General features: G+C 40.5%; 4 protein-coding genes, 2 long non-coding RNA genes and 2 pseudogenes across 9 annotated transcripts in view, besides 19 other annotated features; 7 read left to right on the top strand and 1 right to left on the bottom strand.

Moving 5' to 3' along the window:
* Positions 793–942: a silencer, noted in NCBI's record as "silent region_3998". NCBI's record gives its function as "represses an Ori minimal core promoter by ATAC-STARR-seq in GM12878 lymphoblastoid cells {active_cell/tissue: GM12878}" and the evidence as "EXISTENCE:reporter gene assay evidence [ECO:0000049][PMID:35858748]".
* Positions 963–1,232: a silencer, noted in NCBI's record as "silent region_3999". NCBI's record gives its function as "represses an Ori minimal core promoter by ATAC-STARR-seq in GM12878 lymphoblastoid cells {active_cell/tissue: GM12878}" and the evidence as "EXISTENCE:reporter gene assay evidence [ECO:0000049][PMID:35858748]".
* Positions 979–67,653, top strand: TBCEL (tubulin folding cofactor E like). 3 transcript variants are annotated; one of them, NM_001363644.2, is made up of 9 exons: positions 979–1,168; positions 13,382–13,489; positions 22,551–22,700; positions 24,405–24,544; positions 30,428–30,609; positions 31,929–32,185; positions 35,222–35,348; positions 36,846–36,962; positions 63,655–67,653. In NM_001363644.2, exons 3-9 carry the CDS (start codon positions 22,568–22,570, stop codon positions 63,971–63,973), a joined length of 1,275 nt encoding a protein of 424 aa, NP_001350573.1. In that variant the 5' UTR covers positions 979–1,168; positions 13,382–13,489; positions 22,551–22,567; the 3' UTR covers positions 63,974–67,653. The 3 variants fall into 3 exon arrangements, with proteins under 3 accessions (NP_001350573.1, NP_689928.3, NP_001123519.1); NM_152715.5 differs by lacking the exon at positions 13,382–13,489; NM_001130047.3 differs by lacking the exon at positions 13,382–13,489 and having other exon boundaries at positions 979–1,031.
* On the top strand, positions 979–168,367 carry TBCEL-TECTA (TBCEL-TECTA readthrough). Its single transcript, NM_001378761.1, has 30 exons — positions 979–1,168; positions 22,551–22,700; positions 24,405–24,544; positions 30,428–30,609; positions 31,929–32,185; positions 35,222–35,348; positions 36,846–36,962; positions 79,542–79,606; positions 82,708–82,841; positions 86,088–86,375; positions 89,949–90,086; positions 90,430–90,595; positions 95,183–95,595; positions 102,179–102,749; positions 104,629–105,221; positions 106,515–107,088; positions 114,298–114,899; positions 122,432–122,993; positions 129,758–129,957; positions 134,718–135,101; positions 137,012–137,298; positions 138,967–139,247; positions 142,150–142,260; positions 143,455–143,657; positions 144,931–145,094; positions 145,554–145,802; positions 164,709–164,871; positions 165,957–166,044; positions 166,641–166,757; positions 167,583–168,367. Exons 2-30 carry the CDS (start codon positions 22,568–22,570, stop codon positions 167,681–167,683), a joined length of 7,410 nt encoding a protein of 2,469 aa, NP_001365690.1. The 5' UTR covers positions 979–1,168; positions 22,551–22,567; the 3' UTR covers positions 167,684–168,367.
* Positions 44,394–44,538: an enhancer, noted in NCBI's record as "145 bp enhancer 256 fragment used in the MPRA reporter construct; PK_construct_1669". NCBI's record gives its function as "activates an SV40 promoter by MPRA in HepG2 cells {active_cell/tissue: HepG2}" and the evidence as "EXISTENCE:reporter gene assay evidence [ECO:0000049][PMID:23512712]".
* Positions 44,459–44,472: a transcriptional cis regulatory region, noted in NCBI's record as "HNF4 motif; enhancer activity is reduced when this motif is scrambled". NCBI's record gives its function as "necessary for full MPRA enhancer 256 activity {active_cell/tissue: HepG2}" and the evidence as "EXISTENCE:site-directed mutagenesis evidence [ECO:0005528][PMID:23512712]".
* On the top strand, positions 78,120–168,367 carry TECTA (tectorin alpha). The gene is made up of 24 exons (NM_005422.4): positions 78,120–78,319; positions 79,542–79,606; positions 82,708–82,841; positions 86,088–86,375; positions 89,949–90,086; positions 90,430–90,595; positions 95,183–95,595; positions 102,179–102,749; positions 104,629–105,221; positions 106,515–107,088; positions 114,298–114,899; positions 122,432–122,993; positions 129,758–129,957; positions 134,718–135,101; positions 137,012–137,298; positions 138,952–139,247; positions 142,150–142,260; positions 143,455–143,657; positions 144,931–145,094; positions 145,554–145,802; positions 164,709–164,871; positions 165,957–166,044; positions 166,641–166,757; positions 167,583–168,367. Exons 2-24 carry the CDS (start codon positions 79,543–79,545, stop codon positions 167,681–167,683), a joined length of 6,468 nt encoding a protein of 2,155 aa, NP_005413.2. The 5' UTR covers positions 78,120–78,319; position 79,542; the 3' UTR covers positions 167,684–168,367.
* Positions 106,322–107,521: an enhancer, noted in NCBI's record as "P300/CBP strongly-dependent group 1 enhancer chr11:121000154-121001353 (GRCh37/hg19 assembly coordinates)". NCBI's record gives its function as "activates an origin of replication core promoter dependent on BRD2, BRD4, P300/CBP, MED14 and CDK7 cofactors, with strong dependence on P300/CBP, by STARR-seq in HCT116 cells {active_cell/tissue: HCT116}" and the evidence as "EXISTENCE:reporter gene assay evidence [ECO:0000049][PMID:35650434]".
* Positions 106,903–107,403: an enhancer, noted in NCBI's record as "H3K4me1 hESC enhancer chr11:121000735-121001235 (GRCh37/hg19 assembly coordinates)". NCBI's record gives its function as "activates a minimal SCP1, AML or CMV promoter by ChIP-STARR-seq in primed H9 embryonic stem cells {active_cell/tissue: H9 hESC(primed)}" and the evidence as "EXISTENCE:reporter gene assay evidence [ECO:0000049][PMID:30033119]".
* Positions 189,751–190,250: an enhancer, noted in NCBI's record as "NANOG-H3K4me1 hESC enhancer chr11:121083583-121084082 (GRCh37/hg19 assembly coordinates)". NCBI's record gives its function as "activates a minimal SCP1, AML or CMV promoter by ChIP-STARR-seq in primed H9 embryonic stem cells {active_cell/tissue: H9 hESC(primed)}" and the evidence as "EXISTENCE:reporter gene assay evidence [ECO:0000049][PMID:30033119]".
* Positions 213,025–213,564: an enhancer, noted in NCBI's record as "OCT4-NANOG-H3K27ac-H3K4me1 hESC enhancer chr11:121106857-121107396 (GRCh37/hg19 assembly coordinates)". NCBI's record gives its function as "activates a minimal SCP1, AML or CMV promoter by ChIP-STARR-seq in naive and primed H9 embryonic stem cells {active_cell/tissue: H9 hESC(naive and primed)}" and the evidence as "EXISTENCE:reporter gene assay evidence [ECO:0000049][PMID:30033119]".
* Positions 213,025–213,642: a biological region, named in NCBI's record as "OCT4-NANOG-H3K27ac-H3K4me1 hESC enhancer GRCh37_chr11:121106857-121107396".
* Positions 213,453–213,642: an enhancer, noted in NCBI's record as "active region_5641". NCBI's record gives its function as "activates an Ori minimal core promoter by ATAC-STARR-seq in GM12878 lymphoblastoid cells {active_cell/tissue: GM12878}" and the evidence as "EXISTENCE:reporter gene assay evidence [ECO:0000049][PMID:35858748]".
* Positions 213,565–214,104: an enhancer, noted in NCBI's record as "OCT4-NANOG-H3K27ac-H3K4me1 hESC enhancer chr11:121107397-121107936 (GRCh37/hg19 assembly coordinates)". NCBI's record gives its function as "activates a minimal SCP1, AML or CMV promoter by ChIP-STARR-seq in primed H9 embryonic stem cells {active_cell/tissue: H9 hESC(primed)}" and the evidence as "EXISTENCE:reporter gene assay evidence [ECO:0000049][PMID:30033119]".
* LOC105369533 (uncharacterized) lies at positions 213,680–222,036 on the top strand. The gene is made up of 3 exons (XR_948108.3): positions 213,680–214,346; positions 221,636–221,840; positions 221,999–222,036. It is a non-coding gene; the product is annotated as an uncharacterized LOC105369533 (long non-coding RNA).
* Positions 214,105–214,644: an enhancer, noted in NCBI's record as "H3K27ac-H3K4me1 hESC enhancer chr11:121107937-121108476 (GRCh37/hg19 assembly coordinates)". NCBI's record gives its function as "activates a minimal SCP1, AML or CMV promoter by ChIP-STARR-seq in naive H9 embryonic stem cells {active_cell/tissue: H9 hESC(naive)}" and the evidence as "EXISTENCE:reporter gene assay evidence [ECO:0000049][PMID:30033119]".
* TRPC6P5 (TRPC6 pseudogene 5) lies at positions 215,181–215,565 on the top strand (annotated as a pseudogene).
* Positions 216,850–217,398: an enhancer, noted in NCBI's record as "NANOG hESC enhancer chr11:121110682-121111230 (GRCh37/hg19 assembly coordinates)". NCBI's record gives its function as "activates a minimal SCP1, AML or CMV promoter by ChIP-STARR-seq in naive H9 embryonic stem cells {active_cell/tissue: H9 hESC(naive)}" and the evidence as "EXISTENCE:reporter gene assay evidence [ECO:0000049][PMID:30033119]".
* A 36-nt stretch (positions 222,037–222,072) lies between the features above and the next one.
* On the top strand, positions 222,073–223,919 carry LOC105369534 (uncharacterized). Its single transcript, XR_948109.4, has 2 exons — positions 222,073–222,116; positions 223,563–223,919. It is a non-coding gene; the product is annotated as an uncharacterized LOC105369534 (long non-coding RNA).
* Positions 223,238–223,824: an enhancer, noted in NCBI's record as "H3K27ac-H3K4me1 hESC enhancer chr11:121117070-121117656 (GRCh37/hg19 assembly coordinates)". NCBI's record gives its function as "activates a minimal SCP1, AML or CMV promoter by ChIP-STARR-seq in naive H9 embryonic stem cells {active_cell/tissue: H9 hESC(naive)}" and the evidence as "EXISTENCE:reporter gene assay evidence [ECO:0000049][PMID:30033119]".
* Positions 225,809–226,368: an enhancer, noted in NCBI's record as "NANOG hESC enhancer chr11:121119641-121120200 (GRCh37/hg19 assembly coordinates)". NCBI's record gives its function as "activates a minimal SCP1, AML or CMV promoter by ChIP-STARR-seq in naive H9 embryonic stem cells {active_cell/tissue: H9 hESC(naive)}" and the evidence as "EXISTENCE:reporter gene assay evidence [ECO:0000049][PMID:30033119]".
* Positions 227,141–227,850, bottom strand: RPS4XP12 (ribosomal protein S4X pseudogene 12; annotated as a pseudogene).
* Positions 269,390–269,439: an enhancer, noted in NCBI's record as "active region_5642". NCBI's record gives its function as "activates an Ori minimal core promoter by ATAC-STARR-seq in GM12878 lymphoblastoid cells {active_cell/tissue: GM12878}" and the evidence as "EXISTENCE:reporter gene assay evidence [ECO:0000049][PMID:35858748]".
* Positions 269,610–269,659: a silencer, noted in NCBI's record as "silent region_4000". NCBI's record gives its function as "represses an Ori minimal core promoter by ATAC-STARR-seq in GM12878 lymphoblastoid cells {active_cell/tissue: GM12878}" and the evidence as "EXISTENCE:reporter gene assay evidence [ECO:0000049][PMID:35858748]".
* Positions 269,648–288,358, top strand: part of SC5D (sterol-C5-desaturase) — a 20,640-nt gene continuing 1,929 nt past the window's right edge. Inside the window, exons 1-5 of one of the 2 annotated variants that reach the window (NM_006918.5) lie at positions 269,648–269,693; positions 280,243–280,462; positions 281,238–281,370; positions 283,263–283,363; positions 283,934–288,358. The exon at positions 283,934–288,358 is cut by the window's right edge and continues 1,929 nt beyond it. In NM_006918.5, coding sequence (NP_008849.2) covers positions 280,253–280,462; positions 281,238–281,370; positions 283,263–283,363; positions 283,934–284,389 — 900 coding nt within the window. In that variant the 5' untranslated portion in view covers positions 269,648–269,693; positions 280,243–280,252 and the 3' untranslated portion in view covers positions 284,390–288,358. Of the gene's footprint in view, positions 269,694–269,728; positions 269,956–280,242; positions 280,463–281,237; positions 281,371–283,262; positions 283,364–283,933 lie in introns of those variants that run through there. The other variant, NM_001024956.3, reaches the window with a different exon arrangement.
* Positions 272,153–272,694: an enhancer, noted in NCBI's record as "H3K4me1 hESC enhancer chr11:121165985-121166526 (GRCh37/hg19 assembly coordinates)". NCBI's record gives its function as "activates a minimal SCP1, AML or CMV promoter by ChIP-STARR-seq in primed H9 embryonic stem cells {active_cell/tissue: H9 hESC(primed)}" and the evidence as "EXISTENCE:reporter gene assay evidence [ECO:0000049][PMID:30033119]".
* Positions 272,695–273,237: an enhancer, noted in NCBI's record as "H3K27ac-H3K4me1 hESC enhancer chr11:121166527-121167069 (GRCh37/hg19 assembly coordinates)". NCBI's record gives its function as "activates a minimal SCP1, AML or CMV promoter by ChIP-STARR-seq in primed H9 embryonic stem cells {active_cell/tissue: H9 hESC(primed)}" and the evidence as "EXISTENCE:reporter gene assay evidence [ECO:0000049][PMID:30033119]".

The raw sequence follows: 288,358 nt of genomic DNA on the forward strand, positions 1-288,358 counted from the left end.
AATGCAGACATGCACATGCACATTACATCCCCCACGTCTTTTCTGGCACACACCACACAGAAGCACATACACTTTATGCACAAAGACATCTTCATCTCCTAGCACTTCAGGGGACATTCCCATACAAGGCTGAATTCACTTGGGGTTGAGCCAGCACCACGCCTATTCCATGTATGTTTCTGCAAAAGAAATGGACGAAGGAGTACATAAGCAATCACAGCTCAACAGTCAGATATAGTAATACTATGCATGGAGTTGGAGCAATAGCGTGGCATAAAGTGAAGTGCATGGACCCTGGTGCCAGCCTGACCTGGATTCAAATCTCACCCTGGTCACATTTACTAACTGGGTGGTCTTGGGCAGATCACTTAAGCACTCTGAACTTGTTTTCAATTCTATAAATACCATCTCTTTGGAGGGCTGTAAAAATTAAAAATAGCACATGCGCAGTGCCTGTACCTAGAAAGTGCTCAATAAATGAAAGCTGCTGTTACTACATTGGTGTTGGAAGCTCGGGATGCCACTTGTGAAGGGGGCACAGAAGAAAGGTCAGACTGCCACCATACCCTGAGGGCTCATCTAGTATAGTTCCCTCATTTTATGGTTGAGGACACTGAAGCCAGAGATAGGAAGAGACTTGGTCAAGGTCACACAGCAAATCAGTAACAGAGCCAGGCCAAGATTCCAAGTGTTTCTGGAAAGGTTCAGCCCAATGCTCTTTTCTGCAGCCCCTATTGTCCTCTGATATGACAATGTGTACTCCTGTTCTGCCCCTGGGGATTGTCCACTCAATGGGTGGGCACGAGAAAGAGCAGATGAGGTGTTTGTGGTAAAGCCTAAGCCAGTGCAGCCATCCCCGTCGCCATGGCAACCCCAGCGCGGTTGGGGAGGACCCGCTCCTCCGGCGCCCCCTCCCATTCACGCAGCGGACGTGACACGTGCGGCGGGGTCACGTGTTGTTGTTGGGCCGGGAAAGCTGCTTCCGGGTCAATGCAGGACACTGGGCTCCGGCGGCCAGAGTGGGGGACTAGGTGAAGCGGCGCCGGGCCGGGGCTGGCCGGGACCAGGCCCGAGGCTGAGCGGCGGCGACAGCGGTGGCCGGGAGGGGGGAGGAGAGGCGCAGCCAGAGGAGCCGCCGCAGTAGCTCCCCCGCCTCCCGGGCTGAGGGGTGAGTGGAGCCGGGCCCGCTGGCTCTGCCGGGCTCTCGAGGCCCGAGGCGTTCCCCTCTGGAGCCGAGGCGCGGAGGGTCGCTCCTGCAGGGTGCTGGGATAGGACACTCGGGGAAGGGTGAAAGCCACATGGGGCCTGTCTCGAGCAGCTGTGGGGATGGGAGACCTGCCCTGGGGCTAGAGGGAGGATGGGGCCTGCCTGGCCTGGGCTATGGCGGAGCTGGGAGGGTCTTGGGCTGGGCTGGGCTGGGCTGGGCTGGGGGACTGGTCCCGGGTTGGAGGAGGGCGTGTTGGGGAGCCTGCCCGGGTTCCTGGGAGAATCTAGGCGTCTCACCTTGCCCCAGCGTGGGGGATGGGTAGATGCCTCCCAGCTGTTAGAAGAGGGAGACGTGTCTGGGACTGCTGGGGAAATAGGAAACTTGTCTCTGAACTACTGAATCCCAGAAAAGAGGACATGTCCCCAGGGAGGTTTGCTGGGGGAAGGACGGGCATGTCTAGGCCCTTGGGACATTAGGCCTGCTCTTACCAGGGGCTGATAAAAGGATGTGGATGTGGTAATTGAATAAGGGCTTTTGGGAGAAAAGATTTGCCCCAAGGTTGGGAGACTGAGAACGAGGGTGTTGGACTGACAGGCGGGTGCCTTGTCGTGGGATCTTGGGGGAAGTAAGGATCTGTGTGGAGCTTCTCTGTTGAGTTCTAGGTCCGCTAGTAGGAAGACATTCTGGGAATTGGTGAAGAGAGGAGATTTAATAGTCTTTTCTTGGGACACAGTGATTCCAGAAGTTGTAGTTGAGGAAAGTTGGTTGGAAGTGTTGAACTGTATACAGTCAGTGGAGAAAGGAGGAGCTCTACTGTGAAGGTTGCTAGGCTACAAAGAGCTTGTAGGCAACGCCTAGGGCTGTTGAGAGAAGTTGGTAATGCTTTCAAGTCCAAATACAGGCTGAGCTGGGGCTTGTCCCTTGTTCATGTCATGCTGCTGTGGAGCTCTTACGTTTCCAGTAGTCTATCTTGAGCAAAGAGTATGAATAGGTGCTGAGGACTAAGGAAAACATTCACTCTTTGGGTCCTGAGATGCATTAGACCCAGATCTCTAGGGTGGTAGCTTTCAAACTTAAAAAAAAAAAAATTATGCCCCACAGTAATAAGTATGTCTTACATTCAGATCTAGTACATACGTAGGTATGAAGGGAAACTTTCACAAAGCAGTATTTACCCTTATTATATGTGATATGTTCTGCTAATTTCTATTATATTCCACCCTCTTGCATTAAAAAAAATGCTGGCTGACATTTACTAAATTGATGATTTGTGGGTCACAACTTGCAGTTTGAAAAACACTGTTTCTGAAGCACATTTATTTGGTGTCAATCAGTGTCCTCATTCTGTAAGCTTCTAAAGAGCAGGGATGATTCTAAGGAGATGGATTTTTTTTTTTTTTATTTTATTTTGGCCGGGGGAGAGGGAGGAGGGCAGCTAGGTGCAATTGATTGCTTCGGTTTAGATGTTTATACCACGTAGCATATTTGACCTGTGTTTTCTGAAGGACCATAATCTTGATCTTTAATATCTTGATGTTGCCTGATCATTTGATTGATGAAATTTTTTGTATGCGTGTGTGTTTTAGTTTCCTTTATCCTTTGCTGTGTCTGAGAAATATGAGAGGCCTAGTTCCACTTAGTTGCTTTATCACAACATAGTTAAAGAAATTTTATTTTACTGTTCCAATGTTGTGAAGATACACTGATTTTCTTTTCTGCTATTTAAAAACATCCCAAATTCTTCTTACTGCAGTAATTATTATGATATACTTTTTGCTACATGATGAAAAATATATGAAAAATACACGATAAAATATATACCAAAGCCATAGACATATTTAAAAGCCTTACAGTCTACGGCTTTGGTATATAAACTTAATCATAAACCTAAGTATAACTTTCAATCAGTTAACATCTTAATTCCCCTTACAAAAATTTTAGGTGGGGTCCTTAGAAAAATAGTATTAATTCATAATAAACATTAATGACTGTTGGTGAACAAAGTGAGAGTCCTTCATGTAATGTTAAATGTTGTAATGTTAAAGTCCTTTGAAAAGTTGTTACATAGCCTATTGCTGCAGGACATTGAGTGTCAAAGGATGTTGTCTAATTTCAGTAGGTACACAGGGTATGTATTTAAGACCAGTTTAATAGCGTTTCTTTTTTTGAGGATGAGTTCGTATTATTTGTAACATAGAATTCAAAGACACGGTCATCAGGACAGAAGTACCCAAGTTAAAACTTCATCAGTGGGGCCACATTCTTGATCAAATGCTTTACGAAAACATTCTATCATCTTTGAACTTTGTGTGTTATAAATCTTTCTTGCCTTTAATTATTTATTAGGTACTGATAGAGGCGTTATGCTGGCATATATCAGCCATCCTTTAAAAATGACCTCTTAATCAGGGAAATATTTGTTTTAAAATATTTAGCTTTAATGAATGTTTAAAGAAGATTTTGTTTTGTAGGTGCCTGGAACATTAAGGAAGATTCTTATTTATTTCATTTTTCTGGGAATCATATGTACTTGTCAATAAACAGTTACGGAGAAGTGACCCTGAGTGATTGTGTGTGCTTTTTAATAGTTTTTGTTTCTTCTCTGATCCTTAGACTCTTAAGCCTGTCCACCTGTAGCAGGCTCTTTTCTCCTTCTAATTTTTGCCTCCAAACTACTATGGTTTTGAAAATCAGATATTTATATTTGTTATATAATACTTTTTTTTCCTTTTCTTAGTGTGTGAACTGTGTGACATGTATGTTGGCTACTTAGAGACCAGTTTACTTAGTCCTGGGCTGTGTTTTAAATAAGTGAACTCTTTATATATTTTGGGCCTGGTTAGCTGTATAAGAAGTAATGTGAAACTGATAGTGATACAATTTGGGCTTAAAGGGTGAAGGAATCCTTATTTGCGATTGTTGCCTTTCTCCTACACGTGATTAGTTATTGAGATTTACTATTCCTCCCTTTTTCATGCTACCCATTCTGACTTACTTCTTTGGAATTAGAATGGTAATAACTGGACTGTTCCCATTGTCTTTTGCTTGCATAGCTTCATGAGAGAACTCTTCCAAAGGATATTGCTATGATTATTTCATTTCCCTCCTCAAAAACCATTAGCTGCTTTCCAGTACAGGCACTGAATAAAGCCCATGGTGTTTAGCTTGATATTTAGGGCCTTCTACAGACTTCCTCTACTTTTTTTCTGGCATCATCATTACACTCCTAAATGCAGTTCCTCTACCTGCCAAGGCCTCTGCTCATGTACCTTCCTTTGTGTGTAAAATTATCCCTGAAAGTCTGCATATAAAATGTTCCCTTTCTTCATGAAATCCTACTCACTCTCATTTCATTTCAGATGACCCCTCTTCTTTGAAGTCTTTGTTGCTTATGTTGTCTGTACTGCCTTTGCTATATTGCTTTGTATTATTTGTGCACCTTATTTTTATCCCTTTTAGATTATAAATGCGTGGTGAACAGGAGGCTCAAATATCCATGAAAAACTAGGACATCTAGCACAGGGTCTACCAGGGCGTAGTTCATAGACCAAGTAGATCAGAATTGACTGAACGTATGGTTAAAAATGCAGATCCGGCAAGGCATTGTGGCTCACACCTGTAATCCCAGCACTTTGGGAGGCCGAGGTAGGAGGATCGCTTGAATCCAGGAGTCAAAGCCAACCTGGGCAACGTAGGGAGACCCATCTCTATGAAAAATTAAAAAATTAGCCAGGCATAGTGGTATATGCCTGTAGTCCCAGCTACTTGAGAGGCTGAGGCCAGAGGATCACGAGCCTCAGAGGTTGAGGCTTCAGTGAGCTATGATTACACCATTGCACTCCAGCCTGGGCAAGAAGAGTGAGGCACTGTTTAAAAAAATAAATAAATAAATAAAATAAAATAAAATAAAGCAGATCCCTGAATTCTGACCTAGACTTACTGAATCAGAATCTCTGGTGGAATCTAGGAATCTGCATTTTATCAAGCTGTCTGGATGATTCTTCCATACAGTAAAAGTTAAAAGTCACTGACCTAGCCTGATGCTTTAAATTACAGTAGGTACTCAAATAACTTTTCAGCAAGTGATGTTAATGAACTGAGCAATATCATAATTCAGCAAACTGGTTTAATTTTAGGGCCTTGAAGTCAGCCTAGATTTGAGTCCTGGCTCTGTCACTAGCTCTGGGCCCGTAACCTCTCTGCTTCAGTTTTCTGATCTGCAAAATGGGATAATAGTACCCCTTATAAAAGTGTTGTGATAACTAAGTGAGATAATACATATAAAACAACACAGTACACAACACATAATAAACTTACAATAGATTTTATCTGCTGTCATGATGATGCCTAGCACAACAGTGGTCACCGCAGTAATAATAAAACATCATGAAGAGAGGTTCCAGATCAGTCATTGTTAACAAACAAATTGCTCATATGGTTTTAAGAACTAAGGCTTAAAATATTTTCTATTTTACATTAACAGATTGTGGCCCTATGTGGTGTTTAAAGTCATAAAGGTGTTTCCGCCTTCTTTAGAAGAATTGGTATCAAATTAGCATGTTAGGATTTTTCCCCTTCATCTCCCCACTGATGGAAGAATAAAGTGCAAACTTTTGAATGGTGGACCTTAGCCCCTTACCATCTGGCCCTACCAATTCTTTATTTTCTAGCCGTCTTCCCACATATACTCTATACTCTACACCAACTACACTACATTTCTCACTTTATTTTGCATTTCTCACTCATTTGTGTTTGTGCAGATGCTTTCCCCTTCTTTTCATCTAGTACATTTCTGCTGCTGTCTTGTAAAACTCAGTTTTACATGTGACTGACCTCCTTAGTGAAGACAGTCACTCCCTCAGTGTTCTCAAAGTCCTTTGTCCATGCTTCTTATATATTACCTTTGTGTACATTTGTCTTTTTGGAGGGAAAAACGATTTAATCCTGGCATGTATTCCCACCTCTGCCAAAAGGGGAGGATGTTTGTTTATTTGACTCATATCAGCTCCTCCATTTGTCTGGACGTCTCAGCTTTCACAATAATAACTAGTTTATTGACCACTTACTTCATGCCAGGTACTTAACTAGATGCTTCAAAAACTTTATTTCATGTAGTCTTCACAATAACTGTGAAATGGCTATTAATAGCTTCATTTTACAAGTGAGGAAGCAGGCATAGAGATAGGTAAGTAACTTGTTCAAATTACACAGTAGTCATAAGTGAACTCAGAACTAACTGAAGACCATGCTTTTAATCACAGTGCTCTTCTAAAAATGAAATTTAAACAGGTAGCCCATTTCCCAAATTCAGGATCTTAAAACTGTGTGAAACTTTGATTAATCACTAATCATTCTTAGGAATGTGATCCATAACAAGTACTATTGTGAAAAGTTATTTAAAACTGTTCTTGGAATAATGCGTTTCCGGTGATTTTCAAAATTTTTCTTCTCATTCTGCCATTGGTGAGCTTCATTTTCATTTCACTGTCAGAAGGTGTTGCTTCATGTCTATTGATAATGAAATTCACTTTTCCATTTATCCAATGAATATTTTTTAATCATATGCCAGGCACTGCTCTGCACAAAACTGAACTGGACTGACAAATCCCTGCTTGTGTGGGACCTATCTTCTGCTGGAGAACAAACACTGAACTAACGGATTATGATAAGTGCTATAAAGAATGACAGAGGGTGAAGTGACTATGAGTGATGGTGGCAGTAGTGCTATTTTTGATGGGGTGGTCAGAAGCAGCCTCTTTGAGAGGGTGACATTTGTGTTTAAATTTGAGACTTAAACACTGAGATGAAGCAGCTCTGCCAAGAGACAGGAAAAGGGCAATCCTGCAAATGCAAAGGCTGTAGGGGGAAATCAGCTTGGCAAGTCTGAGAAATAGAAAACCACGGAGGCTGAGTAGTGGGCCAGGAAAGGAGTGGGAGGAAATGAGGTTAGAGATGTAAGCAGTGATCAGATTAAATGAATCCTTGGCGACCATGATGAAGAGATTGGATTTTATTCTGCATGTGAAGGGGAGCCATTGGAGAGTGTAAAGGACATGATTTGACTTAAATTTTGAAAAGATCACTTGGCTGCTTTGTGGAGAATGATTTGTATAAGAGTCAAGAGGGACCAGGGCGGAGGCTAATGCAGAGGTCCTGGTGAGAAGTTGATGATGGCTTGAACAAGAATAAAGTAATAGAGATGGACAAAATTGGGCAAAATTGGGATATTTTGGATGTGGTATTGATAGGTCTTGCTGATTAGTTACACAGGGGTATGAGAAGAAGAGAAAAGTCAAATATAACTTCCAAGATGGGAATGAGTGGAAGAGGAGCAGATTTGGAGAGGGAATTCAGAGTTCTGTTTTTGCCTTCCTGATCATACTATCCACTAAGGATACCACTATTCTGAATTTTGTGTTTTTTTCTCTGCCTTTTCTTTACAGTTTTTGCCATATATGTACGCAACCTTAAATGATAAGATGGCTAATTTCCATGTTTTAAAATTTTGTATAAATGGAATTATACTGTATATATTCTTGTGATTTTTTTTTTTTTTTACCCATTCAGCATTGTTTTATTTTTCTGCCCTGTGTGAACAAATCAACACTGTTTTTCAAAAGCCATTCATGTTGATGAGGAAGTAGGCATAATGAACTACCAATTGTTAATTTCCATTGCTGTGTAACATTTTATTTTATGAATATATTGTAATTTACCCAATTGCCTGTTCTTAGATATAAGGGCTTCTCCACACTGCATTCCCCCCCACCGCAATCCTCCCAGGATTTTTGCAGTTTTAAGCAATGCTGTTGTTACGGACATTCTTTTACTTATTTCCTGGTGCACACTACAAGTTCCTGTAGAGTTTATACTGAGAAGTGGAATTGCTAGATCATAGAGTATGTGCGTCTTCAACTTTACTAGACAGTAATAAATTATTTTCCAAGGTGTTTGTACCAGTTGATACTCCCACTGGCTACATTGCCAGTTTCTGTTCTTCTGCATTTTCTCCAACACTTGGTATTGTCAGAGTTTTTAAGTTTTGCTGATTTGCATAAAATGGTATCTCATTGAGATTTTAATTTTTGTCTCTGAAAATTATTGAACGTGAGCATCTTTTACATATGTTAAACATTTTAATTTTATCTTTTAGTAAGTACTTGTTTATGTCTTTTGTCCATTTTCCTATTAGGTTGTCTTCCTCCTTCTTACTGTTTTTAAGAGTTCTCTGTATTAGTTACACGTGTTGCAAGTATCTTTTTTCCAGTTTTTGGCTTGTCTTTTCATGTTTTTAATGTCTTTTGATGATTGAAAGTATTTCTTTTTTCTTTCTTTTTTTTTTTTTTTTTTTTTGAGACGGGGTCTTGCTCTGTTGCCAGGCTCGAGTGCAGTGGTATGATCTCTGCTCACTGCAACCTTCACCTCCTGGGCCCAAGTGATCCTCCCACCTCAACCTCCCAAGTATCTGGGACTACAGGCACATGCCACCATGCCCGACTGATTTTTTTGTGGAGATGGGGTCTTGCTATGTTGCCCAGGCTGGTCCTGAACTCCTGGGCTCAAGCGATCCTTCTGCCTTGGCCTCCCAAAGTCCTGGAATTACAGATGTAAGCCACCATGACTGGCCAAGTTTTCATTTGGCTGCTTAACTTTATTTTTATGGATTTTAAAAATGTTTTCTTTATGAAATATTTCCCTAAATCAAGATCATAAAGTTCTTTTCCTATTAGAAGAAATAACTTATTTTTTTCTCAAGGAGATAAAGTTTGCTTTCATATTTTATGTGGAGGTGAATTTTTTGGTAAGGATTCAATTTCATCTTTTCCCAGATTGTTATTCACTGTCCTAGCACCAATTATTGAATAGCTTAATGTTTTTCTAGTGATCTCTGTGCTGCTTCCCTGCCATATTTACATGGGCATGTTTCTGGGCTCTGTTCTCTGTTTCATTGGTCTATTTTTCTTCCCCAGGGTTGTTTAACAGAATACAGTTGATTCTTGTTATTTACAGTACTTTTATGTGAAGTTGCCATGAACAGTGAATTAATGAATATGGAAATTGTTACTCCTAGGGGAAATATAGGATTAGGTTCCTGCGAGCCTCTGATCATAACATTTTTGTCAAGTGATAAATAGATAATTTTGTTTTATATTAGTTTCTGTTTAAAGACATTTAATATGTATCATTGATTCGTTAACATTGAATTAACTGCAAACAGCCCTAAATTCATACCTGAATAAAGTGATCTAATTGTGCATTTTCTCCATAAGGCATATTGCAGCTTCCTCGTGCTTCATGCTTTAGAAACACTAGATGGCATTTCAACACTACCCTTGGGGACCACTTAAATAGTGAAGTCACCAACAAAAAGCACAAAAATATGAAAAGCATGGCACTAGATAGATCATGGAAAGGACACTTGTTTATATTTTGAGAGCTGAAACAAGAAGGCGTAGTGCCACCTTGTTCTACCTCAGCAGGGAACATACCCGTTGAACAACTCAAATTTTTTGTCACTTTGTGCTTATCTGCAAATGACCACAAAAATGCTGCAAGTATTGATTTTGTTGTAACAAGTACCTTTTGGCAAGTAGGGAAATTTGTAGATAGGGAATTTGTGAAGAATGAGACTCAACCTATGAAATACTGGGAGAGAGGTAGTTTTTTAGGAAACTTAGCATTAGCACTTTCCCCTCTCTGTCATATTTACACATATCTTTATAGCATTTTATTTTAAGAGAATAATGCTATGAATCTTTGTAATACTAAGTCTTCTGATAGATGCCATTATGTCAATAAAAAGACTTTTGGGAATACCTTTATTATATTTATAATCATGTTATTCATAGGTAAATTGAAGGAAATAATTTTAGGAAAGAATTGCAACTCTTAAAATGTTGAAAACAAGTCTAAACTATTAAAACTTTTATTATATGAGAATTGTGAGGATCATATTTTCTCATAGGCATTAATAACAAGGCATAAGTTTTGTAAAGGCAAATGCCCTTTGGAGGTTGAAATTTAAATATTGGCTCTATTAGTCCCTCATTAGTGATGATTTTCCTCATGAACATTGATAAAGGATTCCAAGAAAAAGATAAATGAAGATTGTATACATCGTAAATTAGATCTCCCACTAAATGTATTTATTGAGACTTGCCTGTTTTATCCCTCCTGATTTAAGATCCTCAAGTGAATTATTTGCATTAATTTGATAAGTGCTGAGAGTAGGAATCAGAAATGGTAGACCTCACCTATATTCATCTTTTTTATATAGCATACACTATATTCCTGTATTTTTCAAAAATGTTTATTTTGTAGTAAAATGTACGTAACATAAAATTTATCATTTTAACCGTTTTGTAGTTTAGTGGCATTAAGTACATTCACATTATTATGCAACCATCACCATCAATCAGCTTCAGAATTTCTTCTTTTTCCAAACTGAAGCTTTGTACCTATTAATTAATAACTCTCCACTCCCCGTGCCCTCTGGCTCCTGACAATCACCATTCTACAGTGTCAATGAACTTACCACTCTAGTTACCCCATGTAAGTGGAATCATACACGATTTGTTCTAGCTTATTTCATTTAGCATCATGTCTTCAAGGTTTATATATGTTGTAGCATGTGTCAAATTTTTTTTTAAGGCTGATAGTATTTTATGTATCTGTCACATTCTGTTTATCCATTTATCTACCTTTTGACTATTGTAAATAATACTACTGTGAACATTGGTGTACAAATAAGTTTTGACTCCTGCTTTTGATTCTTGGGTAGATACCCAGAAGGGGAATTGCTGGGTCATATAGTAATTCTGTGCTTAAGTTTTTGAGGAACAATCATATTTTCCACACCAGTTGTACCATTTGCATTCCTACCAGCAGTGCACATATATTAATATTGAGTTACTGAGCAGCACCTATTGTTCTGAAGTATGTTATAAATTATTAACTCTTGCATATGTGTTGTAAGGTACAGTAGGAGTACAAAAATCATATATTCAGTATGAAATCTTTTGTGGTTGTGTTTTTTGCTGAATAACTTGTAGTGGCAAATATTTCTGACTGTGACATGATGGCACCTCTTTTGGAATCTCCGTGGAGTAGATACAATTATGTATTCTAGCCGTAGCTATGAAGAATTTTTGTTTCTAAAGTACTTTGATTTCAGAGTTTATTAGTCAATCTATTTTTCATATTACAGAAAATATATTTGGTATGCACAATCAGAAGTGATTAGAAAACCTACTGATTAGCACATTTATGGGGTGTCAATTATATGCAAGTTTCCAGTATATGCTAGATACAAACAAGCATTAGGATATGGTTATTACTCTCAAGAGCTATACAGTTTGAAGTCACAAGACAAACAAATGAAAGTTACATTGCAACACATGAAAAATAAGGGTATATTATTTAAAATGAAAAGATGACATGCCAGTATGTGATTAATCGCCCACTGAGTATTTCAGGCTGGATTAACATGAACTTAGCTCAAAGGAAACATCGCTATAGGGAGAGGTATCTGAAAACGCTTCATCTCTAAAGTATATATTGAGTAGTGTGTTGAAGGATGCATAAAATTCAGATAGGTGGAGAGGTAAGGGCAAGCTCTTCCAATTAAGGAGGAATAGCATAAGTGTCAGACATTTTTACTGTGCCAAATCATTAATTGGCATTAATTTAGCATAGTCCTTGGACCTAAAAATTAGCTTATTTAACAAAAATTGCAAGTTAGTCCTCCAGCTCTACATTCCGTTCACGCTGCCATGTTCACTAAGTGATGATGGTAGTAGTAATAGGGGAAGCAGGAGAAGTAATAGTAAACTAATATTTATTAAGTGCTTTCTATGTGCCAGGCACTGTGCTAACCACCCTTTACCAATATTATCTCCATTCATTCTTCAGTAACCCTATGAGCTAGGAGTTACAGGCTACTACCCCTTCCTGTGAGTGAAGAGGGGTAGACTTAGAGAACTTAAGTAACTTGCCCACAGTTACACAGAGTAGTGGAATCAGTCAGGATTTACATACCCAGGGCGTTTAGTTTTAGAACCAGTACTTACTACCATTGGGCAGTATTGCCATAGCACTAAATGTAGGAGGAGCTAGTGAAAAAAAAAACAAAAACAAACGTGGATTTTTTTTTTTTTAATGACCTGCAGACTTTTGCAACCTTTATGCGTGATTGATGTTTCAACATTCTGGCAATCCCTGGTTATTAGCCAGGGTGGTTTGTAAACTGCTCTGGAAGGCTGTAGAGTGATGAACTAGTGGTCTGTTCCTAATGAGGCTTTTCCTTAACATGATGGCTTCTGTAGCTGCTCAAGAGCACAGATAATGGGGGTAATCTGTTCTGTAAACAGCTAAGTAATGACCTTAAACTTGTGTGTTCACAGCGGAAAGAAAACATGCATATATGATTTTCTTCTGATGAAACCTAATGTATTCAAGAAAAAGAATCTTGCTTTTTGGAAGGATGGAAAAATTGGGAATAATTTTTTCCCCTTTGATAATTAGACCACTCAGTACTGTTGCTTAGTTTTTTGGTTCAGTTACTTTGATGTGGTTACAAGAGGAATTTTGGCTGTAATGGATTTCATACATTTTTGTAAGTTATGTTTCCATGTCTCGTGTGTGATGTTGTGTACTGTTGACATGAAATACTCCTTTTTTGGTAAAGATGGATTGGCTTAACAGATTAGAGCTACAGAAAGTATGACTTAGCACGCTGGTAAGGCCACAAAAACCCAAGCAAGTTCCCCCAGTTTCGTATCCTGTAAATAGAGATAAGTTAGTTTTTCTGTTTCAGAGAGTGGTTATGGAAAACTACTAGGCTTTAAAATGATTGTTAATCTCAGTGTGGGGACATTTGGTTTGGGGACATCAGTTCAGGAGTAAATGTATCTGATCCTGCTTTGAATAAATGCAACTTGAAAGCCTTGGAATTTTACCAGATCGAATCTGGGCCAAATAGAAAGGTAGGAGTAGATGTAAATTTGTTTGTAAAGGAGTTGGGGATGTGTGTGGTGGGGCAGAGTGAGGGTGGAGGGATGGGCAGGGTGGAAGTCTCCTTGGAAGCCCTTGGAGTAAAAGTCAGTGAATGTTAAACCTTTTTGGTTGTTTTTGTTGCTGAAAGTATATGCAAAGTGTTTTTGTCTTATATTTCAGAATGTCTAATTTAATAGGGATATAGACAGTTGGTTTAAACCAACATTTTTGGACGAGGAGAGGCTATGGAAATGAAGAAAGAAGTGTTTAGAAATATCACACAAACAGGTACTTCAGTCTAAATAGTAGTATTGTCTTAATTTTTTTCCCCTCATATTTCTCATCAAAATTATGACATTCTGGGGCTAGTGTATTTGGATCAGAAATTTCAAGGGCTGTGTTTATGTATGGTGGACTACAAGCATGAGAGTCAGTCATAGTTGCTAATGTGCAGTTATTGATGAAAAAAGTGTGTGTCTTTGTTCAACATCTAAAGTGCCTTATATGCAACGTAGTTCTTTAGTAGAAAATATAGACAGCTCTGAGGCTGTACTTCTCACTGATAACATAGTCACAGTTTTAGATATATTTGCCACTAATACAATGAAATAAAGAATTTTTGATAGGTATTTTAATGTTTGTAGTGCTTTTAAGGAGAAGCATAGTACTGTGATAGAAGAAGAGGGTGGTAATGGCTGATTGATAGCATAATTAAAGGAATGATCAGGAGTCCAAATTCACATTTCATCTGGCAGTGTTGGATTTTTAAAAAACCTCCTACCAAGAAAGGTTGATGTGCCACATTACTACACTTGGGTATAGTGTAGTATACAGTTGAGCAGTAGACTTTGAGACATAGGGTGGTTCTTAGTAGGGTGTGAAATCGTGGTGGCATGGTGTGTTATGATAAGGGATTTATCAGCTACACTTATTTTGCTTTTAGAATGCTAAGAGTTAAGTTAGTGAATTGGCTAACTATAATTCTACAAAATAGTGCTAAAAGTTTATTAGAATTAGTTTATTTTCCTTTTCATCCAAAGAGAGCATCCACTTAGCTATATTACATAATGCTCAAGGGTAATAACTGAGATAGACTCACAGGTATAGATACTTCAGGATAAATGAAATTGGAAGTGCCATACAGAATGAGACCATCCAGCCTAATTACGCTGACTTGGTCAATGTCCCAGAAGTGTTTATATGGGAGAGATAGCTGTCATTCATGACTTTAGCTCCAAAAACTTACTAATGGAATACTTTATAAACCTTAAAAATGATTAGGTAGATATGCACTTCTTGACATGGAAAATTTTTCATGGACTATTTAGCAAAAAGGCAGGTTATAAAACTATATATCTAATCTTTGTGTAAAAAATATATATCTACATAGCATGGAAAAAATGATCTAGAAGGATACACACCATGAGGTGCATCCTCAGGCTTCATGTGCTTGTGAAATCTAAACCAAAGTCTCCTGGTGTGGATGTGGCTCTGTGCTTCAGATATGAAAAGCTTTTGATAATACTTATTTACATTATTAGCTTAGCTAATAAAAAGGGAAACTACATGGTGGGGTTACTGGTTTTGTTGTTGTTGTTTATTTATTTTCAATTGGAAATTGTAAAAAATGCAGAATGAATTTTTTTTTTTTTTTAGACGGAGTCTTGCTCTGTCACCCAGGCTGGAGTGCAGTGGCACGATCTCGACTCACTGCACCCTCTGCCTCCCGGGTTCAAGCGATTCTCTTGCCTCAGCCTCCCAAGTAGCTGGGACTACAGGCACGTGCCACCATACCCGGCTAATTTTTGTAGTTTTAGTAGAGACAGAAACCATTTCGCCATGTTGACCAGGCTGGTCTCGAACTCCTGATCCCAGGTGATCCACCTGCCTCAGCCTCCCAAAGTTCTTGGATTACAGGCGTGAACCACTGCTCCTGGCCGAACATTATATTTTTTAAAAGCAAATATTTAGAATAAAGCTCGTTAGTAGACCTTTATTCGTTGATTTATTTCATCTTTCCTGGAGGGAAAAATATGTAACATATACATATGCTTTTCCAGAATAAATCAGTCTTTTTGGGGATACTCTTAGGCTGCAGATCAGAAAGACTGCTTTAGAAAACAAAACAAAAATTCCAGCTACTTAAAATGTATAAGAATCTGGCAAAGTTTGGATACAGTGGATAGTTGTTCAAAAGAAGAAAGCTTTTTGGAGATGAGGTTAGAAGAAGAGTTCACAAAGTGAAAATTTAATGGGCTTAAAAAAAAAACAAAAACAAAACTTGCAAAACTTGAGAAAGGTAGCAGTCCTGAGAGGTTCTTTGAAGATAGCTGGGAGATTTTCCTCCTATGGCTTTGTTTTCTTAGTTTTTGCTGACCTCCCCCGACCCCCTGCAAATTCAGGCAATACATTTCTCTTTTGTCTTTTTTCAGAAAAAAAGAACAACTCTTTCTTAATCCTAGTTTTTTTTCCACCAACTGTCCCACCTCGTCCACTTTCATTTAAGCCTCTCAAAGGTATGATTGCTACTCTTTTCTCGGCTTATTTACTTAACTCCCTATTCTATGGATTCTGTTCCCTTAACTGTACTGGAAGTGCTTCTCCTAAGGTAAACAAACTCTTAGTTGCCCAGTCCTTTACTGATTTTTAAATTCTCATTTTTGACCTCTCTCTATTCTGCATAAAGATCAATAACCCTCATCCTTGCACTCTAGTCACTGTAATCTCTCAGAATTTTTCTTAGTTTTATCTTTGCAGGATAAAGTCTAGACCAAGAAAGTCATGACCTTACTGACCGCTGTCACCTCCACAGTTGAATCTCCTGCTTTCCCCCTCGTCAGCACACATATTTTATGTTTTAGCAGTACAGCTGATAACACTTGTTTCTAGTCTCTTGTGTTTGTTCATGTGCTGTTGTTTCCTGTACCTGGAATGCCATTCCCCACCCTGTCAGCTAATCTTTATCTTTCAAAATGGCTCAGGATTCACCTACTTCCTTGATCACACTTCTGAAAGTTAATCACTTCTTATGTTGAATTCACTATTTCTTGTCTGGCTTATTTTAGATATGTGTTATCTCATGTATTTCCTTCTAGAGTGTGGATGCCCTGAGGGCAGAGTTTGGATTTTATTCCTTCTCACTTTCTTTAGTGCTTAGCATAGTGTTTGGCGTAGATTTAGCATCTGGTACACGCTTGTTGAACTGAACTAAATGAAACTAAGCTCTATGAAGGCACATATTTTAAAAATAAATGAATGGGGGAAATAAACCTAATTGGGAGAATTTGTTAAGGTATGAAAATGAAACGAGATGGCAGAGAAAACAATGTATTTGTTGTCTGCATTTTTACTAAACAATTGGTAAGGAAATTCTCATTCTCAGGTTGTCTTGTGAAGAAAACAATTACCCAAGTGGATAGCAAATCACTAGAATGAAATGTCATCTGACCCAAGGAACCTAAAGGTGAAATTGTGGAGCCTTTGACAAATTGTTTACCTGAAGTTTTGTTTTCAAATAGTGGTAGCAAAATATTGGCAGTAGCTTTTAGAGTGTAGTTTTTTCTGCCCTTCTCTGATGAATAGATAGGATTGATTCGTTGTACAAATGGGTCCTTGTCAAATAACTGAAGGTAATTTTAAACTACTTGAGAGTATTTTTCTTTTCTCCATTTTTGTGAAAGCTATGAAAATTTCTTGAAGATTTAGCCCCATCCTAAATTAATGCACATTTGAATTATTGTGATTTCTTTTTCAAAAGCACAAATCAGTTCCCAACTATCTACTATTGTAGTAACTTGAAACCTGCAGAAATGGCTTCCTGCTTCAGGAAGCACCTCTCTTTCCTTTTTTAATCTCTACAGTCAGAGGTGACAGAGAGGCCTGAATCTCCTAGCCATCTTAAGGCATCACACCTCCTTAGCTTATGGCTCCAGAATCAGCAGAATTTGGGTCAAATTTGGGTAATTTGGATGAAAGATTTGGGTAACTTGTATTAACACATTTAACTTGGCTAGCAAAGGAAATGGAACTGTGCAAGCTGAGGGTATTCTTCCAGCCCTTTGGTACACCCCATAGTGGAGCTTTAGCTTTGCCCCTGTGAAAGCCATGGTAAAGAAGGGCAGAACGCTGCTGTGGCCTTGGCAGCCTGCTCACCTTCATCTCATTCCCTCTTCTTAGTTTCACTGTGGTTTGGTTCTCAGGCTTGGATATGCTTTGTTTCTGCTTGCTTTTTCTGTGCTGATGTTGTTTTACAAAATTATCTATTTCTATTTTTATCTATTTTATTTCTCTTTTCTTCCTCACTCCCCAGTTTCTTCAAAATTAATATTTTATATTCTGCATACACAAATTCCAATTTGGAATTTTAAAAATAGAAATATTATAATAATGAAGACATTAAAAAACCCTTTGACAAACTATTAGGTCATTTCCAGATATGTTACTTAAGAACACTTTACATTTCAAAAAGATGATGTATGCACATGGTGAATTCAAGTGTTCAAAAGGGTAAACATTGGAAAGCAAATCTTTCCACTCGTATTCCTCATTTCTTCTCTCTGGAGTCAACTGTCGATACTACTTTTATTCATTTCTATTTTATCCTTCCGGAGATAGTCTATGCATATACAAGCAGATAAATCTATTTTTATAAGATTTAAAATGTATGTTTTAGCACTCTGTGGGGTACGTTTTATATCTTTTGGAATTAGCTAGTGAGGCTGGCAGTGTTCATACTTTTTGAAGTATACTACTCTACGCTGTTTCTTTGTGAAATAAGTATTGACTTGCATACTTATTATACAAAAGGATCTATCTTATATGTTTCCCAGTGTTAGTGGTCAGACATGGCGTACTTTCTGTTTTCAGTTGTGTTGAGCTTCTTACTAATTTTGACCTAACCCGTTTATTGGGAACATAAAGTACAAATTGTTTGCGTACTTAACCTCAGTAGTGGTTAAGGGTACTAAGGTGACTGGATGTTCTGTTCTGATTTTAATGTAATTGGCAAAAGTGTACTGAGCACCTTATCCTCCAACTCATATATTATTCTGACTTTTTCCAAGCACTTTACAAGAGTATATTATAGTCAGGATCTTGAGGCACAAACGAATTGAAATTTTCACAGGGCCACTTCACAACTTAGTAATGGAAGCAAGCAATATCACCAAAGATCCCTGGCTCTCTGGCTTTCAGCACCAATTCAGAACAGTTTTACAAATGCATTAGAACTCTGCTAACTATAGAGGTAGTCTGATGTAATTTGACACACGTTATTTCCAAAATGTCATAGATTACCCTCCCACCCCCCAAAAACCTTGTAAAGGCCCTAGTGAAAGATCTTTTTCCATCCTGTATTTCCTCATTTTTCAATCTGTTAGGTTTTCAGCCTTTTTTCCCACCTACTGTTCCTCCTCAAACTGCCCCAACAGATTTTGAGTAGAGTTACATTACCAATCCATTTCACAATCTTGATGTTCTAATTCAAAACCTATGTATTAATGTGTGCCCATCTGCATTCCTGGAAAGCTAATCCAATAATGTATCCTGGAAAATGACCAATGAAGGTACTTGGTGTTGCTTTTCAGTCAAAAAAAAAAAAAAAAAGAAGTCTTAAAAAAAATCGTATTTGGAAGAGTTCTTACAGTATGGGACCATGAGGAAAAGCTTTTAAGTTCCCATGTTTGCTTCCTTACTAGCATTTTAACTTGAATACGTCTTTCCTACCATCCCTTCGTTTCTCTGTATTTAAATTGTATATAAGATTATTGCCCTTGAATTGTGTAAGTTTGAGTTTAAGTGGTTCTGAAGGCTCCAGACAAAAGGTGCTGCTTAAACTCAGTGACATTATTTTGACAGTGACAGTTCACCCTCTCCACACACTTTTTATTCTTTTGAACTGCTGATTGTATGAAAGAACAATGTAACTTCCTTGGCTTTTTTGTTAAAAATTTCTAAAAATTCTGTTGGCATTCTGCTTGAGACAGGTTTTTTTGGTAATAGCTATAGTGCCTGTTGCTAGTGGCATAGCACCTGCTCTATGTTGTCTGCTGTTGGTGGTGAGGAGTTTACATTGAAAAAGAACTTTTCAACCTGAAGTTCCGAAAGCCCTAGCTGAACACAACACAGTTCAATTTTGACACACTCAGTGTTGGAATAGAGGGCAGCCACTATATAGACACTTAACACTGTGTGGTTAGAAAGAACAAAGTGTCTTGTACTAAAACAAACTCTTATCTTTTAGCTTACAAATGGGAATCTTGAGCAAAGGGCAGCCCTCTATTTTCAAGGTCACTTTACTCATTATGATATTGATGCCATTTATCATGAAAATTTTTGTTCAGTGGATGGGCATGTGCTCAGTGAGCATCTCCTGTGTTCTAGGCATTTGTAAATTGATTCCACAAAGTCCAGTAGATCATGGTCCTGGTAGTAATCTAGGAAATGAGCCAAGTTTAACAACCACTTTTATATTCATACTTTTTTCAAATTCTTATTACAAACCTGAGAGGAAGGTTTAGACCATACATAAGTGAGAAAATTAAAGTAGGGAGAGATTAGATAATTAGCCTGTGGTTTACCCAGCTAGGGAAAGAGCTTAAATTTCTTATGTCCATGTGCTTTCTATTGTACTACAACTTCCTCTTAGAATTAACATTTATATATTTTAGAACTTTACAATGGCCCTTTAATCCAACTAGTGCATTTGTATATTTTAGGGCTCTACAGCAACCCTGTAATCCATATAGTAGAGACGTTAATACCTTATTTTATAGTTGAAGACACTTGAGATAACAGTGACTTGCCTGATGGCACAAAACTATTATGTAGTCAGAACTGGGTGGGCGTAAACCTGCCCTTCATCCTGAATTCTCTGCCCTTTCTTCTCAGCACCTGAGAGGCTAGCGATTTTAATACTCGGCAACGTTTATCAAACCGTTACCATGTATAATAAACTATGCCTGATGCTATGAATTGATACTGAAAGAAATAGGATTACACAGTTCCACTACCCTTTATAATGTAATGGTAGAGATAGGATAACCACATAAGAAAAATACCTAACGTTCATTATAATTAAACAATATAAGCAAAAGTAAACCAGTAACTATAGTGAAGTAAATATGTCACCACTAATTGGAAGCAATTTGAAGCATTATCTGGCTAATATCAAACAGCCTTCTGAGAAGCTTTTCGGTGCTTGTTCCTGCTAGTTTCTTCTAGGAAAAAGTACGGGTGGTGATTTTTCAGCCTCTTCAGGGCTACTGGCTTCTCCCTTGTAATCTATAACCATGTTTGGGTCTTTCCTATTTTAAGATATAAAATCTTGACAGTTGCCTGGATTCCCTACTCTCTTATCATCCCATCTTCCTTCTCCACTCCCAGCAAAACTTCTCAAAATATTGGCTAAACACTCTACTGTCTGGCTGTTTTCTTTCTTTTTCTTCATGACTCTGTTTCCTCTGCCTGTCCCTTAAATATCAGTGACTATTGTCTTATTGTCCTTATTCATAAAATTTTATATATCGTAATGGTGTCCAAATCTTCATCTTTAGCTCATTTTTCTCATTCAACTCCAGATTGTTTCCCTGGATGTTCCACAGGCACTTCAAATTGAACACGTATAAAGTGGAATTCATCATTTTCTTCTGTAAAACTGGCTCTGTTCCTGCTTTCTTGTTAGTTAATGGTATCACCAGTCACCTGGTCACCTGAACTAGAAACCCTGGGAGTCATTTTTGACTTTACCTTCTCCCTCAGCCCCTGTAATTTCTGAATAGCTTGCTTTTTAACATGATCGTGAATCTGCCTCTGCTTTCTATTTATTCTACCAGTGAATCACTTCAAGCTCTCACGATCTCTCTGCTGTATTTTTGCAGTATCTTCCTAACTCTTCTCCCAGCCTTCAGTCTTGTTTCCTGCATATTCATCAGCTCCATGATTCTCAGGATGAGTTTTCCCTAAAACTTCGTTGTTGTATTCCCTTCCTTAAAACCTTTCAGTTTTTTCCGTTTCCTGTAGGATAACATTAAACCTCCTAATGTGGTATACAAGATCTCCTCTGAGGCTCCTAGTTAGATGCTCCTGACAATGTCTACCATTGCCAGGCTGCTTTGGCAACATCAGATATTTTGTGCTTACTCATATATACCATAATACATTTTGACTACAGTTCCTTTTCTTATGATATCCCTTCTTCTCTGAGTACTCCAGAGCCTGTATATCCTTCTCCCTACTGATTATTTTAGTAAAAAAGCCTGATACCTAATAGTTGAAATTACAGAGGTCAATTTTAGCTGCCTATATTTTGATTAATATGCATCATAGGCCAGCCCCTTAAGTAATGAGTTATCAGGTTGTTAGAAGTTAGCGTGTTGTTTAATATTACCTGTTTTAATGTATGCATGAGTCCTTCTCAGTACTCATCGTCTCAGATGCTGGAATCATTCAGTGTTTGGACCCTTAGCTGATGCTAAACAGAAAGGACTCTACCCAAACTCAGAACCAAAAGAGATGACATTTTGTATTATTTAGGATTAGGTCCAGTTATAGGTAACTAAAAAATTGAGAAGAACAATGGCTTAAGCAAAATAGGTTACTTATCTGTCATTGAAATTTCCAGAGATATGTACCAGTATGGCAGCTCAGTTACATGAAGTCCTCAGGGATGCAGAGCCCTTTCAGCAATTCGTCCCACTTTTCTTAGTGTATATTCCTTGGGTTCATTGTCTGGTGGCATCAGTTTTCTAGGCAACAGATGGAGGAAGAAACAAAGGAGGGCAAGTGGCACACTCTGGTCATCTTTTAACGATGATTCTTAGAAGCTGCCACAGAATACTTGGTTTCTAGCCCATGAGCTAGAACTTAGCCAGCACTCATTCCCAAATACAGTTATCCAGTTATCCAGTTAAAGGTTCTTTTACTATGGAAGAAGATAATGGATTTTAGGGACAGATATTAAAGGATTCATCCAAACTGTTTAGCCTGATGTTCAATCTGTACCTTCTTTTTCAGACCTTTCTTCAATTACTTATCCACATGAATCCTATGTACCAGCCAAAAGCCTTCTCATTGCCCTTGGTTGGAAGTGATCAACTCCTCTTCTAAATCTTGTAATAGTTTTCATCTGTATTGCAGATATATGCTCAACTGTTATTGCTGTCATTTGTATATGTAGCTTCCCTAAATTGTAAGCTGTCACCACAGTATATGTTTCTGGGGTCAGTAACTAAGTATCATATGTCTTGCAATGCCTAGTCTAGTACTTTATACATAATGGGTTTTCAATAAATACTTCTTATGTGAGTAAATACATAATTACATAATTTGATTATTTCTTGGTTTCTTGTAGCATTTTAAGAAAGAAAGATGGATCAACCTAGTGGAAGAAGTTTCATGCAAGTATTATGTGAAAAATATAGTCCTGAAAATTTTCCTTATCGCCGTGGCCCGGGGATGGGAGTCCATGTCCCAGCCACACCTCAGGGCTCTCCTATGAAAGGTAAGAAAGATGGGACCTAAAACACTTATTTAGTGGAGCTTACTTAGGATGTTAAATCACAGTGTTGCCTTGTTTGCAAATGATTTATTTTATTTTTAATTACAGTCAAATAGTCTTTCCCCCTTGTTATGATTTCAGTTTTCTAAAGAACGTAACAGGACTGGTTTTCCTCCAGATTGATTAAGAGATGTTTTAGTTGCATGTGTATGACAGGAATAATATTTGAGTGATAATATTTCAAATGCATATTCTTTTATGGAACATAGAGGGTACAAAACAGTACAGGACTGGCCTGTGCCCTCCAGGACCTCATAGCCTAATTGGTTTACAAGACATTCACATTTACAAAGGTAAATAAACACAAGACAATTTATGTTGAGCCAAATGAATGGTATAGTGATTTGGAAAGAAATTTAAAAGATAATTAATATGATCAAGAAATGATTCAAAGCTGTGAGATTTTAACTAGTTCTTCAAGAATGTAGAATTTGGTTAGAGATGAGATACATTCTAGGAGAGGGATTAGATGTGAGCAAAAATCTGTAACTAGAAGTGTGCAAGGTATATTTTTGCTTGTCTTTTAGCTTAATGTTGCCATTAACAGTTCTTGGAAGTAGTTTTTTGTAATTGTGGGGGATTAATATTGAGTCACTGTTTTAGTTCTTACTTTCAAAGGTTACTGAGTGTTTGCTGTTTCTAAATACAATAATTTTATCTCTATGTAACCTGGAATGGCAGAGAGAAGTGGATTTCTTACTTGGTAATTTTTTTTTTCCGGGATCCATTCCCACTGTGATAAATATGTTGCTGAAAGTAGCAAGTTGAAAACCATGTAATTTGAGGTCTCCATTAATAAAGTACTACCTTGATGAGTCCTTGTTTTATACCAAATGGGAAAAGAGTGGTTGCATTCTCATGTTTATCCTTTTTAGTAGAGATTGTAAGAGTGATTTTATTGACACATGTGTTTTTGAACCAGGCAGTAGTCAAAAAGTTGTTACCTCAGTTTGACCAAATTCAATGTTAATAGTTTAAGACTGAAACACTTTCTTCCATTACAGTTAAATTTTTAAAGAAGGCTAATTTTCATAAGGGACAAATTCTGTAGGGATATGAAATGGAGATAATTGATAGACAAGAGAGAGAGATGTAGAGTTCTGAATGGATCCACTTAAGTGAGGAAGATTTCTTGAATGATGTAAACTTAACAGAAGTGATTTAGTAGATTAATGGTTTGAGATGATTTTCAGAGGCACAAAAGATAAAGATACACATCAGATAGAGAGAAAAGAGCCATCCAGAATACTTTGGAACTAAATTTCAAAAAGAAAGAATTGAGGCCTATAAGAAAGTACTGGTAGTCCACACATGAATTTCATGGATCTCTTGTTCAGATGATAAGATGATAGCGTGGATGAGGGCTCTGTTGTTGGTAATTGAGATAAACAATCCTGCTATGAGTTAAAGCCTAGAGGACTTTTTTTGGTGGTACGGGTGCAGTACTTCTGAACTCCTCCTGGGCAATAACTGGCTGTCTCCTCTTAGGATTCAGTACCCTTTGGTCCCATTATATCCTGTATTTTCTAGATCCTTATGTAATTTCACACAGTTTGATTTTTGTTTCTTGACACTTCCTGGGGGCTGAACATATGTAGACAAGAATTTGGCTGATATAGAAAACATTTTGTGTCTCTCATCATTCAGATCGCCTCAACCTCCCAAGTGTACTAGTGTTGAACAGCTGTGGAATAACCTGTGCAGGAGATGAAAAAGAAATTGCTGCTTTCTGCGCTCATGTGTCGGAACTAGATCTTTCTGACAACAAACTCGAAGACTGGCATGAGGTGAAGTTTTTATATTGCTACATTTTAGTGAAAAGCAGCAATAACCATTGTGTCATTGTTTATGTTATTATATGTTCTGCTAAATTCTGTTCTCACTTGATGTCTGTATGACTTCTTGTTGTCTGTATATCTTATTGTCTGTATGTCTTTATATCAAGATAAATAAGGCCTATAATCCCAGTGCTAAGGAGGCTGAGGCAGGAGGATCACTTGAGCCCAGGAATTCAAGACCAGTCTGGGCAACATAGCAAGAACCCATCTTTAATTTAAAAAAAAAAAAAAAAAAAAAAGGCAAATAACTGACTCTATCTATGGTGATTTTTCGTTAGCTTTGTTATTGTTATTGTTGCTTTGTTATTGTTAATTTATTTTTCATTGTTCATTTGTTTTCATCAATCACTAAGGAAATTTAGGCATCAAGAGGTTGATTAGTCTTTGTCAGCTTAAACTGCTAACAGTGCATTAAATTTTCTACTGTTTCACTAATTTATACATCTTATGCTCATTCTCTACTTCTACTTCAATATTTATTACTGAAAATTGACATAAAATTGTTGAAACTGAGAATATATATAAATATATTTATTCTTGTTATTGAAATTTATTCAAATATTTTACAACTTTTCTTATATTATCAAATCCCTTGGGTGGTTTGACATAACTGATGTCTTGACCTCAGAGTAACTATAAACTACACACATAGTTTGTAAAAGTACACAAATACAGTTTTGTAACATTCTCTTATTATTATATGTAACATTACCTACCTGCTTATAACATTACCTGATAGGAGCTACCCTGAAGAAGAAGGTTAAAATGTTCTTCCTACTTGGTTCATTCTTCTGCCTTAATTTGGGCTCTTATTTTTTGATTTGACTTTAGGAAGACTTTCCTAATGGGTTTTCCTGGATCCAGCTTTATTCTGTTTCTGCTAAGCTGTCTTCCGTAGTGCTACCACAGACTCCTTTTAATATATGACTCATGATTATGACACTGTCCTGCATAAAGGCCTACAGTTGCCTTTCTTTGCCTAGAAACTAAAGTCTGACTCTATAAGCATGACCCTTCATCATATGGCCCTTTGCTATTTCTAGAACTTTTTCTCCCTCTTTAGCCATATACTTTTACTTGCAGCTCATGATAAACTCAAAATAAAAAGCTTCCTTGCTTTTATTCATTCTGAACCCACTGCTCTCTTTCTTTTCTTGTCTACCTGGCCACTTCCTATTTATCCTTCAAGACTTGGCCCAAGTTGCTATTCCTCTGTGAAATTTTCCCTGGCTGTCTCACAGACAGAGTCAGATTATCGCAGAGCACCTACACTATACCACTGTGAAAGGATTTATCACAGTCTTGTATAATGACTTGCTTACTTGACAGTTTTCCTAATAGACTATGAGCTTATTCCAAGTGGAGATTTTTATCTTTTTTTTATCATAAGCCCAGCATACCAAGTAGTCAAATATTTGTTGAGTGCGTTAATGATTAAATGATTATATCTTAAGGATTAATCAAGACCTCTTGTTCCAACTTTTCCTGTGATCTTAAGAAATTTACTTAATCCTTTAGAGCTTTAGTTTGCTTATCCATAAGGTAGGCTTGCCGATAAAATTAATCATTGAAACACTTAGTAGATATTGAATGCTATACAAATCCTAAGACAGATTTCTTGTTTAAGAAAAACCTATCCATAACCTAGTTTTGGTAAGCTTTTCTTAAATTTCTCTATTTTATGCCCTTGTTAAATCTGGTAACTGTGTTCGTGGTTATATTTCCTACTTTTATTAGGATTTTAACCAAAATTCTTTGCAATGCATGTCACCTATTTCTAAGTGATTTATTAACATATGCAAATTTATAGGGCTATTCTAAAAAATAATTTCTATTTGTATATATATTTATTTACTTATCTGAACAACTTGTATAGTTTACTGTTTAACAAATTACAGATTGTGCCTTCTTGGTCCTCTGCAACATTTAACTGCCATGCATGCTTTATCTGCACTTCAAATTTGTTTCTTTGGAAATACAAAATTTTACAAAGGTTTTGTGCCTGGACCATGTATATAAGCTTTTGCTAATTGGTGGGAACAGTTTAATAGTGATGTAGTTGCTACCTCAGGAGGAAGATGTGTGTAATATGGATCAGTATACAGTGTGTACACTAAGTAATTCAGCATTTTTCCCTGCTTAGACAAAAGTCTATGTTACATTTTTCTCAAGCCACATTGACATATATCCAGAGGGTCACATACTTATTTATACTGTATTTATACTCAGTTTGTGTATTCCTAAGTGCTCTATAGTCTGTTTTCAGGCAGTTTTCAAGTAAATATTTGTTGCTGCTACTTTCAGGTATCCATTTTCTAATTTATTTTTGTTTTCATCATTCCTTTATATTTCCTCTTTATCCTTAACTGTAGTTGATCCCAGTCTTCTAGAGGATATATCAGAACATAGAAAAGGGAGAAATATGACAAAAGAATGTTGATTTTTAGGATTGATTAAACTCTTGGCCAGGCTACAAATGCTTCATAGGTCGCCTGTTTTAGGACATTACATTTCAACCCCATTATAACCCATATATCTGATTACCAAAAAGATAATTTGTCCTTAGCTATTAACGGAATTTATTTCAGCCAGTATTGATAGGGCAATGTGGAACCAGTTGTATAATTTTTCCCTTAGTTTTTTGGATGACCAAGAATATTATAGGTTATGAGTAACTTCTTTTGTAACTTAATTTGCTGGCTGCTATATATCCAGAGACTAAGATAAATATGGATGAGAGAAGTAATACTTCTGGGGAGGCAAAGATTTGTCTTCACCCTTCTAAAATTGGGCACCTATGTTTAAAAATAATGCATTTTTTTTTAGCTTTTGACTTGAATTTTTGGCTGAGTAGATCTTTGTCTGACCTTTCCCAAGCTACCTTCTTTTTACTCCATTCCTTATCAAAACCATTTTATAAAAGAAATTAAACCTAGTGGTTGAGAGGAGGGAGGAAGTAGCCACTCAGGTAAGGTAGAGAATAGCTTAGGTACAGATGACAGATTGTTGTCTTAAAACCCTTTTCCCATTTTTCTTAAATCTTCAGTTTCTTCCTTTTTGGAAGCCAAAGTAAAGGGTCCCCTATTACATCATAGAATTGTAGAAACCTAAAATGTGATCTGAGTTCATCTCCATGTTTCTGCACATGAGCATACTCATTCCAGTTAGAGGAGTCTTTTTTATTTTTAGAATTTAAAAAAGAGAAGTCAATATACTGCCCTAGAAACTCATGGAATGTTTGTCGGCTTTTGGTACTGGCAAGTTTTTCTGTCATAAGTAAATTTATCTGTGTAATGAATATTATGTCTTCCTGAGTCTTATCAATTTGAGGTTACTCAAAAAAACCTTTTTTATTTTATCCCTTTAAAGAAAATATTCATTTATTTCTAACATTTGTTATTTTTCCTGCTTGAATGATTAAATTCTAGTTCAGTTTTACCTTTTAGGATATTCTAGGGTTAACAAGTCATTATTCTGAATATTAATTTTCACTGTACAGTAATGCTGATGCAGACCATGGTGATTACATCATATATCTGCTAGCCTTGGGAAATCTCCCAGAAATTGTTTCAAAACCCTTAAATTATCTATTTTTTAAAGCGTTTTCCTCTTTATTATAAAAATAAAATATGAGTGGTAGTAGTTAGCAAAGGGTTTATGTTTTGTTTTTATTTAACTGGGGTTGTCCTATAAGTTATTCTTCGTGCTTTAGTTGGAGCATAATTCCTGTCCCCCTCCAACCTCCACAAAGAGGTTAAGTATAGCTGGTAAGCATCTTCTGTATGAAAGTTCTTCGTATCGGTATTCAATCATAGAATGCAGTACAGATTGGTTCCTGCATGAACTATTTAGCTGTGTTTTGGTCACAGACTGAGCTCCAAATACTAGCCATATATTGCACAAATGTTTGGTACCATTTGATCGCAAAAGGGATCAAGCAAGAGAATATGTGCACACTGGTATAAATTCCTTACACTTTAAACAGAAGCCTAGTATATTTTCTCTAAAAGGCAGCTCATTTCTTCATTTGTAAAATGAGGATAAAAATGGTACCCACTTTATAGGGTTAGTGTGTGGAATAAGTGAAATAGTGAATGCAGGGAACCTTTTCTTCTCACCTACTCTTCTGAAACTTCTTGGAATTAATCTACTTCTCACTGATTTTAGAGCTCCTGAACTCAATGTTTACACAGTAGATCTGATGTAAAGTACAGATTACTTTTTCTTTCTACCCATGGTTCTCCCTCCTGGATACTCTTTTGGCATTACTTCTGGAGCTCTGAAAAGAAAGATATTCAGGTTGCAACCCTGAAGCTTGTCCCACCTATGAAGCTTCTGATTCAGTAATTATGGTGGAACCTTGGAATCAGCATATTTTAAATTCTGTCAGTGATTCCGATGGGTAGCTAAGGTTGAGATAATGGTTCATATTATGCTTATGTTCATAATAGTTACATTTATTAAATGATTTTTTGCCATTAAGTTATTCAATAAATAAGTGTCCACTATGCAGTAGTGAAGTAGGTAAGTACTATATCTGCTTTTATAGAGCTTACATGCTAGTTGGGGGTACGTAGGGAAACAAGTTTCAAAAAAATGTGTCACTTGCTATGCTAAGCACTTTAATGTGTATCTCATTTAATCCTACCAACAGATGGGAACTATTTTCCCTATTTTACAAATGAGGAAACTGAGATTTGGAAAGATTAAGTCACTTGTCTGAAATCACACAGCTAGGAAGTGTTGGAACCTCGTTTGAACCCAGGCTTTTTGACTCTAAAACTAATCCTAACTACTCTTTTCTCCTTTTCTTATAGCTTTTACTTACCACATTGCCTGGTTGTTTGATGCTTAATACATTTGCTGGACATCTAGCATTTATTTCATACTTGTTTAAGCTGATCCTTCTCGCAGATTGTGCCAACTAGTCTTCAGTTTTCTTTATTCATTTTTTCTGCTTATATTTATGATGTATAAATATGGTATATTGGAAAGAAAAATGGCTCTGAGTTTTAAATCCCAGACGTGACCTTTGTAACTGTAAGGCCTTAGTCAAATTATTAGTCAGATTCCTCATTTATTAAAATGAAAGTAGTATTATCTTGCAAGTTGTTTTGAGAATTTAATGAATAAACTATATCAAAGAGACTAGTACCATGCAGACCAAATAGCTAAGGTCAGTAATGCTCATTTTCTTTTTTTCCTTTTTGTCTACCAAGTTGCTAGCTAAATCGTTGATAATCTTGTTTTCCCTTTCGTTATATAGTTACGGATTTTTTTTTTGTTTTTGAGTAAACATATTTTAAAGTTTGGTACATCTTTGAACCAAATTGAAACTGTTTTCTAAGTGATTGTGATAATGTAGTCAAATTTAACACATGAATTGTTACCAGGTGAATTTTAACCTTTAATTAGCCTTAATATTTTGCCAAGAATGAGAGGAAGGAGATATTCGAAGAGGATTATATGAACTAATCTCAGCTCTTTAAGAAATGTCATCAAAACTGTCTTTTCTCCACTTATCAAAGAGAACGTCACATAGAGCAGAATCAGAAACCTTTCTAAAGGCGACATAGGAAATCTTCCTTTTTACCATTAAGTTCTGTTATGTACCAGTCAGTTATGCCACTATTTCATTGAAAGATTAAATTATTTGCCAAGGTTTGTTGAAATCACTTATGTCCCTCTGTGAGTACCGTCACTAAATAATAGGACTCCTTGATGTAAATGGCCCTTTGCCTGGAGACCAGCTCCTCTAGGCTTTCTTGAGCATGATTGCTATTTAACAGCTCTGATTACTGCCTGATAATGCTTTTCTTTTTTTCTCCTTAGGTCAGTAAAATTGTGTCAAATGTTCCTCAGTTGGAGTTTCTAAACCTGAGTTCCAACCCTCTGAATTTGTCGGTTTTAGAAAGAACATGTGCTGGGTCCTTCTCTGGGGTTCGCAAACTTGTCCTCAACAACAGCAAAGCTTCTTGGGAGACGGTCCACATGATACTACAGGAGTTACCAGAGTAAGCCCAGAGAGCATGAGGGCGAGGGAGTTATGTTGCCATCTGTGTTAGTACATAGGAGTACTGCTGATCTCCCACGCAAGAAATACTAGAACTGCAGATTGAGTGGAGAAAGAGGTTAGAAAAACGAAGTTATTGGAATGAGAATGTGAGGGTAATCTAGTAGCATTTCCAGTGGAATACATGTTCAGTGTTGAGTAGCACCAAGACATGGGATATGTCATCTCTGAGCTAGAAAATACCCCTGAGAAGCACTTATCACTCTAAATCAACTCAGCCTTACTCTGTTTTAATCTTCTGATATGAGAATTGAGCCTCAGCCCTTTTCTTTGGGAGGAAAAGTCATAGTATCACTAAAATGTGTTAACATTCAGATGATTAAGTGCCTAGCTGATCTGATGGGAAAATTGACCTAGTATTGTTTTCAAAAATTTAAGAAAGAAATTTTATTTTTGTCAATTAAAACATGCTTTATTATGTTTCGTTTGTCCCTATCTTTGTATTTACATGTAAGTGTGCAAAGGAAATTTAAAGAGGCTGTAGTTTCTTTGACTGTCTAAATATGGAAATTCTCAAAGCCCTTTAGAATCTTGTCCATCTTAATTTCACACTCTTCATCTTATTCCGTCTTAATTTCACACTCTAACTCTAATGAGATTGGTTTCCTCACTGCACCCAACACCCAGCATGGCAGAGAATGAGCTTTTAAGTGCTAGTTTCACTACTAACCATATGACCTTTGATAAGCTACTTAACTTCTTTGAGCTCAGTTTCCTTGTCTGTAAAATGGGCATAATTGCATTTACCTGCAGAAGTAGGACTAAAATCTATAATACACCTGGCATAGGGTCTGACACAGGGTAGGGATTCAATAAATGATCGTTATTATTTCTACTTCTAAACATTTGTTCATGTTGTTTCTGGAATTTTCTTCTATCTCCTTTCAACTTATGGAAGTCCTCCCCTCCTTCAAGGCCATGTATTCTTCTGATTATTCTAAGTATAATTTTAATTTCATTCTTATGTGAATGGCTATTATACTTACAGTCAGTACTGCTTAATTTAGTACTTAATTATTTAAGCACAAAAGTAATTTCGCACTACCTTATATCATTCTTCGCTATTTCAGTGTGTACTTCAGGTTTTGTCTTCCCAGCTATATTTTGAACTTCAGGAAGACATCTTGGTATTTTCTCCACAATTCCTAGCAGAGTCTCACATATAGTAGGCACTTACTTATTTATTGAATGAATGAAAATAGGTGTAAAGTAGAAATTAAACTGCTTTAAACAATGAAATATTTCCTTTTTTCTCTGCAGTTTGGAGGAGCTCTTCCTGTGCCTTAATGACTATGAAACAGTGTCTTGTCCTTCTATTTGCTGTCATTCTCTTAAGCTACTACATATAACAGACAATAACCTCCAAGACTGGACTGAAATACGAAAGTTAGGAGTTATGTTTCCTTCACTGGATACCCTCGTCCTGGCCAACAATCATTTGAATGCTATTGAGGAGCCTGATGATTCATTGGCCAGGTTGTTTCCTAATCTTCGATCCATCAGCCTCCACAAGTCAGGTGAGGTTCAGGCTTGTTCTTATTCTACATGCAAATTAACCTGAGCATATGCATGAAATACAATGAAAGTATATTTCTTTCAGTCACAGTTTTACCTTTTTTAGAGTGAATTTTCTATATGACATGCAGATGCCTATGATTGGCTAAATTTAAGAGATTCATTTTCATAAATGATCTGATAAATATTAAGTGGCATAGCATTACATTGACAATTTATATTTTATACATTAAAGGGGTCATGCTATGAAAAAAGTGAAATGAAATTGATGCACTGGATATTAAAAGACACAGTAAAAATAGTACAAAGAATTACAAAATAGACCATTTTATCTGGACTTAGTTTAAGAAATCCCAACCTGCTGTCTTTTCAAATGCTGACTTTTTTAGTATCTGTATGTAATTGATTGTCAGTTTATTGCCATTTGATCCTGTGTATCACAGGAATGAATTTATTTAGCTTATTTCTTTTTTTATTGATAAACTTTATTTTTTAGAACAGTTTAAGGTTTACATTAAAATTCAACAGAGAGTACAGAGAGTTTTCATATACCCCTTGTTCCCACATATATACAACTTCCCCCACTGTCAGTGTCCCATAGCAAAATGGTACATTTGTACATAGCAAATGGTACAAATGGTACATTTGTACCATTTCAGTCAATGAACCTATGTTGATTTATTGTTATCACTCAAGTCCATAATTTACCTTAGGGTTCACTATTGGTGGTGTAAATTCTACGGATTTTCACAAATGTGTAGTGACATGTATCCACCATTGTAGTAACATTCAGAATAGTTTCCCTGCCCTAAAAATCCTCTGTGCGCCACCTATTTACCCCCTCCAATCCCGGCAACCACTCATCTTTTTACTATCTGCATAGTTTTGCCTTTTCCAGAATGTCATCTAGTTGGAATCATACAGTATGTAGCCTTCTCAGATTAGCTTCTTTCACTTAGGAATATGCCTTTAAGTCCTCCATGCCTTTTCATGGCTTGATAGCTCATTTCTTTTTAGTGCTGAATACTATTCCATTTTCTGGATGTACTACAGTTTATTTTATCTACTCACCTACTTACTGAAGGACATCTTGGTTGCTTCCAAGTTTGGGCAGTTATGAATAAAGCTGCTGTAAACATCTGTATGCAAGTTTTTGTGTGGACATGAGTTTTCAGTTCATTTAGGTAAATACTAAGGAGCATGACTGCTGGATCGTATGGTAAGATTATGATTAGTTTTATAAGAAACTGCCAAACTGTCTTCCAAAGTGGCTGTATCATTTTGCATTCCCACCAGCAGTTCAAGAGTTCCTCTTGCTCTACATCCTTACCAGAGTTTGATGTTCTCAGTGTTTTGGATTTTGACTATTCTAATAGGTATATTGGGGTATCTTGTTTTAATCTGCAATTCTCTAATGATGTATGATATTGAACATCTTCTCATATGCTTGTTTGCTATCAGTATGTCTTCTTTGGTGAGGTGTCTGTTCAGGTCTGTGGCCCATTTTGTAGCCAGATTGTTTTTTATTCCTTATTATTAAGTTTTAAGGGTTCTTTGTATATTTTGAATAACAGTTCTTTATGAGATATGTCTTCTGCAAATACGTTCTCCCAGTCTGTGACTTTTTTTCTCATTCTCTTGATGTTGTCTTTTAGCTTATTTCTGAAAATACCTACATAATTAGAAATAACTCTAACCTACAACTGAAGAAACATAAACTTAGTTTAATTTACCATAGAGGTTTTAAAAGTGGGAAATAAGTTTTAAAATCCAGTGTTTTGCATAAGGAAGCTGTTTATTTCACCTTGTCACCCCTTGAGCTAACTTTTCTTCCTCCTTGATGGAAATGCCATTCTAAGGGATGAGGATAGTTGTGACTTGGGGTAGTTACACACCAGAGACCTCATAAATTGCTCCTCTGTCTTTACCCTTGCTGAAGGTTGATAAAAATAGGATGGGACTATGTTGTTCTATGAAATAGACTTGATGATGCATTGTAAAATTGACCAGCTTCATTATTATAGAAAAATTTTTCCTGTGTGGAAGACCTACCTGACTTAGAAGTCAAGTATTGACTTGGAGAATACATTTTCTCATAGCTATAAGAAGAGTTTCATTTTAGGACTAAAAATCTTAATTTGTTACATATTCTCCTTACTCAAAGGTTCAGGTTTTTTGTTTTTGTTTGTTTTAAATTTTAGATCCATCTCTCCTGTCACCAAATTGATAATACAGTCAACCCTCCATATTCATGGACTTCATCCATGCATTCAACCAACTGCAGATTGAAAATACATGGGGAAGAAGGGTAGTTGTGTCTGCACTGAACATGCACAGACTTTTTTCTTGTCATTATTCCCTAAACAATACAGTATCACAATTATTTACATTGTATTAGCTATTAAAAGTAACCTAGAGATAAAGTATGCAGGAGGGTTTGTGTAAGTTATATGCAAATGCTATACTGTTTTATATAAGGGACTTGAGCATCTGCGGATTTTGGTATCTGTAGGAGGTCCTGGAAACCAGTCCCCCATGGATACGAGGGACAGCTGTATTTAGTTTCTGGTTCTGTTGACCTTGCCTCATTTTAGAATTTTTCAGGTAAAAATTTGAGTATGTTAGTATCAACTCTGATCGATAGTTTTATTCCATGAGTCTATATTTGAGTGAAATGAGTTGGTCACATAGCTTTCTTTAAATTACGTAATCATGGCATACATCCTGCTTATTGATGAAACTACTACCAGTGACCCCTCTTTATAAGTCACTTTGGTAGAAAATGAGTAGATGAGAGGATGTTAGACAATAACACTCTCTTAACCCGTGGATCACAGAGGTAGGAGAGGCTATGGGGAAGTTTTTGTGGTTTTAACTGTGTTCTGCTCTTGCCTTGGATGAAGAAAACTTTCAGACCGTTTAGTTTATGATCATTTTAACATTTCAGAAGTTACTAATTGAGCTAATATTTTTGCTATGTTTCTCTTCTTATTTATGTGCATCTCTGGATTTACTTAAACAATATGTTCTCAAATTAGGTTTGCAGTCCTGGGAAGACATTGATAAACTAAATTCATTTCCCAAACTGGAAGAAGTGAGATTGTTAGGAATTCCTCTTCTGCAGCCATATACCACCGAGGAGCGAAGGAAATTGGTAATAGCCAGGTCTGTTGTCCTGATCGTTTTGCTTTATTTTTGTGAGGCCTTATTGTTTCATTAAAGGAATAATGCACTGTTTAGTGGGAGTGCACTATGAAATTATTCATCCTTTGAGCAGACTGTGCTTGAGGGAGCTGCCCCTGTAGCTCCAAATCCTGGATGAAAAGGAATGCGAGCACTATGATGAGGAAAACATGAGATGTAATTGGGCTGCTGACACCACTGAAAAATATTTCTACAAATCTGTTTTTATGCTTTTCAATACTTAGAATATTTGAAGTCCTGTTTTGGGTCACAAAGTAAAAGTACGTACAGTAGGGAATCATTTCTATTCTTATTTTCTCTGTTAACATGTTGATCATTTAGATTGTAAATTCCTGAAACTTGGGCTGTTTCATTAGTGGAAAACTTAAGAGGGCAGCATCTGCATTTTCTTCTTGAATGTAGATTGACTTAAATATGACCACAATTATTATCTTCTGTCTGACTCCCCTTGCCTTTTGTGTCTCAGCCTCTGCCTCCACATACTCGGGAATTTCCCATGAGTATTTATTTTTGTATGAACCTTTAGCAGAAATAAGATTTAGGCTAAAATGCAAGGGCCATAGAGCTTTGCTTTTTTTCTCTTTGTATACTATACATAGCAGTTTTGAAAGGGGAACTGTAGGCTTTAAGGTTCTCTAAAGAAGAGTGGTTCTTTAAACAGGTTGTTGATCTTTGTGACAATCTAATGCTTAGCAGATCCTTATGCTTTGCAGTTGTTAACGTACACATTAATATCTTTCTGAAGAAATAAATGTGAGCATACTTTTCTTTGAAGAATACGTCTTGCAGTAGGTCTTGTGCTTTATTTTCTTTACACAATTCTTTTGCAAATATAATAAGTTAATTCTTGAATTATATAACCCAGTTTTACTGACTACTCTCTAGACTGGGCTGTTTAATATGGTAGCCATTAGCTATGTGTGGCTATGAGTACTTGAAATATGTCTTGTCTGAATTGAAATGTGCTATAAGGGTAAAATAAATACTGGATTTCAAATATTTTATATGACTAAAAATGTAAATTAGCTCATTTAAAAATATTGATTACATGTCAAAATGATTATATATTCTGGATACATTGGGTTAAGTGAAATATATTATTAAAATTAATTTCATGTGTTTAATTTTTATTTTTTAAAAATGCGGCCATTAAAGAATTTAAAATTACATATGTGGCTTCATTATATTAATGTAAGTTGGACAGTGCTGCCTAGAATCTTGTTGTGCAAGGGGAGGTATGATTATGAAAGTTCAGTGTCACATGAAAGTGAAACTCAATTTTTTTTGTCCTTTCGGTTTAGACCACTTTAGTTCATGTCAGTAGTTGTATACAAATGGAACTACATCAAATGTGTCCTTTCAAGAAAATAAGACTGGGCCACAAGCCAATTAGTTTCTTTCTAAAGCTAAATATATTAGTATCTTAAAAAATGTCTTTATTTTGGTTTTAACTTATAGATTGCCATCAGTTTCCAAACTTAATGGCAGCGTTGTTACTGATGGTGAACGAGAAGATTCTGAGAGATTTTTTATTCGTTACTATGTGGATGTTCCACAGGAAGAAGTGCCATTCAGGTAAAAAATTCCCCATTGGCCAAACACTTTAGAGGGTGGTGATGCCAGTTAAGAACTCTAGTGTTAGAGCAAAATCTAATCATTTGTTATTGGACCCTTCTTAGAGAACTTTGTTAATACGTTAAAAAAAAGGAAGAAACACAAGAGCAAACCTATTTTATCTCATTTTCCACAGTATATTTCTTTCAGCTTTGCACATGTATTAACACATGTATTAAGAATGATTGGGTAAGTATTTGACAATTCCAGTAGTTCCTGCTGCATACTCCATATCACTGATTCTTTTTTGATCTTTTTCTTTGGGGTACATTTTTACCTACCCCCCCAAATTAGTCTGTTCATTCATGTTGGATCTACTTTTAGGATATACTAAGTTCTCCGGTTAGGAAGATTTGGCAAATGTGCAGTAAGTTCACAAAATATGAATATGAGAAAAGGACTGGAAAATAGACTCTTGAGGAAATATTAAAGGAATTAGTATGGTGAATATAAAGAGAAATGCTGAGGGCTAAATTAGTAAATATCTTTAAGTATATGAAGAGTTAATAAATATTGTCTAGTGAGGAACTAACTTTAATTCTGTAAATGTAAAAGGAAATGTAGCAGGTATGATATAGGCAAACATTCAAGAAAAAAAAATACCCCCCAAAACAGGTTTCTGGGTATTGATAACTAGAATCGGTTATTGGAAAAGTTATGTGCTTTTCTTCCTTAATGACTTTAAGGATAATATGAATACCCATTTGACTGGAGGAGTTTTAGACAAACAGCCTGAATGTGAGTCACATTAGTTGTTCTTTTGGTTACAGAATGTCTGTGGCTTTAATTTATTCTGTGGTTCTAATTCATTCTTATTGAATGTGTCTATTTTCCCCCCAAAGTTCTCTATTGTTTGTAGATTTTAAGGGGGTTAACATTCTATAAGTCTCAATCAGTGTCATATAACAAGACTTTGTGGTATCATCAGTAGTGTTTTAAAGCCTAAGCATTTAAGAATATCAGACAAATTAAGTGAGATTTTTAAGATAACTTTTAAAAACAATCTGAGAACAACTAGGTAGGGGAAAATAGATACTACTTTATCATTTAACACAACCTAGGTATATTAGGTTAAACCAGATGAAATTTTTTTTAGGTAAAAAATGCTATAGTATCTATGGTTTCATTTGGTTTAATCTAACATATTAATGGATTTGTTAGATTAATAAATATTATAGCTTTGAGCATAAGTCTGCCATCAGAGTTTATTTAACTTCCAGTCTACTACAAAAGGTTTTTTGTATGTAGACAGACACACACATACACATATATATATATACATGTACATACATACATACATACGTCCATACAGTCATCCATTGCTTAATGACAGGGACATGTTCTGAGAAATTTATCATTAGGTGATTTTATGTTGCAAACATCATAGAGTATACTTACACAAACCTAGGTGGTATAGCCTACTACACACCTAGGCTATATGGTACAGCCTATTACTCCTAGGCTATAAACCTGTACAGCATGTGACTATAATGAATGTTGTAACACAATGGTAAGTATTTGTGTATCTAAATACATCTAAACATAGAACAGGTACAGTGACGACATGGTATAAAAGATAAAAACTGCTATACCTGTCTAGGGTACTTACCACGAAAATCTTGCGGGACTGGAGTTTGCTGTGGAAGAGTCAGTGAGTGAGTGGTGAGTGAATGTGGAGGCCTAGGACATTACTGTACACTACTATAGACTTTATCAACACTGTACACTTAGGCTGTACTACATTTATACAATTTTTTTCTTTCTTTAATAGTAAATCAACCTTAGCTTAGTTTAACTTTTTTACTTTATAAGCTTTCTAATTTTTTAAAACGTTTTGACTCTTTTGTAATAACATTTAGTTTAAAATGCAAACATTGTACAGCTGTACCAAAGCATTTTGTTCATATCTTTATTCTATAAGCATTATTTTTAAAATTTTATTTTTCTACTTTTTAAATTTTTTTTTTAATTGAAAATGAAGCCACAAACACACAAAACACTATCCTGATCCTGATGGTCAGGATCAATATCACTATCTTCCACCTTCACATCTTTTCTCACTAGAAGGTCATCAGGGCAGTGACATATATGGAGTCTTTATCTCCTATGATAGTAGTGCCTTCCTCTGGAATACCTCCTGAAAGACCTGCCTGAGGCTGTTTTACAGTTAATTTCTTTTTTTTATAAGTAGGAGTACACCTGAAATAATGATAAATAGTATAATAAATCCGTAAGCCAGTAACATGGTCATTGATTATCCAGTATTATGTACTGTACATAATTTTATGTGCTGTACATTTATACAGCAGTGTAGTAAGTTTGTTTATACCAGCGTCACTCAAGTGCTTGAGTTATATGTTGCGTTATGATGCTAAGATGTCACAGCTGCATTGTAATCTTATGGGACCACTGTTGTATCTGTGGTCCATTGTTGACCAAAATGTCTTCATGTGGCACCTAACTGTACAGTGAATTGTTTTCTGTCCCTGATGGTATAATTATCCTAAGTGCATTTATACTTCTGTACTAGTTGGTGTTCTTGAATGCGAGTCATAGAAACCAGCTTTGATTAACTTTATTCAGGAAAGGAATTTATTGAAAGACTACTGGGAAATGAAAATAATTGTTAGGTAGGATGGAAAACCAACTTTAGACAGGAACCAAGGGAGTCAAGGATAGATACAGTTTGAACTCTTGTTGTGCTTCATATATTGCTGCTGGCACTGTCATCTCTAGACACCACATGCTGGACTTTACCACTGGACACTTGCAGCTGCATCATTGGACTTTTTATTCCCTCATGAGTGCTGAAAATAATCTCTCACTGTCCTTTTTTTTCTCCATTTAAAAAATATTTACTAAGTACTTACCATGTGACTAGCAGTGTTGTTGGTGCAGTTAATAGAAGTGAACAAAGTTCCTACCTTCATGGAGCTCATATTCTAATGGGATTTCTCACTCGCCTTTACTTCATTCCCCAAGAATCAAAAATCTGCATGGGACCAACTGGCTATGTTTAGGACATGTATTCATACCCCATCTCAAGATATAGGGAGGTGGATTATCTGCTCCATTTTAGCTTCTGCAGGTGGGGTAAAATCTTGTTTCCTCTGATCTTGGGACTTTCACTCAAATAGGAACAATTCAGAAAAAAAAAATAGTAAGTGTTACTGTCTTCTACTAGGACTCTTCAATATCTACGCATACATTTTCCCCATAGTTATATTTTTAAAAATTATTCTTATCTGCCCTAATGCATTCCTTGCACAAATGAAAATACATTTCTCTCTCCTTAAATGACATAACCTAAATCTTATGAATTGCTGCATCTAGTTCCCAGTCTTGGATGTTTGGGTGGTATTCATTTCTCCTTTATTTCCATATCTTTAAATCTATTGATCCAGTTGTAAACTTAACTACCCTGGTATATAGTGTTTACAGAATAATGGGAAAAATAGAGAAGAAAGAAAAGGAAAGTTAAAGTTCACAAGCAATTACATGAAACAGGAAAGAACAACATATAAATATGGACTGATGCTCTCATTTTTCTACACTGGGGCTATAATTGGTATTTACGACTTCCCTCTTCCATTATTTGCCTTTTTTTCTTCGCTTGCACCTAACTTTGCCTGCACATAACTTTGTTGGACAGTGTTCTGTACCTGTTTGTTGGGGGAGAGGGGTGGATCTCAATCTTTTCTGGTAGAATCTACACTTTTGGAAGTTTTACTTGTATTTGGTTTTAGTAGTCTTAGATTAATCTACTTTTTACCACTAGTCCTGGTAATACCAGGAGATACCACCAGGGTTCCATCCACACTCGTATATTACCCCTCTTGTATTTCTCCTTGACAGTCAAGATTACTTATCTTAGCTGACAAGCTCATTTTTAAGTGGGGCTTGTGGGTAGGGGATGATTTTTCCTAGTAATTTGTAGAACTTAAATTCAGTACTTGGAAGTCTCAGCTTCCAGTTGGAATAATTGTTGTAGCACTAGTGCAGACATGCCTTTGGGTTCTAAAGCCGCTAAACCTAGGAATATGAAATAAGAGTTTTGCAAGTTAGTCACTAGATGTAATCATGAGCTGTATTGTGTTTTTCACATTTACCCTTGAGTTTGCAGACCTGTCTACTCTTACAAAGGATAACTGGTATCACTTTTGTTCTTCAAGACCCGTACTTAATGAAGAGTTAAATGGGAATATGATAAGTAGTCATCATCCAGTTTTTAGTGGTGGCAATGTCTTTCTGTTTCCTTTTAGGGAAGTGGTGTTGCTTTTGCTTTAGTGTTTTTGTTGAAACAGATTCACAGACCACCTATTTATTCTAATCCTAAAGATTCCAGGACCAATTAGCTATTGGAAAAGATTCATGCATTCAGACTATTTTACTTACTGTTCTGGCCTTGCTATTTATATAATTATGCCTACTTTCCTATGCACTAGTGGTTCAATGCCACTGCTTGGTCTCTTCCATCCTTCATTAAATTGAAATGGCAACCTGATTTCAGTGTCTCCTATCTGCATCCCTGACCTGTAAAGTGTTTTCAGATATATGGGTGCTCTACTTCCTAATATATTTTCAAGGTCTTGGAGTAGGAAATGTCTTCTGGGTCCTTTTAGGATTTGTAACGGAGAACAGGTAGAAGGACATGAGTGACACAATAATAATTATAATCTCCATTATCATACTTATTTTCTTTTTAATTTTTTTTTCTTTTGAGGAGGAGTCTCACTCTGTCGCCCAGGCTGGAGTGCAGTGGTGCAATCTCGGCTCATTGCAAGCTCTGCCTCCCGGGTTCACACCATTCTCCTGCTCAGCCTCCCGAGTAGCTGGGACTACAGGCGCCCGCCACCACGCCCAGCTAATTTTTTTGTATTTTTAGTGGAGACGGGGTTTCACCATGTTAGCCAGGATGGTCTTGATCTCCTGACCTCGTGATCCGCCTGCCTCGGCCTCCCAAAGTGCTGGGATTATAGGTGTGAGCCATTGCACCCGGCCCATACTTATTTTCTGTACGTTTTTCCATATAAATAACTAAAGCCTTGCAATTATTTTGGTGTTTTGTAATTAACCCTACTGAGCATGCTGTTATCTGAGCTAGTAGAGCAAAGTGAACGGGAATAAGTTTATTCTTGGAAGAAAATTCTCTCAGGCAGGGGGATTTTACTGCCTCTGCAAGCAAGAAAAGATCAGTTTCATTTGCCAGGGGAAGAGGGGCTACCCAGTTAGCAAGGGGGGCCTAAGTGAGAATTAGAGATTGAGGATACTCTTAACTCATCTCCTCAGAATCCTCCTGTATACCTCCATTCCAATTCTCCTTCTTTCTGTTTTCTAATCAATTCTGCAACATATATGTAATAGTCTCAATATGTATGCAAATTTAAGGGACTTATAATTCAGCAACCTAGAGCATCAAACCCTGTGCATTTGTGTTTCTGGTTACATCAGCTCTATTTTTGTAAGAGAAAAAAGATCATTTTATTAACAGTACCTGCATTTCAGTCTGTGCCTAAAGCCTAGTTTATGGGGATTTGACCTTAACATTTTCTGTATTTAAGCTATCTTGTATCCTTAGAATAGCAGATGCTCTACCTCATAGTTTTGAATTCTTCATGCCCTGCATATTGTTCTTTTCTCAACAGCACTCTCTAAATCACCAGCACAGCACAGCACTCTCTAAAACAGTCCATGTGACCACAGGTGATAATTGTTTCATTACTCCATGTCGAGGGCTTACAGAATCCCTTCAACACTAATATGATATTTACTGGCCTCTTCTAGGCCAGAAACCAATCCTAAATTACCCTTACTTACCTGAGGAACTATTGCCTCTAATCCACTCCTTGGTACCAGTTTCTTAGTGCAAACAACAGAAATCAATTCTGGCCAACCAAGGTAGAAGAGGAATTTAGTAAAAGAATAATGAATACTGTGTGGCTTACATAATAGAAAAGATTAGAAAATTAAGTTTGAGCAGGATTGATGGGAAGCAGGGTACAGCCAAGGTTTCTGTATCTCGCTATACAAACAATATGCTTCTGACACTGGTCATTTTACAGTCATTAGTAAGTTGCTGGACTTCATTGCCCTCAGACACTTAAAGCCGTGCTTTGACTTCTTTGCTGTTCTGTATCTTGTGAATAATCTCTGTTAGACCTTGTGTCCTTGCATTACTCCTTAAGAGTTAAAATCCCAGTTATAGTTAGACAGGCTTATATCAGCTTCCCATGTTCTAGCTTCCAAGGAATGGAGAAAGAGAATATCTACTCCTCTTCAGTTTGTATAGTAGGAAGTGGTTCCTGCATCTTACCTATCTTTGGTTTTCTACCAATCAGAAGGGCATTCAGATGCTGGACAGCCAAAGTTGGCATATATCTACTATAGTACCTGTTCCTTAGTAGTTGTTGATACAAGTCCCCTGTGGAATTACCCATTTACTCAGCAAATGTCTTTTGAGCCCTTGCAGTATGCCAGGAACTGTTAGGCTTTTAAAAAGGAACTATAATAGTATTCATGCTGATGGCCAGAGTGAGTGGCGAATAACAACAGAGGAGTTGCATTAAAATGTATTTGTTATGAAATAACGATATATAAACAGAGTATTAGTATTATACTTATCTCTTTCTCTTCCAAATTATATCCATAATCTCTCCCTAAAATGTCAATGAATAGCACATAGTACTGTGTATAGTTAGTAAAAGGTGGAATTTGACCCTCTACATCATTCAGTGTCTCATATAAAATTGAGCTTTAGTTTCCAGGTAGGATGGAGGTATCCATTTATTTAAAGAAAAACATTCTTTTTCATTTAATGAAATTTTTTTAAAAATCAGTGTTCAGCTCAATTTTCCTGTAAATTCTAACTTCCACTACAGCCTTCCTAGCTCGGTTCCCCGAGCTTTTCTTCCTCCTTTTATTTTCCTCTCGTGTCAGTTAAACATGAAATAGCTCTAATTAACTTTAACATAAAGTAAGAAAAGTTACCCAAAATGTCTTTGAGGTTATGAATAAAGAGCCGACATGATGAGCCGAATGTCCTTTATGGTAGCAAAGTTATTTTGTGTGTCAGTTGGATTATTTACACACATCTGTTTCTATGTGATTAGTCATTTTGGCAATAAAAGACTTTAAAGAGGATCCAGAGATTCACATACCTGTTTTCCTATCCCAGGATGAAATGCAAAATCTGAATCATTTGAATTTTTATGATGAAAAGAGTAAAATGTTTAGGAGACTGAAGGGAGACATACTTATTAAGAGCTTTATAATTTCTTACAGGTGCTCAATTATCCTTTTTATTGCCTTCTGATAGGTAGAGCTGGAAGTTTAGCCTCTCTGCTCTAGCTGCTTATGGCAATAATGGACTAACAAAAAACTGAGCAATCAGCCATATGTCTCATGTTTATTTACTTTGTGAAACAAGAGAAGAGGAAAAATCTCTGTTTTCTGATTCTTGGCCTTTGACCATCATACTGTTTGCTTTTCCAGTCAATGGACTCTTTTCTTTTAAAGCCGTCATCTGTGCCGTGTTTCTTAGTGGCTTATATAGCAGTGGTGTGATATGCTGTTTCCAGATAAGTTCAGTGTGTACTGCAGGTAGCTGGAAAGATGTCCTTACTGGGCTGGTCATATTTCAGTTATTAGACTCTCAGGCCTTACCAGGAGAACTTCTAGGAAATAACTCTAGATTCTAGCTGGGTTTCAAAGGACAGTTTAATTTATTTACTGAATACCTACTAAGGACCAAGAGGCACTGGGCTTCAAGCTAGAGATAAAGAGACAAAAACAGTAGTGTCTACTCTCAAGAAGCTAAGCTAGAGATATATTTCCTTTGCTGGGCCCTCTTCATGTTCCCAACCTCTAAAACTTGAGTTACCCCAGGACTTAGTCCTTGGACCTCTTCTCTTCTGTACTCATCCCCCACACACTTTTAGCCAGTCCCGAGGCTTTCAGTGCTTTCTGTATTCTGATAACTGCCAGATGTATACATGCAGCTGTGATCTGCCTCTAAATTCCAGACGGCGCTTTCCAGCTGCCTGCTTGATGCCTCTGCCTGGATGTTTAAACCTAGTGTGTCCAAAACTCAACTTTCGATACCCTCCCTTTTCCCTTACCCTGCCTCCCTCACCCCTAGCCCCCTGTGCCATAGCTACTGCTCTGCCAGTTTTTCTCCTTTTTTCAATTATTCCAGTTGCTCAGGGAAAAAACACTGGAGTCATTCTTGATTTTTTTTCTCCCACACCCCACATCTGGTCTGTTTTTTTTTTCTTTCAGTTCTACTTTCAAAACCTATGTATAGAATCTGACTACTGCTTCCTATCATTTTAGTCCAAATCCTTCATCATATCTTACTTGTGTTATTGTAGTAGCCTACTGACCAGTCTCCCTGAGTCCACCCTTGCTCCCTTAAGGCCCGTGCATCTCATAGCAGCCTGTTTCTAAGAACTCAAGTTGATTTTTAAAAAAACAACAGAGGCTGGGCGCAGTGGCTCATGCCTGTAATCCCACCACTTAGGGAGGCCAAGGTGTGCAGATCATCTGAGGTCGGGAGTTCAAGACCAGCTTGACCAACATGGAGAGACCCTGTCTCTACTAAAAATACAAAAAAAATTACTTAGGCATGGTAGTGCATACCTGTAATCCCAGCTACTCTGGAGGCTGAGGGAGGAGAATCACTTGAACCCGAGAGGCGGAGGTTGCGGTGAGCTGAGATCACACCACTGCACTGCAGCCTGGGTGACAGAGCAAGGCTCCGTCTCAAAAAAAAAAAAAAAACAGACAAAAAACAGAAACTGTCCTTACTGTTCCTGACACACTTCAAGCACACTCCCTCCTCAGGCCTTTGCACTTTGTTCCCTGTTGAGAATGCACCAGGCTACCTGCTTCATTCTCTCCCTCGCTGACACCTTATCCGAGATTCCTTCTCTCCTCACCCAGTCTAAAATAGCACACCTCTGTCTCCTATAATTCTCTTAACCTCCTTTTGTTAATATTTTTCTTGTCACTTATCAACACCTGAGTTACATTTCTTGTATATTGTCAATCTCCCCCCATGGTACTGTAAGCTCTATAGGAGTAGGGACTGTTTCTGTTTTGTACCTTGCCATCTCCCCAGTGCCTAGAGCGGTGCCTGGCAGTATAGCAACTGTTCAGTAAGATGATTGAATATTCGCTTTATACTCTGAGAACACTAAGGAGGACTTAGGTCTGCTGGAAGAGGGTACTTTCCTGGAAAATGATTGAGTTAATCTGGTGACGATGAGGGAAGAATATTCTAGACAGATGTGAGTACATGGGAAGTAAAGGTACAGAGGTATGAAATGTCTTTATGTGCAGTGAACTACAACAATTTGATATGACTAGTGAAAAGTAGTAAGTGGGAGCTGGGCACAGTGGCTCACTCCTGTAATCCCAGCACTTTGGGAGGCCGAGGTGGGTGGATCACTTGAAGTTAGGAGTTCGAGACCTGCCTGGCCAACATGGTGAAACCCCATTTCTACTAAAAATACAAAAAATTAGTCAGGCGTGGTGGTGCATGCCTGTAGTCTCAGCTACTGGAGAGACTGAGGCAGGATAATCACTTGAACCTGGGAGGCAGAGGTTGTAGTGAGCCAAGATTGTGCCGCTGCACTCCAGCCTGGGCGACAAAGCTAGACTGTCTGAAAAAAAAAAAGTAGTTAATAACTGGGAAGTAATGATACATATTATGCTGGGGAGGAAGGTAGGAAACAGGGCAGTCCGTGAAAGACTTTGGTATGCTGTGCTCGGACAGTAGGGCTTATTCTTATAGACAGTGGGAAACCATTGAAAGGTTTCAAGTTGGGAAGTTAAGTGGAGAGATTTTGGTTTGTATATAGAAGAAGAAGCTGAACAAATTTACAAGAAAAAATCAACCCCATCAAAAAGTGGGCAAAAGATATGAACAGACACTTCTCAAAAGAAGACATTTATGCAGCCAAAAGACACATGAAAAAATGCTCATCATCACTGGCCATCAGAGAAATGCAAATCAAAACCACAATGAGATACCATCTCACACCAGTTAGAATGGCGATCATTAAAAAGTCAGGAAACAACAGGTGCTGGAGAGGATGTGGAGAAATAGGAACACTTTTCCATACTTGGTGGGAGTGTAAACTAGTTCAACCATTGTGGAAGACAGTGTGGCGATTCCTCAAGGATCTAGAACTAGAAATACCATTTGACCCAGTGATCCCATTACTGGGTATATACCCAAAGGATTATAAATCATGCTACTATAAAGACACATGCACATGTATGTTTATTGTGGCACTGTTCACGATAGCAAAGACTTGGAACCAATCCAAATGTCCATCAGTGATAGACTGGATTAAGAAAATGTGGCACATATACACCATGGAATACTATGCAGCCATAAAAAAGGATGAGTTCATGTCCTTTGTAGGGACTTGGATGAAGCTGGAAACCATCATTCTTAGCAAACTATCGCAAGGACAGAAAACCAAACAGCGCATGTTCTCACTCATAAGTGGGAATTGAACAATCAGAACACTTGGACACAGGGCAGGGAACATCACACACGGGGGCCTGTTGTGGGATTCGGGGAGGGGGGAGGGATAGCATTAGGAGAAATACCTAATATAAATGACAAGTTAATGGGTGCAGCACACCAACATGGCACATGTTTGCACGTTGTGCACATGTACCCTAGACCTTAAAGTATTTAAAAAAAAAAAAAAGGCAGCAGCTGAGAGAGACCCAGAGACTTAAAAACTGAGACTAGTAAAGGAGGATATGTGTGGTGGAGATTGCTTATGTCTTTTTAGAGAGATTATGTGTATTAAGACTGAATTTCACTCTAGAATTTGAACTGGTCCTCAGAAAACACATCGTGAAGTTGTACTTGTTGTCTGGTATTTATAGCCCTGATTTCTCTGAGGGTATAGAAATATCATTTAGAGAGAAAGAAACCTCCATGTTTGTGGGTCTGGCACATAGTCAAGTGTACATGTTTATTATTTTTGCCTTGCCCTTGATCAGATGTCTATCCACATTGCTTGTATTTTTCAGTGTTCCCTTCATTTTGTGTTTACTTTCTCTCTCCATTTCCTCTGATAGATTGAATCTAAATTGCTTCTTTAGTGCTTACCTAATACACAGTCATCCTCTTTAATTTTAAAGAGAAAAAAAATGCAACTTTTAGAAGTCAGCATATCATGTATCTTTGGGAACTCAATGATTTCTTTTTGTTTTTGAGGGCAGTGGTAGGAAGTAAATGCATTGATTTAGGGTGCCTTTTCAGACTTTAAAATTTTGCTTATCATAAGGAGGAGTCTTAAAATAGCTCCAGTGAACAATTATTTGATGGAAAGAGGAAGTACCATTGTCAGAGACGGTGGCAATGCCAGAAACAGGTTTTCTTAGAGGCTTTTCTTTGCCTTTTCTTTTCTTTGGTACCTTATTTTCTGTTTGTCCCAAGTAATCCCTAAACTATGTCCTGGGAAATCCTTTATGATGGCAAGGATTACATTAGGAATTCCTCAAATGCTGATTTGATTGTCATTAGTGGTATGCTTTTTAAAATATGGAGAGTATGTTTTTCCCTGCTTAAGACTAATGGCTTTTCTAAATAGAGCTGATTGTATCTCCATGTTATTGTGAGAGCAGGCAGCAGCCTGTATTTGGACACCACCTCAATGAAGGCTTATTTTGTCTTGGATGCTGGAGAAATCTTAGTGTGCTGTGTCCGTTACCTCATATTCCTTCCAGACAGAGGACCTGCTGTTGTGAAGGAACATTTCTATACTGGACATGAGTCTCCTGGGGTTCTCCATATTGCCATGCTCCATCATCCTCTGACAAGGGCCGTGACACAGCACTCCTAGCACTCCTCACATTCAGCCGTGAGTCTGAGGAGAAACAAAAGGGGCATTCTCCTTCGTGCACCATGGAGAGCCTCTGAAATGTTAGCTTTCCCTGTTGCTTACAGCCTTTGTCATTCCAGTTACCTTGGACTTTATTTTGACTTCTTGCCACTTTCCCAGCCCAGCAGAAGGCAAACTACCTTCCTAATCTTGATTGGAGTCATATACAAGTATTTGGATATACTTGGAAAGGAAAGAGAGAGTGAGAGCCAGTCCTCCCAAATCATGGGCTTGGAGGAAATTTTCTTTGCTGTCTGAACTTTTGTTTTGGCCAGGGCAAGGGGCCAGTTTTATCTTTTTCGTTTTTGTTTGCTTTTTGTCAGTAAAACAATACTAAAAAATATTGAGAGTAATAAAACATTCTTGTTCACACTGTTCAGAACTGATGATAGTTAATATTTTATTCTACTTTATTTTTCATTAAAAAGAAATAATATTATACATAAAATTGGAATAGCTTTTTTCTACTACTCTCAGTCCTATTTCTTACTCCAAGAAGTAACCACCAGCAGAAATTTGATTTGTATGCTTGATGTCTATTTTTCATATTTTATATCTCCATTAAAACATAAAGTAGCATTTTATAATTCTTTATTAGTATGAATTGCTCTGTCTTCCCTCATATTGTGGCTTTTCAACCTGGTCTTTTCACCTCGTATTTTGTTGAAAAAAACTTTAAAATTTTAATGTCTGATTTGTCTATCCTTAACTCTGTGGTTTATTCTTATTGCATCTTTTTAAAGAAACCTGTTTTCCCCCAAAGTTCACGTAAGTTCCTAATTTTTTTCTAAAGGTGTTTTTATATTTATGACTTAAATCTACCTGGAATTACTTTTTATGTATAGTTTCAAATAGAGATCTGGCCCCATATGGATAATTGGTATTTATCACTGATCTGCAATGCCACATCTGTCATATGTCTTATTTTTTGTATGTATGCTTCTGTTTCAGGACCCTGTTCTATTCCATTGGTGTATTTGTCCATCCCTTGTACTATTACAACATTGGTAAATTACTTTATATTAAGTCTTAATTCCCAATAACAGTAAGTTTCCCTACCTTGTTGTTGCTTTTCAGATTGTATTAATTATTGTAGGCCCTTTTCTCTTCTATATGAATTTTAGGATCAGCTTATAAGTTCTATAAAAATCCTGTTGTAATTTGGATTTTGATTACATTGAATTTTATTTACTTACTTGAAGAGAATTTACATTGTGATGCTATTGTATATTCCTATCTGTGAACATAGAATGTTTTTTTCATTTAACTCAGAATATTTTTTATTTCCTTCAGTAATGTTTTCTAATTTTCTTGCAAAGGCCTTTGCATTTTTGTTAAGTTTCTTTTTAGGTATCTTAAACATTTTGTTGCTATTTGAAGTGAAATCATTTTTTCTGTTATCATTTCTAATTGATTATTGTTGCTCTATAGAAATGTCTTTTTTTTATGCTGATCCTGTGTCTGTCAGTCTTACATATAGAGTAGTTAATCTTCATTTTCTTTTGGATTTCTATTTAGACAGTCATATCTATACATAATTTTTATACCTCTTTTTTTTCTTGGATATGACCTCCAGTATAATATTTAAAATGCGCAGTAAAAGAGGTCATCTTTATCTTTCTCCTCACTTGACAGGGAATGCATCTAAAGTTTCAATATGTAGATATGAATGCTGACTTTTGCTATAGGGTTCTGATAGGTTCAGGTGGTTTCTATCTCTATTTTTCTAAGAGTTTCTTTTATTACGAGTAGACATTGAATTTTGTAGAATGTTCTTTTTGCATTGAGATGAGCATATTTTCTTCTGTAAATTTTAATATGATACATTTTCAGGTATTGAACCATTTTTGCATTCCTGGTATATTCAACTTGGTTGGGAAATATTAAATTTTCTTTTTAAACATGTAGAATTTAATTTTATAATGTTATTTGGGATGTTTCCATCTATTTTGATATGTAAAATTGGTCTGTAATTTTTTGTGGTTCTTGTCTGGTTTTATGAAGGTTGTACTAGCTTCAAAATTGAATTGAGTTCGTGATTTCATATTTTCTCTACTAAGTAACTGTTTCATTCAGATTTAAAATTTAATAGTCACTTACGATTTGGGGGTAGGTGTTTTAATTTTTGAATTGTTATATTTAATTTTCATTTGGATGGGCAATACTTCCACATGGAACCTGATTGGAAATTTTAAAAAGGATGTATACTACAAAGTAAGTCTTCTTCCCATTTGTATCCTTAGTAGCTAATCAAGTATTTGGCCCCTAGGCAGCCACTGATACTATTTTCTTGTTATAGTTTCCATCGCTATTTTGTGCGTAATTTTTGTACACAAGTGTTCACAAAACAATACATTCTGTACTCTATGTTTTCTTTTTCATTTAACCATAGATCTTCAATAGCATCTGTGTTGAGGGTCTTTGTGATTTTAAAAATGTACTATATCAATATTCATCTTTTTATTCATAATAATGTCTATTTCTGCCTTTCCATTTTTTCTTAATCAGCCCTGCTAATGACTATCTTTTAGTAGTGTCCTTTGTTTAAAGTCAGATTGATTGAAGTATGTGACATAAATTTTACCCCTTTTAGTGTACATTCCTGAATTTTGACAAACACTACAGTCATAGAACCACCAATATAATCAGAATATAGAACAGTTCCATCATCCAAAAAAATCTCATACTCCTCAACCCTTCTTCCTGACTCCTACCCTCTGGCCACCACTGATCTGTTTTCTGTCCCTGCTGTTTTGATTTTTCCAGAATGTCGGATAAATGGAATCATGTATGTAGTCTCTTTTTAATTGAAATTTTTATTGAGATAATTGTAGATTCACATGCAGTTGCAAGAAAGAATACAGCAAGATCCTGTGTACCCTTCACCTAGTTTCCCTCAATTGTAAAATTTTGCAGAACCACAGTACAGTATCACAACCAGAATCTTAATGTGGATATTGTCCAGTGATCTTACTGAGACTTCTCAAACTAAAACATACACACACACACTCACTTGTGTGAGAACTGTAACATACACACAAGGGCGTGTGTATGTTTTAAGTTCTGTGCACTTTATTGTGTGTGTCTGGAGGACCTCATTCAACATGAATTAAAGCTTACTATATAGTCACAGTAATCAAGAGATTGTGATACTGGTCACAAACATACAGATCAATGGAACAGAAAAGAAAACCAGAAATACACCAAAACAAATATACTTTCCTGATTTCTGAAAAAGGTAGAAAAGCAATGCAGTGGGGAAAAGACAGCTTTTTCAATGGACAGTGCTGAAGCAACTGGATCACTATAGGCAAAAAAAATGAACCTCAACCTAAATCTGTTGAGAAAAGCTTAGTGTTGGGAGAAGCTGAGGCATCATGTTGAATGATTCCTCACACTTTATTCTTCAAGACTGTTTTAGCTATTTTAGGGCCTTTGCCTTTCCATATAAATTTTGGGCTAATTTAGTCTCTGTCTGCAAGAAAACTTTGCTGGAGTTTTGACAGGAATTTTATTAAACTTATAGATGAGTTTGGGGAAGGTTAATATTTTTAGTATGTGAGATCTTCCAGTGCATGAATACAGTATGTCTCTCTGTCTAGACCTTCTCTGATTTCTTCCACTAGCATTTTGTAATTTTCAACGTACAAGTCCTATACATCTTTTATTAGATTTACACCTAAGTACAGTCATGTGTTGCTTAATGACAGGGATACATTCTGAGAAATGCATCATTAGGCGATTTTGTCATGTGAACATCATAAAGTGTACTTACATAAACTTAGATAGTATAGTCTACTACACACCTAGCTTATATGGTACAGTTCATTTTCCTGTGTGGGGTAGGATACGGATTAAGTGTTTTGTTTTGGCGTATGGGTGCCAGTTACTCCAGCAATATTCACTGGTAAGACTATCCTTTTTCTATTGAATTGATTTTATACCTTTGTCAGAAATAAACTAATCATATAGGTGGCCCGTATTTCTGTATTCTGTGTTTATTGACCCATGTCTGTGTCCTTTTGCCAGTACCACACCATCTTGATTACTATAGCCTTATGGTAACTGTTCAATTAAGGTAGTGTGGGTCCTCCAACTTTGATCTTTTTCAGCATGATTTAAGCTGTTCTAATTCCTTGCCTTACATATAAATATTAGGATATGCTTGTTGAAGTCTGTGAAACATTCTTCTGGGATTTTGATTAGCATTGTGTTGAATTTATAGAATAATTTGTCCAGAATTTACATCTTAATAATACTGAGTCTTCCTGTCCATGAACCCAGTATCTCTTTCCATTTATTTAAGTATTTTTTTTAAAAATGGTGTTGTGTATTTTCCACATAAGGATTCTGCACATATTTTGCTACATTTTATTTAAGGATTTCATGTATCTTGGCCCTGTTATAAGTAGTACTGTTTTAAAATTTCAAATTCAGTTGTTCACTGCTAGGCATAGAATTACAATTGGTATTTGTAATTGACTTTGTATTCTACAGCCTTGCTAAATTTATTTATTAATTCTAGTAGATTTTTAATAAATTGTAGACAGTCATATTGTCTGTTACTTAGCACAGTGTATGTCTTCTTTTCCAACCAGTATGACTTTTTACATTTTTGTTGTTTTTTGGACCTTATTACACTGACTTGGACCTCCAATATAGTATCGGAATAGGAGTAGTCATGGCAAACACCTAGCCTTTTTCCCTGTTTAGGAAAAAATCATTCATTACACCACTAAAAGTGATGTTAGCTATAGGTTTTTTTGTTCATGACCTTTATTTGATTAAGGACATTTCCTTCTATTCCAAGTTTGCTGGAGCTTTTCATGAATGGGTGCTGAATTTATTCAAATGCTTCTTCTGCATCTATTGAAAAGTCTATACCATTTTTCTTACTTGATGTATCAATATAGTGAATTATATTAATTGCACTTTTAACCAGCCTTGAATTCCCAAAATAAATCCCACTTGGTTATGATGTAGTATCTTTTTTTATATGTTGGTGAATTTGATTTGCTAATATTTTGTTAAGGATTTTTGTGTTTATGCTTATAAAGGGATATTGGTCTGTAATTTTCTTATAATGTCTTTGTCTTATTTTGATATCAGGGTAGTGCTGGCCTCATTTATAAGTGTTCTTTCCTTTTTTTCTGGAAGAGTTTGTGTAGAACAGTGTTATTTTCTTCTAAGATATTTTGTAGAATTTATCAGTGAAGCCATCTGAGCCTGGTGTTTTCTTTGCTGGAGGTTTTAACTATGAATTAAATTTATTTAATGGACATATAGCATGATTCAAGTTATCTGTTTCTTCTTGAGTGAGCTTTAGTAGTTTGTATTTTTGAAGGAATTCATCCATTTAATTATGCTTGTTGAATTTATGGGCATAAAGTTTTTCATAGTATTTGCTTATCATAAGCCTTTAATGTCTATGTGGTCTGTGGTGATGTTCCCTCTTATAGTGCCAATATTGGCATCATCTTTTCTTAATCAGTCCAGCTAGAGGTTTATCAAATTTGCAAACCTTTTTAAAGAACCAGCTTCGGGTGTTATGAGTTTTCTCTGTTTTATTTGCTATATTTCATTGATTTCTGCTCATATCTTTATTTCTTCCTTCTTGTTGCTTTGGATTTAATTTGCTCATCTTTTTATAGTTTTTTTAAGCATAGATCATTGATTTGAGACTGTTCTTTTCTATTATAATATTTAATTCTATAAATTTTCCTTTAAGTGCTGCTTTAAATACATTCTGTAATTGGGATTTGTTATATTTTAGTTTTCATTGAATTCAGATATTTTCTAATTTATCTTGTGACTTCCTCTTTGACTCATTGGGTTATTTACAAGTATGTTGTTTATTTTCCAGATATTTTCCTTATCTTTCCAGGGATTTTCGTCATCTTTCTGTTAATTATTTCCAGTATAATTTCATTATAGTTAGAGAACGTACGTTTTACTATTTCAATTCTTTTAAAGTCTGTTGTGGTATATTTGAGGTACCTTTCTGGTTTAGAATATGGTCTTTCTTGGTCAGTATCTCATATGCAGTAGAAAAAAATGTGTATTCTGATATTGTTGGTGGGCATGTTTTATAAATACCAGGTCAAGTTGTTAATGTTATTCAGGTCTTTTATATCATTAACAGTTTTCTGTCTGCCGGTTTTATCAATTACTGAGAGGAGTATTGATTTCTCCAACAATAATTGTGAATTTGTTTATTTTTATTTGTTGTTCTACCAGTTTTTGCTTCATTATTTTTTGTGTACATATCTGTTTTTAGATACATATGCATTTTGGATTGTTACGTCTTTCTGCTGGAGCTCGTCTCTCCCTGTCTAATGGTTTTGCATTTGCCTCTAAGCAGCTCCCCTAACTCCTGGTCCAGAACCAGCTCTTATAATGGAATTTGGAGAACCTGTCCTGCAGTAATTACAGAGCTAGTGCATATTCCTAGTCTTAAGCACCAAGTGATTTAATTCAGTTCCTGGTGGTGGAGCTATCTTTTTATTCCTTTACTTATTAGAACCATTGCTCTACAAAGGTAGCCTTAGGCAGTGGATCTGCAGGAGTTTTCTTTTTTTCATCCTCATTTCATGCACAGCCTCTCATCACTCAATTCTACCCCTACTTCAAGCAGGGAACCTGTCTGTAGTTCCCCTGCCTCCCATGAAGCACATTCCATCTCCTTTGCCTTGTATGACCTGAACTCCTTACTGCTTCTGCTGCTCTAGATTTCTAGCCTGGAGGTCTTGTAGTTTTAGTTCTATGATTTGTATTTCTGTTCAGTTTCTGGTCCATGGAGATGCTTATCATTTTTGAGACTGGCTATATCTTCTTAGATTTCAGCCTTTTACATTTTATCAATTTTTACTCTATGTTTGGAGCAAAAGTGCATCATGTTGATAAATGTGGATTAAAATCATTCTTTTAACTGCTGTATAGTATTCTATCATATGAATAGATCACATTCTGTTTATCCATTACTAGATGATTTTTGATAGCACTTGAATTTAAGAAATAGTTGAAACAAATGTAGTTCCATGACTTAAGCTCTGTTGAAAAACTAAATGGAAAATACTAAATTCACTTCAAGATACTTTGCTATATGTGTGAAAGGTGACATTAAATAATTCTGGAGGTAGGTGAAATGCAGATATTTGGGGAAGACAAGTGGGAAACATCTATGGCTTCAGGTAAGTAGGAGAATGAGCTCTGTGATGGAACTCATAAAAAGAAAAGAGAGCCCAGGAGTGAATTTTTAGGACTCCCCAAGTGTAGGTGATAATAAGAGAAATGAGAACCCTTGAAGAGAGATTGAATGGGGACATTTGAAATGTAGGAATGAGAAAATAATTTCTAGAACAGTATTTATTATTGCAGCAAACCACTAAGATGATGAAACTAAAACAGTGATAGATAGTCTCAGAATAAAACCTGAGTTGTAATCTCCACCCTTCCTTTCACTAGCTATGAGGCTTTGGGTTAACAAACTGGGTCTCAATTTTTACATCTGTAAATTATGTAATAGATGGTTTCTAAGATTCCTCCTACCTATAAAATGTGATGCTTATGTGTTTTAATAAGTGGAATGTTGGTGACCTTGAGAAATCCTTGAGTAGGTTGTCAAGTCCCAGTTGTAGAATGTTTCTTTGATGTCCCAGGATATGATGCCACATCAAAAGTGAGAAAGCATACTATAGCAAGAGACATTAGAAAACAGCAGTCAGAAGATGTTTTGAATGTACTTTTGAATCCCTCCCAATGCCTTGGGAAACAAACTCGATAAATGTTTTGTTTTTTTTGAAACGGAGTCTCACTCTGTCACCCAGGCTGGAGTGCAGTGGTGCAATCTCGGCTCACTGCAACCTCCACCTCCCCGGTTCAAGCAATTCTCCTGCCTTAGCTTCCTGAGTAGGTGGGATTACAGGCGCACACCACCACGTCTGGCTATTTTTTTTGTATTTTTACTAGAGACGGGGTTTCACCATGTTGGCCAGACTGGTCACAAACTCTTGACCTCAGGCAGTCCACCCACCTTGACCTCTGAAAGTGCTGGGATTACAGGTGTGAGCCACCATGCCTGGCCGTATTTTTCTTTTAGTTAATTAAACTTCAAGATTTGGTTTAACCAAGTGAACCATCTGGGATTTTTCATGTTTTGTTTGTTACATTTCTTAAAGAGAGAGATGTATGTATTAGGGATTTATTTGGAAGTAATATAGCATTACCTAGAGTAAAGACTTCGGTTGATTCAATGTGTGTCTGCATTTCAGGAATGATAGATTAACAGAATTGTTAACTTGAGACTACTATGTAAGCTACCCATGAATACACCTCTAGACAGTTGTAAGGGATAAATAGAGTATTTCTGGGATATTTATGATCCCATTGTTGCGTAGCCACCTGCAGAAAATGTAAATCCCCTTATTTTTCTCTAGGATACTCCTAAAGATTGTGAATTTGGAGATTTGATGTCCAAATCTGAATGCCTTCGCCATTGGAAAGTCCCTGATTCTAGACAAAGTTTCATTTTACAATTTCCTAAAAATTATGTAAAATATATACTTTGTTTTATTTAGTTAGGATCGTTTATAAGGCTAATCAAACCTGAGAAAAAATTAATGTTTGTTTTAGGTTTTATAATAAATAGAAACACAGACTAAGACATATGGCAGGAACCTGTAGTCTTTTTCAAATAGTGTACCACATCTTCCTATTCTGGAGTACATGTGACTGAATTGTGATTGAGGAAATGCCCCCAGGTCTTGGGAATCAAGAGTGAGGATTGGCAAGATGGAGAAACAGGCATACCTCTCCTAAAAATGACCACCGTGCTACTAAAATCTGCTGTTATGTAACATTAGACAGGTGTGCCATGGACCAGGACCTGAGTGTATGAAGGCTTGCTTATTTGCACTGGGAGTAGAGCTAGCCTGGTTCCACCACAGGTGGCTTCATTCTCTGTTCCCCTCTTTGTTAGTATCACCTTCAACCCCACACTGCTGGTAGCCTGATTTCTAACTGCTTATGATTCAAAGACCCCTAAGGTTGAAAGAAGCTTTTCTCTCAGTGGGTGTTTTTATTTAATAAGAAGGGGGAAAAAACACACCAGTTTGCTTGTGGGTGGTATTCTTCACAAGGTTGCAGCTAGCATTTGGTTTCCATTTATCACTCTCAGTTGCCCACGTGGTTATGCTGGCCTTTATGCTGTTTGTAGTAAATTTTTTTTTACTTGTGATTGGCCATTTTCTGTTAGAAGGTCATGGTGGAATGGACCAGAGAACTTCTGAACACAAATACGGCGTACTTTACATTTTAGCATTTGATGATTGTAATACATCCTTATCGGTAATATTTTCCAAAGTAGGTTTATAACACTTTGCACACTTCAGAAGTGGGGCTTATGAATATTAAATACTTGTTAATGGTCAGATGAAGATACTGATTGGTAGAATATAAATCAAAATCATTAATTTCAGAGAATGCTTAGTCAGCAGAAACCATCTACCTCTTCAGAGTATACTTCAGGAAGACATTGGAACTAATGCTAAGAAAAGCTCAGGCATGCAATGCATGCAGTATAGTTCAGTTTGGATGGACTTTTGCATAATGAATAAAATATATAAGCTGAAAGACTAGGAGAGAATTGCTTTCTCAAATTTACTGGATATTTTGTAAAATCATGATTTCTTATATTTACTAATCTTTCCTGCTTAAAGATAAGTGGAAAATAAGAAAATTGGGAGAAAACAGATTATCTTGAAACCATGATTTTTATTTATGTAACTTTTAAGGGAACATATATATATATGTATGTATAGTAAATCACAACTCTAGTACTCTTTCTTCTTTTGTATTTAATAGTGAATATTTCTCAGAGCCCACATCCAAAGCCTAACCCATCTATAAAAGTCTGCTGGCCTTACCTATAAATTAATAAATAAACATTGATTTTAAGATTTAAACAAGTGGAAAGGAAGGTGCAGAAAATGGTAATGGTGATGACACAAAATAAGGTTGAAAAGTTATGAAGGAACCAGATCATGGAGGGCTTTTTATGCTTATTGTATTTGTTTTCTATTGCTGCTATAACACATTACTATAAACTTAATGGCTTAAAGCAATGCCTACTTAGTATAATCACAGTCCTGTGGGACAGAAGTCTGGGCACAGTGTGACTCAGCTGGGTTCTCTGCTTAGGGTCTCACAAGGCCAAAATCAATGTGTCTGCAGGGCTGTTTTCTATATCAGAGGCTCTGGAGGAGAATCTCTTTGCAGGTACAGTCAGAATGGTGGCAGAATTCTCTTCTTTCTTATACTTTTCATGTGTGCCATCTTCAAACCAGCAATGGTGTGTCAGGTTCTGGTGCTTTGAGTCTCTCTGACTTCCTCTTTTGCTACTAGTTGGAAAAACTCTGTTTTTGAAGGCTCATATGATTAGATTAGGCCTACCCAGATATGGGAGCCAAAATTCTGCTTACCACAATCATGTTGAAGAGTTAGGACTTTATTTTGATGGGTATTACGTGATTTTAAGTAGAGGAGTGATGTGATACAATTTGTGCTTTATAACAAACCCTGTGGCTATCATAAAGACAAGGATTGTCTTGGGGCCACCCTGAGGTCGTGGAAAGCCATCAGCTATTTTAAGAAGAAAGGGATTTCATACAGTGAATAAAGTGCTTACAAAATCTGTGGAAGGGCTGGAGGAGCAGACTTAGGCCTCCTCTCTAGGATTGACTCTGGAGTAGTACCATGGAACTGGCCCACCAAGGGCACTGCGCACCTTTGTAAGGAATCAGGGAAAGGGAAAATCAGCAAGCTGCTGTCCCTGGTGCTGATCACACCACTTTAGCTGTGATCTGGAGATCAGCAAGCTGCTGCTGGGGTCCTTGACTCTAGAAACAGACTGCTTGAACTGTGTGATCTAGTCATTTGGAAGCCTCTACCCAAACTGTTTCCACACTCTATCTACTAGATCTACTGCCTCTCTCCAGGGCTGTGACTGATAGAAGCTAAATCTCATTGGCAAGAGAGTGTGGGAAATGTATTTTTCAGCTTTTCAGTCTTGGTAGTACAGGAAGGCCTACCAGGAGGAGGTTGAAACAGATATTGAGAAAGCTCATCTAGTTTATGCAGCCACAAAAAATTGTAGCAATCTAGGTTATTAATTATAGTGGCCTGAATTTGTGAGGTGGGTGAACAAGAGAAATGCAGATAGATTGATGGGATACGTAGGAAGATAATGAGTGGGAAGTGGTAATTGATTGAATGTGGTAATTGATTGAATTGATTGAATTGGAGAAGAGATAGGAGAGAAAGAAATAAGAATGACTGTTCACTTTCTGGCTAGGATAATTAGATAGTTTCCAGTGCCACTTACTGAGATACGAAAGACTAGAAGAGAACACAGCTGGGGAGTGGCAATTATTTTTGAACCTATTGATTTTGAGAAAACTGAGACTTCAGAGTGTCTGAATTTATAGGTCATTTAATTTTTAGATGTACTTGCCCATTTATGGAAGGTAGGCTAATTTCTGAATGTAGGTCATAATTTTGTGTACAAATATGTTTATGGTTGAGATTAATTCAATTGGCTATAATGTCAAGTATAAATGAGTCTAGGAGTATACAGTTGTTACTATGTTTTAGTTTTATATTTAGATTCAGGGCTTATCCCTAGTTCTTTAATCTCATTGTTGAGTATTGGGGTTTTGTTTTTGTTTTTGTTTTTTACCAGAAGGACTCATGGTGCTCTGTTTCTTATTTCTCATTTTAGAATATCTGCTTGTTAAATTTATTTCTGAAAAAAAACTTGGTGCCTTAGTTCATTTTGTGTTGCTATAACAATACCACAGACTTGGTAATTTATAAAGAAAATACATTTATTTCTCAGTTCTGCAGGCTAGAAAGTCCAATATCAGGGTGCCAGCATCTGGCTGTGGCTTTTCTACTGTATCATCCCATGATGGAAGGAGGAATGACAAGAGAGCAAGAGAGGGCTGAACTCACTTTACCAGGATAACGGGTGGACTCCCTCTATAACAGCGTTAATCTATTCATGAAGGCAGAGCCCTTGTGACCTAGTCGCCTCTAAAAGGTGCCCCCTGTCAGCACTGTTGCACTGGGTATTAAGTTTCCAGCACATGAGCTTGGTGAGGGGGAGCACATTCAAACCAAAGCACTAGGTTAGGTATAATAATTTTGGGCCATTCTTTCTGATTCATTTATTTGGGTCTGTGGTGGTGGTGGTTTGCTCCTCAGTTTGTTTCTTTAGCTCTACAGTCTCCATTTTCATCTCATTCTGCAGTTTATCATTTGTCTTTGAGCGCTGGTTTTTATATTCAAGTACTTACTAATTTCTAGACTTTTGAGTTTTGTGGAGTGTTTTCTTTTTCTTCAGTTGTGTTTTCTTTCAAATTGAGTTCTGCCTCTGTCTTTTACTTATTATGTGTTCCTCTCCTTTATTCTTTTTGCTGTGATATGCGCTCAGTTGCCATTTTGTGTCTCATTATCTTGCTTGTGCTTGAAGTGGTCACTTGTCTTCATGTCATCTCTTTGTTGAAATGTAGTATGAGTAAATTCTCTTTGTCCACTTTGACATTGTTTCTTTTGTTACTCCTAGGCAAAATTTGAGAGCTAGGGTATTACAATTTTACTTTTCCATAGTCTGAAGGTAAAACATCTCTAGAGTTGGGTTCAGTTCTTATTTGACCACTGGGTTCTGCTGTCTTTTCTGAGATTTTGTTAAATTTTCATAACCTAGTTTCAGTTATTTGAAGGCATATACTAGGATATGGGGTGGGGAAAAGATACCCCTAGACTTTGAATCATCTTACCTTTTCAGTTTAGAGCCTTGGAAAATTTCAAGTCCTGGCAGCTTTGTCTTTGTTTGTTTTGCTTTGTTTTGTTTTATTTGCCTTTGCTAAAATCCTTACATCCTGAAGTCCCACCTAAGTAGATTTCAATCATATATATAAATATGCATATATATATAATTATAATAATAATTATTATTATTTTTCTAAGATGGAGTCTCACTCTGTCACCCAGGCTGGAGTGCAGTGGCACAATCTCGGCTCACTGCAACTTCCACCTCCCGGGTTCAAGCGATTCTTCTGCCTCCGCCTCCTGAGTAGCTGGGACTACAGGCGCGCACCACCACCCCTGGCTAATTTTTTGTGTTTTTAGTAGAGACAGGGTTTCACCATGTTGACCAGGCTGGTCTCGAACTCCTGACCTCGTGATCTGCCCACCATGGCCTCCCAAAGTGCTGGGATTACAGGCGTGAGCCACCGTGCCTGGCAATCTTATATTTTTTAATGGTTGTGTGTGCTTTAAAATAAGCTTCAGAGCAGCAGTATTTTATTTGTTTATGAACATAGAATTTACAAAGTGTTTACTCATTTGTTATTTTATTTGGTTCTTATGACTGTCTTATACAGTAGGAAGGGCAGAAATTATTCCTAATTTTACTAATGAGGAAATTGAGATCCAAAAAGACAGTGAGTTGCCAAGTCACACAGCTAATTATAAAATGGAGTCAAGACCCTGAAGACAGAGCCAGGGCTATTTTTACATATTCCCTGTTACTCCACTTATTGGAAATGATTACTTCCATCTCTAAGCACAGCAATCTTTTTTTTTCTTTTTTCTTTTAAGAGGTGAGGTCTTGCTATGTTGTCCATGCTGGTCACACTCCTGGGCTCAAGTGATTCTTCCCCTTGGGCTTCCCAAGGTGCTAGGATTCTAGGTGTGAGCCACCACACCTGGCCACAGTGGTCTTACTGTATGTTTAATGCACCCACAAACCTTATTATGACACTGATTTTAACTGAGTTAAAGCTGAAAGTGGTGTGGAGGAAGTAGGGGGATAATTTTATGTGACTTGTATTCTGATCCTTAATTAAAGTGACTTCGTTGTATCTTGGTTTTAATAAAACTAATATTAATTTTTTTCAGCATTTTTTCCCTTTCTGGTACGTAGGAAACTTGTAAGTGTCCTTGATAAAATCAGATCTAGATCCTCCAGGGCTGGCAGTGCAGACAAGATTTTCTCTATGGGAAACATGACTTTGTGGGCCCTATTCTCATCTCTGTAATTCACTTTCCTCTTGGTATCTTTTCCTTTGTATTCCTTCCTTGATCAAGAAACATGTATCCCTTACTTACCACTTTTTTCCAAGAATGTATTCTTAATTCTTCCATAAATTCTGTGTATTACACCTGAAATTAGATTGGAACGTTCAAACAAGGCATCTCTGAAAGAGCTTGGTTAATTAGTAACAAAGAACTACATGTTTTTGTTTATAAGTTATGGCTTCTCCAGGCCTCAGAAACTGCTGGCCTCCTTCCATCTTTCCATCTATTCCCAAGGGGTACATGCCTAGATACCTGCCCTTCTTGATGATGACACCCAAGAAAGCAAGTTCTACAGAGAGATTGAACTTCTATTGTCTTTATAGTGTCTACTTTTCTAGGTTCCATTTTTTTCCTAAGCCTGTTCTTATGTAATAATTGATTAACAGTAGGCATAGTGACCATCTTCAGGAAAAATGATTCCCCAGTTTTACTGTGGCCTCCCTAGGGCACTCATATTAGATCACAGAGTCCATAGGAGTCATGTGATAGAATAAGATTTTTTAAAGATGTTGAGCCTAGTAATATTGTTTATCTGTAGTTGGGAAGAAGTCCACAGTACATGTGCTAGTAGTTTAAGCTGACAGTGTTGTTTTTAATCCTTCTAGGTATCATGAACTGATCACTAAATATGGGAAGTTGGAGCCTTTGGCAGAAGTGGACCTAAGACCCCAGAGCAGTGCAAAAGTAGAAGTCCACTTTAACGATCAGGTGGAAGAAATGAGCATTCGTCTGGACCAAACAGTGGCAGAACTAAAGAAACAGTTAAAAACTCTAGTACAATTACCCACAAGCAACATGCTTCTCTACTATTTTGACCATGAAGCACCCTTTGGCCCAGAGGAAATGAAGTACAGCTCTCGGGCATTGCATTCCTTTGGCATTAGGGATGGAGATAAAATTTACGTGGAATCCAAAACAAAATAACCTCTACCAGCCTTGTGAAAAACATACACATAAGGACTTGTTGCAGGGCATTTGTTTTTAATGTGGTTTTCTTTAGGAGGGAGAGGTTGTTTTTGTTTTGTTTTGTTCTGTTTAGGTTTGGGAAGGATTTTGTATATTTTTCCCCCTGGAGTGAGTAGGGGCCATTTTTGGGTGTTTTCTACCACAGATTGATTTGGCTCAGCCAGCGGAATTGGCCACATTTCCAGTGTATGTGCCCTCTCTAAGGAAAGATGACAAAGAAATCACCGACTTCTTACTGTGTTCACTGGGATTTGCCTGCCACTTGGTTATCATTACTGTTGGGTGAACCTGTGAAGATAACATGAACACTGTAGCCCCTTAGAAGGGTCTCATAGAGAATTTAAACAGGGTGACAAGGAATCTTCACAGGAAGGGCCAGAACTTCTCTCTCCCAGTTCTTCCTTCCGCTACCCTCCCTCCTTGGCTTTTTTGGTTCAGTTCCATTTTTTTTTCATTTTGACATGTGGTTTACCTAATAGTTTTGTTCTGTTCATAATTCTTATTTCTCAACCTGGGTGATTTTTTTGTTCTCATTTCTCCCTTTTGAAATAATTGAAAGTGTTTTAAGCATTTTTAACCTGATTCTAATCTCAGGTACGCAGTAAGAAGCTATAACTCTGTTAGAACCTCGAAGAGTAGATGTAGAATGAAAACTCCAGGAAAACTTGCAGTTATTCTGGAAGCACCGGCAGAACAGTCTGATCTCTTTGTATGTTACTAACTCACTTTTAATGTCCCTGTACATTATGTCAGCCATTACTTTCATAACATGAAATATGTCAGATTCCAGAGTTCTTTTATTTTTGCTTATTGAATGTATTTCCTCATATCTTTCTTTTTCATTACTTTAAACTATTGGGAATTGAGGCCTGACTTCATAAATAATTCAATAGAGTCCTGGATACGTGCACCAGGAGAGTTGAGAATTAGCTCATAAACTATCTGTGGTGTGTGTGGGGAATGAAGTTGGGGGATGTGGGGGAAGAGCTTATGACTTTCCCACCTGTGTCATCCATTGGAAGCCCTTGCTCTTGCACTTTGCATTAAAAGTGGGAAACATTAATCAAAGGGAGATTTTATTCCCAGGTTTTCCCTGGGACTTTGTGATATCATAATTGAACAGTTCTTTTGTTTTACATTTCAATTTAGTTGCCTCATAGAAGTATAACTGCCCAATCTATGAGTAAAGTGTAAGTGTCAAAACTTTACAATTGCCTCCAAGTCATATTTTTTGCAGAAGCACATTTAAAGCACTTTTCTGTAAAAGCTAGTTCCTTACCTGCTTGGAAATCTTTTTGTTTGTTCTTCTATTCCTTTGTTAATCAGATGTAATCCCTTTCTTTAATGTGTATTTTTCTTGGTCCACCATGTTTACAGATGGGAGACTTGAGAGATACTTAGCATAACTGGGGCAGAAAGTGTGTAAGTGAAGTATTTTTCAAAGAATGCAGTTATTATCTGATTGCATTTGACCTTTTGACCTTTGTTACATAATTCTACCCCTCCTACAAATTTAATTTTTTTATGAAATTTTTAGGTGACTTGTAAATTCTTCATGTATGAGGAGTTGTGTTTATTAATGCTACTTTTTAAATTTTCCTGTGCCATGTGGCAGATGTTTATTCTCTTAATGCACTTCAGGTTTGCTATCTGTAAAGCCTTTGACCCAGGCCTACTGAGTCAAATCTACATTCAGTGTAACATTAAAGGTGGAAACCAAAGGGTTTGAGAAAGACGAATAAGGCCTATTCTCCTTCTGCTGCAGACTTTATCTTTCAAAATCATAAAAATGAGCAATGGAGATCCAGGCTGGGTATAGACAAGAATAATTATTTTGCAAACACATTTTCCTGACAGATTTTTGGAAGTAGGAAAAAAGTATGGCAACAGTGTCATGAAGATTGAAACTGTAGGTGCTTTGTGTATGTATGCATGAGTGCAGATGAGTTTGAGAGAGAAAAAGTGTAATTGAGCCCTTTGCTTTTGTCAGCCTGGGAAACAGATGCGTTCTTATTTTTTGAAGTTGTGTGACCCTGGACTGTCCCACAGCAGAAGGCAGAACAAACACTTATGTTATGCTTTAATCATAAGTGGAATGGTCACAATTAATAAGATATTTTATATATGGCAAAGTTTTATGAAATGCTTTTTTACTATTAGAGACCTGTTTCTTCTGTTATTACAGAACACAGTGTTTATCAACTGCGGACATAATTCTTTTATTATACAGTTGCATGTAAAGGGAGCTTCTCATTTAATTCAGCGGATGTGGGTATTTTTAGGGCATTGTAATTGATGGTTTTAATAATTGCTGAATAATTTTTGATTAAGAGAAAAATGTAATACAATTACTGGTCTGAGTTACAGAACAGAAGTTAATGAAAAAGGCTATTTGAGCATGTGTACTTATAGATTCATTTGGGTGGCTGAGAAAAGATGCTGCTTTTGAAATAAAATTGGTGCTGTGTAGACACTTGTAACCAAAATTATTTTTATAACAGAACTAAAAGAAGGAGAGAAGAGGCCATGGACCTTTGAGTTTACATGTTATACCTAATTGATTGTCTGCAGCTTATCTGTATTTTAATATTGACTTTGTCCAGATTCAGTGAGAACATAGTATTGACATTATGAGGCAAAATGCTGTCATAGCCAGTATTACTGATATGTTGCTACAGACACAATGTATAGAACATACCTTTTCTAAAATAGGAATTATTTCCAGTTATGAAAAAGGAAAAGAGTAATAAAGAAAACCAAATCAAAACCAAGGGATCCTTTCTACATGTGGGTGAACGGCTGCTAAAGCCACAGTAGAAACCAATTTTTGAATTTGAATTGTTGAAATATCCTAGATTGCTTTAATGGAAAAAATCCAGAGTCACATATCTTTTTTATTATCAAGTTTTTGCAGCCTTTTGCCAGCATTGCCATAAATACGTAAGAAAGCAGCAGATAGTATAAGCCCCTAGTTATTAAGACTTCTCAGTTAATATTAAGGCCAAAATATAACTTGAGCTAGGTATAACAGGGCTGAATGCTACAGTGTTGTTTTTAAAGATTTTGCTTATTTTTAAAGACAGGAAAATTCAGTTCTAACCAGATGTTCCAGCTATGTTACTCAACCAGCAGTGGTAGGAGCAGAGAGCACTTGCACTAAGAGCTGATCACCATTTGAGATACGCGGCTTAACGCACATGTGAGTGTAGCTTGCTACATGAAAATGCTAGGCTCTAGGGCATGTAAAACATGAATACAGAATACTAGATTGTTCTAAGTAATGTCATTTCGGTTTGTGAATTTGATTTTTCCCTTCATTTCATGTCATATTGAAAATGCAAACAAACTGCTCTCAAGAACACCCAGAAGCTATCTGTGTTACCAGATGTGTTGTGAACACTCTACTATTTTTCATAGGTGCTTCCTTGAAATATATGTCCATTGTAGTGGTGGAGAGGGACTGGACTCTCTCAGGCTCTTTACTTGCCAGTTGTCTCCCGCAGTTAATGGAAATATATATACATATATATATATATTTTATTTAGAATATAATTTAAACATGAAGGTCTATTCTTTGCACTTTTTATTAATATATATATAGATAATCTTTAAAAAAATTAAAATTCAAGTCCATTTTATCTTTGTGTTCTGATTTTTTTTCTGGAGTGTGGGGTCAAGGTATGTGTTTATTTTTATATAGCTAAAAAGGTTCATTGGTTCTGTGGTTGAGTTCTCTGGAGGATTGGCCCAAACTAGTAAAAGTCTGACCATTTTGACAAATTTAATTGGAATTTTGCCAGAGTTGAAAACTACAAAACAAAGATTCATAAGAAACGTGTTATGGCTTTTCTGTTAGCAAAATCTTATACTTCTGACATGCTGTTTATACTCCTTTTTTATCCTTTGAGGATAAACCCTCTCGAGATATTTGGCATCACCTTTTATGAGTAAGATTGAAAAATCTCATTTGTTGAAATTAAAATTTGCCAGTTCTTATTCAGGGGCTGCTTTTTTCCTTAGAAAAATAGTTTTTTATAAGTATTAGAATTTTGTACATTTGAACCCTGCTTGCTTATCAATAATTTCTTGGTAAGCCATTATGAATTAACCTTGCACCAAGGATTAAAGTCTAAGGACTATACTTTATATCTGTATTTAAGAGACAGAGTCCATTCACTTCTCTTTCAATGCCTCAGAAATACATAAGTATCATGACCTGTTTAAGATTATTTCTGCCTGCTATTCAAATTTCAAAGAATTGTAATTTAAGCCTCTGTGCTACATTTTATTTAATTACTATTTAGTATGAGCTTCTTTTGAGTTCCTGCAAAGTAGACATGTATCAAGACATCCAATTACTATTGGACTGGAAAATGCTGTGACTTCCTCTAGTTATTAGAATGCATTTAAAACAAGAAGGTTGACTTCTGAAGTCACATTTCTCTTTCAGTTCTTCTCTGGAAAAGAAGTTCCTGTTTGGTCTTTACAACAACCCTACGAGGTCGACACTCTTATCTCCATTTTCTTACTAGTGAGGAAGTTGATGCACAGATAGGTTAAGTAATACCAAAAGTCACATGGCTGGTAAATGACAAGACCGGGATGCCAACCCAAGCAGTTTGGTTGCAGAACCCATGCACTGACAGCTGTACTGTAGTGCTGACTGCTAAAGTTCCCCAGCACACACCTTTATTGTTAGTCTTCCTTTTCATGGAAAAACTAAAATGACATGTCCTCAATATCCATTTACTAAATTGATTGGCTCTGTAACAGAATCACTGATGTGGCTGATAGCTCTAGATCCAGACTGGAATTTGCCCTCTGTTTTCCAGAATTGTGAAATTGTGGTTGGGACATACCTGTTGCCCTCCCTTCTCTGAAATGCCATATTGGACACAGGATGGGTGTTACTCACAATAATAAATGAACAAGTAATGTGACCCAAAGAGACTGATGATTTATTTTTTAACCTCAGGACATTCTAGAGCCCTAAAACTGGTTTCAGCAGATAGCCAAAGGTGAGAGAGATCACTCAGTTCCAACTCAGACTTTTATCAAGGAGGCATAATGTTCCAAGTGAACTTAAAATGGGCGTTTATTGAGGAAAAACAATAATCTAATGTTCCAGGAGCCATTATCAAAGGTTTTGTTATTGGAAAGGATGAGGCAGTCACGCTACTGTTCCTCCTTAAAATTCAAGAGAGAGCCTTGTAAAGAATATAAATATTACTTTAAAAATAGAGGAGACAGCTTTTCTGTTATGGTCTGCAAGATCTAGATCTGTCTAAAAAAAAAAAGACAATGCAATTTCATTTCATCAGATCATTCCGACTTGTCATCCTTGAATGCTTCTTAGTTACCTAAGTAACACAATTAAGGTGTTAAATAAATAAGAATGAGACTAGGGGAAGCAGACATCAAATAATACAGACTAAAGAGAAAAATGTTTTCTGAAATATTTGATACATTTGAGGGCAGATGTAAGCTTTATTCCATTGTTAGGGAATACAACTAGGACAATAGGAACTGTCTTGGTTGTGTTAAAATTTTGTTTGCTTTAAATTTAAATTTCATTTTTCCATTACCTCATGCATTTTGAGGATCCTGTTATGGACAACATTACCATTTTCAGGGAGAATGTAAGTATAGCCTTAGATGTAATCACCTTAATGAGCTAGATCTAGGAGGTTAGACATTATTCAATCGGTGGATAAGTGGTAGAAACATCTGCATTACAGAACTATCTGGACTCCATGGTAGATCATACAATGAAGCAAAACAGTTGTAGAGGGCTTGTAAATTTATCAAAGACACCAATGTCACAGATTCTGTTGTCCAGGAAGCAGATGCTAAGGTGGAGTTGGGAGTGCAGAAAATTTGCTGGGGAGTAACACCTGTGAAGGAACAGGGGAAGAAGTAGAGTTGAGCAGGATGGACCATCAGACCGTGCTACAGACCTAAATCAGTCAGCCCAATAGGATGCTCTGGAGCAAAGATTTTCCATTAGATAAGTCCTGCCTTGGCCAGAAATGGTCAGGACCCTTTACCAACGCTTTTCTCAATCATTGATTTGGGAATGCTTCAAGAACATAATCTCAGCTTGAACACTGATAGAGATGCTAAAGGAGCCAATAGTTGGAAGCTGTCGGCTAACCGTACACCTTGTAGCTGGAAATCATCCCTTTTCTGAGGGTGGATCTGAGTTGTGCAACTTAGTGTCTGCCACGGTCCACTCCATGCAATGTGTAGATCCGATTTTCCATCCATGATCAACAGCAGCTCCTCTAGGGCTCTGGTGGGCCTCTCTATCTGAGAGGAAACTTAGAAGAGGGAGGCTAGGAAAATGGCCTAAAACCCCTGTCACTGCAGTTGATTTCAGAGTGACAACTGGTACCCACTCTCTCCCTCTTCTGCTGTCCATTGTAACCCCTTGGCTTTTGTCTCTCTGGTCTCAGTGGCTTACCTGGTGGTTTCACTCAAACCTTAATCAACCCTTAATTCCTTATAGTCTGAGTCCTTGGTAACAATATGCTGCTTGGACTAGGGTTGCTACACTTGTCCATCACAGTCCTAATTGGGTAAGGGAGTACCAAGAGGCACCAAAATTGGTCACCTGAGTTCCATATGTTATCCCTTGAACCCGATGTATAACAATAGCCCTGCCTCCTCCTGCTGATCAGAGTCAACTACTCCTAATGAGATGATGGTTCATGTTCTTGCCTGCTAGTCTTTGCACACAAGGAGCCCAGTGTGTCCAGGCAGCATTACAGCCATAGCTTATCACTCAGCGGGACTCTTGCCATGTCCCCTGGTGAGAATGTACCCTCTTGAGGAACCAGGACTTCAAACTGCCTAGGCCAGAGATGAGGGGTTGGGGAGCACAAAGTCCCCCAGTAAACACTGGGAGTAATGGCAAGTAGGGCCACTCCTGCCTTCACACCTTGGTTCCTGGATCCATGTAGTCTTATTACTGGGGACACAGCACCCTACAAAGGTCTCCGACTCACTATGTACACAGTATCCTGGAGAATAGCACCTCATCCTTGCACAATATTGTCTTCAAGGTGGTGCTTCACCTACTCCTTAAGCAATTTACTTCAATTCTCACCTAGGCTGGCATCGTCTGCTCATACTATCGCTACTCCAACCAGTGAATCCCATGGCCATGGGCTCACACCCACACTTCCTTTTCTATAAAGCAGGTTCCCTATCAGATGCTATTTTGATGGAATTCTATGCTTATGGATCAGGCATTCTGCAAGCCTCCCATTAATGGTGCTGGCTGAGGCCCCTGGGCAAGAAAGGCATACTCATGTCCAGAATATGGCTCTATCCCTGTGGAAAGGAAGTGCTGACCCTTCCAGGATGAAAGGGGTCCAATGTGGTTATTTTGCCACCAAATGGCCAATTGGTCTCCCCAACAGTAACATATTGGGGTTTCAGCCTTGGTCTCCATTATTAGCAGGTTGAACAGGTTGAACATGTCAGAGACCATGGTAGCTAGACCAGCCTTGCTAAATGGAAGTGCTTGCTATTTGACCCATGCATAACCTCCAACCCTGCTGCTGTTGCCACTTTATACACACGCCCATTGGACCAACACTGACGAAGACTGCTTAACATCAACTGGCTGAGTCATTTTGTTGACTTGGTTGTTTAGTTCGTCTTTTGTAGTGGATGTTTTCTGGTGGGTGATAATATATGACACAAAGATCTTCACACTTCATGTCCACCCTCATCTGTCTATCCAGGCCCCTTTGTCACTGATTTTCCCATCTTTTTCTTTCTGGGCCGTTGTCCAGCCAGCTACGTCACTGACCACTGCCTACGAGTTTGTACGTATTCTAACCGCAGAACTCTTTCTCCTTTGACACAAAATGCATGACAAGATATATCACCCAAAGCGCCACACATTGAGAGGATGTTCTCTTATCATTGTCTTTCAAGGCCACTCGCATGAAGCTGTCATGTAGCCAGCCAGTGTCTGCTTTAGGCTTGCACACACACACCAATTGAGTCCATCCATGCACCAGGCTTAGGCTTCTTCCTCCTCCTTCATCTTGTCATATTCACCTTCCCACATATAGCCATATGTGTGATCTGGTTGGGGAGCAGTTACTGACACAACTATGTCAGGTGACATGGAGTCTGGACTACCTACTCAGGCATCTTACTCATGACTGGTCCCAGATATGTCATTTCCATCTTATGCTAGATTGGGTCCACCTGACTTCATGACTTGATGGGTCCAACAAGGCCTAGGTCTTCATGGGAAGTTCTGGATACATGACCACTGTCTCTTGGACAAATATTCCATCATACAGCCTAGTCCCATGAGAGAGCTGATTTTCAGGTGTGTAATTCTTTGCTGCAGATGGCATGACCTTGCTCCGGAACTCCAGGGGCCCGTGTGGTAGTTCTTCCACTGGGGTTTACAATAAACTCCACATTTCATCTTTTTCCACCAAACACATCAAAGGACCTACTGAATGCATGACCCAAGCAGCAGAGCTGCTTGCATAGTAGCCTGGAGCTGCAATGGAATTCTTTTATGTTCTCAAACCAACACAAAACTGGCTTAATTTCATATCACCTGAGGCAATTTCTCTGAGTTTGGAAAATGTAGCCTGCAGAACCCGAAGAAGCTGACAAAGAACAAAGAATTTCTTTGTAGACAGGCTACAAGATGCAGCAATTTGCCTTTTCCTTTGGAGGAGTTGTCCCAGCATGTTCCTGGCCACTGGATTCCTTACAACTTTACTGAAATAGCATCCCTGAATCTTTGTAGGATTTATCTTCCACCTTCTGGAGCACCTGTGTGTTACCAAGGCATCTAGCCTGCTGGCCATCTCTTGCCCATGGTGCCCAGTCTGTTGATGTTGTCAATGCAGTGAATCAAGGTGATGTTCTGTAGTACCCAGATGGCTCAGATCTCTTTGCATTATAATATGAAAGAAGGTGGGAGACTTATAGCCCTGGGGCTAAGCTAGAAATATACATACATATATATTTCTATGTATGTATATATATTGCTGTCTGTTCCATAAGATGTGAACTATTTTTGACCCTCATACCTGATTCAAACAGGAAAACAAAATGCATTTGTGAAGTGAATGGCCACATATCACGTATCTGAAGCACAGCAGCTGTGATTCGTACTACCACTTGGTTGAACTTGGAGTGGTCCATAGCCATTCTCTAGGATCCATCCTGGCCAGTTCAATAAAGATATGGTAGAGTCCACCACCCCTTTTCTTTAAGAGTGACACTAATGTTTACCATTCTCCCCACAGCCCAGGATGCAATATTCGTTTATATTACTACTTTAGCCAGAGTAGGGGCAGGGAGTGTCAGAGATTTCCACTTGCCTTCCTTACTATGATAGTTGTTACTCTATAGGCTAAAGACCCAATGTGCCAAGTATTAATACATCAATCCCAATTATACACACTCACCGACAAGCTTCCCAATCCAACAAATGATAAGTCAGTTTGTTCTCTCCCCACACCTGATGTTCTCTCACAGCCAGATTCTCAAAGACATTCTAATTCATGTATGCCGCCATCTTGTGTATCTGGTTATGCCCAGACGGCATTTATACCAGCAGCAGTCTTGCCTCGAGAAGGATGGAGCATCAAATGTGGGTCAAAAAGGCTGAGATATAAATATCCTAGAGTGCATGGAAAAAGAAAGCAATTAGTATGCCTCTAGCAGTTTATTAAAACAGAGCCAACGATTTTGCTTCAAGACATTTAGGTTCACTACTGGACTAAAACCTTAATAAAGGCTGGACAAACAGAATCCTTCTCTAGGTGAATCTTTGATTTGAGCTTAATTTTATTGTAATATCTTGGGACTGGGAAAATAACATCCAGGGGGTCTGCAGACCCTGTAAACCTACTGTAAGCTTTTCTAGGATTCCTTTTATTCCCTGAGCCCTATGTGTTCCCACTTTAACAGGGTCTTTGGGTGTCATTATTAACTCAAACTCCTTCTATAACAGTCCTCAAAATATCTAGGCATTCTCCTTCCCTCAGTCTATGGTCACTTGTGTAAATGGCCAAAGGTCTTTTTGGGGACAGATTGGGAAAATTACCATATTTGCCATGGTGTTGCAGGGTCCTTCCCTTTGGGGACCTGTTACCTTTTCAGTCTACAGATTCCAGATTTGAAAACTGACTCAGATCCAGAAACCAAGCAGGGACCATGGCTTTTTATTGGGACCACTGTTCTCCACCTTTCTCAACCATTCCTGCTATTATTATTATTATTATTATTATTATTATTATTATTATTATTTTGAGACAGAGTCTCGCTCTGTCGCCCAGGCTGGAGTCCAGTGGGGAGATCTCGGCTCACTGCAACCTCCACCTCCCAGGTTCAAGCAATTATCCTGCCTCAGCCTCCTGAGAAGCTGGGATTCCAGGCACACCACCACGCCCAGCTAATTTTTGTGTTTTTAGTAGAGATAGGGTTTCACCATGTTGGCCAGGCTGGTCTTGAACTCCTGACCTCAGGTGATCTGCCTGCCTTGACCTCCCACAGTGCTGGGATTACAGGTGTTAGCCACCGTGCCCGGCCCTTGCTCTTTTATATTATTATACAGAGGAAATCATGCTTTCGTTGGCTGCCCAACTGCTTTGCCCCTTGGATACTGTGCTCTATTAAGCATGTCCTTGACTCTTTAAGAATCAGGCCCCTTGGCTGCCCCTCTGATCTTCTTGGTCATTATAAAAATTATGACTGCCCCCCAACATCCCTGGCTTCACACAGTAGAGTGACGTCACCTGGCTTGTATTTCTTCACGGACCCATCATCTCCGTTGCTGTCAGAGCCAAGTTCCGTGATCACCTTTCCTGGCATTAGCCTTGGCTGGCATTAGGGAGCCACTACTGAGCTGCTTAGTGATGCTGGTGCCTCCCTCTCCAGTATATTCCTGCTGGCTTTGGTGGCTGGTGCGTCTGTCCTCTGGCCTTCCATGGAACATGATTGTCCAGTGGGCCTAGCAGAGTCACATAATATATCTATTCCACCATGCAAACATCTGTGAGCCTTTTGGTCCCTTCTTCGGCCATCTGCCATGGTAATTCAGGCATTTGAACCTTGCTCAGTGTGAGCCATCGTTTTTTCCAGGCTTCTAGAAGCTTCAGTAGGAGTGAGTTTGCACCATCCCCTTGTGTTCTTGACACCACGTTGAAGTCTGTAGCTCTAGAGAGTGCCCCTAAGTCAACAAACTCTCTCTTGTTCTATCTTATGTCCCAGCCTCCTTGATAGAGCAGCCTCAGAATCCAGCCCCCTGGGTATGCCCTCCCCTCATCCCTACCAGTGTGTGCTGGTGCTTTGCACCTGCAGCACCTTCGTGGGCACAGTCTCTTTAGACTCCTGTCAGGCCCAGCATGTCTCTGGCTGGGTTATGTGGCAGCTTAGCCCAGATTATAGGCCTGGCATTCAGGAGAGAAGGTGGGAGCAGCTTTTGAAGAGAGCAACTGTTGTCTTGTGGGGGAAAGTCCTGTCTACTGTCTTCCTGTGCTGGGAGAAATTTTAACTCCTGATGGTGTGGAGTAGGATGTGTCTAAAGGATCAGAAGTTTTGAGAAATAAATCTTTGGAGGCATCTACCCAGATAGCCTCCAAATGAGGCTAGGTATATAAAATAGGTATATAAAATACCTGTATGTACATATGTGTGTACATGTGTATATGATAAATCATATGTATAATATATATGTACGTATATATAATAAATTATATATACGTACATATGTATACACACACATATATGTATGTTTTTCCCAGGTAGGCCTTGATATTGGCATAATAGAGCTGCTTCCCTTGAGTGCCTGACCAAGTCCTTGTCATTCAACAGGGCTCTCCAGAGAAAAAACTGCCCATTCGGGGAGTCCTGCTTTGAGTGGAAAGTGATACACTGTGTAGCCTGACCTTGCCCGGTCATTGGCGGAGGGCTGCCCCATGAAGAGTGTGTCCTGGGTTTCAGCACTGGGGCTGAGCCTGAAGGCACTGAGGGCTGGAGGCTGTTGGCCAACTGTGCTTCTCACATCTCTGTTGTACGGGGGTCTAAGTGGCGCATCTCCCAGTCTGCCATAGCCAATAACTGCATCATTTCAAAGTAGCTCCCATCTGACCATCTGTTCCACAGAAAAAGGTATACAAAACCTAAGAAAACAACACAAAAACAAAATAAAACCCATTCTACTTGAGTTTAGAGGACTGTATTTTTTTATTTTGTTTGAGCTGTCTTTCCTCTTGCCTATAAAACAGCATCAACTTCTGCCATTTTTTTTTTATAAAGCACAGTTATCTTGGGTAACTAGCTCCAACCCACCCCCACCGTACCCCACATCTAAATCTTGTCAAAATCTTTGCTCACCTCACACTTTCAACGAAATAAGTCCTCCTGCTGACACAGCATGAAAAGACATTTTTGTCATTTGTCAATCTGTGACCACTGGGTGTACACCAGAACACACACTCACTGACCAGCTTCCCAAAGTGATAAGCCAGCCTGGTGTCTCCCCACGCACCTGGTGTTCCCTTGCAGCCGGATTCTCAAAGGCATTCTAATTCATGTATGCCACCATCTTGTGTATCTGGTTATGCCCAGATGGCATTTATCCGGGCAGCAGTCCTGTCTCAAGAAGGATGGAGCATCCAACATGGGTCAAAAGGGCTGTGATATAAATATCCTAGAATGCATGAAAAAGGAAGAAAGCAATTAGTATGCCACCAGCAGTTAATTAAAACACAGCCAGCGATTTTGCTTCAAGACATTTAGGTTGGCTACTGGACTAAAACCTAAGGCTGGACAAAGAGAATCCTTCTGTAATGAGTCTTTGATTTGAACTTAATTTTATTTTAAATAGGCACCCAAGAAACTAGCTTTTCTGTTATATAAATATACGCCATTCTAAGCACTCCTAGAATCCAAAGAAAAACAAATAAATGTGAGTCATTTGGAAAGAAGCAGTCATTTAACATCTGTAAGTAAATATGTGTGGAGGATTCATAATACCAGTGAGAGAATAAACAATGTGGGAAACCTACTGAATTATCACAGGTTTTTGGAAAAACACGGAGTAATTTAAACTAAAAAAATTTAGCTCGCCAAGCACTCTTGTCCATTTTAAGACAACATGCTTAAACCCAGAATTATATTTCTTTTGTACAGTTGGCATTTAAATGTCTGGTCAGAGAAAATTTGCAGTAATTTTTAAATTCCCATTGATGTGCAGAAGAGTTTTTTTTTCCTGCTACAGTCAAGTTACTTCTTTCTTAATAAATTCCATTTAAACATTTTGAATAGTAGATTTAGCTTATGCCTTAGCCAGTTTTGCTCATTCCACATCTACTGGATGCTTGGAAGCATCTAACCGAGCACGTTTTCCTCTTATTCACATGCCTTTTAAACTATTTACTTACTGCAAATTTTTTATCAGAAGGGGTTTATCTCCCCCCTCTGCCTCCAGTGACCCTCACTGGGTGTTAGGGAAGGTTTCCAGGCCACAGTTTGAGATTTCCCTTGTGGAAGATCGTGTCTAGCGCTAGGTCCCTTGTTAGATTTTGCCTGGAAAGTGCCCTGTCCTATCTCCTGCAGAGCGGTGCATCAGAGAGAAAAGAGAGGGCATAAAACCTAAAAAGTTTGGAAATTTTCTTTAAATACTTCATGCATACCTGTGAAAAAATAGAGTAGAGCCTATCTGTGGCGACTGTTGAAAACCAGAGAAACAAAAAAAGACTTTAATAGAAAACCAACTTCATTTAAATGTTGGAGGCAGCTGCTTTGTTTGGAGTTTTAATCCCATGCTGGTGGATGCTAATTCTGTAACATTATACAGTTGCCTTCTTTTGGGTACAAAGGTAGAAGGGGGGTTTTCTTTTGTGTTTTTCAGTGCAAAGTGATTCTGATCAGAAAGGCCCAAGGTTTCAGCTCCAAGTACCTGACATTTCCATCTGAATCTACTTTTTTTTTCAAAGGGGAAAAAAAAAGGTCTAGTTTTTCAGGAAAAGAACCTCTCTACGCAATCCTGAAACTGATCTTTAGATTTACTTTTCCTTAATCAATAGAAAAAAACTTGATTGCAGCTCAACACTTACCTGTCTCTAGTGCAGGACTAACTTAATTTTTGGTTTTAAGAGTACGAGATTCAGACATTATTTCAGGAATCAGAAATTATTGGCAACAAGTTGAGGAGAACTGACATGAATTCTTGTTTTACCTAATTTTTTCTGGCTTACCAAGATTTGGCTTAATATTTCTGACTCAGTTCCTCCAGCCTCTACAGAACAGGTTAGTGACATTTTTCATAAATACAAATATCTAAATGAATCCTCCTTACTTCTCTCTGAACCGGTTCCCTAAGGGCTCTAGTCTTAAACTTGCACGGCATCTTCTCCATTAAAGCTGTGTGTGATCTCTGCTAAACCTTTGTACCCTTTCCAGCAAAACTGTCTAATATTTAATATGTGCTTGAAATTACAACATATATACTTGACAACTAAAGATTTGCAATAAAACTCTCACAGGATAAATTCATTGCCTTTCCCGTGAAAGTTTGGCTGAAGAATTGTGATAACTTCAAATGATAAGAGGAAGGTTTTTCTTTTTTAAGAATACTGTCAGGAGGAGACTTCATGGTCTAGCCACACGCTTGGGTGATGTCTAACTTGAGCTTGCGTCCGTGTTCTCATCGCAGCTTTGCAGAGTGACACAGACAAAACATGCTCCTGATGGAGGGTAAAGCCACCATGCAACCGATTGTAAACTAACACGAAAACAAGTTTCTCTTTGCTGTGTTCCTTCTTTAATTAACTTGCTGGAACTAATTGGTTGCTTGTGCGCTGGATTCTATTTTTATTGTGATTCCAACTCTGGATTGGTCCTTTTTTATTACTAATGTTTCTATCATTCATTTCACTGTGGGAAGTCAGTGAACAGAGTAGACTGGCCCTGAATCTGGTCAATACTTCAAAATGATGGATCGGCTCCATTCTATGGAGAAGGTGATGGCAGACTCTAAATTCTCCTAGCTGTAGAACACATTGTGTTTTAACCAACTTTTGTTTGATTCTGATGGAAAGCTGTAGTGAAAATTAGGAAATCCAGGTCTCACTGGGGTGTGGTTTCTGCTGCAGAGACACAACCCGGGACCTGCATGCATCTTTAGCGTTGGGTCCTAGTTTTCAGCGCTTTATTTGATGCAGAGGGGATACCTTTCCTTTACGCATACCACTCTCACTGATCCTAAATAATTACTTGACAGTTTGAATGATCTCATTACACTTCCAGACTGGCTTCTTCTGGGCATCTAATTTGTTCATGAAGTGTTGAACTTCGGAGGACCTGCCAGCATTCAGGGGATTTCAGCCCGACTCAGCACTGTTGATGTTGTTATGTGAATTTGTTCTATGACGGTTTTGATGGTCTTGGGATTAGCCACTAAACACACCTGGTGTTCTGTTTACTCTGGCAAGCTGGGGATTTTTTTTTCATTTTCTTTTTAAAATTCCAGGATGAATTATTCATCATTCCTTAGAATTTGGGTCTCTTTCATCTTCGCACTTGTACAGCACCAAGGTGAGTACTACAGAATTCCATAAAGCTCTCAGTTAGCATGCTCTTGAATTGATAAAGAGACACTTTTATTGGAACCACAATTGTAAGGGCAGGTGCATGTGTGTCTACAGATACAAGAGAAAAATGTAATTAAATTCTATTATCAAGGGTAAAATTCATTAACTTTAAATGAGGTTTACTTATATTCCCACTTTTTTCTTATTTAACTTCAAATACTATTTGTATGTACCAGCTTGCCCTGTGCTAGTGGAGTAGATCTTTAAAATTACGCAAAATTATTTCCATTAAAAGTAGATAAGATAGGGGTATGTGCACTTCATGTCTGATCACTGATTTCCATTAAGGCATTTAATTTGTGGTGGAGACTTTAAAGAATCTACTTATTTCGGCCAAAAACTAGGAAATTACAATAGCATTGATGTCAGTGGTTTGTGTATCAGTGACCTTTTACGTGGCCCTCAAATCTAAAACTTAAATAAGACAATTTTTCCCCTCAGTGATTCCTTCTTTTTCTCTGTGTAGCACTGCCCTGGGTAAGTGAAAGGCCACATATGTCTTTTTTCTACTGTTGTTTTGGATTTTAGACAAAGACGGGGCGGTCTACGTAGATTTTAACTTTTTATGGCTAAAATTCTAAGGCACCTTTCTTTACCTTGCGAGTTTGTCTAGTTCAAGTGGCACATGAGTACAAGTCTGAGATGAACACGTCAAGCCCCTGTGCAGTGCTAATATTTTTCCAGAATTGGTGAATTTAAGCAGTTAAACCATAGTGTGAAACCCCACGGGAATGAAAGAGGGCCCTTGACTTCAACCTCCTACCCCAGCTCCAAGAAAGTACATTTTATTTGGTGGGAAAAAAAAAATCCTGGAAACATAGCTATGTTTATTGTGAAATTCTCAGCTTAGGGCAAGCATGGATAGGGATATTCTTTCTTTTAGCAACTCTGATGTTATTGATAGGCCATGCTGCTAACAGTTTTATATATATATATAAAAATAATAATGGCTTCTGCAGTGTTAATTACCGTAGTTTAAACCTACGCCCTTGTGTTTAGCACCCTCTTTTTCATTTGACAAGTATTATTTACCATATTAGATATTCTTAATGTTTGTATCCTTCTTAAAATTAAAAATATTTAACAGTCCGTTCTTTCCTATTCAAAATTGTGAACTAATTAGGATCACCCACGAAGAGAAGAATCTTGCAAACTGCCTCACCTTTGCAGCAGAAGAGGAAGTTAGGGTCATTCTCCCTGGCCATGGTTTTCCGTCTCCTCCATGCGGTATTATGGGTTTTCCATTCCCTAGGCAGATTGGCCAATCAGTGCAGCCCAAAATACCAATTAATCTTTCCATACAGATGATGATAATTCAGTGTGAATTTGAGCCCTCATTCATACTTGGGCATGACTCCTAAAAAGTTCCCCATGAAGGATAAATCCATGCCAGGACATAATTTGTTACTGTTAACTTCAGAAATAAGTACCTGTGTATAATACTGTAGTAGAGATTATAAAGATTTTTTTTAATTAGTACTTCCAGGAATTTTTAATTTGTTACTATTATGTAAATAGAAATGTTAGAAGACCCCTTTTCACCTGCTGGTTGTGACATTAAATACAGCTCATGGGCCCAGAGTGCCTATGACCCGACACAGCGCCTCCTACAGCCTCAAATTCGGGCTGCTTCTCAGCAACTTCTGGGGTTTGGACGATGCATATACACGAATGACCAGATTAGTTTTGCTGCTCTCCTTGGATGTCAGCCCCTGGAAAGAAATTAGCCCTCCGTTGAGGCATAACTCCTCTTGCTCCCTGCTTCAGAACTGGAGAGCTGGCTCTTGGCCTGGTGCAACAGGCCTGCTTTCTGGCCGCTTTGCACTCCTCTCTTTTACATGAGCTGTTGTCTGTTCACCAAAAGCCTCCCAAAGGAGCAAAGACAGTCCTTGGCCGGTTGCTCCCCAGCCTATTGCTTCCATCAGCACAGAGCAGGGACTTTCCCAAGTAGAAGGCCCGACATGAGAATGGGGGTGTCGGCATCTCATAGCAGCAAGCAGGTACCTCAAGAAGTGTGGCCGATGCCCAGCATGGTCTTGCCCCTGCCCCCGAGAATGAGAAATTTAAAGAAAGGAAAAAAGGGAGAAAACGATAGTGTCCTATTGTCTTATATTCATTCAGGAGAAGAAAGGACAGAGGCAAAGAAAAGTAACACCCAAAATGTAGATTATTTCACAGATGCTATTGGACTTGATCCTCAGTGATGCAGACCCTAGGGAACTTGTCTCATTTCTCCCACAAAACTGAGCCACATCTTGCAACAGTATGGACGGGAAACCTGGGAGCAGCAAGCCAGGAGAGGAGGTGACCCTGTCACAGCGGGATGCAGTGTGTGTTTGTGTGATGGCTCTCCAGTGACCAGGAGGACCAATCAGAGCCCTGCAATTCATTCTCTCCAAAGAGTTCTCAAGGACCCAACCCTCTGACCCCGGAGGATCTCATGTCTGTCTTTTGTAAAAAAGGAGTTGGGCAAAGAGCCTCTTGCAGGGCCGCCCTCAATCAAGGTCATTCATGGGCCAATTGCTACAAATCCTCTCCTCCCACTTTTGTCTCAGTTCCCACTGTTGTTTATTTCCTTCTGGGATCTGGGATTTTCTCCAATTGTGCAGCAAGAGGGAGGGAACTCCTTTCAGGAAAACACACGATAGTGGAATTCTTGAGCTAGAACAGGAGCTTCAAAACTGTGGCCATGCCAGACCTAGAGGCTGCCTCTCAGTATCCAGAAAGCTCAAGGTTTCCAGGGAAATTTCACAAATTTCCAGCCAGCTGTAGCCATAGATATCACCAAGATGCATGAAAGTGCAAGAACATGCACAAAGTGCTTTCTCCTATGGAGAAACAATGTCACTCCCATTTTCCCGTTTCCCAGAGCAGAAGATACTGCGCTGTGTATGGCCTAGGTTTAGGATGAATGACAGGGCAGTATGACTTGCATTCAGCTTGCAAGCCCTACTGAAAGAAGCTGGCTTCAGTAGGTAGGAGAGATGTAGATTGCCAAACGGCAGAGGGAGCTGCCATCTATCTAACCATCATCTCTCTTGACAGCTCAGCCCAGGGAGCTCATGTATCCATTTTGGCAGAATGACACCAAAACCCCTAAAGTAGATGATGGAAGCTCATCTGAGATTAAGTTGGCCATCCCAGTTTTCTTCTTTGGCGTTCCTTACCGCACTGTCTATGTAAGTGGAGAAGCAGCCCATCTGTTGTTCTCTGGCCCTCCCTTTTGTTTGTCATTAAGAAAAGCATTTTAAGTATCCTCTTCCAGAGCTCTGGGAAGGGAGGATTTATTGGCAGCCAAAACGACAAGTTCTGAGATTTCATGAGCTGATAGGTTTTATGAATAAGAAAGTCAAAGGTATATTTAATGGCTAATGTTCATAGTGGAGGAGTATACAGGGCAATAAATTGCTTTTGTCAGTGATTAAACATAGAAGTGAAGCAGAAGCCCCAATGCCATGAATGTTATTTCTGCTACTCAACGAGATAAAAAGATACAATGAACCACAGTAGGAGCAATATCATTTTTCTTTCCCTTCTGGGGGTGTGAAAAGTTTAGGCATCTGCTGTTCTTGGGCTTCCTACCAATTTGAAGCAGAGTCGGAACACAGTAGGGGGGTAATCAACTATTATATCAAAGTTGTTTGCAGAATTGGCCACCCTCAATATGGGTCTGTAGATAGGCCAGAGGGTCTCATCGCCCAACCCACACTAAGAAATGGTCCCATTTGTGATCAGAGCTCTCCTAGGCACCTGTGTTCTCAGGTTTTTGTTTTTGGTTTTTTGGATCATTGGGTTTGCTGCTAGCGAAACTGTGGCACATGAAGAGGAAGATTCAGAGCAGCCGAGCCTGGCTTTATTGTTGGCCTTAAAGAACTGGGTGAGGGATTATACCACACCCCTGGAGGAAGAATGCAACCCTAAGCATGTCCACCTCTGGCCATCTCTACGTCTGGGACCTCTCTCTTCCCCAACTTTTGATTTATGGCTCCGGGATGATTCCCGCTAGAAAAGAGTTCACTATTCCATTACCTAACGGTGGTCCCTGAACCTGCAGAAGCAGCGTCACACAGGCACTCATTAGCAATGTCATTTCTCAGGTCCCACCCCACACCTACTGAGTCAGAAACTCTGGGAGGAGGAGCCAGTAATCTGTGTTTTAATGAGTCCTCCAAGTGGTTCTGATGCCCACAAAAGTTTGAGAACCACTGATCTCAACCATAGGATATAATCAAGACACACGTGAGTCATCACCAGCTTCCTCTGCCAGTCTGTGTGTTTTAATTACACCTGTTGTTCCCTAGCAAACACTTCATTCTGACATCCTGAAACGCCTTTTATACTCTATTCACGGCAGGGCCTCCCTAGTCTGTCTTTGTAATAGCTGGTTTTAAGTTTTGGGTTGTGTTGACCTGATTTTGGCAATAAGGCAGTGAGGACTTCCGTGCTGGAAGCCCAGTTAAGCTAGTTTTTCTTCTCTATTGCACTGTGTGATATGGAGTCTGAAGAATTTTTTCTTGCCCTTGCAACAGGAGGTTCCTTAGCTTGAGGCAGATTTATTTGAGGGTAAATTGTTCCTTGCGTTTCCAACACTTTGAGTAGTGCAGTTTTCTTCAAGCCTCTAGGATGTTCCCAATTACTGGAAGACAATAGGCTCTTAATGTCTCTTCCAAACCCAAAGCCTTGCTTCCAAACACGTAGACCTACCCTTGGTCCAGGCCTTGATAACTTGCCTCTGGGATCTGGGCCACTGTTAATGTCCATAATGTTACTGGTTAACAGAAACTTAACATATGATTGGAATGTATAGGAAAATTATCTCCAGGTTTTCTATATCCAAGAATTGCAGTTCCCATTACAGGTACCTCTGCTGCTGAAGCCGTGTCAGCCACAGGGTTAAATCAGTTTATCTACCAACGTACAGAGCTGCAGATTCACGCAGAGGCTGAATTGTTTACAGGTCCCTTGTAAACTGAGGGTATATCTTGGCTTGTGATTTCCAGTAAGGTTTCCTATTTAATTGGTTTACTAAGCCATTTACAAATCATGAAGAAATCACCATAAGATAGTCATTTACATAAACAGTGTAAAGTAGTCATGCCTCCATTTTTATGCAGCGATTGTACCAGGACACTATCACACCACATGAGCTGGAATGGAACTGGGCATCTGTAGGTCTTAACCTTGTCCTTGCTCTGAGTGCAGGAGTGGTTGTGACATCAGTGGAGGTCTTTTAAATGTCTCACCCAAAGCAGAATATTTTCATCAGAGACTGGAGTTGGATGAAGGAGTATTTGATTTATCTTTCTCTGACACTCCTCTTTTGTCATAAAATAGGAAGCAAGCCCTAACATAGGGCACCTCAATTTTCAAATTTAACTTTACTTCCATGCTTATTTATTTTTCCTGCTTATTTTGTATTAGTGACCCTGAATCTGTCTTTAGTACCCATGTTACTCCCTGTCTGGCCCAGCACATACACGCATGCCACCCCCAGTACACACATACACACACACACCACTCCCAGTACACACACATCACACCTCAATATACATACACACACACCACCCTCAGTACACACACATGTACACACCAACCCCAGTATACACACACATACACACCATGCCCAGTACACAAACATATACATCCCACCTCAGTAAGCACACACACCCCACCCCTAGTACATACACATATACACACCCACTCCAGTATGCACACACTGCCCACCCCAGTACACACACACTCCAATATACACACACACATACACACCACCCCCAGTACACACACACACACACATCCCAGTATACACACACACCACATCCCCCGTATACACACACACTCCCCACCCCAGAATACACACACAAAGCCCACTCCAGTACACACACATGCTCCAGTATACACACACACCTCACCCCAATACACACACACATACCCCCACTCCAGTACACACACACTTACACACCTCACCCCAGTACACACACACACACCATCACCAGAACACACACACCCATACTCCTCACCTCAGTACACAAACACACACTCACGCACCTCACCCCAGTACACACACACCCTTCAGTACACACACATGCACATCTCACCTGTAGTACACACATACACACACACAGAAGCACAACTCAGGAGCATTTGATAAGTGTAATAGAGACAGGATAGGGAACATGAAAATGAGACTGATTATTAATCAGAAATGAAGCTGGTTACAAATCTAATGTGAAAGAAAACCAATGAGTTTGTCTGGAAGTAAACGAACCTCTTAGTCTGAGCAATGGAACCCGGTGTTTGGGGGTTCTAATTCAGTAGTTTAAAAGTTGTTTTCATTCATACAGTTAGGCGAATGTCTGTCTTGGTTTGTGACTCTGAAGTTGTTATGGTTTCAGATCCACTGTGCAAAACCTCTCTTATTTTCGTAGGTCAATAACAACGGAGTTGTTTCCTTCAATGTGCTAGTGAGCCAGTTCACGCCAGAATCCTTTCCCCTGACAGATGGGAGAGCCTTCGTCGCCCCATTTTGGGCAGATGTGCACAATGGAATTCGAGGCGAGATCTATTACAGAGAGACCATGGAGCCTGCCATCTTGAAAAGAGCCACCAAGGACATCAGGAAGTACTTCAAAGACATGGCAACCTTCTCTGCCACTTGGGTTTTCATTGTGACATGGGAGGAAGTCACGTTTTATGGAGGCAGCAGCACCACACCTGTAATAATTCAAATTTTCTGCTTTCCACTTCATAACCTGACATCTAATTCTTGTCCATCTTCGCTACCACGAAGGAGTCTAATTATTAGAGCTAAGGAGTGTCAGTTCCCTTGAGTTAAACTAATGAGTTTTGCTACCCACTTTGCAGGAAACAGAGGGAACTATCACAGTTAACCAGCCCAGTCAGCTGTAATATTTCAGAAGATATGTCACCCCTATCACAAATCATCACTAATGCCTAAAAAAAAACCCTCAAAAACTTTCCTGCTGTAAGTGACATTGCTGTTTTGCAGGAGAGTGCTTGAGGCACTGAGACCCATTCCAGGCCACATGCTTAGGGACCCATCTAGGGACCCAAAGGTCCTTTTCTCTTGCCCGAGGTACAAGTGCCTCTCTCCATCCCTGATTTCCTCCCTCTCTCCCCAGTAAAATTTGGTTGGAAGAGAAAAATAGCGTTCCAAGTTTGGGCCCAAATGATCTGGCTCATTTTATTATGTTGTGACATCTTTTTTATTGTTACCAGGGCTGAAATTATTCATATTTGATGTTAATTAGAGTGGGCAGTGAAAGCATTTCATGAATAAAGTTTCAACATCTGCTCTGAAATCCCAAATAAGCAGTCAAATAAAAGTCAGATAAGAAAGATTATCACTGCCATTATTGCAGAGATAATCAACTTTCTACATAAAGGGACAGAATGCAGTTTTCACAAAAGCCTGCAGCTTGTTTGGGTGACTTTGCCAGTGGAGAGTTTTGAAGTAGTAGACACATCTTCAACTGTATAATTTCTAGTAAGCAAAGACACTCAAAAAATCTGCCCTCCACTTACTTAGGATTATTTCCAATTCCATCTGTTTTCCAATTTCCTTGGCAACGAGTCAATTGTGGAGGGGTGGAACAAAAACGACTGAGTTAGAGAGAGGTGAAAAAGTGCTGGGCTTGCAGTTCACAGCTGCGACACCACGAACACATTATGTTTTAGCACCTCCTAGCCAGAGCATCAAGAAGCACTTTATCGCTAAGAGGTTCTGTAGAACAGAAAGACACAAGTTTAAACAGCGATGCATTGGCTAGAAATAACCTCTAAAGAAGCACACATTTCCCTCTGTCACGTTATAGATCGCTAACGACTCCTCGGGTGATGTTTTATGTCCTTTAAGCCTCATATCTTACAGCGTTAGAATGTGGGATGCCAGCAATTGATAAATTTTAGTGTCATGGGGTTGGGGGAAGAAATGCCTATCAAATGCTGACCACCAGTTTTTCAAAAAAACTTCCATTGGCAATAAAAATGGCAAGATAATTTAGATACTTTCTGGCTTATACTTTGGAGTATATTTCTGAACTAGGTGAGAACTCTTTCTGTGAGGATGAATGAAGTAACATCTAAGTGCTTTGAGCTCCTTGGAGTAAAAAAAGATGATGTAGTTCTCTGGAGCTGCAAAAGTGTCCATCCATCCCCATCTTTGAAATTGGCCCCACCTCTTTCATCCCGTTATTCCATGTTTCCCCTTCTGTATAGAAACACATATGATCAGGCCAGCTAAACACTGGGCTTGAGAGGTCTTTCAAAGGCAAAAATTCTCATGCGACGCCAACAGAAGGGAAGGAAAAGGGACATGTTTACTTCAAGGAAGGAAAACTAATATTTACTGAGGGTTTACTATGTGTCTGGTGCTGAAGGCTATTTTTGCATATCATTTAACCCTCCCCAAAATGTTCCCGGACAAGTACTGTCTCCAATTTCAAGGGAAGGGAACAGGCCGGGAGAGGCCAAGTATCTCGTTCAAGTGGCAAGAAAAAGAATAGGATTCAAATCTCCTAGGAGACAGAGCAGGGTTCAAACCAAAGTCTTCCAACTCCAAATCCCAGACTCTTCTTTCTTCAGCTGCCTCCTGCGGGTATTGCTGAAGTCCTCAGAAGCAAAAAAGATTTTTTTATCCAGAAGAGTCTTGGAATGAACGTTGAAGAATTCTGTAGTGTGAGAATGTGTAAGAGTGAGCTGAGGTGCGTGCGGGTGGCAGTCAGCCTCTGGGGTGTCACTGGTATGGCTGGTTGGTTTAGAGGTGACTTCAGGGGTTGGAAATGGATTGCTCTTGAGATCTGCTTGGACCAAAGATATTTCCAGCTTCACTGTGGGAGAAGGAATTCCCTTCTGAAGGAGAATCTTGGTCTGAAGGAGGCTCTAGCTTTAGTCCTTGTGTGACTTTGACTTTGCCCCTGTCCCTTGAACAAGAGCCTGCTGGTGACCTTACAGCAATCTTGAGCCTACTGCTCACTCATCTCTGTGTCCCACTGTCCTCTTCTGTTGAATGGGGCCAGAGACTGAAGGCGTTTACCTGAGCAAGTCTATCACAAACGCCATCAGCCGTGGCCAGCACAGAGCATGGGAAGAAAAGTTCTTTACAAAAAGGGCTGTTCTTACTCATAGCTTGCCTCCCTTTCTGGGATCATCTAGAATGGGGAGATTTGGGGCTTCCAAGATCCTCTACCCCAGTTTGATTACACAGGATAAGGATTTGTGTCTTCCTCTGCATCAGACAGAGTGTCAGGCAGCTGGGAAAAGTGCTAGGTTTGAATAGAAAAAGGTCAATGCAGCCTCTCCTTTTAACTCTATTTCTATTAAATTTTTTGAAAACATGTGACAAGGGGTGAGGATTAGCAAGAGGAAAATATAAAGGACAGGGTTTGCTACAGCTTATTTCTGAAAACCATTTACAAGTTTCATATGAATTTAAGCAACATCTCTATCCTAAAAAGTTTAAAATGAAGACAGCATGGAATGGCAGTGCTCTGAGAGATGGACTGGGAACTCTGGCGCAAATCTCGTTTTCTGTTGCTGGGTCACTGTGAAATTTCTAGTAACTCATTTCCCGCAGTCCCTAGTTTTCTTAACTATAAGATAGGCGTGGGCCAATACGATCACCCGTCTTAGCGTTGGTCTGGGGTACAGATGAATGTTAACGATTTTCAGAAATAAAGTGATGCACAAATGCTCAATTAGAGGAGTAACTTCTCCCCAGAAAGTGCTTTTTAAAAATCACTTTCCCACTTCCATTTTTAAAAGGGGAGACATCTCATCAAGATTAATGTTGTTTTCCGGGAAGAGAGAGAGCGCAATCCGCATGGCCACTTTAATCACACGGACTGGTATCTGCTCCCTCTTCCAACCCGCTCTGCAAGGGGAACCGGTGGTTGCATCCTGGTCCCCGGCCGAGTCTTTCCTGTAGTTTATTCTCATGCTGCCATCTATAGGTGCTTTCATATTATCACACGCTTAGCCGGGCCTCTGAATTTTCTGTCTGGTAGAAGTCAGAGATATAAGTGGGCGCTGAGTCAGACTCTGGGTTTATCTCAGGCAATTTCTCTTTTAGAAGCACAGTCCCACATGTCTTGCTTTTCCCAACGGAGGCGAGAACAAATTCAGAGAGGAGTCAGAGCTGGAGGGCCTGGCTGCAGAGCAGCTCTGAGCTGCCTGTGGGTGGGGAGGGCGCAGGGTGAAGGGAGGACCTCCTTGGGGCCAGGACCTCCTGGGGAGTGCAAGTCATGAGACTGCGCATTCCCATCCTGTAGGTGAACACCTTCCAGGCCGTCCTAGTGTCCGATGGCTCCTATACATTCACCCTCTTCAATTATTACGAAATCAACTGGACCACGGGGACGGCGAGTGGCGGCGACCCCCTGACAGGTCTTGGTGGAGTGATGGCACAGGTAGGTGGCTCTCCACTTCATCCCCCGCGTGTTTCCGTCGCTGCACTCTCTGCTTCTGTGGCTCAGCATCCTGGAGGGAATCCTGCCACCAGCTTTTAACTAGAGACGCAGGTCTGATCTCGCAGGTGGACTACGAGGCTAGTCCTGCCCATGTTTGGCACCCTGACTCGGCTATGAAATGAACTAGGCAGTCCTTTCTCACCTAGAATGCTGGCCCCAGTGACTCCAGGAAAAGACGGCTCTTGATTTTAGAGGTGCTGGATTTTAAAAATAAGGTAGTTGGGCCAGTTAACCCATGGGGAATTTTTGTACTCAAAAATCTTGTCTTCCTTTTGTGCTGCAGGCAGGATTTAATGGTGGAAACCTCACCAATTTCTTCAGCCTCCCGGGGTCAAGAACCCCCGAGATCGTGAATATCCAGGAGACCACAAACGTCAATGTTCCAGGCCGCTGGGCATTTAAAGTTGATGGAAAGGAAATTGACCCAGCCAATGGCTGCACCTCAAGGGGTAAAGCTTTTCCTCTGTCTGTGGCAAGGCAGGGTTTGTTTAGTGTAGATTGACAGGCAAGCTTTTAAGCCACGGGGGCGGACTCATTCCTGATGCCTTACTCTTTTGACATCTCTCCGCTGGGTAATGGAGATCAAGGTAATTTTAGCATGTGCATTCATCACATCAGAAGCTAAAACACTGCATTCACTACCTTGTGGCTTTGGAAGTCCTTTTCTGGAGTGTGCACACAGTTATCCGTTCTGAACAACTCCGAAATGGACCAAGATCTTGAGTGATTTCTGAGCCAGAGGGACAGAAGGCAGCCCTCCTGTTTAACATTATTTTTGTTGTTGTTGTTGCCATTTCCTCCCCCCGCCCTTTATGTTTTTCTTCTCATCCTTATTCTCGCTCTGTCTTCTGCACTTTGTAGATCTACAGGAATGGGTGCAGTTGGAGTATTGCCAAGTTCCTATGAGGGTAAATCAGTACTTCCTAGTATGATTAGAAAAAAAAGAAACAAAAGTTCTCCTAAAATCTTCCCAGCATCAGCAAAACGTGCAGGAATTTGAGGAGAATCAAAGCTGACTTTGGGTATCTGTGAGTAAGCTGTAGTTGAACCTGGGTGGATGTCCTTCACATTGGGCACCCAAAGTTTGGAGCCTTTTCTGAACTATCGAACCCCTTTAGATGTGCAAACTCACCATGGACTTTCAGAGAAACATCCTGGTTTATGAATTCCTGCTTTTTTGTGTCCAAAAATATTTAGAAAACAGAATTTCTGATAATATTTCTACTTCCAGGAGTAGAAGCTACAGAAATTAGAAGAAGGAAATAATGCCTCTGTTCATTAGTCCATCCACCCACCCATCTATCCAGCTACCCACCCACCCACCCACCCATCCACCCACCCATCCATCCACCTACCCACCCACCCATCCACCCACCCATCCATCCACCTACCCACCCACCCATCCACCCACCCATCCATCCACCTAGCCACCCACCCATTCACCCACCCATCCATTTATCCATCCACCCATTCACCCACCCATCCATCCACCTACCCACCCACCCATTCACTCACCCATCCACCTACCCACCCACCCATCCACCCACCCATCCATCCACCTACCCACCCACCCATTCACCCACCCATCTATTTATCCATCTACCCATTCACCCACTCATCCACCTACCCATCCATCCATTCATCCGTCCACCCATTCACCAACCTATCCATCCACCTACCCACCCACCCATTCACCCACCCATCCATTTATCCATCCACCCATTCACCCACTCATCCACCTACCCATCCATCCATTCATCCGTCCACCCATTCACCAACCTATCCATCCACCTACCCACCCACCCATTCACCCACCCATCCATTTATCCATCCACCCATTCACCCACTCATCCACCTACCCATCCATCCATTTATCCATCCACCCATTCACCCACCCATCCATCCACCTACCCACCCACCCATTCACCCATCCATCCATTTATCCATCCACCCATTCACCCACCCATCCATCCACCTACTCACCCATCCACCAACCCATCCATCAAGTCATCCAGCCATTTAGCAAGCCATTGCATCTTTCTGAAAAGCATTTTAAGAGCCCCATTGAAATGCCAGCCACTCTGTGAGGTGCTGGAGATAAAGCTGCTCTAGCTACCATGACATTACTATGGTAGAGGAGACAGAGCCATGGGAACAATGATGACACAGCATAAGACATATTATGGTAGACACTTGTGTAGGGTACTGTGGAAACACAGAGGAAGACCATGGGAAAAGTGTTTCCAGACCTCTAAGGAAGTTTTGGATAGGAATGAGGAGGTGCCTTTATCCCCTCAGATAGAAGCTTGGACTGCTTGTCTTGGCAGCCCTGGGAGGCCTCGGGGTTCTTTCTTGGCTCAGATTCAATTTGTTGTTGTTGTTGTTGTTTTTTGTTTAGGAGACAGGGTCTCTCTCTGTCACCCAGACTGGCTAGAGAACAGTGTCGTGGTCATAGCTCACTGTAACTTTGAACTCCAAACTCCTGGGCTCAAGTAATCCTCTCACCTCAGTCTCCTGAGTAGCTGGGACTACAAGAACCACAACCATGTCAGCTAATTTTTATTTTTTGTAGAGATAGGGTCTCAGTATGTTGCCCAGGCTGGTCTCAAACTCCTGGTCTCAAGCCATCCTCCCATCTCAGCCTTCCAAAGCACTGGGATTAAAGGTGTGAGCCACTGCACCTGGGCTCAATGTGTTTAATATACAGAAAAGCCACATTCACATGGTCTGACACACCTGTGCCCTCTGCCCCTTTCCCTGTGCTGTGATTAGTGCCTTCGCTCTAAGGTAGGTCATGTGTGAAGATGGCCTGCCTGGACCCTTGCCTCTGTGGACTCTGTAAAGTCCCCCATGTTCAAAATAACAAATAAATGTTTTGCAGCTAAGCTGGTATTAACTGGATAGGAAATAATCTAGTTCCAGAGCTCATTAGGATTTGAGATTGTACCCTCCTCCCCTACAGAGTGTAAATACGGCATCACTTAAGGTCTGTGAGAGATACCAACTCAATACTACATTATCTCCCTCCCCTGTATAGCCTGGACCAGGGGCCTCAGAAGTTGCAGACTCTTACCCAAATACCTCTTCCCTTTGTCCAGGCATCACAGAGATGACTGGCTATGGCCATACAACATGAGTGCCCAGTGACAGCCTCTCACCTGGGTCCTGGGAATGAAATGCTGTGATAACGGAAAACACTGGCTTGCAGAGCTGCGGAGTTGGTCAGATGCCAGCTGTGTACACAGTCTCCACTTTGACTTCATTCTTTTCCTCCTGAGTTATAGGTTTGGGTTTCATATACGGGATGATTTCAATATCCTTATATAGACTGCTATGCATTTTTATGTGCCTCCGGACATATATCAATCTAATGAGACTGGGATTTGGCCTGGGGTATAGCAGGGGAAGTGTTCTGTAGAGCTGGTTTATTATATCATCATTCCACAAACAAAATTATCTCAAAGAGTCTACCTTTTGGTCCAAACCTCCTCTATTCAAAGGCATTTTCCTCTCACTTATTGAAAGCCTGAAAAAGCAGGGCCTGGAAATGATGCTGAGTGGAGGCTGTCACAATACATACAGCCCTGAACTAGTGCCAAGGAGTGCTGAGGATTAGGACCTGTTTTCAGGGCTGATGCACATGACTTATTGGGAATGTGACTAAATCTATTCTCTCATTTTTCAACCCTATTCTCAACAGGTATAAAATGGAATTGCCTGTTGAAACATCATTGTTCCTGTTGGGCAGATAGAGTCAAGACTGTTACTGATACACCCGCACCCTCAACTTGGGTTAACCTTGCAGCCTTGTGCTATTCACTCGATAGTCAGTTTTATAAAAACTTGAGATGTTATTTACATTTCTTAATGCTGTGTCTTTGATACTTGCCTTTTCAGACATTCTCATTTTACAAGTGCTTCTACTTCTATCAACCTGTGTCAACTTTTTTATAACATCGCTGTTCTCTGTGAGACAGGGATGAGAAACAGCAGTATCCACATTTTACAGGTTAGGAAAACAGACAGGTGGAAGTTGAATGAGTAGTCTTGGAAATGGATTGCAGATTTGTGACTGCTGCCCAGTTCTCTTGACCCCAATCCCCCAGCAAGGACTAGATCACAGTCCCCAGCCCAGACGTGTTTCTATTTCAATTAAAGGTTGATGTTAGCAACCAGAAAATTTCAAAGTTTTTTGGTGGGGAGGTCATTTATTTACAGAAATGATTTTAAAGACTGCATGTCTACCAAAGAAATAATAGTGTTTTTAAAATTATCACATCCCTTTAAACCATTCCCCTCCCCTTTCCTCATTCTCTTCCTGACCTAGAATTTGTCAAGAAGGTCTGTCCGGTGCATAGACAGAGAGAAGTCCTGGACTTGGACAGGGCCCTAGAGTGGGAAAGAAGACAATTTGTGTAGGTGTAAATCCTGCCTAAGCAGCATCTGCAGGATTCATGAGCCTTTAAATGTGCAAGAAAGTGGTCAGTGCTTTCCAGAACCTTCCCAGGGAGTTTGGGATTTATACTCATGCATCTGACTCCTGATTAGTGCTATTGACCTTTTCCTGCACATACTGGGCCCCCAACAAATGTCTGTTGAATGAATGAACAAATTAGCAAGCAAACAGTGAGTGTTGCCGAGTAACCTGGGTAAACTGGGTCTTCCTTCGGAAGGAAAGGCAGGAAATGACTCCAAGTGTCATACCCTTTTCCATGGATTCATGATAACGTGGTTTTCCTTGAATGTGAGTTTGCTCACCAGCCATGGAGATAATAATACCAAGAGCTTAGACGGGATTCAGACAGACTCCTCTCGGAATCCTGGCTTTACCACGGAGCTGCTGAGTGATCCTGGATGAATTACTTCACTTCTCTTAAGGCTCAGTTTCCTCATTTGTCAAATGAGGGTGACCATACCTCCCTAACAGGGTTCTTACGTGGATTAAATGGTATAATGGAAGTAAAGCATTTAGCCCAATGCCTGGCACAGAGGGGAAATGCTCAGTAAATGTTGGCTCTAATGTCATTATTCCCCAGGACAATTCCTTCGGCGAGGGGAGGTGTTTTGGGATGACTTGAACTGCACCGTCAAGTGCCGCTGTCTGGATTTCAACAATGAGATCTACTGCCAGGAGGCTTCCTGTAGCCCCTACGAGGTGTGCGAACCCAAAGGCAAATTCTTCTACTGCAGCGCTGTGGAGACCAGCACATGCGTGGTGTTTGGGGAGCCACACTACCACACTTTTGACGGCTTCCTCTTCCACTTCCAAGGCTCCTGTGCCTACTTGCTGGCCCGACAGTGTTTGCAGACTTCCAGCCTCCCTTTCTTCAGTGTGGAGGCCAAGAATGAACACCGCAGAGGTTCAGCCGTCTCCTGGGTGAAGGAGCTCTCAGTGGAGGTGAATGGCTACAAGATTCTCATCCCCAAAGGAAGCTATGGAAGAGTCAAGGTGAGCCCCTTTCTATCCTTCACGGGGAAATGGAGAAGCTGGAGATTCTTCAGCCTAGGGAAGACTTCCCCAGATCTACTGGTTCTGCTGTTTGTCTCTGTACAGTGCCAAAGAGATGCACAGCTCTCCCCGCCTTGCAAATAGCTTGTAAAATACTTTACTGGGCCAAATTTTATGTGTACAAGAGCTATCCTAAGCTCTCTCCTCAACATGTCTATCTGCTTTTAAACTTAGAGTACATTTATATTCCTAGTTCCCTCATAAACACTGATAGGCACACACACACACACACACACACACACACACACACACACACACACAGTTCAGAAAAACTGGAAAGAGATAAGTTTCTCATGGTCCTGGCTTGCAATAATTGTAGCCACATAGCCATGCCCTGGAGATGGTACAAACACAATACAAACCCCCAATTCACTACAGCCTTTGATTAATAATCCTCACCCCACCTCAGCCCCAATTCTGTTTGCTCAAGAGCTGCTGCTTCATTTTCAGAGAAACCTCCAAATGGATTGATGTCTCCAGAGGTACCACCTGTGCAGGCACCTGGATTGGCTTTGGTGACTTCCTTAGTGAGGCTTGGGTGGGAAAGTCCCATGAAAGCTCTGCCCAGACACCCCTCGAATAGAGTCCCCAACTCCCACCTAGAATAACAGAGAAGAACATGGGCATCTGCTGGCCAGTTTAGCATATGCAAATGATTCCTGTCACTGTCCACCTGGATTTCAAGCAGGGACATCAACAAAAGAGAAAAAGCAAAAAGCTACTAGCAATTACTCAATTTGTGCAGGCCCCAATTTTCATAATGTTAATCAAGACCTTGTTGCAACCGTGTATTTATTCAAGCAGTAATAACCAAGACCACAAGGGGCTGATTGCTGCAACCCAGTGCAATCCTTAATCCCCATGCATGGAGGTCATTACAGAGATTACAAACCAGAACTGATGCCAATGCAGGGATTTATTTCTTTTTTAAAAAAATGTGTTGTAGTTTTAATTGATGTAGCATGTCCAACAAAAGGCAGGGCCAGGGAACTAATTCCACTCTTTCTGGCTCTGCCTTTCCCAGGTCTGTGCAGTTTATCAGTCTCATTATGAGGAAAGTGAGCTATTACTGTGGTTGAAATGCCAGTGTGCTTGCTATTTGGTTAGTCTCTGTAGGGACAACTCTGTATATCAAATCAAGGCTAAGAGTTTAGATATAGAAATTTGGAGATTTTCCCTTTTAAATTTATATTGTGCTGTTGAGCACTATACTTATCCTTGTAGATAGATGCTGGCATTTCAAGCTAGAAAAAATTTTCACTAGCTTCCCCCTACTTTCCTGTATTTGGGGATGATGTGTATATCAGTAGTTGAAAAAGAAGGCTTCATGCTTTATTCCTATTTTGTATTTTGATTAAAATTCTTTTTTATTCTCAGTCAGATTTTTTTTTTAGAAGGAAAGGGACACCGTAATTTCTTTCAGGCCCAGCAGCTCTGCTAATTTTGCGTGACTCTGTTCCATCGTCCAAGCATAGGGCATGGATTCCTCAATTTTCTGTAGCGACAGGGCGATGTGGGTGAATGTAAATGTTTCAGAAAGAAAAGGTTATGTGACTCCAACTGCAAGCTAACAATGGCTTCCTTTTCCTTTTGCCAAATGGTTTCCAAGCGTCTCTGAATACACCTGCCCTGCTGGGGAGACTGGCTCGATGGATGGCAGAGCCCCGACCCAGGGTGATGTGGGGACAGGCAGGGAGAGGGCTGGGAAGCAGGAAGGAGCCTGAGATGCTGGGAGGCAGCTGACTTCTTCAGCCATGCTGTGCCAGACCAGAAATGGCCACTAAGATCTGTTCTTCCAAAACACAGACCCCCCTTCTCCAGCACTGTCTCCATATGCTGGGATTAGGAGCTGGGTTCTGTACATGGATTTTCCCCACTGAACTGTTCTCAAATAACAAAATAAACAGTTTAGGATTAGATATACCAGTAGGACCAAAAAAAGGCAGCATAAGTAAAAATCCATCTAGAAAAAGCGCCTCCTTCTAGCTAATACCAGTTCTCATCTTTCTTCCCCGCGTGAACACGAGTAGTTTAGGGTGCTCCAGTGAACAGGGAGCCAAGGCCAACTAGCCCATGGCGATGAGCAGCTTGGACTCTAGGGCTGGACCTGTTCAAATTCCTATGCCACCACTGCCAGCTGAGTGGCCTGTTTGAGCTTCGTTTTCTTTGTGAGACAGGGCCCTCTAGGAGGCAGAGCTCCTGGGCTGTAGCTGGCCTTGGCGGCCTCTCCTCAGCACTGGGATACAGGCAGCAGGGAGAAGTGGAGAGAACCTGGCTTTGGAGCTCGACTAGGAGGGGTCAGGCTCTGTCACTTGCAAGTCACACCAGCCCCCATCCTCAATTTCCTCATCTATAAAAGGAGAAAATGATAAGGACCTCCTAAGGCTGTTATGAGAATTAAATAGAACAGCCACAGGGCAATGTCCAGTACAAAGCCTGGCACACAGTAGGTGCTCGGTGCATGCTGGCTCCCTGTGACCATTCCCATGGAACTTTCTTTCAGTTCCAAGACCTGTGCCTCCGTGACTCCACTTCTCTCCTCCTCCCCCTGCCCCTACCCACATCCTGGGAGAGGTACTGTGGAAGAGTGAAATGGCCAGAATGCAGGCAGAAGAAAAGCAAGCAAACAGGCGAGGCTTATCAGCTGTCTGCTAACCATAGGTTGAGGACAGGGTCAGAGGAATGAAGCAAGGAATTACATTTGGGGACAAGAGTTCTCTGGGATCTCCTGCTCTAAGCACTGTGGGACACAAGCACAATGACTCTATAGGGAGAGTGAAAGGGGGTGCAATGATCACTTATGCCAGAAAAAAAAAGGTATCAACTGGAACATTACTGACACCCACAGTCACCCAGGTGTCAGGTCAGCCTGAGTGCGACAAGAACAGAGGCAGGGAAACTGGCGTCCTGAGGGTTGTGATGGTGGGGGGACTGTAGAAATATCCAGAACCAGCCTACCCCATGGCTTCTGCTTTGGGACACAATAAGACTTTGTCCCTTGCTAGCAGGAGCTTAAGTAAGAGCAGAGGAGCCCATTCAGCAGTTGACGTATTTGACATTCATAATTATACCAACATTGGGGAAGATTTCCCCTTCCACTTACCAGCACAGAACAATGGATAAGTGTTCAGCACTCTTACTAGCTGACCTTCCCTATAATATGGCTCTTCTCTCCCTTTTTTCTTAGGGTAGGAAAAGCCATATTATAGGCAAGGTCACCTAGTAAGAGTTGGCTAACCCTCTACCTAGGAGACAAGAATAAATTAATCAACTCCTTGGTTTTTCTTTCTACTTCTAGCTCTCTGCAGGATGGTTTATTTCTCAAGCTTATTTTCTTATTCCCTTCCCCCATTGCTATGATCTAAATATTTGTGTCCCCTCAAAATTCATATGTTGAAATTCTAACTCCTAAGGTGATGGTATAAGGAGGTGGGACCTTGAGGAGGTGATTATGTCATGAGGGTGGAGCCCTTATGAATGGGATTAGTGCCCTTAGAAAGGAGGCCAGAGGGAGCTCATTTCTTCTTTCACCATATGTGAACACAGCTGGAAGGTGCCATTTATGAACCAGAAAGTGGGCTCTCGCCAGACAATGAATCTGCTAGCCCCCTGACCTTATACTTCCCAGCCTCCAGAACTGTGAGAAATAAATTTCAGTTGTTTATAAGCTACCCAGTTTATGGTATTTTGCTCTAGCAGCCCAAACAGACTAAAACAGAAGATTGGTACCAGGAGTGGGGTGCTGCTGTAATAAATACCTAAAAATGTGGTAGCAGTCTGGGCACGGCGTCTCACACCTATAATCCCAGCACTTTTGGAGGCCAAGGAGGGCAGATTGCTTGAGCTCAGGAGTTCAAGACCACCCTGGGCAGCATGGCAAAAGCCTGTCTCTCCAAAAAAAAAAAAAAAAAAAAAGAAAGCCAAAATAGCCAGGTGTTGTGGCATGCACCTGTAGTCCCAGCTACTCAGGAGGCTGAGATGGGAGGATCACTGGAGCCAGAGAGGTTGAGGCTGCAGTGAGCCACGTTTGTGCCACTGCACTCCAGCCTGGGAGACAGAGCAAGACCCTGTTTCAAAAAAAAAAAAAAATGGTAGCAGCTTTGGGTAATTGGTAGAGGCTGGAAGAGTTTTGAAGTACATTCTAGCAAAAGCCTACATTGTAGTGAATGGACCATTAAGGGTGATTCTGGTGAGGACCAACTACTAATCTATAGAGACAGAGAGCTGCATGTGGCGCCTGCCACGGTAAATTTTGGAAGGGATGCTCAGACCATCATCTCATCGCCTAGACAACTCAGAAAGTAGCAACAATGATGACAGGTAAGAGTGCCAGACAGTCTCATGTGCCAGAAATCAGTGTGGGTCCAGGACACCCTGGAAAGTTTATGTGCACTTATAGTCAAGCCCACCGAGGACTGTTCTAAGACAAGTCATTCCATTCCAGCCCATGAGCATGGATGTCCATAGGTGCTAGGCATAGTAAGTGTGAAAAAGAAAATTAATTCTCTCTCTTTGAGGCTTATCAAGCCACTTACTCACCCGTACTAGATGCCTGGGGCTCACTCTTGATTATTCCCTCATTTCTCATGCCCCATTGCAAAACCACCACGTCCAGCTGTGTGTGTTCTATAAGCTCATCCCTCCCTCTCATGTCTGCAGCTAGTTTAGGCTTTCATCCTCATCACCTCCCTGGACTCCTGCAGCAGTTGCCTGTCTGGCTTCTCTGTTTCTAATCTCAACTTCCTTCAATAATTTCTTCACGCTAGCCAGAAGGAGCTTTCTAAAACACAAATCTGGTGATGTCATTCCCTTGCTTAAAAGCCTTCAAGGGCTCTCCCTGCAGAATAGAAATCCAACTTTTGTTTTGTTTTTAACATGGCTTAAAAGGCCCTCCAAGACCTGTTCTCAACACAAAAGCCAGAGCAATTCTTTTAAAGCAGAAGTCAGATCGTGCGGACTTTTTGTTTTAAACACTCCCTGGGCTCTCCATCTTGCTCAGAGTCAAAGCCAAAGTCTTTACAATGGCTGACGGGCCCTGCTTGTTCTGGCTGCTCTTCTCACTCTGACGTCATCTATTGCTGCCCTCTCCTGCTGTCTCTCTCCAGCCACGTCCCCTACACCCCTTGTAATCCTGGGAGTGCCCAGGTATGTTCCCAACCTAGGGCTGCTGTTCCCTCCTCAAGAGCCACTCTCACCCTAGATAACCACATGGATTTCTTCCTTATCTCAGATGTCTCCTTCCCAAGGAAGTCTTCCCTGACCATCCTATTTAAAATTAGAAACACTTTTCCTTAGCACTTTTTAGAAAAGTATTTCCTGCTCTTTATTTTTCTGCATTAACACTCATCTGACATGAGTTTTACTCATTTATTTTGCTTGTTGTTGGTCTCCCCAGCTAAAATGTAAGTTCCACGAGGCAGAGATTTCTGTTCATTTCACTTGCTGCTAATCCCCAACTCTTAGAACAGTGCCAAGTACATAGAAAGGCATAAATGCGTATTTGTAGAATGAATGGACCTTGCCTGTACCTCCAGCCTCATCTTCAGCCATCTCTTCCCTCTGTAGTCCAGTAACACCTCAGTGTCTGCCCCCCAACCCCACCCAGCTGTTCCTCACCCTCCTGCCTCTGCTCTCTTGTCCTGGATTTCTCTGCCCTTCCCCCACTCTTCCTTTGGCCACTTCTGTTTATCTTTAAAGACCCAGGTTAGACTTAACTGCTTCTAAAAAACTTATGTGATTCCCCTATGCTGGATTCAATGTTCATTTACTGCTCTCCCATTTTATCCTCTATTGACTCACAGTTAAAGAGTATGCTGTAAGTATCGATGCATGTCCCTCTTCTTCAGCAGACTGAGGGCTCCTTGAGGGGCAGGGGCAATTATGTTTTTTAACCCTTTACATCTCAGTTCCTGACATAGTGCTTGGTACCTAGCAGGTGTTTAATTGTGTTGTTGTTGAATGGTTACATGACGTAGTTCTGATACAAGGAAGTTACAGAGTACAACACTTGGAGAATACTACATCAGGACAGCCTCAAAGCTAAATGGTGTCCAGCAGTGGACCCAGCACACACTCGAGCTGAGAGTGGGGTGAGGAGGACTAAAGGCAGGAAGGGGGTCCTGGAAAATGCATGACTTAAGCTGAGACTTAAAGAATGGATATTTAGAGGAATGCAGAGGAAAAGGGAGGTGACTGGTCTTTGAAGAAAAGATATGAAGCTAGCCAAGAGCCAGCCAGGAAATGTTGACAACCACACAGTCCCCAGAGGAGTCCGTAGTGGCACTCTGTATGCCACAGCAATCACAGCCCATATACACAGTGCGTGGGCTGGCCCACAAGCAGCTCTCTCCATTTCCCCCCCGGCCTTTGCCTTAATCAGAGGGAAGCCCACTGGAGCCTGGACCGTTTAGGTGGCCATTCTCTCTGGAGTGTTGAGTTGCTTTGCCTTCCTTTCCTGATCTCTGCTGGAACCCAGTGCCTGGGCACCTGCTCACCTGCCTTTCACTATTACTGTTGTTGGCAGGTTAATGACCTAGTGACTTCTTTGCCTGTCACCTTAGACTTGGGGACAGTGAAAATCTACCAGAGTGGCATATCTACTGCCGTGGAAACAGATTTTGGGCTCTTAGTGACTTTTGATGGCCAGCACTACGCCTCCATTTCCGTCCCAGGCTCCTATATAAACTCCACCTGTGGACTCTGTGGAAACTATAATAAAAACCCACTGGATGACTTCCTCCGCCCGGATGGCAGGCCGGCCATGTCTGTCCTGGATCTGGGAGAGAGCTGGCGTGTGTACCACGCAGACTGGAAGTGCGACTCCGGCTGCGTCGACAACTGCACCCAGTGCGACGCTGCCACTGAAGCCCTCTACTTTGGCTCTGACTACTGCGGCTTCCTCAACAAGACAGACGGCCCTCTGTGGGAGTGTGGCACTGTCGTGGACCCCACTGCTTTTGTGCACAGCTGCGTGTATGACCTGTGCAGTGTGAGGGACAATGGCACGCTCCTCTGCCAAGCCATCCAGGCCTATGCTCTTGTGTGCCAAGCCCTTGGCATTCCAATTGGAGACTGGCGAACCCAGACTGGGTGTGGTAAGCTGGCATCCCATCCCCATGACAGGTCTCTCTTGTGCAGGGGGCAGGGATAGGCTTTGGGGGCTCCTCCAAATGTCCTTGTTAAGACTTGTGACCCAAGAATGAGGGGGAGGTTGAAATTGCACAAATTACAAAGAACGAATTGTGAAAGGATCTTTACTTTTGCCCCCACCTAATACCACAACCAGGAAACAAGAACCCATTGATGAACATACATGGTCTGGAAACATGAAAGGCATGGCAGGAAGTCCCACAGCAGGGGACGGCAGCTCCAGAGTTGAGTGAGGAGGTGGGTTGTCCAGAGGTGGAGGTGGCTACTTTTGTGGCTGTTGAGTTAATGCAGCTGTGGGCCTGGGTCATCAAAACTAGCCCTTGGGAAAATAGGTCACCTTCCACATGGAACCTGTAGCAATTGTTCCTGGCACTTTCTTCTCCACTGTCAGACCCTTAAGGGTTTGTGCCCTGCTGCTGCTGCAGATGAGGAGTACAGCATATGAGTAAAGAAGCCCTTTTTCTTAAATATTAGGAGTGGTTAGGAAAAGCCCCAACTTTGAGGGAAATCCTGGCTCTTTTGAATTACACTTTTGGATTAAGCATTTTGTACCATTTAATTGTCTTAGTACTTTTTCCCTGTATCCCACTTAAAATTTATTTCTTTTTCTAGTTATACACAGTTTAAAAACAAATAGATTTCGTTTCCTTCCTAGTCCTTGGTTTTCTCCATATGAGTAAATAGAAAATTGTAATCCATGCATTTGAGAGTGCTAGGGAGGTGAGAAGATTTAAAAGTTTCTTTAAGTTCCAAGGCTAGAGGGAGAATTCTTCCCATCAGTATAAGTTGGAGTCACATAAACCATAATGTATCAGGTTCAATTCTTAAGAGTTTTGGTCAAACTACAATACAAGCAACTGTATTCTTGCTGTGTGACTGACCAGCCTCTCTTATGACCAGAGCATCCATATTTGGATTCAAGTTGAGATTGAATATGGCTTCTCTTTGATCCTTACAAGAGCATCCAAATTACCTGACTAAAATGTTACAATGGCCACAGATATATATTTTCTAGTGGCACTACTTTCCCATCCTCTACATTTCGCTTTCTTTTCTGGCTCAATGGACTCTGTTTAATTCAGAGAGCTAGTTTGCTAGGCCCCTGAGCCCCTGCTTGTTGGATTCAACCAGACTCAAACATTTATGTAGACCCAGATGTTATTAAAGCAAGAACCGAAGATTTCTAAGGCAAGAAGGGCCTTTAGAAGACATCTTACCTTGTCTCCTGGAGAAACAGCCACACAAATTCTTTGAATTCTTTGGAGGTAGCCAGGGCGCTTTCTTATTTTTAATATCCCAGGGAATTCATCCCCACAGCCTTCCTTGGTCACACTTAGGTATTTTAAGTGCCTCCCTGTTACAAATTTCACGTTTTCAAATTACTCCTCTAATGGTTACATTTTTCATTTCTCCTGAAAATTGGATTTATTTCCTTCTAAGAATGGACCATGCTCTTTAAAATCAGATCAATTTATATGTCCATCAGTGGAAGGTCTTAAAATATCTCGGTAGTGTGGATCATCAAATAATAAACCTATATTGGGTAATCAGTAGTCTAGAAAGGATGGCATCCTGAAAGTTTAATTTTAGTCAAGATGATCAAATTCCAATAGAAGTTCACAGTCCAATCATGCTGCTCAGTAGTTATTAGGAGAGTCATTGAGCTGGGTTTTACAGATACAACCTCAATTCTGTCTTCCCCGAGTGGCCGCTTGACCCTCACTCTAGGAACTAAATGATCCAGGAGGAGCGTTAAGATTCTGGCGGGTTAGCACTCCGGGTCCATTCACCTTGTTATCGGCTCTCTTCCTTTCCCCGCGTCAGTGTCCACAGTGCAGTGCCCGAGCTTCAGCCACTACTCCGTGTGCACAAGCAGCTGCCCCGACACATGCTCCGACCTGACGGCCTCGCGGAACTGCGCCACGCCGTGCACAGAGGGCTGCGAGTGCAACCAGGGCTTCGTCCTCAGCACCAGCCAGTGCGTCCCTCTGCACAAGTGCGGCTGCGACTTCGACGGCCACTACTACACCATGGGGGAGTTCTTCTGGGCCACGGCCAACTGCACTGTGCAATGCCTGTGCGAGGAGGGCGGGGACGTCTACTGCTTCAACAAGACCTGCGGCAGCGGGGAGGTGTGCGCCGTGGAGGACGGCTACCAGGGCTGCTTCCCCAAGCGGGAGACCGTGTGCCTGCTCAGCCAGAACCAGGTGCTGCACACCTTTGACGGCGCCTCCTACGCCTTCCCCTCCGAGTTCTCCTACACCCTCCTGAAGACCTGCCCTGAGCGCCCAGAGTACTTGGAAATCGACATCAACAAGAAGAAGCCCGATGCAGGACCTGCTTGGCTGCGGGGACTTCGGATCCTGGTGGCCGACCAGGAGGTCAAGATAGGAGGCATCGGGGCTTCGGAAGTCAAGGTAAGGCTCCTTGCTCCTTTGGAGGGGTTCCTGGTACGTCCAGCCAGGAGGAGGAGCTCGCCATCCTCTTCAGGTTTGCCTTTCTGCCTCTGCCTATGAGTGGATTTTAGAAAGAAGATGGCTCCAAACGGGAGCGTTTTCTAATGATCTGCACCAAATAAGAATTATCAGGTGGAGAAATGGCATGCAGCTGGGATTTCTCCAATTAGATAGAGCAGGACTAGCTCTCCGGAATAGCAAATACTTACAGAACACTTACTATGTGCCAAGCACTATTCTAAGCCCCTTATAAGCAGTATCACACTTCATCTTATGATCCTCATTTTACAGATGAGAAAGCTGAGGAGCAGAGAGGCTAAGTAACTTCCACAGGGACACCTAACCGTGAAGGGAGATTCACACCTGCCTGGCTGGCTCCAGAATCTGCGCTCTTAACCCTTGCACCCTACTAACTCCCCTACCTATACATGCCAGTCTATGTGGGGTGATGTAAGGGGTGACTCCCACCCCTCTGACTTGCTCTGAAAAACCCATCATTAGGCACCCAGACTTATAGATCCTTAGCTCTAGAAGGAATATTGAGAATTATCTAGTGCAACTCCTCATTTCACATGAAGACACTTACTAAAAGGGTAAGTGAAGGTCCCACAGCTAATTGTTGCAGAACGGGGATGCAACATGCATTTTATGTCACCTGAAGTCTAGTTTGGAAAACAAAAGCCAACACAGTACTGCCCAAGGAGATAATAAAATACGCATCCACAAACTGGAAGGGATGTGTTTTTATTCTCATTGCCACATTGGCAGAGATTTATTTATTAATAGACTAGTAGGAAGTAGATAGAAGAATGGACAGCTAGATCATTAGAGATATGCTATGTGCCCTCGAGGAGCTGGGACACAGAAAAAGTAAGACTGGAAGAGAAAAGCAGCCAGAAAGGCAGGGAAGGAGGGGAGCTATTTTGAAAGGTACCAAAACAGAGATGCCAGGCGGCAGGAGGGAGCCACGTATCTAAGACGATTTTTGCTCACACTTTAGTTTCGTTTGTTTTGGGCTAGCTTTGGGTCCAGAACACACAAATAAACAGCAAATGGGTCTAATCAGGGGAATCCAAAAAGAAATAAATAAAGAAGCCCATGACAAATCGGTTGGTATCTTTGTGGGTTCCATCAGCTTCTTGACCTCTCTCAAAAGGCTAGCAATAGGGCAGACCGTGTCTTTATCCCACAGCCTAGGAAATGGAAAGTGCTCTGTGTGTCTCTGGAATTGATAAGAATGACTTGATTTTTCAGTTGAATGGTCAGGAAGTGGAATTGCCTTTTTTCCATCCTTCGGGGAAGCTGGAAATTTATCGAAACAAAAACAGTACGACAGTGGAGTCCAAGGGCGTGGTGACTGTCCAGTACTCAGACATAGGTCTATTGTACATCCGGCTGTCCACCACATACTTCAATTGCACAGGGGGCTTGTGCGGCTTCTACAATGCCAACGCCAGTGACGAGTTCTGTCTCCCCAACGGCAAGTGCACGGACAACCTGGCAGTGTTCCTGGAAAGCTGGACAACTTTCGAGGAGATCTGCAATGGAGAGTGTGGGGACCTGCTGAAGGCCTGCAACAATGACTCGGAGCTGCTCAAGTTTTATCGAAGCCGCTCCAGGTGCGGCATCATCAACGACCCCTCCAACAGCTCCTTCCTGGAGTGCCATGGGGTGGTGAACGTCACTGCCTATTACCGCACCTGCCTTTTCCGCCTGTGCCAGAGTGGGGGCAATGAGTCAGAGCTCTGTGACTCTGTGGCCCGGTATGCAAGCGCCTGCAAGAATGCGGACGTGGAGGTGGGGCCCTGGCGGACCTATGACTTCTGCCGTAAGTTGGGGTTGGATTCTGGGAGAGGCTTTCTAGCTGGGAAATAGGTGCCATGCTGGGCCTTACTCAGGACTTCCCTTCCAGGTGGGACTGAGCTCAAGGGTGATGTTAATTACTGTGTATACCTACCCTAGTCTGATGTGTCCTCCCAAAGACTCATCACCCCAAACCGGAGAGCCTCTCATCTTTACTTTTTTTCCTAACTGCACAGTACCTCCTCACTGCAGAACAATTAACCATCCTATTTGCATGTGGTTTTATCTAGCAGAGGGTAGAGGCACCATGTCAAAGGACTAGAAATCTTTGTGATGGCTCTGTAGGTGCCTTCTCCCTTGGCAAAGAAGAGCCCCATTGATTTTGATAGGAAGTGATCGGCCAGGGCACCTTTGGGGCATGGAGATTAGCATGCTCCCCAGGGCAAACCTGACAATGGGTATTAAGAGAGTCCTGTGTTGCTGGCTTTTAATTTTGTCCCGAAAGTATCTGACCCCTCTCAGCAATGCAGTGGCAAGTACTAGTAGTAATTAGAAAACTTTCTGGGAAGACCTGATACGTAACACCCTTGATTATCAGGGAAGCCACAGGGAGAAGTAACATGGCAGAAAGCAGGACTCACTCGTGGAGCAAGAACTGCCTCATCTGGCCTTCAGCACACAACCCTCTCCCACCACAAAGGTGGGCCCCACACCAAAGCCAAGGCCACCATTAAGATTCCATCCCCGGCCGGGCATGGTGGCTCACGCCTGGAATCCCAGCACTTTGGGAGGCAAAGGCAGGTGGATCACGAGGTCAGGAGATCGAGACCATCCTGGCTAACATGGGGAAACCCTGTCTCTACTAAAAATACAAAAAATTAGCCGGGCGTGGTGGCGGGGGCCTGTGGTCCCAACTATTTGGAAGGCTGAGGCAGGAGAATCGCTTGTACCTGGGCTGCGGAGCTTGCAGTGAGCCCAGATCACGCCACTGCACTCCAGCCTGGGCGACAGAGCAAGACTCCATCTCAAAAAAAAAAAAAAAAAAAAAAGGATTCATCCCTGACGGCTATTTATCTGTCCTCCGTTTTTAATTGGCAAAAGTATTTTTTAATTTGAAATAATTTTAGACTTACAGAAAAGTTGCAGGAATAAGACAGTCTACCATTCTCTCAGATTCCCGAATCGTTAACATTGTAACACATTTTCTTTCTAATTTTGTCTCTGAAAATATACTCACTCTTTTTCTAAACCACTTGAGAGTAAGTTGCTGTCATTATGCCTGTTTGTACCTAAATATTTCAGTGTGTTTCCTAAGAATAAGCACATTTATATGACCATAACATAATCATTAAAATCAGGATATTGCCATTGATACAATACTATTATGTAATCTGAAGACCATGTTCATATTTTGTTAGTGGTTCCAATAATGTCTTTTACAGCCAAAACAAAAAACAAACCCTGGAATCCAATCCAGGATCACATGTTGCATCTTATTATGATGTCTCTGTAGACGCCTTTAATCTGGAGTAGGTCCTCAGTCTTTGACTTTCATTGTCTTAGCGTTCTTGAAGAGTACAGGCCAGTTATTTTGCAGACTGTTTCTCAGTTTGAGTTGGCTTATATTTCTTCCTGGTTCCATTGAAATTATGCATTTTTGGCAGGAATACCACAAAAGCAATGATGCGTCTTCTCAATGTGTCATATCTGGAGGCCTCTGATGTTGGTTTGTCCCGTTACACTGAGCATGATAGATTCGATCGCTTGCTTAAGGTAGTGTCTGTCAGATTTCTCCATTGAAAGTTACTGTTTTTTAATCATATAATTAATACATATTTTTCAGGGAAATACTTTAAATTTAGGTAGCTATTCTATTCCTTGAACTTGCATACACTAGATTTAGTATCCAGTGATGATTTTTGTCTGAATCATTTATTACTGTTTGTGAAATGGCAATTTTTTTCTAATTCAATGGCTCCTGCATTCATTAGTTGGCATTCTACTGTAAAGAGATGTCCTTTTCACCCATTTGTTTCTTTTTATTTGTTTAGATGACTCATGGATTCCTACTTAACCGATTGTATCTGTTATCATAATTTGTTTTATGCTCAAATTGTTCCATATACGGCCAGTGGGAGTCCCCTCCAGCAATGGTTTCTGTTGACATTTGCTTCATCATTCGTTGCTTTCCACGAGGCACGATGTACTCCGGGCTCATCTTGTACTTTCTCTGCTCTAGCCTTGGATTAGCCATTTCTCCAAGGATCTCTGGTTCCTTCGAGTGGAGCGTAGTGTTGAGGAGATAGGATCTGGGTGTCAGGTGTGCCCGTTCTTCCTAGAGTGTCATTGATTCTAGCATTCCTTAGTGGAGAGAGTGAGGAAGTGCATGTATGTGCCTATACACACCCTCCATACACATTTTTATGTAGCTAGGTGTGTTACTCTCTCTTTTTATCTGTTTCTGTCTCTATCTCACCATGAGTTCATACTGAACCTACAGTTTCAGTCCAATACCGCAGAGTTTTCTAGTTTTCCTTTTTTAATTTTTTTTGAGATGGAGTCTCACTCTCTCACCCAGGCTGGAGTGCAGTGGCATGACCTCAGCTCACTGCAACCTCTGCCCCCACCAGGTTCAAGCAATTCTTCTACCTCAGCCTCCCGAGTAACTGAGATTACAGGTGCCTGCCACTGCACCTGGCTAATTTTTTTTGTGTGTGTGTGTTTTTAGTAGAGACGGGGGTTTCACCATCTTGGCCAGGCTGGTCTTGAACTCCTGACCTCGTGATCCACCCACCTTGGTGTCCTAAGGTGCTGGGATTACAGGCGTGAGCCACCACGCCCGGCCAGTTTTCCATTTTTTAGTTTCTTTTATCTGAGAGTGAGAAACCTGGCCCATTGTATTTCCTCCTGTTTGCTTATTTTCTTAGCTTCTTATTTTGAAATAATTTCAAAACTACATAAGAGAACACCTGTAAACTCATTGCCCAGATTAACCTATTAATAACATTTGTTCATTTGTTTTATCATTCCCTCCCTTTCCCTGTCTCTTCCTTCCTCCCTCCCTGCCCTTCATGTGAGAGTGAGTTGCAGACTTCATGCCTCATTACCCGTAAAACTTCAGTATGTATTTCCTTAGAGTAGGGGCATTTATATACATAACCACAGTACAGTTTTCAACCTTAGGAAATTTAACATTGATATAGTAATTTAACATCCATATTCCAATTTTGTCAGTTGACTGAGCAATGTTCTTTACGGTTCTTTTGGGGTGCCAGGATGGGGAACTCAGTACAGACCTAATTTAGAATCACACGTTGCATTTCATTGTCGTGTCTCTTTAGTCTCCTTTAATCTGGAACAATGACTTAGTTTTCTTTGTCTTTTCTGATATGGGCATTTTTGAAGAACACAGCCTCCCTGCCTTTTGAAACAGAATGATCCTCCATAAACAGAATGACCCTCCATTGGGGTTGATGTTCCATCCTGAGGATCTTCAGCTGTGCATCTCCACTCAGCCTCCCGGGCAGGTGCCATGTGGTTTTTCTCATGGAATCACAGCACACACGGAAGCACGATCTTGTCCAGCCTCCCCTCATTGGTGATGTGCATGTTGATTCCCTGGTCAAGGTGTTAGCAAATGTCTCTGCTGCAGAGTCACTGTGAGCTTTCCCTTGCAACTAATAAGCAACCCATGGGGAAATACTTTAAGAGTGTGCAAATATCCTGTCTGTCAGTCTATCTGTCTGTCTATCGGTCATCTTATCAATCTGGACATGGATGCCTGTTTTTTCCAGTGGTCTATATTTCATCTATATTTCATCTTCCATGTATTAATTATTTTTGGTGTTAAAATTGCTCTGGATTGGCCTGTAGGATCTCCTTCAAGCTGGCTCCTGTGTCCCTTCAGCATGCCTCTGTCATTTTTTTTGAGCACTTTCTTCCTTTTGGCATAACAGGGTGCTTCGCGCTCATCTTTTAATCTTCCCTGCCCCATGCTGGAATCAGCTTGACTCCAAGAAGCCCTGGTGAGTGGGGAATGTTATTAGAAACCAAGATGTAAGGGAGGTGTCCCTGTTGCTGTTGGGGCATCTTTGCTTTGCCTCTAGGTCCTTTCAACAGACGGAGCTGAAAACCAACACCACACACACACACACACACACACGCACACACTTCTTTTTAACTCTATGATTCCTGACCTTGGGAAATCCAAGGAGCATGTGGAGAGCTTAGTGGTTGTCATCTCAGAAGGGCAGTTGTGTCCCTGGTGAGCCCCCGGGGAGGGACTAATAGCAGATGCTGGGACTCCAGAGCTACCTACAGCAGGAGAGCCTCCACGGCTTCTGTCGGCCACCACATCCGGTGGGACCTTATCATACTTTCCCAAAGTCTTTTTTTTTTTCATCCACCTCCCTATATCCTCTTTTGTCCTATCTCCAGCTTATCCAACACGATCTCTGTTTCTGCTCCCACATTGAGCCTCCCAGTTGTATTTCATTCATGCTACAGGATTGCCGAGTCTCCCCTATACCAAATCTGTTCTGTTGCCAGGCCATTTCAGTGCCGTCCTTTTAGACTGCTAACTCCTACCTGGCAGGGGATGTTTGAGTTATTTTTGTGCTGCATGGAGCACAGTTTGGTAGCGTCGTGTGTGCCAAGTTAGCAGGGCGTGATGGTGATATTCCCTGTTTCCCTGCATGTGACAGCTACTGAGAAAAGCTTCTCACTATCCCTCATCTGGGCCAGCAGACCTGGAGGAAGCTCTTATCAGTGTCTTTTTTAGGGAAGATGTGGGCAGAAGCAGTCACATGGAACATGGCTTTCTTGGGCTGAGGGCCAGGGCTCCTACTTGAGATGTCCCCCAGGATGTCTTATCTAGATCTTGTGCACATGGTTCTGGCGAGTAGCACTGGATAGCACGCACTTGATTCGTCAGGCCGCCGAGCACTAAGGGATTAATCTGGTCGGAGTCTTGCATGGTGGGGATCAAACTGGATGACAGCTGTGAATCAGGAACACAATCTTCTTTGAACCTAGAGAGACAACTGCTGCCTCTGTGTTCAGATATTTTTAACTGGCCCTCCTGTTGGCAGAGCCAGGCTGCCCAATTAAATAATTTCACACAGGCATTCCGGGGCCTAGGGGAAGTTCTATTACTCCACGTCTGTGTGTTCCAGACTTTCAGACAAATTCAGACAACACAATAAGTCATAAAGTGAGAGCCATTTAAATAAGTCATGTTATTTGCTATCACCATAAATCTGCAGTCAGTGTTAGAACATTCATAATTTAAAGACAAATGTGAAAATCCCTCTACACAGACATATATAATCAGTGCTGAACTAGCCTTCAACTCCAAAGCCGTGTGGTATTGTAGTCAATGGGAGTGGAGATAGTCCTTTAGCGCAGAGGAAAAAATGATTGGCTTTCAGTCCACAGTGCAGAACTGTTGTATCGGTACTTGTGGGCAGAACTATTATTGCCATGCAATTTATTTCTCTGTAATGTCCTCCGTGTCCTTGGATTGTAAAACAGTATTAAGGAGTGATGGTATGTATACGAGCCAAAGAAAGTTTTAAAGGCGAGATCTTATTTTCCCAGAAGATGGTGGGGACTTCGCTGATCTTTAGATCGCACAGACTTGTAGGAGGCTTCTTCTGTGCTCCTGAGTTCTGTCCCTGCCTCTGGCAAATTGTGACCCATTAAAGTAATAGTGAGAAATAGGAAGTATGCCTACCACTACATGGTGAGTATCCCGTGGTATTATCATTTTATGTGCTTTTTTTTTTTCTCCAGACGGAGTCTCGCTCTGTCACCCAGGCTGGAGTACAGTGGCGCAATCTCTGCTCACTGCAACTGCCACCTCCCAGGTTCGAGCGATTCTAGAGCCTCAGCCTCCCGAGTAGCTTAGATTACAGGTGTGTACCACCACGCCTGGCTAATTTTTTTTGTATTTTTAGTAGAGATGGGGTTTCACCATGTTGGCCAGGCTGTCTTGAACTCCTGACCTCAGGTGATCCACCCGCCTCAGCCTCCCAAAGTGCTGGGATTTACAAGTGTGTGCTGTGCTTTTTGACCAAGAGTCTTGATCTTTCAAGGAAGGCTTCTGGGAAGATGGGCAATTTGAAGTGAGACTTGAAGGATGGGTGGGACTTGGCTTTGTGGGTGGGGGGCTGTCCAGGAAGGGGAAAGCGCATGAGCAAAGGGGCTGCGGGGTGATGACCTCCTTTGCAGAGAATGATGAGGAGGTGGACGAGGCCAGAGGGCACCAGGAACAGAGAAATGAAAGACAAAGGGAGAGTCTACAAGCCAATTTGCAGAGTAAAAATACCTACATATAGCCTGTCTGTGTAATAGAAGGAGGTACAAAGAGGAGCAAGGCATACCATTGATGGAGACCCTCTTGATAGATTAGATTATTAACCCTCAAAACAACCGTGCTAGCTAAATGTGGTTCATACTTAATGAAAGAGGAAACAGAAGCTCTGAAGACATGAAATAACATCCCAAAGTTAAGTTAGCAGCATCCACAGGTCTCTGTGGTCCCAAAACATACAATGCTCCCTCTCCAGAGTCTTTGAGTCAGTGGACCCAGATTAAATCTCACTCTGGCACTTACTAGTTAGATTTATTTAAATCATTGAACTTCAGTTTCCTCACCTGTAAGATAAGAATGATAAGATTTACCTTACTTTCCAGGTTGTTGAGATAAGGTACACAAAAGTGCCTAGGACAGTGCCTGGCATGTCGCAGGTGCTCAATTCTGGGTCTTAGACTCAAAACCTTCTATGTGGAAAGCTAGGTGCCCTAGCAGAGTGTGTGAATGAAGGGGTGCCACTGGGACTTGGATCTCCCAAATGAGGATGACTACAGCTCACTGTACTGTGCAAATAAGACCACACACATATACAGAGGCACACACATGCAATCACACACATGGATACTCACATGCACACACACGTGCACATGCACACTCGCATGCACAGATGTGTGCACACACAGGCACTCATACGTACACACACGCACTCGCACACATGCATGCACACACATGCACTCGCACACACGCACGTGCACACACACATGCATGCACAAATGCATGCATACACAAATGCATGCATGCACACACGCACATGCACTCACAAACACACATGCACTCATACACACATGCATGCACGCACACTTCTGTCTCTGACTTTTGTCCTTTTCTCAAACCCGTCTTCTCCTTGACCACCTGCAGCACTGGAGTGCCCAGAGAACAGCCACTTTGAGGAGTGCATCACATGTACAGAGACCTGTGAGACCCTTACCCTGGGCCCCATCTGCGTGGATAGCTGCTCTGAGGGATGTCAGTGTGATGAGGGCTATGCTCTACTGGGCAGCCAGTGTGTCACGCGGAGTGAGTGTGGCTGCAACTTTGAGGGGCACCAACTTGCCACCAATGAGACCTTCTGGGTGGACCTGGACTGCCAGATCTTCTGCTATTGCAGTGGCACAGACAACAGGGTCCACTGCGAGACCATTCCCTGCAAGGATGATGAGTACTGCATGGAGGAAGGTGGCCTGTACTACTGCCAAGCCCGCACCGACGCCTCCTGCATCGTCTCAGGCTACGGCCACTACCTCACCTTTGATGGCTTCCCCTTTGACTTCCAGACCAGCTGCCCACTCATCCTGTGCACCACAGGAAGCAGGCCAAGCTCAGACTCTTTCCCCAAGTTTGTTGTCACAGCCAAGAATGAGGACCGGGACCCGTCACTGGCCTTGTGGGTTAAGCAGGTGGACGTGACCGTGTTTGGCTACAGCATCGTGATCCACCGAGCTTACAAGCACACTGTGCTGGTGAGTAGTCATGAGGTCCCCTCAAAAGGGGAATCGTGGAGACGTCAGGATGGGGTCGGCAAGCCAGGCTGCAGCTGAATCAGGCAGGTCCGGAATCCAAAGAAAATCTTAGTATATTAAAGCAGAGAGAGGCCCTAGAGATTTTCTGTCACTTCATCTTACAGAGAAGGAAACAGAGGCTCAGAGAAAAAAATGATTTGCCCAAGTCACATACACCAAGTTAGGAGGCAGAGCCAGCTCTGGAAGCAGTGCCTTTCGTATGGCAGCAGAGCATGCTGGAGAGAGCACAGACCGAGGTTAGCATCCCTGCTTGGTGGCTGCTGTGTGACCTCAGGCAGTCACTTAACCTCCTAGCTTGGCCACTCCATCTGTAAAAGAAATGCCTACCTTGCACAGACTAGGCCTCCCTAACTGATGCTATTGTCCTTGTCCACCCACTTCCCTTTTTTGAGATCAGGGTGATATTCACCTTTTCTGGCCTCCCTCCGTCTCTCCTGGTCCCTTTTGGCTCCCAAGGGATCTGTGAGTTCATGAGTCTCACACGCATTTGGAGGACTCGGGGCTCTCCTACAATCCCTTTACTCACTTGGGCTTCAACTCCCTCTTTCTAAGCTTCCCACCCTTTTCACCCAAAGAGCACTTCCTTGGCCATGAAGACAGGAGCAGCAGGGCTGAGGCTGAGGAGCTCTGTGCACTCCTCGTCTGGCCTGCAGACATCAGCTCCAGCCACAGGCCCAGCTATTCTTTCTCCAGGGTCCTGCTCTGCACATGACTTGAAATGCTAACAATCAAGCCAGCAGCCTCTGCTTTAGCATTTTAGGGAGCTGATTTAGGGTGCTTGCCTTCTTGACATTATTATCACAGGTCTGTGTCATAATTTTTCTATCTCTAAAGGGACTCCTTTTCATCTTGTATACATTCTCTTAAAAATTCTGAGCTATACTGAACTAAACTATCTAAACCTAACTAAAGAGTTCCCTGGGCAACTATACTGACTTCTTTTCCTGCCTCGGGATTTCCTCAACTTTCTTCTCTGACAAAGAGAGATTCCCAAGCCTCTTGAATTATCTTTCATGTTTATTGGAAGTCTGCCTTTTTATCATCCAAGGAAGCAATTTCACTGTGTCGTCCTCTTCCCTTGCTTGCACACCACAAACCTAAATCCCAGTTGTTTTCCTCTCTGCTCCTCCTAACAGTTTATTCCAGTAGCCATTATTACATTCATCAGGCTGTATTTTTCGTGATCTTCATGTCTAAAGTGTTCTCACTTCTAATCATGGGCTTCTTAAGGGCAGGAACCATACATACCTAATTCATCTTTATGTTGAATGAATGGGCAGCCCCCTGCACCTAGTGACACTGGAAACACTGGTCAAATGAATGAGTGAGGCTGAGCACGGTGGCTCATGTCTGTAATCCCAGCATTTTGGGAGGCCAAGGCAGGTGGATCACAAGGTCAAGAGTTCAAGACCAGCCTGGCCAAGATGGTGAAAGCCCGTCTCTATTAAAAATATAAAAATTAGCCAGCTGTGGTGGCAGACACCTGTAATCCCAGCTACTAGGGAGGCTGAGACAGAGAATTGCTTGAACCCAGGAGGCGGAGATTGCAGTGAGGCAAGATTGCGCCATTGCACTCCAGCCTGGACGACAGAGCAAGACTCTGTCTCAAAAAAAAAAAAATAATGAATGAAATGATACAAATAACCGCTTTCTTCCAGGGTTCCCATGATTTTGTCACAGTACTGCTTCAACGATCTGAGAGGTTATATTGCCACTGAGGCAAGTTAGGAGTGTGTCAGAGGCTTGGCTTTTAGCCACATAAGATTTCTAGATGTTTGGATAGTCAAAGCTACCCATTACAACAACTTCCCTCTATCCATTTTCATCTTAATGTTAAAACAAATATATCGATCGTTTTGCCCACGTTGCTCGCATCATATTTGTCCTTTACTCTTTGTTTCCTTATGTGATATATTTCCACCCTTAGATTTAGGTGTTTTCATGCAGTTACTTATCTCCTTGACATTCGGTGCTCTTTGGCCTTTCTGCCTTTCACGTTTTTCTTTTCTTTTAAAATGTAATCTCTTCATGGGTCCTGTCTCATCTAGTTTATGATGAATTGTGTTTTCTGCCTTGTGTTACACACTCTCTGCATTTAGGTACCGCAACATCTGAGGCTACGCATGTTGGTTTCAGACATCCTCCCAGTTCTTTTCATGTATAGACTGTGGGGTCCTCGTGAGCACCTACTCTTCTTTCATGCTACCCTTCCCTCTCCTTCACAATAACCGACTCCCCACTGTCTCTAGGCATTTCCTTCCCTTTCCCTCTACTTTAGGGTTAAGCCCCCAGTGGGTTAGCTCTCCCTCCAGGCATGTGCTCTGCCCCAATCTCACGAGATGCACTTATTGCTGAAGTCCCAAGCCTGGAGAACCACACAGCTGACTTCTTCCTCACAGAGAGGTGGAGAGGGGAGGTGTGAATTAGTTTATTAAGGGCTGCCATAATGAAATACCACAGACTGGGCGGCCTAAAACCACAGAAACTCGTTCTCTCACAGTTCTGGAGGGTGTAAGTCCAAAGTCAAGGTGGCAGCAGGTTCACACTCCCCGTGAGGTCCTCGGGAAGCACCACCCCCTGCCTCTCTCCTAGCTTCTGGCGGCTGTGGGCAATCCTCAATGTTCGTCACCTTGTGGCAGCATAAACTCCAGTCTCTGCCTCCGCCTTTACATGGCCTCTTTCCCTCTGTGTCTTCTGTTTTCTCTGTGTCCAAATCTCCTTCTCCTTTTAAGTACACCGTTCATTGGAGTTAGCCCCACCTAATCCAGTGTGACCTCATCTTAACTTGATTACATCTACAAAGCCCCTATTTCCAAGTAAGTGCATTCACAGGTACTGGGGGTTAAGGCCTCAACATTTCTTTTGGGGGGACACAGTGTAACCCACAATAGGGGGTCATTGGAGACAATGAGCATCAAGGAGAAATGGATTAAAGAGGTGAGGGGACTCCTTGCTAGGGCACTTCTTTCTAAGCAAGTTGGAAACAGAGTATACAGCTTTCAAACTCTTGACAAGAAGACCAAGCTCAGGGTGCATTGAGGGTTCTTTTCTTCTGAGGTATGGAGGCTAGATTTAACAGTTACTTCGGATTATTAAAATGCATTGCAGGATCTGCTTATTCAATGATTTGCATTTGTTTTCCCATGATGTTATTATTAGTCACCATCTCTCCCTGAGCCTGAAGAATAATGGCCATCAGGATGACAGTGTGAAATGAAGTGCTGGGTAAAACACAGCCCACAGTGCAGGTCACTGCTGTGGCCCTTAGAAATGGAGGGTGATATGAAAGTGCTTCCTTGGGACACAGGGTCCTTCTATGACTCTGACCTTTCCCTGCATTGAGCAGCACCACAGGACATGGGAAAATCCACTAAGCCAAGAGAAGCTAGAAATAAATGTGCTATCTATAGACCAGACAGGGTAGGGGGGTGAGCTGCAGAAGGTGAGCCACTCCTGGGGGCACCGCCATAGCCCATCTCAGCCATCCACAGCCAGGGCTCAACAGAGACTGCCTCTCTCCTGCCCCCACCCTCAGGCTTCATCGCAGCCAAGTCTGACATGGTTCAGGCCAACAGGGAGGTTTTCAGGGCTCTAATAGCCTGTGTCTTTATCACTTATTGCCAGTCAGGTGGCCATCAGAGAAGAGTAGGGTTTTGGGCATCACTCTGGCTTGGTTTAGTATCATGAGCTTGTATTGATGTCTGTTCTCTACCAAGTCCTCGGGGTAGAAAAATGAATCAAACATGGCCTCTGTCCTAAGAGAGCTTAGAGTCTAGCGCAAGAGACAGACATTGGCAGTTAATGTCCATGTAACATGAAGTGCTGCAAAAATGTTGCTCATGGAGGGTGTGAGAGCACAGAGGAGGGGTTACCTAAATCAGCCAGGAGAACCTTAGGGAGAGCTTCCTGGAAGAGGAGACCCAGAGCTGAGGCCTGGAGGATTACACTTGCCAGGCCAGGAATGAGGTGAGGGTGTCTAGGAAAAGGAAATATTGGTGCAGACTCAAGGTGGGTAGTAAAGTGAGGGATGCAAGGAGACTTTGCTGCAGAAGACCTTGCTGGAGAACTAGGTCAAGGTCTGTTGTTTAAAGGAAAACTCTCTCCAAAAACTCTAATATGTGGTCTTATTTCCAATACTTAAATATTTGAAATACACTTTCCCCCACTCCTCCCATACCTTCTCATCGTCTTCTGCGACTTCCTCCTCCATCCATCAAGCCTGTTGCCATTCTAGCCTCTCTCTTTTCCTCTGACCTCCTGCCTCTGAGCTCCCTCTTTTCCTCCATTTCTCACTCACAGAGAGAGAGGCAGGGCAGTGGTGCCAGGGTGGAGGCAGCATGCGTGGGGTTTCTGAGACACAGAGAAGCCGAGCCTGTCTGAGTAGAGGGTGTTCCTGTCTCAGGGCTCTCCTTGGCAATGGCAGAATTTGCAAGCCTTTTAGCTTCATCCAATTATATTGCCTCCTCAAGGCATTGCCTCCTGAGTGACATCAGGTAGCCAGGGATATAGAATGCAAGGTAACTTAGGAAGAAAAGCCAGCTGGCACCGATCGGCCTCTGAGTGCAAGGCTTTTACTTTATTCGCTGTGAGCTTTCAGGACAGATCAGAGTCTCCATGGCCTGATCTCACTCCTCCTCTCACCCTCCATGCACCCTGTCACTTAAATGACTGTCACTGCACCTCTCCACCTCCTCCCTTCCAGGTGCCGAGAGTGAGGCATCTCTTCTCCTCCCGTGGCCGCTCTTCCTGTGCCACCTCTTTGTTGCCTTCCCTGGAATCTTGGCCCTCTGTCATCTCCTCTCCCTTCTGTGTCTTTCTACAGGGTCCTTCTCTTCAACTCATAAACATTCTCATTCTCAAACAAGCCTTGCCCCCAATTCCCTACTAGCTTCAATCCAATCTCTCTCCTCCCCTTTCTGGTCAGACTCCTTAAGAGCATCATCTCTGCTTCTGAATCTCCTGTTTGTTACTTTATTTGCTATTTGCTTCTGCAACCCAAATTCTGGCCTCATCTTCCTACTTAAATTCTCTTAGTAAGATTGCTGATGTTTTTGTTTTACAAAACGAATGGGTGTTTTGCAGGGTTTATCTCTTGGGCCTCTTTGCCATGTGTGTATGGGATACAAGGCCCTTCATGATCCAGGCCCTCCCCACCTGTGCATTTTCATCTCCCACCACTCCCAAGCCACACTCTATGCCCCAGCAGCACTAAATTGCTGTAATTATTCATATTTATCAGGATATTTTTCCCTTATCTACCTGGGGCTTTGCTGGGGCTGAGCCCTTTACTTTGAATTCCCTTGTCTTCACTCCCACTCCTTCTTGACTAGCCAACCCCTCCTCCTCCTTTGAGACCAGGTGTGGGCATTGTCTTCTGCAGGCAGCCCTGATCTTGTGCCCAGGCTGAGGCTGGTGCCTGTGCATCTGTTTACCTCTATCTTTGCTTTTATCACATGATATTGTTATCTGTCTGTGTACTTGCCTCTGCCATGTGCCTGGGAACTCCTAGGGAAAGGCCGTATGTGCTTTATTCCAGCCTTTAGCACAGTGCCTGGCACTCAGTGGTGCCAAATCAATGTCTACTGGATGAATGTATGAATTCTGCCTCAACAAATACTCACAGAAGAGCAGATAGTTGAGTTTTGAAGGGTGAACATTGCCCCAGGACAAAGGTGGGGTCAAGGGCATCCCTGTTGTCTTAGGTCAGGTTCCCTAGAGCCTGGGAAAGTGAGGATAGCACCAGGGCAAGAGATCTCAGCAGGGCTGTGGTCCAAGGTGCAGACCAGCTTTAGCCTGGGCTACTGGGAGCCCTGGCACTTGACTCCCAGTGTCAGCCAGTCATTGGCCAAGGACTACCCTTGAATTAGGGGGTCAGAATCTTCTGGGCAAAGTGGTTCCCATGGGGCCAAGGCCAGCTGTGAGTTATCATTAGCCCATAGACGCAGGGCCTGGGGTTAGGGGCCCTGGGTGGAGCATGGAAAGCATCCTTCACACTCACGGCACAGGAAATGGCAGGGTGGAATGTCACAGCTTGGTTCATTTAGGGAACTGCAAACTGTTCGGTGTTGCTGGTGTGCAGGAAGCCAATGGGGTGGATCTGAGAGGCAGGGCCAGCTCCTAGAGAGCCCAGGGTGATGTGCTAAGCATATCAGACACTTTACTCAAGCCCTGGAGAGGGCTTTCAGTATTGGATTAACTGCTTTCAATTGCATTAAGATTATTGGCGTGGCGGTAGTGACTGAATGGAGGGACAATCCTGGGGCCAGGGGGACAAGTTAGGAGAGTACACTACAGTCAAGGTGAAAGGTGATAAGAGTCTGAACCAAGGGAGGAGCAGTGGCGTGGAAAGGGTTGTCAGCTAAGAGAGAGAGGAAGGAGGTTGGGGGAAGGGATTTCTGGTCAGAGAACAATCTTAAAACACCTACTTCTCCCACAAGGCAAACCACCTCACCTGTGAGCCGTTGCTGCAGTGAGCAAGCTGGCTGTCTCTATCTTCCATCATGCACTAACCCAGCCACAGGCTATAGGATTTGGCTCCTCTGAATCAAAATAGTTCAAGGGCAGTGCAGTCCTGGAGTTTACTGTTAAGGGATTTCCCTCTTGTCTGAATTTAAAAATATGTGGGAGGAAACATATGTCAAGTGCCCCCTCCATGGGAGACATCGTGCTGGGTGCCTGGGGGGTAATGAGGGGAAGGTGGGCATAAAGATCAATAAAATGTGGTTCCTGCCCTCAAGTTGCCCATAATCTTGTAGGTGAGATGGAAGAGCGTACACCCAGCCGTAACATAAGGCAGACTGTGATGTGTGCTGCAATACAGTGTATGCAGGCTTGATCCTGGCCAGCGGTAGAGAGGAATACAAGAGAAGTATAAATAACCTGCCCTGGTTACCCAGACAAGGGAGTAATTAATTCTGACCACGGGCTCAGAAAATCTTGACTTACAGAAGAGGTGACATTGGAGCAGGGTCTGGAGGATGAGAGGGATGTTGATGGGTGGAGAGTGGCATTTCAGACAGAGGGAACAGCAAAGTGAAGCCATCCTTCAAGAAAAAAGAAATCTCGAAGGAATTAGTACACTGGGGCTTGCCTAAAATAAATTCCATGGTAGAGCTAGAAATAGAAACACAAGAGTTCTATGTTTTGGTAGTTCAGTCTAAACTTTAATTGAATTCTTATTACCTTTACATTACCTTGGAGAAAACAATTTGAACTCCTGGGGGAAATAATGCTATGTAAACAGAAGGCACTGAAATAAATAGGTATATTAGTGTACCAAGGATAGTCATTTGCGTCTGTTCAAATCTTAATCATAATAGTTGACTGACATAAACAACAGTACATGCAAAGACTGCATTCAACCTGCTCAAACTTCCCTCTGGGACTTGTCTTTCAAGAGACTCATCGTTAGGAGAAGAGCTGGGAAATCTCTGGGCCAACTGTGTTTCTCCACCTCATCTCTCCTCTTACAGGTCAACAGTGAACGGCTCTATCTGCCCCTGAAGCTGGGGCAAGGGAAGATAAATATCTTTTCCTTTGGCTTCCACGTGGTGGTGGAAACTGATTTTGGCCTGAAGGTTGTATATGACTGGAAGACCTTCCTGTCCATCACAGTCCCTCGGAGCATGCAGAACAGCACCTATGGTCTGTGTGGCCGCTACAACGGCAACCCTGATGATGACCTGGAGATGCCCATGGGTCTGCTTGCATCGAGTGTCAATGAGTTTGGGCAGAGCTGGGTGAAGAGGGACACCTTCTGCCAGGTGGGCTGTGGGGACCGCTGTCCGTCCTGTGCCAAGGTGGAAGGTTTCTCCAAAGTGCAGCAGCTGTGCAGCCTGATCCCCAACCAGAACGCTGCCTTCTCCAAGTGTCACAGCAAAGTTAACCCCACCTTCTTCTATAAGAACTGCCTGTTTGACTCTTGCATCGATGGGGGCGCGGTGCAGACCGCCTGCAGCTGGCTGCAGAACTACGCCAGCACCTGCCAGACTCAGGGGATTACGGTGACTGGCTGGAGGAATTACACGTCCTGCAGTGAGTCCTTCTCGTTGTCCCTCCTTGTAGCTTCTCCTCTTTCTTGATTGCTCTGGGAAGGCCAGTCTTCCAACTCCCTAGAAGTCAGAGCAAATTGAGTAGCAATTTAAGGATATGCACTTTGGAACTGAGTTTGTTATCTGAATGAAGCATGACATGTAACCTCTTGGAGCCTCCATGTCCTTATTGGTAAAATGGAGTTAATATCACTTATTTCATGGGTTACCCTGAGGATGAAATAAGATCATGCATATAAATCACAGAGTATCACACATGGCACTTGGACGCACAAAGTTCACAATAGAATGCTAACGAGATTAATGAAAGAAGGATTAGTTACTAAGTTCAAGCACCTCATGGGCCCATCCTTGTGTTAATAATCCGCATGCTTTGTCTAAGCATGTTATTCTATTTGATTCATATATGTCATGTTTCAGTCTTTGTGTTTATGAAACAGAGCAGAATATTAAGAGTACATTAGAGAAGGAACTAGAGCCCCTGGATTCTAGCCTTTACTCTGTCTTTAAGGATCTGTGTGACCTTGGGGCAATTCACTTTTCCTCCCTGGTTCTCAGTTTCCCCTTCCATAAAGCAGTGGTAATGCTGCCTTTACTGTTCATGCCTCAGAAACGTAAAGGGGATCCAATTAGGTAATTGAAAGCCAGGCACACTCTGTGCATGCTAAGCGGTACTGTTATATTAATGGCTTGCTCTGAGCCAAGACCCCATGCTAAACGTTTTATCAATATACCTCATTTATTCTTCTCAATGACCCAATTAGTCAAGGAGCAACTGAGACTCAGAGGAATGAAGTAACTGCCTAAGGTCATATAATCTGAGTGGCAAAGTCAGGACTTGAGCTTCTAACCCAAAGCCCAGGCTCCCAACCCATATACTATACTGCTGGACTATGTAGTGGGGTAATTTACCTGCCTTTAGCACATAAGAATAGGAAAAACTTGTGGGGGTGGGGGGGAAACACTGTTGGTCTTTAGCTAACCTGCTTTGATCTATTTTCCTGTCTCAATCTCATTAACCATAGCATATTTCTTTAAAAAGCATATTCCTTTTAGAAGGTCTGTAGCTCTTTTAAAACTACAAATTGATCCTGAATGCATAGAGCTCTAACTAAGCGATGCAGCAGGGTCCCCAGAGAATCAACTCCCATTTTCATCTGGAAAAGGAGATTCAGATGAAAAACCAGAAACAGCATTGTGGTTCAACACTCACACAGTCAGTTTACATTCCACACAACTGGATTCACGTAGATTGTAAGGGAAGGGTGGGAGGAAGATGAAGGCGGGGAACAGATGCCATCCCATTTCATCCAGGCTCAGTCCCTGAGTGGGTGAGGCCAGGCAGGGTGGGAAATGGTGCCAGTAGGGATGACGGTCCTGACAAACCGGCCTCTAATGACTTCAATAAAATAAATATGCCTATAAAAAAGCTCGGGTCTGGATAAATCCCCAGGGCTACTCTGGATTCATTGGGGGTCATTCCAGTAGGACCAGAGAGCTTGTCTTCCTCTAAATCAGAAAACCCAGCTTTGGACGCAAAGGCCTAAACGTGGTGCAGAATGGGGAAGCTGTTTTGGAAGGGAAAGCTCTGCTGTTTCCCCTTGAGACATGTTGTGGAGACTTCCCTCTTCACCTGCAGCCATGCTGTGCTGGGTGTACTGCTCCCAGGGTGGCTGGGGTGGGGACAGGCATGCCAAAAACCAATGCTTCCAACTGCAACAAACAGGGAAATGCACACAGGGGGCTAATGCCAGGAACTCTCACCTCAATTGATGGGTCTTAATTTTTGTCACTCATGGGAAGGAAAAGAAATTGAGTCAGCAAGGCCTCACAACCTTACCCCCAAGGAATAAGGGCCCCCACTACAAAGCTTGGCTAGGGACAAAGAGTAAGAAGGTGATTTTTCTTGTCTTTCTCTCCCTTCTACCAGGAACCCTTTCCTCTCCCCTCCCAAATTTCTGTCCAAACATTGGTTGCCTCCTCTCTACCCTGGCTCACCAGTAATGGGAGCTCTACTCATGGCACCCAGAGCCGAGTCTGCCCTGCCTCATCCTCAGTCTCAGGTCCTATCCCTTGACTTCTACCAGCTTCCCACCAGCACGTTCCAGGCCAATACGCCAGGGCCAACAGGTAACTTAGAATCGTTCCCATCACAAAGAGACTTAGACCTTCCCTACCGTGGCATTTCAGGATAGGGGCAAAGATCCAAAAGTTAGAGCACCTGAGGAGATGGTGGTAATGAATGGCAAAAAGGAAAACTAAAATAGGAGAAAAAATATATGTTTTAAAGATGGTATGGGGGTCAGGCTGGGGGAGAGGGTGTGGTTGGAGGCAGCTTCCTTTTACATTTTGAATCTCAGAAGCAGAGAAAAGCTTCAGGAGACTGAGTCCTAACTCAGCCATTCGACCTGAGAATAGGGTTGTTTGTAACTGTATCTGATGTGACTCCCCATCATGTGAGGGCAGGCCCCATCTCTCTCCACCTCTCATTCTACCAAAAATTAATCCAATCTAGCAATTGCTTGATAGGAGAAATGGTGCTTTAGGAGCAAAGGGGTTAACCTAGAACTGCCCATCAAATTTGTGCTTTATTGGTAACAAGGTAGAATGCTGGTGTTTTTCAATGATCTGACTGTTTCTATCAATGGAATAATTTATTACTCAATTACCTTATTTGTAAACTCGTTGGAAAATCTTGTAACCTAAGTTGAACAAATAGGCTTACAGGGAGTAGGGAAGTTAAATTGTCTTAATTACTAGCCTCTCCTTAAAATTCATTGAGCTGAGTCTATCATTCTTTCAGTCCCTTAATCGGGGACTGTAATTAGATGGTATTAGATGGTGAGAGGAGAAAGAGAAGGAAATAAAAAAGGAATAAATGACAGTTCCTTAGCTCTCACTATGTGCCAGGTTCTAAGTGGGATCTGGGGACTCATGCATTTACTTCTCATGGCAACCCTGCCAGGTAGGTACTACTCATAGTCCCATTTTTTAGAGGAAGAAACTGAAGCTCAGAGAAATGAAGTCACTTTCCCCAGGAAGGTGGCCTGGGTAAGTTGGAAAGTGGCTCCTAAGACAGTGCTCTCCCTTCTGTGCAATGCTGCCTCTCTGAGCCTGGTCAACCAGTGCCTAACATGTGGTCAAAGTTGGTTGTCATCGTCATTTTCCCTTTTATTGGAGGCAGCTGCTGCTACTTCAGAGTGCTGGGTCCAAAGTCTGGTAACTAGGATTTGTCTTACATATTTCTCCATACATCTAATAAATTCCTGTTGAATAATTGTTTTAAAAAATCCTTCTGTGACTACAACTATTACTACTGTGAATTGCAGAAGTTATTATAGAAGTACCAGGCACTATATCAGGAGCTTTACGAATTATATCTCATTTTATTTTGATAACTACTTGATGAGGGAGATATTATGATCCCAATTTTATAGATGAGAAAACAGAGGTTTAGAGAGAGTAAGTAACCTGTCCATAGTGACACTGCTTAATGGCAGAGCGAGGCCTCAAATCCAGGTTGGTCTGATTCCAAAGCCCCTGTCCATTCTGTTGAGCTGAATTGCTTTTTAGGGGCTCCATTCATCCTGTCTACCAAGGCACAGATGCTGGGTATGGCAAGAGACAGATTCTTGACCACGGTACAAATCCAGGTGCAGAGCCCAGGTCATCACGCCACAGCTCTCAGTACATCATTTGGTGGGGAGCGAGAAGCAGCGGATCAGTTCTAGGAATCTGAAAGTTTGTTTTCCAAGAATCAGGTGTTTCTTAGCCATCTGTCATGTTCTCAGCACTGTTTTGGGTGGCATGGAAGAATCAGAGTGTGAAACGTGGTGTTTATCATCTAGTTGGAGAAATAGACCCATGTGAAATACTTAAAGAACAAACATCTCTAAATTGGTAATACCTCTTCCCAAATGTTACAATGTATCGCAGACCTTCAGTCACTGTTAACACTGGCATATGAACAAGTTAAACAAATAAATAATAAAAATAAAACAAGTGAATACTGGCCCATGAACAGAAAGACCAACCAACGGAAAGAAGAGAAAGTTCAGAAACAGGCCCAAACACTAAAGAGAAATTAGCGTATGGTAAAGCTGGCATTTCAAATTACTGGGAAAACATATTTGTTATTCAGTAAGTAGTAAAAGGTCAAAGGGCAAACTAGCTGGGAAAAGCTAAATCCTTCCTTCATTTCTTACTCCGAAATAAAATCCGGGCAGAACAAAGATTAAACAGAAAAAAATTAAATCACAAAAATACTAGAAGAAAACAAAGGAGCGTTCTTGATAATCTTGCAGTGGAGAGAACATTTCAGAACAAATTATCCAAGGCTAAAAGGGAAACTTGACAAATTTCATTACATTAAAAATTTTACATCTTTACATGGCAAAGAGATAACAACTTCAAAAAAAGTTAAAAAATTATTTAAAAATGAATACAAAGTCAAAAGGCAAATGATAAATATTTTGTAACACATATGACATACCACAAAGGCCTATTTTAATTTTTTTTTTTTTTTTTTTTTGAGATGGAGTCTTTCTCTGTCACCAGGCTGGAGTGCAGTGGCACGATCTCAGCTCACTGCAACCACCGCCTCCTGGGTTCAAGCAATTCTCCTGCCTCAGCCTCCCAAGTAGCTGGGACTAAAGGCGCATGCCACCATGCCTGGCTAATTTTTGTATTTTTAGTAGAGACAGGGTTTCACCATGTTGGCCAGGATGGTCTCGATCTCTTGACCTCATGATCCACCTGCCTCGGCCTCCCAAAGTGCTGGGATTACAGGCGTGAGCCACTGTGCCTGGCCAGGCCTATTTTAATTTTTAAAGAACTTTTATAATTTAATAATAAAAATTTCAACAACATGAAATGTGAAAAGGATATGAAAAGGCAGTTAACAAAAAAAGACATATAAATGGATTATAAACAAATGAGAACAAGAGGATCAACCTCACAAAGAAATGCAAACTAAATAAGGAGATGGCACATATCGCATTTTAACCTTGTTTCCAAGGATCAGACAATTTGGTGATAAGACAATCAAGGAGAGTGTGGGAAAACAAACCTCCTCCAATAGCGCAGGTAGGAAGACAAATTGGCACAGTCTCTTTAGAAGCAACTTAGCGGCATTCATACCATTTCACCCAGTAATTCCACTTTCAGTAATTTATTCCACAGATGCCCTTACTCATGAGGGCAAAGGTATACATACAGGGATGTTCACTGCAGCATCAGCATAAACACATAAAGTACACACAGCATGCAGCAGTGCAAAAGCAATAATTTGAGGCTAAATGGAATGAATATTGTCATAAAGAAAGCAATGAGCAGAAATGTGTATATATTATGCTCCCATTTATGCAAAAAATAATGGACAAGGCATACATGTATGCTTATGTGCATACACACACACACAGATGGGTGCTTGTATATGCATAGAACACTTCTGGAAAAATTGACTATAGTTTGCTATCGGAGGTTGCCATTTCATCACGCTTTTTCTTGTATGGTTTGGATTTTCTACACTATGCAAGTATTATGTATTAAACTACAAATGTTTTTTAAAAACATGGTATATTGTGAGAGTGGTTATATGAATCAATACATGTGTTAAAATTCATAGAACTGTGTACTCTAAAAGTAGGTGTTACCGCTATATAATTTAAAAAATGAAATAACCCCCCATATAGATACTGTATAGGGTATAGGGTAGAAGTTCCCACATAATGGTAGCTGTGCTTTTAGTATACGTTGATTGAGATAATAGCTTCTACGAAACTTTTTAAGCAAACCTATCTTTAATGATTGACTAATACTGAACACTTACATGCCAACCACTGTTCTGAGCACACAGACTCACTTAATCCTTTGCAATCAGCCATGAAGTGAATGCTATTGGTATCTGTATTTATAGATAAGAAAGCTGAAGCTCAGAGAGCCCGAGTGACGCTCTGGGTCTCTTATAGCTGGTTCCAGAGCCCACACCCTTCACCAGGACCCTACCTGCCTTCTATAGAAGCATCTAGATGCATTTGAAAAATGGCAGAACATAATTGACGTGAATCAGTTTGCACAGACATGTGCACGTGCACACACCCATGCATGCCAGCACGTGTACTCATGCACACAAACACACACGGTGTACATTTGCCTTCTCAGAGATCATGGGGCTGAGGCATCTACTGATGATAAGCTGCTGGCTTAGAAAAACGTTCTGTAGAAGCTCTGGGGTGTAGAGGAGCTGACATTGGTCGAAGAGGGAGAACTACATGGGTAAGGTGGGACTCCCACTGGCACTTGAAGAACCAGGAATTTGGATAGGCTGAGAGGATGAAGAAGGGCATGAATAAGAAAGATCAATGTGAATGAAGACCTAGAGGCAGGAGGAGTGTGGGTGCCCTGGGAGGTTATCAGGTGACATGTCTAACTGGAGATTCAGATGGGCGGTGGGTTCAGGTGGCAGGCCATAGAGGATCTCAATGGCCAGGCTGAGGTGAGGACGACCATGATGTGAGAAGCTCCAGCCACCTCCGTCTGCATGTTGGCCCTTTATTTAAGCAGGAACGAATCAGACCCAGGCTTTCTGTGAGCAAAGAGGGCAGTAATGAAGAAAGGCGGCAGACCTCCTGGCTCCTGCCTCTCCCCGTGCCTTTCATCTCCCTGAGTAGGTGAGCAATGGCCATGAGAAAACCCTCCTCGGTGCCTTGTGATCGTGCGAGTCTTGACTTGTCTCTCTTGTTCCAGCTGTCACCTGCCCTCCAAACAGCCATTACGAGAGCTGCGTGAGTGTCTGCCAGCCCCGCTGCGCCGCCATCCGCCTGAAGAGTGACTGCAGCCACTACTGCGTGGAGGGCTGTCACTGCGACGCTGGCTACGTCCTCAACGGCAAGAGCTGCATCCTGCCCCACAGCTGCGGCTGCTACTCCGATGGCAAATATTACGAGGTATGGGAGGCCAGCCCGGCCTTTTCCTCCTTGCCAATGATCAGATTCCTCTCCAACTCTAAGAGGTTGGTCAGATTGACCAATTTTCCCACTTCATTATGAAGAGCGTCGTGTTCGTGGCAGGGGAATGGGATGGGGGGTAGAGAGGCTAAGCACACTGTTCAGGTGATGCTCTTGGGCACTGAGTGTCAGATTTGGAAAAACACCTGAGTGTCTCCTTCCTCCCTCCTCCACAGTGGCAAGGTCTCCAGCACTCTGCCTCCCCTACTCACTCACATTTGTGTGTCTGTGTCGTGCCTTTCTCTGATTTTCTGTCCTGTGAATCTCAGTTTGAAAGCTTCAGATAGAGCTATAGTTTGGATACACGGTGGCTGTGAATCTGATATTTGTAGCTGTCTTAGCTAAGGACATTTGTAACTGGAAAATATGGAGCTGGAGGCTGAGTGGGGCGGACTTCCCTCTTCTGTCTGTTGAGGCTCCGTGAGGGTAGCTGTGGCTGCCATCTCCACGTGTGCCATTTGTCACTGTGGTATCATCCCTGGAGTTTGGTCTGGACTGCTAATGTGGTGCCCCCACATCCCACCCTCTGCGGCGCCCTCTACAGGAGTTTAAACATAGAGTTCATGAAGATGCCCTTCGTAGATGTTTCTCAATAAAGCATATTAGTTCACGAAATCATTTCACTTTTTGGACTTTGTAATCTTTCCATAATACTAAGCTAGAATTCCATAATACTAAGCTAGAAAAGCTCTTGCCTAGACAAGGTATTTAGTTCATGGTTCGACCTCAAGCCCATTCTCTGTTTAAATGATATCAAAACCATATGTTGGCAAGTTAGATGGTTAACAACTACAGATAATTGAGTATCTGCTGTTTGCAAAGCACTGTGCTGGTGGTATTGTGGGGGATGAGAAAGCACGTCCTCTGCCTTGAGGATCTTAAAAATCTATTCAGAAGAGAGAAACAATGTACTTTAAAGAACAAGAGATCAGTTACAAAATAACCTATCAGCAAGTGAAAAATAATACCCTACAGAACTAATCAATTTTAAGTGAAAAAGAATAGTAGCTTTAAAATAAATCTAATTGAAATGTCTGAATTGGAAATCAGCTAGGCGAAAAATAAATAATATCTCCTTTTTGTAAAGATACATTGACTCATTCAAGTTGCCCTAACTTCGGGGATAAATAAAAGAAATGTGGACATTACCCTCAATTTCACTTTCAGTGGAGAATTTATTTAAATGCTATATTAGAAAGACAGGGAGGAAGTAAGGTAAAATAGTGAAACTAATCAAAGGAGACTTTTTGGGAAAGGGGGTGTTGAAATGAGCTCTTAGAAATGTTATTTGAAAGGAAAAGGCAGAACATGTGGAAAAAATTAATGAATTCTGTTTTCTCACAATTGAGGAGAAGATATAACCAGGCTCAAAACTCAAAAAGCACTCTCTAAACTGTGTTCCCCAGCCCGGAGACTTACCAAAACCTATCCATTTCTCAACTGTGCCATGCACCCTCGGCAGGCATCCTGAGTGTCAGTGTGGCATAATTCAATGAAACCTGGGTTCCATCCTAGCGGTACCACTGCTGGAGGTGTGACACTGAGCAAACGCTGTCATTTCTCTGAGCATCTGTTTCCCTGTGAATGAGATGTGACTAATGATACCAACACAGTAGGGCTGTTGCATAAATAATCTATGCTGGGTTCCTAGCCTAGTGCCTGGCATCGAGTCCTTCAATAATTGGTAGCTGCTATTGTTATTGTTGTTTTGTTATTCTCTTGAGAAACATTTTGTAAACGAAAAATCCAGCCGTGTTAATGAAAGGATGCAAAGAAAAGCCCTTGGAACTCTCAGGAAAAGCATGGTCAGCTCTTGGCTGCTATTAGTACTACAGTGCAAACATTATGAGCAGTTTTTCATCAGAACCTCAGTGGATTTTGACAACAGCTTACATCCGGGAAGCAGCAAACTCAGAGAACAAAGAATCCACATCTACTTGCCACCATTCCAAAGTGCCTGGGGACTTGTTCATAGAACAAATTTCTTCGGAAATGAATAGAGAATACGCCTGGCTATTAGCATGTAGAGTGATCACCCAGCTGTCATTGTCATGTATGATTCAAGTAAAGAAAGCAGCGTTGGGCCAGCCATTTTACCGTGATGCTAGTTTCAGGATCAGATTCTCTTGTGGATGAGTTATTTACCCTTTATCGTATCCACATACATCAAGTTATTTTTCTCTTTTCACCACTGTAATGTCTGACTTCTTATCAGAGAGAGGCCAAACCATCCACTCAGTTATTCTATAAATCTGATAAGAGAAATGAAGTCAATTTGTGAGGCTGTTGGCACCCAGAATATGTTACATAAGTCTGGAAGGAGAGTAGACTTAGTTCCAGGAATGACTTCACTTTGAAGATGAAAGAATCAGCAATAGCATCTTGAAGTGCACTGCAATCAGGAAACTTGTTCTGGAAGATCTCCTCCTCTATCTATTTACCCTTGAATCTGAGTCATATCTGTAGTTGATATCCAGGGTTTTGATGTCTCTAGTTAAAGCAGAAAACTGACCAGACAGAAGCATAGGCCTTTTTGTGCTATTGAAAGATCTTTTCTGGATAACGCTATTTTGGTAAGTCGATAATGCATTGAGTGCCCACATCTCTATGACACAGTCTATTTATTGGTACCACATCCCACTTGGACAATCATGACCAATTTCCAACAGTTTCCTGGAATTCTTAGTCTAGAGCAAGTGCAACATCAAGAATGCAAACCCTACCAAGCAGAGTCGTGCCTGCAGATTGCTGCCTGTTTTGGGAAAAAGTAGAAAATAACATTCTAGTTGTGGGACTCCTGGGAAAGAAATGAAAAGAAAAGAATAGCTGCCTCCAGTTGAGGATACGCTATGTTGTAGGTATTTTATATAATGTTGTATAATTTCTTCACCATCTGAAAGAGGATGAGCCATTCTACTCCTGTAATAGCAGCTTCTATTTCTTGAGTGCCTATCCTATGCCGGAAGTGTGTTTTATACATCTTATTTAATTTAATCCTCACAACTGCCCTGTAAGACATTATTTTTAATTTAATTTTATTATTATTACTTCTGAGACAGGGTCTCACTCTGTTGCCCAGGCTGAAGTGCAGCAGCAGGATCACAACTCACTGCAGCCTCTACCTCACAGGCTTAAGCGGTCCTCCCACCTCAGCCTCTGGAGTAGCTGGGACTACAGGCATGCACTACCATGCTGGTTGTTATTATTATTATTATTATTTTGAGACAGAGTTTTGCTCTGTCACCCAGGCTGGAGTGTAATGGCACGATCTAGGCTCACGGCAACCTCTGCCTCCCAGGTTCAAACGATTCTCCTGCCTCAGCCTACCGAGTGGCTGGGACTATAGACATGTGCCACCATGCCTGGCGAGTTTTTGTATTTTTAGTAGAGTTGGGGTTTCACCATGTTGGCCAGGCTCCTCTCAAACTCCTGACCTCCGGTGATCCACCCACCTCAGCCTCCCAAAGTGCTGGGATTACAGGCATGAGTCACTGCACCTGGCCTATTATTATTATTATTTTTATTATTATTTGAAGTAGAGATGAGGTTTCACTGTGTTGCTCAGGCTTATCTGAAACCCCTGGGCTCAAGCAGTCCTTCCACCTCAACCTCCCAAAGTGCTGGGATTACAGGCATGAGCCACTGCACTCAACCACAAGATATTATTAATATCTCCAATTTAGAAATGAGCAAAGTGACACTGGGGAGGTGAGTAACGCTACTCAAGATGGCACAGGTGGGGATACAGGACTAGATTGAAACCCAGGTGGTCTGATCCCAAAACGTTCCTTTCATGGACCCCAGGTGTTCTTTGGATCTTTCACATTCAGGACACGTGGGAATGAAGGTACTTCCATCAGAAGTAAATTGGAAGCAGACTAGACACAAGGAAGGGTGAGGATTGTGAAATGTGAAATGGTTAATCAGAAGTGTTGGTCATTGCTTTCTTACGACTGTTTAAGATTTGAAGGGCCAATTTATCATTCTTGAGTGAATTTTAATTTCATCTTTGAAGCAGAGTCTGTACTTGTTAGAAGTGTGATTCCTTGATGAATATTTTCTACCAAATATTCTTCCTCTTTACCTAGTTCCTCTAACAGCTGCACATTCAGGTTGACTGTGATTAGTTCTACAATCCAGCCACAAAGATTTCAGAGTTCTTGATTAAAATCAATCAAGTTATGGCCGGGGTGGTGGCTCATACCCGTAATCCAAGCAGTTTGGGAGGCTGAGGCAGGAGGATCACTCGAGCCTAGCAGTTCAAGAACATAGTGAGACTCCGTCTCTACAAAAAATACAAAAATTAGCTGGGTGTGGTGGCGTGTGCTTATAGTTCCAGCTACTAGGGAGGCTGAGATAGGAGAATCGCTTGAGTCCAGGCGTTCCGGGTTACTTACAGTGATCTGCGATTGCACTACTGCACTCCAGCCTCGGCAACAGAATGAGACCCTGTCTCTAAAAATAAATTAATAAGTAAGTAAATAAATGCGTGTCAAAACTGCGTATTGTTTGGCGTCTGAGTTGCATGGAACTGATGGAGCATTTGAGTTGAGGCCGTTTCCCCACTGCTGCCTCCTACAAATTCCAGCCCCATTAAAGATAGGCTAGCCAAGCCTGATAAAAGACGAGGGGGACTGGGCTTTCGGGTCCCCAGCCCTGACCACAGTCTGAATTTAATGCAAACGGCGCCTCTCTTCCAGCCCAAGCAGCTATTTTGGAACAGCGACTGCACGCGGCGCTGCCGCTGTTTCCGTCGCAACGTGATTCAGTGCGACCCGCGCCAATGCAAGTCAGACGAGGAGTGTGCGCTGCGCAACGGGGTGCGCGGCTGCTTCAGCACCAAGACCTCCTACTGCCTGGCGGCCGGCGGCGGCGTCTTCCGCACCTTCGACGGCGCCTTCCTGCGCTTCCCAGCCAACTGCGCCTTCGTGCTGTCCACCATCTGCCAGAAACTGCCCGACATCTCCTTCCAGCTTATCATCAACTTCGACAAGTGGTCGGCCCCCAACCTCACCATCATTTCGCCCGTCTACTTCTACATTAACGAAGAGCAGATTCTCATCAACGACCGGAACACGGTCAAGGTAACCAGCCTGGCGGCCATTCTTAAGAAGGGGCCCGGAAACAAGGGGTTGGCTAGGGGACTGTGTAGGGTTCTCCCAGATAGCCAAGTTGTAGGATAGATTGTTGCTTCATGGTGTTCCACACACAGTGACCAGGTTTTAAAGAATCAAAGTATGAAGATGTTTTAAGCCTGAGAATGGACACCATTTGGTTCTTGGCTGATGATTCCAAAGGCAGGAGACTTGCAGGGTCTCAGAACCAGGCAATGGCATGGGCGCTAATAGAGCTTCAGGTGATAAATTGTTAGATAAATCAGTTTTTACCCTGATTGCTTTCCAAAAAGCATCTCATTTGTTTTTAACAGCCCTTAAGATTATTCTTGGCTCTGCCCTCTTGTAGTAAGACCCACCCTTCATCTTTGCCATCCTTTCTATAAGCTAAGGGAAAGCAAGCACTTGCCTAAAAAACACCAATCTGAGTAAAAACCTGACTCACACCCCCATTATCCGAGGGCCCCGTGATGACATGCTGAGGGGCAGGAAATGGGAGGCTGCTCTTGGTGGATTTCTCTTAGGTTGGCTCCTCCTTAGGCCCATTGCCTGGTTTCTTGTTTATCTTACACCTGTGTGTAAATAAATGTAAACCCCCCACCCATCCTCACAACAAATATGGCTCTCCGACTTGAATTCCTCCCACCCCTTCCATTTAAGAAGAGCATCTGCTCAGATGCACTGTTGACGGTGACCCAGCCTCTCAGCTAGAGCAGGCTGCTGTGGCAGGTCACTCGGAAGGATGGAGCCAGGCCCTGGCACTGTGAGCACAGAGAGGCAGGGACCCGGAGACAGCCACATTAACAATTTTTGGAATTGAGTGTTATTGTGTGTATCTGTTTTCCACCTGCTCAGATAATCAGGCCTTGAGTGTATCTTTAATTGAAGAGTCATCAAATAGCGTATCCAGCATCAGGCAAAAGAGCAGCAGTATTTTGTGAGCTTAAAATGAAGAATCTGAAATTTAATACCGGTTTTAACTTCAATGAAAGGTGCCACTGTTTTTAACATTCTCATTCCTTTCACAAATTGGCCCACATCAACACGACAGCCTTGGTCCAGAATCCAGGAGCTAGAAAACAAAAATGACCACCCAAGAGAGCAAAACTGACATTGTGGTTGAACAAAATACCCCAAGCTAGTCAAAACAGTAGAGACTCATTTTTGAAAAAGGTGCCTACTTTTTCATTTATTTTAAGGTATAAAAGCTACTAATAGCCTGGGGAGAATAGTTTTATTTTGTAAGTACAGGAAAAGCAAGTTATATTCTGTCCCAAGGGCTAAGGAAAGAAAATGTTAGAAAGCAGAAAAATGACAAATGCAGAAAATAATGTGTGTATAGGTCCTCTGGGGGGACCTCCAGTTTGAACATTATAAGCAAGAAAACGATAAATATGGCAATGATGCCCAGATCCATATTAACTGTGTTAGACTCTCCTTGGCACAGGATTGGGATTTCATTTTCAGTCATTGGTTTATGCTGGGGAAAGTTTTAGACACAAATCCAGCCATTCATTGTGGGTTATACTTTTCTAAGGTTTCCTTATCTCTCACCTCCTCTCCCCTACTTCTGCTCCATAGTTTGCTTCCTTTGGGGCAACTACACAGTAAGATGAGTGAATGCCTTTAAACTCTAGGGCAGGGGCCAGCAAATCTGCTTGCTGCCTGTTTGTGTAAATAAAGCTTTGCTGGAACACAGCCACACTCATTTAGTTGTATATTGTCTATGCCTGCTGTCATGCTGCAGGGACAGAATGGAGTCGTTGAGACAGAGATCACAGGGCCTGCGACACCCAAAATATTTTCCCTGGCCCTTTCCTGAACAAGTTTGCCAACACCTACTCTAAGCGTAATTATTTTCTTTTTTCCTCCTCCAATAGGTGAATGGCACACAAGTGAATGTTCCATTTATAACTGGTTTGGCAACCAAAATCTACAGCAGTGAGGGGTTTCTGGTGATTGACACCAGCCCAGACATCCAGATATACTACAATGGTTTCAACGTCATTAAAATCAGCATCAGCGAGAGGCTGCAGAACAAAGTGTGCGGTCTCTGTGGCAACTTCAACGGGGACCTAACAGATGATTATGTGACCTTGCGAGGGAAGCCGGTGGTAAGCAGCGTGGTGCTGGCCCAGAGCTGGAAAACCAATGGCATGCAGAAGAGGTGAGGGTGTAGGAGTTCAAGCCACTAGACTTGGTGGCCCAAGTTCTCTCACGTCCATGGGTGGTGTGAATGAGGAATGCCTTTTCCTTAGCACTGCCCCTGCTCTCCTACAGAGACGAGCCAAAGCTCTTTGGAGTTTTGATGCTAAAAATAGGCACATCAGAGACCCCAGTAATTTCGTGAACTGCAGAGGAAGGAGTTGGGCTTAGATGATATAACTCTAATTTTCATGTCATCCAGCCCTTGGCTAAACAGAAGAGTGTGCCCAGGATGAGAACTCTGAGGCCTTGACCAGCTGCCCACATGGGACCTAGGCACCTCTGCTGGGTGTGGAATTAAGAGGTGACTGAGAAGAAGAAGGGCTATCTTTGACTCCCTTAATGCTGGGTCTAATTGTGTGTCCTTGCCTCTTACAAGAAGGCTTGCTGTGGTTGTGTAGGCAGAAGTTGGTGGGAATCAGGAAAGCCTTTTTTAAAAACAGAAGTTACAAGGTTATTATCAGGCCCACCCCTGGCCAGCAGAGAGAGAGTGAGCTAAAGAAGTTATTCCAAAGGTTTTAAATTTAGGGCCCCTCAGGGCTGCTGAATATGTGGATACCTTTCTGGATCTGTAGACATGCTTCTCTTTCTTGTTAGTTCTCCACTTGTACAATGGCTCAATCACATTGCTTTACAGCTAAATATCAGCTAAATCCCCAGTCCTGGAAATCACACTTTAAGCCTCTTTGACTCTGCCCCAAGTGGACACTGAACAATGTATCATATATTAGACTATCCTGTGAATTATGGGACTCAGAGCTGTGAAAATTCTTGGGCAATATCTTGTCCAATCTCTTCCTTTCCTAGGTAAAACAGAGACTAAGACAGTGAATGACTTACATGAGGAGGCCCCATATATGGCAAAGCCAGGACTAGATTCTAGGATTCCTAATTTGGTGCTTACTCTAGAATACCATGCATCGACCTACAGATAGAAAAGAGAGAACTTTGGACATTACATTTAGAACACTACATTAAGCCATTGTAGTGTTTCCAAAGATAGGCAAGGTTCAGTTCCTCCTGAGGAATTATGATTCTGTTTGGATTTGGCCGGCCTGCCTCCCTCCCTCCTTCCCTCCCTCCTTCCCTTCCCTTCCCTTCCCTTCCCTCCCCTTCCTTTTTAAATAAACTATTATCAACTGGACACCAACTTTCTTGTAATGTTTAGCTTTTGGCCCCTAATGGCTAAAGTGGAACTGGCTTAGAAACCTTCCTTTCAAATCTTTAATTCCACGAGGTATCATTACTATTATCATTGTTATTGGTTATATCAATACCTGTTAATGGTTATTATATCAATCATATCAATCAATTATGTCAAAGTGTTCATGCTTACTATATCAATATCGGCCTTTCATGTGGCACTTTGGCCATTAATCCATCATTCCATTTTACCCTCACTGTATTTCAGTGATATAAACAACAGGAATTACCGTTTTACTTTCTTAGATGGATAGAATAGAGACTAGCAGTATCTTACTTGCCAAAGGTCACAAAGCTAGTGTTGGAATTGGCACAATGCACTAGCTTCAGGGGTAGCAAAACAGGTACAGATGCAATTTACCTTCCATTGGAGATCTCAGATGGCTGTTTTTGCTTCACTCAGTCTGACCAGACCTCTTGCCCCCAGCTGCAACGAGCTGCAGTTCTCACAGTATGCAGCCATGTGTGACAATGTGCACATCCAGAAGATGCAGGGTGATGGCTACTGCCTGAAGCTCACCGACATGAAGGGCTTCTTCCAGCCCTGCTATGGGCTTCTCGATCCCCTCCCATTCTACGAGTCCTGCTACCTGGACGGCTGCTACAGCCACAAGAAGTTCCAGCTGTGCGGCTCCCTGGCCGCCTACGGGGAGGCCTGCCGCTCCTTCGGGATCCTTAGCACCGAGTGGATTGAGAAGGAGAATTGCTGTAAGAGAATTATTTTATTTCTGTGAATTCCATTTTCAGTGAAAAGAACAGCTTTGCTGGTAGCATTGCTTTTTCTAGGGATGACTGGTCCTCTCCAGATTTACTCATAGATCTGCTTCCAGGATTGGATAGTAGAGAGCTGTGAGCTGCAGCCGAGATTCAGTGACGGGCCCCTCCCGTGGAGCCTAACCCACCTACGGCTCCTGTCCAGTTATGGGATTTGGAAAACAAACGTGGGAAGATGGGGCTCTCTGGGTTGGAAGAGCCCTGGTTAGTGGCTTATGAGGTAGAGGGACACAGTGTGGGATTCCTGATGGATTTTAGTTCCCAAACTCAGCTCCACCTTGGCTCCTTTAACATGAGGCCGTCCTCTATCAGAAAGCGAAGGCACAGGGCAGGTGGAAGGCAGAGCGGGAACTGAGCTGGTTATGTCCACCTGGGCTCAAAGGAAGCTGCAGTTCGATTGACTGTGGAGAGTACATATATTAGATCAGCTGGTAAAATAAAGATATACAGAATCTTGTGGGGTTTTTTCTGTAGTAAGAAAATTATTTTGATGTGTATTTCTATTATTCAATTTGTTCATTTTCTTACTGTGTTAATCAAATAGGAGAACAATTATAGATGTATACAAACACATATAAATGTGCCATAGACATACATGTGTGTCCATATACATAAATGGTCACTCTCACTAGTGTGGCCAATGGAATGTGTGTTTTGTTCTCTGACCCACAACACCAACCCAGTGTGTATACAGGTACCACTGTGAAAATAGGCTGACTCCAAGATGATACACACACATTGGTAAATTCGCAGACCAAACCTGATTAAGTGTAGGAATACACTTAATTCAGAGCCTAAAAACAATGCAGTTAATTAAAATACATTTCAGTGATTTCAGAAACTGTTAACAAGCAAATTCCTAGTCTCTGTTGGAAACTAACAGAAATATTTGTTATTAGTATTTTACTCTGCTGTGTTAATAAGAATACTCATGTTCTCACTCATAGGTGGGAATTGAACAGTGAGAACACATGGACACAGGAAGGAGAACATCACACTCTGGGGACTGTTGTGGGGTGGGGGGAGGGTGGAGGGATAGCATTAGGAGATATACCTAATGCTAAATGACGAGTTAATGGGTGCAGCACACCAGCATGGCACATGTATACATATGTAACTAACCTGCACATTGTGCACATGTACCCTAAAACTTAAAGTATAATAATAATAAGAAGAAGAATAAGAATACTTTCAATGACTTTAAAAATTAACTGTTTTGAACTTTTCAAATTGTCAGGAATTTAAAAAAATACATATATCATTAAAAAATACTCAAAGCTTCCCTCTATCTAAGGGCATGTCTTATTTGCCAGTTGGCAGATGGACCACCACGTTTGTAAATAAACGTGTCCTTCCTGTGGGCTGTAACCTCTGCACCATCTTTCTGTTGTTTGTCATTCTCGTACAGAGGTGGTGAATCATAACTTTCGCTTGGTGGCTGTTATGTGCTTAGCACTGTGCTAGGTATTGGACATACTGGGCCAGTGAAAGGATCTTTATAAAAGAGAGCTTTTTGAAAATAAATGTATTTAACTTATGCTGATGTCTTTCTTTCAGTTGTCTTTCCAGAAATTAAGACAGGCTGATGTTGAGCCATCCATGCACTCCCACGTAATGTAATTAGTTACCTACCAGAGGGGCGTGGCAGCTGAGTCAGAAGAGGTGTATGGAGCTGTGGGCAGCTTGGGATTTTTGTTTTGTTTTTAAATTCTGTTTTCCCTGTGTGTGTGGGTATGTGTGTCTGTGGTGAGAACATGAAACTCTACTCTGTTGGTAATTTTCAAGTGTACAGTGTATTGGTACTAACTATAGCCACTTTGATGTTCAGTAGATCTCTTGAATTTATTCCTCTTGTCTAAATGAAATTCTGCATCCTTTTAAAACTCTTTTTAAAAAAACTCTTGAAGCCAACTTGGCTCATGCTGGGATTGAACAGTTGTTTCTTTAGCACTGTCCATCATATACTGTGATGAACAGGAGGAATATTCTGTCTTGATAGGCAGAGCGATTCTTTAAATAAAGAAATGAACATCTAAAAGACAATGCTCCTAATTAGTGGTTCTCAGACCGAGGCGTTGACTATCTTGCAGGTGATCTCATCTGTTACAGAAATATTGTTCATAATAACATCGTGATGATACTCCACATAACATCTTTATTGTACTTATAGTTTTCCCCTTTTGGCAAAACATCACCATGAATCTAAGTCAATGCTGGTGACTTGTGTGGAAGTTTTTCCTTTGTCTCTTTTTACAAAATCAAGTAGAAGATCATGGGGGAAAGTGGACCAAGAATCGGAAAGGACTAAGAAGCCCTGGTGTGGGAGACCTCTCTGGGATCTTACTGGCCCTAATATGTTCATTATTGGCACGTATTTATTGTGCACAAACCATGAGGTGGTTGAGTGCTGGGATGTAGAGATAAATGATCTGGATGCTACTCTTTATATAAATATCAGTGCAAATCATTGTGTTATAGTGTAGTAGGTGCCTTAATCATGGTAAGATGACTGGGGTTAAGAGCATCTGTGCATTCAGTCTTCACCACTTACCTTCACTTTTGACCTTGGGCAAGTTTCAACTGTGAAATAGAGCTTATAATACTTAGCTTGAGGAGTATTTGTGAGGGTCAAAGAAGCTAATCCAGGCCCACAGCAAGCACCTATGTGCTAGCTATTGACATTATTTTCTGGAAGGTTGCCCTGTCTGTTAACTGGCAGCTGCCATCTGACCATTTCCAATGTGATTAAAGTGGCAAGTCTGGAGTGGAACCAAAAGCTACCGCATGTAGGTGTGAAAATGAAGTTGTGCATGTTTCTGTGTGTTTTTCTTTTTAGCAGGAGTGGTTGAAGATCCCTGTGTGGGGGCGGACTGTCCCAACCGAACTTGCGAGCTGGGCAATGGCAGGGAGCTGTGTGGCTGCATCGAGCCACCCCCCTATGGAAATAGTGAGTGACATGGGCCACCTCCCCACCCAGAAAGGCCCCATGGGAGATGCTGCTCTGGGGAACGACCTTGATGCATCCCACTTTGTGAAGCTTTCCCAAATAGTGAAGCTTTCAGGAGCATTTAAGCAGAACAAGGAAGCAATCTGACTGCTTCAAAGTACAGCTACATCCTTTTCTTCAATACATTATAACACACAAATTTGTACATGAATGGAACCAGCCGGTTCCATCTGAGGCCACATTCAACATCAGAAAGGTCCAAATTGATCTTTTAGATGCGCAAGGAAATAGGGTATTTTGATGCCAATATGAAATAATTAGGACGAATGTTATTTAAAGCCAGATTTATTTGACCCAAAGTTTTTTGGTCCTGAAGATATATACAACTGAAATGTCTGAAGCAAGCCATAAATAACTAGGACTCCAGGACTTGTTCCTAACTGTAGCTCCCTTGGTGTGGAAATGGCCTTGTCCACTGCCGAGCCTTCCTGGATGGCTGCTTGAGGCAGAACTGCTTTGCCTTCCATCTCTGCTCCCCTTCCTGAACCAAATAACGCAGAGGCAGTTGCTAAATTTAACAGCATTCGGGAATGAAAATCTGGTTGACCAAAGGCTCCTTAGGAGGGGACAAGGGCTTCACCTAAACAGATAAAATGTTTTTCTCTGTTTCTGTAGTGCTTATTAGCCAGTGTTTATATGCTCAAGAGAAAATGTCAATCGGTGCCTTGCCATGTCAAAAAGCAAGCTCCTAGTGCTCACCTGGGAATCACTAGGGTTCTGCTGAGCTGAATCAGCAGGGGCTTCAGATGTGGTCTGGCCAGTGCTGCTGTCCCTTGGAGGCATGTTCTTCAGCCAGGCCACAATGTGCCAGATTTGGCATGTTCAGTATGCAGCTTACAGAAAAGTAGCTGCCACCAGCAAGGTGGGGGAAGACCTGGGTTTGTAAAGAAAAGACAGAAGACACTTTATTAGCATTTTTATCCTTTTAAAAAGGCTCTGCTAATGCCCAGGTTACTGCTTTGAATGAATTCATATGCTCATTTGGTTTGATCAAAGCATAATTAGAAATGCTGCAGCCTTGGAGTGGAGGTCATTTGCCTCTTCTAAAGGAGAATGGAAATGGGATGCTTTGCTCCCACTCCTGCAGCAAGACCGACTCCACTGATTTGCCTTTCGTAATAACTGTTCCCACAGACTCACATGACATTATCGATGCAGAGGTGACCTGCAAAGCAGCCCAAATGGAAGTGTCCATATCTAAGTGCAAGCTCTTCCAGCTCGGTTTTGAGAGGGAGGGCGTGAGGATCAATGACAGACAGTGCACCGGCATCGAGGGGGAAGATTTTATCTCCTTTCAGATCAACAACACCAAAGGGAATTGTGGAAACATTGTGCAGGTGAGAAAAGCAGCAGGAAAGAGCACCTGGCAGAGGCAGCGACAGCTTCGAGTGTTTGCACATTTATTGTCCTGAAAACCAACTTCAGGGTGATCTGCTTAGAAATATGCTCCTTAGAAAACAGCAATAGGCATGTGCAACATGAAAGACAGCAAGAGCAGTCATCATTTGATGCTAAGTGATTGACGGAGTTGAAAGAGTGATGTGTTTTTTCCTTGGTTTGGGATGCCTACTGTGGTTCTTTCTCCTGTATATGGACAGGATTGTGTCTTCTTTTCTGCTTCTATTGCTCTTTGAGGCAAATACATATAGGCTTAGCTATTTCAGGGGGTAAGGGAGTCCCGAACCTCATTTAACAGGTGGCTTCAGGCCAAGTGCTATGGCTCATGCCTGTAATCCCAGCACTTTGGGAGGCCAAGGCAGAAGGACTGCTAGAGGCCAGGAATTCAAGACCGGCCCAGGCAACATCGCAAGACCCTGTCTCTATTTTTAAAAAATCTAAAAATTAGCTGGGTGTGGTGACAGTGCCTGTAGTTGTGTCTACTTGGAAGGCTGACATGGGAGGATCATAAGCCCAGGAGTTCAAGGCTGCAGTGAGCTATGAATGTACCACGGCACTCCATCCTGGGTGATAGTGAGACCCTGTTGCTAAAAACAAAACAAAACAAAACAAAAAAACAGCTGGCTTCAGAAATATAGTGAGGTCCCAACTTTTAATGTCAGATTATCCAGTGTATAGGTTAGCAAAGTATCTTGTTTCTCTTCTTTTTCCATCTTGCTCTGTGTCTTCTATTCATGGCTCTATTCCTTAAAACTTTTACCAGAGGCTGAAAGGAGTAAGGAGGTGAAACTTGCACTTGTTCATGTTGGTCCTTGTAGGCATGTCTGGTGATGGATTTGGTGGAGAAGAGATTTTGAATTAAGCATTGAAAAAGAAGATTTCTATTACCCAGCAATGGCAATAGTTCATGCTATTCCTAGCTTGGGGTCCCACAGATAAGTGGGGTCTGGTAGTGGTTAGAATTCAGTAGTAGATGAAATCACCTTCCACGGGTATTCAAGGTTATCAGACTGAAGGGTGCTGCTGATATCTATTGTAATACTTTTTTTTCCCCCAAGTAAATGCTAAGGCTAGCTCCATGCTGATTTATACTGGCCTCTAAATTATGTATGGAAGGAAGCCATTTCTCCACTTTCAGGGATATGGATTTGATATGCAAGCTACATACTCACTCCCAGATGTAACGATTTCTGACTTCCCCTTGTTCTGCAGTCCAATGGCACGCATATCATGTATAAAAACACACTCTGGATCGAAAGCGCCAACAACACTGGCAACATCATCACCAGGGACCGCACGATCAATGTGGAATTTTCATGTGCTTATGAGCTGGATATCAAGATCTCCTTGGATTCTGTTGTGAAGCCTATGCTAAGGTAAGGTGTCTCCTGGGCTGTGCACATTGCTTTTTCTATTCCTTGACAGTTAAGGTTAGCATAATCAAAATTGCTAGCGTTTGTCTTTGATGCCCTAGGAAAAACATAATTCACGTTTCTTGAGCCTAAATGCTTTCAACCAACATTGTTCAATAGAACTCTCTGTGACGATGGAAATATTCCATCTGTACTGTTTAATGTGGTGGCTACATGTGGCTGCTCAGCACTTGAAATGTGGCTCAGGGGGCTGCGGAATTGAATTTTTAATTTTATTTAATTTCATTTCATTTAAATGTAAATTGCCCCATGTGGCTAGCAGGTACTGTATTGGACAGCACAGCCTTAGACTTTGCTACTACGTGCTTTGCTTTCCCTCTGCATTCTCAGCCTGAAAAATGGTAGGTAATTGAATAGGTAACATTGTTTTGGATTCCTGTCTCATAATTGTTTCCGTTTTAGTGTAATTAACCTGACAGTTCCAACCCAAGAAGGCAGCTTCATCACCAAGATGGCTCTCTACAAAAACGCCTCCTACAAACATCCTTACCGCCAGGGTGAAGTAGTGTTGACGACTCGAGATGTGCTGTATGTAGGGGTTTTTGTGGTTGGAGCTGACGCCACACATTTAATCCTAACACTCAACAAATGCTATGCCACACCCACCCGAGATAGCAATGATAAGCTCCGATATTTCATCATTGAAGGAGGGTGAGTAGCCTCTTTATAGACAACATTCTCAGAGCTTCAGGTATAATATTGTCCTCATCATTTTTTAAGGAAGGGAATGGAAACTAATATTTGTTGGCTGCCTACAAGGCCAGAATTTTGCATTTATTAATTCATCTAATTCTCAAGACAACCTATGAGGTAGATATTATAGGCCTCATTTTACAGACAATCAAGTAACTTGCCTAAAGTCACACAGAAATATATTGGTAGGTACCCCACGTCCATGTGGCATTAACTACAGATGCTTTATTCTCAAAGTGGGGATTCTGTGCTGTTTACTTTGAACTTCAAATTGGGAAGAATGTGGAATTCTGCAAATGAAAGAATGTAATGACAATAACCACAGGTTAATGAACAAGGCATCTATAAAAATAAAAAAGAAGTTAACCTAATAGCCTATAGACTCAACAAGTTTCTGTTTACTCACCACTGTATGCTTACCACTTAGTATATTTCCTGAAACAGTGATACACAACAAAAATTCTCGAATGAATGAATGAATGAATGAGAAGAAAAGACTGTAGACCAACCACAATAATTATCTTTATTAAAAACAAAAATACTTTCTGGTTACATTAGACAGTTTACATTTATTGCAATAGATTTTATAACAATTCATTTTAACAGCTTTATTGCAAAGATAATTTATAATACAATTTACTTGCTTTAAGTGTAAAAATCAATGGTTTTTGGTAAATTTGCAGAGAATTGCAATTATCACCATAATCTAATTTTAGAACATTTTTGTCACTCCAATAGTTACTATTTATATGAATTTCTTTTAAAAATGTATTGATACATTTACATATTTATGGAATAGATGTGATATTTTGACACATGCATTAAATGTGTAGTGCTCAGATCAGGGAATTTAGGATATCTATCACCTTGAATATGTATCTTTCCTTTGTGTGGGGCATTTCAAATCTTGTCTTCTGGCTATTTTGAAATATACAATAAATTGTTGTTAACTATAGTCACCCTACTGTGCTATTGAACACTAGAACTTATTCCTTTTATCTAAATGCACGTTTGTAGCCATTAACCAACCTCTCTTCATCCCAGCTTCTTTCCCAGCCTCTGGTAACTATCAGTCTACTCTGTACTTCCATGAAATCAACTTTTTAAGCTCCCACATGTGAGTGAGAACCTGAGATATTTGTCTTTCCCTGCCTGGCTTATTTCACTTAACATAATGACTTCCAGTTCTGACCATGTTGTTGCAAATGATAGGATTTCATTTCTTTTTAAGGCTGAATAGTATTCCCTTGTGTATATATATCACATTTTCTTTATCCATTCATCCATTGATGTATACTTAGGTTGATTCCATATCTTGGCTATTGTGAATAGTGCTGCAATAAACATGGAAGTGTAGGTATTCTTTTGATATACTAATTTCCTTTCCTTTGGATAAATACCCAGTAGTGGCCTTGCTGGATCATGTGGGAGTTCTATTTTTAGTGGGGTTTTTTTGTTTTGTTTTGTTTTGTTTGGTTTTGTTTTGTTTTGCTTTGTTTTGTTTTGCATGTGTGTGTGCGTGTGAAACCTCTGTAGTGTTTCCCATAATGGCTGTACTCATTTCTAGTCCCACCAGTAGTGTAGAAGAGTTCCCCTTTCTCCATATCCTCACTAGCATTTGTTACTTTTTGTCTTTTTAATAGTAGCCATTTTTACTGGCATGACATGATATCTCATTGTGGTTTTGATTTTTATTTCCCTGATGATTAGTAATGTTGAGAATTGTTTTTTCATATACCTGTTGGCCATTTGTATGTCTTCTTTTGAGAAATATTTGTGTAAATCCTTTGCCCAGTTTTTAAAGAAATTATTTGTTTTCTTGCTGTTGAGTTGTTTGAGTTTCTTGCATATTCTGGATACTAATCCCTTGTTGGATGAATAGTTTGCAAATATTTTCTTTTATTCAACAGGTTGTCTCTTCATTTTGTTGATTGATATCTTTGCTGTGTAGAGACTTTTTAGTTTAATATAGTCCCATTTGTCTATTTTTGCTTTGTCGCTTGGGCTTTTGAAATCTTACCCATAAAATATTTGCCTCAACTAATGATGAAGCATGTTCACTTTGTTTTCTTCTAGTAGCTTTATAGTTTCTGGTTGCACATTTAAATCTTTAATCCTCTTTGAGTTGATTTTTGTTTATGGTGAGACACAGGGGTATAATTTAATTCTTCTGCATATGGATATCCAGTTTTCTCAGCACCAGTTTTTGAAGAGAGCATCCTTTCCCCAATGTATGTTCTTGACATCTTTGTTGAAAATCAGTTGGCTGTAAATACATGGATTTATTTCTGAGTTCTGTTTTGTTACACTGCTCTATGTGTCTGTTTTTATACAATACCATGCTGTTTTGGCTACTATAGCTTCACACTATACTTAAAAGTCAGGTAGTGTGATGTCTCCAGCTTTGTTCTTTTTAGTGAGTATTGCTTGGGCTATTCAGGGTCTATTGTGGCTTTATACAAATTTTAGGATTTTTTTTCTATTTCTGTGAAGAATTTCATTGGTGTATTGATAGGGATTGCATTTGATCTGTGGGTTTTTTGTGAGTAGTATGGTCACCTTAACAATTTTAATTCTCCCAATCCATAAGCATGAGATACCTTTCCATTTGTCCTCTTCAATTTCTTCCATCAGCGTTTTGTAATTTTCCTTGTAGAGATTTTCACTTGGTTAAATTTATTCCTAGATTTCTCATTTTTTTGTAGGTATTATAAATGAGATTGCCTTCTTGATTTATTTTGCTGCTAGTTCATTATTGGTGTATAAAAATGCTACTGATTTTTGCATGTTGTTTTTATGTCCTGCAACTTTACTGAATTTGTTTATCTGTTCTAAGAGTTTTTGATTGAATCTTTAGGTTTTTCTGTATATAAGATCATGTTATCTGCAAAGGGACAGTTTGACTTTCTGTTTCCCAGTTTGGATGTCTTTTATTTTTCTCTCTTGCTTGATTGAACTGGCTAGGACTTCTAGTACTATGTTAATAGGAATGATGAGAGTGAGCACCCAGGAATTGTTCCAGTACTTTCAGCTTTTCTCCGTTCAGTATGATATTATCTGTGGGTTTGTCATATATGACCTTCATTATGTTGAGACATGTTCCTTCTGTGCCTAATTTTTTGAGAATTTTTATCATAAAGGGACATTGAATTTTATCAAATGCTTTTTGTGCATCTATTCAGATAATCATATGGTTTTTATTGTTCATTCTTTTTTTATTTTATTTTATTATTATTATACTTTAAGTTTTAGGGTACATGTGCACAATGTGCAGGTTAGTTACATATGTATACATGTGCCATGCTGGTGTGCTGCACCCATTAACTCGTCATTTAGCATTAGGTGTATCTCCTAAAGCTATCCCTCCCCGCTCTCCCCACCCCACAACAGTCCCCAGAGTGTGACGTTCCCCTTCCTGTGTCCATGTGTTCTCATTGTCCAGTTCCCACCTATGAGTGAGAATATGCGGTGTTTGGTTTTTTGTTCTTGTGATAGTTTACTGAGAATGATGATTTCCAATTTCATCCATGTCCCTACAAAGGACATGAACTCATCATTTTTCATGGCTACATAGTATCCCATGGTGTATATGTGCCACATTTTCTTAATCCAGTCTATCATTGTTGGACATTTGGGTTGGTTCCAAGTCTTTGCTATTGTGAATAGTGCCGCAATAAACATACATGTGCATGTGTCTTTATAGCAGCATGATTTATAGTCCTTTGGGTATATACCCAGTAATGGGATGGCTGGGTCAAATGCTATTTCTAGTTCTAGATCCCTGAGGAATCGCCACACTGACTTCTGCAAGGGTTGAACTAGTTTACAGTCCCACCAACAGTGTAAAAGTGTTCCTATTTCTCCACATCCTCTCCAGCACCTGTTGTTTCCTGACTTTTTAATGATTGCCATTCTAACTGGTGTGAGATGGTATCTCATTGTGGTTTTGATTTGCATTTCTCTGATGGCCAGTGATGGTGAGCATTTTTTCATGTGTTTTTTGGCTGCATAAATGTCTTCTTTTGAGAAGTGTCTGTTCATGTCCTTCACCCACTTTTTGATGGGGTTGTTTGTTTTTTTCTTGTAAATTTGTTTGAGTTCATTGTAGATTCTGGATACTAGCCCTTTGTCAGATGAGTAGGTTCCAAAAATTTTCTCCCATTTTGCAGGTTGCCTGTTCACTCTGGTGGTAGTTTCTTTTGCTGTGCAGAAGCTCTTTAGTTTAATTAGATCCCATTTGTCAATTTTGGTTTTTGTTGCCATTGCTTTTGGTGTTTTAGACATGAAGTCCTTGCCCATGCCTATGTCCTGAATGGTAAAGCCTAGGTTTTCTTCTAGGGTTTTTATGGTTTTAGGTCTAATGTTTAAGTCTTTAATCCATCTTGAATTAATTTTTGTATAAGGTGTAAGGAAGGGATCCAGTTTCAGCTTTCTACATATGGCTAGCCAGTTTTCCCAGCACCATTTATTAAATAGGGAATCCTTTCCCCATTGCTTGTTTTTCTCAGGTTTGTCAAAGATCAGATAGTTGTAGATATGCGGCGTTATTTCTGAGGGCTCTGTTCTGTTCCATTGATCTATATCTCTGTTTTGGTACCAGTACCATGCTGTTCTGGTTACTGTAGCCTTGTAGTATAGTTTGAAGTCAGGTAGCGTGATGCCTCCAGCTTTGTTCTTTTGGCTTAGGATTGACTTGGTGATGTGGGCTCTTTTTTGGTTCCATATGAACTTTAAAGTAGTTTTTTCCAATTCTGTGAAGAAAGTCATTGGTAGCTTGATGGGGGTGGCATTGAATCTGTAAATTACCTTGGGCAGCATGGCCATTTTCACGATATTGATTCTTCCTACCCATGAGCATGAAATGTTCTTCCATTTGTTTGTATCCTCTTTTATTTCATCGAGCAGTGGTTTGTAGTTCTCCTTGAAGAGGTCCTTCACGTCCCTTGTAAGTTGGATTCCTAGGTATTTTATTCTCTTTGAAGCAATTGTGAATGGGAGTTCACTCATGATTTGGCTCTCTGTTTGTCTGTTATTGGTGTATAAGAATGCTTATGATTTTTGTACATTGATTTTGTATCCTGAGACTTTGCTGAAGTTGCTTATGAGCTTAAGGAGATTTTGGGCTGAGACAATGGGGTTTTCTAGATATACAATCATGTCATCTGCAAACAGGGACAATTTGTCTTCCTCTTTTCCTAATTGAATACCCTTTATTTCCTTCTCCTGCCTAATTGCCCTGGCCAGAACTTCCAACACTATGTTGAATAGGAGTGGTGAGAGAGGGCATCCCTGTCTTGTGCCCGTTTTCAAAGGGAATGCTTCCAGTTTTTGCCCATTCAGTATGATATTGGCTGTGGGTTAGTCATAGATAGCTCTTATTATTTTGAGATATGTCCCATCAATACCTAATTTATTGAGAGTTTTTAGCATGAAGGGTTGTTGAATTTTGTCAAAGGCCTTTTCTGCATCTATTGAGATAATCATGTGATTTTTGTCTTTCGTTCTGTTTACATGCTGGATTACATTTATTGATTTATGTATATTGAACCAGCCTTGCATCCCAGGGATGAAGCCCACTTGATCATGGTGGATAAGCTTTTTGATGTGCTGCTGGATTTGGTTTGCCAGTATTTTATTGAGGATTTTTGCATCAATGTTCTTCAAGGATATTGGTCTAAAATTCTCTTTTTTGGTTGTGTCTCTGCCTGGCTTTGGTATCAGGATAATGCTGGCCTCATAAAATGAGTTAGGGAGGATTCCCTCTTTTTCTATTGATTGGAATAGTTTCAGAAGGAATGGTACCAGTTCCTCCTTGTACCTCTGGTAGAATTCGGCTGTGAATCCATCTGGTCCTGGACTCTTTTTGGTTGGTAAGCTATTGATTATTTCCACAATTTCAGAGCCTGTTACTGATCTGTTCAGAGATCCAACTTCTTCCTGATTTAGTCTTGGGAGGGTGTATGTGTCGAGGAATTTATCCATTTCTCCTAGATTTTCTAGTTTATTTGCGTAGAGCTGTTTGTAGTATTCTCTGATGGTAGTTTGTATTTCTGTGGGATCGGTGGTGATATCCCCTTTATCATTTTTTATTGCGTCTATTTGATTCTTCTCTCTTTTCTTCTTTATTAATCTTGCTAGCGGTCTATCAATTTTGTTGATCCTTTCAAAAAACCAGCTCCTGGATTCATTAATTTTTTGAAGGGTTTTTTTGTGTCTGTATTTCCTTCAGTTCTGCTCTGATTTTAGTTATTTCTTGCCTTCTGCTAGCTTTTGAATGTGTTTGCTCTTGCTTTTCTAGTTCTTTTAATTGTGATGTTAGGGTGTCAATTTTGGATCTTTCCTGCTTTCTCTTGTGGGCATTTAGTGCTATAAATTTCCCTCTACACACTGCTTTGAGTGTGTCCCAGAGATTCTGGTATGTTGTGTCTTTATTCTCGTTGGTTTCAAAGAACATCTTTATTTCTGCCTTCATTTCGTTTTGTACCCATAGTCGTTCAGGAGCAGGTTGTTCAGTTTCCATGTAATTGAGCGGTTTTGAGTGAGTTTCTTAATCCTGAGTTCTAGTTTGATTGCATTGTGGTCTGAGAGACAGTTTGTTATAATTTCTGTTCTTTTACATTTGCTGAGGAGAGCTTTACTTCCAACTATGTGGTCAATTTTGGAATAGGTGTGGTGTGGTGCTGAAAAGAATGTATATTCTGTTGATTTGGGGCGGAGAGTTCTGTAGATGTCTATTAGGTCTGCTTGGAGCAGAGCTGAGTTCAATTCCTAGGTATCCTTGTTAACTTTCTGTCTCGTTGATCTGTCTAATGTTGACGGGGTGTTAAAGTCTCCCATTATTATTGTGTGGGAGTCTAAGTCTCTTTGTAGGTCACTCAGGACTTGCTTTATGAATCTGGGTGCTCCTGTGTTGGGTGCATATGTATTTAGGATAGTTAGCTCTTCTTGTTGAATTGATCCCTTTACCATTATGTAATGGCCTTCTTTGTCTCTTTTGATCTTTGTTGGTTTAAAGTCTGTTTTATCAGAGACTAGGATTGCAACCCCTGCCTTTTTTTTTTCCATTTGCTTGGTAGATCTTCCTCCATCCTTTTATTTTGAGCCTATGTGTGTCTCTGCATGTGAGATGGGTTTCCTGAATACAGCACACTGATGGGTCTTGACTCTTTATCCAATTTGCCAGTCTGTGTCTTTTAATTGGAGTATTTAGTCCATTTACATTTAAAGTTAATATTGTTATGTGTGAATTTGATCCTGTCATTATGATGTTAGCTGGTTATTTTGCTCGTTAGTTGATGCAGTTTCTTCCTAGCCTCGATGGTCTTTACAATTTGGCATGTTTTTGCAGTGGCTGGTACCGGTTGTTCCTTTCCATGTTTAGTGCTTCCTTCAGGAGCTCTTTTAGGGCAGGCCTGGTGGTGACAAAATCTCTCAGCATTTGCTTGTCTGTAAAGTATTTTATTTCTCCTTCACTTATGAAGCTTAGTTTGGCTGGATATGAAATTCTGGGTTGAAAATTCTTTTCTTTAAGAATGTCAAATATCTTCTGGCTTGTAGAGTTTCTGCCAAGAGATCCGCTGTTAGTCTGATGGGCTTCCCTTTGTGGGTAACCTGACCTTTCTCTCTGGCTGCCCTTAACATTTTTTCCTTCATTTCAACTTTGGTGAATCTGACAATTATGTGTCTTGGAGTTGCTCTTCTTGAGGAGTATCTTTGTGGCGTTCTCTGTATTTCCTGAATCTGAATGTTGGCCTGCCTTGCTAGATTGGGGAAGTTCTCCTGGATAATATCCTGCAGAGTATTTTCCAACTTGGTTCCATTCTCCCCATCACTTTCAGGTACACCAATCAGACATAGATTTGGTCTTTTCACATAGTCCCACATTTCTTGGAGGCTTTGTTCATTTCTTTTTCTTCTTTTTTCTCTAAACTTCCCTTCTTGCTTCATTTCATTCATTTCATCTTCCATCACTGATACCCTTACTTCCAGTTGATCACATCAGCTCCTGAGGCTTCTGCATTCTTCACGTAGTTCTTGAGCCTTGGCTTTCAGCTCCATCAGCTCCTTTACACACTTCTCTGTATTGGTTATTCTAGTTATACATTCGTCTAAATTTTTTTCAAAGTTTTCAACTTCTTTGCCTTTGGTTTGAATTTCCTCCTGTAGCTCGGAGTAGTTTGATTGTCTGAAGCCTTCTTCTCTCAACTCGTCAAAGTCATTCTCTGTCCAGCTTTGTTCCGTTGCTGGTGAGGAGCTGCATTCCTTTGGAGGAGGAGAGGCGCTCTGCTTTTTAGAGTTTCCAGTTTTTCTGCTCTGTTTTTTCCCCATCTTTGTGGTTTTATCTACTTTTGGTCTTTGATGATGGTGATGTACAGATGGGTTTTTGGTGTGGATGTCCTTTCTGTTTGTTAGTTTTCCTTCTAACAGACAGGACCCTCAGCTGCAGGTCTATTGGAGTTTGCTAGAGGTCCACTCCAGACCCTCTTTGCCTGGGTACCAGCAGTGGTGGCTGCAGAACAGCAGATTTTCGTGAACCACAAATGCTGCTGTCTGATCGTTCCTCTGGAAGTTTTGTCTCAGAGGAGTACCCGGCCGTGTGAGGTGTCAGTCTGCCCCTACTGGAGGGTGCCTCCCAGTTAGGCTGCTCGGGGGTCAGGGGTCAGGGACCCACTTGAGGAGGCAGTCTGCCTGTTCTCAGATCTCCAGCTGCGTGCTGGGAGAACCACTGCTCCCTTCAAAGATGTCAGACAGGGACATTTAAGTCTGCAGTGGTTACTGCTGTCTTTTTGTTTGTCTGTGCCCTGCCCCCAGAGGTGGAGCCTACAGAGGCAGGCAGGCGTCCTTGAGCTGTGGTGGGCTCCACCCAGTTCGAGCTTCCCGGCTGCTTTGTTTACCTAAGCAAGCCTGGGCAATGGTGGGCGCCCCTCCCCCAGCCTTGCTGCCGCCTTGCAGTTTGATCTCAGACTGCTGTGCTACCAATCAGCGAGACTCTGTGGGCATAGGACCCTCTGAGCCAGGTGTGGGATATAATCTCCTGATGCGCTGTTTTTTAAGCCCGTCGGAAAAGCGCAGTATTGGGGTGGGAGTGACCTGATTTTCCAGGTGCCGTCTGTCACCCCTTTCTTTGACTAGGAAAGGGAACTCCCTGACCCCTTGTGCTTCCCAAGTGAGGCAATGCCTCGCCCTGCTTCGGCTCGTGCACGGTGCACTGCACCCACTGTCCTGCGCCCACTGTCTGGCACTCCCTAGTGAGATGAACCCAGTACCTCAGATGGAAATGCAGAAATCACCCGTCTTCTGCGTCGCTCACGCTGGGAGCTGTAGACTGGAGCTGTTCCTATTCAGCCATCTTGGCTCCCAACCGTTCTATTGTTCATTCTTATGTGATATATGACATTTATTGATTTGTATATATTGAAACATTCTTGCATCCCTGGAATAAATCCTGCTTGATCATGGCGTATTATCTTTTTGATGTGTTGTTAGATTCAGTTTGCTAGTATTTTCTTGAGGATTTTTGCATCTATGTTTAGATATTGGCTTGTAGTTAGTGTGTGTGTGTGTGTGTGTGTGTGTGTGTGTGTGTGTGTGTGTGGTGTCCTGGTCTAGTTTTGATATCAGGGTAATGCTAGTCTTGTAGAATGAGCTAGGAAGAATCCCCAAATTCCTTCATCTTCAGTTTTTTTTGAAATAGTTTAGGAAGCATTGGTATTAGTTCTTCTTTGTAAGTATGGTAGAATTTAGCAGTAAAGACAACTAGTCCTGGACTTTGCTGAGAGACATTTTGTTCCTGATTCAATCCTGTTATTAGTTATTGGTCTGTTCAGGTTTTCTATTTCTTCCTGATTCAACCTTGGTAGGTTGTATGTGTCCAAGAATCTATCCATTTTCTGTAGGTTTTACAAAGTGTATAGTTGTTCATAACAGTCTGTAATGATTCTTTGTATTTCTGTGGTATCAGTAGTATTATCTTCTTTTTTATTTCTGATTTTACTTGGGTTTTCTCTCTTTTTTCCCCTTAAGTTAGTCTAACTGGTGCTTTATCATTTTGTTATCTTTTAAAAAACCAAATTTACATTTCATTGATTCTTTGCTTGTTTTGATCTCTACTTTATTTAGCTCTGGCCTAATCTTTATTATATTTTTCCTTCTACTAATTTTGGATTTAATTTTCTACTTTTTTGATGTAGGTGTATATTGCAATAAATTTTCCTCTTAGCACTCTTTTTTGTTGTATCTCACATGTTTTGGTATGTTCTGTTTCCATTTTCACTTGTTTTTAAAAATTTTTTTTAAATCTCCTTCTTAATTTATTCATTGACCCAGTGCTTGTTCAGGAGCATGTGGCCTAATTTCTAAGTATTTGTTCAGTGTCCAAAATTTCTCTTATTATTGATTTCTAGTTTTATTCCATTGTGGTCTGAGAAGATAGTTGATATGATTTCAATTTTTAAAAATTTGTCAGGACTTGGTTTTTGGCCTAACATACGGTCTATCTTGGAAAATATTCTGTGTACTAATGAGAAAAATGTGTATTCTGCAGCTGTTGGGTAAAATATTCTGTAAATGCCTGTTAAGTCCATTTGGTCTAAAGTGCAATTTAAGTAAATTTTTTTTGTTGATTTTCTTTCCAATGTTGAGAGTAGGGTGTTAAATTCCCCAATTTTCTTTACTTTGGAATTTATCTCTCCCTTTAGATCTAATAATATTTGCTTTACATATTTGGGTGCTGTGATGTTGGATGGATATATATTTAGAATTGTTGTATCCTCTTGCTGAATTTGTCCTTTCTTCATTATGTAATGATCTTCTTTGTCTCTTTTTACAGCCTTTGACTTAAAGTCTGTTATATCTGACACAAATATAGCTACTCCTGCTTGCTTTTGGTTTTGATTGTCACAAATTATCTTTTTCCATCCCATTACTTTCAGTCTATGTGTGTCTTTACAGGTGAAGTGAGTTTCTTGTAGGCAGCATATATTTGAGTTTTTTTTGTTTGTTTGTTTGTTTTTTTTTTTTTTTAGCTGTTCAACCAGTCTGTATCTTTTAAGTGGGGAATTTAATCTGCTTATATTCAAGGTTATTATTGATAAGTGAGAAGTTATTCCTGTCATTTTGTTTATTGTTTTATGGTTGTTTGTGTACCCTTTGTTTCATTCTCTCTTATCATTTATTATTGTAGTTTGGTGGCTTTCTGTAGCAGTAACATTTGACTCCTTCTCTTTCGGTTTTGTGTATATGATCTGCCATTGAGTTTACACTTTTGTGTGTTTTTATTATGTCATATATCAACCCTTCACTTCTAAATGTAGGACACACTTAAATGTTCTTGTAGGGCTGGCCTGGTGGTGAATTCCCTCAGTTTTTGCTTGTCTGGGAAATACTATTTTTCTTCATTTTTGAAGGATAGCTTTGCTGGGTATAGTATTCTTGATTAGCAGGTTTTTTTTATTTCAGCACTTTGAATATATCCTTGCATTCTCTCCTATCCTACAAGAGTTCTGCTGAGAGATCTGCTGTTGGTCTGATGGGGTTCTATTATATATAACTTGATGCTTTTCTTTCACTGTTTTTAGAATTCTGTCTTTGGCTTTTGTCACTTTGAGTGTAATATGCCTTGGAGAAGACAATTTTTCGGTTGAATCAATTTGGGATCTTTGAGCTTCCTATATGTAGATGTTTATATCTCTTGCAAGACTTGGGAAGTTTTCAGCTATTATTTCATTAAATAGGTTTTCTATGCCTTTGGACATCTTTTGCCCTTCTGGAACTCCCCAAATTGGTATATTTGGTCACTTTATGATGTCTTATATTTAACATAGGATTTCTTCTTTCTTTCTTATTCCTTTTTTTTTTTTTTTTTTGCCTGACTAGGTTATTTCAAAGACCTGTATTCAAGTTTTAAAATTCTTTATTCTGGCCAGGCACAGTGGCTCACACCTGTAGTCCCAGCACTTTAGGAGGCCGAAGCGGGTGGATCATGAGGTCAGGAGATTGAGACCATCCTGGCTAACACAGTGAAACCCTGTCTCTACTAAAAATACAAAAAATTAGCCAGGTCTGGTGGCGTGTCTGTAGTCCTAGCTACTTGGGAGGCTGAGGCAGGAGAATCACTTGAACTCAGGAGGCAGAAGTTGCAGTGAGCTGAGATCTCACCACCGCACTCCAGCCTGGTGACAGAGCAAGACTCCGTCTCAAAAAAAATAATTCTTTATTCTGTTTGATCTAGCATATTGTTGAAGCTCTTGATTGTATTTTTTAATTTCATTCATTGAATTCTTCAGTTCCAAAATTTCTGTTTGGTTCTTTTTATCTGTCTCTTTGTTGAATTTCTCACTCAGATCATGAATTATTTTTCTGATTTCTTTGTATTGTTTATTTGTGTTTTCCTGTATCTCACTGAACTTCTTTAATATCATTATATTGAATTCTTTCTCAGGTATTTCATAGATTTCTTTTTTTGTTGGAATGTGTTGCTGGAGAATTATTATTATTATTATTATTATGATTTTATTTTTTGAAATGGAGTTTTGCTCTTGTTGCCCATGCTGGAGTGCAATGGCGCAATCTCAGTTCACCACAACCTCTGCCTCCCGGGTTCAAGTGATTCTCCTGCCTCAGCCTCCTGAGTAGCTGGGATTATAGGAATGTGCCACCATGCCCAGCTAATTTTTGTATTTTTAGTAGAGACAGGTTTCTCCATGTTGGTCAAGCTATCTCAAACTCACAACCTCAGGTGATCCACCCACCTTGGCCTCACAAAGTGCTGGGATTACAGGCGTGAGCCACCATGCCCAGTCACTGGAGAATTATTGTGTTCTTATTGTGTCCTTGCTTTTTTATATTCTTATGTCTTTATGTTTGTTTCTGTGCATCTGGTATAATAGTTGCTTCTCCAATTTTATGGATTGGCTTTTGTAGGGACAGAGTTTTTCCTATAGATGTATCTATAGTGTTGGTTGGGTTTGACTTTGGCTTTGATTCTGAGTGGACACAGCAGTGTGGTCTCCATATGATTTCTTCAGCTGTAATCAGCATCAGTCATGTCTGTGAGTTAGTCAGTGACTTAGGCTATTAATGGAGGATATGGTGAGGCTTTGCTGGGGACAGGGATGCCAGATGGGCCAGTCCTCGGGTACCAGTGGTGGTGATAGCAGGCTAGGCATGCCAGCTTTTGGGCCCCTGGGTGGCATTAACAAGCACTCATGGTAGAAGGTCTGGGTGGGCCAATCCTTGGTCAGTGGTAGCAGTGGGCCAGGTGGGTGGGTCCTCAGGCCCTAAGTGGTGTGTGTGGCATCAGTGATGGCAGTAGCAGCAGTGGGCCAACTCTCAGGCCCCAGAGCTTCACATGGGAGTGCCAGTGGTGGTGGTGGTGGGCCAGTCCTCAGGTCCTCAGGTGGCACATTGGTGAGTTCTGGCAGTGGTGGCAGGCTGGGTGGGCCTGCCCTCAGTTTCCCAAAAGGCAAATTTTAAAGGCAAATGTAGTCGTTGGCAGTGGTGGACAGGGTAGGGCAATCCATAAGCCTCCAGATGATGTGCATGGGTGCTGGGAGTGGCAAGCAGGGCAGGCCTATCTTCAGATCCCTTGATAATGTGTGTGAGCACAGGGGTGGGCTGATCCCCAAGCCCCCGATGGTGCATGTGAGCACTGGCAGTGGGTGGGGCAGGTCTGTTGTCAGGCCCCCCTGATGGTACATGCAGCCATCGGTGTTAGTGGATGGGGCAGGTTGATCCCTAAATCCCCCCAACGACACACTTGGTTGCCAGTGGTGGTGGCAACACGTTGGTTAGGCCTGTCCTTAGACCCCTGGAAGATGTGTATGGGAGCCAGTGGTGACTGGTGGGTGAGTCAAACCCCAGATCCCTCGACAGGATACATGGGCACCAGTGGTGGTGGGTGGGGCAGGCCTGTCCTCAGGCCCCATGACAGCACCTGGTGGGCTGATCTTCAGGCCCCCTGAAGGTGTATATGGGTGTCTGGTGGCCCTGCTGCTGGGGAAGTGGCAGAGTTGCTGACAGTGGCAGCAGCTGCAGGCAGGTGGCTCTTGGGTTCTGGGGAGCTTGTGCGTCAGCCCCTTTTTCCTGGGGACAGCCTCCCTGGCGCACTGCATCACCTGTTCCCCAGGGTGTAGGACACTGTGTGGGTTAGAGTGCTTGGACCCACCTGCACCACTGAGTCCAGCCAGTGTTGTGAACCTGCATCCTTTTAAGTAGGCATGAGGGGTGGGTGTTAGCAGGGCTCCAGGGATGTGAAGAAGCAGGGGATGTTGGGCCCCAGGGCAAGATATAGTCTGACGGGGGCTGGGCTCGCAACATGGCACCATGCTGCAGCTGCTTGGGTCTGAGGGGCTGGAGGGTGTGCGATTCAGTGTGAACTCCTTCTCTGGAACAATACTGTTATGTGGAGTCTGGGTAGCTTCCTATACTAGTCTCAGGGCCCAAATGGCTCTCCCATGGCTAGCATTACGAAAGTCTGCAGTGGAATATGGACCACTGGGGATCTCTCAATTACCTTTTCCCATATTGGGAAGTTTCTCCTGGCTCCAAGCTGACCCTGGCAGGGCCAACTGCTTTGTTTCCCTTTATTTTCATGCCTCGGAGATCCTCTGTCCCTCTTTTGTTGAATTCCAGTGTTCTTTCTTTGATGCTCTATTCAACTTGAGGCAGGAGAATCACTTGAACTCAGGAGGCAGAGGTTGCAGTGAGCTGAGATCTCACCACTGCACTCCAGCCTGGCGACAGAGCAAGACTCCATCTCAAAAAAAATAATTCTTTATTCTGTTTGATCTAGCATATTGTTGAAGCTCTTGATTGTATTTTTTAATTTCATTCATTGAATGAATTTAGTCTCACTCTATTGCCCAGGCTAGAGTGTGGTTGTATGATAATGGCTCAATGCAGTCTCAACGTCCTGGGCTCAAGTGATCCTCCCACCTCAGCCTCCTGAGTAGCTGGGACTACAGGCACACACCACCATGCCCAGCTAATTTTCTCTATTTTTCGTAGAGACTTGGTCTCCCTGTGTTGTTCAGGCTGGTCTTGAACTCTTAGGCTCAAGTGATCCTCCCATCTTCGCCTCCCAAAGTGCTAGGATTACAGGTGTGACCTACCATGCCAGCCAGCCTACAATAATTCTTAAAGCAGGTGAATGTATTAATCACAATTCTAAGTGGTAGAGACCCATTCAAACTAGTTTATGCAAAAACCAAGGCATTTAATGGTTACAACACCAAATCACAGGAGTGGATGTGACTTCAGAGATGATTAGATCCAGGGAGCCAGATGCTATCAACACTCTCCTCTTGCTTTATCCCTTGTCTCCTCCTCTTTGTCTCTCTCTCTCATTGACCTTGTTAGACACTGGCAATCCTAGACTCACATTCTTATAGCATTGTAACCAATGAGGAGAGAGCACTTCTAACTCCAGTGCAGGGAATCCCAGGCCTATCCTGGACCACTTGCTTATCCTTCATTTGGTGGGTAGGGTTATGCACCATTGCATTTGCCTGGCCTGGTCAGCACCCATCCCTGTGGTGGTCAGAGAGTGCTGTGGATACTGTAAGTAGCTTTATGGTTGAGGGAAAGAGGCATGGTTTTCCAAGAGAAGAAGGGTGTGGTTCTGGGAAGACAAACAATAGACATTCACTAGTTTGCAGATGAAACAGGCTCAGAGAGGCTAGGCACAGCGCTCACTCAAGGTCACACAACTATCAAGGAGCAGAGAAGAAATCCTTTTAGGTTTCAAGACACACCGACTCCCTAAGTGACCAGGTGTGGTGAATGGCATGGGTTGCTGAGGTGTACTGTGGAATTTTCAGCAAAGACCTCACTAAGGTATTTGTATTTCTGAATTGATGTTTATCCTCCTCAAAGGGAAAGGGAGGGACGTGGTGACTACTTGGTGTCCTGCAGGCCTAGATGAGTGGGTGAGCATCACAATTATCCTTTTGTCCATGTTTCTTCCTCCTCTTTTTGTATTCCTTTCGCAACATAAAAGGGTTAAGATATGAGACACTCTACAAATGCAAACCCAGATTATAGGGCTTATGTCTCCTTTGAAGGATGTGGTAGCATTTAGCATTTTAAAAATGGTATTTAATAGACTTGACCCAGAGAGGGAGAGTGAGCCGGAGAGCATGTTCATAAATCTCAGCTTACCCCAGTGTCTGTCTGAATAAACGTCTTCAAATTAAACTGTGGTTGGGTGGGAAGTGACTTCTTTATGTAGGTGAATCCATCAGTCCTCCTAACCTTTCTTGGAGGGATGTGATTATTGTTTTTTTCCAGTGCATTTAGGGAAACCAGATGTTCAATGCTTAATGAATGAGTAGGGAAAGTAGATGTTCAATGCTTAATGAGTGAGTAGGGAAAGCAGATGTTCAATGCTTAATGAATGAGTAGGGAAAGCAGATGTTCAATGCTTAATGAATGAGTAGGGAAAGCAGATGTTCAATGCTTAATGAATGAGTAGGGAAAGCAGATGTTGAATGCTTAATGAATGAGTAGGGAAAGCAGATGTTGAATGCTTAATGAATGAGTAGGGAAAGCAGATGTTCAATGCTTAATGAACGAGTAGGGAAAGCAGATGTTGAATGCTTAATGAATGAGTAGGGAAAGCAGATGTTGAATGCTTAATGAATGAGTAGGGAAAGCAGATGTTCAATGCTTAATGAATGAGTAGGGAAAGCAGATGTTCAATGCTTAATGAATGAGTAGGGAAAGCAGATGTTCAATGCTTAATGAATGAGTAGGGAAAGCAGATGTTCAATGCTTAATGAATGAGTAGGGAAAGCAGATGTTCAATGCTTAATGAATGAGTAGGGAAAGCAGATGTTCAATGCTTAATGAATGAGTAGGGAAAGCAGATGTTCAATGCTTAATGAATGAGTAGGGAAAGCAGATGTTCAATGCTTAATGAATGAGTAGGGAAAGCAGATGTTCAATGCTTAATGAATGAGTAAGGAAAGCAGATGTTCAATGCTCTTAATGAATGAGTAGGGAAAGCAGATGTTGAATGCTTAATGAATGAGTAGGGAAAGCAGATGTTCAATGCTTAATGAATGAGTAGGGAAAGCAGATGTTCAGTGCTTAATGAATGAGTAGGGAAAGCAGATGTTCAATGCTTAATGAATGAGTAGGGAAAGAAGATGTTCAATGCTTAATGAGTAGGGAAAGCAGATGTTCAATGCTTAATGAATGAGTAGGGAAAGCAGATGTTCAATGCTTAATGAATGAGCTGCAAAATGGGTCCACTAAAGTATTTTGGGGTCAGTTGTTTCTCTCCAGCTGTGTGGAGGGCAGAGACAGCAGCAACTTCTACAAGTGGCTTGTAAGTCTGGGGACATGCAGGCCACTTCTCTTGTCTCTTCAGGTGCTAGACAGAGGAAAGGGCAGGTGTTTCATTGTTAATAGAAGATTCTAGTGCTTGGCGTCTGTGCTCACTCTAAGAAAGCCAGCCAGATAGCCATTCCTGCCTCTCTATGCCCTTTCCTTCAGTTTTTCTGATACCTAAATGTCAAGTCATCTCCTTGGGAGAGAGTTGGTGGTCTGGTTAAGAGGGAAGGTCAGTGTGAAGACTGAAGAGCTGTTACCACTTTAGAATCCTTGAGCCTGTTCAGATTATCCAAATGAATAACAGTGTTAAGGAAAAGTATGGCATGTAAGTTTTTGTTTCAAAGCACTTCAGAGGCTATTGCCTTGAAAAGCAACTTGCATTTTGCCTAGAAGGCTAATTACAAAACATATTAAGTGTGGGAATGCTGAAGGATAACTTCAATTTTTAATTTTCCTTATTGCTAAGCTATTTAATCCTGTGGACTAGGGAAAGGAAATATAAGGAAAAGAGTCACCCTTTTTATCTTTATCATTTTAAAGAGCTTTTTAGCTCCTATGGGCCAGCCTTGGCTGTGGCAACACCATTTGTTCACTCATTCATTCATCTGACAGAAGTTTTCAAATACATGCCACATGCCATGTAGTGCATTGGAGACACAGTAAGGAACATGACTTGGTTCCTGCACTCAAGGAGCTCAACAGAGGGCTGTTGGCAAACTCAGAAAAGGCCATTTGTTTGTGCCTGGTCCGGGCATGACTAGGGGACATTTATAGAAGAGAGGTTGCCGTAGAACTGGTGTTGGAGAAAGGGCAGGAGTGATGCATTGGACAAAGAGCAGGAAGATCTTCCAGGTGGGGGAAACATTGCATGAAAAGACACAGGACTATAGGAGACTCTGATGCATTTGGGGAACTATACATAATTGAAGCAAGTTATCTGTGCCTGAGATATGTCTTGGCTGGGGTTGTCTCTTGGCTCAATGCCACAAGAAGGAAGGGGGCTGAGAAAAGTGGCAGTCAGCTACATCAAAACGACTCTGCAGCTCACCCCGACTGGTCTTCTTTCCCCTCCAGCTCCTACCTATTTTGACGCATGGGAAGTATTCCCAACAGGGTTTGAGTCAGGGGCCCTTGCCAACATTGATAATTAACTGAAGAAAGTACAGAAGAAGTAAGAATGAATCTTGTGTTTATTAAATTGGTATCGGTAGAACACAACATTATGAGGGGGCGGAATGAGAAACTGAAGCGTGGGGAAATTGAATGTGGTCCCTGCAGTCGTTTTGTTTTTAGTTGCAGTTAGGATACTAATTCAAGGTGGTGTTTGATGTTTCAAAACAAACTATGAAAACATGAGGGAGTGATAATAAATGACAAGCCCATGCAGTCCAGGGGTCACTTTCAAATGTAAAGGCATTTCTGCCATTTATGGTGGTTTTATGTGAAAAGTGAAATTTTGAACTGAAGGTGAGGATTAAGGTGTAAGAGGAAAACATGTGAAGCAAAGATTCCATTATTTTTTCTGAATAGGTGTCAGAACCTCAAAGATAACACCATTGGCATCGAGGAGAATGCAGTCTCCCTGACCTGTCGCTTTCACGTCACCGTCTTTAAATTCATAGGGGATTACGACGAAGTTCACCTTCACTGTGCAGTGTCACTCTGCGACTCAGAAAAGTACTCCTGTAAAATCGTAAGTGAGAGTGTGAAAACAAAGTGCTTAGCCTTATTTCTCACTGTCTTGGTTTCCCAACATGAGGATCGTGAATGCCAGGTGACCGGACTGGAATCATCCATAGATGCTTGGGGTGGACAGTCATCTTTGATGGGACAGTGAGAGAAAACGCAGGGAAATATATCTATTTACTCTTCTATCTCTGAATTGTCAACCAGTCATTGGCTTAACGCTAGACTAGGGTTTCTCAAAGCTCGGCACTGTTGACGTTTTGGACTGAATAATTCTTTGTTGTGGAGGACTGTTCTGTGCACTGTAGGATGTTAGCAACATCCCTCACCTCTACCCATGGATACCAGTCACATCTTCCCCCAGTTTCAACACCCAAAATGTCTCCAGATGTTGCCAGTTGGCCTGGTTGAGAACCACTGCACTAGAGTCTCAAGGAGCCAGGCGGCCTGACTCTAATGACCACTGGGCCAAGTTCCACTCCACTATAGAACCAAACTCTTGAGCTCAGGATACAATGTATCCAGGTGTCCTGCATCACACCTGATCTACATCAGACTCTGGAGGGGGTGAGGGATGAGGTAGCAAACCAATGATCTCTTCTGTGCCAGGCTTCCACCTCCACCACTTACGGGCTGGGTCCTTAAGATTTGATTGCACCAATACCTGGCCCCTAGCCTTTAACATTGCAGCTTTATGCTTACACCATATTTGCAGAATCAAGATGTGAATTATGGTCAGAGCAACTTACAGATGATACTGCATACATTAGTGTCTGATGAGACACAGCAATCCTATTCCTGGGCAGGGAGCCTCTTTGAATCTAATTCCAGTGTGGATCAATCAGAAATGAAGGAGAGGTTTTTAAAAAGGAAAATTACTAATTCCAGTGTGGAGAGTGTATTTAATTCTGTTCAACATACAGCCTAGAGTCCCAGTGGATTCAATGATCAAGAATGCATTGGTTCTAATTAATCTGAGCCTCCATAATGCTTGAGGCCAGAGCCACTGCCTCTTTTAGAGGTGAAACATGGTGAAGAATAAGTTATCAGCTTAATTGTGTGAAAATTTCCCCCTGGTATTCTGTCTTGCAGACTTGCCCACACAATTCCAGGATTGCCACAGATTACACAAAAGAGCCCAAAGAACAGATCATTTCAGTGGGACCTATTAGGAGAAAAAGTATGTATGTTCCCTAAAACACACCCTAAATTATTAAAACAACGGGATTTCAAGGCTCAGATGTGTTTCACCTCTGATGTGGGTCCAGTGGACAAGGAGGCTGGTGTTGGGGACACCGGTTTGAGAACATCACCTGCTTCCTTAAAGACATCTTTTCATTTACTTATAAACATTCAGCAATGGCATTGAGGTTTTCTTTGTCCTCCTCTTTTTTTTTTTTCTTTGAGACGGAGTCTTTCTCTGTCGCCCAAGCTGGAGAGCGGTGGCGCAATCTTGGCTCACTGCAAGCTCCGCCTCCCGGGTTCACGCCATTCTCCTGCCTCAGCCTCCCGAGTAGCTGGGACTACAGGTGCCCGCCCCCACGCCCGGCTAATTTTTTTGTATTTTTAGTAGAGACGGGGTTTCACTGTGTTAGCCAGGATGGTCTCGATCTCCTGACCGCGTGATCCACCCGCCTCGGCCTCCCAAAGTGCTGGGATTACAGGCGTGAGCCACCGCGCCCAGCCTGTCCTCCTCTCTTTTTAAAGCCCTTCCCTTCAATACCAGTGGAAGGGTTGAACTGTCTGTAGTTAATCTTCCTAACTGCTCTTTTGTAGGGCTGGACTGGTGTGAGGACAATGGAGGGTGTGAGCAGATTTGCACGAGCCGGGTGGATGGGCCTCTCTGCAGCTGTGTAACAGGAACCCTGCAGGAGGACGGCAAGAGCTGCAGAGGTAGACACTCTTCTACCCTGGGGCAGGCAGCTGGGAGACACGGGAGGTTCTTTACCACCAGAAGGAGAAATTCAGATTTGAAGGCCACTCGGTCAGCAACTCTCCCTCGAAAACTCCAGAAATTAAGAAGGAAAGATGGGGAACATGCCCAAGGAATTCTAGGGCCATTAAACAAACAAACAAACAACAACAACAAAAAAACCTTGCTCTTTCATCTAAAATATAAAGGTAATTTAAAAAAACAAGTTATCCAGCCAATTTTAAGGACCATATATTGGCCTACATCTGGCTGCCAAGTCTACTTGGGCTAAGGTTGGGATTGGGATGCTTCCTCCAGCAAACAAGCCTTAGCATATGGTTTCCCTGACCTCTTACAAGGTTGGCAGGACTCTCTTCCTTTTTGAGATGGAGTCTCGCTCTGTTGCCCAGACTGGAGTGCAGTGGCATGATCTTGGCTCACTGCAACCTCTGCCTCCCGGGTTCAAGCGATTCTCCTGCCTCAACCACCGGAGTAACTGGGACTACAGGCACACGCCACCACGCCCAGCTAATTTTTGTATTTTTAGTAGAGATGGGGTTTCACCATATTGGCCAGGCTGGTCTCAAACTCCTGACCTCATGATCCGCCTGTGTTGGCCTCCCAAAGTAGGACTCTCTTAAGATTGGATTAATTCTGCTACTTTGCTGCCTTAGGGCCATTTAGGTAAAATGGGTTCTTGGCAATGAAGTTTCCTTTCTTTAGCTGAGTGCTGCAAAGATGTCTGATCCCTATCAAACAGGTATTTTTCCCCCCATAGGGCTTACTGTGTTCCTCTCTGTTTACAGCCTCTAATTCTTCAATGGAACTTCAAGTCTGGACGCTTCTTCTCATCATGATCCAGATTTCATTATGGCATTTTGTCTATAAATCAGGCACGACCTCATAATTAACTCAAGGTTGCTATATAAAGTACTGTAATTTACTTACTTCAACACCCTGTAGGATAAAAAGTGTGTGCCCTTAAGTCAAAACCTATTTGAAAGTGTCCAGCATCTCAAAATGATGCCACCTGCCTCCAATGGTCCAAGGTCCAGAAACCAGCGACCATCCAAGCTCCTCTTTCAGAGTATGAAACGGGGCTTCTACAAGCCAGTTATGGAAAGTATCTCTCTTGTGTAAAATTCCCAAACAGTTGTCACTAGAGACTTTGGTTCACATGAAAAACCAGTAAAGGAAAAAAATTCTGGTTAGAGAAATCTGACTGGAAATCTGACCAGAGAAATCTGTCAAGCCAGTGCTATTTCTGGATCACAGTTTTTTACAGAGAGAGGGCCTGTTGGAACGATTTTGAAGTGATGACTGGAAGGTTTGACTCCCTCTAAGGAATCTTGCTGGTGTTTGGAAGTGTCCGATCTACGTTATGCACGTGTTCTGTCTATGAGGCGCTTCTCCACCCACTGTGTCCTTCAACCTTGCCATGGCAGCTTTGGCCACTGGGGATATTGTTGACCTGGGGAACCCCACCCACTCTCCTACCCCCTCGAACCCAATCCCTTCTCTTTTTACAAATCAACCAAATACTTTTTAATGTGTTTTATCCTTAAATAAACTTTGTGTTCAAGTATTCTCATTACTTGGTGGCTGGAATCATTCTTATTGATGTTAAGCTTTGTACACTAAATAGCATGCCATGAATTTTTTTTTTAAAGAAGTAGCAGCAATTGGACCAGGAAGGCACTGTTGGCCAGAACATTAATGCACCATTATATTGTTGTTCATGTGTACTTACAGAGCATTAGCAGAGCATTAAGGTTCGGTGTAGAAGAGAAGCAGGCAGCATCCTCTTTTGTAAGTGGTACAAAAACACGTATCTGCTATAATTAACTACAAAATGGAAGGCCTGCTAAATATATCCCTGGAGTGCTTTGCTTTCTAAGGGCAAAAACAAAGTAAAACCCACTTCAGGTTTATTTTGAAGTTGTCTTGGATTTAAACGGATAGCATTTTTATATTTTTCTGGGAACGCTGAAAAGCTGAGCAAAAATGCTTAGTGTTCTTTGAACATGAGTGTGAGTGAAATGGCCATTGTCTCATATGTCAAAGCACTGGCATCACACTGTCACTGGGCTGAAGAAGTGCGGTGTAGACTGAGTGTGCACTGAGCTGTTTTGTTCTCCCAGCCCCCTGGGAGAGTCAACACATTCGAGCTTATCTCAGCAGTCACACATGCTGTGCAGCTGAGCGGACAACTGGTATTGATGGAGAAAAATATGTGTCTGCTTCTGCTTGGACATCTTAAGATCTTTTGGGGAAATGCTGAGCACTGAGATGGATTAAGGAGTCAAGCCATTGTCTATTCTAGCTGAGACACAGTACTTCGTCCTCAGCAAGATAGAAATGGATGTTAGGTGTGTGATCTTTTTTTTTTTGAGACGGAGTCTGGCTCTATCGCCCAGGCTGGAGTGCAGTGGCACGATCTTGGCTCACTGCAAGCTCTGCCTCCCAGATTCACGCCATTCTCCTGCCTCAGCCTCCCAGAATAGCTGGGACTACAGGCACCCGCCACCATGCCCCGCTAATGTTTTGTATTTTTTTAGTAGAGACGGGGTTTCACCATGTTAGCCAGGATGGTCTCAATCTCCTGACTTCGCAATCTGCCTGCCTCGGCCTCCCAAAGTGCTGGGATTACAGGCATGAGCCACTGCGCCTGCTCTAAGTGTGTGTTCTTTGTTTGCATGAAAACCTGGATTCCATACTATCCCATACTTCAAGATCAGAGGATTCAGATGAGCTTATGCACCATTTCCATTCATGCCATTAAAGGTTTAGGCTTTTGAAATCAAACAGATTATGAGCTAAATATAATAATGTGTCATTTATGGTTTTACCTGAGATCCTTAGATGATTTTTTTTTTTCCCCTGAGACAGGGTCTCACTCCTGTTGCCAAGGCTGGAGTCTATTAGCATGATCTTGGCTCATTGCAGCCTCGACTTTCTGTGCTCAAGTGATCCTACTACTTCAACCTTCTTAGTAGCTGGGACTACAGGCATGCACCACCATGCCCAGCTAATTTTTTATATTTTTAGTAGAGATGAGGTTTTACCATGTTGCCCAGGCTGGTCTCGAACTCCCGGGCTCAGGCAACCCACTCACCTTGGCCTCCTAAAGTGCTGGGATTATGGGCGTGAGCCAACACACCTGCCTTTTTAGATGAATTTTAACTGAAAACATACAAGGAGGAAATGGTGTATTACTTACTTGACAACACCTCTTTATTGATTCCCATATTAAAGTCATTAGAAATTCCTCGATTAAAAATTCTAGTTTTTTTTCTTAAAGCTTTTTACTTGAAATCCTTTTTGCCACACTTTCATTCTTGGCTTTTGGTTTTCTCACTTGGTTGGCATCCTTCACATGTCTACCATCAAGATAAACCTGGTTGTAATGCCACAACAGAAAACCCCAGGCCAGGTGTGGTGGCTTATACCTATAATTCCGGCACTTTGGGAGACCCAGGCAGACAGATCACCTGAGCCCAGGATATTGAGACTAGCCTGAGCAACATAGTGAGAGCCCATCTCCACAAAAAAAATACAAAAATTAGCCAGGGGTGGTGGCGCATGCCTGTAGTCTCAGCTACTTGGGAGGCTCAGTTGGGAGGATCGCTTGAGCCTGGGCGGTTGAGGCTGCAGTGAGCCATGATCATGGCACTGCAATCCAGCCTGGACAACAGAATGAGATTTTTGTCTCAAAAAAGGAGAACACCCCCACAATCTCAGTGACTTAACAAAGGTTTCTTTCTTACTCACACAAGTCGCCCCTGCTTTCATTGTCATCCTGGAATGGAAGTTGCTGGAGGCTTTATTATCCTTCAATGTTGTCAGCTCAATGTGTGGCTTCAAGATTCACCTTTGCAAGGGAAGACAGCCTGGAGAATCCCACCGTAGCTCTTCCGTGCTTCTGCCTGAAGTGACACATATCGCTTCTGTTCCCACTTCATTGGTCAATGACAGCCAGATGGCTGTAACTGACTTTTAGAGATGAGGAAGCACAAACATCCCGTGTGCCTGGAAGGCAGAAGAACTGGAAATCAGTGGTGATGGTGCTCACATTGCCTTTGAGTCCGTCACTTCTATCTGGATTAAAGAGAAATACTTCTACAGAACTGAAAACAAACGGGCCCTTTAGTTGACTTCCTGGAAGGCAGAAGAACTGAGAGATGATCCTGACTCTTCCACTAATTCTCTACTTGAAACACAAATTATTACATGCCTCAATACCTTAATTTTCCTCTAGGTAACATAAGAACATGAAGCTTCTTTTCATATGTTCTTATGTCACAAAGTGGCACTAGACACTTGAACTGGGGAACCCCACCCACTCTCCTACCCCCTCGAACCCAATCCCTTCTCTTTTTACAAAGAGAAGCCATATGATAGTATATGTTAAGATAACTTCAGAGCATTGCCTTTTCCTGCTGCTCTAAAAGATTTACTTGCGGGGTGAAGGGGTGAGAAAGTGCATGCTTAGCAAAGGTTGAAAACGAAGTTAATTGGGAATCTTATTGACTTGGTATTTGTTTGATATCAAAAGAAACATCTTGGGGTCTGACATTTGTGACCACTGGGAATTCTGTAATTAGTTTCTCAACCAGTAGTAGGTATGTATTCTACTCAAAATTCTAACGACAAAACTTGAGAGCGCTAATTGTTTAACATTGTCTAATATTCTAGCTATTTTTAGAACCATTTGACATTTAGTGGGAGCTTGAAATCTAATAAAATTTCTTTCAACCAGAGGAATTAAGTAATTATCAAAAGACAATCATGAAGGGCTAGGGTAATAAAAAATTACTTCTTTACTAATTCTGAATTAATTTACCATCCACCCTGTTTTGAACTTCCCAGCCTTTCTCCTAAAACTCAGGGGATCTCTACAGCTTGTACTTCATTGCAATTTGGGCCTGTTTAGAAGACCATGATGATATTTTGCAGTGCCCCATACGCTGACATCTGCAGCACAGTCCAGTGAAAAAGGAAATGAAACAGCGCCCTCTAGTGTCTGCTGTTTATTTTTGCATGAAGCTCAAATGTGTATTGAACCACACCAATCGAATTATGATTCCGGTCCCCCGCCCCACTACCACCCTGAAACCTTAGACGCAGGACATTATGAGAATATAGCTTTAGAAAACACATCAAATGCCAAGGACGTTTTCTGGAGAACAGTATGGGATTTATTTTTATGCATACCGTACGCATTACTCCAGGAAATACCAGCACTTGGCATCCCATGCAAATTTTGCCCTTAATATCCGTTTCTCTAATGTGTTGACAAAAATAGCTGTCAAGAAAAATTAAGTACCTCTTTAAGATGTTGAGAAATAAACAATCTGATCAAGAAAAACCCATGCAATATTTAGTGGTCTTTTCCCCCCAGCAGAATGTGAAATACTTTCACATGCACCTACAGCACAACGGCAATAACTCTGTTCTGACTAATGGAAGGCTCTGTTTGTGATGGTTTAATTATGTTTGCTGAAATACGACTCTCATATAAGACAACATCTCCATGGCAGAGGGACAGATCTCTGTGTCTATAGATAGAAATAAAATACAAAAGACTCATCATTCCATGAAGAACTCAGCAATCAAATTCTATTTGCTAAGGAAACAAATGGAGGAAGAATGTTCACTGTACATTTCGTTGTGTGTTTCTGTTTGCATCTAGCCTCTAGGTTAGCTGTTGTTTTGTTCAGTAGCATAAGATACTGATGGTGAAATAATTTTGAAATTAAGATAGTCTCCTATTGGACGAAATAACAATCCCTTACACAAATGTAGCATCTTTCATAACAAATGCTTTGCCACTGTATTTAATATTGTTCAGTCCTAGATCATGCTGCATTCTGACAGAGAAATTAGAGGAAAAGTACTAAGTTGAAGTTATATATATCCAAAAGTACTAACTAAAGAAGAACATAAACCTACTCATATATGTATGCTTTTATGTGTAGGTTTATTTAATAATTTTTAACTTCTAATGAGACATATTAGAATGATAGTGACCTTTTGAGCCTTTTAAGAACAAACAAACTTAGAATTCTTTATTTTCTCCCCCTAACTTTTGAATTCCTTTGTGGAATACTTTAGGGTACAAAAATCCACCGATATTGCCCTATTTTAATTGGGCAAAAATACATTATTTTACTGAAAAAGATAACATTTAATTACTTTAAGGCTTGAAAACCTTTGCGTTGGATCAACCTAGTATTAGTGGAATTATTTAAATTTCAAGACTGTAGGCACATAGAAATTTGTTACTGAGTTAATTATATGTTAACCAAAGGCAGAAAAAACAAGGTTCCTAGTATTTCCCTTTTATCTGCCAAAAACATTCTTAATTTAACAGGCCATCCTGGTCCTTAAATGTGGTTTATATAACTAGGTGGGTCATTCAAATCAAGAAGTTACAAGTGTGTATTTATTCACACTTTCCATGAGTCTCTACGTTGATGACTGCAAAATGCTGTTAAGGAATATCTGCAGCCGTGCAGGGGACGGAGTCTGCTCTCCTGAAAAGTCACGATCAGAAAGCAATTTGGCAAACTAATTCGACAAGGGGAAAATGACTTAACATATAATGCAGAAGCATCTAGGTGTCATATCAGAATATTCAAAGCATAAAATGAGAAAAAGGGCTGTGGATAGCACATAACCCAATTTTTTCCCCCTAAAAAAGCCCCATATTTGAAATGCTTACTTTGAATCTCCAAGAGAGAAGAAGAGTGGAAGTATTCTGAATATTAATTTAAGATTAGCAGGAATGTAGTGAGTCTAGAGATACTTGGCCACTATGGATTTTATTCATGTCTCCTGTTGTTAGCCTGTTCTATTTGTATTCTCAACCTGGTCATGTTGATACAAAATTACTTTCATTAGTTAATTTTAAGTAGAACCCCAAAACTAAGTTGACATTTGTATCTTGTTTAGACAAATTTCCCTGAAAACACAGGCTGCCTAAATCACAGGAAAACATGTCTCCATCATACAAAGTTAAATGCTTCTTATTTTGAAGAATAGTTTCAGACAGTCACAACCCACAAGGACTTTGTTGTATTTCTAGGCATTATACTCCAGAAACACAAATTCGGCAAAAGTCAACTTTCCAGGTAGATCCCCAAAGAGGCACCCCTAACTCTTGCAAACCAAGAGACCTCACGGCAACAACTATTTCTCTGTCCTCTGCCTTAGGGTTTTGCATACTTTGTTAGGAAGATACAACTGTAGAACTTTAATGTGTGGTGATTTGATAAATTTTACAATAAAATTTGTAAAATGTATGGTTGTATTTCTAAGTCTTCTACCAGAAAGTATCATTCTGAGGTGCTCTCATGTTATAGAAACAGCAACATAAACAACAACAAAACTCCTCATCTTTGGGTCTGCTGTTAGAAGTGGGTTCTTTCAATGCCACCGCTAAAACATGCACTTGAGTCACTGATCACTGGCAAAGTCTGCTCTTATTGTTTTATTTGTAAAACAATTCCCACATTACTTATCCCAACCCTATTGTAAGTTGATTTTTTTTTTTTTTTTTTTTTTTTTTAAGACGGAGTCTCGCTCTGTCGCCCAGGCTGGAGTGTGGTGGCGCGATCTCGGCTCACTGCAAGCTCTGCCTCCCGGGTTCATGCCATTCTCCCGCCTCAGCCTCCCGAGTAACTGGGACTACAGGCGCCCACCACCACGCCCGGCTAATTTTTTTGTATTTTTAGTAGAGACGGGGTTTCACCATGTTAGCCAAGATGGTCTCGATCTCCTGACCTCGTGATCCACCCGCCTCGGCCTCCCAAGGTGCTAGGATTACAGGCGTGAGCCACAGCACCTGGCCGAGTTTTTCCTTCTCACCAGAAGAATGTAAATGTACATGGGTTGGAAAAATGAGAGTGGCAGAACCTTTTAGTTTTGTGAAGGTAGCACAAGGATATTTTGTTCCTATATGTTGCAAAGTGCAGCTGAGGATGATGGAAGGAGTGCAGAGGGCCAGGGCTGTGGGTGGCCCCTGCATTGGCCTCAACTTCTCATGGAACCCTGAGTTAGCCAGGTGGGCCAGATGCCCTTGAAGGTACAGTCAGTCTCCTTCCAAAAATGTAAAAAAAAAAAAAAAAAAAGGAAATTCACTTTACTAAAACCCCTAAGCAGATTTTTATCAAAGATAGAGAAAATGATCTTAATTCTGAGATATTTGGAAAATACTATCAGAAAGAAAACAATGAATCTCTCAGATTTAATTCAGTGAGTAAAAATCTACTGGAATCAAGAACTAAGAAATAAAATATAAACACAGGATTGCCCTGAGGAAAAAAGTTTGAATTTAACAAAGTAATTCCTTGTAGACACTAAACCAATGTAAAGCAAGCAACCAAGGGCTTTGATGCCACTGCCTTTAAATAAACACATGATTTCATAAATGGAAAAAAAGCTAAACTGATTACCTTGAAAAATGAGTAAATAAATATTAGAGCAAATCCATAGATGTATTAGCTCGTTCTTGCACTGCTGTAAAGAACTACCTGAGACTGGGTAATTTATAAAGAGAAGGTGTCTAATTGGCTCACAGTTTAGCAGGCTGTACAGGAAGTATGGTTGGGAGGCCGCAGGAAACTTACAATTGTGGCAGAAGGCAAAGCAGGCATTTCTTCACATGGCCAGAGCAAGAGGAAGAGAGAGAGCGGGAGGTGCTACTCACTTTTAAACAACTAGATCTCATGAGAACTTACTATCATGAGAACAGCAAGGGGGAAATCTGCCCCTATGATCCAATCCCCTCCCACCAGGTCCCTCCTCCAACACTGGGGATTACAATTCCACATGAGATTTGGGCGGGGACACAGACCCAAACCACATCAATAGGATACTAAGAAACACCAGTAATTTCCCCCGAGGATGCTGCGAAACAAGTTCCTTGGCCATTCCTTTAGCTATAAAGTCCCAGTTATTAAGGACATTAAGGTTCCATTTTATTTTTGCATTTTTGTGTGTATGCGTGTGTGTGTAACTTAAAGCTTCAGGGTAAAAGTTGATGAATCTTAAAATTTTTAGTATTTAGCTCTAAAATTTTATTCTCCAAAACACATCAATATTTAGCAAAGGTTCTATTTTATTTTCCCAAAGTTAGATGGCACTAGAGTTTTGTTATTCAAAATCCATTCATCTCCATTTATTAGGCTTTCAGATTCTGAGAACTTCTTCGGCTTCCTCTGCCAGCTTGTCTACCTTTGTCATGATAATACTCAAAACTTGAGATTCAGAAAAGAAATTCTGACTTTTTAAATGAAAGAAATATGGACCTCTCAAACTGATCTCAAAGAAAAATGGGACCCAAGACTTTCATTAAACCACATGAAATAGAGCACTTGGCAAATGCTGGATAACAAAGTCCTCTGGGGGGAAAGAAAGAAAGAAAAAGAAAGAAAGAAAGAAAGAAAGAAAGAAAGAAAGAAAGAAAGAAAGAAAGAAAGAAAGAAAGAAAAGAAATTCTCATGAGTAAAAATCAGTGTTTTTACCTTTATGTTGTTGTTTGGGCAGAATTGATAAACTGAATCAAATTTCTCTTTAAAAGCAATTTAGAAAAGAATGAGTGTGCTGCTATATTCCTCTTATAAAAAGAAGTTTACTGTGGTAGGAAATGTAAATTCATGAGCCAAACACAAATTCCAAGAATGGCATCAACTTCAACCTGGGATTCTAGCTGTTCTTTGCTATAGTCGTAAAGTGTAAACTCAGTGGAAATTCTGAGCCTGATACATCTAGATTTAGAGCCTGTGTGTGGATTCCTAGGGGCCCTTTCTGAGGCAGCTCTCCTGCCTACTCCCCCTCTGTTTAATCAGCATTCGATGACTTCACGTGTCAGTCTGGCTCCTCTGGACTATGTCAGGATTTAGAAACAGTCAAAAAAAAAAAAAAAAAACACACACAAAAAAAACACCAAACCTGATTAGTTGACCCTAAAGATTAGAGTCTTTCAGTCAACTAAAGAATTAAGACTTTTATTTTAAAAGAACCTGTTATTGTTTATTTACCATACACTAAGCCCGGTGATGAGGGTTTAGCATCTATTATTTCCTTGAGTCCCCTTCAGTGACCTTAAAAAATGGTTATTTCCTGTTTTTATAAATGAAGAAACAGTGATTCAAAGAAGTTAAGTAACTTGCACAGGCCATTTTATTTGATTTCATAGAATTTTTGATGGAGTTGAAAGAATCACTGCAAGGGACCTTGTCTGGGCATCTCAGTAAACAAAATGTGAAATATAGTAGAATTTATGTTATGCAGCGTCACTGTCAGTTTGGAGGAGAGAGGTCCATCAAGCACACTATTGCCAGCAGAAGCTTATCATAGGGATTATCAAATTTCAAAAGAGCGCAGGCGTGGTGGCTCACACCTGTAATCCTAACACTTTGGGAGGCCAAGGCAGGAGGATCGATTGAGGCCAGGAGTTCAAGACCAGCCTGGGGAACACAGGGAGACTTCTATCTCTAAATAATCAAAATTAAGGCCGGGAGTGGTGGCTCACGCCTGTAGTCCCAGCACTTTGGGAGGCTGAGGCGGGCGGATCATGAGGTCAGGAGATGGAGACCATCCTGGCCAACATGGTGAAACCCTGACTCTACTAGAATACAAAAAAAAAAAATAGCTGGGTGTGGTGGCGCGCTCCTGTAGTCCCAGCTACTTGGGAGACTGAGGCAGGGGAATCGCTTGAACCCAAAAAGTGGAGGTTGCAGTGAGCCGAGATCGCACCACTGCACTCCAGCCTGGTGACAAAGCGAGACTCCATCTCAAAAAAAAAAAAAAATTAAAAATAAAAATTAGCTGAGCATGGTGGTCCATTTCTGTAGTCACAGCTATTTGCAGTGCTGAGGTGGGAGGATCACTTGAGCCTGAGGGAGTCGAGACTGCAGCAAGCTGTGATCGCAGCACTGTACTCCGGCCTAGGTGACAGAGAGACACTGTCTCAAAAAACAAAAAACAAACAAACAAACAAAAAAACAAAACAAAAAAAAACACTTTTTAAAAAGGAATGTTCGATTTTTAAAAAATTTATTTCATACTAAAATTTGACCAAACATGAGTTACTTTTACTCATAGCATACTAGTGCACTACACACATTCTGGAGTCTGACAGATCTGGGTTTGGATCCTGGTTTCACCGCTTACCAGTTGGATGTACTTGATTCATTCATTCATCAAATATTTATTGATTGCCTACCTAGTACGAGGTATTAGGTCTACAGTTGTAAATGAACCAGATGTAGTCCCTGCCCTCATAGAATTTGTGGTTTAGTAGGGCAGAGCATTAATAAACAAGTAAATATATCAAATAAAGATGTAATTTCCAAAGGAGAAAAGTCCTATGAAAAATACAAATCGGATGTTAGGTTCAAAAATGGGGATGGAGAACCGAGGTCAATTTCAAGCAGGCCTTCTGAGAAGGTACCACTCAGCCAAGATTTGAGGGCGAAAAAGAAACCCAGCAAGGATGAAGTCGGGAGTGGGCACCAGGGTAGGCATTTCAGACAGAAGCCAGAGCAGGGACAAGGCCTGAAGTCTCGGGAGTGGCATGTTTGCATGGATGAGAAGCAGCCAGTGTGCGTGGAATGTTCTAGGCTGGCAGGAGTTAGGCCTGCAGAGGAAGGCAGGGACCTTGTCAGCCACGAGAAGGTGGCTGAATTTTATTTCTGGGACGATAGTAAGCTGCTAGAAGATCGTAAGCCGGAGAATGGCATCATTCAATTTACATTTAAAAATAATTCCCAATACTATATGGAGAATGAATTTGGAGGGAGAAAGAGAGGATGCAGGAAAAACAAATGACTATTGTGTTAGGCCAAGGCTGGAGTACTGGCAAAAGCCCAGGGACCTGGGATATGGGAAGAAATGGAAGGCATTGAGCTGCATTTTGGAAGTTGAAGTTATGAGGCTAAGTCATGTCTTGGATACGGAGAGAAGGAAAAGATAGGAATCAAAGATGTATCTGATGTGTACATCTGGATGGATGAATGATATCATTTACAAAGATGATAAAAATTTGGTAAGAAATAGTTTCAGGGAGAAAATCACGTGTTGATTTTTGTACATGTTGAGCATGAGATGTCTGCAAGAGATCCAAGGAGAGGTGTCAAGTAGGCAGTAAGATCCATGACAGGGGCTCGTCAGACTTGTCTGGGATGGTGATAACCGTATATAGAGATCACATGCATTTAGATGGTATTTTAAACTTGGGGCAGAATTTAGAGCGTGAGACTAGAAGAGGCCTCAATGTCAAGAGGTCTGAGAATCTATGGGATCAAAATTTAGAGGCTGGGAAGAGAGGGAGAAATTACCAAAGGAGACTGAGGAATAGCCAGAAAAAGCTGAAGAAAACTCAGGAGGAAGCCTGACCAAGGAAAGTGAGTATTTTAAGCAGAATATTCTGTTATACTCCAGGCTCATAGAAATGAGTATTTAAAGCTAATCATCTTGAGCACCAGATAATCTCAGGTAAGTTGTTTAACCTTTCTGAGAACCTATAAAATCTATAAAATAAATTAAAATATAAATACTATTTATCCCTTATGGTTGTTTAGAGTATTAAGTGAAATGACAAATCTAAGTCACTTAACATGGAGCCCTGTGTACAGTAAGTGTACGGAGTAAGTTTTTTTTTTTTAATCCTTCATTATCTCCATGTCATTAATTATCACAGTACTGTAGATGTGCAGATGATTAGCTAGTAAAGAATTGTGTCTATAAGAATGTCAACTAATCTAGCTTTGATTATTTCTCTTTCCTTGCTGAAAATCACTTAAAAGGTATGAGAATGAATCTTTTCTTGTAGTAAACCGTGACTTTTCAGTGTCCGTGAAAGGATATACCATTAATTACTTCAAAGCCTACTTTACTTGTCCACCATTCCTTAAGACTATTTGGCTTTCAGGTAAAGTGTATGAGAGTTTTGTTGTTGTTTTTTTCAATTAATTTTAACTGCAATCTGAGGAAAGACCAAATCAGCAAAGTTATTAACATCTTAAAAACACTAAGCCACTTACCGAAAAAGCTTCCCTACAGAAATTTCCTATGGGAATAGTCTCCAAAAAGCTTGCTGATGTTTCTGAATGCCAAATTGCTGTTTAAAAAGGAAAATCATCAAGCATGCAAGGCTTTCCAAAAAGGCAAGAGAAATTAAAAGTGGCTAAAACAGTGAAGCATTAATGAAAAGGAAATGAGCAGCTTTCATTTATTAAAAATTATGTAAACTCATTTCAAACAAATTATTACTGCACTTGGATCTTTTTGCTGTTTCCAGTAGGTAGAAATATAAGAAAAAAATTTGTCCTCAACTACATGAAAAAACAGGAACCTCTTTTCAAAATAATGATCTTCATAAAGTTCTATTAAGACAAGGTGGATTGGCTGGGTGTGGTGGATTGGCTGGGTGTGGTGGCTCACGCCTGTAATCCCAGCACTTTGGGAGGCCGAGGTGGGTGGTTCACCTGAGGTCAGGAGTTCGAGACTAGCCTGGCCAACATGGTGAAACCCCGTCTCTACTAAAAATAAAAAAAAATTATTTTTTATTTTATACAGGCATGCACCTGTAATCTCAGCTACACGGGAGGCTGAGGCAGGAGAATCACTTGAACTTGGGAGGCAGAGGTTGCAGTGAGCCGAGGTCGCACCACTGCACTCCAGCCTGGGTGACAGAGTGACACTCCATAAAAAATAAATAAATAAATAAATAAAGTAAATAAAAGACTAGGTGCACTGATAACAGTTACTTTGGCCCATGAAAATTCAATCAATGAAAATTTAAAAATTAAAATAAATATTCTAAGTTCACACATACACACAAACAACTGAGAGAAATCAAAGACACACTGCTCCCCTATCATTCTTTAGAGTGAACATTGGAAATTTTCTCCAAGTTAACTAAAAAGATGTGCCATAACCTTTTATGAGACAGTGGAGAACATTTTGTAAACAAAAATAACACAATTCTCCATGAAAGATCTTACTAATTTGTCAGTATTTACCCAGTGAATATAGAATTAGTGGATAAATATCATGAAAGGCAAAGAGAAATGTCCATGAAAGACTATGATGTGAATTGGATACCTGGACCCTAACTCTGATTACTGTACCAGGGTGTATGTGACCTTGAGAAGACCAAGAGACTTGCATCCCTTCTCCCTATTCGTTTTCCATCTTAGCGACATGCCTACTACCCACACACTGTTCCTTCCCTTCCTCTCACTGTATTCCAACAACTCTTTAAGGCAATAACAAGAATATAGAAATAACAACAAAAAGGCATTATTTAGAACTAGCTGAGAAAGAAAAAGGTGAAGAATATAAAATAGTACAAAAAATTAGACATGTTTTTGCATGCCATGAAATTCTATGAAGTGTCAAGGATGGGCCACTAATTTGATTGAAAGCACTCCAGCAAACAATCCAAAAGTCACTCAATTGAGTGTCTATAGGAGAAAAACAAACTGCTTAGGATAACTGGTAAATGAGGTGGGAAAAAAATAGGTATAATTATTCATTAAGCCCAACCAATGTTTCACTTCTTCTGTTGGGATCTACATGTCCGTGGGAGGTACCTTTTGTTAGCTATGACAGCCACTTAAACCAAGTATCAAAATAAATTGAACAAAGAACCATACTGTCAAATTGCTGTATTACAAAGAATAGCATAATTATTCCCTATACTAAAAACAGAAAGAACTAGCTCCTAAGTGCTCTCATAAAGAAGACAGCGTATTATAACAATAAGAAGGCACCATTTACTGAGTATTCTCTGTGTACCAGGCTCTATGATCTGCTCTTCTACATACATTATTTTATCAACTCCATCTTCATTCTAGTTTCTGCCATAAGTTTAAAAGGGAGTATTTCTTTCTTACAGAGCCCCTCAGTGCAGGTCAATGGCATCATGTCAACGTTCAGTAAAAGCAGTTCTACAGTCAAGGGACCTAGCTCTCTAAAGATGTGGCTTTAATGGTGGGTCTAAACTTGGAGCAAAATTGTGGCTGATAAACTACCTGCAACAGAATCACCTGGACTGTGTATTTAAAATGCATATTCCAGGACCCTCTGCAGGCTAACTGAATCAGAACCCTGAGGGTTATGTCCAGGAGATAGCATTTCTAACGTGTGCTCCTATTAGGCACCCTCAGTTTGTGAACTGCTGTCTTAAGATATCATGAGCAATGGTCCCCAAATATTGTGATTTCCCAGTAAGAAATTTTTAGAGCATGCCTCTCCAACTTAATATTTGTGTTTATGGACAAATTAGATGTTCGTACTAATTTAATAATATATTATGTATATTATAAAGCATCCATACATTTTCAAAGGATCAGGTTTTAACTAATTATTATGTAATAATATCTTAGGAGCAAAATGATAGAATAAACTTCATTGTTCGTGAAAATTTCAGATACTTACCTGGTAATTCTATAATCATTAGGTAAATACTAGCAAAATTAATAAGGTTTTCTCATGTTGTTATTCTTCCTTATGAGTGTAATTTTTAACTTGTTAAAAAGTTTTGAGAAGTATGTTTGTAACTAATCAAAGAAAATATCTAAGTATTTACTTTGTAGAATTGTAAATGTTTAGTTAAATGTTTGTTGTGAACTATTTCATAAGTGTAAAAGAGTATATTAAGATATGCAGTTTAAATAATTACAATAAATTGAACACTCATGTACCAACCACATAGGTTACAAAATAGGATATTACTAGGGCTTTCAAACCTCATTTGTATGGTCCTCTCCAAGTAAATCTATGCACATACCCCTCCTCAAGGTAACCATCATCATATTAATCATTCATCTGTTTTTCCTTGTAATTTTAATGCCTACGTATGTATCCCAAACAATGTATTATTTCTTTTTCCTCTGTTCAAACTCCATATAAAGGGGATCATACTGCACATACTTACTGACTTGCTTTTTTCATTCAACACCATCATCTTGAAACTCATCTATCTAATAGGTATAGCTCTAGTTCATTCGTTTTTATTTCTGTATGGTAGTCCATTATAGGAATAACCCACAACTTGTTTACCTTTCTATTATAGATGGACATTTGAGTTATATCTCTTTTTTTTTCTTACAAGTAGAACTGCCATGGAGGTTTTGTTCCTTGTCTTCTTGTGCACAGATCTCAGAGTTTCTCGGGCATCTATCTAGGAACGAGTTTGCGGGGTCAAAGCGAATGTTTAATTTTACTAAGTAATACCAAGAATTTTCCAAAATGATTGTATCAGTTTGCTGTCTTAACAACAGTGCATGAGAGTTGCTCTGCCTGTTTGCCCACACCCGGTATAATAAAGCTTTGTTCCCCTTTGTTCTGCCAATCTGTTGGGTCTGAAACAGTCTCATGTTTTTAATTTAATTTTCTTGATTACTATTGAGGCTAAGTATCATTACATGAATTTATGAGCCATTTTGTTTCCTATTCTGTGCCATCTGTTTGTCTTTTGTTCATTTTTTTCTGTTGTTTGTCATTTTCTTAATTCATAGAATCATTTTGCATTCCAGATTCTAATCTTTATATTTACATGTACTAAAAGAATATAACCCTAACATGTGACTTGTTTTAATGCTCTATTTATTTTCTTTTAAGAAACACAAGTTCTTAATTTTAATACAGTTGATTTATCAACCTATGGTTAGTGGTCTCCCTCTCTCTCGCTCTCTCTCTCTGTTTGTGTGTTTTAAGAAATCCTTTCTTACTCCAAGTTCACGAAGATATTCTCCTAAAAGTTTTAAAATTTCAAATTTTATATTGAAGTCTTTACTAGGATTGATTTTTGTGTGGGATTGGGATACAATTTAAGTTTTCTTTCCATTTGGTAGCAAATAACCTAAGCACTATTTGTGTGATAGTCTATCCTTTCTCCACTATTTTTCAATGCCTGCTTTGTATAAATGGATTTTTTTCTAAGCACTCTATTTTATTTATTGGCCAGTTTATTTATCCCTGCCCTAAAACCACAGTCTATTAGAGCTTTATAATAAATCTTAATAACTAGAAAGACATGTCTTTCTCTTTTGTTTTTTTGTCAAGAATGTCTTGGCTATTACCAGGCATTTGCTCTTACATATAAATTTTAGAATCAGGCAGCTCCTCAAGTTCCCCAAATCAAAACAACCACAAAAAGCCTGTTGGAATTTTTATTGGAATTGCATTGAATCCAAAGGTCGATTTGAGAACTGACATCTTTATAACGTTAACATTTCTTACCTATAAACACAGTATTCTCTGTTTATTTAGGTTTGTAATATCTTTACAAATGATTTGCAGTTTTTTTCTTCCTCGTGTTTCATAACTCTTTTAAAAACAATTCCTGGGTATTTTATTTTTGTTGTTAATATAAATGGTATTTGTTTCTTAATATATTTTCTAACTATTGCTGTTAAAATGCAATAGTTTTGTATATTAAATTTCTCTCTAGTAACCTTGATAAGCTAATTCTAATAATTTATCTGTAGAATCATTGGGTTTTCTACATACACAATAATATAATCTAAAAATAATAAAAATTTTGGATTTTATCCCAATTCTTATACCTTTTACTTATAATTTTTTGTCTTATCCTGTTGGAGAAGGATGTCTTGGGCACTGTTCAATAGGAGTGATGATAGGTACTTTTTGTCTGGTTCCTGACTACTAATGAAAACTTTCAGTGTTTCTCCATGAAGTCTGACCTTTGCTTTCAAATTTTTGCATGTCCTTTATTAGCTTATGAAAGTTACCTTATACCTGCTTTGCTTATGGTTTTCATTATGACTGGATGCTGATTTTTCTCAAATGCTTTTTCAGTATCTATTGAGTTGATCATATGATTTTTCTCCTTTAACTTGTTAATGTGGTGTATTGCTTAGTTGATTTCCTCATATTATGCTCCACTTGCATTCTTGGAATAAATACAACTTGCTTATGAAATATTAACCTTGTGAACATTGTTGGATTGCTAATAATTTGTTTATATTGGCCTGTACTTTTTCTTTCTCATATGATCCTTATTGGAATTTCACACCAAAAGTATGCTGCCCTCATAAAATAAGTTCCAGAATATTTCCTAATTTTAAGACTTCTCTGCAATTGTTTTTGAAGACTGGAATCTTGCATATCACTTTTTCTTTTGATGTTCTGTAGATGTGTTCTGTTCTGTTTGATTTGTCCCTAGAGTTTTCTTGGTGGAACAATTTTTAACCACTAATGTCAATTTTTTCTTGAATCAGTTTTGATGTTTCATTATTCTAGGAATTTTTCCATTAAAATTTTTAAATTTTTAAATATTATTTGCATAAAGTTTTTTATATCTATTTACTATATTTTTAGTGTCTGCAACCTCTTTCATGAAGCCCTTTTTTCATTCTTGTTATTAATTATTTTGGCCTTCTCTATTTTTACCTTAATCAGTCTTGGCAGAGGTTTGTCAATTTTATTAGCCTTTCAAAAAATCAGTCTTCAATTTTGTTAATCTTTCCTAATGGTATTTATGCTTTCTATTTTACTAATTTCTGTTGTTGTTTTTATTATATATTTTCTTTGAGCCAATTGTGCTATTTTTTTCTAACCTCTCAAAATGTAGGCTTAGCTCATGAAAGTAATTATTTCTTTTTTCTAACATAGGTATTTAAGGCTATACATTTTTTTCTAGGAACTACTTAAGCCCAATCCTAATATTTTTGATACATAGTGTTTGTTTATTGTTATTCATTTAAAATACTCTCCAATTTCTACTACACAACTTAATATTAAGTTTAGTAAAATGTTATAAGCAATTTGTAATATTCCATAACTCTCAAACTCATTTAATATTGGACAGATTTGTATTCACATGATGGATGGTTCATATTAATTTACTCATGGTGCTGTGCTGCTCACAATGTTGCTATTGTATTTTTTTTTTTTTTTTTTTTTGAGACGGAGTCTCGCTCTGTCGCCCAGGCTGGAGTGCAGTGGCGGGATCTCGGCTCACTGCAAGCTCCGCCTCCCGGGTTCACGCCATTCTCCTGCCTCAGCCTCCCGAGTAGCTGGGACTACAGGCGCCCGCCACTACGCCCGGCTAATTTTTTGTATTTTTAGTAGAGACGGGGTTTCACCGTTTTAGCCGGGATGGTCTCGATCTCCTGACCTCGTGATCCGCCCGCCTCGGCCTCCCAAAGTGCTGGGATTACAGGCGTGAGCCACCGCGCCCGGCCTGCTATTGTATTTTATCTGTGATTTCTTTGTAGGAATCTTTTTTAGCCGTGTCATTTGGAAACCATAAATTTCACCTAAATTAGTGTAAAGAAAGTGTCTATGTCACAATGTGATGAAAGGTGATGAATGAATGAAAGTGCCACTGTGCAGCCTTTCCCATTGTGATATGCCCACTCTTTCCTCAGAATATGCAGGATTGGCGTATCACAGGTCACCATCTTGATTGACTTACTAATCAAGTGAATCTATCAGTGTTAACTAATGTATTAATTGTTAGTAAAGTTTAATTTAATTCATTTGATAGCTTAAAAAAAGTAAATAAAAGTTGGATGTTTTCTCATCACCCCATAGGGGATTTGGAGTCCACTCATCTGGGACAGTAATTCTCATCCACAGACGGTAATAGTGGGACAGCATCCTTCAAGGAGGACATGTCAGCCTCTGAGACATGAAAGATAGACATCTTGGCTAATGAGAATTTGAAAGAAGACAGTGCTTCTCAAGAGGAGTGCGTGTCACAATCTCTGGGAGGTGCAAGAGATTTTCATGGCTTCAAAAGATTGAAAACACACTGATATCACACTGATGTTTCAACTTTACTCTGTAAAAGCGCTTTCTTTCCACAGAGCTGTCAGTAGATACTGTGTGGTAGATATCTGGAGGTCAGCTAGGCTCTGTTGCCAAACATAAAGAGAACCATCACTTTTACACCCAGCTGAGCTGAGATATCCTCAATACACACCAGTCATTATCATTCCCTTTTCCACCATAGTTCCCAAATTTTCCACCCTGCATTCTTCTTTCCATCTAAATTTAAAGTTGGGAAAGAGGCCGGGAGCTGTGGCTCACGCCTGTAATCCCAGCATGTTGAGAGGCCAAGGCGGGTGGATCACAAGGTCAGGATATCGAGACCATCCTGGCTAAAATGGTGAAACCCCGTCTCTACTAAAAAATACAAAAATTTAGCCGGGCATGGTGGTGGGCGCCTTCAGTCCCAGCTACTCGGGAGGCTGAGGCAGGAGAATGGCGTGAACCCGGGATGGGGAGCTTGCAGTGAGCCGAGATAGCGACCCTGCACTCCAGCCTGGGCGACAGAGCAAGACTCTGTCTCAGAAAAAAAAAAAAAAAAAAAAATTGGGAAAGAGTATGAGGCAGCCAGGGAGACTATGACAAACAAGAGCCCGGAGGCGCTGGGCAACAAATGGCCTTTATTCTTTGACAAATATCTCATCTGTCAAAGTGGATGTCATGTAAAATAACTTAAATTATTGGTTATGTTTATGAGGTATGCAAAAATCCTCTTACATGAGAAATATCATATAGAGATACTTAAGTATGTTTAAGTGATGAAAGTTCTCACTTTTCTAATTCAGTGCCCACCATCTAAAATGATGCTTGAATGATGCATTCCAGAAACACAACCTCATACATTTTAATCACTCTTAGCAAATGTTTCAGAAGACACATATCAGTAAGTTGCTTACCAGCAAATATTGTAACCTACCTGATAGACCAGTCATTCTAATTATACTTTAAAAGGAACAGAAATGAAAACAATTTACAGAACTTCTCCTATTACTGTTCTTGCTGCTCAAGCATAGAAAACAAGAATTCCCCTTTCCACATCTGCTTGTACAAAGGGTCATGCTTCCATGACTTGCCAGGAACTTGTCTTACTTCTTGGAATAGTAAATATTTTTTAAAAAGAACTGAATCTTAGACTCAATGACAAGATTAGTCTGCTCTATAAAAGTTAACCACAAGCAAATACAACCTAAAACCTACTGAGTATTTTTTAGATTTTCTTCAAGGTGAGAATGTGTTTATTATTTTAAGAGTATATGTTGGGAAGTGAGTGTTAGGGAGATGTTGATCAAGGATACCAAATTTCAGTTAGACAGGAGAAATAAATTCAAGAGTCACCATGGTAACTACAGTTAATAGCAATGTATTGCATTCTTGAAAATCACTAAAGAGGAGATTTTAAGTGTTCTTATTACAAAAAAAAAAGTATGTGAGATAATAGATATGTTAATTACCTCCATTTAGCCACTCCACAATGTATACATATGTCAAAACATCATGTTGTACATGATCTTTAGGAGGCTGAGGCAGATGAATCACCTGAGGCCAGGAGTTCAAGACCAGCCTGGCCAACATGGCGAAACCCTGTCTCTACTAAAAATACAAGAATTAGCTGGGTGTGAAAAACAGAATTAGTTCTTTATATACATTATGTCAGGCATCTTGACAACTGCTTTATGACATAGGCACCATCACCTTCATTTGATAGATGAGGAAATTGAAGCCTGGAGTCTCAGTAACTTACTAGAGGGTCACATAATGAGTACACAATGGAGTCAGATTCTATCCTACACAATCTAGCTCCATAGACTATGCACCTAAAGCAATATGTTAAGTTGCTTTCTAGTTAAAGTGCTGAAGTTTCCAAAAGGATATATATTATTTCAAAAGGTTACACACACACACACACACACACACACACACACACACACACTAGAATGGTTCCAAGGAATCCCTATAATGTTACCTTCGCTGACTAGCATTTTGGGAGAGAAGGGAGTGGCATCACAGCCAGAATGCTGAGAATTGTCCTCATGCACAGCCCAAGTTCATCTCTTCAGTGGATCACAAGGAGTCACCACTACAGATGGGTGATTAACTGTTCTGATGATTACAAATAATCACAGTGCATGACTTCCAAATTTGGGAGATGTTTGTCAAAACATGAATGTGCTTTTGACAGTGTTTCACACATAAGAGAATAATTTATCAAGCATGTCATGGTAGCAAAAATAGCTGAGAACTGATTGTTGCATTGGAAGCTAACATTGCAGTTGTGCTGATTTGAATTATCTACAAGCCAGAGGACAGAGTGACCCAATACACACCTTTTTAAGATTCAAAAATGTCTGAAAGCTGAGAATCTTAAAAAGAGACAACAATGTATGAGGGTTTTTGTTGTGTGAATTGTAAAGTTGTTTGTTGGAAAAGAAAAGGCAAAAATGAAAAAGTGAGAGGTGGGCTTCAAGTGCTTAAAGGAACTGAATTTTCTACAGCAAGATATTCCTCAATCATCTTTAACATAGCCATCCAGGCCACCTTAATTCATAATAGCATTCCAAATTTTTAATTAATGATTTTTGAGGAACACAGATGTTTATTTATACTTTATCTGACACATAAGCCTTTCTCCAAGCTGATATTTACACACAGTTCCTAACCACAGAGATCACATACAGAATGAGGATGTAAATCAAACATATCATTCCCTCCTTGCCTTTTCTTTAACATCCCATTATGGAATAAAATATATGGCTATTGGAAACGCTACATCAATTTTCTTTTTATACTATGTAAACAGTCACTTAAACCTCTTTCTCAGTATTTAAAACACAACTGACAATATATTTTCAATTTCAACATCTAAGCTTGGAGAGAGGCAAGATGGCCAACCAGATGTGGCTGGAAATCACCTCTTTCATGGAGAGGAACCTTGATACTTTGAACATATTGTATGGTGGAAAACATCAAAAGTCAATACAGAGTTAATTGTGGCTCTGTGGTTGAAGGAGGCACTGTGGTTGAAGGAGGAAGAAGCGTGGCAGCCTGCTGAATCACCAGGCACCAGGACCAGCCCCATGGACCAGACCTAAGGAAGGGGTGAGTGAAGGAACTCCCAGCCACCACATTCCTGATGCAGACCCCTGAGATTACAGCTATCGAAGTTTCCATGACACCCATAGAAAGTTGGACTGGAAAGGGGAGCTGCCTGGAGAACAAGCAGAGGCACAGCTTGAACCTGCATGGAGCCCAGAAGACATCTCTATATTGTGCACCTGCAGCAAAATGTAACCATAGCTACCCATCTCCCAAGGCTCTCGGACTTACACTGAATGGCTGCATCTCCTTCTGTCTGCCAGGCCAGGAGGCAGCAGGATCTGGGAGCACTCTCACATCCAAGACAGATCCCACCACCATTACTATGGGACTGAAGTACTTTTGATCCATGAGCCCCCTTGCCTACCAGCACCTCCCAAGACCACTTGCCTGGCCACTCCCACAGTAGGGTGCCCACAGCCCAGCCTCCACTCCCTAGCACAGAGAAGAGTGTGGTGCAGGTTCATGTGCTGGCATGGGAACTGGGTACCCTGCCCTTTGCAAGGCTGGACCAGGAAAGGTGTGGCTTGATAGCCTCAGCTTTTCCCCTGGGGGAGTCCTGCAGCCCAAAACACCCAGAATGGCCTAGTAATCTGGGCATAGATGGCTTTATCTAACAAGCATAGCTGGTTGGGCATACAGCCAGGGTAGACACCAGAGAGAGGTCAGAGGAGCACGAGCTGGGCAGGCCCCACAGCTGCCTGCTGGGCTAAAAACCCTGGGCTGCAGGCATTATACCGGTTGCACACGCATTTTGCCAGTGCCCTGCTTGGGGATCCCTCACCCTCAAGCCACTGCATCACCAGACCACCTACAGATATAAACTACAAACTGCTCTGACACTGGCAAGCACAACATCAGCAGTTTCCCAGGGAGTTGCAGATCTCCTGGGATTTGCAGGTCCCCTGGTGACCTAACCTTCAGTGTGGCCTGCCCTGCCTCTAAGAGACAGGAGAACTTGTTTCCTTTTTGGGACAAAGGAAACACAGGTGTGGCACTAGTTGCTGAAGTAGCATAATTATGGCCCAGAAATGGACTTGGAGAGGGAGTCATCTCTTGTCCCCCTTTGAACATAAATGTCCTAAACACTCCATTTAAAAGACAGAGAGTGGCAAAGTGGATCAAAAGACCCAATCTTCTTCTGTCTTCAAAAGTTCCATCTCACATGGAATGACACCCACAGGCTCAAAGTAAAGGGATGGCGAAAGATCTATCATGCAAATGGAAAGCAGAAAGAACAGAGGTTGCTATTCTTCTACCAGATAAAATAGACTCTTTAAACCAACAATAGTAAAAATAGGACAAAGAAGGGCATTAAATAATGATAAAAGGTTCAATTCAACAAGAGGATTTTGCTACCCTAAATATACATGCACCCAATATTGAAGCACCCTTATGAAACCTTCACCCTTATGAAGACTTATGATTACTACTAGACCTAAGAAAAGACTTAGAGAGCTACACAATAATAGTAGGGAACTTCAACATCCCACTGAGAGCATTAGACAGATCAAGGCAGAAAACTAACAAATTCTGCACTTAAATTTGAGTAGGTTTTTAAGGTACTGACAAGCTGACTCTAATAGACATCTACAGAATACTTCACGTAACAATCACAAACCTTCTTCTCATCTGGTCATCATTAGTAATCATCAGAGAAATGCAAATCAAAACCAAAATATGATACCACCTCACACCAGTCAGAAGGCATCCTCATCTTTCACCTTATACAAAAATCAACTTAAGATGGATCAAGGACTTAAATCTAAGACCTGCAACCATAAAAATTCAAGAAGATAACTTCAGAAAAACCCTTGTAGACATTGGCTTAGGCAAAGACTTCATGACCAAGAACCCAAAAGCAAATGCAACAAAAATAAAGATAAATAGATGAGACTTAATTAAACTAATAAGCTTCTGCACAGCATAAGAAACAATCAACAGAGTAAACAGACAACCCACAGAGTGGGAGAAAATATTCACAATCTGTACATCCAACAAGGAATAATATCAGGAATCTACAAGGAACTCAATCAAATTAGCAGTAAAAAAACCAAACAATCCCATCCAAAAGTGGCTTAAGGACATGAATAGATCATTCTCAAAAGAAGATATACAAATGACTAACAAACATATGAAAAAAATGCTCAACATCACTAACTATCAGGGAAATGCACATCAAAAGCACAATGCAATACCACCTTCCTCCTGCAAGAATGACCATAATAAAAAAATTGAAAAATAATAGAAGTTGGCAGGATGTGGTCAAAAGAGAATACTTCTGCACTGTTAGTGGGAATGTAAACTGATACAACCATTATGAAAAACAGTGGGGAGGTTTCTTAAAGAACTAAAAGTAGAACTACCATTTGATCCAGCAATCCCACTACTGGTTATCTGCCCAGAGGAAAAGAAGTCATTATATGAAAAAGACACTTGCACACACATGTTTATAACAGCAAAAATATTCATATTTATCAATATTAATTGATGGCCCAAATGCCCATCAATCAATGAGTGGATAAAGAAATTGTGATATATATCTATATATGTGCCATGGAATACTACTCAGCCATAAAAATGAATGAATTAACAGCATTTGCGGTGACCTGGATGCAATTGGAGACCATTATTCTAAGTGAAGTAACTCAGGAATGAAAAACCAAACATCGTATGTTCTCACTCATAAGTGGGGGCTAAGATATGAGGATGCAAAGGCATAAGAATGATTTAATGGACTTTGGGGACTTGAGGGGAAAGGGTGGAGGGTGGGATGGGGGTAAGGGAAAAAAGACTGGCTGGGCGCGGTGGCTCAGGCCTGTAAACCCGGCACTTCGGGAGGCTGAGGCGGGCGGATCACGAGGTCAGGAGATCGAGACCATCCTGGCTAACACGGTGAAACCCCGCCTCTATTAAAAATACAAAAAAAATTAGCCGAGCGTGGTGGCAGGCTCCTGTAGTCCCAGCTACTCAGGAGACTGAGGCAGGAGAATGGCATGAACCCGGGAGATGGAGCTTGCAGTGAGTTGAGATCGCGCCACTGGACTCCAGCCTGGGCGACAGAGCGAGACTCTATCTCAAAAAAAAAAAAAAAAAAAAGATTACAAATTGGGTACGGTGTATAACTGCTCAGGTGATAGTGCACCAAAATCTCAGAAATCACCACTAAAGAACTTATTCATGTAACCAAACACCACCTGTTCCCCCAAAACCTATGGAAATCAAAAATAAAAAATCAAATAAAAATGAGCAAAGGACCTGAGTAGACATTTCTCGAAAGAAGCCATACAAACGGCCAATGAATATATAAAAACTGCTCAACATTATTAATCATTATGAGAATGAAAAATCAAAACTACAATGAAATATTACCTAATGCGTATTAAAATGGCTTTTAGAAAGATGAGACATAAAAAGTGTTGGCAAGGATGTGGAGAAAAAAAATCCTTGTGTGCTGTTGGTTGAAAGGTAACTTGGTAAAACTAGTATAGAAAATAATATGGAAGTTCTTCAAAACATTAAAAACAGAACTTCCATATGATTCAGTAATCCCATTAGTAAGTGTATATCCAAACAAAATGAAATTATGATCTTGAAAAAATCCACACTTGCATGTTTATTTTAGCATTATTCATAATAGTTAAGATATGGACACAACCTAAATGTCCCTCAATGGATTAATGAATAAAGAAAATGTGGAACTACACATGCAAATATGCACACACACAAACACACACACACATATATACACAGAGAAATATTTTTCAGCTTAAAAAAAATCTTGGGTGTGGAGGGAGACAAATGCAAATATGTTAGGCAAGTAGTGCAAAGTTTCTGTTATGTGGGATGAATATGTTCTGGACATCTAATGTACAGCAATGTGAGTACAATTAACAATACTTTATTGTATACTTAAAATTTACTAAGGGTAGATTGAAAATAAAAGTAATAATGGAAGACATAAACAAATGGAAAAACACTCCATGCTCATGGATTGAAAGAATCAATATTGTTAAAATATCCATACTGCTCAAAGCAATATATAGATTCAATGCAATCTCTATTAAATCTCAACATCATGCTTCACAGAATTAGAAAAAACAATTCCAAAGTTCTTATGGAACCAAAAAAGGGCCCAAATAACCAAAGCAATCCTAAGCAAAAAGAACAAAGCTGGAGGCATCACATTACCTGACTTCAAGCTATACTACAAGGCTACAGTAACAAAAATAGCATGGTACTGGTACAAAAATAGACACATGGATCAATGGAGACTCTTGAAATAAAACCACACATCTACAACCAAACGATATTTGACAACATGGGCAAAAATAAAGAAATGGGAAAGGACACTCTATTCAATAAACAGTACTGGGAAAACTGGCTAACCATATGCAAAAGAATGAAACTTGACCTCTTTATACAAAAAAAATTACTCAAGATGGACTAAAGACTTAAATGTAAGACCTCAAATTATAAAAATTCTAGAAGAAAACCTAGGAAATACTCTTCTGGACATTTGCCTAGGCAAATAATTTATGACTAAGTCCTCAAAAGTAAATGCAACAAAATCAAAAATTGATAAAGAGACCTAATTAAACTAAAGCACTTCTGCACAGGAAAAAAAAAAAAAGCAACCTATCAACGTAGGAAACAGATAATCTACAGAGTGGGTGAAAATATTTGCAAACTACGCATCCAACAAATGACTAATATCCAGAATCTACAAGGAACTTAAACAAATTAACAAGAAAAAAAATAACCCATTTAAAAGCAGGCAAAAGACAAAAACAGGCACTTGTCAAAGGAAGACATACAAACAGCCAATAAACATATGAAACAATGGTCATTATAACTAATCATCAAAGAATGCAAATCAAAACCAAAATATGATATCATCTCACACCACTCAGAATGGTTATTATTAAAAAAGTAAAAAAAAAAAAACACAAATTAACAGGGGTTGAGAGGTTGTGGAGAAAACAGAATGCTTATACACTGTTGGTGGGACTGTAAATTAGTTCGGCCCTTATGGAAAACAGTTTGGAGATTTCTCAAAGAACTAAAAATAGAATTACCATTCAACCCAGCAATCCCATTACTGGGTATATACCCCCAGAAAATAAATCTTTCTAATAAGAAGATGTCTGTGCTTGCATGTTCACTGCAGCACTATTTGCAATAGCAAAGACATGGAATCAACTTTGGCGGCCATCAGTGGTAGACTGGATGAAGAAAATGTGGTACATACACGCCATGGAATACTATGCTTCCACAGGAGAAAGTGAAATCATGCCCTTTGCAGCAACATGGATGCAATCAGAGGCCATTATCCTAAGTGAATCGACACAGAAACAGAATACCAAATACTGCATGTTCTCACTTATAATTGGAAGCTAATCACTGGGTACACATGGACATATAGATGGGAATGATAGACATCCAGGACTCCAAAAGAGGGGAAGGAGAGAGGGAGGGCTGAATAACTACCTGTCACATACTATGTTCACTATCTGGGTGACAGTTTCAGTTGAAGCCTAAACCTCAGCATCACACAATATATCCATGTTAGTAACCTGAACATGTACCCCCTAAATCTAAAATATTAAAAAAAAATTTTTTAAACATAGAAAATCAAAGCTTAAAAAAAGACTATAAAGATGACATCAGTGAAAATGACAGAGTAAGGACCCCCCCAAAACTCTATCCTCCATAAAAGCAATGAGCACACTGGCAAAATTGTCAGAGTCAACTTTTTCAGAATTTTAGAAATTAATCAAAGGCTTGAAGCCATCAGGGAGCATTTTTTTTTTTCAAGAAAAAATGGTTGAATCTTGGTAAGAACAATGAGCCTCATGACATTCCAATTGCCATTTCCCTTCCCAGTTTCTGGCTATAGGGTAGCCACAAAAATCAATGGCCCACAATAATGGTTAAAACCAGTAGCCTGACAGCCACTGGAGGTAGCAGAAAGGGGCTAGTGTTCCTTCAAAGCACAATAGGATAACCAAAAAGCTGGAGGAAAAAGGCAAGGTGTGAAATGTCTACATGGGGCTTAAAAATGCTCTGACATATTCCTGGGAATCTAGAAGGCCACACAGAAGCAAAGGATTGTGCACAAGCCCAGAGCTCTGCAAGTGCTCAGGAAAGATCTGAGCGAGTGCTAAGTTCTTACCTCTGGCTCGCCCCATGCAAGTAAGAAGTGAAGCCAAAATAGAGCAGAGTACCTGGTTGAGCATTGAAGGCATGCCCTAACACACACAGAGCCCTCTTGCAAAGAGGCTTAATGGTTCCAGGCATCTAAGGAAATCTCTGTTCAATTGTTAGCGCACTGTTAAGCTAACCAAGCAGAAATGTCAGTGGCCACACATGAAAGAGAATACAGACTTTACAGAATTCATTCAGAAAAGTCACCAAACAAATGAATAGCAACACCAACAAGCAGCAACAACAACAAACTTTGAGAAGTGGAGAGAATCTGCTTTCCAGAGCTGCTCCATTAAATTATTTTAAATGTCCAGTTTTCAATAACAAAAATATATGTGATATAAAAGAAACAAAGTATGGCTTATACGCAGGGGGAAAAAGTGGTTGGTAGAAACTGTCTGATATGGTTTAGCTGTATCCCCAACCAAATCTCACCTTGAATTGTAATAACCCCCACCTGTTAAAGGTGGGGCCAGGTGGGGATAATTGAATCATGAGAGTGGTCCCCCCATACTGTTCTTGTGGTAGTGAATAGTCTCATGAGATCTGATGGTTTTATAAATGGCAATTCCCCTGCACAAGCTCTCTTGCCTGCCACCAAGTAAGGTATGCCTTTTCCTCCTTTGCCTTCTGCCATGATTGTGAGGCCTCCCCAGCCAAGTGGAACTGAGTCCATTCAACCTCTTTTTCTTTGTAAATTACCCAGTCTTGAGTATGTCTTTATTAGCAGCGTGAGAACTAACTAATACACTGTCCCTGATGAAGCCAAGATATTAGATGGACTTATTAGACAAAAGCCTTAAATCACCTACTGAAATCATGTTCAGACAAACACAAAACAAATCACAGTGGTAGAACTCAGAAGTCTGGAATCACAGTGTCATCAGAAATGTGCACCCTCCTAAGGCTTTTGAGGAGGATCCTACCTTGCCTCTTCCAAGCACTGGTGACTCCAGGCTTTCCTTGGCTTGGAGCCACATGACTTCAATCTCTGCCTCCGTCTTCACATGTCCTTGTGTGTCTGAGTCTCAGATCTCCCTCTGTCTTTCTCTTACAAGGACAGCTCTCATTGGACTTGGGGAATTACCATGAATTACCTTGATAGTCCCAATATAATCTCAAGGATTCTTATAAGAGGGAAGCAGGAGGGTTGAGCCAGAGGCAATGTGATAACAGAAACAAAGGACACCTAGGCAGAAGGAGCTGTGAAGATGCCATGCAGCTGACTTTGAAGATGGAGGAAGGGGCCCGTGAGTCAAAGAATGCAGGCAGCCTCTAGACGCTGCAAAAGGCAAGGAAACAGATCCTCCTTGCCTAGAAACTATTGTACCTCCTCTCTGGCCCCATCTCTTTTTTGCCAACCTCCAGCATCCCCTATTTCCAATAATGGTATCATTTGCAGTAGCCAAATTCTATTGATTCTTCTTTAAACATCTAACTCACATTTCTCCTTTCCCTTTCCATTGCAATGTTCTTATATAAGTCTTCCTGGAGTCTTTCTCCTTCCAAATTGTCCTCCACATGGAATTCCTTTTCTAAATAATATTGCTCCACTGTTCGAAACCTCCAAAGACCTACTTATTGATATAAAGTAACATCGACCTCCCTAAATCCAGTGTTCAATGTCCTCCCCAGTCTGGCCTTTCTATAATAGCTGCATATCCCTTGAATCGCCTTCAGAAGGCTGGCTTGTCAAAGTACCTATGCGAGCTCAAGTGTAAGGTAATGGGAGTGGCATGCTCTGTGGGAACTGGAGCACACAGGCTCCACCCCCAAGGCCATTTTTTAAACAGTATATTTTACCCTTTTTTATCATGGTAAAAAAACACATTTGTTAAACATTTTATTTTGAAATAATTTCAGAGTCATACAAATGTCTTACAAGGTAAATCTTGTAATTTTCACTCAGATTCCCCAAATGTTAATAGACTTAAGAAATAAACCACCCTCGTTTTGTCATTCTCTCCCTTTCTCTCTTTCAGTGTTTGGACATCATGCTCCTTGTACTATGGTTATAGAGAAGAGCATGCTCCAACTTTCCGCCTTCCCGCTGCCTGTTGCTGGCTATGATTCATTTTTGCAGGCTTATGCACCTGATCCAAATCAAGCCCATTAGTGCCCCAACCCAGAGTTTTTAGCATTGGAACCAAAGAAGAGTGTAGCTTCTCTTTGCGGGAGAAAGACATCGATGTCAAATGCAGGAGCAGCTGGTGGCTTGTCCCCTGCCAAGTGGAGGAAGCCAGTGTGGGAGAAGAGGCTGTGGACACAGGAAGGAGGGCAGTTACTAGAAGTTGGAGGGAGTTTAGGACAGATAGTCCCATGCATGTTTACCGTAGCAAGAGTTAGAAATAATTTCACTGGGAGGCTGAGGGGGGAGGATCACTTTTGCCTGTGAGGTGGAGGTTGCAGTGAGCTGAGATTGTGCCACTGCACTCCAGCCTGGGTGACAGAGCAAGAAAGAAATAATTTCATGAAGAAGAATAAGAATGAAAAGCACCATGACATAGGCAAAATGGAGCAAGTGCACATTTTAGGCACAAGTATTTTAGGAAGATGAACTCTGGCAGTCTATTCAGAGTCGTATGGGAGAAAGGCCTGGTGACAGGAGCTCACCAACTAAGAGGCTATTATTGTAGCCAGGCAGTGAGTCAATCTGCAAAATATTTGATGTACTTCCTTCAAAGTGTCTTGAGTTCATCATTTACTATCTACTACCCTCATCGGAGCCCTCATCTTAGCACTCTTCATGTGGGTTTTAACCTGTTTGTTTGCAGGTCTGCTTCCCTCTGCTGGATGATAACTTTCACGGGACCATTCATCATTGCATGCGGTGAGGCACACAGTAAAGGCAAGTATAGTGTAGTGTTAATGCATATGTTTCAGAGTCAACCAGAGTTTTGAACCTTATCTGTATCCAGTTATTAATAACTGTGAGATCTTAGCCAAGAAGTTTTGAGCTATAATCTCTTTATCTTAGCCTTAACCTTTCATCAGGCTGCTGTGAAGTGTAAATTAGATTACACAATCAAAGCATACGTGCCTGGAGCATATTAAAATTCAATAACTGCTATGTCTTGGTATCACAGCTAGTTCAGTGTCTGGCACATAGTGGATATTCAACAAATGGTAATTATTATGATTATACTTATTAATAATAATTTTTAAAATTTGAATGATGCCACTAATGGAAATAAGGGAGCTGGGGATGGAAGTCTGCCCCATGCAGGTAAATGTGGTCTTGGCATAACACTAAGTAAAAACAGCTGAATCTTTGGGCCACATATAGCACAGTTAACAACGTTCAGCAAAGTTATTTTAAGCCCTTCAGTAGCAATTTCAGTAGTGTTTAAGTGTCTGCGTGCATCAGGTAATCACTGAGAAATCCCTTCCAAACACCGCTAATCCCATCAGCAGTGAGTTTTCTCAAAACATTACTCATCCAGCAAGGCATGAGTAGGTGAATCAACGTAGAAAAATCAATGAAATTCTGAGAGAGGAAAATGGATACATTAAAAACATAGAATCAATTTTGTTGTCCTTCCTTATCTCCACCTTCAAAACCATATTAAGGGAGAATCAGGACTTAGTAGCAAGGAGCCAGTGGCTGGGAATACAGACAAGCAAACCATCAGACCTGACAACTGTCACATTCCGTGCGGTGGCCACCTCGTGATTTCCACCTGGTCACTCACGCTCATTTACTCATGCCTCTAGTCCTGGCTTGCAGCTCTCCTTTCAGTCTCTACTTCTGTCACCGTTCTTGGTGATTTTGAACATATGCAGATCATCTATCCAAAGCCTTGGACTGTCAGGTCTCTGATCCACCCCACCTCAGCCATCACTCACATGATTGTTTCCTAATCCTGATCACCTGAAGAACTGAACCAAATCTGAAATCTTAATGTTAAGCACCACACTCCTGGACTACCCTCTCTTAGCCTTCCAACTCATTTACTGCCATCCCATCCATTTGCAGACCCTGGCAGAGCCTCTAATCTGTTAACCTCATCACTGTTCCTCTACCCATGACACCCCCTTGTCCTCATTTCCCTCATTACCTAACTTAGGTTCTATATTAGGCACAGACGTTAGCCTATGTGCCTTATATTGATTCTTAATCTGTTCCAGGCACTTAGGCTAACATAGGTCCCTTATATAGGCTAACATAGGCACTTAGGTCTCATATATCCACTCCCTTGCAACCATGCTAAAATCTTTTGTCCAGCTCTTCCTGCATAGGCACCTGGAAAGTGCCAGCCTTAGTTAAATGCAAAGTTCTGTGTATTATACGTCTGCAGCCCAGAAGCTGAATGTTGTGAGAGAAAACCGCACACCCCTGCCTATTGGTTTCTTTTCACATGAATGACAAAAGAACTCAAACGGGCAGTCATCTCAACTAGACAGTCCTAACACATTTTCTAGTGAGTTCCTCCCGCCCAGAGCAACTGTTTCCCAACTCAATCTCTTGCTTTAAGCCTGTAACACCTTTTCCCCAACACATTGTTAAATCACTGACAAAAAAAGCAGCAATCAGATGAGTCACCCTTCATTCTCCCCCAACAAAATCTACCAACCTTTGATTGTGTCTGTACCCACCTTTCCTGCCTTCTCTCCTGCTCAGGTGGACAATGCATTCCAGCTCCTATCAGAGGTAAACACCTCCTCTTGTGCTTTGTATCCCCTACCCTCTTGACGTCTCTACAGTTTTCTCATGCAATACCTTCTTTTTCTCCTTGTGTCATCCATCTCACTCTCTTTACTGGATCATTTCCCTCAGCATACAAATATGCCTTTACAATACCAATCTTCAAAAAAAGTCCCTTGGCTGCCACATGCCCCTCAAGTACCACCCCATTTCTCTGCCTCAGTTCAGTTCAAAAGTCCTTAAAAGAACTGTGTATTTCCCAGCCTGGGCAACGTGATGAAACTCCACCTCTACAAAAAAATACAAAAATTAGCTGGGTGTGGTGGCACGCACCTGTTTTCCCAGCTACTTGGAAGGCTGAAGCAGGAGGATCACTTGAGCCTGGGAGGTTGAGGCTGCAGTGAGCTGTGACTGTGCCACTGCACTGCAGGCTGGGTGACAGAGTGAATTCCTGTATCAAAAAGAAACAAACAAACAAAAAACAGAACTGTGTATTTCCACTTAATCAATTCCTTCTTTTTTAACCCACTGGTTAGGTTTTGGTCTTTATCCCTCCGTTGAAAACACTCCTAATAAAGCCATTATGACTTCTAATATTGCCATTCCTAATAGTCCCTTTTCTGTCCTTGACTTACCTAACATCTCAATAGTATTTGACACAATTGTTTAACATCAAGTTTATTGATGCATAATTTACAAACAATAAAATGCACATACAGTTTGGTGGATTCAACAAGTGCATACATCTCCATAACAACCATCACCACAATCAAGGTATAGAATATTTCCATCACCTCAAAAATTACTTTTGTACCCCTTCCAATCAATCCCCCAAATCATCCTGACCTTAGACAACCACTGATATCATTTTATTACTAGATTTCAGATATTTTTTGGAATTTCATATTAAGGAAATCACATACTATGTACTCCTTTTCTTGCTTTTTTACTCAGCATAATATTTTTGAGATTGATTCCTGTTATTGAGTATATCAGCAATTCATTCCTTTTTAGTGAGTAGTATTAATATTGTAGGGGTAGACCACAATTTGTTTATTCATTTACCTGTTGATAGATGTTTGGGACGTTTCCAGTTTGGGGCTTCTGTGAATAAAGCTACTTTAAACATTCATGTACCAGTTTTGGGTGGACATATAAGTTTCACTTCAGTTGGATAAATTCCTAGGATTTGAGTCGCTGGGTTATAAAGTAAGTAAGTGTATGTTTAAATTTATAAAAATACCAAGCTGCTTCCAAAGTGGTTGTACAATTTTACACTCTCACTAGCAGTGATGAGAATTCTAGTTGCTCCACAATCTCACCAACACTTGGTATTGTCAGCCTTTTTAGCCATTCTAGTGGGTATGATGCAGTATCTCATTGTGGTTATGAGTTGCATTTCCCTTTGACTAATTTATTAGGTCACTCTTGTGCTACTATAAAGAAATACCTGAGACTTGGTAATTTATAAAGAAAAGAGGTTTAATTGGTTCACAATTCCGCAGGCTGTGCAAGCATGGCACCAGCATCGGCTTGGCTTCTGGGGAGGACTTAGGAAGCTTTTACTCATGGCAGAAGGTGAAACAGGAATGGGCATCTCACATGGCTAGAGCAGAAACAAGAAAGAGAGTGGGGACAGAGGAGGTGCCACATACTTTTAAACAGTCAGATCTTGTGAGAACTCACTCACTATCAGGAGGACAGCACCAAGCCATGAGGCGTCTGCTCCCGTGACTCAAATGCCTCATGCCAGATGCCACCTCCAATATTGGGAATCATATTTCAACATGAGATTTAGAGGGGACAATGTTCAAACTATATTATCCCTCCCTTGACTCTTCAAATCTCACCTCCTTCTCATATTTCAAAATACAATCATCCCCTCTCAATACCCCCTAAAGTCTTAACTAATTCCAGCATCAGCGCAATCAAAAGTTGCAAGTCCCAAGTCCAAAGTCTAATCTGGAGATGAATTCCTTCCACCTACGAGCCTGTAAAATCAAAACAAGTTATTTACTTCTAAGATACAACGGAAGTACTGACATCAGGCAAACATTTGCATCCCAAAAGGGAAAAATTGGCCAAAAGAAAGGGGCAATAGGCCCCATGCAAGTCTGAAACCCAGAAGGGCAGCCATAAAATCTTAATCTCCTTTGACTTCTGTGTCCTACATCCAGGGCACACTGGTACAAGGGTGGGCTCCGAAGGTCTTGGACAGCTCTGCCCTGTGGCTTTGCAGGGTTCAGCCCCCTGAGCTGCTTTCACAGGTTGGAGCTGAGTGCCTGTGGCTTTTCCCAGTGCAGGGTGCAAGCTGCTGTTTGATCTCCCATTCTGCAGTCTTGAGGATGGTGGCCCTGTTACCAGAAAGCGGTCCCAATCCAGACCCCAAGGGAGGGTTCTTGAATCTCAAACAAGAAAGAATTCAAGGCAAGTCCATATAGTAACATGAAAGCAAATTTATAAAGAAAGTAAAGGAATAACGAATGGCTACTCCAAAGGCAGAGCAGTGGCATGGGCTGCTCCACTAATGATACTTATAGTTATTTATTGATGGTATGCTAAACAAGGGCTGGATTATTCATGAGCTTTCCAGGAGGGGTGGGCAATTCCCAGAACTGAAGTTTCCTCCCCTTTTTAGACCATATAGGATAACTTCCTGATTTTGCCATGGCATTTGTAAACTGTCATGGTGCTGGTGGGAGTGTCTTGTAACATGCTAGTGCATTATAATTAGCATATAATGAGCAGTGAGGACAACTAGAGTTCACTTTCATTGCCATCTTGGTTTTGGTGGGTTTTGGCTGGCTTCTTTACCACATGCTGTTTTATCAGCAAGGTCTTAGTGACCTGTAGCTTGTGCTGACCTCCTATCTCACCCTAAGTCTAAGGTTAGACTTAGAAGGCCTAACCTTCTGGGAATGGAGCCAGAAGTCTCAGCCTCATTTCACCAGCCCTTATTCAAGATGGAGTCACTCTGTTTTGAATGCCTCTGACACCCCTTTCCCACAGCTCCATTAGACAGTGCCCCAGTGAGGATTCTGTGGGAGTTCCAACCCCACATTTCCCCTCTACTCTGCCCCAGTAGAAGTTCTCTGTGAGGTGTCCACCCCTGCAGCAGTCTTCTGCCTGGGCACCCAAGCTTTTCCATGTATCCTCTGAAATCTAGGTGGAGGCTGTCAAGTCTACTTTACTATTGCACTCTCCATGCCTACAGGCTTAACAACACGTAGAAGCTGCCAAGGCTTATGGCTCACACCCTCTGAAGTAGTGACCTGAGCTGTATTTGGGGCTTTTTGAGCTGAGGCTGGAGGAGAGCAGACAAGATACAAGGAGCAGTCTCCTGGGGTGGTGCAGGGCAGTGGTGCCCTGGTACTGGCCCACAAAACCATTAAGTACTCTTAGGCCTCTGGGCCCATGATGGGAAGGGGCTGCCTTGAAGATCTGTGAAATGCCTTTAAGGTCTTCTTCCCATTGTCTTGGTATTAGCATCTGGCTCCCTTATAGTTATGCAAATTTCTCTAGCAACTTGTTGCTACTCAACCACTTGGATTCTTCTCCTAAAAATGGGCTTTTCTTTTCTACCATATGACCTGGCTGCAAAATTTCCAAACTCGTATGCTCTGCTTCTCCTTTACATAGGACTTCCAACTTTAACTCATTTCTTTGCTCCTGTGTCTGAGAGAAGGTTTTTAGAAGCAGCCAGGGCACGTTTTGAACACCTTGCTGCTTAGAAATTCTTCTGCTGGATACTGTAAGTTGTTACTCTTAAGTGCAAACTTCCACAGTTCCCTAGGACATGAAAACAATGCAGCCAAGTTCTTTGCTAGGGCATATCATGAGTAACCTTTACTCCAGTTCCCAGTAAGTTTCTTATTTCCATCTGAGACCTCATCAGCCTGGCTTTACTGTCCATATTACTATCAGCATTTTGGTCACACCTTAACCAGTCTCTAAAACGTTCCAAACTTTCTCTCATCTTCCTGTCTCCTTCTGAGCCCTACCCATTCTTCCAACCTCTGCCCAATACCCAGTTCCAAAGCTGCTTCCACATTTTCAGATATCTTTATAGCAATATCCTATTCCTGGCACCAATTTTCTGTTAAGCCATTCTTGTGTTGCTATAAAGAAATATCTGAGACTGAGTGATTTATAAAGAAAATATATTTAATTGGTTCACAGTTCTGCAGGTTGTACAAGCATGGCACAAGCATCTGCTCGGCTTCTAGGGAGGCCTCAGGGAGCTTTTACTCGTGGAAGAAGGCGAAGCAGGCATAGGCATCTTACATGGTCAGTGCAGGAGCAAGACTGAGAGTGGAGAGGAGGGTGCCTCTCACTTTTAAATGACCAGATCTCATGAGAACTCTATCTGTGATGACCACTATCATGAAAACAGCACCAAGCCATCAGAGATCTTCTCCCATGACCCAAATGCCTCCCACCAGGCCCCACCTCCAACACTGGGGATTATATTTCAACATGAGATTTAGAGGAGATAACATCTAAACTATATCAACTAATTATGTTGAACATCTTTTCTTGTGCTCACTGGCTGCTGGTGTATATTCTTTTGTGAATTGTTTGTTCAAATCTTTTGGTTTTTTTAATGGGTTTTTGTCTTCTTATTATTGAGATGCAAGAGCTTTCTGTACATTCTAGATAAATCCTTTGTCAGATACATGTGTTGTAAGTTTTTTTAGTCCTGCTTTATGACTTTCCTTTTCATTTTTTAATGATGTTGTTCAAGAAGGTCTTAATTTTGATTAAGTTCACTTTATGAAATTTTTCCCTTACAGTTCATAGTTGTGTGTCTTATCCAAAAGTTCTTACCTACTCCAAAATTTCAATGGTTTTATTCTATGTTTTTTTTCTAGAAGTTTTGTAGTTTACACACTTATATTTTGGTCTATGATTTAATTTGAGTTGATTTTTGTGTATGATGTAAGGGCTGGAGTTCTTCTCAGTATAAATATCTAGTTATTCCAGCACATCTTGTTGAAAGGACTATCCTTTCCTTATTTAATTATCTTGTCTCCCATGTTAAAAATCAACTGATGATAAACGCTTGGGTCTATTTCTGGACTGTATTCTGTTCCATTGGTCTTTAAATTTTGACACCTTTTTTCCCCTTCCTTGCTTTCCACGATGCCATACTCTCCTGATTTTCTTCTTCAGCCATTTGTCAGTGTCTTTTTTTCTACATTCTTCTAATAATTGAGGTACCCAAGACTTAATTCTAAGCTTCCTTTCCTTTTTAAAATCTTACACACTATCCTTTCATCAAAGACCAGCAGGTATTAATTAGAAAAAAAGGAGTAGGAGGAGAAGTGGGGACACAGAAGGGATGGAGAGGGGAAAGATGTAAAATGACTTAGAATGTCCAGCAAGTGCAGGATCGGTGGGTGAGGGAGAACATGATACATGGAAATTAATGGAGTATAGCTGGAATCTGGACTGTGAAGGAGGAAACAGGCAAGAAGTAAAGTAAGGCAAAGTATATGGTTTCATGTAATATATAAGTATGCAGTCATTAAAATGAATTTTATAAAGAATAGTCATTGCAGAAAATTCAAATTATGTAGCATTTGAAAAACAAGATCTGTATGAATTACATAAAGTTTATATATTAATAGGAGCCTTTAAAAAAGGCTGAAAGATGTACCAAACTATTAACAGTAGTTATTCTTGAGTATTAAGATTGCAGATAACTTCATTTTTCTTGTTTTAGTTTTCTACATTTTCAATCTTTTTACAATTAGCCTTATTAAATCTGTAATGACATTTTTAAAAGCATGAAAAAAATGTGTCTTATTTTTAGAAGTGGTGCAAAGTTACTGTGAAGAATAACTAAGCTGTATGTTCCTTGTGTTATAAAGTTTGTGGCTTATGATTTTATTTATTTCTAGTTTCAGGTTCATTGTTTAGTAGCTCTTAGACATAGCAGATAAAGAAATAAAAATTGACGTCATCTGAAATAATCAGTTGGTTAAAAAAAGCAAGTTTCTGAGTAGAAAGAACATTTCCCTGGGAACATACAAATCACAGCACCCATATCTGATTCACACTAATATAGACCGCTGGGAATACTTCTTACAAAATCATGCTTTTAAAATACTTGTTTATACTTCCCAGGCTTCTGATATTATGGTGGAAATGAATGAGATAATATTTTGAAATTATCTGATCATTTAGTACAAGTATTCTACCTACATAAATACAAATTACTGTTATTTTTATTATTTTTTTCCGCACTCTAGAGTCCCAGGCCAGCTTTTGCAATTTTATATATAAATTTGCCCACAAACTGGTGAGCCAAATGGATAAAGCAAAGGCAGTCAGCCAGGCAAATTTGCATGTGGATTCTCTGAAGGACTCAGGGAGAATGTCGCCTTGCAGTTTCAGGGGCAAATTTATTTGTGTAGTACAGATGGTTGCCTCAAGAACCATTTATAACACAAATTGCTATTACAGTGTGCCATTCTCATTAACTTAGAACTAGATTAGTTTTGCCTGAGTTACAAATGGATAAAAAGTCTATTTATTTCACGCTTTTAATAATATATCTGTATATATCTTAAGCTGTATTTTAAAATATATCTACTTAAACTCAGGAAGTAAATAGGGATTTGCGAATGATTGTAACTCAAGCATCTACCTTCCTCTCTTGAGGGGGCACTTTCCTCTGGCATGTTGAGGGGTTGGTGCTGTGTTGTCTCCTGAGTCAGTTCTTGCTACAGTTGCCGTTTGAGCCTCTCTTCTGGTTTCTGCTTAATTCATATCTGCTCATTACTTAGAACTCTCAGACGAAACTCCCTTGATATAATGCTGTAATAGTCAAGAGAGTCTCAATGGAGATGTGCTCAGGTGGATTCAGTCTGGTGGAGACCATGGGAATCTCCTTAGAGAAAGCTTCTCTTGTGCCAAGTCTTGGAGGGCACAAGGGAATTGGCTAGGTAAATGAAAATGCCCTCTAGGGAGGGATAGCATGGTGTACTTACTAGTTCAGGCAAAAGGGTGAATCTGGAGCTGAGAGACAATAAATTGATACCTGGAGCAGTGCACTTGTACTTTCCATGCAAGCTGTTTGGGTAGCTGGAATTAAGAGGTCAAGTAAGGACATACAGGAGACGAATCTCTAGAAGTAACTAGATTACCATGTTAGGCTGTTTTTGCATCACTCTAAATAAATACCTGAGGCTGGGTAATTTATAAAGAAAGGGGGTTTAATTGGCTTATGGTTCTGCTGGCCATACAAGAAGCAAAGTACCAGGGTCTGCTCCTGGTGAGGGCATCAGGAAGCTTCCAGTCACAGTGAAAGGTGAAGCAGGAGCAGCCGCATCACATGGCAAGAGCTGAGAGCAAGAGAGAGAGAGCACGGAGAGATGCCACACACTTTCAAACAACCAGATCACATGTGTGGGAACTCGGAGCAAGCACTCACTCATTACCAAGAGGATGATGCTAAGCCATTCATAAAGGATCTGTCCCCATGATCCAATACCTCCCCTTAAACCCCAACTCCAACATTGGAGGTCATATTTCAACGTGAGATTTGGAGGGAACAAAAGTCAAAACTGTATCAATCATGAAGGATATTGATATTATAGGATAGGCAATGTTTGCAGAATTGAGTATGGTCTGCAATTACTTCCCTTTACTTCATATTTTTACTATTCTTTGCTGCCTGATTTGAACGTGTTTTCATCCTCCCACCCATCCCTTCTCTTGCCTGGTTTTTCTGCCACTGGTGATCTAGCAGTTTAGTTCTTTTTTTTTTTTCCAGCAAAAGAGCATCGATTTCTCAATAGCAATTTAGTTCTGTCTCATCTAGTTAACATATGCATTCTTAAATGCTTTCTATACTTGTCTCACATTCTCCTACCTTCAGCTCCTGACAACTGCCTGATTTGCTCTGTATTTCCAAAGCTAAATTAGTAAGAGAGGGAATTAGATAGTTTAGATAATTCCTTTCTTCTCTATCTAACAGAACTTTTCATGACAGCCCTATCATGAGCTACTAGCCTGACCTTGGATTGGCTGCCCTTGGGTCAGACTCCAGGCCTGGTGGTATCTGGCAGGAAGGGCAATTTCGATAAGGTCACAGAAATCACATGGACAGAATGTGCCTGCCAAAGGCTGTTCCTTCAGTCGGAACTGTAAGCAGGGCTTTTGCCCTTTGACCAGGCCAAGGGAAGCAGGCCTTGTCATGCAGGGGTTCAAGGTCCAGCTCCACCACTTACTAGCCTTGAGTAAGCTATTTAGTCTTGTTAGAGCACCAGATCTCAAAACTTTAAATTGAGAATGAAAAATACGTAACTTGCAGAATGAGTGTGAGAATTAGAGATCGTATATAAAATACCTGCTTCACGGCAATTACATGATAAATAGTAACAAACAAGGTGGGAGGGTCACTTGAGCCCAGGCGTTTGAGATCAACCTGGGCAACATAGTGAGACCCCATTTCTAACAAAATGTTTAAAAAATTAGCCTGGCGTGCTGGTCCATGCCTGTAGTCCCAGCTACTTGGGAAGCCGAGGAGTTTGATGCAGCAGTAAGCCATGATTATGTCACTGCACTCCAAAAAACAAAAGAAAGAAGCACAGAATGTTTAACCTAGTCTTAAAATGAGACTTTCCCTACCCATTGCCTCTATTGTTGAACATTTTAAGTTTATCCCAATTTTCCATTTTTATAATTAATGCTGCAGTAAACATTATCATGAATATAGTTCTCTCTTTTGAATTATTTTAAGATAAATCCTTAAGATATGCTTTACTAGAACAAAGGATATAAATATCTCTATGGATTTTAACGCATATTGTCAAAGAGGAATCCAAAATAAATTAATGAGTAATGCCAAAAAATGTTAAGAACTTGCCAGTTACCTTGAAGACATACCTGAATTAAATATTATGCTTGTTTTTTTTTCTTTTGGGTTTAGTAGATATAAATGAGATCTTGCTATGATTTGTTATTATGACTAACAATATTAGATTTTAAAATGGCTATTGATTTTCATTTTGTGTGACTGAACTGCTCATGTACTGCTTATTGATGAGGTTACAAAGTGTATACAATATGTGCATATATATGGAATACACACACATATATACACATATGTATGCACATATATACACACACATACATACACAAATATACATACATATACACACACACATATATATCTCACTTATGATTCTTATCTCATTATAAAATTTTTATGTTTAACTTCATATACTCATAGCTTTCCACTCCATCATAATATTTGAAATTTCTGTTTTTATGTCAGCACCACATTTAAAATGCATTCTAACATGGGAAAGGAATAGCTCTTTTTCCTTGCTCTGTTCTTCTTCTTTTTTAAAGATCATTTATTATTATTGCCTACCAATTTATTCAAAATTAATTTCAGAATTATTTTATGGATTCTATAAAATAATTAGGTGGGAATTTTTATTGATGTTGATTAATGCAATCCATCCATTAGAGAAACTATTTTACTTCTTTACCAGTATAGAAGAGATTTCTGAAATATTCTTTTCTGTATACCAATATAATTTCATAATTTATCTTATGTAGTCATGCAGACCCCGACCTAATTCATAATATATATCTTTACTTTATTAGAGTCTTTATTGTTACTATTAATTTAAGCTGATTTCTCAGTTTTTGTGACTACAAATAATGCCTTCTTGTTACAAAATTTTAATCTCAGATAATTAATTTTTGAAGTATAGTTTTAAAAGGAAAGAAAGAAAGAAAACAAAGAAAGGAAGTAAAGGGAGAGAGGGAGGAAGAAAGAAGGGGGAATGGAAGGGAAATTTCAACCAAACTCCACTGTTTTCTAACATCTATTTGAATCTGTTTATATCTTTGTAAAAGCTATTTATATATTTCTTCTTTAAATAAATTATGATTATTTTATATATATATATATATATATATATATATATATATATATATATATATATATACACACACATACCCTTCTAGGATTTTCCTGAATTTTATTACCTACAAATAACAATACTGTTTTATTTCTTTCAAGTAATAACTTCTTATAACATTTTGTTTCTTTATTGTATTATTAACTCTCAAAGCAATGTAATCAAAACAGTAACTGAGAAATGAGGGAATGGGAGTATACAGTTCCCTCTCTTTACATTTCCACTTTGTTCCTGGGGGAAGACACACTTCTATACCCCCTCATTACACTGGACCTACACTAGTATTTAATCTCATTGTTGATAGCTTGGAAGATTCATTGGTGCATGCTTGGCCAGTGGAAGAGGGCGCCTTATTAAAAGATGTGTTTCTGTGCATACATGCTCAAATCTAATTTCTCTGCCTAAAACTGAATGGTCTGCTCCGAAGAACTGACAAAGAATAAGAAAAGAGCAGGTCTCACAAAGGCCTCCTGTTTTTTGCTGAATTCTCCAACACAGCCCTACATTCTAATTTATATCACAGGCTTGCCTGCGATAATAAAGGAGTATTTTGTTTCCTGCAGCTTCCTAGACCCAAATGCTTAACACATTGATGCTTCCTATGGACCAAGCACCAATGTGTCTAGAAATGAGCACATGAGAATACAGAGCTGTGTGCGCAACTGCTTCTAGCCCACCTGGTGTCTCTGTGTGAAGTAGAAAATTCTCATGAAGACACTTGAGTGCTTTTTGTCCAGAATATATTTATCATTTATCTATGATACGTATTTATCATACCATTTCTATGATACGTATTTATTGTTTTTCTATGATAAATACAGTATGAATGGTGTGTGAAAGGAAATTAAATATTGAGGCCCCCAACTCATTAAGCCGAAGGGAAAAGTCAAACTGGGAACTGGGTCACACAAACCCGCCTCCCCCTTTTGGTTCCTAAATAAGATGGCTACAAGATGTAAAGCTACTTGCCTCCCCCCATTTGCCCTCAAGGAAATTCCTAGTGAGCTGCAAGATCTTTTAATGTATTTCTGTTAAAATTTCACCATGGCAATGTAAAATGATAGCTTATATTTATAGGTGGAGTCACCCCCAGCCCACCAGACACATATGCATATCTGATGTTCCCCTGCCCCATTTTGTCTATATTATCTTATGTAAAATGCAGATTCCCTGCAGTTTTCCTCTGCCTCATTTGTCTATGTCATCTTATGTAAAAAAATGTAGATTCACTGAGCCAGACAAAGGCATGAATGACTATTTTTCCCTACCTTCCTCTTACATGGAAATTGTGTACTTCTCAATATTCCGCTCTTTCCCCTTTAAATTTGGAGCCCTTAAAATCAACTTCAGAGAAAGGCATAGTCCTGTCTCCCGGGCGCACACGCTTATATCTTTGGCAAATAAACCTCCTAAAATGATTGAGACTTATCTTGTCATTTTTCTCAATTGACAGGTGTTTCTTAAAACTGTTCAATGCACAACCTGCAAACTGTATGTGGTGGCCTGGCTCGGAACGGAGATTGCAATCCATGCTGAAGCTGCAGTGAGTTCACTGAGTCAGGGGAGTGGCAGCTGATCTGAAATCTTAGTGGTAGCTGGAATCTACAGGTAGGGCTCCACAGACTCCGACTGTGATCACAAACATCATCAGATTCTTGTGAAAACTGATTGATTTGGATGCCAGAAAAGAGTTGCCTAATATCACAAACAGAGAAATCAGAGTTCTATTTCCTAGAGTAGGGATGGATATCCTGAGGACTTCAAAATTGCAGAGGTAGCTGCAGTTTTTGTCACAGTGCCATGGGAAAGGACAAAGCTATCTCCAGAGCCAGGAAGGCTCACCACAAACAGGCTTTTGTAAAATACAAGAACTGGGCATGGAGGTAGTAGGTGCAATTTTGGAAATGCAAAGTATTGGTAGTTAGGAAATGAATATAAATAGATACACACTGCACACACACACACACACACACACACACACACATATTTTTTCTTTTTCCATTTATTCTACTTATGAGCTAGAACTGTGGGACCAGTGCCTTTAAAGTGTTGTCTGAAGTAGCAGGATGATGAGAGGTGAATAAAGATTCTTTTGTGTAGTGAGAGTTAAGCAGGACTACAGTAATTAAAAAGAAAATTGGGGAGGGGGTTGTTAGTGAGGAATACACGGCAGATGTAACTGTTTCTCATGGAGCCCTTGAGGAGATATTGTTAGGAAATGCCAACAACTGTGGGATGGAATGAAAACCACCTTGGGGACATACATATCCAGGAACATGGTGGACTAGATAGCCAAAACATTCCTTCCAGTGCAAACATCTGGAAATACAAGATAAAATGTGATAATCATATTGATAAAAGTATAAATGACCTCATAGAAGGTCAAAGAAATTCTCATCATTCAAAACTAAAAGGGAGCTGGAAATCAGAATAGAAAGCTGACAATAAAACCTTCACTGCCTCCCATGCATTTAGCAATGTTGGTAACCTAAAAGTGGTTATTTTAATGGCTACTGGGAGACAGAAGATGAACTTGCCAGAGCAAGGGAGGATCCTTGGAGAGCAATACCCATGATGACAATGGACCAACTAAAAAAACTCACATCAGAGCAAAGGAAACCAGAAGTAAATTTTTCTGGTTTGGGCTGGGTTATTAGTAGAAAAAGAAAGTCGCCTTTGAGAATTTGTAACCACAGGTCTATACAAAATGACTCTGAAGTTTGGATTTTTGTGAACATAATTCATGGTTAAGAGACATGTAGGTGGCTCTCACCAGTAGTCCCAGCTACCCAGGAGGCTAAGGTGGGAGAATCACTTGAGCCCAGGAGTTTGAGACTGCAATGAGCCATGATCATATCACTACCCTCCAGCCTGGGGAACAGAGTGAGTGAGATCTTGTCTCTAATAAAAGAGAAAGTGTTAAGGAAAAAAGCTGAGCGTTGGGAAGAAAGCTGAGGTGGGGCTTGCGTGACTGACATAATGTCCTCTGGAATGTGTCTAGACTTGCTGGCTCCTTGCTTCTAGCCCTCCTAGGCTCCTAGATCCATTGTATTTCCGTTATCTCAAGTAGCAGAACATGTTCCATATAAATGCTAAACTGTCACAGCTGTAGATCATGTGCCTGCCCTTTTGACCTCCACATTCTCACCACCTGTTTCTTTGTTGGATTACAAATAAATAGCGGGGGCTCCCAGGGCTCAGGGCCTTCACGATCGTGATGGCCCGCTGGTCCCACTTCTCTGTCTCAAACTGGCTTTTTCTCAATCCTTTGACTCCGCCGGGCTTTGTCACCCCCATGACCTGGTGTTGGGTCTGATCACCCCAACGTTCCTGGCTGCTCAATGTGGGGTGACAAAGACCCCGGTGAAGGAACGCTAGAGCGTGTGAAAGCAGAGGACGCATCATCAGAGGACACCTGAGGATGTCTAAAAGAAGCTCAGCAGGAAAGCTGAGTGCTGGGAAGAACCAGGGTAGCAATGGGACAAAGTGAAAGCAGACATTCTGCTTATTTAAATTTCTTAAGGCGTTTATTATGAAGAGGGGGGAGTGAAAGTTAGTGCTCAGAATTTATCACTCTTCAGTGCAGTAAAGCAGTTTTGCCCATGGTTCCCGGAACAAGGGACTATGGAGTTGGATGAATGGGAGAGAATTGGCAGAGATTTTTAAAAAAACATATAAAGGTGGAGCAAATATTCCAGTCTCGGTTTGGTCAATGTGGGCACTAATAAAAGCAGCTCTTGAGCCATTTCAAACAGATCATGAGGCAGATTCAGATGAGGAAGAGGAGGGCGAGTGTAAAAAACTAACTTCAGATTCTGAATGTGAGGAACAGAAACCGGAGGAAATCAAAGAAAGGGAAACCGAAAAAGGTATGTTTTACTAGCCCCTCAGCTCCACCTGCTGAATTAAGTGAATGGCCACCTCCTCTCTCTCCCCTTAGTGGGCGAGAAAATGAATTAGCTACAAAACTTACCGCTCCTGTAGTTGCAACATTAAAACCTGGAGCAATTGGTAGTACTAAGACCCAGTGGAATCTGAGGCTTGTTTATTTAGAGAGCACCTCAATAAACTGAGGCATATCCGGCACAGCCAGTGCCCTTACAAACGGCAACAATTGTCTCCCACCGCGGCGGGCAGTGCTGCCGTGGACCTTTGCAGCACAGTTCTCATTTCCCTGCTTCCTGGGAGCCACTGGAGAGGGTCCCCACGGGAGTTGGGGGACCCTTGCCCTCAGGAACCGTCGGTCTATTACTTGAAAGATCTAGAGGTGGCACTGTGCATACGGAAATGATTGGTTCTGATTATACCAGAGAAATTCAATTAGTTATTAGTTCCTCAACTCTGTGGTCTGCTTCCCCAGGAAAAAGAATTGCTCAGTTGTTGACATAAAGCTGGGAAGCAGCACAGTGAGAAGAACAGGAGGCTTTGGTAGTACTAATCCAACAGGAAAGGCTGTATTTTGGGTTAATCAAGTGTCTGACAAAAGACCTATTTGTACAGTAGACCTGCTGTTGGATGCTTACAGACTGACACACAGGCCTGGTTGGCAGTAGTCTCCGGAAAAAATAAATCATGCGCTGCTTTGCGTAGGGCAAGTCAAGTCATCTTGAAGCTTCAGTTTCATGTTTAACCTGCCTCTGCTGGAGAAAAACAGATTTAATAAGCACACAGGCATGATATGGGCTGAATGTGTTCATTGTGGTGTTTGTGGCCTTTATGATGGGAATGTTCAACCTCTACTACTACATTGGTGCAAAACAAAGTGAAGCCTTCACAACAGAGTTTTAAGACACTGCTCTAGGCTATATTTGGACTTTCTGAAGTGAAATCAGTGGTCATCAACTATAACCACAAATTCATTGAAAACATTGGTTATGTTATTTATGGAGCCTATAATGTTACAATGGTCATTGTTTTGCTAAGTATGTTAACTGCCATGATCAACAATTCATTCCAGGGAATTGAGGATGATGCTGATGTGGAGTGGAAATCTGCAAGGGCCAAACTCTGGTTTCCCTGCTTTGGGGAGGGGAGAGCACTTCCTGTTCCCTTCAATCTGGTGCCAGGTCTGGGGTCCCTGTTTTGTCTCTTGCTGAAGCATAAAGGGTGGATTTTTCAGCTCTACCCAGGGTCATAAAAAAGGTTTCCAAGAAAGATGCAGAGATAAGTCAGTAAGTAGAGATAAGTAAGTGGAGACAAGAAAGTAGAGACAAATAGAGACAGAGACAAATAGAGACAGATAGAGATAAGTAGAGAGAGAGAGAGATAAGTAGAGAGATAGAGATAAGTAGAGAGATAGATGAAGACTAGCAATATAAGATCAGTGCCCTAGTAGAGGTTACTGATCAGTGCCCTAAAGAGGTACAAAAGTAGAGACTAGCAAAGACTAGCAGAGATTTGCAGGGACAGACAAGAACATTCTGAATTATGAAATTAGCTATGGCTCAAAGGGCAAATATAAAGGGAATAGAGGGGAGGGAGGCAAGGATAAAAATGCTCTTTCTTTTCTCTCCAACAGGACCTTTTGGTCCTTTAAATAATCAAAGGGCAGATGCACTGGTGTCTGCAGTCTTTGCTGATGCACAAGCATTCCATTCTTTAACTCATCTTAATGCTGCAGGCCTTAGAAAAAGATATGGTCACATACAAAAAGCTGGCAAAAAGGAAAGATAATTATATGGGGAAGAGGAGTTGCTTGTGTCTATCCAGGTGACAATCAGGAGCCTGTGTGGGTGCCCACCAAACATCTGAAGATCTATCATGAGCCACAACATCTAGTGGACCCACCTGTATAATGCGAATTGAAGGTTTGAAAAGCCTCGATTTGCTTTCTCTGTGCCTTCTGTTAATCAGAAAAGACCTGTTTCCCATTATCAGTTGAAAGTTTTACCTCGCAGTAATTAATCAGAGGCAGAAACTGAGTTAACAAATGCTTCAGCAACGGCATGGTCCCGGCTACAGCCACAGAAGTTTTTGCTTCTGTTTCAGTAGATTTACTAACGTGGGGGGTGAGGGTATACTTGTGCTTTTTCGGGAGATGAATGAACCATGTGGATGCCTTAAGATGTGTACGACCATGGAATGGGAGACTGGAGGGACCCATGGATCCCAACCATGCACTGAGTTCCCCCAGTATGAGCCACGAGCCAGTTGAATCTGAATGAGAAGATGCAACAAGGGCCGACCAGAGTCATGATGCTTAATGGACCAATGCTTTCTGACTCAGCTCCTCTCTACCTTGAATACAAGAGACCCTAATGGTTAGGCAGGAGTATCATTGCCCCTATTCAGTATAAAGAAGTTACAGAAGATGGACCTTCATCATTTTGCAACCCCTAGGATTAAGGATCCTCTTGTAAAAGGGAAAGGGGAGATATGTGGGAAGCATTCAAACCAGAGTGACTCTAGTAATAATGATGGCTAGTAATAATGGTAGTAATAATGATACCTTCTTTTACAAAAAAGAGAAGGGGAGCATGTTGGGAAAAATGCTGAGGGTTGGGAAGAATGCTGAGATGGGGCTTGCGTGACTGACATAATGTCCTCTGGAATGTGTCTAGACTTGCTGGCTCCTTGCTTCTAGCCCTCCCAGGCTCCTAGATCCATTGTATTCCCATTATCTCAAGTAGCAGAACATGTTCCATATAAATGCTAAACCGTCACAGCTGTAGATCATGCACCTGCCGTTTTGACCTCCACATTCTCACCACCTGTTTCTTTGTTGGATTACAAATAAATAGCGTGGGCTCCCAGAGCTCAGGGCCTTCGCAGCCCCCATGATCATGATGGCTCCCTACTCCCACTTCTCTCTCTCAAACTAGCTTTTCTCAATCCTATGACTCCACCGGACTTTGTCACCCCCATGACCTGGTGTTGGGTCTGATCACCCCAACAGAAAGAGCGTGATAGATAGACATGCAGGACAGGATGAGAACAAGGTAGAAGAAATAAATACATGATGGTTGAGAATTTTGCAAAATTGATGGAAGGCACAAATCCTCAGAAACAGGAAAAGAAATCATGAGTAAAAAGATACACAATAGTAATGAAACTGCATAATAAAGATAATGAGATTATCTTAAGAGCAGACAGAGCAAAGACAGATTATCTACAGAGGAATAGTAATTGACTGCCAACAGGCTCTTACCCGCAAAAACAGAAGCCAGAAAACAGTGGAAAACAATTAAAATGCTGAGCCAAAAGTAAATGTTGTTATGCCCCAAGGAAAAATGTATTTCAGTAATGAGGGGTGAATAATATTACAGGATCTTTGGGTTTTGAATTTCTTCCCAGAAACTTGTGGCCAGTGGCGCCTTTACAGTTCTTGTTCTGCATCCAGGAAGAACGAGATATGCAGGCAAGTGAGGGGTGAAGAACATCAACAGGAGCTTTATTTCTGTTAGAACAGCTCAGAAGAGACCCGCAGTGGGTAGCTCCTCTCTGTAGGCAGGTTGTCGGGTCCAGTGGTTCAGTGTTCAGCTCTACAGCGGAGAGGAAGCCCTGGAGAGGGTAACTCCGCTCTGACCACTGGTCCCCCTGTGGTCGGCTACTCTTAGCAGAGAGAAGGCCCTGGAAAGGGGAGAGAGGAGAGTGGGGGGCAGGCTGTGGAGAGGAGAAATAGGAGGCCCTGGAGAGAGAGAATCTTCTCTGCAGGCAGGTAGTTCACACCTCTCTGCAGGTCTCTGAAGCTCTCGCAGAGAGGAGAGGATAGCTCCTCTCTGCAGCTGGTGGTCTGGTTGTTTCTCTGTCCTCTGCCCTCTGCTCTGGCTGTCCTCTCCCCTGCTCTGGCAGGGCCCAGGGCTTTTATGTACTTCAGCCGGGAGGAAGTGCCTATAGATTGGTCCATAGGGGCCTGGAAAAGGCACCACAAGTCCCCACTCCAGTCCGTGCAAGACTGGCAGCCCTGGCCTGAAGGTGGGGCCTTACTGAAGACCCGCCCCCTTCCCCCCAAGAATCTGTCTGCCTGCCACTGCCACTCATGGCCCTGGGGCTCAGCCTTAACCCTGCTTCCAGATTGGAGCAGGGCAGGGAGTGGAGAGAGGCCAGGCAGGGTGAGCAGGCACACTTGAGCCTGCAGGGGTTGGGTGGGGGGCACCTTCCTGTGCCCCCGAGGGTGCAAGCTGGAGATGCCTGAGTCCTGCACCTGGGAGGACCCCCGTGAAGCTGCACTGGGGAGCTCCTGCCCCGCCAACTCAGAAGAGGTGGGGCTCCCACTTGCTCCAGACTCTCGCCTGCTCGCTTTGCGGAGCAGGAGGCCCAGGCCTGCAGCCGGGGGTCGGGCAGCTGCAGCTGCACCCAGGAGGGCAGAGATCCTGCCTGCTCCCAGCCCCTCCAAGAGCACAGGGAGGCTCAGATAGACAGCTGCAGTTTGGGCAGCTGCAGCTCTGTCCAGGAGGGTGGGGCTTCTGCCTGCTCCATGGAACCAGAGGCCAGGGTCTGCAGCCCCTCTTTGGGTGGCTGCAGCGGCCCCTGAGGAGCTCCTACTTTAACTCAGAAGGGGCAGGGCTCCAGCCACATCTCCCTGCTGCAGCCAGCATGATGACTAGCAGCTGCTGCCATCAGTAAGACAATTTTAGACAAACAAAACCAGAGAATTTACCACCAACAGAGCTTTATAGAATGAACTTCCAAAGTTTATATTTTAAGCAAAAGGACAACTTTTTCCAAAATAAAGGTCTGAGGTGCAAGAAATAATGGTAAGCAAAGAAAATAGTAAACATGTAGATGAATAGAAAAAGTTCCTTGCTTAAAATAATGGTAACGCTGAATATGAGAATTAGAAAGAGAAAAGACTAAACTTCTGGACTAAATGACAAGTAACACAGTAGGGGAGGGGAATCTAACTTAAAGCACTGTAGGCTGCTGGTATTTTTGGGGAATGTAGAGATATTGATTAGCTTTAAACATTGTTATATTGAATATGGATTCTAAAAATGTATGGAAACCACTAAAATAGTAGAAATGGAGTATATAACTTTCAAATGAATAATGGGAAAAACAAATGAGTAAAATCAAAGTAATTCCAAAAGAAAAAAGAAAAACAAAGATGTATAGAAAAGGAATCAATAGAAAGCAAAATATATTGTGTATATCAGTCAGAAATCTTTAGTCATAATACATATGGATGAATGAAACTTACTAATTAAAAGACAAAGTTTGATTACATTTTTTTAAGTCCAACTTGATGCCACTTTTAAGAGATAACCTGAAACATAAGAACAGGCAGAGATTAAAATAAAAATCAGGGAAAAACTATACTAGGCAAATGCTAACCAAAACAAAGGTGTTAAAGTTATAATCGATTCCACAGATTGGCTTTAAAGGACAAGCATTTGATTAGAGATAAAGTTATTACTACATTATGATAAACTTTTCATTTCGCCAAAAAGATACAAATATTCTGTACTTGAATGCACTTGACAGCATAACCTCAAAATATAGAAAGCAAAAATGGACAGAATTTGAGAAAAATTACAAGTCTATTATCATATCTGAGATTTTAATATACCTCTCTCAGTAATTAGAAAATTTAACCAACAAAAAATCAGAAAGGAAGAGAAAATTTGAACACTATCATTTACTTGAGGTTGTTTACTAAGTGAAAATCTGTGTACATTATTTTTAAGTACATGTGGAACATTATGTAAGTTGACCATTCACCCAGGCAAAAGCAATTATCCAAAAATTTTAAAGAACCTGTATCACACAAAGCACATTCTCTGACCACAAGGCAATTATATCAAAAGCCAATAATGTTTAAAAAGCTAAAAATCATACAAAACTTCTTATGTTTGCAAATGTAAAAGCACAACAATAGCTAAGCTTTACTGAATGCTTATTATGTACTAGGTATTATGTTTATATTTATTAAGGGTTTTATGTTTATTAATTGCTTAATCTTCACAACAACCCAATGACATGGGTACAATTATAATTCTTACTTTACAAATGAAGAAACTGAGAAACAGAGAGTTTAAGTAATCTGTACAAAGTTACACTGCCAGTAAGTGTCAAAGACGGGATTGAGCCCAGGCAACCTGTTATTAAACCTGTGCTCTTAATTGTGAAGTTGTGATACTACAGCTGCCTTCACTCTTTAAATAATTCATGGGGCAAAGAAACTATCATCATAAGAGAAATCATGATGTTGAAAAGTACTTATCAAATTTGTGAAATGTATTTAAAATTGTACTTAGTGGGAAAAGTAAAAATATAATAGCAAAGGAAAAATGCATGGTAATAATTATAATGGTTATTGATACACGCTAAGTGTCAAACTTAAGCAGAAATTTTTAAAATATAAGAAAAGGCCCGGCATGATGGCACACCCCTATAATCCCAGCACTTTGGGAGGCTGAGGTGGGCAGATCACTTGAGATCAAGAGTTCCAGACCAACCTGGCCAACATGGTGAAACCCATCTCTACAAAAAATACACAAATTAGTCGGGCGTGGTGGTGTACCCCTGTGGTCCCAGCTACTCCAGAGGCTGAGGTGAGAGGATCGTTTGAACCTGGGAGGTGGAGGTTGTTGTGAGCTGAGATTGTGCTACTGTGCTCCAGCCTGGGCAGCAGAACCGGACCCTGTCTCAAAAAAATAAATAAAAAATAAAAGAAAGGTTTGTACAACCTTCTGCCATCAAATTTGAAAACTTAGGCAATTTCCTGAAAATACAAATGTGATTTACTAAAATTGACTCAAGGGAAAATAGAAAACTCAATGTACCTAAAACCATGAAAAAGGCTGAATTTTGAGTTTAAGATCTACAATCAATAGAGAAGATAGATAGATGATACATACATAGATTTAAAAAGCCAACCCATTGACATATAGCTTCAGAATTACAGGGTCAGTTTCTAGATTAAGCATCAGGATATAATGAATTTCTAAAACCTGACCTAGACCTGGCTTTATTACAATTTGAAAAAGTCTGCAAGAGGTTTCTAATTGTATTATGATGGTTATTCACATTTTTAGGTCTTTTTAATTTTATCAGCATATACAAATAGTTTTTTCTAGTGTCCAAACACTAACTTCAGTTAAATTAAACACTGACCTTTGTGGAAGCATTGTGTAAGATTATTATATTCATTCTCACAAGTAGAGAAAATTCTAGACTATAACAAGCTTATAACATTCCCATAATTTTTATCTGTCAGGTCCTAATAAGAGATGAAGAACAATGAAGATATCGTGAAAAATATTTTGCTTCCCTGCCTTCATACAATCCTCTAACAGTCAAAAATGTATCTGCAGCGCCCAGTAAGGCCAACTGATGACTCAAACACAACCCCCCAAGGGTGTCCTTATGCCCTTCCATTGCTTAAAATAAAGAGCTCGGGGGTCACTTACGGAAATCAATGGGTAAGTCAAAATGTTAGCCATATAACGCCAGCTATATTTACTTCAAAGGAAGCAAAACTGTCATGCCCAAAGACAAAAACAAACGTGATATCTGATGACATCATCATACTTTAGTCATTCACCATGCCAAAGAAAAGCTTTTTTTTTTTCTGAGACAGAATCTTGCTCTGTCACCCAGGCTGGAGTGCAATGGCATGATCTCGGGTCACTACAACCTCTGTCTCCCCGGTTCAAGCAATTCTCCTGCCTCAACCTCCTGCGTAGCTGGGATTACAGGTCGGTGCCACTACGCCCGGCTAATTTTTGTATTTTTAGTAGAGACCAGGTTTCACCATGTTGGCCAGGCTGGTCTGGAACTCCTGACCTACTGAGCCACCCACCTTGGCCTCCCAAAGTGCTGGGATTACAGGCATGAGCCACCGTGCCCGGCCTAAGAAAAAGCTTTTTAAACAACACAGATTGAAATAGAATAAAGCGGATAACGACAACCACGAAAACTGCTACTGAAATCAAGTGTAGCATGATAAACTCTGTGGTGGGCCCCTTACCTGGGTGCCCTATGCATGTGCTATGTGCTTATTTTGCTTAATGCTAATCTAATCTCTTAGCCTAGACTAATGTATAATACTATTCATGTCATTTTCCACCATCCCTAATGTGAGAGATTGTAAAATCCAACCACCTTTACAAATATATATGCTCTGGAGTATGTTTATGCTTCTATAACAAAAATATTCATGAAACTCAACAGAAGGGTATTCCAGATCTAGTCTAGATACTGTGGAATTTATTTATTGAGAATTTTTCTTACTGTTCTGGTGAAATATGTTTTCATTAGGGTGCTCTCAAACAAACCAACAAAACAAAACAATTTGACTTAAACAATAAAAAACTGACCAGCTTGCATTTACACAAAGTCCAGAGATAGGCTCCATGTTGATTGATTGGTTCAGAGGCTCACTTGGATCAAGAACTTAGGTTCTTTCCATCTCTTTGCTCTGTAACCACCTGGTTTATATCATTTTCAAACCCAGTTCTTATGGCAGCGGCTGCTGCCATCATGCCGGCTGCAGCGGGGAGGTGTGGCTGGGGCTGTACACTCCATAGAGCTGGCGGGAGCCCCGCCCCTTCTGAGTTGAGGCGGAAGCTCCTCGGGTGTCGCTGCATCCTCCCAAACCATGGTTGCAGGCCCAGGCCTCCTGCTCTACTGAGCCTCCCTGTGCTCTTGGGGGTCGGAGGGCGGGAGCAGGCAGGATCTGCCCTCCCGGGTGCAGCTGTAGCTGCCTGACCTACGGCTGCAGACCTGGGCCTCCCGCTCCAAGGAGCAGGCAGGAGCTGGGGACAAGCACGAGCCCCACTCCTTCCAAGTTGGCGGGGGGCGGGAGCTCCCTGGGTGCAGCTGCCTCTGCCCTCCCAGGTGCAGGACTCGGGCATCTCTGCAGCCTGCAGCCTCAGGGGGCTGGGAAGACACCTGTCCCCCAGGCTCCGGGGTGTCTGCTCCTGCTGCCTGGCCTCTCTCAGCTCTGGGCCTGCTCCAGTCTCTGAGCAAGGTTGGGGCCAAGTCCTGGGACCATGAATGGCAGTGGGAGGCAGACAGATTCCTGGGCGGAAGGGGTTGGGTCCCCCGTAAGGCCCCACCTTCAGGCCAGGGAGGGCCTGAAGGCTGGGGGTAGGGCGTCCAGTTCCACAGATCAGAGTGGGGACCTGTGGTGCCTCTTCCAGGCCTGCCCATGGCTGCTCATGGAACAATCGGCTAGCGTTTCCTCCCCTCTGAGATCCATAAAAGCCGGCAGCTCAGCCAGAGCAGGGCAGAGGGCAGAGGACAGAGAGATGATGGGATGACCCGCTGCAGAGAGGAGCTACCCTCCTGCTGAGAGCTTCAGAGACCTGCAGAGACTTCCAAATGATCTGCCTGCAGAGATGAGCCACGCTTTCCAGGGCTTTCTCTCTGCTGAGAGCTGAGTACTTGAGGAGAGGGCCTGCCTAGGAGCCGACCTGACTACAGAGAGGAGCTGCCCACTGTGGGTCTCTTCTGTTCTAACACTAAATAAAGCTCCTCTTTATCTTCTTCACCCTTCACCTGTCTGCATACTTTATTCTTTATTCTTCCTGGACGCAGGACAAGAACTCAGGGCAAAGGTGCCACTGGCCACAGAGGTTTTCAGGAAGAAAATTGACACCCCAAAGATTGCCACCGGCTACAGAGGCTTCCAGAAAGAAAATTGACACCTCAAAGATCCCGTAACAGTTCCTCTCTAGGTTATAGGACAGCTGCCAATTACAATAAGGCCTGCTCACTTTCTTCTTTACATTCAGCAGAGAGAAATTGCCTCTCCCTAAGCCATCAGACAGTCTATCTTCAGTCTTTTGGGGTCAGTTTGCGATGCTACCCAAACAATGTAGGGCTGGTTCCTTGAAGCAATCACTGATTGGCTTGCTGGCCAGGGCCCATCTACTGAGTTCAGGTCAGTTCCTCAAAGCTCACTGCTGCAACATGATGGAAAGTGGGGGTGAATGTTGAGGAATCAACTACTCTATCCACTACAAAAGATTTCCTCAGAAAACGCTCATGTTTTTACTAAACTGACGCTTGACTGTACATTTATTTTGAAGTTTGCTAAGATGAAAGGAATTTTAGTATTTCTTACAGTTAGTGTCTAAGGTAGATCTCTGGAAAGGTTACGTGCCATCTTGAATTGCAGTTAGATTTCAGACAATTCATGAAATATCAATATTCAAATATAAATAGGAAGTATAAACTGATTTTTAACCTAATTTTTAAAAAGTCAGTTATTAGATAAAATAATGTTAAAGTAAAAATTGTAGCTAAGCATTAAAGGCAATAAATATGTCCAAAGACATACATAGAGAGATTCTTTCAATTGGAGGAAGACCACTCCCCTAATAATCTAAGGTTGCCTTACATGACAGCTACAGTGCATAAACACTCAAACATAATTTTATTCTTGAGCTGCAGAAAATTTAAACATTTGTGTGATATCGTCTACATATATGGAATATACGCATTCCTTTCGCTCTTCAAAATTTCTGTAAGGAAGTAATATATGCACATCGCAACAAAATTCAACCAGCACCAATAGTTTTTTAAGTCTCTTTCTCACTCAAATTTCCCCAGAATCTTCCTTCTTAAAGGCCTAAGATTATCAGTTTCTTGTGTGTTCTTCCCTAAATATTCTGTATATAAGAAAACAGATACAGCCTTTTTTTTTTTTCTTTGTGAGATGGCGTGTCGCTCTGTCTCCCAGGCTGGAGTGCAGTGGCACAATCTCAGCTCATGACAACCTCTGCCTGCTGGGTTCCAGCGATTCTCCCACCTCAGCCTCCTGAGTAGCTGGGATTACAGGTGCTCACCACCATGCCCAGCTTTTTTTTTTTTTTTTTTTAGTAGAGATGGGGTTTCACCATGTTGCCTAGGCTGGTCTCGACTTCCTGACCTCAAGTGATCCACCTGCCTCGGGCTCCCAAAATGCTGGGATTACAGGTGTGAGCCACCACGCCTGGCCCCCAGATACATCCTTTCAAAAAAATACAAATGGGAACACAGCTACACTGTTCAGAAACTTGCTTATCTTCGTTTGATAATACACTGCGTTCATACTCCATAGAGTGATCCAACCTTGAGTAACTAACTGCATGATTATATCTCATGAACTTGAAGTGGAGGTAAGGACAGCACTTGGGCTTAGATGACGGCTGCTGTAGAAGGAGTGATTCACTGCCCAGGAAGGGAAAATGCAATGAAGAACAGGAGCCCTGAAGGAATGTGCCACAGCACCTGGAGTGAGGGAAACAAAATCACCAGCAAGAGGTGAAAGTGATGGGGACAAAGAAGGCTGGGGCCTCACAAATTGCCTACGGTTGTTGTTGTTGTTGTTGTTGTTTTGAAACAGGGTCTTGCTCTGTTGCCCAGGCGGGAGTGTGGTCGCACAATCTCGGCTCACTGCAACCTCCGCCTCCCAGGTTCCAGCAATTCTCCTGCCTCAGCTTCCCAAGTAGCTGGGACTACAGGCAGACACCACCACACCCGGCTAATTTTTGTATTTTAATAGAGACGAGGTTTTGCTATGTTGGCCAGACTGTTCTTGAACTCCTGACCTCCAGTGATCCACCCACCTCAGCCTCTCGAAGTACTGGGATTACAGGCGTGAGTCACTGCACCCAGCCTGTTCTTTTGTCTTTCAACAATCTAGAGTCAGAGTGAAGAATTTTACTGTGATTCTGAAAACAAAGAATTCTTTACTTGGTTAATGAAGTTTTGTTTTGCTTTGTTTTTTTTTCCTTCGTCTTTGTGTAATGGTTTTTGAATGGGCTGTTTTTGAATAAAAGCCTTTCGTCCTAGGGCAATCCCATAGTTAGGGTATTTCTGCATGTGAGATTCTCTACTTCACCACTAGATGGACCTACTTGATATTTTGTCTTCCGAAAAAGCGAAACAATTTTATACTGTGAAGTCTTTCTGACAAAGATTTAAACTGCTCACCTTAAAAAAAGATTTGAGGGCTTAAAATAATAATAAACCAAATCACTTTTACAAAATAATGAGTAAAATGTACTTATATATTTAAATAATGTTAATAAAATGAAACACTTGTATAACCGCCTCCTGGCTTAAGAAATAAAATATAACCAAATAAATCCTTGAAGCCAACTATGCTTCCTCTCTGATTTTCCCCTTCTTTTTCCCACCTGGATAAATTGTAAATTATTGGCTATTAAAAATCGTTTTATAATATGATATATCTCTAAACAATATAATGTGTAATTTGTTCAGGTCTTGAAACTTGTGTAAAATAACTCACATTGTATTTATTTTTCTCTGACTTGCTTTTTTCCACTCATTATTCTTTTTCTGAGATTCATTCACGCATTTTTAAAACTGCTTGATGGTATTGTGTTTTATAAATAGACTAAAATTAATTTCTCCATTTTACTGATTTTGGACTTGCTTGTTTTCATTGAATATTATGATTTTAAGATTTTCATGTTAACTCATGCAGCTGAGATTAAGGTAGATTAAACATTCCTGTTTTATCATCTGTATCTAATACTTCCAGGGTCAATCTTGGGGTTCTGCTCCTCCAGTTTACTCTTTTTTTCTGCTGGATTGGGTTGATTTGGGCTTGTTTCCATACGTGTTTTAATAATTTTTTTAAAAAAATACAAATACATGTTCCTTCAGCAGAAAGTCTCTGAAAGCAATGTTTTCATTTTTACTTCTATGATTTTATATCTTTAATTAGCCCCTAGAAGTTCTTCACTTCTCCCATCTAGAGCTCATTTCACTCACTGCCCTTTTTGGCTTCTAGACTGTCACTGTCTCCAGCAATGAGGAAGCAGGCATCTTTTCTTTGGGGCAAGGAATCCACGGTCTATTGTCTTCTCCAATAATGAATATGTTGGAAAGCTGGATGGCAAAGCTATTGCCATTGACATCTTTCACATGAACCATATTAAAAAAGTCAGGTTGCCTCTCTCTTTGTCTCGTGCTCTCTTTCTGCTGGTGATTACGCCGATCTGTTCCAGGTTAGCACTTTCAGTCAACATACACGGGTTATCAGAACTTGGTGAAATGGCTAATTAATTTGACCAAGCTCCAAATCAATCTGGAAAATGTCAATCTAGGTGATGCCCACAGAGATCTTTCTTATTTCTCAGAACTTACACTTGGCCTCCTCAGGCATAATTTGATGAAAATCAAAGTGACCTCCGGGTCACAAATCAGATGGAAATTCTCACCGGCCTTGTCAATGTTGATGACAGGCATAAAACTGGCAGGGTAGCTCACATCACTGTGGAGCCTGCCATCCGTTTTAATAACCCACTGCATGCACATCTTTTTTTACTTCCTCCTCTGTAAGAAGCACACTTGTGCTTGTTTCTTAGGGAAGCGATGAGAGGGAGAAGCTTGATAGGGCCAGTGGATGTCCAAAGGGCAAACACACCGGTCAGTTTTCAGCATCCAGTGCTTTGGAGCTGCTGCATACTTCAGGATGATGAATCATAGCTGTTCTAAGTACAGAAAGAGCTGAAATCAATGTTTCGCAGAGAGGATTTGCTTTGCTTCTGCTAGGAATTGGGGTAATACCTGAGGCTACTTTGAAATGAAATACTGGCATGCTTGTATTCAGATCCTGCAGTTAGCATGAATTACGTCACCAAACCAACATGAATGTGGGTTTGTGGTTTAAAATTCAGAGATTTTCCCCCCTATTTATTCTAGAGCCAAGCCCAAACAGACAAGTTTGCCTTGGAGTGGTTAGATTCCACATCAAACCTTTCAAGTTCTGGCTTAGGCTAGAATCTTAGATTCAACTCCCCATCCTTCTTAGGATCCAAACTTTGTCTCCTATCCATTACAGGCTATCAAAACTCACGTTCCAGGCTTTCCAATTTCGAATCACAAGAGACTGTTGCTGCTACCCTGTCAACAACGATAAACCAGGAAGCTACAAAATCAGAGTATCATAGTTTTTAAAACCCGCAAAAGACCTGAGGAGAGAAACCTAACTAAACTAAAATCTAAACCTAAAAATCTCGAAAGTAAAGAGCCCTTCTTTTCAGAGTAGAGATCTATGGCTGTTTTCATCCTAGCAGAACAACTAAAAGAGAAAGGAATACATCATAATAGATGGTAAGGAGAAACTGGCCATATTTACTGGCTTTTTACTGACTGCAATGTGAACTAGCATGATGAGTTAGAATCCCAAGGAGCCCTAACCACAGAAGGAGCAGGCCCCTATCTGCCATGTACTATCATGTCCCCAGCGTTGCACACAGGCCTTCACCAAGGGAACATAGATAGTACATGGAAGGCTGAGAGGAGAGCAAAAGAGCTTAGAAAATGCTCAGCCCTTTCCCAAATTAAGATATTGGCCTGGCAAAGCTGGGAGCAGTGCAGAAAGAGGAGAAAAATCTCTCTAAGGCACTCTGAACTTTCAATTGCCAAAGGTTGGAGGCAGAGAAGGAGAGCTGAGAGAAATCCCTTCAAGGCACTGTAACCCATTACTGAGAGCAAAGCAGTGACCCTCCAAAGACCGGAAGCAGGCCAGTAGGGCATACAGATGGTGTACAGACAAGCCTCATTTTATTGTGCTTTGCTTTATTGAATTTTGCAATTGTGGGGGTTTTTTTGGATTTTTGTTTTGTTTTTTTTTTTACAAATTGAAAATGTGTGGCAACTCCACACTGAGCACCATTTTTCCAACAGCATTCACTCACTTCATATCTCTGTGTTACACTTTGGTATTTCTACAGTATTTTTAACTTTATTATTATTACTGTATCTGTTATGGTGATCTGTAATCCGTGATCTTTGATGTTACTATTGAATTGTTTTGGGACACCAGGAACTCTACCTATACGAGACACTGAACTTAATCAATAAATTTGTGTTCTGACTGCTCTAACAAGCAGCCATCATTCTGTTTCTCTCTATGGACCTCTCTATTCCCTGAGACACAACAACATACAAATTAGGCCAATTAATAATCTTACAATGGCCTCTAAGTGTTTAAGTGAAAGGAAGAGTTTCACATCTCTCACTTTAAATATAAAGCTAGAATGATTAAGCTTAGTGAGGAAGGCATGTGGAAAGCCAAGATAGCTGAAAGGGAAGCCTCTGGTGCCAAACAGTTTGCCAACTTGTAAATGCAAATAAATAGTTCTTGAAGGAAATTAAAAGTGCTAGTCCAGTTAACACACAAATGATAAGAAAGATCAGCCTTATTGCTGACATGGAGAAAGGTTTAATGGTCTGAATAGAAGATTAAACCAGCTACAACATTCCTTTAAGCCAAAGCAAAATCCAGAGCAAGGCCCTTAATATCAAGGCGAGGCTCTCCATCAGCAAGATTATGACTTTCTGAAGGCTCAGATGATCATTAGCTTTTTTTTTTTTTTTTTAGCAACAGTATTTTTTAATTAAGATATGTACATTGTACTTTTTAACATAATGCTATTGCATGCTTAATAGACTACAGGATCGTATAAATGTATCTTTTATGTGTACTGGGAAACCAAAAAATTGGTGTCACTCACTTTATTGTGGTATTTGTTACTTTGTGGTGGTCTGTAACCAAACCTGCAATATGTCCAAGGTATGGCCATTGTATTAGTCTGTTCTCATGCTGGTATAAGGACATCCCCAAGACCACGTAATTTATAAAGGAAAGAGGTTTAACTGACTCACAGTTATGCATGGCTGGGGAGGCCTCAGGAAACTTGCAATCATGGCAGAAGGAGAAGCAAGCACATCCTTCTTCACTTGGCAGCAGGAGAGAGAAGTGCTGAGCAAAAGGGGAAAAGGCCCCTTATGAAACCGTCAGATCTCATGAGAACTCACTCACTATCACAAGAACAGCATGGAGGTAAGCAACCCCATGATTCAGTTACCTCGCACTGGGTCCCTCCCATGACACGTGGGGATTACAGGAACTACAATTCAAGATGAGCTTTGGTGGGGACACAGCCAATTCATATCAGCCATATAAAGAATGAGATGGAACTGAAGAACAAAGAGAAATTCTCAGTGACTAAAAAACTGGAATCCAGACTGTGAAGCAGAGAGAAATCTCTCATGGTTCAGAAAAATTGTCTGTGCTATAAATTAGCAAGGAAATTTCTGATGTCTTACTTGTACTTACTTGGTGCTTTTACAGAGCTAGGGATTGTTAGAATTCTGACAGGATAAGGGCTGAGTAATTTTCTGGGGAAAATATCATTTACTTCAGTCTCTTTTGTTCTTTTATGTACTACAAAGCACAATAAAATGAGGTATGTCTGTATACCATCTCTCTATGCCCTACTAGCCTGCCTCCAGTCTTTGGAGAATCACTGCTTTGCTCTGGGAAATGGCTTATAGAGCCTTGAAGGGACTTCTCTTAGCTCTCCTTCTGTGCCTCCAACCTTTGGCAATTGCTGCTTTGCATTCAATGAAAGCTCAGAGTGCCTCAGAGAGATTTTTCTCCTCTTTCTGCACTGCTCCCAGCTTCACTGGGCCAATGTTAATTTGGGAAAGGTCTGAGCACAATGTACAATCAAAACTGTAAGAAGCCTGAGGTGAATCACTTGAGCCCAGGAGTTTGAGACCAGCCTGGACAACATAATGAGACCTGCCTCTACAAAAAAAAAAAAAAAATGAGTTTGGCATGGTTGTGCAAGCTTGTGTTCCCAGACACTCAGGTGGCTCACTTGATCCTCAAGTAGGAGGATCACTTAAGCTTGAGAGGTTGCAGCTGCCATGAGTCATGATCATGCCACTTGCACTCCAGCCTGGGTGAAAGGTAAGACCTTGTCTCAAAGCAAAACAAACAAACAACAACAATAACAAAGATGAGACACATAAAAATGCAAGAAAATTGAACCCATGATTATGACAGGAAAGAAGCAGACCTTGAGGTAGATCAGATGTAATTATCAGGCAAGGATTAAAAATAACCATGAAAATGTATTAAGATGGAAAAGCTGGAAAACATTCACGAACATATGAGGAATATCGGCAGATATGGCAACTATAAACATGGATCAAATAGAAGTGCCAAAAATAAAAAATATCTATCATAAATAAAAAATTCATTCAATGGTATCAATAGCAGCCTAGACACACAGGAGGAAAATATCTGTAAACTTGAAGATGATAAAGGTCATAAAAACTGAAACACACAAGTAGAAAGCAGAAAATACAACAAAATATCTGAGGTCTATAGGACTCATGTATGTAATTAGAGTAGCAGAGGAAAGAAGAGAAAATGGGGCAAAAGAAATTATTGGAGAGATAATTTAGATTTTCCAAAATAGTTAAAAAAACTGTCAGCAAACTTCAGGCAAGTTCACACATATGCCCCTAGATAACACACTTAAGAACATCAGACTCAGCCTGCTGAAAACCAAGATAAAATCTTAAAAGCAACCATTACATATTATATACAGAGAAAAACAATAAGAATTATTGCTGACTTCTCATCAGAAGTAATATAAGCCAGAAGACAATGGAAAGACCACTTTTAAATGCTTTAAGAAAGAATGTCAACCTAGAATTCTATATATAGTAAAATACATCCTTCAAAAGCAAAGACAAAATAAAGACATTTTCAGATGAATGAAAGTGGAGCTATTTTATTTCCAAAAGATCTGCACTATAAGAAATGTTAAAAGGGTTGCTCAGGCTGAAGAGAAATAATACCAAATGGAAGCTCAGAACTGAAGGAAGGACACAAGGAAGGTTTGTGAATAAATAAAAAAAAAAGTTTCATTATGTTTAAGAGATAAAAACATACATACTTATATCTAAATTTCTTCAAAAGACTATGAACTACTTATAGCAGAAATAATATGTTTATATAATATAAGTTATACTATTGTGGGGTTTATAACTTCTGTAGAAGTAAAATACACAACAAAAACACAACATATGTGGGGGCAGGGGGTAAATAGAACCATACTGTTGTAAGATTCTTATATTGTTCACAAAGTAGTATAAAGCTGTTTTAAGACAGACTATGATAAGTTGAAGATGTAGATTGTAATCTTTAGAACAACACTAAAAACTAATCTTACAGGTATAGCTAGAGAAAGCAAAATAAAATTATTTTTAAAAACCCCACACAACTCAATTCATTTAAAAGAAGGTGAAAAGCCTCCTCTGGCTGCAGGGTGATAAGCATATCAGTGAGTGATGAGCAGGGGTTAGGGCAATGTGGCCACAGTGGTTTGAGGGCTGCAGGTGGACTGACTCCTCCATATGCCCAAGGTCCTCAGTAGGCTGCTTAACTCATTTAACTCATCATCACGTAGCATCGTGTTGAGAGAATGGTGATATCTGGAGTGGGTTGTACATGCAGAAGTTCAGTAGGATGAGCTGAGCTCAAGTTTGTGATGTATTAAAACTAGCATCTCACTGATCCTCTTCCTTGCTACATTTTAAAGCTGTTTTTGTGATTCAAATGAGCTTTTAGCCTCCTGGTGAAGCTTTCTGTATTTGCAGGTGACATTGCTAACTGTCTGAGTAACTCAATGAAAGCTTTTTTTCTGAAAAAGTGAACATTTTTGTTTACATAATCAATTGCTTTTCCTCAATATATCAAAAATTTTATACCATTTTAAAATATGTATGGGAGGGGGAAGATAATACAAAGATATGTTGAATGGGAAAAAAACTGGCCAAATTAGTATTTCATATCATTCATGGTAAGATAATAAACTTTTTTTTTAAAGATGTTGGATGTAAACTAGTATATTAGAAAGCAAACCACTCTCCTTTGTTCAAACAATGATTACCTTAAACCCTGCTGTATTTATTAAAATATTTTATTAACATTTTTAAAAAGGAGGTAGAAAAGGAGAAACAGAAAAGTTGCAAATAGGGACAAATAAAAACAAATTCTGAGATGGTATATGTCAATCTGACAATATCAATAGTTATGTCAAATATTAATGGACTAAACCCAAGCTCTAAAATAGCAATCATCAGCTCAGGGGAAAATGCCAGCTCAAGAGTTCCTTTTCTCTTGAGGGAATAGCTTTTAAAAATTATTTCCTCTGGTGCAGACTCTGCAGTTTGTTGGCTCCTGAAGAAAACTAAATATAGAATTACAAAAGGATCCAGCAATTCTACGCCTTAATATATACCTGAAAGAATTGAAAGCAAGAACTCAAACCCATACTTGAACAGTAATGTTCATAGTAGCATTATTCACAATAGTCAAAAGGTAGGAACAATCCAAAAGGCCCATCAACAGGTAAACATAAAGAAAATGTGGTGTATATATACAATGAAATATTATTCAGCCTTAAAAAGGAACAAAATGCTGATACATGCTACTTAACATGGATAAATCTTAAAATTACTATGCTAAGTGAAATAATCCAAACACCAAAGGACAGATTATTGTATGATCCCACCTATATAAGGTATCTAAAAGGGCAAATTCATAGAGACAGAAAGTAAAATAGAGGTTACTAGAGGCTAGGAGCAGGCGCGGAATGGAGGTTATTGTTTAATGAGTTCAGAGTTTATGTTTAGGATGATGAAACAGCTCTGGAAATGCAGAGGTGATGGTTGTACAATATTGTAAATATGCTTAATGCCACTGAATTCTATTTTAAAATGGTTAAAATGGTACATTTTTATTTATGTGTATTTTACCACAATGAAAAATTGGGGAAAAAATCTGACTTCCAATTATGTCCTCTACTTTATGCTGTAGTTATGCTTTAAAGCATTTTTTCATATTTTATTCAGGCATGGATATACTTTGCCATATTACTGAAAGTGGCAGACAGACAGCTCTAAACATCTTTTAAGTTTTTTCTTTACCTAATTTTCTTTCTTGTATGCACAAGCTTACATATACTTAGTCCAGATATCACTCCTTCCTTTCCTCTCTCTGCCTCTCTCTCTCTCTCCTCTAATGAGTTATCTTCACTAACCCTAATTCTTCTTCCTTGCCATTCAGGCATTCCTCATTACACTCTAATCTCACTTCTGCAGTTCCACTCCCCTTCCTCTGTAGCCATTAATCATGCTTCTATAGCCATAGTCAAAGCTAATGATGACTTTTCAGACTTTATCTTAATTGACTTCTGCCCACACTTGGCATTGTTGATTACAGCATCACTTTTTAAACACTCTTCAGCCTTGCTCTCTGTAAAACCATACTCTCCTGGGCTTCCAACCTCCAATTTCACCTTCTAAGTCTCCTTCACTGGATCTTTTTCCTTTTCCTCAGCTCAACCCTTAAATTTCCATACCTCCTAAATTTCTATTTAAAAATATCTTTTAGTTTTTACTCTAGGTGCTCTTCAGGAATATTTCATCTACTTTTTTGTTTTTAACTATCACCTCTAACAGAATTCACCAACTGTTGCCTATTGGCCAAATGCAGTACCCAGAAAAGAGAGGTCTTATTGTTGTTTTTTTAATTTGATGCCTTAGATAGGATTTGTAATGTCTAGTTTGTCATAGTCTCCATGACTCCATATATGTTTATACTCCCTATATTTTCATATCTAGTTCTGATGTCTTCTTTTCTCAGCCTTGGGTCTATAAATTCAATTACCAAATAAATGTTTTAACCTGCTACTGCCCTTAAGAACATGTCCAAAATTGAATTCATGCTCCTACCTGACAAACCTGATCTTCCTGTTATTGTCCCTTAGTTGAGTGGTAAATTTTATTGTTAGTTCAAGTAAACATACCTAAACCTGGAGTCATTCTTGACTTTAGATAGAAGATATAAAGAAACAATAACGAGTTATCCAATCTTGTCAAATGTATGCTGCAATAACTCCAGACCTTAACTGTGCTGCTTCATCCTTGTAAAAACCTCATTTTAGGTACTCATGACCTTTCACCTAGATTATTTAAATAGTGTCTTAATTTGTCTGTCTACTTGCACTTTTGCCATCCTAAAAATTGTCCTCCACGTTGCTTCTAAAATTACCTTTCTAATATGCATTTTTTTCTTCTCTCCTTTTCTTAAAAGTCTTTAATAGCTTCTCATTGTTTACAAAATGAAGACCAGTTTCCCTAACTGTACCCATCTGTCTAGCCCATCTCCTGTAATTCTTTGTCATATATATTATATCTCAACAATTCCACATTATGTAAGTTTTTTTGTACGTATAGTTCCATACCTGAAACACTCTCTTCTTGTGCCTGATAATTTATTATTCAAAATCTGGCTCAGGTGTGACCTCCTCTCCTCATTTTATCTGAGATTGTCCTCCCTATAGAGTTATTCACCTCATGTAATACCTCTATTTTTTGGATATATTTCTGTTATTACATGTATCACATGTACTATATGGTTTAAATTTTTCATATGTCTTTCATTGACGTATACAGAACTTATCATAAAATTCACCTTTTCAAAGTGTACACTTCAGCAGTTTTCAGTTTATTCAGAGTTGTACAACCATCATCATTATCTAATTTCAGAACATTTCATCACCTCAAAAAGAATCCCCCATATCCATTAGCAAACAATCTCTAAACCCGCCCCCCCCCCACCTCCCTGCCTCCAGCCCCTGGCAAACACTATCTATATTCTGTTTCTGTAGATTTTCCTATTCTGGACATTTCACATAATTAGAATCATGTAATATGTGGCCTTTTGGGCCTAGATTCATAACGTTTTCAGAATTCATCCGTATTGTAGTATGGATCCATACTTCATTCTTTTTAATGACCAAATAATATTCTGTTATATGGATGAATTTATCTATGTTTATACGGTCATCGACTGATAGACTTGGGGTTGCTTCTGCTTTTTGGCTATTATAAATAATATTGCTGTGAATATTCATAAACAAATTTATGTGTGGAGACATATTTTCAGTTCTCTTGGATATATTCTAGGAGTAGAATTATTGGGTAACGTAGTAATTCTGTGCTTATCATTTTAAGGAACTGCCAAACTATTTCCCAAAGCAAAGACATCATTTTACATTCCCATCAGCAATATTTGAGAGTTCCAGTTTATCCATATCCTTGTCAACACTTGTTATTACTTGACTTTTTGATTATAGCCCACTTAGTGGGTATGAAGTGGTATCTCACTGAGCTTTTGTTTAGCATTTCTCTTATGACTTGTTAAGTTAAACAGTTTTTCATGTGCTTATCGTCCATTTATATATCTTCTTCAAAGAAATCTTGGTTTAAATAATTTGCCTATTTTCAAAATTGGGTTGTTTTTTCCTTTCTTGTTAAGTTGTAATAATTTTTATGTACTCTTGATACAAAACGCTTATAGACATATTATTTTCTCCCATTTTGTGGGTTGTCTCTTCACTTTGTTGATTGTTTCCTTTACTGTACAGAAGCTTCTTAACTTGATAAGATCCCGTTTGTCCATTTTTCTTTTGGTTGCCTGTGCTTGTGGGGTATTACTGAAGAAATCTTTGCCCAGACCAATGTCCTAGAGAGTTTCACCAATGTTTTCTTATAGTAGTTTCAGAGTTTGAGGTCTTAGATGTAATTCTTTAATCCATTTTGATTTGATTTTTATATGGTGAGTGATAGGGGTCTAATTTCATTCTTCTGCATATGGATATCCAGTTTTCCCAGTATCATTTATTGAAGAGACCGTCTTTTCTCCAGTGTGTGTTCTTGGCACCTTTGTCGAAAATGAGTTCACTAGGTGTGTGGAATTGTTTCTGGGTTCTGTATTCTGTTCCATTGGTCTATGTGTCTGTTTTTATGCCAGTACCATGCTGTGTTGCTTACTGTAGCTGTGTAGTATAATTTGAAGTCAGGTAATGTGATTCCTCCAGTTTTGTTCATTTTACTTAGGATAGCTTTAGCTATTCTGGGTCTTTTGTGGTTCCATATACATTTTAGGGTTTTTTTCTATGAGGAATGTCATCGACATTTTGATAACAATTGCATTGAATCTGTAGATTGATTTGAGTAGTATAGACATTTTAATAATAGTGATTCTTCCAATCCATGAACATGAAATATCTTTCCATTTTTTGGTGGCCTCTTCAAGTTTTTTCATCAGTATTGTATAGTATTCATTACAGAGATCTTTTGTTTCTTTGGTTAATTCCTATGTATTTAATTTTATTTGTGGCTATTGTAAATGGAACTAATTTTTTATTTCTTTTTCAGTTTGTTCACTGTTGGCATATAGAAATGTTACTGATTTTTATGTGTTGATTTTGTATCCTGCAACTCTACTGAATTTGTGTCTCATTCTAACAGTTTTTTGGTGGAGTCTTTAGGTTTTTCCAAATATAAGATCATGTCATCTGCAAATAATTTGACTTCTTCCTTTCCAGTGTGGATTCCCTTTATTTCTTTCTCTTGTCTAATTGCTCTAGCTAGGATTTCCAGAATGAGTTTGGAAGTACTCTCTCCTCTTCTATTTTTCAGAATAGTTTCAGGAGGACTAGTGTTAGTTCTTCTTTAAATGTTTGGTAGAATCTAGTAGTGAAGCCATTGGGTCCTGGGCTTCCCTTTACTGGAAGACTTTGTATTATGGCTTCAATCTTGTTACTTGTTGTTGGTCTGTTCAGGTTTTGAATTTCTTCATGGTTCAATCTTGGTAGGTTGTTTGTGTCTAGGAACTTGTCTATTTCTTCCAGATTTTCCAATTTATTGCCACACAGTTACTCATATTAGCCACTAATGATGCTTTGAATTTCTGTGGTATCAGTTGTAATGTCTTCTTTTTCATCTCTGACTTTATTTAATTGGATCTTCTTTTTTCTTAGTCTGGCTAAATGTCTATTTTAACTTTTCAAAAAAACAAATTTTTATTTCATTGCTTTTTTGGATTGTTTGATTCGTTTCAATTTCATTTATTTCTGCTCTGATCTTTATTATTTCTTTTCTTCTACCATTTTTGGGTTTGGTTTGCTCTTGCTTTTCCAGTTCTTTAAGATGCATCATTAGATTGTTGATTTGTTGTTTTTCTTCTTTTTGGATACAGGCACTTAGAAGTTCAAACTTCCCTCTTAGTATTGCTTTTGCTGTATTCTATAGGTTTGGGTATGTTGTGTTTCAATTATCATTTGTTTCAAGACATTGTTCAATTTTCTTCTTAGTTTCCTCATTGACTCACTGGTCATTCAGGAGCATACTGTTTAATTTCCATGTATTTGTATAGTTTCCAAAATTCCTCTTGTTATTGATTTCTAGTTGTATTCCATGATGGTCAGAGAAAATGCTTGATTTTATTTCAATTATTTGAATCTTTTAAGACTTGTTTCTTGACCTAACATATTGTCTATCCATGAAAATGATCCATGTGCTGAGGAAAAGAATGTGAATTCTTTGGCTATGGATGAAATGCTCTGCAAATATCTATTAGATCTATTTGGCCTATAATACAGGTTAAGTTCAATGTTTTTTTGTTTATTTTCTGTCTGGAAGATCTGTTCAATGGTGAAAGTGAGGTGTTGAAGTCTCTAGCTATTATTGTATTAGAGTGTATCTCTCTCTTGAGCTCTAATAATATTTGCTTTATATATTGGATGCCCCACTGTTGGGTGCATTTATACTTAATACTTAAAACTGTTATATCCTCTTGATGAATTGACCCCTTTATCATTATATAGTGACCTTGTTTCTTATAGTTTTTCTCTTGAAATCTCTTTTGTTTGAAATAAGGATATTGACTCCTGCTCTTTTTTCATTCTCATTGGTATGGAATATTATTTTCCATCCCTTTATTTTCAGCCTGCATGTGTCTTTATAGGTGAAGTGTGTTTCTTGTAGGCAACAGACCAGTGGGTCTTAGCTTTTAGCCATTCAGCCACTCTGTCTTTTGATTGGAGAGTTTAGTCCATTTACATTCAATGTTACTGTTGGTAAGTAATAACTGTTGCTATTTTATTATGTTTTCTGGTCTTTCCTTCCAGTCTTTTTTTTAGTGAAGGAGATTTTCTCTGGTGATATGATTTAGTTTTTTGCTTTTTATTTTTTGTGTATCTGTTGTATGTTTTTTGGTTTGAAGTTACATGAGGTTTGCCAATACTATTTTATAACCCATTATTTTAAGCTAATAACAACACCATTTGCATAAACAAACAAAAACAAACAAGCAAAATAAAACTAAAAAAGACTCTACACCTTAATTTTGTTCCCTCACTTTTTTCTCTTTTCTTTTTTTAAGATGGAGTTTTGCTCTTTTGCCCACGCTGGAGTGCAGTGGCCTGATCTTGGCTCACTGCAACCTTTGCCTTCTGGTTTCAAGTGATTCTCCTGTCTCAGCCTCCTGGGTAGCTGGGATTACAGGCATCTGCCACCATGCCAGGCTAACTTTTGTATGTTTAGTAGAGACAGGGTTTCACCATATTGGTCAGGCTGGTCTCAAACTCCTGACTTCATGATCTGCCCACCTCGGCCTCCCAAAGTGCTGGGATTACAGGTGTGAGCCACGACACCTGGCTTGTCCCCCACTTTTTAAATTTTGTCTTTACTTTTCGTTTTTGTGTTGATGAAATACCTGAGACTTTCTTTGTCTGTGAAAGTATTTCTCCTTCATGTTTGAGGGATAATTTTGCTGGATATACTATTCTAGGTTAAAAGTTTTTTCCTTCATTAAATGTGTCATGCCACTCTCTCCTGGCCTGTAAGGCTTCCACTGAAGTCTCCTGTCAGATGTATTGGAGTTCCGTTGTATGTTTTTGTTTCTTTTCTCTTGCTGCTTTTAGGATTCTTTCTTTGTCCTCGACCTTTGGGGGTTTGATTATTAAATGTCTTGTGCTAGGTTTCTTTGAGTTAAATTTGCCTGGTGTTCTATAGCCTTCCTGTACTGGAATATTATATGTTTCTCTAGGTTTGAAACATTCTCTGTTATTATCCTTTTGAGTAAACTTTCTACCCCATCTCTTTCTTTACCTCCACTTTAGGTCCAGTAACTCTTAGATTTGCCATTTTAAGGCTATTTTATAGATCCTATAGGGATGCTTCATTGTTTTTTATTTTCTCTTTTGTCCCCTCTGTCTATTTTCAAATAGCCTGTCTTCAAGCTTACTAATTCTTTCTTCCATTTGATCAATTCTGCTATTAAAAGATGGATGCATTCTTCAATAGCCAATTGCAATATTCAACTCCAGAATTCCTGCTTGATTCTTTAATTATTTCAATCTCTTTGTTAAATATCTGATAGAATTGTGAATTCCTTCTCTGTGTTAGCTTGAATTCCTTTGAGTTTCCCCAAAACAGCTATTTTGAATTTTCTGTCTGAAAGTTCATAGGATTGGTCCCTGTTGCCTTATTTAGTTCATTTGATATCATGTTTTTCTGGATTATCCTGATGCTTGCAGATGATTGTCTGTGTCTGGGCATTGAAGAGTTAGGTATTTATTGTAGCCTTTACAGTCTGGGCTTGTTTGTACCCATCCTCCTCGGGAAGGCTTTCCAAATATTTAAAAGGATTTGAGTGTTGTGACTTAAGCTGCATCTGCTTTAGCGGGGACTCCAAGCCTAGTAGCACTGTGGTTCTTGCAGACTCATAGAGGTACTGCCTTGAAGGTCTTGGACAAGATCTGGAAGAATTATCTGGATTTTTGTTCTTTTCCCTTACCTTCTCTCAAACAAACAAAGTCTCCTTCTCTCTTTGTTTTGAGTCATGTATAGTGGGAAGTAGAGTGACACAAGCACCCCTATGGCCACCACCTCTAGGAATGCTCTAGGTGAGCCCTGAAGCCAGCACAGCACTGGGTCTTATCTGAGGCCTGCTATAACCTCTTTCTGGCTAACGTCTATATTCGCTCACAGCCCTGGGGCTCTACAATCAGTAGGTGGCAAAGCCAGCCAGGTCTATATCCTTCCCTTTAGGGTGGAAAGTTCTCCCAGGCCCTGGGGAGGTCCAAATATGCCACCCAGAAGCCAGAGACTACAGTAAAAAACCTTAGAATTCTACCTGGCATTCTATTATACTGCAGCTGAGCTGGTACTCAAACCATAAGACACAGTCTTTCCATATTTCCCTCTCCTTTCCAAAGGCAGAGGAGCCTCACCCTATGGCCACTCTCGTCTCAGGCCGACAAGGTGTTTTGACAGACTACTGCTTGTGTTCCCATAAGACCCAAGGGCCCTTCATTTAGTAGGTGACAAATCCTGCCAGGACCAGCTTCTTCCCATCAAGGCAATGAGTTCCCTTCTGGCCCACAGTATGTCTAGAAAATGTTCCTTCTGGCCCAGCATGTGTCTAGAAATGTCTTGCATCTTGGATACCAGGCCTTGGATACCATGACTCTGACTGGTGCCCTTTCCTGCTGTGGCTGAGCTGGTATCCAAGCTGCAAGATAAAGTCCTCCCTACTTTTCTGTCTCCTCTCCTCAAGTGGAAGGAAGGGATCTCTTTTGGAGCTGTAAACTATGCAGCATGGGTTTCAGGGAGGGGTAATGCCAGTGAGGTAGGAGGCAAGACTTGACTCCAGAGGCAGGGCTCAAACATAAGAACAAATTGAGGACTAGCTAAAACAGGGCCAGGGCAGAAGCAGCTTTCCACCAGACATTCCCACCAGTGTGCCATGTCAGTTTACCATTGCCATGACAACATCCAGGAGTTACCACCCCTTTCCACGGCTATGACCTGATGTCCCAATAGTTACTACTTCTTCCCCAGAAATTTCTGCATAAACTACCCCTTAATCTGAATGTTATTAAAAGCTGGTATAAATATGACTGCAAAACTGCCCTGAGCTGCTACTCTCTACCTATGGGGTAGCCCTGCTCTGCAGGAGCAGTCATGGAGCTATAACACTGCTGCTTCAATAAAGCTGTTTTCTTTTACCTCCGTCTTGCCCTTGAATTCTTTCCTGGGCAAAGCCAAGAACCCTCACAGACTAAGCCCCACTTGGGGGTTCACCTACCCTGCATCAGCTTGGTGCTCAACATGGGGTGAAGAAAGAAGACAGCATCGTGATAGTCCACAGTCAGTGAGCAGCAGTCTGCAAGGTGGCAGTCAGTGATCGTTGAGTGGCAGTCAGTAATTGGCAAGTGGCAGTCTGCAAGGTGACAGTCAGCAAACAGCAGTCAACGAGGCAGCAGTCGGCGATCAGCCAGTGGCAGCAGGCGATTAGTGGGACAGTGATTGGCGGGACAGTGATTGGCAGGACAGTAATTGATGGGATGGCAGTCAGCAGGCTGGCAGTTTGTGGACCAGTAGTTGGCAGAATGATGAGCTGAGATGCAGTCAAGTAGAGCTGTAACACCCAACCTCTAACGCTAGCCAAAGGCTCTTTTCAGAGCAATCATTTTTCCTGGCATGCAGTGGAGCCGATCGGATGGGCAAGTGGCCATAGTGCTACGGTTTGTGTGGGACCTACTGCTCCAGCTGGCAGAAGAGTGAATTACCAGCCCCATGCAGGCTCCTCCCACTGCGGAAGCTGAGCCCACTGGTGGGGTGGCCATAGTGCCCCTGCCTCTTGTGATAGCTGCTGCTCCGCTGGCAGACTGGTGAGTTAGCAGCCCCCATGCAGGCCCCTTTGACCTCAGCAGCTGAGCCCACCCATGCTGAGGGATCTTCCCCTGGGTCCCATGTGGAAGATCAGTTGGTGCCATTTCTGCTCTGGTGGATGGGAGTGTTCCTTCTGCCTCCACCCCTGTGGTATCCGGAGAACTAGGGAATAAAATAAAAGCCTTTGCCTAGGTGATAGTTAGAAATCTCTCATTGTTTGAGTGCCCCAAAGCATGTCCTTGTCACCTCTTCCCCTAGTCCTCTATCTTCTCACTCCATTTTATTGTTACATCAGTCATTTCATTTTTAGTCCTCAAATAAGTGCAGTCTTATGTTTGCTTTTAACTTTCTGTTAATTTTATGTGGGCAATTGTTTAAGGTAGGATTCTTGCTTGTGAGAGGTCCCCTACTTGGTCTTGGTTTCAATGTTACCTGCCCCCTGAGTGCCCCAGACTTTCTAGCATTTGGTGAGAGGATCCTCATTGGCTGAAACTTGAGCACTCTGAGTTTTCAGCATTGGTATTTTTTCTACTCCTCAGACACTCTGGGATATTTGGTGTTGACATTCCCCCTAGGGTTGTGGGTTCTAGCCCTCCCCTTAGGGGAATATTGATCTTGCCTTCTTCTGCCCTAAAGTTACAAGTATTATTTTTCTGATAGCCAGTTGCTAGCCCCTTCCTTTGTGTTGTCTTACAACTGCCTTGCTCAAGCCCCTCTTGGTCAACGGAACTGGGAGTTTCCAGGCCCCTGGACTGATAAACAGTCACCTATAGTGGTAGACAAGTGGCCACCCGAATATTTCAGTGTCTCCACTACTGGGCAGGTTCTTCAACAAGTCAAAGCCTCTGAGATTTCCCTTTATTTATGGAGGAGTCATTATTTTTCCTCCAAAATTTAGAAGCATATGCATTACGTTGCAAAGAATCCCTTCTTGGGGTAGGGGAGGGGAGAGGTTTAGTTTAGAATCTGCCGATGAAAGGCACTTAAATGATATTTAAGAAATATCACTTGTATGATATTTGAGGAATAGAAGAGATGTGGAAGTCATTATTCACTATTAGTGGCAGGTAGACTTGTGGACAGAAGGCAGATAGGAAGTTTGCAGCAGCTCCCAGACAAGCTTCTGAAATTGCCTACTTCCATACCATAGATGGCTGATATCTACGGAAGCTTACTGTGATTTCGACATCCTTTATATTCTAGAAACTCACAGCAGTCCTCCTGATTTCCCCTCCCTCCAGGTCTTCCAGATGTTTTAAAAGCATCTAAATACATATATAAAATCTCTTCTGACCAAATATCTACAGTAGTTTCTGATTTCCTGTCTGAACCCTAACTAATAGAGACTTTGATATCAGTATTGGTTTCAGTAAAGAGATCCTAAAGGAAACTATAATTAGTTGTACTGCCTGGTTACATAGGCAATCAGTGATGACTTCAACACTAGTGGGTAACAGAATACTAGTAATCCATGGCATTCAGTGAAAAACAATTACTTAACAATTCTTACCTGTAGTTGACGCAGAAGCACTTTAAGGTGGAAAAGAGGATGACACTAACTGTAAGCGTGGGCTACCTGCTTCAGACTATGCTGGAGACCTCGTAGAAGAAACAAGACAAGCTCATGGGTTTAAAATCTTGGTTCAAAGTACTTTTAGAGAACCAGAGAACTTCTGGTTCCCTTCAGAGTTCCAGGAGTAAGTCTCTTATCTCTTGTACTCTGAGGGGTTGACATGTCCCAAACGAACAGATTTAAAATGAGATGCTGAGGATTACATAATTAGAACATACACTGTGTTCACATCCTTGTCAAGTCTCTTATGTAAAAATTAGGGCATACATTGAAAAAAGAGAAGAATCTGAATGTTGAGATGTTGGCATTTGTGTGGATTCCAACGAAACTTAGAGACTTGAACTTCCAAAGTCCTCCCTTCTGGTAGAAGTAGTTTATCCTTGCCATCTAAGATTAGCCTCCTGTGTTGCAGACCCTGTAATGTTCTCACTTGAAGCATCTTTGGATGCTCTCAGACACACACTGAACATCTCTCATAGCTTCTTGACCTACAACTAGGGCAAAAGTTGACACATTTTTTTCCTAAAGGAACACACTGTAAATATTTTATGCTTCCAAGCTATATAGTCTCTGTCACAACTACTCAGCACTGTTGTATTGCCAAAGCTGATATAAGCAAAATGTGCACAAATGGGCGTGGCTGTATTCTGAGAAAATTTTATTTATAAAAATGGGTTTGCTCATGGGCCATAGTTCATCAACCTGTAACCGGCAAAAGGTTCCAGCTGCACACTGCTTGTAGAAAGAAGCCAAAATCATAATAAGGTGTGATAAAAAGAGAGCAAGATGTTATTATTTGTGTCAGCAAGAGGAAGAGCAGGTGAAAAAAATTCCACTCCTCAATTTATGGAGGAACACAGGGGGTTTTTTAAAGGGAGGGTTTGAAATGCAGAAGAGGTTGGGAGGGGCTGTGCCTAGGAGGTGCTAGGCTGTGTGATCTGCTCCAATGGCTCATCTTGAATTATTTTTCCATCTGGTGAAGGGGCTGGCACCGTCGTGGGTCCTACCAGGTTATAAATGTACTGCAGTCACTCTTGTAGTCAGTCTCTAGCTGGGAGTGGGTTCTGGACTTGAAGTAATCTTTTGTTGGAGAGAGAATTCTGGAGGTGTCTGGTCCCTATCAGGATCCGACCTCTGAAGCTTTTAAGGAAACATATGACCAGAGAAGTGAGTATGAGGTGTGCTTAACAAGCATCTGGGTGAATAAATATGCACAGGGCATGGGAACATAGAGTGGGAAAGGGAGGGGACTGAAGGAAAGAAAACATTCTGAGGTTGTCAAGTTTATCTCAGAGCAGCATCTTGAAACCTAAGGAGGAAGCGGGGGCAGGGAGGAAGAAGGGGAAAGAAATAAAAGTTTTAGAACATGATTTAGGGCTAAGCTGTTAAGCTGCTTGATTACAAACCCCTTCTGTAAGGGGATGTATTAACCTAAGAAGAGATACCTTACATACCAAAGGATTACAATATTTTGCCAATTTACATAAACAGATATCTGGGAATGAATTATAAGAGCACTAAACCAGATAGGAATTTATTGATAAGGGTAAGCATTCCAGAGAATCTGCTTCCAATGTTTAGTTTGAGCAGCTGGAAGTGGCAACTACTCCTGATGAATTGTCACCTCTCTTTCATCTCATCCCTATCACTAGTTGATGGGGGAAGAAAATATTTGGGACTAGTTTACACATTGTTCTGTACAATTATTATTCTGTACAAATATTACTCTGTACAGATTATTCTGCACGATAAGCTGCCATCAGCCAGATTTGAGTGGCTATGGCATTATAGCTTTATTCAGGATGATCCTGAATGACAAGGACAAAAGGGGCTAGTATAAACAGTACATTTAGCTGTTCATTTGCCCGGAAATAGGGATGGGATGGCACTGTGAATAATAGACATTTTTTCAGTAAATGGTGTTGAGTTGATTAAATAGCAATGAACGGATTAATCTTGATCCTTACCTCACACTGTTCACAAAAATCAATTTCAGATAGATTGTAGATATAAACGCAAAAATAAGACAAAGTTTTTAGAAGATGATATAGAATGTCTTTGTGACTGGGGCATGCAGTGATTTCTTAAATAGGATCAAAACAGCATCAAATTAATATAAAAGATTAAAATTTTCACTACATTAAAAGTAAGAATCATATAGTTTTAAATAGCATAAAAATCAAATACCTAAGAATAAGTCTAACAAAAGACATCCACCAAAAGATGCCATCAAGACAAAGAAAATTCAAGCTACAACTGGGGAGAATATATGTGCAATACATACAACTGACAAATTATATATGCAGAATATATAAAGAATGCCCCTGGTCCCAGGGGCTACAAATATAAATAAATAAATAAACTCAAATATTGGTGTTAAGCAAAGGGAGGAAATCACTGAGAAGAATTTAAACTGAAAGCCGGCCCTTATAAATACTAGAGACCAAATTCTTGCCGTCTTCAAAACCTCAGAATGAGAATTTCAATTACAGTGATCTTGGATTAGAAGTATCCTCAGAGGGCTGGCTGAAGCAAATTAAATTTCCCCGTGGAGAAACTCATCCCGGGTCTCAAAGGATTCCAACAAATACAAATCATTCACTCTTGTGCCTCATTTAGAAAATGATTCTCCACTTGAGCTTTCTAGTACCATTCTTGCATTGCAGAACATGCTGCTCTTTCATATCTGTCAGGCACTGCACAGGCAATTCTCTTCACCTTTTAGTTCTATCGCTAGACCCTGTGAACTCTCTTTTCTCCCTCCAATCTTATCTTGAGCTGTGAAGCTTTATTGACTTCCTTTGACAGTCAGTATCCTCTCTGTGCTCCTGTCCTATTTTAGCACATAAATTGCATTTGTAACCCAAATTTCCCTGGGCCCCACCAGTCTGTGGTTATGAATGACAACACATCAATATTAATAGCCCAGATGTCACAGATTAATTGTCCCTTTTCCCCTGAGTCCCACACAACATCTCCCTTGGATAATTCTGGAGACGTGTGGGTGTGCCCTGATTGTGCTAGCGAAAAATGCTCTGTTCGGCTGTTGCTAAGAGAACCACATCACCAGCTTTCTGTAAGAGCATTGTTCCTGGCCCAGACTCCGAATCCCAGGAATCTAAAGTGAAAAAGTGCAAAGATATGCAAACACCACAGCAAGCATAGTCATTTTTTGTTTGCTTGTTTTAATAGAAGTAAATGGCAGAATATGCAGCTAGAAATGTAAAGCATTGTTGCTCTGCAGAGCAGCATCAGGAGATAGGAACTGCTTTTCTTTGCTTTCTTTATAAGCATATTATTTGTATTTTTAAAGACATACATCTATATCTTTGATAAAAATAGACCAAAAACTTTTTAAATGGCTCAGCACGCCTTTCATTCTTCACTGCATTGCAGTCAGACTGTCTTCTGTGAGGAAGTGAGGAGACTGCCTCTTCTCACTCTGTGTCTCATTCTGTCACCACCTGGCCCCGAAGCCAATTGATTCTACCTCTGTAATCCACAGAGGTCTTTATGAAAACTTCTCCTTCAGCCTCTGCTTGCAACTCCGTAACATAGGATCATGGTTCCACATAACGCAATAAGGATGGCCACATATTTCTTGAAAAACATATGCACTTTTTTACACACTGTAGATGATAGTATAGATAAGTGCTTAGAGCATGCTCCGACTTCTGCTGTTGGACAAGATGGAATAAAGGGTTGAGATTTACCCTCCTGCCTGAAACAACAGCAACAACTAACACAACCAGAATACATTTAAAAATGGCTTTTAAGATACCAGATATCAGGCAATGAAGAATAGCATTGCTTAAGAAATGAGAAACAAATGAGCCCTCAAATTGCCAGTTTACTGCCCTGAGAGAGTTTCTAGGCTGTAATGCAGGAACAGAGAACTAAGGTGGAACATGATGGAGTTCCTAAAATGAGGAGACAGAGCTGAGACTATGGAGATGCCAAGGCAGCTAGGGTTCATTGGACAGAGCACCAGAGAGGAGAGAGCTGTACAGAGAGAGAATTCCAGAGATCTGTAGGTCTCCTTGAGGATCTATCAGCAGATGCATTTAAGGAAACTACCTAAGGCTGGGGGAAAAAAACTTCTAAGAGAATTAGAGGGAACAGGGCCCAACACTCCTATGGGGCCAATCTACTCACCAGCTAGATAGGAAAAAATCATTCTGGCTCTACCTCTTAGTCTTTTCAGCCTGATATGAAAAATGTCATAGGCTGAATAGCTTATAAACAACATAATTTTAATCTCTCACAGTTCTGCAAGGCCAGCATGTCCAAGACCAAGGTGCTGGCAGATATGGTGTCTGGTGAGGGAATGCTTTATAATTTATGAATGGCCATCTTTTTGCTGTGTTCTCACATGGTAAAAGGGACAAGACAGCTCTCAGGGGCCTTTCATAGGGACACTAATCCCATTAATGAGGACTATGCCCTCATAATGTAATCAACCCCAAAGGCCCTATCTCCTAATACTATCACGTTGGTGATCAGGTTTCAGTGTATGAATTTTTAGACGACACAAACATTCAGACCATAGCAACCTAGCAAACTCTTACAAGCTGTGTGCCCTTCGGTAAGTTATTTACATTCTCTGTGGTTCAGACAGAAGGAAATAAGGATTCGAGCGTCAATAAATGAAATAGAGACTAGAAAGACAATGGAAGAGATCAACCAAACTAAGAGCTTTAAAAAAGAGACAAATCTTTAGCTAGATTAACCTGGAAAAAAAGAGAGGATTCAATAAATAAAATTATAAGTGAACAAGAAGACATTACAACTGATATTACAGAAATATAAAGGATCACAAGAATCGACTATGAAGAGTTATACGCCAACGAATTGAATAACCTAGTAGTAGTGGATACATTCCTAGAAACATACAACCAACCAAGACTGAATCATGATGAAATAGAAAATCTTAACAGACAAGCAACAAGTAAGTATATAATAAAGGCTGGGTGCGGTGGCTCACATCTGTAATCCCAGCATTCTGGGAGGCCAAGCGGGGGGAGGATCATCTGAGGTCAGGAGTTCGAGACCAGCCTGGACAACATTTGAAACCCCATCTCTACTAAAAATACAAAAATTAGCCAGGTGTGGTGGCGGGCACCTGTAATCCCAGCTACTTGGGAGGCTGAGGCACAAGAATCTGTTGAACCCGGGAGGCAGAGTTTGCAGTGGGCCGTGGCCGCACCATTGCACTCCAGTCTGGGAGACAAGAGCGAACTTCCATCTCAAGAAAAAAAAATAAATGAAAAGATATATAAAAAATAACCTCCTAACAAAGAAAAGCCCAGGATAGGTGTCTTCACAGGTGAATTTTGCCAAACATTTAAAGAACCTAATGCCAATCCTTCTCAAACTCTTCCAAAAAAGATTGTAGAGGAAGGAACACCTCCAAACTCATTTTATGACGCCAGCATTACCCTCTTACCAAAGCCAGATAATGACACATCAAGAAAATTACAACCAATAACCCAAAAATCCTTAATAAAATACTAGCAAACCAAATTCAACAGCACATTAAAAAGATCACACACCATAATTAAGCAGGATTTATCCCTAGGGTACAAGGATGGTTCAACACACACAAATCAATAAATGTGATACACCACATTAACAGAATGAAGAATAAAAATCATATGATAATTTCAATAAATGCAGAAAAATAATTGGACAAAATTCAACATCCTTTCATGATAAAACTCCTCAACAAATTAGGCATAGAAAGAATGTAACTTAACATAATAAAAGGCATATATGACAACGCTACAGTTAACATCGTACTCAACAATGAAAAGCTGAAGTTTCCCTCTAAGATCAGGAACAAGATAAGTGTGCTTTGTTTCTTTTCAACATTGGAGAAGTCTAGCCAGAGCAATCAGGTGAGAAAGAGAAATAAAAGACATCCACATCAGAAATGAAGAAATTGAACTGTCTGTGTTTGCAGATGATATAATCTCATATATAGAAAACTCTAAAGACTCCACCAAAAAAACTGTTAGAACTAATAAAACACATTCAGTAAAGTTGCAGAACACACTATCAACACACAAAATTCAGTTGAATTCTTCCTTCCTTCCTTCTTTCCTTCCCTCCCTCCCTCCTTTTCTTTCTTTCTTTCTTTCTTTCTTTCTTTCTTTCTTTCTTTCTTTCTTTCTTTCTTTCTTTCTTTTTCTTTCTTCCTTCCTTCCTTCCTTCCTTCCTTCCTTCCTTCCTTCCTTCCTTCATTCCTTCCTTCCTTCCTTCCTGTCTCTCTCTCTTTCTTTCTGAGAGAGGGTCTTGCTCTGTTACCCAGGCTGGAGTACAGTGGGATGATCTCAGCTCACTGCAACCTCTGCCTCCTGGGTTTAAGTTATCCTCCCACCTCAGCCTCCCAAGTAGCTGGGACTACAGGCATGCACCACCACATCTGGCTAATTTTTGTATTTTTTGTAGAGATGAGGTTTTGCCATGCTGCCCAGGCTGGTCTTGAACTCCCGAGCTCAAGCAATTAGCCCACCTTGGCCTCACAAAATGCTTTCAGGAGTGAGCCACTGTGCCTGGCCTCAGTTGCATTTCTATACACCAGTAAAGAACTATTTAAAGAAGAAGTTAAGAAAACAATCCCATATATAATAGCATCACAAAGAATAAAATACTGAGGAATAAATCTAACCAAGAAGGTGAAGAATCTGTACATGGGAAACCATAGGCTATTGATGAAAGAAACTGAAGAAGACACAAATACAAGGAAAGTATCCTGTGTGGTGGATTGGAGGAATTGATATTGTTAAAATGTTTATATTACCCAGAACAATCTACAGATTTAATGTAATCCCTATTAAAATTCCAATGATTTTTTTTTTTTACAAAATTAGAAAAAAAATCCTAAAATTTGTATGGAACCACAAAAGACCCAGAACAGCAAAAGCAATCTTGACAAAGAACAAAGCTGGAAGCATTATACTTTCTGATTTCAAACTATAGTCATGCATCCATAACAATGGCGATAAGTTCTGAGAAATGTGTCATTAGGTGATTTTGTCATTGTGTAAACATCATAGAATGTTCTTAAACCTAGATGGTGTATCCTGTCTAGGCTATAAGGTATAACCCATTGCTCCAAGGCTACAAACCTGTACACCATATACACAGTATCGAATACTGGAGGCAACTGTAACACAATGGTATTTGTGTGTCTAAACATATCTAAACTAGAATACGTAGAGTAAAAATACAGTATAAATGATTAAAAAAAAAAAAGATACATCTCTACCACTGTCTAGGGCACTTACCACGAATGAAGTTTGCAAAACTGGAAGTTGCTCTGAGTGAGTCAGTGAGTGAGCAGTGAGTGAATGTGAAGGCCTAGGATATTACTGTACACCACTGTAGTCTTTATAAACACTGTGTACTTAGGCTACACTAAATTTTTAAAAATTTTATTTCTCCAATAATAAATTAACTTTAGCTTATTGTAACATTTTTACTTCACAAACTTTCAATTTTTTTAACTTTTTTTTTCAAATAGCTCCTGTCAACTTAAAAAAAATTTCCATAAGTTATTGGGGTACAGGTGGTATTTGGTTACATGAGTAAGTTCTTTAGTGGTGATTTGTGAGATTTTGGTGCATCCATCACCTGAGCAGTATACACTGCCCCATATTCGTAGTCTTTTACCTCTCGCCCCCTCCCACCCTACCCGTTAAGTCCCCAAAGTCCATTGTGTCATTCTTATGCCTTTGAGTCTTCATAGCTTAGCTAACCCATATCAGTGAGAACATAGGCTATTTGGTTTTCCATTCCTGAGTTACTTCACTTAAAATAATAGTCTCCAGTCTCATCCAGGTCACTGCAAATGCTGTTAATTCATTCCTTTTTCTGGCTTAGTAGTATTCCATCGATCATATATATACACACACGTATATATAAACTGTGATATATGTGTGTGTATATATGTATGTGTATATATACATATATATATATATATGTATATCACAGTTTCTTTATCCATTCATTGATTGATGGGCATTTGGGTTGGTTCCAAGATTTTGCAATTGTGAATTGTGCTGCTATAAACATGTGTGTGCAGGTATCTTTTTTGAATAATGACTTCTTTTCCTCTGTGTAGATACCCAGTAGTGGGATTGCTGAATCAAATGGTAGTTCTACTTTTAGTTCTTTAAGGAATCTCCACACTGTTTTCCATAGTGGCTGCATTAGTTTACATTCCCACCAGCACTGTAGAAATGTTCCCTGATCACTGCATCCATGCCAACATCTACTATTTTTTGATTTTTTTTATTATGGCCATTCTTGCAGGAGTAAGGTGGTATCCCATTGTGGTTTGGATTTGCATTTCCCTGATCATTAGTGATGCTGAGCATTTTTTCATATGTTTGTTGGCCATTTGCATATCTTCTTTTGAGAATTGTCTATTCATGTCCTTAGCCCACTTTTTGATGGGATTGTTTGTTTTTTTTCTTACTGATTTGTTTGAATTTGTTGTAGAATCTGGATATTAATCCTTTGTCAGATGTATAGATTGTGAAGATTTTCTCCCACTCTGTGGGTTGTCTGTTTACTCTGCTGACTGCTCCTTTTAACTTGCAAAAGCTCTTCAATTTAATTAGGTCCCAGCTAGTTATCTTTGTTTTTATTGCATTTGCTTTTGGGTTGTTAGTCATGAAATCCTTGCCTAAGCCAATGTCTAAAAGAGTTTTTCCAATGTTATCTTCTAGAATGCTTATAGTTTCAGGTCTTCAGTTTAAGTCCTTAATCCATCTTGAGTTGATTTTTGTATAAGGTGAGAGATGAGGATCCAGTTTCATTCTTCTACATATTGCTTGCCAATTATCCCATCAACATTTGTTGAAAAGGGTGTCCTTTCCCCACTTTATGTTTTTGTTTGCTTTGTCAAAGATCAGTTGGCTGTAACTATTTGGGTTTATTTCTGGCTTCTCTATTCTGTTCCATTGGTCTATGTGCCTATTTTTATACCAGTACCATGCTGTTTTGGTGACTCTGGCCTTATAACATAGTTTGAAATCAGGTAGTGTGATGCCTCCAGATTTATTCTTTTTGCTTAGTCTTCCTTTGGCTATGCGGGCTCTTTTTTGGTTCCATTTTAATTTTAGAATTGTTTTTTCTAACTCTGTGAAGAATGATGGTGGTATTTTGATGGAGATTGCATTGAATTTGTAGATTGCTTTTGGAAGTATGGTCATTTTCTCAATATTGATTCTACCCATCCATGAGCATGGGATGTGTTTTCATTTGTTTATGTCATCCTGTGATTTCTTTCAGCATTGTTTTGTAGTTTTCCTTGCAGAGGGCTTTCGACTCCTTTGTTAGGTACATTCCTAAGTATTTTATTTTCTTGCAGCTATTGTAAAAGGGGTTGAGTTATTGATTTGATTCTCTGCTTGGTCGCTGTTGGTGTATAGAAGAGCTACTGATTTATGTATATTAATCCTGTATCTGGAAACTTCGCTGAATTCTTTTATCAGTTCTAGGAGCTTTCTGGAGGAGTCCTTAGGGTTTTCAAGGTAAATGATCATACCGTCAGTAAACAGGGACAGTTTGACTTCCTCTTTATCAATTTGGATGCCCTTTATTTCTTTCTGTTGTCTGATTGCTCTGGCTAGGACTGCCAGTACTATGTTGAGGAGGAGTGGGCATCCTTGTCTTGTTCCTGTTCTCAGAGGGAATGCTTCAACTTTTCCCCATTCAGTATTATGTTGGCTGTGGGTTTGTCATAGATGGCTTTTATTACATTAAGTTATGTCCCTTGTATGCCGATTTTGTTGAGGGTTTTAATCAAAAGCAATGCTGGATTTTGTCAGATGCTTTTTCTGCATCTATTGAGATGATCATGTAATTTTTGTTTTGAAGTCAGTTTATGTGGTGTATCACATTTATTGACTTGCATATGTTAAACCATCCCTGCATCCCTAGTATGAAACCCACTTGATTGTAGTGAATTATCTTTTTGATATGTTGTTGGATTCAGTTAGCTAGTATTTTCTTAAGGATTTTAGCATCTATGTTCATCAAGGGTATCAGTCTGTAGTTTTCTTTTTCAGTTGTGTCCTTTCTTGGTTCTGGTATTAAGGTGATGCTGGCTTCATAAAAGGAATTAGGGGAGGGTTCCTTCTTTCTCTGTCTTTTGGAATAGGGTCAAAAGGATTGGTACCAATTCTTCTTTTAATGTCTGGTAGAATTCTGCTGTGAACCCATCCAGTTCTGGACTTTTTTTGTTGGTAATTTTTAAAGTATAATTTCAATCTCACTGCTTGTTACTGGTCTGTTCAGGGCATCTAATTCTTCCTGATTTAAGCAAGGAGGGTTGTATTTTTCCAAGAATTTATCCATCTCTTCTGGTTTTCCAGTTTATGTGTGCAAAGGTGTTCATAGTAGCCTTGAATGGTCTTTCGTATTTCAGTTGTGTCAGTTGTAATATCTCCTGTTTTGTTTCTTGGTGAGGTTATTTGGATTTTCTCTTTTCTTGGTTAATCTTGCTAATGGTCTATCAATTTTATTTATCTTTTCAAAGAACCAGCTTTTTGTTTCATTTACCTTTTGTATTTTTTTTTTTGTTTCAATTTCATTTAGTTCTGCTCTGATCTTGGCTATTTCCTTTATTCTGCTGGGTTTGGGTTTGGTTTGTTCTTGTTTCTCTAGTTCCTTGAAGGGTGACCTTAGATTGTCTGTTTGTGCTCTTTCAGACTTTTTGATGTAGGCATTTAGGGCTATGAACTTTCCTCTTAGCACTGCCTTAGCTATACCCCAGAGGTTTTGATAGGTTGTGTCATTATTGTCAATCACTTTGAAGAATTTTTAAATTTCCGTCCTGATTTTGTTTTTGACCCAATGCTCATTTGGGAGCAGGTTATTTAATTTCCATGTATTTGCATGGTTTTGAAGTTTCCTTTTTGAGTTGACTTCCAGTTTTATTCCACTGTGGTCTCAGAAAGTGCTTGATACAATTTCAATTTTCTTAAATTTATTGAGGCTCATTTTATGGTTTATCATATGGTATATCTTGGAGAAAGTTCCATGTGCTGTTGAATATAATGTATATTTTGCAGTTGTTGGATGAAATGTTCTGTGTATATCTGTTATGTCCATTTGTTCCAAGGTATAGTTTAAATCCATTGTTTCTTTGTTGACTTTCTGTCTTGATGACTTGTCTAATGCTGTCAGTGGAGTACTGAAGTCCCCTACTATTACTGTGTTGCCGTCTGTCTCATTTCTTAGGTCTATTAGTAACTGTTTTACAAATTTGGGAGCTCCAGGGTTAGGTGTATATATGTTTAGGATTGTGATATTTTCCTGTTGGACAAGGCCTTTTACCATTAGATAACCTCCTTCCTCCTTCTTTGTCTCTTTTAACCACTATTGCTTTAAAGTTTGTTTTGTCTGGTGTAAGAATAGCTACCTCTGCTCACTTTTGGTGTCCATTTGCATGAAATGCCTTTTTCCACCCCTTTACTTTAAGTTTACCTGAGTCCTTCTGTGTTAGGTGAGTCTCCTGAAGGCAGCAGATGGTTGGTGAGTTCTAATCTATTCTGTGTTTCTGTAACTTTTAAGTGAAGCATTTAGGCCATTTACATTCAATGTTAGTGTTGAGATGTGAGGTACCATTGCATTCATCATGGTCTCTGTTGCCTGTGTACTTTGTTTTGTTTTTTTGTTTTTTGTTTTTGCTTTTTAACTTGTATTTTTGTTGTATAGGTCCTGTGTGATTTATGCTTTAAAGAAGTTCTGTTTTGATGTATTTCCAGGATTTGTTTCAAGATTTAGAGCTCCTTTTAGTAGTTCTTGTAGTGGTGAGATCTCAGCATTTGTTTGTCTGAAAACGACAGTGTCTCTCTTTCATATATGATGCTTAGTTTCATTGGATACAAAATTCTTGGCTAATAATTGTTTTGATTGAGGAGGCTGAAGATAGGGCCCCAATCCCTTCTAGCTCGTAGGGTTTCTGCTGATAAATCTGCATTAATCTGATAGGTTTTCCTTTATAGGTCACCTGGTGCTTCTGTCTCACAGCTCTTAAGATTCTTTCCTTCATTTTAACTTTGGATAACCTGATGACAATGTGCTTAGGTGAAGATCTTTTTGTGATGAATTTCCCAGCTGTTCTTTGTGTTTCTTGTATTTGCATGTCTAGGTCTCTAGCAAGGTGGGGGAAGTTTTCCTCGATTATTCCTCCAAATACATTTTCCAAGCTTTTAGAACTGTCTTCTTCCTCAGTAACACCAACTACCCTTAGATTGGTCATTTAACATAATCCCAGACTTCTTGGAGGCTTTGTTCTTTTTTTCTTATTCTTTTTTCTTTGTCTTTGTTGGATTGGGTTAAGTCAAAGACCTTGTCTTTGAGCCCTGAATTTCTTTCTTCTACTTGCTCGATTCTATTGCTGAGACTTTCCAGAGCATTCGCATTTCTGAAAGTGTGTCCAAAGTTTCCTAAATTTTTTATTATTTTTCTTCTTTCTGTTTTTTGTTTTTGTTTTTGTTTTTTTGTTTTGTTTTGTTTTTGATGGAGTCTCTCTTTGTTGCCCAGGCTGGGGTGCAATGGTGCAATCTCACCTCATTGCAAACTCTACCTCCCGGGTTCAAGCAATTCTCTTGCCTCGGCCTTCTGAGTAGCTGGGACTACATGTATTCATCACCATGCCTGGCTAATTTTTGTATTTTTAGTAGAGATGGGGTTTCACCAAGTTGGCCAGGCTGGTTTTGAACTCCTGTCCTCAGATGATCTGCCCTCCTCAATCTCCCAAACTGCTGAGATTACAGGCATAAGCCACTAATTGTTTCTTCTTTAAGCTTTCTATTTCCTTGAGTATTTCCCCCTTCACTTCTTGTATCATTTTTTGTATTTCTTTGGATTGGGCTACACTTTTCTCTAGTCTGTCCCTGATTATCTTAATAACTAACCTCCTGGATTCTTTTTCAGGTAAATCAGGGATTTCTTCTTGGTTTGGATCCATTGCTGGTGAACTAGTGTGATTGTTGTGGGGTGTTGATGAGCCTTGTTCTGTCATATTACCAGGGTTTGTTTTCTGGTTCCTTCTCATTTGGGTAGCCTCTGTCAGAGGGAAGGTCTAGCACTGAGGCTGTTGTTCAGATTTTTTTTGTTCCATGGGGTGTTCTCTTGATGTAGTACTTTCCCCCTTTTCCTGTGGATGTAGCTTCCTGTGAGCTGAACTGCAGTGATTGTTGTCTCTCTTCTGGGTCTAGCCACCCAGTGAGTCTACCCAGCTCCAGTCTGGTACTGCATGTTGTCTGCACAGAGTCCTGTGATGTGAAGTGTCTATGGGCCTCTCAGCCATGAATACCAGTGCCTCTTCCAATGGAGGTGGTGGAGAGTGCGATGGACTCCATGAGGTCCTTAGCTTTGGTGGTTTAATGCTCTGTTTTTGTGCTGGTTGGCCTCCTGCCAGAAGGTGGCACTTCCCAGAAAGCATCAGCTGTAGTAGTGTGGCAAGGGACTGGCAGTGGGTGGTGTTGGGAAAAGCTGAGGCAGGGCTTGTATGTCTGACATAATGTAAAAGAGTCTTGGAACATGTCCTGGGCCCAGGATCTAAAACCCCTCGTGGCCTTTGGAACATCAGGCTCTGTGCTAAAGGGTGGAAGGCTGCCCTGCCGTACCAAAATCTAAGCCCAGGGCATAAAACCCCTCGTAGCTTGGATGGAATCCAGGGCTCAGAGCATGAAAGCCCTCGTGGCCTCTGGAATGTGTCTAGGCTTGCTGGCTCCTTGCTTCTAGCAATCCCAGGCTCATGGATGGATTGTATCTCAAACTAGAAGGACAAGTTCCCCATTATCTCAAGTAGCAGAACATGTTCCATATGCTTCAAAGGGAATGCTAAACCGTCACAGCTATAGCTCATACGCTTGACGCACCGCTACCTTTCAACCCCCACATCTTCACCACCTGCTTCTTTGTTTGATCACCAATAAATAGTGTGTGCTTCCAGAGCTCGGGGACTTCGCAGCCTCCATAGTAGCGTTCACTCCCTGGAGCCACTTTATGTACTCTTAACTTGTCTTGTCTCATTCCTTTGACTATGCCAGACTTTGTAGCCCCCACGGCCTGGTGTTGGGTCTGGCTGCCCCAACAGGTGGGGTGCTAGAACTCCCAAGTTTGTATGCCTTTGTCTTCCCCTACCAGGGTGGGTAGGGAGGAACCAACAGGTGCGGGTGGGTCTAGGTGTGTCTGAGCTCAGACTCTCCTTGGGTGGGTCTTGCTACGGCTGCTGTGCGGGATAGGGGTGAGATTCCCATGTCACTGGAGTTGTGTACCTAGGAGGATTATGGCTGTCTCTGCTGAGTCACGCAGGTTGTCAGGGAAGTGGGGGAAAGCCAGCAGTCACAGGCCTCACCCAGCTCCCATGCAAATTGAAGGGCTGGTCTCCCACTTCAAACAGCCCTGAGTCTGTTTGCAGGCAGAGGGCAAGATGGGCTTGAAAACTTGCCCAAGGCTTTCTGACTCCCAGCTTCAGCTTCTTCAGTAGGGGTGTGTGTTCCGGAGAGGAGGGTCTCCCTTTCCCACTTCCACGGTTGGGGCACTCAGTATTTGGGGTGTCTCCTGGGTACTGCAGGAGCAGTCTGCTTCCTTCAGAGGGTCTGTGGGTTCTCTCAGAATTGCTGGTTTGTTCATGCAGTCGATTTAAAGCTGTGCCACAGAAGGACTCCCCAGCGCCTATTCCCTGAATCATCCTCCTCTTCCTTTCCTCTTTCTCTCTCTCTCTTCCTCAGTCTGCTGGGCACTCACAGCACTGGTTTTTTTTTGTTGTTGTTTTGTTTTTATGTTTTGACTTTTGTAATAACACTTAGCTTAAAACATCAACGCATTGTGTAACTGTCTAACAATCCTTTATTTCTTTATATTCTCAATCTAAAACCATTTTTATTTTTATTTTTTCATTTTTTACTTTTAAAACTTTTGTTAAAAACGAAGAAACAAACTTAAACATTAGCCTAGACCTATACAGGGTCAGGATTGTTGGAGGCTGAAGTAATGAGGGTAGTGATCAACTCAGTATACCACTGGAGGCCATACGAGTAAGCAGCAAACTGTTTTTCATAAAAGCAGAATGTTGGCAAACTGACAAACTGTATGCCACCCAGAAGGACTGCTGAGGGCAGTCATGATCCAGGCTCAAATGTTTCTTATGATTAGGCATAACTGAAGCCTGTCAGTAACAATATGAACCTGTGATCAGTTAAGCAGCTGACCGATCATTACCTCCTCCTCACTGCCCTTGTTACCCAATAAATACGAAGGGCTATAGAAGTTGGTGGGCTGCCTTTGCTCACTAGAAGCGGGGAGCTCTCTTCTTCTTCCCCTGTCCCTTTCCTTAAAACGGTTTCTTTTTTTTTTTGTTACCATTTCTACGTTCATCCCTTCATTCGGTTTCGAGTAGTAACTGCTGTAAAGATGGTTTCAAGTAGTAGCAGTGATAGTCAGCCACTGAAGGGACTATCAAGGAGAAAAAGAGACCTAGAGACCTGAAGGGGCCTGAAGAGGCCTGCAGGGACAAGTAGAGATAAGTAGAAATAAGTAAATAGAGATAAGTAAATTAAGTAGAGATAAGTAGAGAAAAGTAAGTAGAGATAGGTAGGGGAAGACAGGAACTTGCAGGAACTAACAGGTACCATAGGGACAGATAGGGATAGATAAAGGCTAGCAATATAAGGTCAGTGCCCTAAAGAGGTACAAAAGTAGAAGCTAGAAGAGGCCAGCAAAAACTCTCAGGGACAGATGGGGTCCTATAGGGACTTGAACAAGGAAGTTCTGCTGCAACAGAAACTAAAACCAACCAGACAAATGAGAAACCCTGTTAACAAGTCTGCCGGAAGCAACGTAAGATCAGTACTCTGAAAAGGTAATGGTCAGTGCCCTAGAGGTACAAAGAATGGGAAGTTTTTGAATCAGGGTAACATGGAGAAGAATTTGGTTATGTTTTTTCTCTTTTTTTTTTGTTGGGAGTTTGGTACATACCATATTATTTCAGGGTTTGAGAAAAATTTTTGCCCCACCTACAGCGCCTGTCAAAAGTGGTGAACAGGAGAGGGAGAATGAGAATTGGCTTGTACCATCTTCTGTGGCTACGGAAAGGCTAACTTTAGCTTTGGCTTTTGTGGATTGTAAACATGCATTGGCACCTGTGAGGTGTGCCGAGGACTTAGGAGGTTTTCTCGGAGCCTGTCAGGATGTGGGAACTGAGCTTCATTGCTCTGCAGTGTTGGCTCGGGCAATGGCTAATTTGGTAGCTGACAGATCTAAAGGAAGCCAAGGGTCAAGCCCTAAAGTGGGAAAGTGTTATAAGTGTAGAAAAATTGGACGTTTTGGAAAAGAACACCGCCAGACCTCTGGGCAGAAGGGATTTTATAATGCAGTTCCCCCTCAAGAGAAAAAAATGCCAGGACTTTGCCCTCGTTGTAATAAAGGAAATCATTGGGCTAATGAATGCCGCTCAAAATTTCATCAGAACGGCACCCCGCTGTCGGGAAACAAGAAGGGGGCCTGGACCTGGACACCTCAAACTATGAGGGCATTCCCCATCCAGGCCACCACTCCGTCTCAGGGGTGGGTTTACAGAGGCACATTGATTCCCTCTCCCAGGAACACCTGGAAACAGGATTAGATCTCCTAGAGAGCAAATTACATTAATTGAAAGAAACAAACTCACTAAGATTCCCATTGGTATTTGGGGACCTTTGCCAACAGGATACATAGGATTCATTTCGGGTAAAGGTCATGTTAACTTAGAGGGCATTACTGTAATCCTAGGAGTTGATTTTGATTGTGAAGGAGAAATTCGGGTAGTGGTAATGTCACAAAATCCTTGGGTTTTTGAAACGGGAGAATGTATTCCTCAACTGTTGCTTATTCCCTGTAAATTGCACCTCTCTCTATGAGAGGAGAAATGAAGGAATCAGGGATTTGGAAGTACAACTACATGGGAAATTTATCTATCACGACCCATAGCATCTCACAGACCCACTTGTGCAGTGTAAATTGTAGAAAAGATTTGTGGGCTTATGGAAACGGGAGCAAGAAACTGGTTTCTCGTGGTAATAGATCTTGAGGATTGTTTACGAGAAGGATAAGCCTCCATTTGCTTTCTCTGTCCTTCTGTTAATCAGAAAGAGCCTGTTTTTCATTATCAGTGGAAAGTTTTACCCTGCAGCAGTTAACCAAAGAGGCAGAGGCTGAGTTGCAGCTTGTAGAGCAGATGCTTCGGCAGTGGCATGCCTTGCAGCTACAACCACAAAAACTCTGGCTTCTGTTTTGGTAGATTTACTAACATGGGGACGAGGGTATGCTTGTGTTTCTGCAGGAGATGAACAAGCCATGTGGGTGCCCTCAAGGTGTGTGCGACCATGGAACGGGAGACTGGAGGGGACCCATGGATTCCAACTACAGGCCTGGTTCCCCCAGTACGAGCCATGAGCCAGTTGAATCTGAATGCAAAGATGGAACGAGGACCGACCAGAGTCACGCTTACATTAACCCCCATAATATAGGGACCGATCTAGAAAACCACACAAGAAGCTGAGAAACTGCTGGAGGGCCAGGATTTCACCTTTTACTGGAACTCAGAGGTACAATTGATGCTTAATGGACGAATGCTTTCTGACTGAGCTCTCTACCCTGAATACAAGAGACCCTAATAGTTAGGCAGGAATAGTTAGGCACACCCCTATTAAGCATGAAGAAGTTGCAGAAGATGGACCTTCATCCTTCTGCAACCCTTAGGATTAAGGTCCTCTTGTAAAAAGGAAGAGGGAAATATGTAAGGAACATTCAAACCAGAGCAACTCCATTATGAATAAGGGCTAAGAAAAATGAAGCCAGATCACCAACCTGCAATTGAGGGCTGCACAGCCTGCAATTGCGTTGCTCAATTAATTTAAAAACAAAAAGCAGGAGATATAGCAGGCCGAAAGAATGAGGGTTGTGATCAACTCAGTATACCACTGGAGGCTAAATGAGTGAGCAGCAAACTGTTTTTCATAAATGCAGAATGTTGACAAACTGACAAACTGTGTATGCCACCCAGAAGGGACTGCTGAGGGTAGTCACCGTCCAGGCACAAATGTTTCTTGTGATTAGGCATAATTGAAGCCTGTCAGTAACAATATGAACCTGTGATCAATTAAGCAGCTGACTAATCATTACCTCCTCCTCCCTGCTCTTGTTACCCAATAAATACGAAGGGGTGTAGAAGGTCGTGGGCTGCCTTTGCTCACTAGAAGCAGGGCGCTCTCTTGTTCCCCTGGCCCTTTCCTTAAAACAGTTTCTTTTGTTTCTGTTACTATTTTTATGTTTATCCCTTCCTTCATAATAATAGTCTCAAGTAGTAACAGTAGTAACTGCTGTAATGATGATCCCAAGCAGTAACAGTAGTGACTGCTGTAATGACAGTCTCAAGTAGTAGCAGTGGCAGTCAGCCACGCAGGATCATCAATATCACTGTCTTCCACCTCCACATTTTGTCCCTCTGTAAGATCTTCAGAGGCAGTAACATACATGGAGCTGTCATCTATGATAACATTGTCTTCTTCTGGAATGCCTCCTGAAGGACCTGCCTGAAACTTTTTTACAGTTAACTTAAAAAAAATAAATAGGAGTACATTCTACAATAGCAGTAAAAAGTATACTATAGTAAATACATAAACCAGTTAATAGTAATTTATTATCAAGTATTATTTACTGTACATAATTGTATGTACTCTAGACTTTTATTATAGGACTGGCAGCACAGTAGGTTTGTTTATATCAGCATCATAAGCACATGAGTAACGTGTTGTGCTATGACGTTAATAACAGCTATAACATCACTAGGTGATAGGAATTTTTCAGCTCCATTTCAATCATATATGTGGTCTGTCATATGGGCATATGGCTGTATATTACAAAGTTATAGTAGTCAAAACTGCATGGTACTAGCATAAAAACAGACATATAGACCAATGGAACAGAAGAGAACCCATAAACAAACACATACATAAATAGTTGACTTATTTATTTATTTTTTTGGAGACAGAGTCTTGATCTGTCACCCAGGCTGGAGTGCAGTGGTGCAATCTCGGCTCACTGCAACCTCTGCTGCCCAGGCTCAAGCAATTCTCCCACCTTAGCCTCTTGAGTAGCTGGGACTACAGGCATGCACCACCAAGCCCAGCTAATTTTTTTATATTTTTAGTAGAGACAGGGTTTCACCATGTTGACCAGGCTGGTCTCAAACTCCTGACCTCAAGTGATCCGCCCACCTCAGCCTCCCAAAGTGCTAGGATTACAGGTGTGAGCCACCGCACCTTGCCAGCAACTTACCTTTGACAAGGGTGCTAAGAAAACAATGGGGAAAGGACAGCCTCCTTAATAAATGGTGCTGGGAAGACTGGATATTCTCATGCAAAAGAATGAAACTGAACCCTTATCCACCACACAAAAAGTAACACAGAATAAAGACTTAGATGTAAGACCTAATATCATAAATCTCCTAGAAGAAAGCATAGGGAAAAGCCGTTTGACATTGGTCTTGTAAATGATTTTTGGATATGACACCAAAAACACAGGCAACAAAATGAAAAAAAAAGTGGGACTACATCAAACTAAAAAGCTTCTTCACATCAAAGGAAGCAGTTAACAAAATGAAATGGCAACCTACAGAATGGGAGAAAATATTTGCAAACCGTATGTCTGATAAAGGCTTAATATCCAAAATATATAAGAAACTGTCTTAGCCCCTCTGGGCTGCTATAAGGTGTCTAAGATGCCACCAGATTTGGTGTCTGGTAAGGGCTTGCGTCCTTACAGATGGCTGTCTTCTCACTGTAAACTCACATGGCAGCAGGGCAAGGGATCTCTGGGGTCTCTTTTATAAGGGCACTACTACAACTTATGACCGCTTCATCTTCATAACCTCAACACTCCCCAAAGGCCCACCTCCTAGTAACATCACTTTGGCAGCTTAGATTTCAACATATGAATTTGGGGGAGACATAAACATTCAGTTCATTGTAGAACTCGTACAATTCAATAGCAAAACAAACTAAAAGCAGCCAAATAGCCCAGGTGAGAAATGGGCAAAGGATGTGAACATTTTCCCAGAGAAGACATGCAAATGGTACAAATGGCCAACAGGTATATGAAAAGGTGCTCAGCATCATTAATCATTAGGGAAATGCAAATCAAAGCCATAGTGAGACATTACTTCACACCTATTTAGATGGCTATGATAGAATAGGTGAAAGATGACAAGTGTTGGGGAGGGTGTGGAGAAAAGGAAGCCCTTGTATACTGTTGGTGGGAATGTTAATTAGTACAACCATTATGGAAAACAATATGGAGGTTCCTAAAAAAATTAAAAATAGAACTACAATATGATCCGGCAATCCCAATACTGGGTATTATATCCACAGGAAATGAAATCAGTATGCTGAAAAGATACTCTGTGCTTCCATGTTTATTGCAGCATATTCATAGTAACCAAGATATGGAAACCACCTAAGTGTCTGACAATGGCTATTTTTATTAGCACTCATTTTCTTGATTTTCATAGAAAATTATTTCTTTGCAGACTCAAATTTTATCAGTTCATGCAATTCAATTAAATTATATACGTATGAGGCATACAATGGAAATGAAGTTTGGGAACAAACATAACTGACTCTTGGGGAGTATTCCACTCAGCTAGTGGAAGCAGATGTGGAGGAGTAAACTAAAGTGAAGGCTACTAGCTATGAGTCTTCAGTATTTTATGAGAATCAGTTGGCATATTTCAGAAAGGGAATCAAGAATATTAAGTAGATGGTTAGAAAAACTACTGTATGCACATATGTATTTTCTGGGGACAGAGTCCATAGATGTCATTTAATTTTTGGAGGGATCTATGATCACTAAAATGTTAAGTACTGTTAACTTAAAAATTATACAATTTATAAATTTAAGAAAGGAGAGAAGAATTTATTTCTTATAAAGTGTTGCAGCCTGCAAGGTGACCAACCCACAGGCTGGGAAGTGTGCCTCCAGCCGAGACCAGAGATAGGCACTTTGAAGAAGGAGGGGCTGGAGTAGGAGCTTTATGCTGAACAGGTTGGCTAAACATGCATGTTTTACAGGAGGAGCTATGAATATTCATGAAGCTGATCCTGACATGCATATTGAACAAACATGCATGTAACATATGACCATGTTCACTTTAGGATGGAGAGTTAACATTTAAATATATTACAATTAGGCCCTATATGTCAAAATGTTTTTTCAGGACATGAAGGCATATAGATGTGCAACTTCTGTAAACTGATCAGAACCAGCCCATGGGTCAGTGGTATTCTTATCAGGAGAAAGTTATTAAAACCAGTCTTTATCCAATGAAAGCCGTAGTTGTGGCTTGTGGAATAGGGGGTCAGTTAGCGTCTGGTGGAGCTGCAAATTGTTTTAATATTGCTTATCTGAAGGCCAGTGTTTGTTTAGCTGCTAGAGAAAAAGAAAAATCTTGTGACAGTTAGAACATAGTTTATTCTTTACGTGTAGGGTACATGACTTAACCCTCGCCTGGCACGACCTTAGGTCCTATTTATAATTTGGTATTGTATCGCCACAAAGAATCTGTTCTGCCAGTTTTATGATTTCTGTTTTAACATCAATGCCGGTCAGTCGTGTCTAAAAAGGGAGGGGGTATAATGAGGCCTGTCTGACCTCATCTCATCATGGCTGGGAACTAAGTTTTTAAGGCTTTTCTGGAATCCCTTTGGCCAAGAGGTGGTCTGTTCAGTCTGCTGGGGGGTTTAAGATTTTATTTGTAGTTTAAAGTATCATACTATAAATTAAAATAGAATCCATGGGGCCAGGTTAAGGAATAAACACTTTCTCTTCCTGTAATCTACTTTTGGACACTTGTGCATCCACCTTTTTCATGAAGATTCTCTTCTCCCTAAAAAATAAATTCATGCAAACAGATGCTTGTGAGCCAGTGGCCCAACGAGTTCATCAGAAACATTCACTCTAAATAGCTTGGTGCCTAGTGTTCTTAGTACAGTCCAGTGTGATGTAATGAAGAGAGGTTGATACATTACTGATGCATTCAGTGACAACATTTCATTAAGAAGGCTGTTCTGTTTTACACATCTGAAAACCAGTTAGAAAGTGACATGATTTGGATGTTTCCTCCCCTCCAAATCACGTGGTGAAATGCGACCTCCAATGTTGGAGGTGGACTGAGTGGGAGGTGTTTGGGTGTTGGGGGCAGATCCCTCATGAATGTCCTGGTGCTGTCCTCACAGTAAAGTGAGTTCTCACTCTATGAGTTCACATGAGATCTGGCTGTTTAAAAGAGCCTGAGTTTAAAAGAGAGAGCCTCCTCCCTCTCTCTTGCTCCCTCTCTTCATGCGATAGGCCTGCTCCCCCTTTGCCTTCCACCAGGATTGTAAGCTTCCTGAGGTCCTCTCACCAGAACCAGATACCAGCACCACACTTCCTGTACAGCCTGCAAAACTGTGAGCCAAAATAAACCTCTTTTCTTTGTAAATTACCCAGTATCAGGTATTCCTTTATAGCAATGCAAACGGACGAATGCAGAAAGAAAGGGTCTTCATTTCCTAACTTCAGAAACTACAGTCTTTGTAGTTTCCTTTGTAGTACCTTTGTAAAGACAAAGGTCTTTAAACAGTTTAGTGCTTAGTGTTCTCATTAAAGTATAATGTTATATAATGAACGTGGGCTGATAAATTATTGATGCATTGAAAGGCAACATTTCATTGAAAAAAATTCAAACTCAATCTCAGTTTAGAATCTTCCAAGTGAATGAGGACTTCTAACTCTGTTCAGGTCAAATGTAGCCCTCTCAGAGAAACTGACTGACCATGCTGTCTGAAGTTAACAGCTTCCGTTAATTTTGATTCTCTTACCCCATTTTCTTTTTCTTCATAGCACTGTCCGACATTGTATTATATATCTATTTATTTATTATCAGTTTTCTGTCTCCTTACTAGTGTGTAAGCTTCATTAGAGCAGACTTTGTTTTGATTATCAGTATATCTCCTGTGCATATGACAGTGCCTGACACTTATCACCATTACATAATGATTTATTGAGTAAATAAATTGAGTAATTTAATGATTAAATGGTTTGTTTCCATGTTCATGTTCCATCCAGACACATAGGCAGGTATTGTGGCTTATCTCTGAATTCCTTGGTACTGGCTGGTTGGTACCATAGACCCTTGCAAACAATGAATAAATAAATTACCCTGATCCATCAGTGTGCCTGGATAGAAAAGACATGTAGGAATGCTGCACCCCAGGATGTGCTATTAATACACTTATACACCACGGAATACTATGCAGCCATAAAAAAAAGAATGAGTTCATGTCTTTTGCAGGGACATGGATGAAGCCGGAAGCCATCATTCTCAGCAAAATAACACAGAACAAAAAACCAAACACCACATATTCTCATTGAGTATGTGGGAGTTGTTCAACTGTGGGAGTTGAACAATGAGAACACATGGACACAGGGAGGGAAACATCACACACCGGGGCCTGTCAGGGGGTGGAGGGCAAGGGGAGGGAGAACATTAGGACAAATAACTAATGCATGCAGGGCTTAAAACCTAGATGACGGGTTGGAAGGTGCAGCAAGCCACCATGGCACATGTATACCTATGTAACAAACCTGCACGTTCTGCACATGTATCCCAGAACTTAAATAATAATTAAAAAATACACTTAAATTTATTTTTAAACAAGATTGTTCTCTTGAGGTTAACTTATTACTACTTTGAGTTGTCAGGAGTGATTGCAAATTTCTTGGGAATCCCTAAGTCACCAAGAATAAAGACCACTTGTAATAGCTAAGGCATATTCAACAATAAAATTCTAGAGATTCAGGATATTTGATGTTTGCTTATAACATTTCACTTTTGAGCTTTTATTCGTTTAATAAATGTTTTATCATCTATGCTCAATAACATTTTAAAGTGTCCATTCAAATCATTTCATTGGGCAAAACAATGTTCCTTCCCTAATTTCCCTCATCAGAATAGCCATTTTGTCTCTGTGCTCAGCCTATACCACCAATTACTGTTTATTTCCTGTCCTTGTAATAAGCAACATAGTTATTTATACATGCCCATTTCTCCCACAGCACATAAGCTTTTTAAGGTTGGGAACCATGTCTTTGTCATTATTGTAACATCTCTTTCCATTCCCGGTGTTCAGTACGATGTGTTAAACGAAGTAGACACTCAAAACTTTTTAAAATTTATTTTTATTTATATAATGAGTCTTTTTTAAAAAAACCACCTACACTATTTTAAATTCATTTGAACTTTGTCCAGTATCCTATGTACATTTGAAGTTTAACTACCGGAAAAGTCTTTTGAAGGCAGATCGAATCATGTTATTTTTTTCCCTTAAAAATCCCTCATTTCTGTCATGTATTCCCCATATTATTTATGTAATAGGTAAAGTGGCCCAGTTTGCCACTTTGAAGTTGCTGAGCTGGTATCACAAGTCAGTCCCCTCTGTTTTAATCTCTGTTTAAGGAAAGTCACTCTGAAACGACAGATCTTTTGGTTCCTTATTTCTGCTTTCCTCCGTCCTCTTCTGCCTGTGAAGCCACCCTCCTCTGCTCAGCTCTGTTTCAGGAAATCGGAGCTGCTCGATTCATGTGTAGCAAATCAAAGCCAATTAGATCTGCGTTAACCTTGGTTTTCAACAACTTGTATCGTGAAAAGGTTTCTGTCCATGTTTACCCTCATCTTGTCACCATTTAGACCCCTACATACACCGGCTCGCGGAGCCTCCAGCCATTCAGCGCTAGAAAATCGGGGGGACTACGTCTTAAAACCTTGAGCACCTGTTTGGGAACATCTGCACCTCCTCCCTTGAGGGAGAAAACGACCCAGACATTCGCGTCAAAGGAAGTGTCGTCTATTTCCCTCAACGCAGGGCACCCGTTCTAGGAATGTTTGTATAAACACCGTAAACCTGCCTGGTACCACCATGAATGACACAAGAGCTAGTTTAAAAAGAAAGCAAAGAAACAAACGCAAAACCCGAAACCGCATCCTCCACCGCAAAGGTACTCGGATGGGGCGCCCGCCCTCCCCTTAGTCAGAGGACAAAGGGGGCGTGGCCGAGCGCGCGGCGCCCACGTGACCGCGGAGAGCTGCGCGCAGGCCCTTCGCGCGATCTGCCGTCATATCAGCTTATGGCGCCGGTCGCTGATTGGCTGGCCGCTCCAGCCTCCCGGCCCGCTTGCTGGCTGCCCAGCTGCTAGGACAGTTTGCAGAGCAGTGGCGTGCGGAGCGGCGGCGGACCACCTCCAGGTGGGGACGGTGGGTGGGCGGGGAAGGAAGCGGAATACACCTGAGCGGGCTGGGCCGGGGGGCGATGGAATAAAAGAAGATGGAGAGACTTCAGCGCCTGGGACTCGGGTGGGCGAGGCGGAAGGTGTCCTCGCAGCACGGCTTTTCTCCGCGCCGCGGTTGGTTAGCGAGTGCCCTCTGGGTGCTAGGCGTTGGGCGGATGGTAGGATCGCGGTAGCATACGGATCCGAGTCCTGCGCCGAGTGAGAGGAGAGGCTGGCAGGTAGCCTGGCATCCCGAAGACTGGCGGCGAGGGCTGGGCCGGGGGACCTCGGGGCCTGGAGGGCTGCGCCACCTGGGAGTCCGGGCGGAGGGGCCTTCCGCTCGCGCTGGGAGGGATCGCGGGGCCGATAGGGAGGCCTGGACTTGAAGGAGCCGACCGTGGACGGGCTTAAAGAAAATGCAGTGTTTGATGTTGGGTGTTGCAGATCTCTTACTCAAGGGAATTCTGGTCTGGCTGCTGAACACGAATGCTTTACTTTTCCCTTCGTTCTGGGAGGGTTTTTTTCTTTTAAAGGCCAGAAGAATCAGGCTGAAGAACTGGTCGGTATCAGAACTCCTGACCATTGCAAGCCTCTGTTGCTGCGGCGTAATTAGAATGAAGGGACAGCAATCTGGGGCTGAGGAGACTGAAAGGAAAAGGGAAATAATCTGTTCCTTTTGCATCATAAAAGGAAAAATAATGTATACTGACATCCCTGTGTTACAGCAGAGTAGATTTGGAGGTGGTGTAAGTGAAGAAAACAAGACCTCAGTACATAGAGTTTCCAAACTGGAAAGTTTGTGGCAGCTCGGTACTTTTAGAGGAAACCCTCTGGAAGTTATTTGTCTTTATATCACTATCATTTTTTAAAGTTTCTAATGATTGATACCTAGTAAATAATAACTGATCCTTGATCATTTACAGAGTGCTTTTCCATTCGTTATGTAATGTAATTAATTAGCATGGGGTGGTACTCAGAATCCCTCATCTGCATATAAAACATCTTGAGAGATAACATAACGTGGTAGCAAAGAGAAAGGTTGTGGAATGTACATCCCAGCTGGTTTTTTCTGTTATTGTTGCTTGCTACTGAACAAGTTATTTAAATACTCTGACCTCAGTTTCCCTATCTATAAAGTGGGGAGCATAGAAGTACCTATCTCATAGAGGTATAGGGATTAGATGAGGTTATACAAAAATAATACCTGGTTCTCAATAAATATTAGCTATCATTTTCTATACTTTTAAAGTAGGGCAAAAAGATAATGGTAGACTGAGTTGTTCTAAGCCTAATATTGTTATTATAACTGAGTTTTAAGAAGAAGTTTCTTTAATTCTGCAAGGACAAAGTATTTAAGTTTCTGTTTGAAGCAGTGGTACTTAATTTAGGGTCCTTGGGACCCCTAACTTCAGGGCTTATAACCCCTTAAAATTATATGAGCTTGTAGAGGCACTGAACATTTTTAAAAATTCAGGAGTTGACGACTTGAAGTAGTGGTGAAGAGGCTATAGAACTTGGCAGAAGTTCACGTACTTTGCAACTAGATTGTGTGTATTTGAATCCTAGCTCCAGCATTTATTTACTCTTATGACCCTATGCAAGTTACTTAAAATTTCTGTGCCCAGCTTCTTCATCTATAAAATAATACTAGTACCTACCTTTGAGGCTTCTTGAAAGGGAAAATTAGTTAATATATTTAAAATATTTATATTACCTAGTATATATTAAATATTACTATCAACTACTGTCAGTTATTTTTCAAACAAAAATCAAGTGGCACCTATTTTATCTTCTATTGAAGTAATTTTGACGCATTTTTGACGGCCTTAACAGTGATAATCATATAGATGCTATTTTATTGAGTACCTTTCTTGGGTCAAATGTCAAAAGTCTACTTAGTCTCTAAACCTCACAGCAATCAAACATGTTTGTGTTCTTTTTGGTTGCACGATACTATTCTAGGTATTGTATTGAAGTAGGGCCACATGGCACTGTGGGGAACATGTAGATTGGCTCATCAGCTGTTACCAACCTTTAGTGATATAGCAATATCCTTTTCAATTATTAAATGTTTATGTTATCTGATATTACGTAGTACCCTGTCCCTGCTACACCACCTCCCTTGGCAGTCTTCACCCCTATAACTTCAACTACTACCTGTATACTAACCAGGCTCGCTTTTGAACTTCACATTTATATTTACATGTGGCCTATTGCTTATATCTAAGATAGAAGATGAGCCACAGATAATTAGGTTTTAAGATCTACATTGAACCCGTTTTGAACCCCAGATATCTGAGACAGGTCTCAGTCAATTTAGGAAGTTTATTTTGCCAAGGTTAAGGATTCACCCGTGACACAGCCTCAGGAAGCCCTGACAATATGTGCCCAAGGTGGTCGGGGACACAGTTTGCTTTTATACATTTTAGGGAGACATGAGACATCAATCAATATGTGTAAGAAGTACATTGGTTGGGTCTGGTAAGGCGGGACAACTCACAGTGGGGGCTTCCAGGTTAGAAGCAGATAAGAGACAAAGGTTGCATTATTTTGAGTCCTTGATTAGCCTTCCACTGAATGCACACATTTCGTCTGGCTCAGTGAATCTGCATGTTTACATAAACAATAGGGCAGAGGAAGCAATCAGAAATCCATTTGTGTCAGGTGAGCCTCAGAGGGATGACTTTGAGTCCTGTCTGTCCTTTATCCACAAAGGAATTTTCTGAGGGCAAATTGTGAGGGAGGGATGTAGCTTCTCATCCTTGTAGCTGTCTTATTTAGGAATAAAGCGGGAGGCAGGTTTGCCTAACATAGTTCCCAGCCTGACTTTTCTCTTAGCTTAGTGATTTTGGAGTCCCAAGATTTATTTTCTGTTCACACCATCATTCCTTACCCACCCCCTATTCCTACCCTACCCAAATCTGCTAGCTCTGCCAGTATTCCCTATTTCAATTACAATGACATCACCATCTACTTAGACCAGCTAAAGTCTCACAGTCATCCTAGATTTCTCTCTCTTTCACTTCCCAGCAAACGTGGGTTATCCAAATCCTGTGGGTGTTTTTACTTGCGCGAAATCTCTGCTGGCTAGTCTTAACAGCCACTGCCCGAGGTCAGGCTATCATTTTCTCTGGGTTATTCTACCACAGGAACAACCAAACTAGTCTCCCTGCTTCTCACCGATAACCCATATTTCTTTTCTTTCCTTTTTTATAGTGACGGAGTCTTGCCGTGTTGCCCAGGCTGGTCTCGAACTCCTGGCTTCAAGCGGTCCTCCTACCTCAGCCTCCCAAAGTGCTGGGAATAAGCATTAGCCACTTCACCTAGCCTAGTAGTCCAGATTTCTAATGGAATGGTTTTTATGAAATGTGGGTCTGATTGTATCTTTTTCCTACCTAGAAATCTTTAGTGTCTCCTCATAGCGTGTGAGAGAAAGTCCAAATTCCTCAGCAGGACAGCAGATCCCTCCATGCGTAGTCTAACAAATCTCCTTTACAAGTCCATCCCCTAACATGTTTTTCCCTCTGCTCCACCCCATCACCCTGTCTAACACCCACCAACCACACGCAGTGAGCCATGAATGCATCATGCTCTTCTCTTGCTTTGCAGTTGTGACTTCTCTTTGGAATGGCTATCCCTAACCTTTTCTTTCTGGTGATGTCCTTCAAAGTCCAAATCTAATATCATATTCACTAGGAAGCCTTTTACCATAAGCTGAGGTAGTTGTGTTGTCTTTTCTGATCTCATAGAATTTGCATATATATCTGTATTGCAGCACGTGTCCTATTGCTAGAATTGTTTTTGTAGTTGCCCTACCTTTAAGACTGATTTAGACTGTGTCTGTTTAATGTTTGTATGCTCATTACCTAGTGTGGTGCTTAACAATAAGTTCTTATTTGAATGAATTAACAATGGCATGTATGATGAGGAATATATGTTAATATCTGGCATTTGGTGCTAATTAAATTTTTCTTTTCCTGACAAAGTGAGGAAATGTTCATAATTCATATCATAAACAAAGGGCCAAACTCCCTAATATATAAGGAGCTTCTAGAATTTGACTTTTATAAAGATACTAAAAACTCAGTGGGAAAACGGGCAAAGGATAAAAACAGATAAACACAGAAAAAAATATAAATTATTCTAAATATATGGAATGATGCTCAACTTTACTCATAATAAGGTAAATGCAAATTAAGTATACCCGAGATAGCCCTTCTTTCTTGATGAATATGTGAAAGTTTGATGATATCCCCTGCTAGTAAGATTGCAGAGAAATAGGTAAGGTACTGTCCTACATCGTTTGAGGACTACAAAGTAGTTAAACTCTTATGGAGAGCGATGTAGCAATATCTACCAAAGTTATGAGTGTATAACTCTTTCGCTCAGCTCTTCTTTTAGAAATCTGCCTAATGAGGGCCTGTCATTGTAGCATTATTTGTAATAGCAAAAAATGGAACCTATCCAAATATCTAGATATGTGTTAAGTAAACACCTATATAACAGTGAATTAGACATAATTCAGTTGAACTCACAGAAATGGACACAGGTCCATAGTCCCTAGTCACAATTTGGAACTCTGGAAAGCCCTGTAAAACCAAAAAGTTGTTTTCTTTTTGCTTTAAGTTCGGCTCTCAAAATCATTTGATGACAAATTCTCACTCCATCTGACCGAGGTGCCCATTGTGTCTTGGCACACCTACCAGGTATTCCTGGTGTTTTTTATTGTTTTGTTAATTTGGGTTTAACGTGGCAGTGTGGGAACTACCACCACATGTGACTTAAAGAATAGAAAAACAGATCGTGGACGTTTTATAGTGGTAGTAAGGACTAAGAATTGATGAAAAATAGGGAGACATTGCAGAGGACTGAAAATGAAGATTCTAACCATGTTTCGGTTAAGTGGATTTCACAATAGGAAGTAAACAGATGCCACTCATTGCTTTGTTGATGATGGAAAAAGCTGGCATATATGAAGACCTGCTACTGAAGGATGTATTTAGTATTAACAAGGAAGAATTCAGAAACTTAGGAAGCAGTGTGGTGAAAAATATCTAAAAGTATGACAAGAGTTAATTGAAAATTTACTTTCTAGACAGCTCTTTTATGCATTCTCCTCAACTGTAGGTTATAGTTTTTAATCATTTACTTTTACTTCACTGTGACCAGAATACAGCCTTTTTCTTTGGGTCTTGCTCTGTTGCCCAGGCTGGAGTTCAGTGGCACGAATATGGCTCACGGTAGCCTTGAACTCCTTAAGCAATCCTCCCACCTTAGCCTCCTGAGGGTAGCTGGGACCACAGGGCTGTGCACCACGCCCGGCTAATTTTTGTATATTTTGTAGAGATGGGATTTCAGTATATTGCCCAGGCTGTTCTCCAACCTCTGAGCTCAAGGAATAAGCCTGCCTCCCAAAGCGCTGGTATTACAGTCATGAGCCACCATGCCTGACCAGAATACAATCTTTTTCTCCAAGGAGTGCTACACTCTGGGAAAAAGCAAGTATATTGCTTGCACAGTTAAGGGAGGCCTAGGAATCAAAACTTCCTTTAAGAGTTCAGTTGTAAAGATCCTGTTGTCAAAATTACTTAATGCTTGAAATGATGTTGATAAATCAGCAATAATAAATGTTTAACATTTTAGCTGACAATGAGGTTTGAAAATGAACCTGTAGATATTTTGGAAGATTTTCTATCACTAATGAGGTGATGATACCTAATCTCTTTAATTATACCATACATTTAATGGCCCAAACCATAAATACGTCAGGAGAAGCTGATGTTGAAGAAATGCTGAACATTAATCCTGATGCTTCTGTTCGGCACTTTTTGGGTGATGGGGACATTGCTGAAAGGTTTCTAAATGCACATAATTGTCACGCACGTCCATGTGAAGAGACCACCAAACAGCCTTTGTGTGAGCAATAAAGCTTTTTTAATCACCTGGATGCAGTCAGGCTGAGTCCGAAAAGAGAGTCAGCAAAAGGAGTTAGGGGTGGGGCAGTTTTGAAGGATTTGAGTAGGTAGTGGAAAATTATAGTCAAAGGGAGTTGTTCTCTTGCGGGTCACAAGGTGCTCAGTAGGGGAGCTTCTGAGCCAGGAGAAGGAATGTTACAAGGTAATGTCATCAGTTAAGGCAGGAACCGGCCATTTTCACTTCTTTTGTAATTCTTCAGTTGCTTCAGGCCATCTGGATGTATACGTGCAGACTTGGGCTCAGAGGCCTGACAATAGCGGGAAGATAGTAATAACTACATGAATGATTAAATGATGACTATATTGTGAACACAGATGGGAAGATCACTGAAGGCATTATGTAAATAATCATTGCTTAAGCAGAAATATATTAATAAGACAGATGACATTGGTAGAAATCTTTTGAAAAGGTTATCTTGGATATTGTTGCTTTATCACTTGAGAATCCTGATCCTGGCCCATGACCAATGTCTAATTCCAACCTGATAGGCCCTTCTCTTTAAGATTCTCAAGCAATCAGATGTAATGAACATTTATTGCGTGTATGTATACATATACATGCACAAGTATTTAACTTTGATTTTATATATATTTGAAAGTTTACTGAATTTTTCTTTTAAAAAGAGAATACATTGTTTATTGTCTGTACCAGTCTATTTTCCATTTGTCATTTGTTACTCCATACATAATTACATAAATTGTTAATATACAAATGAATTATAATACCATTTACAGTATGTACTTATCCCACTTAATGTGAATATTCACATTTTCTAAACAAATATTTGATATGAGCTGGTCATGGTGACTCATGCCTGTAATCCTAGCACTTTGGGAGGCTGAGGTGGGTGGATTGCTTGAGTCCAGGAGTTTGAGACCAGCCTGGGCAATATAATGAGCCCTTGTCCATACAAAAAAATTTTTTCTTAATTGACTGGGCATGGTGGTGCCCACCTGTAGTACCAGCTCCTCAGGAGGCTGAGTCAGAAGGATCACTTGAGCCCGGGAGGCAGAGGTTGCAGTGAGCTGAGATTACACTACTGCACTCCAGCCTGAATGACAGAGCAAGACCTTGTCTCTAAATGAATAAATAAATAATAAAAAAGAACCAAAACCCCCAAATATTTGATTTATTTAATGACAGGGAGAAGTTTTGACCTTTGCAAAATGTATTTATAGGAATTTTGAATTCCGAAATAACATCTGATGCCAAATGTTTTAAGTAAGAATGGTAGTAGACCTGTATTATAAAAAAGGAGATGGTGACTTCCAAAACAGCAGAGTAAGAATCTCTGAAAATCTCTTCTTTATAAAAAGCAACAAAACACTGACAGAAGTTGTCAGAATCAGCTTTTTTAGAGCTCTAGGAATTAAAACTTTATGAGTTAAAGCTTTACAATAATCTTAGCAGCCTTTATTTGAGAAAAGTAGTTGAATCTCAGTAAGAACAATGAGCTTTGGACATTTTCCGTCCTTTACCATCTCCCTTTTGCTGACTTCATGGTAGCCTTGAAAACTAAGCCTTACAACACAGTAACTATGAAAAACAGCAGCCTGGATGGAAGGTACAGAATAGGTTTGCAGCCTCACCAAAGGCCACAACCCAGAAAATCATCACCACTTGATCTCTCTGGCAATTCTCAAGGCTTGTGTTTATATGACCTGTCTTAGAGCTTGTTCAATATCATCCTGTCCCAGGGTGTTTTGTCAAGGAGAGTCATTATTTACACATAACAGGTCTTAGAGGCACTATTATCAGCTGGCACTAACAAAAGCCTGACCAAAAATACTTAAAAGGGAATACTGAGAAATGAGATATCCCTAGGGGGCTTTGAAAAGCTCTGTTTTCCTGAGAATCTAGAATGATTCCCATGAGCAGGGCTGTTGCACATACCCAAGAAAGGGGAGAAGGCCCTAATTTCCCCTTTGGCTGACCTTGAGGGTTTACGCAAGCAGTAAGTTCAGGCCAGTCAATTTTAGAGTGACAACTAAAGTATTGAAAGCATGGCCCAACACAGCACCTTGGCAAAGGCTGGGGGACTTAACTGGTTCAAAGCACTTAAGAAAATCACTCCAGTCATTAGTAAGAGACTTGTAGCTGCACACAACAAATAAAACAGGTATGTAATTAGTTCAGAGAATTACTTAACGCACAGCAACAACAAAAGCAACTTAAAGCCCTGGGGCAGGGTGGGCGGTGGTGCATACAATCTGATTTCAAGAGTTACCCCATCATATTACTTAAAATATCCCATTTTCCATAAAAAATTAAAAAACACAAACAGGAAAGTATGGCCTGTACACACAAAAAGGCAATCAGTCAGTAGAAACTCTCTCTCAGAAAGCCCAGATGTTGGACTTACAAGGCAAAGACTCTAAATCAGCTACTACAAATATAAAAGAACTAAGGAACACCACGTTTAACTAACTAAAAGGAAGTATTAGAACAGTTTCTTCCCAAGTAGAGAATATCAATAAAGTGATAAAAGTTTTTTTTTTTTTTTTTTAAAGAACCAAATGGAAACGCAGGTGTTGAAAAGTACAGTGACTGAAACTGTCTTGCTTAACAGCAGATTTGAGCCAACAGAGCACAGAACTGGAAGATAGGTCAATTGAGATTAAACAGCTGGGAAGAGAAAGAAAATGAAGAAATACAAACAGAGACTTGGGGACACTGTCATGCATTTCCACATAAGCATAATGAGAGTCCTAAAAGGAGAAGAGAGAAAGTCATAGAAAGTTTAAGAAAGAGTGGCCCCAGACTCACCAAATTTGATGAAAAACTTTACACATCCTAGAAGTTCAACAGTATAGGGTTGGGGTTTATTTTTGGGGTGCTGAAAATGTTCTGAAACTTGATAGTGGTAATGATTGCATAGCTCTGAGAATGCTAAAAAACTAGTCAATCATATACTTTAGTGAATTTTATGGTATGTGAATTATATCTCAATAAACCTGTTTCTTTAAAAACAAAAAAAGGAGGAGCATGATATTTATGTAGGGATGGAAAGATCTCCAAGATATATATTCAATTAAGAAAAAGGAACTTCATGGTGTATATAGTATGCCATGTTTTGTAAGGAGGGAGAGAAAAATTTGTCATCATTCCATCTTACATTAACAAACACCGTAAGGATTCTCAGGAAACTAATAGATATGGTCACCCAGAGAGGTGGAAATGAAATGACGGTGTGGTTTACAGTGACATGGATGGAAGCAAGGCTTTGCATTGTATGTCTTTTCCTGTCAGTTTCTCATTTTCTTAAATCCCTGTGGGAATTTAGTGGAGAAATCTCATAGGGAATCTAGTGAAGGAAATAGGCTACAAAGAAGTAAATAAGTATTTTCAGAATTTTCCTTACCTGTGGGCTATTTTGTTTCATGAATTGATGTTTATTAACGTGGCCCAATATGTAGGAGATAAAGGCCGTTTGAACACCTGAAATCTATTGTGGGTAGGCAATTTGCAGATTGGCTTCTTGTTCAAAAATTTCAGTTCAAGTGAGAGACATTTTAGATGCTGAACACGTTTTCTTGTGCGAACAATGCAATGAGGGATGAGTGAGTCGATCATAAATGATAGATTCCATAGTCAGATCACAAAAGCTGACCACAATATCACCGAACTGTATTGTAACAGGACCATGAGTATAGAATGGACTTAAATATGTACTGAACTGACTAATGTTTTTTAGAGTTTAAGCATCTGAAACAGGAGTTGGCAAACTATCTGTAAATGGCCAGGTAGTAAATGCCTTCGGTTCAACGGGCCATACTGTCTCTGTTGCAGTGATACTATAAGCCCACCTTTGTAGCAGAAAAGCAGCCACAGACAGTATGTAAACATCTGGGTGTCGCTGTGTTCCATAAAGATTTTTACAAAGCAGGCTCTGAGTTTGGCCCGTGGGCTGCAATTTACCAACTCCCGATCTGGAATATTGATTAGAGGTAGAGAAATAAATGTATTCCAGTTCTTAACACCAAGAATACATCTTCCTTTGTTCTGTCAATGGGAGTGTCAGAAGAACAGATAGTCCCAATTCTATGGTTGTGGTGGCAGCATGGATATCTTTTAGGGAATTTATCTTAGGTGTCAGTGCTGAAGCAAAAATCTCTGAAGTATGAATCCTTGAAGGAGAGAGATGAGCTGAAACTTGTAGCTGAAAGAGGAAACTATTTGTCTGAGTACCTAGTCCCCTGCATTCCCATCTTTACCACTTGCCATGCTGCCATAGGACGCGGTAGGGAATGACACTGAAATGGAATTCCATCTGGGCTTGTGCCACTTAGCAGCTTGATGACCTTTCCTGGGCCTCAGTTTCTCTAACTGAGCTTTAGCATCCCCATACATAGTATGAAGAGATTGGACTAGAGATGATATCTAAGATCCCTTCTGGCTCTAAAGATGGCATGTAGGGGATTCTGATAGCAGCAGATGTACTGCATATGACTGTTCTTAAATCAGGAACTTGAGATATAGTGTTTCTGAAAAATTTTTGCCTGGAAAAATAGAGACATGGTAACTAATTGTCACACATGCTTATTTTTTAGGGGCTAAGTGATGGATCTTGTACTCCGTGTTGCAGATTACTATTTTTTTACACCATACGTGTATCCAGCCACATGGCCAGAAGATGACATCTTCCGACAAGCTATTAGTCTTCTGATTGTAACAAATGTTGGTGCTTACATCCTTTATTTCTTCTGTGCAACACTGAGCTATTATTTTGTCTTCGATCATGCATTAATGAAACATCCACAATTTTTAAAGGTAAGAAATGTTTTTACCTATTTTCTAACGATTAAAGTAAAAATAACAATATGATATATTTCTGAGATTTTTAGATTAAGCTGATTATATGTAACCATTAAATAAAATTTTGGAGACCAACCACAAATGGGTTAGATATTTTCATGAGGGTTAATCCCTGCTCTCCTTCCCTTAGTTTAAGCAAATCTAACTTTTTAATAAAACTATAAGTCTAGTATCGTATCTTGCTAGATGCATATTGGAGCATTTTTATGCTGATATTGATGAGTAAATAAATGCATACATTTATGTAATTATTTTAATATATGATTTTCACAAACTGAAATGTGTTTTTTTACCATGTTTTGTTTTTTGGCTAGATAGGGGATTCAAACTCAGTAGTTTTAAAGTTGTTTACAATCATTTTTAAATTTCGGTTGTTTGTACTTGTCAGTGACTCCAAGGACTGAACAGCAAAAAGAAAAAATAGAGAGGATTGGGGATGGAAGTTAATTAGGAAAGAAATGGTTATTCCATAAATAGAAGTTTAGAATGCAGATTTTGGAGGAAGGAAAAAAGGTTTCAGAATTTGAAATACTTATTGCATTTTCTCAGTACAAAAGGAATGATTTTCTTACATACCTATTTTTATGTATTTAAAATTTTAATAGAAACAGTTTGGAGGTAAGCCCCTTCATGTAAAAGAGATTTTAAAAATCCAGTCCAGAACAGTTTTATGCTAGTTTTGTTTAACATGGATTTTGTGATTTTTAAGTATTGGAAATTTCACTTTCAGAATCAAGTCCGTCGAGAGATTAAGTTTACTGTCCAGGCATTGCCATGGATAAGTATTCTTACTGTTGCACTGTTCTTGCTGGAGATAAGAGGTTACAGCAAATTACATGATGACCTAGGAGAGTTTCCATATGGTAAGTAAATAACACGAGTGTCAGGAAGAGAGTAGTCTAAGCACAGGTTAGTTTCCTTAAAAAAACAAGTCTGCCCTTTTTTTTTTCATCTTTTAAAATAATTACAAATTATTCAGTTGTTTTTTAATGTTCTATTTTCATGTGTTCATGTCTTGCCACATGTGCATTTCTTTAGTTTTTCTATCAATCTGAAAGTCTGCTGTAGATGAGATTGTGTCTGGCGGAAGATTGGAGTGATCAGAGATGGGTCCTTGCATTTGTTTTCTATTAATTATTGAATTCAACCTTCTAAAAAAAACTTGAGTAGCTTATGTCATTGCTGAAAGTTAAAAACAGATTTTTAAAATGCATTATTCTGCTTCTTAGAAACTGTAACTCTTCTGGCATACAACCACCCACTTTTCTGTGCCTGTATACTTCATTGTTTACATTACACAAATGAAGTCCTGAGGTGCATAGTGGTTTGGGCTCTGAATTTTGTTTCTCTTAGCAACTTACATGGTTGTATTTTCATGTCAAAAAAATCTTGAGATTATGTAATATATTAGTCATAGTACTGTGCGGATATTCATAAGTTATGTAAATGATACCTAATTGTTAGACCTTCAGATTGTTACTCTTTTTTGTATTATAAACAGCCCTGTAGTGAGTAAACTTTTGTGAAATTCTGAAACTTTTTCAAGATACATTTCTAGGATCTAGTATGTAAAAAGCAAGAATCATAGTATTTATTGAAGGCTGATATGTGTCAGTGACAGTTCTCAGCTCTTCACAAGAATCAGTCCATTGTTTTCCTACAATTCTATGAGATAGGTACTATCACTGTGCTCCTTTTATAGGTGAGTCAATGAGGTGTACAGAGAGTTTCAGTAACGAGTTGGTGGTAGATCTGAGACTTGGACTCAGGCTTGCAGGCACCAGCACCCCCACACTTTAAGTAAGAAGTTAGTTATTGCCGGGCGCGGTGGCTCAATCCTGTAATCCCAGCACTTTGGGAGACCGAGGTAGGAGGATCACGAGGTCAGGAGTATGAGACCATCCTGGCCAACATGGTGAAACCCCATCTCTACTAAAATACAAAAAATTAGCGGGGTGTGGTGGTGCACACCTGTAGTCCCAGCTACTCAGGAGGGTGAGGCAGGAGAATCCCTTGAACCTGGGAGGCAGAGATTGCGCCACTGCACTCCAGCCTGGGCGACAGAGCGAGACTCCGTCTCAAAAAAAAAAAAGAAAAAAAAAGTCAGTTATTCAGAAGAAGGAACAAAAAATTATATACTAGAGTAATGAATTGGCTGGGCTTTGAAAAATGGATATGATTATGAGTTAAAATAAAGGGAGAGAGGACATTTTAGGTTCTTGAACCCCTATGATGAAAGATACAGAGGTAAAACTTCCAAGACAGTGGGAGGACATTGAGTAAACCTGCCTGGTTAGAGTAGAAATACAGGAGTGATGAGGTTGGAAAGATCCGAAAGGGGTGGAGTATGGAATAAATGCTAAATTTAAAGTATTTAGTGGAAAGTATATTTTAAGCAGGGAGATAATGTGTAAAGATGGGTTTTAGGAAGATTAATATGAAGGAAGTGATGATTCCCAGAGATTTAAATAATAAAGATGTCTTAGGAGTATCCTGTCTCACAAATATCTTTATAGTTTAATTAAGAAGTACTTTAGGTAGAACATTTCAAGTACTTATGCGAGGGAAATGAGGAAATGACCAGATTCCAAGAAGCCAAGAGAGATTAGTTTATAATATACTGAATTAGCCAGAACAGATCATTTATAATGTTTGAGTCTAGGATCCCATTTTGCACTCAGATGGACATGTGAAAAGTGAACTCTAATCCCAGGAGCTGAGTTTTGATTCTTCTGTTTCCCGTTTTCTTTTCTAGGATTGTTTGAACTTGTCGTTAGTATAATATCTTTCCTCTTTTTCACTGACATGTTCATCTACTGGATTCACAGAGGCCTTCATCATAGACTGGTATATAAGGTAAAGTCATTTGTGGTGAAAAGAGAAAAAAGGTTACACATTTCAGCAATGTATGATTATAAATTCTGTTCTCTATTTCCAAGAATTTCCTCTACCCATATTAAATGTCTAAGTAGCCATAATCATAACAGGTACAGGGTGCATTTTGTTCATATTCTTCTTTATGGGTCTAAGGGGCTGTCTTAAAATTCGTCTGTTCCGGTAACAGGTACACATGGACTTACAGAGGGAACAATAGACATTAGAGACTCCAGAAGGTGGGAGGATGGGAGAGGAGTGAGGGATGAGACGCTCCCTATTGGGTACAATGTGCACTCTTCAGGTGCTAGGTACACTAAAAGCCAGACTTCACCACTGTGCAGTATATCCATGGAACACCACTGCACTTGTACTCATAAATCCATATAAAATTATACTGTTTTAGGGCGAAGAAGGACATTTTATAGAATAAATAATTTTGCTGATCTCTACAGGATTTGTTAGGTTGTTTCCAACATGAGTGTGAGAAGCTAAGTTGAATGTTGCACGGGGTAAAGTTTGCAGTGCTAATTGTGTCCTTTTCTCCTGCAGCGCCTACATAAACCTCACCATATTTGGAAGATTCCTACTCCATTTGCAAGTCATGCTTTTCACCCTATTGATGGCTTTCTTCAGAGTCTACCTTACCATATATACCCTTTTATCTTTCCATTACACAAGGTGGTTTATTTAAGTCTGTACATCTTGGTTAATATCTGGACAATTTCCATTCATGACGGTGATTTTCGTGTCCCCCAAATCTTACAGCCATTTATTAATGGCTCAGCTCATCATACAGACCACCATATGTTCTTTGACTATAATTATGGACAATATTTCACTTTGTGGGATAGGATTGGCGGCTCATTCAAAAATCCTTCATCCTTTGAGGGGAAGGGACCGCTCAGTTATGTGAAGGAGATGACAGAGGGAAAGCGCAGCAGCCATTCAGGAAATGGCTGTAAGAATGAAAAATTATTCAATGGAGAGTTTACAAAGACTGAATAGATTATTGCCCAGTTATTCTTAAGTAAGGACAAAGAAGGAAATATCATCGTATTTCTTTTTTTTAATAAGGAAAAAATAATATCCATACAGTCAAGATACATAGTAAATGGTATCATTTGGAAATCAGCATCGTGGGCACTGCTGAGGAATGATCCTAGTGGTAGGTCAGAAGAAGATGCTGTGAACACCAGGACTTTAATCTTATGCTTAAAATGCCAGATGTTGTTCGGGGGACAACTTGTATCTTTCTAGCAGCAGATCTGTAGTTTGTATAGCCTCAACAACAATTTTAAATAAGATGGAGAATAAATTATTGAGGGGACTAGGCTATATGCATTTGCCTTCATCCACCCATGTTTATTAAGAATCATTGTGCTTAATAATACCAAGACTAAGCACCATAACCAAGAAATACTAATGTAAAGATTGTTTCTTGTTTCAGGAATGGTTAATTCTTCAACGTTGGTATGATAATGATAACTTGTTTTGACTTGAATAAAGTACTACATCAGTGTGGAAAAAAATTCTGATACATTAGCAGCTATGTAAATGACCTAATTGATAGCAGGTGTAATAAGACTATCGTCTTCCTACACATAGGAGGCTCATTCTCTGGACACACTATCACCTATTACATTTTACTGATTAACAAATAAATTGGAATTTAAAAATATCGATATCACCATGATTTAATCCAGATCTGGGATTATGTAGCTAAACATTGTGATGATTATTATTTAAAACCATTATTTAATAAGAGTAAAAATATGTGAATCTGGATATATTTAAAAAAAGAAATTTGATGCCCAGATAATATATTAGGCACTACTGATTTTTTAGTTAAATTGATGCACTACACTTTTGATGTTTGAAGTTACAAACCTGTAATTTTTTTGTAAAGGAAATAATTGCCAAATACCTAGGCCCATTGCTGACGATTAGTTCTAAAATCTTATTCCTCCTCTTCTCCCCTCACTTTTCCCTACTTCCTCTGCAAAAAGATTTAACAAATACATTCATAAGGAAATGTGTGTTGTAACAAATATATTGCAAAAACATAGTTTGTAAAGGCATTCTATAAGCTATTTATGTAAAATCAATAAAAGTTGATCATAATTAAACTGTATCAGTTGAGTATTATAGCAGCACAAAGTATTCTTTGTACAGATTTTGTGCCAATTTGAAGCCACAGAAATGATGTGGATTGTTAATTGTGTTTTAGAACATCCCCGGACACTCAGTGTCACAGGGGGAAAGAAGTGGGTACCACATTCTGTTTATATTTCACATTTTAACTAGATTTGAGTGTTTTTAGCAAGAAATCAGTCTTAAAATCTAATGTCTGGGATCCAGAAGAAAATGTCTTTAATCTGTGAGTTATTGTCACAATGTCATCTTATTTAAATGTACCAATTAGCATTTTGTAATAGGCAAATGTCATTTAGTGCTTTTCACCAATCCCACTCACCCCCGGTGCTCCGCCTTGCCTAAGAAAAAGAAATTAAGGAGAAGTAAACTTTATTTCCTAATATAATGTCAGCTGATATTTATTGAGCTTTTCCTCTTTGCCCAGAGACTAGGACCCAAAGAAGTTAAGTAACTATTCCCAGGTTTATTTCTCTCTCATATGATGTCCCATGTGGATGTTTGTGGTCAGTGGACAGCTTTCCACCTAGTCTTTCTGCGACCCAGGCTCCTTCCTCTTGGGGCTCTGCCTTTCTCTCAGTCCATAGAGCCCTCTTTGTTGAAAGAGCACATAGGAAAAGAAGGAAAAGTCTGTGTGGAAAATGTTTCTGGGTCAGGCCTGGAAGTGGTGCATATCTCTTCCGCCCATGTTCCTTTGGACAGAACTCCGTCACATGGCCCACCTAGAGAGATTTTGGGAAATGTGTCCAGCTGTGTGCCTGGGAGGAAGGGGGCACCATTTTCTTGAGCAGCTAGACAGTTTGCCGTATTTGTGGTGTTCTCCTCTTGTTGATGTTGAAATGGTGAATGAGCCATAAAGTATTTCAGGTTATCCACACACTAATCATCTCAGTGTCTTTAATTCTTAACTCCAATATGAATGTTTAAAGCTTCCTCTAGATTCTTATTCCTATATAACTAATAGAGAAGAAAGGACAGCTTCCTATGGGGAAGACAGAGGCTTCCTCATAGATGTTAGGAATAATCAAACTTGCCCCTGCCCTTTCACCCGTCTCAAATTCTGGTCTTTTAAAGCAGCGTTATGTTAAGTAGTCCTAACATTGTAATATACAGTACTGCCACATTCTCCTACTTTCTATTAGAGGAAGTCAGAGAATATTTATGGAAGTGAGGACCCAAATTACCTTCTACAGATGACTTTTATAGTTACAGGACAGAAAGTGAAAATCAAGGTTACGTTTTCTACTTTTGTGGTAGAAATTGAGAAGTGGGTGGATATGGTTCGAGAAGACCTTTCAGAAACACAGAGACTGAGTCTTTGTCTTCCATGCTGTCTCTGCAGTACTGAGTGAATTTCCTTATACCCTTGTATCATGTTTTCCTCCCATCTTCTAGAAGCTGGGGACAGATTTGGAAGAGAATTACACAAGTTCAGTTTTTTGATACATGGATTTTACAGTGCATGCAGGTTATTTATGTAGAGAGGAGGTCTGGGAGAAAGATGGAAACTAGGGAGATGACTGAGAACAAAGATATTTGGGATTAACACAGATAGAAGAAAAGTTTGAAACCATGAGATTGTCACAGCATGAAAAAAGATATTCAAAGACACTAACCAACTTGAGGGGTGCAGTGGTCTGAATGTGTCCTCCAAAATTCAAATGTGGAAATGTATTTGCCAGTGAGATAGTATGTAGAGGTGGGGCCTTGAGGAAGTGATTAAGTCATGAGGGCTCTGGGATTAATGACTTAAAAAGAGGTGTGAGGCAGCTGTTCAGCCCTTCTGTCTCCTGTCCCTTTTTTTTTTTTTTTTTTTGAGATGGAGTCTTGCTCTGTTGCCCCAGGCTGGAGTGCAGTGGCGTGATCTTGGTTCACTGCAAGCTCCACCTCCCGGGTTCACGCCATTCTCCTGCCTCAGCCTCCCGAGTAGCTGGGACTACAGGTGCCCGCCACCACCACGCCCGGCTAATTTTTTATATTTTTAGTAGAGATGGGGTTTCACCGTGTTAGCCAGGATGGTCTTGATCTCCTGACCTCATGATCTGCCTGCCTCGGCCTCCCAAAGTGCTGGGATTATAGGTGTGAGCCACCATGCCCAGCCCCTTCTGTCCCTTCTAACGTGAGGACCCAGCAACAAGGTACCATCTTGAAAGCAGCAACTGGGGACTCAGCAGACACCAAACCAACTGGTGCTTAACCGTGACTTCCCAGCCTCCAGAGCTGTAAGAAAATAAATTTCTATTATTTATAGATTACCCAGTTGAAGATACTTTGTTAAGGCAGTACAAATGGACTAAGACAAGGGGGAAGAAATTTGCATTCCTGATCTTCCCAACTTCTTCAAATTCACAACACTTGAATGACAGTCTTATTTCAGCACTTACTGCTATCACCTATTACTTTTATGTGTGTCTTACCTATTTGAGATGCCAGATTCCTTGGAAGTAGAGACCGTGTCTGAATCATCATTGTATTAAACCACTCATCCTTAACAAATGCCCAAGCCATGGTTAAAGTTCAATAAATACTTTGTTGAATTTATTAATAAAATGGCAGAAATGTCATTCTCTTCCATATATGTTTAATAAATCCCTGATAGGTGCTAAGCACTGCACTAGGTAAAAATTCTCTTCTGATGCTGTCTTTTTGGCCAACCATTTTTTTATCATTTATTCATTAGCTGACATTTGCTAAGTGCTTTGGAGGGGTCAAAAGGGGAAGTAATGAGAAATCAAAGATGGTCCCTACATCAAGGATAAACTATCTTTTTTTAGTCACTCAAAGTCATAACCCTTTGGAAACAAAACCCACCAGTACCCCAGA

Source organism: Homo sapiens, chromosome 11, assembly GCF_000001405.40.
Source record: "Homo sapiens chromosome 11, GRCh38.p14 Primary Assembly".
In the NCBI taxonomy this organism is placed as follows: domain Eukaryota; kingdom Metazoa; phylum Chordata; class Mammalia; order Primates; family Hominidae; genus Homo; species Homo sapiens.

What these genes read in the sequence shown, in the direction of transcription:
- TBCEL (NM_001363644.2), top strand. Translation starts at nt 22,568, where the DNA reads ATGGATCAACCTAGTGGAAGAAGTTTCATGCAAGTATTATGTGAAAAA. An exon ending in TCAGGGCTCTCCTATGAAAG is followed by an intron (nt 22,701 to 24,404) that starts GTAAGAAAGATG and finishes CTCATCATTCAG; the next exon opens with ATCGCCTCAACCTCCCAAGT. An exon ending in CATCAGCCTCCACAAGTCAG is followed by an intron (nt 32,186 to 35,221) that starts GTGAGGTTCAGG and finishes TTCTCAAATTAG; the next exon opens with GTTTGCAGTCCTGGGAAGAC.
- TBCEL-TECTA (NM_001378761.1), top strand. Translation starts at nt 22,568, where the DNA reads ATGGATCAACCTAGTGGAAGAAGTTTCATGCAAGTATTATGTGAAAAA. An exon ending in ATACTACAGGAGTTACCAGA is followed by an intron (nt 30,610 to 31,928) that starts GTAAGCCCAGAG and finishes TTTTCTCTGCAG; the next exon opens with TTTGGAGGAGCTCTTCCTGT. An exon ending in GTTGTGAAGCCTATGCTAAG is followed by an intron (nt 145,095 to 145,553) that starts GTAAGGTGTCTC and finishes TTTCCGTTTTAG; the next exon opens with TGTAATTAACCTGACAGTTC.
- TECTA (NM_005422.4), top strand. Translation starts at nt 79,543, where the DNA reads ATGAATTATTCATCATTCCTTAGAATTTGGGTCTCTTTCATCTTCGCA. An exon ending in TTCCTTACCGCACTGTCTAT is followed by an intron (nt 82,842 to 86,087) that starts GTAAGTGGAGAA and finishes TTATTTTCGTAG; the next exon opens with GTCAATAACAACGGAGTTGT. An exon ending in GAGGCAGCAGCACCACACCT is followed by an intron (nt 86,376 to 89,948) that starts GTAATAATTCAA and finishes CCCATCCTGTAG; the next exon opens with GTGAACACCTTCCAGGCCGT.